We start from the raw sequence: 236,747 nt of genomic DNA, 5'->3' as shown, positions 1-236,747 counted from the left end.
GTAAGAATTGAATAATAGTAATAAATATGAATATTATTCTACTATTAACAGCATAATTATTTGTTGAAACAAATATTTTGTCAGTTCATGTTGAAAGTCATTCTAAATAGCAGAAGTGGTGTGTATTTAAATTGCATGATTACATAGCACTATGCAAAAGCTTATTTATTGAAGCGTATACATTTTAGACTATTCTAATTAGTTTCCAAGTTAATATTCAGTATGACAATGTTTATTCTTCAGTGCAGCTGGAAATATCTTAGACAAGCTTTCTTGTAATTTTTTAATTTTTATAATTTTTTGGCAGTTGTCTCTTTTGTTCTTTTCTCAGACTAAATGATCCCACACTGCTTCATTAATGTTGTGTTCCGGGCTCTGTCGATGCTTAATATTTCCCAGCTTTCTACCCAGCGCAACAGACTTACAAAGTTAGCACTTGACCTTTTTTCTATACCTACCGCTCTACCCTTTCTGTTAATTCCGTTTTGAAGCGACTAGCATCAGGCTTTTATTGTGAAAGGAGAGGTCCTCGCGCTCGGTGGGTGAGCAGTGCGCCGGTGTTGACGCAGTTGAAACCGGTGAGTGTGAAGCGCTGACAGGACGCTGGTGGAGAGCAGCTGTCGCAAAGAGCTCAGTGAAGTGTGTCTGTCTGCATCAGCGAGCACAACGCTGGATTACCATCACAGAGAGGTGAGCGTACCTGCTCGTTACAGCGGCACGTCTCTGAAGCCCTTCTTTGAGCTTTTCTCTTAAAAGAAAGGTTCTTATTATCAGGGCATGAACACTTTATTTTTATTTTCCACTGGCTCTGTTAACAGCTGACTTGGGAGTTGTTAAGGTGTGATGCAAAGCCAGTTCTGCATAATGTATTTCATATTAATTACAGAGTGTGCTACGTGAGTTTATGATTGGTTAGCTAATATGAATGCTTCTGTGAGTCAGTCGGTTTTGATTTTGCATCTCAGCAGATGGGGGCTCTGGCTGTGGGACAGTTGCTGCAGTAAAGGCAGATCCATACAGTGGGAATGCGTCCCGCCATGGGTGCCGCACTCTGAAGCTGAATGCGAGAAGAAAAAACCTAAATCCTTAATCTGAAAATTAAAGGATTGCTGGCTGTATAACACTGCTGAATAACATTTGTGTATCTATTTATTGGTTTTAAGACAAATCCGATCTCGTGCGTTGGTTTCTTTAAGTTGGACGTCGGCGGTTATCATTGTGAGTCATAGGGGGCAGACTTCAGGCTACTCTACATGCATACAGTAGGGCTGTGACATCAAGACCATCCACTTAATGGAATGCATATTATGCGGCATGGAGATGTTGGGAGCTGTTCACTGAACAGTGTGATCAAACTAAACTGTCACCTCTGTCATCTTTGTTTTGGAGATATTCTTGATAGGAGGTTGATTTGGTAGGACTGTTATCATTTTCCACTCCTTAGTCCAGGGACATCTTTGTGAGCATGACTAACTTAGCACCTGTGTTATGTAACTGCACAATATTAAAAGTGTGGGTATTCTTTGTGTTGACACAAGGAGCTGAATGTTGGGCTATATGTCAAACAGGTCTGTCTGAAGACTCACGGTGAACAGCATGTGACACGAACAACTGCTTGGCGGCACAACTGTGGCCACACACAGACTCACAGACTGTAACAAACACCTCGTCTTGTCCACATCTTAACTGTGCAACCCACAGAGGACACTCTCCTGCCAAGCGTTTTGCTCTTTAGTGTGACTCTGAAGAGCTGTTAAGCTATTTGTGTCTTCTTAGTCTTTTTTTGCATCTCAAAAATTAAAAATTGCCTCCTTTGATTAAGAATCTAAAAGTTGTGCTTGCAAGTTGAGCTGGGATTTTCTCCTAGTCCCACTAAACACGCCACTGGAAAGGATTGCATCAAGGCAAAACTGACATTTGTCACTATGGTTGTATGTCATTTTTTATAATATGCATTTTTCATCGTTGCTGTGATGGAATTCTAAAGAATTACAGAGGCATCTTTGCGTGATGTCTACCTGCCAGTTTAGCTACAATTTGGGAAAACAATCCTGTCGTTTCCTATTTTAACTGAAGATCTAAGATTGGAGCTTCCTATAATACATAAGACGCCTCCTTGTGAAACTCTACAGATCCCCCGTCTCAGTCTTCATTCACACTTTTACCCCTGAGTAACATGAGTCTAAACAGGCGTGATAAAATATTAACCCTTGCACAAATAATTCATCAAACCGCTCCAAGGACAGGGGGAAAGCATTCAGACGGATTTTACTCCAAACCACCTGTTTCAGTGTTTTGCTGTGTAGCTGCCACGCTCTGAAAATAACTCAGTCACTTGTGTTCATCTTATCATGTGGACTTGTTGGACGTGGTTAATGGAGATATTCAGTTATCTAAGCGTTGTTTACATAGAAAGATCAGGAAGTCCATTAGCTTCCCACATGTCCTTACTACAAGTACAACAAAGACTTCTGGTTTGCAAGATGTCAGTAGAGGACCTGTGGCTGTTTACACAGGGATTTTGATAGGTGTGTACATATAACACATCAGTCACATGTTTGGTAGCAGCTCACCCAGGAGCCATTTGCTTAGTCAGGGAGCAGACATACCCTTATGACATTTTGCAGGTTCTGTTGTGCAATTAAAGCAAGATGAAAATGATCTATGTGAAGGAAAATTTTTGTTATGTTCTGAAAGATTGAACACATGACTGTAATGACTTTTACTTCAACAGTAAATTTGGATGATTTGCAAAGGAATGCTTTCCCTTCCTGTTTTAAAATATATATATATATAGATACAGTGATTCATCAGGTGTTTTAGTGTTTCTAAACAGGAGGATAGAGTGCACAGTTCAAAGAATATTCAAACAGAGTGTAAAGTTTGCAGCCTGCATTAATTTTAGCTGCAACGTGTATGCTTGAATTTTTCCATTTACAGAATAGCATCCACCACTGAGGAAGGACAAGTCCAGCTGGTACGTCAAGAAGCAGTGCACATCGTGTTTTCAGTATCCAAAAAAGCCAATACAGAACTGATTGATCGGCACACCAAACAGCTGCCTGATCTGTGCAACTTCTCGAGCGCGGGGCTCTTCGTTTAGTATGAACCCAGCACGGTTGTTAATATTTTATGACGAGTCACGTTACACAGTTCCCCTAGATTTGAGAGGAGCGATCCTCAGAAACATGAATCTCAAAACTGAAATACAAAGATTTGCCAAAGCCAGCTGGCCTCGGGAATAGCATAGTCTTGTTTTTCCATGATGATCTCCATGTGGTTTGGAAATCTGACAGACAGCTAGTCACAATATGTTTTATTTTAAGTCCAATTACCCCTTTGGTCATGCAGTCTCCTCAGAATTTATTTGCATTGCCAAAGTGTGGATAATTTAGCTTTTGCTGTTGTTTACATGGGTGAATACTGTCGCTGTGTTGTAGGCCTACTGTACCCATCTGTTCAGAATGATATATGTAGTCATATATGTACTACTACTTTTACTGGATATTGGAAGAATAATGAAATGATAGTATTTCCTTGTTGAGACATACTTTTTTAGGATCACTTGTTTTAATTAGCTGCGGTTTATGTACACCAGCTGTGTGGTGACGCTGGATATTTGCATGACTTGAACAGAAAGCTTTGTAGTGGCAGCATTTGTGGAGAACAGCCTTCGCTTTACTGGGAATAACGGATGGCTTTGGATTAGGCCGGACGTTTCAGCCAGACACCAGGTTTCTGTTTTCACTCCTTGTTAATGTTACAACAGGTTGCTTGGCAACCCCCACCCCCACCGCCGAACCCCCTGTCTGCTTTCACCGTCTCCTGCCATTGGATGAAGTGGATGGGGAAATGAAGTGTTATGCGTTGGCTTTTCAAGGTCGGTGGCGCACGGAACCCCCGCCCTGATCACGTATGCACGTAAACAAAACCGTGAAAAGACAATTTACGCTTTGGTGATAGATTTAAGCAGCGCCCGCCTCCACTGCCGTCACAAGCACCATACGTCCCACACCATCCCCAAACCCCCAACCCATCCATGTCAGCACTGATGGAAAACACCAGCATCGCAGCATTTGCTGGCAGATAGTTTAATGAGAATCAGCACACGTCCTTACTAAAAATCTCACAGACCAAGCCAGAATTCTCAAGTGACACTTGTACACCACAGCTTTCTCAATCGCTCACTGCAAAATGTAACAAAGAATAAGGACCATCTAATATTTTGCCACCACCTGTGAAGCGGGGCTGTTACAGTCAGAGCTGGCTGCCTCTGTTTGTTTCTGGGTGTGACGGGGACGAGTCAGGCTGCACCGGCATTCCTGAAATAGATGGATGATGGGGACCAGTTGGAGTCCTGCTGCACGCTCATTTCACACGAGGATGCCTTCATAGCACTTAAAATTGCTGGATTATCACATCGCTGTTTATATTCACGTTTAGCCGCCATATCCTATGACTCAATTATCAAGTAGTGCTGTCACATAGGCGCTCGGAGAGTTATATTAAGGAACACGCTCAGAGCTTCCAGTCCCTGTCAGAGTCAAAACATTCAGCGGAGATGAGGAAACACTTTGAGCGCTCTCTGTGACAATGATTTGAATTGTCAGCGCCGCTCACCTAATGTGCAAGTACCTCCCATTATCTAAGCCAGGAGGAATCTGTTGTGCACAGCTGTGCTCATTATGGAGTTATGACATTAAATAAACGCCATGTCTTATTCATACTGCCAAATTACATACCTCTCTACTGTCTTATGGACTTTATTTTTTTCCAATTATGTCACTCTGTTTTCATCTGAAACTTTTTAAACTAAACTCAGCTCCTTTAAAAGTAAACTCTCTGAAAGTCCCTTAAGGAGACACCGCAAAGCTAGTTGGATATTCAGTGTTTATCCTCTCTGTGAGGCCTGTGATCCAAGCTCTCTCACTCTTGGAGTCAAGCCTGGAGCCCTTGCTGTGAAGATGTATCACCCTGGGTAAATTGTCAGCTCCCTGACATTCTTATTACGCTGGCTCTAAAAGCCTAGCAGGCATGTTAGAAGGAGCCTGGCTCTCTAACACAGTGTCTGTAACAGGCGGTTTGGTCCACGCAGCCAACTGCAGTCCTCCCCAGGACCTCGGCACGTACCAGCCAAGTGTTTCCTGTCCCGGGGATCTGGCCATGGTCACTTCCAGTAACTGTCTGGGCTTCTCGGTGATGCGTTGGCAGGTCGCTAGCCTCTCCGAGCAATGGGGAACACATCATACAATGACAAGTGTCATGAGTGGGTTTGTTTTCCTTCCAAAAAGGACCTTTTTATCTACAGGTGAAGAATTATCCTCAAAATAAGCCCTCAAATATGATAGTGACACCGTAGGATCGCTTTAAACTCTTCTTCAAAGAATTCAAAGGCATAGAAGCTGTCTTCATACAACCCCGGCTTAAGCTCCTTCCATTATCAACACGAATGTGTAATCCTGTTCTCAGGACTGTAATGAGTGTAGTGTGTAAGTTACATACATTTCCTTTTATGCTGCAGTTGTTTGAAATGAACTTCAAATAGCTTTGGTTGAGGAATGTGTAGAATCCAAGGCTGGTGTCCAGTGTGGAAGCTGTTTATGGAAGAGAGTGGGGAGGGTAGAAGGGTAGGTGGGGGGGTCTCTTCTCAATTAGGAGGATAAGCTGCTGCTCCGGAGCAGCCATTTCGAGCCATGTTTGGAGCTGTTTGGTGGGATCTGCACACAGCACTGGATAGCTTCTCCCCTCTCTGCCATTTGTTGACAAAGCAGAAGTCAAACTGCGTTACGTAACAGCGCTTTCTCTCTGTCTATAGTACAGCTGAGCGTGTGAAGAGAGCTCTTTTGTGTTGACATGGCTCACTTTTAAGGCAGCCTCTGACTGTTTCACAGAGACCCCTACCCCCCATGGAGGGAATGCATTACAGTTCAACTTTGTATCACCCTGCTCTGTTTAGATTTGAAAATGGACAGACAGGAAATTTAGATAATCCATAAGAGTAATCTGTGGTGCCTGTAAAAATGCTCCAAGAGCTTAAATATTGAAGTCATAAATCAATTCAAGGAAAAATCAATTTGCATAAGAGCATGCAGTGTTTTACACTAAGGTTAGAAGTGATAAGTTACCCATTTTGGTTTCACAAACAAGTGATTGATGCACAGAGTTTTTAAATAATGCCAAATAATAATCTAATAAAATAGAATTAGCACTCTTGGTCAGAGTGTGCTTGACACACAGTTTTGTCAGACAACTTCAATAAAAATGCTCCAAAAGGAAAGCACCAAAACTACAAACAAAGCTCGAGGTCCAGTTTAAGATAAGGCTCAGACGAGGAAAATCTCTACAAGACATTGTGTAATTACACAGGGAAAAAAGAATAAACAAATTACAGTATGTGTTCATATTAAAACTATCCAGAAAACCATTCATGCTCAGGTCTGGAATGACGTGCTTGTCTTTGGATTGGAAAACCTGTACAGGCACAGAACATCCAAACACCACACAGAAAGACAATAATGTTAAAAATCAGGTGCTTTGTTGTGTTTTGTTTATTATTACACTTTAAGGAGCAAACCTATTCATAAAACAAAAGGGGCTTTCAGGCTGGTTTGCTTAGGTTGATATAAACAGAACATTAAATAAACACAGTAAATACAACTGCTAACATCTTAAAACCCACCACATCTTTACACCCCACCTCCCACTCCGTGTAAATATCTGAAATGTTTTCTCAAGCAAATGAAGAACTGCATGGATATTGCAAAATTTCCTTTAAAAATGTCTATTATGTATCGAAAAAATCCTGGATGGATGGATGGATGGAACAACCAGGACATGAAAAACAGGGTCTATGACTTATTTATACAGATGAATTCTTGGGCTCTTTTCTGCATTGAGCTTGTAAAATCATCAGGGAAGAAAGGATTGTCAAAGATTATATAAGTAGTTTAAATTTCTCTTCATAACACGGCGGTGTTTCATCAGAAAAAAAATGTAAATATTTGTTGGTACCCTTTTATAACTGAAGGAAGTTCTCCCTGATCCGGGGAGGCAAAACTTTAAACAATAAAATCAGATGTCCTGTGGACACAAAGAGCCACCCGCATCATTTAGGAGGACTAAGAGTGGCTCAATCTTGACTGTTTTGTGAAAGATTTTAGCTAAACTCCTTGGTAACATTTTGTTTTCAGTACCTCAGTGTCAAAGGCCTTTGCCAGATACCCTTTTCCTCATTTTTATTGATGATAATACAATAAACAGTGTATTTTTCCATCACAGAGTAAGACAAATTTCATGTTTAAGAAGCTAGATTAATGCTGGGGAAGAAGGCTTTCCATCAATCTTAAAATTATTTAAGATTGTGGGGAATATAAGATTCAGGATTTTAGTAAGTACTCAACGTGAAAATAGAGAAAGTGGCCATGTTTTTCCTGTTTTATATGTAAAACTTTTAAATGAATACTGCCCTCGCACTGGGAGGGAGCCCTTTTGAATCAGGGATTCTGGGAACCCATCAGCTACTGTGCTGGCTAAGCTTCTGGGTGCAATGGGCCTTGCTGGGGGGGTTTCAGTGTAGCCAGCCAGTGGGCTTAGAGTTCCATTTCTGTCTGCCAGCAACTGTTTACAAATGCAGGTAAATTAAAAAGAAAAAAGCCACTTTTTTCCACTCAGATGTGAGTTGTGAATAGCGCTGGGACTACAGGCAGATTCCGGGAAACCCGAAAGCATCTGTGGCATTGAGGACCTTATGGGTGGCTGAATCATCCAGTAGCAAATTGCAGCTATCATCTTTGGTCTGCCTCTCTGTCTCTCATCTGCTGTCCTGCGTGAGCATTTTAAGAGGCCGGAGGATTTCCACAGTTGTTGAGTGGGTGCAACATTCCCAGGTGGCATGTGGTGACAGGTCCATCTGAACACGCCTGTTGTCGCAAGCAAACAGACCCCCCTACATAGCGAAGGGTCAAGGTCAACGCAGGGACTGTTCCACCCACATGAGACACTCAAAGCTCGGCCGTGCGGCTCGTGGGGCTTCAGAGGGTCCTGATGTACGTCGTGGAATAAGGGCTGTTTGTACACATCATCGAGAAGGTAAAGTATCTCTCCCTCCAGACTTGCAGTGACGCCTTGGGGTGGTCGTTGGCTTTTATGAGTTGTTTGTTTTGGCAGTGTTGGTTACACCAGGGAGCTTTCGTTCAGTAGGAGGTTTATGTGTCTGTGTGTGTGAGAGAGTGTTGTGTTGTAATGGAACTGAGAGATGCATATTGGATGAATCATCTGGGCTTTGCTGCTTTTAGATAATGGCAGAGGTCAGAGCTGAGAGGGTGTTTCACTGACTGTGATGTGAATATAATGACACCTACCCTGTTAATTGTTAAACTGTGAATTTCCATTCAACTTTTTTTGGTAAATGTTATGAGACTTCCCCAGTTTCTACTCGTCAGACTTGTTTTGTTTTGTTTGTTTCTGAGAAATCAACACAAATAGCACATCCGCTAGCTTAAAAAAAAGGAAACTGACAACTTGACGCTAGAAAAATCAGGCTGTCTTTGGAACCTTTGAGCCACTAACTCAAGGCCCACTAACTGGTCTGCTGAACTTTGAACAAATTCAACAAATAGTGACTTAACTTCATATCCACTAAGCCAAACAGACTCATAACAGAGCCCGAGTGCACAGGAGCTTCCTGGATTATAAAGAATGACAGTGAATTTAGATAATGTTTTAATCAGATGGCTGATGTAGCGTCTTCTTATTTTTCTGTTTGCCTTGGCCCGGCCTGTGCTGTCCTAGCAATGCTCTGCCCTTTTTTTACAGTCTGGATGAATGGCGCTCTCTGCCCTGCTCTGCTCAGAAGCACCTCTTCCTAAAAAGGCCAGGGATGATCTCTGCTCTGTGTGTTTATACAGCAAACTGAACGCTGTCAGCTGTCATATTCGCTCTATCTGTTATATGCCAGAATTTCAAACACACTCAAAATGCTCTTTCTACTGTAAATCCTCCATCTCGGAGTTCATGTGAGGATACAGCGGAAGCAGAACTGAGATCAGTGTAAGCACTCCTCAAAGGAATGCCTGTTAATGGTTTTGGAAATGAGATCATGGATGCTTTGCCTTTCCGGGATGCAGGGGGTCAAGAAGCAAGCTGATTTTATTTAAGACGGGAAATAAACACACAGTTTCTGATGCTCAGGGACGGCTCAGCTCCAATACTGGAAGACGTTTAAAAAGGTTTTTTGCTTTGTGTCCCCTTGGGACTTGTTTGGAATCGCTCCCATTTTCCCTCATCCATTTTAGGCCTATTTGTGGAGGCTTCCAGCTGGAACATCAGTCCCCAGCCTGTTCTGCAGGTTGGCTTATTTACCGCCATGTGTAAACAGAGAGCACACAGTGTCCCAAGCAAACTCAGAACGTACTGGAAAAGAAAAGGAACAACTTTAAAAGCAGCTTAAAATTTTCAACACAGAATAAATTCTAGATGGCTTTTGCTGCTCTGGCTTTTTCCTCACTGTTATCCTCTTAGTTTACAAATGAAAATGAAAAGAAAACACTCTTTGTGTCTGTTTGTGTATATGAACAAGTGACTGTTTGAGTGTCTTGGTGAGTGTGTATGCAGTCTTAATCAGTCTTTTTCTTGGCATTTGAAATGGGGATGTCTCCTAAATCAGCCATGCTGCCTGAGCACAACGGCCAGAAGAGCAGTAGGAAGTTTCACAGATACTTTTATGGTGGCCATGCTCTGACTTCTGCATGCACCACTGCTGGAGCTTAGAGCAATACATGTTACTTTTCTCCTTTCTTCTTGTCATTAAAGGGAAGCACATATGCAATTTTAATTTTATATCAAAGTGGAAAGTACTGAAAGCACTGAATTTGATCCTCAATAATCTTATCTTAATTATCTTTGCTGAGTAACGGTGGCATTGTACTGCAAGAATGCATTGAACAGATCTTTTTGGCATCTGATCCAAGCTACCGTTTGGATGTTTCACTGCAACTTTTAGTATCTGTAACATAAGTTGTAATATCTCTCTGGATGGAAAAAATCATGATTATATATTATATAGACTGTGCTGTATTATGTTGTAAGCAAACAATGGCTGTTGGCTTGAGTTTGAAAGTTTTTCTGAATTAAACGACGCTTTGAATTACTAATATAACTTAACGTGAAAGGTTCTTCAGATGATTTAAACAGATAAAGTTCACTGCCTTCCTGTCTGTTTGTGTTGTATCTCATTTCAGTGTGTAACCCAACCACAGAGGCACAACCACAGTTTCATTAGCTGTATGTGGTTCCTCATTAAAGCTGTCTTTGCAGTGCCTTCACTATTAATGCCAATGCTAAAGCAAATCTTACCCGTATAAGACATTTTCTGTGTATGTTATATTCCTTCAGTGCATACAGTCATCCATTCTAACAAGTGGCACCGCAGCAGAGACCTGGCCTGGTTACCAAATTCATGCTCCTCAGTCCATCTGATGTGAAGTTTATTGAGAATGATGCAGATGTTTCCACTGCTGTGGCGCTATGTTTGTCAGACTAAGTCACACATGAGCATTGGAGGGAAGCACAGGTGACTGTAGGTTAAAATGAACATGAGTGGATTTCTTTATAGGTGCCCACAGATGCAAACCCTTTCATCTCTTCCTGCTAGGACCTGAAATGAATTGAAAATTTTGTTTTGTGCCTCCAACAAAAAGTTATTTAGTTGTTGCTCATAATTTTTTATTCTGAATTCTGTCAGGATCTTTGTGTAGCTGCAGGTTAATACTTAATAATACATCATAGGAATCTATCTTGAGGAAACCTCCTCTTTAATAGTCTTCCATGTGTTTCCCTTCCAGGGCTCTCCAGCAGAGGGCAGCGTAAGACCAAGCGCAGCTCCCAGTAAGTCAGCTCTCAGTCTAAGCCTATCAAATAGTTAATTTAACCTCATCTCCTATGTACCACAATGATGTGAATTCATCACTTGCATGGCATTAAATCGATCACGTACTATGTAGCGCGCTTGTTAAATCAGATAGTGAATTGCTTTAATGAACAGGTGATAGATAACTGCTTCAAATCTTAAAGTAGGATGTTTTGCTTAAATATACCCTTTTTCATAATCACACACTGTGTGTTTGTTGTGTTAAAGTCCCTTCAGGTCCTCGAACAGTCTGTGCTGTCAGGATTACACCTGTGAAAAGCATGAAAGGCTCTCCTGACCTGATTCCCACCCCAGGTGATGCATCCATGTGGCTCATCAATGTTTCAGCTACTACAGCTGTGGAAACCTCATACTCACACAGGAGACATAGGATGTGATCTTCAAAGTCACTTGTTGAGAATTGGGTGTTAATTTAACGGGGGAATAAAAAAATACTGTATGGGACAAGCTTCAGGCGCTCTACTTTCACCTCTGGCGGGGTGCTCATGGTAATTAGTTTTACAGGACAGCAGGATATTAATTTGATGGCCTGGTTTTGATGTAACAGTTCTATTTTGGTGATTTGGAGCATGAGGTAGCAATAAGTTGGATTCTCAGCAGCAAGACGTTCCTTAACAACCACCAAAAAAAATAAATAAGTAGCAGCTAAAGTGAGATTTTGAATGTTTTCAGATTTGGACCCGAGCAGAGTTTGCAAAGGGAAAGGCGTGGTGACCCTAAGGGCCACTCTCGTCCACATCGATGATGAGGACTGCATCAGCGATGAGCCAAACGTCATCTCAACACCAAGTAAGTCAGGACAGCTGCCACAGTTGTTTCGTAACAGCTCTCCACATTATGAAGAGAATATTAAGAGGTTAGCAAGAATAACATGGCCGTGTGGGCGGGGGGGACAAGAGCACATCCGTGTAAAATGTGGACAGAGGATGTGAGTGTGGCCGTAATTTAACAGGCGTTTCGTCATGTTTGTCAGCATTTCAAGTGTTTTGCTGTCAGGATTATATAACTACTCACATTTTAAAGTGTATGCTCAGCTGGGCACGCTCAGAGCCATGATAAAGGGCGACTGCTCATATTTTCATACAAGTGTCAAAGAGGTCTTTTGTTGTGGCCTGCCCACGCTGCACTTTGGAGCAGGCAGCCTTAACTGTGGGCTCGTTTGTTGTGCAGAGCGGAATGGAACCGGTCTGGAGGCTAGCCAAGGCTTTTGGGGAGATGCTTTAATTGTTGTAGAGTCTGAATATAAAGGCCAGTGGAACAAATGGCCTTAACAGCTAACTGAATAGGCACTTTGTTCTTGTGACAAAGTTCAGAGATTGTGGGAGAATCCTTCTTAATTTTTTTTTTTCCTGGGGATATTAACAGCCCTATGCATGAAAACCACTAAGGAAAGCATTCACACCCCGCAGATGAAATGGAGATTTATTTTATCTGCAATTATCTGTTATGATTTGCTGTCATAAGCTCGGTCAGAAAATTTACTTTTTAGCATCGTCCCCAGTGTTTTTGCTCTTGCCGCGCTGGCTGCCAAACTAAGAGAGTTTTGGACCCTTTTTAGGTGGCTGGACAAGCCAGATTAATGGAGACAGCTCTAAAGCAGGACTGGCTGAGGGTGGCAGCAATGACACAGCCGATTTACCTCCTGTAAACAACACTCTGTGCCAGGTACGTTTACTTCCACCCCATTTAACACACGATCTTGGTTTGATTTTATGAGCACTGAGTGATCTTGTTATTTTAGGGTGCTGGTTAGATGTCTTTTTTTTTTTTTTACAGGACAGTTTTTCTTTCTCTTGACTTGTAAACTTGTATCTTCTGTCACTTTCAGAACAATTCATCTGAGAGCATAAAAGAAAATCGAGCTCCATTCTTCACTGACGTTCAGAACTCAGTCACATCGACTCCCAGCTCTGTTTATCCCTGCACCAGCATAGTTAACCCCACCATAGTCCTGCTGCAACACAACAGAGGTGAGCACACCTTTCTGTAGGTTGGGGGCAACAGATGTTAAGAAGCTTAAAATTGCTCGTGTGCCCTTTTAGGCAAGCTTGGTGGTATTAAGTCATATATATGTCACTCAGACCCACTGAATGTTGCACTGGAGCACCAGCATGACAGATCAAAAACACACATGCAGAGGGACCAGCTACCAAAACACAGAATAACCTCAGATTACAGTTCAGACACTGGGAGTGCTGCTTTCCTGCTTATCACTCCACTACGTCTTTACTTAGCGAGGAGATCTTTTCTGCTGTGTCACATGGAACATTTAACGGTGTCTTTGTCTCTGTCTGCGTTACATGTATAACAGCTGCTTTCACACATCACTGCTGAGTCACATTTTACTTTGATGCCATGTCTTTGTCTGTGTTTCTTTCACAACAGAACAGCAAAAGCAGCTTTCTCATTCTGAAGGTACGCACTGAGGTCTCGTTGATGGCTAACACATATAACACGTTGTTTTTTTTCATTCGTTCGACTGCTCGCAGCAGTCCTGCTTTTATTAAAGTGCAACACCTTTTTCATTTCTCGACTGAACCATCTGTGTGCGCACCTCGCCCCCCTTCCCGGTTTCATGACTAACTTTTGTTTGTTGGTTTGATACGAGCGTCATGAAGTAATAAGTCAAGACTCTAGCGCCAACATGTTACCATTTTTGGGAACGCAGCACGATGCTCAGCTTATACCGGACACATTTCATTTCCTTTTTGTTTGACGCTGTTTTTCTTTTGTGTTGCTTCTTATCAAACCTGGGATTTTAATCTTAGACGTTATTGTTCCCGTCACCAGTGGGTTACATGGAAAAATTACTGATTAGCATGAACTTGAGTTTTGTAGGCCGACTTCTGTTCTTTCATTTATTTACTTGACATTGGACAAACCTTATCCTTATCATTTAAATCCAAGTGTGTGTGACTGAGCTTGTCTTACCACTTAGATGTGAGAAGTCATGTAGAAAAAAAAGACAATATACTTTCTGATATTTGTCATGTATTTTATGTAAAAAGGGCATGAAATGCAGTATACCCAAAATGCATTGTGTAGCTTACTAGGATGAGCTGGTGACCCATATTCCAAAGGCTGCTGGAGGGGCCTGGATTCAGCTCTGGTTTCAATAAAGGCAAAATGTCAAAAATCTGTCCTTAAAAACATGCATCTCTGCTTTAATGCTCACAATATATTGTTTTTGCACATCCACCAATATAAGTGTTGCTTTAACAGCAGACATTTTTCCTCTGGATTGCTGGAAATACACTGGTGGCACTATTATTAAGAGTCTCCCTGTTAAGTTAAAAGTTGAGTTTATTAGCAGTATAAAACACACGTAGCCAACTCAGTAAACTGAGCTACAGGCTTACTCTGCTTGGTAGAGCGGTATTAATATCTGAATCACTTCATTGAGTGAAGTATCCCAGTAAGTAATGGTGGTTTCCCAGCATAAACAATACACAGGTGTTGGAAGTAACTTAAGTAAATAATGTACTGCATCTGAAATGTTCTGAAAAGTTATTTCCTGCACAAATTCTATATAATCTCTCTTCATGCTTTTTGGTTGCTTGTGCTGCCACATCACTGGAAATGTGTTGTGAACTTAGCTTTCTTTTAGCTTATTTTTTTGTGCTTCACAGATCCAACCCCAGAAAGGGACAAAAGCCCCGAATCCAGAAGCGAAACTGTCAGTCCAGTCCCTGAAATGGACGGGAAGAGGCAGCGGCTATCACTGCACTCCCCTGTGCTGAGTCCTCTCAACAAGCCCATTGTGCCTGTACGGGTGAGCGACCAAACCAGCTGTCGAATGAAGACTAATCGACTCTCTGTAAATGTTTAATGGGTGCTTTGTTTAGATAACACATGGGTGATTAATGCTACAGTAAAAGAGGTAGTATTTATACAGAAAGCATGACCATATGTCATGTTTTTGATGTGATTATTATTTTTATTTTTTTTAATCGTTGCAATAAATATAATATATAGTCCTCTAATCACACTCATAGCAGGTGTGTGTTACTAATAGCACTCTCACATTTAGGTGTCAGCTTCACAATAGCACTTCATCAGAAGTAATGTTAAATGAGTTGCTGTCATTCTCATTTGTTGCACTTTATTAAATGAAACAAAATGCTCTGAGAAACTCAGACAGGGGAACGTCTTCCTGCTCGAAAAGGATGCAGATGATGCTCTTCTGAAATTCTCATTGACTGGTTGTGAATTAATTGTTCCCTCACTGTAATTTCAGAACACTGAAAAGTCCAAAGACTGGTATAAGACAATGTTCAAACAGATTCACAAAATACCTGGTAAGTCGTTTCTTTTTTTCTACTGTGTTGTTTCTCTGTTTGATCAGTCTGTTTCTGTCCCTGTGTGTCTTTATATATGTGTCTCTGTGTTATGTCATGCTGTCCTCTGTCTCTCCATCATTGTGCATAGAGCCTATTGAGGAAAACCCTTACCGTCCCACCTACATATTCCCTGAGAGCTATGAGATTCAGGTGAAATCGAAAGGTATCTGATGGCAGTAACTCCACTCTCGTTGGCTTTACTAATCTGCAGCCATCTTGGACCCTCTTAAATACTTCAGCTGTGTTTAATCTTTGCGCTAGTACCTACTCGCCTCGAAACAACAGAGCTTGAAGACGCAGAAAGGCTTTTATGTGATCTTTCCTGACATGTGTTTCTTAACAGTCGCTATTACAGTAATTAAATACACTGCAAGGTTCGTGCAGAACTCCTGATCACAGAACGAAATCTGTTTGTATCCAATACTGTGCAAAAGTCTGGTGCCACCCCCTGTTTCTTTATATTTTGCGATGAGAATGGGAATTAGGTGCAGCGGTGTATTGAAACGTCTGCAAATATACATGGAAGTGTAGAATATATAAGGAAAAAATAGAGTTTGTACAATTCTAACAAACTTAAAAGTCACTATTGGTGTGACCACCTTTATTCTTCAACACAGCCTGAACTCTTTTTGCCAAGTTTTCTTGTAATTTCTGTAAGTACTCTTTAATAATAGTTCTCCAGGCTTCTTGAAGGTCAGTCACAGCTCTTCTTTGGATTCTGGCTGCCTTTTGTTCTGTTCTCTGTCAAGATGATCCCACACGGATTCAGTAATGTTGAGGTCCAGGCACTGGGGAGGCCAATCCATGTTTGACAGTGTTCCTGATTGTGTGCTTTTACTGCATTGGCAGTGATATTTGTGATCACTGTACATACTAATAAACCACAAATTTCACATTTGGATTCATTACTCTCTAAGACCTGTAGCCACTCATTTCCAGTCCAGGTTTTGTGTAATTTGGCACATCTTATCCTTTTCTTCCTTAAGAATGGCTTCTTGATAGTCACTCTTCCACAAAGACTATTTCTGATGAGGCTTCATTGAAAGGTAGATGGATCAAGTTGAGGGCCGGATGCACCTCTTAGGTCCTGTGTCAGATCTTTGCTGGATTTTTCCCAATTTCTTAAAGACATGACTTTCAGATGCTGTTCTTTTGCTGTATGTAGCTTTTTGGGCTTTTTTTTCTTTTGTCCTCCATTTTTCTAATTTCCTCACATTTTTTAAGGACATGCTGCAATGCCAAGACACGCTGCTGGTAACAAAGTGGCTAAAGATGCAGTTTAAAAATTGATTCTTTGCTGAGTCGTTTGTCATTTGTAAAAACAACACGGGTTCAGCCCTTGTTAGGCGCCTGGTGCTTAAATGATTCATAGGTCAGTGTGGCTTAAAAAAACATTTCCCTGAAAATGGTCAGGTACAAGAACTGGACTGAAGTGGAAAAGAATACACGGAGAACTATTCCTCAAAGCTACTTAAAGAACAATATGAAGAAATGAGGGGTGGCACAACACTTTTGGACAATACTGTATGCTGTGGCATGTCACAGTAGGAAAAGGACAGGTGTAAATAACAAAATTATATAATGAGTGATACTTTTTATGCATAACTATCAAAAAAAATCCTACTTCAGGAGTGAAATAAAAATAACTAAATTCTGAGTTTTATTACAATTATTGAAACAATCATTGATTAAAGAAAAGGTTATCTCATCTACTGAAGTGTTATGATCATCCCCTGAATAATATACTATTTCCAGTTGATGCATGGAAGATGCACGACGCCTTCAAGTGTATTTTTCCTTTTATATCAGAAAAATGTAATAATTCTGTCATGTTCTTTTTTTTCTGTTAACCATCTATTACTACAAATTTCAGGCTGTAATCGTTTTTTTTAATAGTTGATTATTTTGTAGACGCTTATTCTGACTTTTCTGCAATAAGGCATCATTTGCCCATTGTTACTGGGAGGTGGTGCATTATTTCAACCACTAGGTGCTGCTGTAGTCCTACATTAACGTTTTTAGTCTGTCACCCAGAGTTGAATCTATGCAAGATCCTCCATAATAATACTCTACTAACCAGGGTTTAGGTTGAAGCACTAGATGGTTAAGGTCGAGTCTGGCTCACAGTTTTGGTTTTCGATTTGCACATTCTAGCCACCACAGCAAGGTTTTAGGTAAAATGAAAGGAGATGCTCAGAATCAGCTCAACAATTGCATGAAGTGATCAATCTAGATGTGTAGCTGTGACACTTACCAGAGCTCTCTGACTGTGACAGTTCTGGCTCTGTGGCTCTACGGTGCATTACTCAGTCAGACCCTCAGTGCTCATCGATGCTTGGATCCCTTTTTAGCTCAGTAATGCTTCCCTTGAAGTGCTTTGATTTGACACTCTTTGTCTGTGTTTGGTCTAATGGAAGGTGTGAGGCAAGGGAAAACGCAGGAAAAGAGTGTCTTCAGTGTCTTCTGAATTATTTAATACTGTGCTATATTCATTGCTTTTTAAGTAACAAAGACAGCAAGAGATAAAATTAATAATAAATCACTTTTTATTGCTGTACTCTCCTCTTTCAGATGATGGTCCAACCCCCTTTGGTTACTTGGAAGATGGTGAGTCTGGGATAAGTAGCTGTAGGAGTTAAACCAAAATAATGTTCTAAATTTGGAGACACTATTTACACAGTGCAAGTATTGAGGTATTTATGTTCCTATTTCCAGTGAGAGCAGTCCCACGCTCAAAAAGTGAGAATGAGGTTGATTCAAGAGGCCGCTCGATGCCCGTGCCAATGCGGTCGTCTTCCCTCAAACCCTCTGCCAAAAGGTCAGCATCTTCCATCTGCCCCAGTCCAAAGCAAAGATGTTTGTTTTGATACTTAACGCACAGCATAGTTCTGTTTGTGTTTGTTAGCAAAAGAAGAAGCTGTTCACAGTTCGGAATACTTCAAATACTGAAATACTGCCTGCGTTTACCTACAGAGTTAGTAAGTGTAGATAAGCAGGGCTTACTGTAGTGGAGCAAAAAAGCTATTTATTCCCTGACTTTGAAAATCTGAGCATGCTTTGTTCCCATTGGCTTCCACCACTGTGTCCTCTAGTTTTTTGCTTGAAGTATGATTAGTGTCAACCTTCCACACCACATGTCAGCACAGACAAAGGCCTGACTCTGCGCTCAGAGACGTGAGTGATGGAGTGATGAAGGCAGACAGGTGATGGAGGATAAAGTGTTGCCCACAAAAGCTGCAGATGACATGTTGAGGACTGACCTTCCTTGTTCCTTGGTGTTTATGGATGAAGCACTGCACTCCTGAACGTGTCGTTATCAGTGCTGCTGAAAGGTCCCGCGTCGTCCTTGATGCTCATCAAAGAGAGCATGCTTTTTGTTTGCCCTATTTTTTTTCTGTGTTTTCTGAATAGTCATTTTATACTTGACTGTCTGTTAAGAAATTCTCCCAGGAAATGCTGCGTTCTGTTTTTTGTTACCAGGTCCAATCTAGTTTACCTAATCAAATTACTCATTTGGCTCAACTGTGAATTGGATTTTCTGTCCTATCATCATTAGACGCAGAGGAGGAGGACAGGGAGGCAGGCATAATGAGGGCGGACGTCATATATGAATCGTAAAAAAAAAAGATATCTTAGCCTGTGCTGGTTGCTATGGAGACTACTTGATAAGGATTGGCTGTCTTCGATCTCACACCCCACCCTTCCCCAATTCCCGCCTCTCTTCACAGGAATGAGTGGGAGCCCCCAGATATAAAGGTAGACACCAGGAAGTACCGCGCCGAGCCCAAGAGCATCTTTGAGTACGAGCCGGGGAAATCATCGGTGCTGAAGCTGGAGAGAACGGTATGCTTGCCTCCTGCCTGTTTCTCCCCCGCCCTCTCTCTTTCCCTTCCTCTCCCTGCCTTTGTGTTTTCATGTCGTGTGAGCTATTCCCCACTCCACCCATCATGCGCGCCCCCCCCCCCCCTGCACCCCCTGCCACCATGTCTAAGCTCCTGAGTGGCAGCTTCACTAACGGCTCGGCAGGCGACGTATGTGTAGCCACTACATTCCTTAAGGGTGTCCTGTTGCGGTGACAGACGATCCTGTTTGGAAGCAAGCGGAGGAGTATCACTTACAAGGATAGCCATTGTCTTCCTGTGTTCAGTTTAAGGTTATTGGGCTGAATCGGCTCGTGAGAGCATCCCGAGCATCCCTGCACAGACACTAAACATTGATCCTGTGTGTTTACTAGAGAGGAAATGCAATGCTCTCTGTCTTACGTTCATTTCTCACCTCGACACTTTGTGATGAAGAAATGATGCAGCATTACTCAGTGTCCTTGAGAGTTGTGTTTTGTGGCTCATAGGATTCAGGTGGCTGTTTTTATATTTCCCTCTTACATAATATTGAGGACATGGGAATATTCGGTATTGTAATGAAGTACATAGTTGGTTATGTAATTGCTGTCTGAAGCCCATTTACATCAAACTAGTAGATGTTTTTAGCCAAGATCTAGCCTGATTCTCCTAATGAATGCAGTGCCAACCAGTGCATTCATTAGGAGTGTGCTCCAATTCATCCTGGGACAGGGGTAAAATAATGAGCTCTGTTGTTTTTAATTACAAGCTCAAATTGTTATAATAGCGGAATGCTCTTGTTAATGGAGGTGGTCATTTTCCTTTCAGTCCATTCATGTTACACAAAGTTGTGTTGTTCTCCATAAATGACTACATTTCTGCGTATGCATGTGTTGTTGGACATTATGTATCTGCTTGTTAATTAGATTAGAATAAAATTGATATGTAGTTCTTATTAAATAACAGCTTTGTGCCGGTAAAAGGCTTAAGGGACAGTTTTATATCCATTTGTATTTTATAGATAGTGTATATATAAATTAATGTATACTAAGTTATCTTTGGTCGCTGAAAGTGTTTCTCCTCTCACCCTTCTAAAGTAATTGCATTTGAAAAGATGCAAAGTTGCATTTAGACATTCAGCAGAGGCTAACAATATGCTTCAGTGGTTAAATAAATGAGTAAATAAAACTCAGAGTTAAAGTCATTTTCCTGTAAAATATCCTCTTTGTATTTCTGTGTTTTCTCTCTAAACTGGAGCGTAGCCTTACAGTGCAGACAGGGAAAACATCGCCAGCTGCTCGTAGTTGTACATACAGTTTGTGTATGTGAGTATTGTATTGTTGAAGGCATAATTTGGCATTTTGGGCAAGGTGTTTAATTGTTTTTTGCCAAGCCTTTAATGAGAAGGTGTATACCGCTCCATTTGCCAAAATATCTTGCAAAAGCTAGCAGGTTAGCATAGCACAAAGGATGAAAATGAGAGAAACAGCCACCCTGCTAACACCTATGAAACTAAATAACTTGTTACACTTAATTGTGTTCACTTATTTTAAAGTGTCAGAAATGACTTCTTTACTTTTTAACCAACAGTTTCCTGGGGTCTCTTACTGTCTGTTTCCCGCCTTTCTGCTAAGCTAAGTGACCTGTCTGCTAGCTATTGCTTTATAACAATTTTCTCATTTTCCGCTTAGCACGAAAGTAAATTAGTAGCCTTCTAAGATCTTTCTTGAACTATTCAAATATCAACTTCAAAACAATACAAATCATATCTTTAATTTATTTTTACAGCACCTACAGCATTGCTTGAAAATCGTCCTGTTGGTTAGAAACTGGCTCAGTCAAGTCAATGTGATGGGCTCATTTCCTCGGTGTGTATATTCTGTGCTGTCTGAACTGTCTTCTCTTTGTCTTTCTCCTCCTCTTGTTACCATGCCCCTAGACTCAGGATGTAAGTCCAGAAGATGTAGATTTAGAGAATGAGCCTTGGTATAAATTCTTTTCAGAGATGGAGTTTGACAAAGCGGTAAGTGACTGCTGTCTTCAGACTTGACAGCATGTTGTATTATATTTTTATTGCATGTGATAACATCCATGTTCAAATATTGTCTAAACAAACTGTGTATGTCTGTAAGGACTACGTCAGTTTCTCATCCCTCTTTTATTTTTTGACCTGATCGTCCTATATTAAAACAGTTATATGGTAACGTGTGAGAGGACCTTTTCTTTCCTCTTATACTAAAATTACTGTCATGTGTCACATTAATGTGGATTAATAATACCGATGACTGATAAGCTTTAGTCCGTCTCTGTTCACTCCTCTTAATCTTTTTATATTCCCTTTTAAATTTCTAAAAATATTCAACATGTATCAATCAGGAGCAAACTTTCCAAAGCACTTTATATAGCTACTGTCATCCCTCATTATCATATCATACACAGGATTTTTTTTCCTCAGGTGCATCTAAAATAGATTGTTTCTATTTTTGTTCCTCTTTTAACAAAAAACGAGCATCTCAGCCTTTTATTTGCACCTGTGAGGCAGAGTGAGCACATTCTATTCAGACAGTAGAAAACTGTGGCTTTTATCCATGTGCAGTTTCAATTAATAGTGTTTAAAAGTTCTAATTATTGATTGGAATCTTTTGATGTTTTGTGGAAGCACCCTGTTCTTCAATGTCTTAAACTCAGAACCCAAGATAAACCCTTTGATGTGCATCCTGCCAACTAGCATACATGTCATAAGCCAGTGGCCTGGACTGGCTGATTCACACAGAAGTCACTCTTCACTTGGAGAGGCTGCAGTCCAAACGAGCATCAGGTTCCAAGATAATCCCAGCCACTTCAAATAATAATTGGTGTTTGTCTGCTATCTTTACCAAAATATCCAACGGCGTGCAGGCAGTGGTGAAGCAGTATACAGTGTCATGACAAATCCATGCCTCGGGCATTAGTTGGCACCAGACAAGTGTGGCGCTGGCTTCCCACAAGCAGATGTTGATTCTCCTCGCTCTCTGTCAGTCAGAGACACACCCTGGATCATATGAGGTGGCACCACTGGCTACGGCATGAGATCATGTCCTAGCATCAGCCAGACGTAGAGGCAGGCTCTCCTGTTCCGGGTTTGTGTATATGTGCAGGAGGTTTAGCGGTGGAGGCGGCCGTCTCTATCTCATGGCAGCCTGGATGTTTGCCAGATGAGCTCGGCTTGATGACTGGCTCCTGTTTAATGTCAAAGTCACTTCTAAAGCTGCACCTGGTATGCACAGCATTTGACCTTAAAGGGCCAGCCAGACACACTGGCTCATTGGAGTTTGATTGACATATCAGTAGTCACTTGGTATTACTGGAGCAGAGCTATGGAAGGAAGTCTCCAAAAATCTCAACTGTCTTCAGTTAGGTCTCACTCTTTTTACTACTCCTAGAGTGCTGACAAGAAGAATCTCTACTGATTAAGTCATTTCATGTTATTATTAGGATAAATGTTCCTAAATATTACAAAAGGTTTTTGATTCCTTGGTTTAAAACAATTTGAAGTCCCTTTTTATACAACAAGGCTTAGTGTAAATTCTACTGTCAAATCGTTACTTGTCCACTAGTGGCCACTTCGAGTCACTAAGTAAGAGTGACCTGTGTATGATTGCAATGATGGCCCTCTTGATTAATAGTCACAAATTCAAGGTTTAACAAGAGCCGGAAAACGCATCCAGTGGCAGTCGTGGTCAAGCGCTGGCTCATCGATATACATGTCTAGCGGGAACTGGAATTCCACACGTATCTCTGGTCAGGAAGAGCATTTTGGCCCCCTGCAACCGACATGGTGACTCCATCTGTCGAGCATATGCTGGCGTGAGGGCTGCTGCCACACTGTCTCAGCGCTGAGTTACATAGAGCCTCCCCATATCACCTGACATATTCTAAAGGAGGCAACTCCGTAAGCCAGCCAGCTCATTGTGCTTTCATATTTAACCTATGTTATACACTTAACCTTTACCTTTAAGCATTTAGAGGAGGAGAGAAGAGGGGCGTGGATGGCTATAACAGGCCAGTCACAATGGGGAAGCTGTTTGTTTTCATGAGAGCATATCAACAGAAAATAAGGGGCTGGAAAGAATGGGATTCGTGTTACCATGACCCACTCACGATCGCTATTTTGAAAATGAACGCTGCCTACAGGAGTCTGAGCTCTGAGTAAACGGGGACACCTGTTAGGAAACATGCACATGAAATTCTGCAGAAATACTGTCATTGGTGTTCCACTGACTCACAGAGGCTTTTATCCATGTCCATATACAGCATTGGACCCTTGTCACAACATGTAGTTTCATCCTTTATGCCTGTCTCTTCCTGTCAGACAATCTTCTTTTTTCCACTTTTATTTCACAAGCTGGATAAAAACATTAGTCAGCTGTCACAAAATAATTGATGTTAAGTGATTTCAGTGTCGGATTAGTTTGAAAATGACCAGTTTCCACCTTTTATATAAAGAAAAGTTTACATAAACTGACACTAATCAGGCATCTTGTAAATAACCAGATTAAGATTCCATTCATTTACTCCAGATAAGCCCCCATGCTTGTTTCCTGTTTACTTTCCACTGATGCTGTGTGTGTGCGTGCGTGTGTGTAAGCCCAATTACCCTGGGGTGTCAGAGGACACCATCTTCTCCCTATCAGATACGAGGGGGGGGATACAAGACGTGGCGGAGCAAGGAAGAGCCACTGATAATTCAGTGACACTTGTGTGTTCCCCAAGTCTACATGGAACATTTAGCTTTATAAATAGATCAGACTATAGACCTGCCAGCCCGATATGCCGTTCTTATAAAGACAGGCACTTATTCTGAAAGGTTATTAATGATCCTTCTGCCCTGGCAACTAAGTGGAAAGGCATGTTGTGGCAAATGAGCTGTTCAGAATGTTCCTTGTCTGGTCGTTGGTGTGGGAAGTGGACGCTAGGTCGTGCCACGGGGAAGTGGATGTGGCATTAACAGCAAGGCCGGGCTGGCTGGGGTAGGGATTGTGCAATCGTATTTGCAAACAACACTTGTGCTCTTATTCATAGTGCCCGTGTCACGTCTGTTATTTTTGCCTGCTGTGACGTCCGAAAAGAGGAAAGCAACAGAAACAGTGTGCTAAAATTAGTCTGCTGTAAACTATTCAAAATGTTGGTGCAACCATGCTGCATGAATGACCCCCCCCAAATACACCCCCACCCATATGTTTTGGAGATAATAGCAGCTACTAAACACAGCTACTCTTACATTTATTTAAACATTTCACTTGCTTTGTGCTTCACGTGGTGTTTCTTTTATGTTTTTGCTCTCTGTCTTTATAACATAATTACCTGTTTCTTTTATAATATGTCGTTTCAGTGCATTTGTATTTTTTTTTCTTTGACAAGTGTGTGAGCTTGAATATTGAGAGTGTGTGTGTGTGTGTGTGTGTGTGTGTGTGTGTGTGTGTAATTTGGCCTTCTTGCACCACCAGCTGGTTAATTGTCCCTCGGTCTGGTCCAGTGATAATGAGAGCGACTCAATATCAGACAAAAGAGATGGCTTCACCGGGAGACAGCAGCCCATTGGCTGAGCCTGTGACAGCCCCTCCCCGCATGGGCGCCCCCTGACCGATGCACGCCCACCCACCTCCCCCCTCCCTTCCACTCTCTTTACTGCCGCTTGTTTCTCCAACTTGCATGCAGGCCAAAACACACGCTTACTCCTCCATGCCAAGCCAGACCAGAGAAGCTCTGAAACCCGGGTGCTCCAGAAAGAAACGGCAGAGCAGCGAGTGAACGACAGAGAGGAGGAGAAGAGAGAATCTGGCCACAGCTAATGCTGCTGCCTCTATTCTAGCTGGAGGAGACCTTCCTGTGGATCTATCAATGACTTCTTTGTTTGGTTTGTTGCAGAGTGCCCCCTCTTTCAGCCCCTTGGAAACAGCCTCCGACCTGCAGCAGTAGTAAGTCAATGCCTCTCCTCCTTATTTTAATGTTTGTGCGTCCTCCTTCCAGTGTGTAGATTATTATTTAAGTCATCTTATGGGTATAAATATCATTGAGAGATTTCTCCACCCTGGTGAGGTCGCCCGCCTACAACCGGGAGACTCCTGCTTCCTGAGGAGATCCTGTTAATAAGGCAAAAAGCCACAGAACAGTGTGTCCTCTGTCCGTATTTCTTTTTTACGGGGGTGGGTGGTTGTGGTGTCGAGACATGGCTGCTATGTGGTGATTTATTTAAAGACAGCAACCTGGATGTCACTGGGATAGAGGGAACTTGCCCAGCTGCTGCATAACTCAGAAAACCGTTATCTCCCTTCCAATGTGTGCACAGAACGAGGATGAGCAACTGGATTATGAGAGATGATGTTAGCTCACATTAGGACAAAGCTTTTGATCATTTTAATTTTGTCTGGCGAGACTGGCAATGCTGTCTTTTCTGTTTGTGTAATAAAATGTTAGGAATTTAGGTATGAGTAATAGTCACTGTCATGCGCTTACAGTCCAGAAGTTTCCATCTGCTACAATCATTATGTCATCATGGCCAAGCATTTGCAAAAGAGATTCGTACCCCGGCTTTTTAATCCACTGATTTGCTGTTAATTTGAAAGGAAGAAGTGGCTGATGAAAGCCGAGTGGAATTTCACTCACCCAAAAGTTTTCAAGGGAAACCTCAGCTCATAAACTGACTTCCTTCAAAGGCACATATGTTTATGGCAGTCCTCTTTTTTTTTACTTTTTTGACTCTGTCTGAAGTTGAAGACTTTTCAAGATCTGTGTTTTGCCCAAATAGCATCATTAGGCTCACGCTAAGCAAATTTGTGTATGTTTTGAGGCAGCACAGCACATGGGAGTGCATCTTATTCTCTTAGAAATAGATCCATTAAAAAACTGATCTAATGAACGCACAAAATAGAAATTTGTCATGATGGAGCAGTACATACACAGTGACTTGCATTTCATGGAAATCCTCATCATTCCAGATAAATGGGTTACTGTTTTTTAACCTGCAGGAAGTGTTGCTGCTTTTAAAGCGTCACAGTGGTGTCTGATTTTCCTTGAACCTTCCCCAGAGATTCTTCTTCTCCTAAGTCTGGCATGGCTCCTGTACTGTACATTTCCTGGAGACCATTTATGTGAATTCTTGCAAGTAACCTAGAGCCAACGTGATTTTAATGGCTCTGTATAGCCAGCAGCGCACATATTTTTTTTTTTTCTCCGACAGCTATGAAAGAGCGTCTTGTTGAGGTATTCGCAAGTATGTAAAACTTTGGCTTGGCAGCACTGCAGATGTTAAACACTATGGTTTGAATGGGTTTTTATATTACCAAGATGTTATTGGCGACTGCGTCTCTTTAAACGGGAGGATTGTTTGTACAGAGAGAGAAGCAACATGAGTAACACATGACAGCATGGGAAAGAGAGTTAACCTGAGAGTCTTACAGGTGCATGGCAGGGGCTGATGTACCATGTGGGAATGTTGGGAGAATATTTATAGAAATCTCTGCTGCTGGCCTCTCTAGAATGCCAAGATATCTGTTGTAGCCAGTGTCTTCTCTCAACATCAGCCTCCAAATTCAGCCTTTCTCTCTCCCTCTCTTGTTTAGCTTTTTTCTGTTTCTGGTTATTTCGTCTCCCACAAGTCTGCGAAGACAGGAATTACCTCAAGATATGCTAAATAAGAACCATATGGCAGCCCATTACCCAATTTGTGTGCCTTTGGCTATCATAAAAACATTCAACAACAGCTCTTGCTGAACGAAATTGACTGTGTTTAATTAGCTGTCTGCGTTCTTGTGATTTGCTGTCTAGCTCCTCAAGCAAGTCTGGACACAGCGAGGTGGAGAAGGACAGAGGATCATCTACTGATGAGCCTGTGGCTCCAGAATGTGACCGTCATGTTTACAAGAGTGTCCTGGAGGGCGGCGATATTCCCTTACAAGGTCTACGGGCTCTAAACAAGCGCCATGGCAGCTCCTCCTCCTCTAAAGGTAGGATAGCAGCTACTTCACATATGTGGCCTGTTTTTAAAAAAAAAAAAAGCAGGTGTGTGTATGTTTATGTATGTGGACATAGTAGACAGTTCAGCCGGCCTTTAAAGGCCTCTCCTGCCGAGACAGAACCAATCAGTTAGAGACGGTGATGCTGGACCATTCAAATCATCAGACAGGGATACATGTGTTTCTGTTTACTTTTATGTTGGAATTCACACATTTTTCTTTGCTCCCAGACCACACAGCATTGGCCAATCACCTCACAGCATTCATTTCCCCCAGAAGCTTTTAATGCCATGGATGTTTTCATCAAGCGTGTACTGTATCTGCTTTGGAAAACTCACGGAGGGAGTGAGGTTGTCTTGTTAAGTCGATGGAAGCTAACCTTGGGGCTCCCCCACCCACCCGCCACCCTTGCTCCAGTTGTGAGCTGCCAGTCGCTAGGCAGGCTTAGGGCAAGACTCCAAAGCGTTCCAGCGCCAGGGAGCTGAGGGCCAGTGAGGGGATGGACGAGGAGATACGCGTGAGATAAAACGAGCTCTGCTCTTCACAACCCAGCCAGACAGGGTTGAGATAAACAGAAGGGACACACAGGGTGGGCGGGCATGAGGAAGTCAGCTGTCAGTGTGGGGTCAGGGGCTGGAATGCCTGCGCACATGGCTAGAGAGAGAAACACTCGGGTGGAGAGAAGAAGAGATGTAAGAAAAAGAGTGGAAGGGGCAGTTTGACCCAGTGCATGTCAGTACATTACATTAGGGATCATAGCAGATTATAAACTGCCCACCAATAGTTAAAGTTTGGTGTATTTTCCATTAAAAATGACTGTTACAGGAATCTTTTAAAAGAAGAGCCGTTTACGTCTGCTGTTCTGGACCAATTTGTGTTGACTTTTAACCATTTGAACTGTGGTAAATAAATTTGGCTCTCCAGTCAACTGACTACCACACTCCTGTTTCACCCTCCCGCCTGAGGCGCCACCTTGATCATTAGAGTCTCTTTCTATTTAAGACACAGAAGGTAGAGTGTAGACAAGCCCGAAGACATAACCAAGTGCAAGGAACACTTCATCATCATGTGTTTCTGCCTTGCGCTCTTAAAATAAAATTGAAAAAATATCTTTGTGTTTCAAAGAGCGGAGCCTCCTTCTGGGCTTTTTTTGTGGGCTGAATGGTAACTCTTTACTTGCCATATGACTTGGATAGTATGTCAAGTTAACTTCCTCAGTGCGTGTGTTTTTCCTGGCAGATACGAACACGACAGATTGGTCACTCATGCTACAGAAGTGGCTCGCAGCATGCGAAAGCGTTGTGTCATTTCCCAGTGCCATCTGTAGTGCTGTCACAAGCTTAGTATAGCCAGGAACTGACATGAGTATTTCTCATAGGTTTTCATTTTTCACTGTGCAGGTTGACTCAGAGTAGTTTATTTTTTATTTTATTTTTTTTTTTTTTTGCAGCCGTGTAGGAGGAGCGGTGTATTAGCACTGGTGCCAGCAGCCATTTATCACTGTAGACGTCTGTGTAATTGCTAAAAGGAGAGGAGATTTGTGTAGGAGGATAACGCAATGGAGGATAATTTTACTGCTTACTGGAATACAAATAGATAACAGAAAGGTTTTGCATTATTCTTTGTTTGTTTTTAAAATGTCAGTTACTGTAGTCCTTGTTGAGTGAGTCCTTTTATAACCTCTGACATCACATAACATTTCATGGTATATTACCCTTTTGATACTTCCTGTTTCACTCATTATGTTGCTGTTCGCAGTGATACTGATAAAGGCGGAATCTGCTAGTTCTATCTTTGTAAAATATTATCCTCTGCTGCAGCACCATGTTTTTTAGCTTTTTAACAGTCATATATTACTTGATGCACAGTGCATCAAGTCTGATTCCTCTTCTCATCAACTTCTGATGGAATTTGGTCTTTATTTTAGAACTGTGCCTGACTGTTTTAGTGTGTATGTGTGTAAACCTGTGACCATTGTAATCTAATATGTTGTTTATTCTGTTGTCCTGCATGCTTGCCAGTGGATTATAAAGGTGGGAATGGCTATATAATTTCACCCTGCTCCTCTGTAAATAGTCGATCGAGTCTTGCCAGTAATGCAATAGGTAACCAATGTAAGAGTAAGAAGCCTCTATCTGCTGCCAAAGCCTGCATACCCCAAATCCTGCCCTCTAAGTTTAAGCCCAAACTGCTGCCACCCTGTGGCAACAGTAAGGAAAGCAGGACTAAAGATGCCAGGCACCCAAAGTCCCACAGCTGTGAGGATATCTACACGGGGCAATGTGACACAGACTGTGCTGAAGCGGAGGCCCAACATTCAGATTCTAGGTCCAGCTGTGGGAGTGAGTGTGGCAATGGTCTCAGAAATGTTTCCCCTGCGATTAGGAGAAGCGCATCAGATTTTTCCAGCCTGTACAGGACCATGCATCACATCCAGCGGCCCAGCTCGACCGGCTGCAGTCCACACGGCAGTGTCCGTAGCCTGACCTCGCTTTTTGAAAAACCAAAGGCCAACGGGGATGAGAGGTCAGAGGCAGATGATGGGGGTAGCATTCCACGGGATACTGTATCCTCACGGGTCAACGAGTTTGAAATGATTATCCAGCGCTCCACCTCGGCTCCCAGCCGCTCCTCCTCCTTGCCCATCCTGCACTCCAGCCGCAGCCACAGCCCCAGCCACAGCCCTGCCCACCTCTACATGGCCTCTGCAGTGTCGGCGGAGTCCCTTTTAGTGGCCAACAACACGCAGGCTGATGTCTGCAACCTGGACGAGCAGGAGGGCAAGAGCTCTGGGGAGGAGGACATGTCACCAGAAAGTGTGATGGTGGAGGAGGCTGCTTCCTCCACAGAGGACAGACATGACAGCAGAACTGAATCCCCCTGTAACACAGAAGCAGAAGTTGAACAAATCCTGAGAGAAATTTCCCCAGAACTAAATCACCAAAACATCAGTGAATCAAAGAGCCCCTCAGTGATGCTTACAGCATCTCCTCCGCAACACAACCATCTCCACCATCACCACCACCACCTCCTACACCACTTGAACAATCAACTCCTCCTCAAACCCAGCAAATGCAAAGGCTCTTGCCCAGCTTCCTACACCCGCTTTACCACTATCCTCAGGCATGAGAGGCAGCAGGCCACGAACCAGCAGGAGAAGCAGCCACCCACAGAGAAGAAGACCACACTACCTGGAAACCTCTTCCTCATGGGCCCTGCTCCCTTCAGGTTACGGAAGAACCCACAATCCCATCAGACTCGGAGGATGTTGTTAGCCACCAGGGTGCCAGCGGGCACCCAGAGGCCTATCAGTCTCTCGCCTGAGCTCAGACCTTCCATCCCTCAGCGTCTGTCCTCCCTGGAGGTTCTGGAGAGGCTGAGTAACGGAGAGGAAAACAACACTGGCTACCTGAGTAACGGGCAGGGCTTGGACGCCAACGGGAACCTACTGCAGCCGCTGGCAGCTCACCGCAGAGGTGGCTATCTCCATCCCTTCACCACTTGTCACCCTCCCTCCCTGTGTGGTCTTTCATTTATCTTGACTCTATCTTCACCTTGTGTCCCTTTTCTCCACAAAGCAATGCCGCCACCTTCCATCTCAAGTCTGTGTGGTGTGTTTACAAAGTGACAGGGAACTCTCCATTTCATTCTGAGTGTGCTGTTCGGTGCCCTTCCATTTCACTGTCAATGAGTATGGTCCCACAAATGCATCAAAACACTTCAGTGACTGTAGGGGAGGTTCAGGAAGCTTTTGGTAATGTATATAATCCCTGGACATCAGATTTGAGTTGTTTGCATGCTGTGTAGGTCTGCATAGGCATTACATCGAAAACAAGCAGTATTTTATTATATTATGCGATGTAATGTAATACTTTGAATGCATTACCTTGCATTGAAATGCACATCCTATGTAAAAGCGACATTTTTAGGAATTGACTCTGATATTTAGGCATTTAACAGAGCAAAGGCTTTCTCAAACTGATGTCTTATTGTGTCCATTTTTGTACCCTCTCTGCTTTTTGGGACTGTCCACATCTACCATGTTTCATTCCTTAGCCTGTCAGGATGTTTCCTGCTTTAACTTATCTCATATAACAGACGCTACTCTGAGCATCTGATAGAAACCCTGAAGCATTAACAGCTGTTTCTTGTGGCCCTCATTCGGACACAAAATGAAACATCTATGGTGGTATGGCGGTTTTAGCAATATTTACAATACTGGATTCTTTAGTAAAATAGTGGATGCTGGTTGGTTGATCAACATCAGTAAAGTCATGATGTCACCTTATTTATTTTGACCATGACACAATAGGTTACATTGTTTCTTTCCTGCATTTCTTTTTTCTTTGTCATGAACACACATTGGGTCATTCTGTGTTCATTCCTACGTGCATGCAGGATTTTCTTTTTTTAATGTGCGTGTGCTGTTTGTTTCAGTGGTGCAAAAATAAAAGATGTTTATTTAAATCATGCATGGTTATATTTTTTGTATAGTTTTGATTCTTTCACTTTGAGAGTTTTCTGCAATATCATCTTCTTTTGTTTGAAAGTTGGCCTTGAGGTGGTCAGTGAGAACGCTTCACGGGATAATCGCCTCACGGTTTCTGTTTCAGACTCCTCCCCAGCTCACGGAGAAAGCCAGGATGAAGTGTTGAGGAGGCGTCATGGGGACAAAGAGGTGAATTTTCTTCAACTTTAATCCAAACTTTCATAACTGATGCCTCTCAGTGGAAAATTCATGAATTAACCGTCTGAACACAAATACTTTGTTAAAGATTGTTGTGTTCTGAATGAGTTAAACATGAGTGTTATGCCTAACAAAGGATCTGTGAATAAAAGAGTAGAGACCCATATCTGGAGGGTGCAAACAGTTCAGTCTGGTTTCCTGGCAGAAAATCTTGGAGGAGCAGCGGCGGCTGAAGCGGGAACAGGAAGAGGCTGACACAGCATCGAGGCGACACACAAGCATTGTCCCCACACACCACCAGTTCATCACCAACGAGCGCTTTGGAGACCTGCTTAACATCACAGATAACACAGAGAAAAGGAAATCGGGCATAGAGGTACAATACACGGCAGTGTCTTATCCTTGTGTAAGCAGGAAGAAAGACGGCAGATGCTTTGTCACTTTGTGAGTCAGGCTGTGGGGGAGGTCTCTGCAGGCACAGATGGCTTTTCCACTCCTGGTCAAAAATTCATGATAGAAGGCAACATTTGACCTGTTTATCACTGGAATATTTCCCATATACATTTTGATTCAAGTTGCAGAGTGGATTCTGTTTACCAGCTATACGTCCAGAGTGGCAGGCCATGCATGCTGTTTTGCACATTACACACAATAGCTTCTAACTGAGCATGCCCCCGAGGTCAAGTCATCCTTTCAGTCACAAACATATCATTCTTCTCATTGCTAGAGTATTTATGTTCAGAGAGGCCAGTGCAGATTTACAGCTCACAACAAATTCCAGGAAAAGCTTTTCTTAGCGCACATAAATGCCAAAGCCCAGAGAGCGTAGTAGCCAAAAAGAACAAAGATGGAGGCATTTAAGGTATTTAGCCTTAAGGGAAACTTTCACTCACTCAGTGCGATTCAGAGAATAACATTGGTGTAGCTGCTGCCAAATAGTAACAATCACAGACGTTTATTTTTGTTTTTATATATCTACACAGAAAACGCCCGCCATGGCTCGCTTTGACTTCAGAGCAGAAACTCTAAAGTAAGTGGAAATTATGAGAATTTATATGTATATATTGTATAGAAAACGCCATAAATGCATTGCAGCTCAATGCAGCAGCAAGGATAACACCACTGAGTTAAATATCTGCCTAGTGGACCTTCATTAATTTTTTCAACTTTTAATAAAGTAGTGCCAAAAAAATGTAGCAATCACAGAAAATTACCATTTGACTGTGAAATGATGCTGTATATGTGATCCTGAAAGCGTACTCTCAGTCTTGTTACACTATGAGAGGTTAATCTCTAAATGTGTGTTGGTTTTGTATTTTCAGGGAGCTGCCATTTCAGAAGGGAGACATTGTGTACATCATTCGACAAGTTGATCAGAACTGGTATGAAGGTGAACATCATGGAAGAGTTGGTATTTTCCCTCGAAGCTATGTTGAGGTATATTGCCTGTTAATGTGTGTTATTTGTGACTCATAGTTCATATCTCACTGCGGTTTTTTTAAAGCGTTTCAGAATCGGTTCCATTCACAATTTGTGCCCTATTTTATTTTCTTGGTTGGTCACATTTGGGTTTTTTGTCTGCTTGCACAGCTCCTCCCCCCGACAGAGAAAGCACAGCCAAAGAAAAGTGCCCCAGTGCAGGTGCTGGAATATGGAGAAGCTGTCGCCCGCTTTAACTTCACTGGGGACACAGTGGTGGAAATGTCCTTCAGAAAGGTGTGACTTAATAAGAGTTATTATAAACTATTGACTAGCGGGTATTTATTCCCTTTTTTCTTTTAATCCAAACAAGGATTTTTTAAAAATCTGATTTGCGGATCTGCCTGTGTGTGTTCAGGGAGAGAGGATTACACTGATTCGCAGAGTTGACGAGAACTGGTATGAGGGCAAAATTTCAGGCACCAATCGTCAAGGTATTTTCCCCGTCACCTATGTAGAAGTTCACAAACGACCACGGGTCAAAAACGGGGTGGAGTACCCGGATCCACCTGTCAGCCATTCACCTCAGCGCAGCACCAATGCTTCACCACAGGTAGGGATTCAAACACACTGATCACTGAGCAATTTCTCTTACCACCACCTCTGTGTGCTTTTAATATCCAAATATTATTTTCCTTCTACACACACCTCGACACCAACCTTTTAATTTGTGTTGTGTAGAGATTTTGTCACATCTTTCATTTGCTTTTTCTTTCTCTTACCCCTCTTCCTCTCTCTGTCTCCATCATGCCCTAAAAAGCTGTACCGTAATCGTCTCACCACCTCCCCTCTGCCTCTCCCTCGTTCCCCCCGCCGCTCTGTGTCCCCTGAGGTCCATGCTGTCTCCTCTGAGTGGATCTCCCTGACTGTGGGAGGTGGGAGTCCCCCTGCGGCTCCCACTCCTCCGCTGCCACCACTGCCCACTGTGTCCTACCGTTGGGGCGAATACCTGCCCCCACCTTTTTCTGCCAGCCCCGTGCCTCCCATCACTGGCAGCCCATACTGCGTCTCCCCCATGGCCTCCCCATCCGCCTCCCCTCTACCCCCGCCTTACCCACCCAGACCCAACTCGACCACCCCCTCCCTCACTTTTACCCCACCTCAAGGGGAGGACTTCCTGCTCTCTCCTTCCTCCCCACATGTGTCACGCAGTGTGAGCCCCAGCAGTGGGCCGGTGCTGGAGTGCTGGCTGAGGGGGGAGAAGGAATTGACAGAGGGGGAAGGCGCAGAGGGGGACAGGGGCCGCGCAGGCCCGGGCAGCAGGCGAAATAGCCCTGCAGAGGTATCTTCTGCATGGTGTGTGGTGTTGCATCTGAAGTTCACTCTGGAACACGGGCTTATGCCACAGTTTGAGACATTAAAGTAGATTTTCTTGAGAACTGACACAGACATTTTTGTGGAGAACTAACTGGTAGATCTGAAAGAAGGCGATTTTAGGCTATAGCTGGTTTCAGTTTTAAAGACGGTAACTGAACTGGTCACTTTGCTTACATATGCAAGTCTGCATGGTGTTGTGTGTGAGCCACTAATATGCAAATAGTTTACTGTGTTTAAGCGCTTATTTATTAAGTCTTAGATTTCCTAGCTGCAGAGAACTGTAAGACAAGTGTGTTTGCATTTCCAGGGTTGATCTGCAATAATAAGTCCCTATTTTTATACTGTAAATTTCAGCATACAGATGCATGTTGTTGTTCCGTGCACAAGCTTGACAAGTTAGATGCTTCTGTTGGTTGGAAGTTGTTTTTTTTGGGACAGTGACAAGCTGCTGTGAAGCTGAAATATCCACCTGCAGGAAACCTGACTCAAGCTGGAGTTCGATCATATTCGCAGCACGTTGATATGCAGTGCAAGGCTTTCATTTTGAATTCTTTTTTTTTGTGTGTGTTACAGTTTGTAAAAAATGAGGCCGACCATCATGGACGAAGCACCAGAAGCCCTGTGATGCTGTTTGATATCCAAGATAACAACAATGTTAACTCATTTGCGGTAAGGTGATAGAAAGTGTTCCTGAACCTCTGTTAAAGGTTTACAAAAAGCATGTGTAGTTTGCTACCTGACTTCATCTTGTGCCATCCTAAACATACCACATTAACAGATCCATTTGACTCACATCACCTTGAACTCCCATACATATTAGACGTATGATATAACAGTTCAACTTACTCTCCTGCTGAAGTTATAGTTAAATATCAATCCTTTTGCAGCTGATGAAGGCACTATAGCTAGCTTAGCATAAATACCAAAAAAATGGGGAAATGAAATGTATCCAGAGCTGATAAAATTCTCCACCAGCGTCTCTAAAGCACAGTTATCGTCCTAATATGTGTCTTTATGTCAAAATTTAAAATGCAGCATGGCTGATCAAAACACAGATGGGTTTTTTTAAAGAAAATTATGTGAAGCTACTCTTAAATGATTCTGTTTGGCTTTATCATTAAGTAGAAGGCTGAGCCTTTAAGTTGTCAAGCTAAGGTAACAGGCTGCCGACTTGAGCTGTCTGCTCACAGAGCTTTCAGCAGCAAAGCCGATAGGTTATTTTGTTCCTTCAAGCTGTACCTGTCAGCCCACCTTTAATACTGCATGCACATACTGCCTTATATCCTGTACAACTGAACTAATATTTCATGTTTCCTGTCTACATGCTCCTACTGGTGACCTTCCTTTTCATGCCTCTTCTCCGGGGTTGGGCCAACACCCCCTCTACCTTTTCTCCTGGCTTTTAACGGATCACATCCTTTTCTGTCTTGCTACTCACTGGAACTATACCTTCCTGTCTTGCACTTCACCTCCCCTTCTCTAACTCCTCACCTCCCCTCTTCACCTTCACCTCGGCCTCCTCCGGGACTCTCGGTGGGCCGGGTCTCTCTCTCTTTTCTGACGACTTCACCTACTACTACTACTAGGAGGCAGTGTGTAATGAGATCTTGAATATAGCTGAGACCTCGGTGAGGTACTGCAGCACCCTGTCCCACCACCATAATGACTCTCTTCATAGACTGCACCCCCACCCCAGTAAACAATCTCTCATCATTTCCCAGCAACCCCAGTCACACAGCAGCAGCCCGGAGCCGAGCCGTCTGAACTGTGGAATGTGAGTAAGATCTGTTTCCCTTTCCCTTTCAGACTCTTATTAATATTCTAGGTAAAGACAGACCTAGATTTGCTGATTTCACACTTTGTGTCTTCCCTGCTTCATGCTGCTCCAGATTTCAGGCTTTGTACAGCTACGTGCCGCAAAACGACGACGAGCTGGAGCTGCAGGAGGGAGATCTCGTCAGCGTCATGGAGAAGTGCGATGACGGCTGGTTCGTTGGTATGTGTCACAGGCCTAGATTCCTCAGAGATGCGGTCACACTCGGTGTGTCACATTAATCTATATAGGGTTTCTGCAAAATGCCAAAAAAGGACTGCACGCGTGCAATGTGCATGCTCAGGGTTCTTTCAGTGTGTCACCTCCTTCATATATAGAGTTTCTAAAGAATGACAGCAGAGGATTGAGTGCAGTGTGCATGCTCAGGTCCTGTACAGAATTTTAAATAAAGCCCAAAGGAGTTATTTTGGTACTAACACTGAGGTCATGTAAGCATTAAATCTGAGAAAGAATCTGATCAATGTTCGTCTTTCTTTTCCTCCACAGGTACATCAAAGCGGACAAAACAGTTTGGGACTTTCCCGGGGAATTACGTGAAGGAGGTGAAACTGTAAAGCTATCTAATCTGGCTGTAACACACGGTTGCCTGTCAAGCTTGGGAAGTCATAACTACCGCGCATGGCTGTTGGTTAGAATAGTCATTTAGCCGGGCGAATATTTTTATCTGGGAAAGTGATCAGATCGGCTCGAGGTATGTCAAACTGCACGAGGCGAAGACGGGGACAGCTCACTGCCCAAACACCTCCATCACATTTTACGCACGTCTCCACAGAAGTCATCGGTCTCCATACGTGGACTTTCTCTGTGAAAGCCTCCTGCAAATTAGCTTTTCGACGTACAAGTAATAGCTTTCATTGTGTGTGTGTAATTTTACAGTATGCAAGAGTTTGCGTAGCACCTCAGTCTAGAGGCCGGCAGCAGAGCAGTGTATGGATAAAAGGAGCGGATCTTATTACCTGAACTGGACCTGGGGAGGAGTCGGAATGTATTCTGATCTTTCAGGGCCAGAGGTGTTTAACACAGCTGGCAAAGTATGATGTAAATCAGGTATCGTGAATGAAATTGATTCGATTTAGCTTCTTAAAGAAAACCTGTAATATGATCAGTCTATGACCCTGTTAACCAGACAGTTCCCTTTAAAAAACAGCTTAAAGTCAGTGCCCTTGGTACTTTAAATACTTAAAGCCTTATGTAAAAAGACCCTTTTTAAAATATTGAACTATTTTCCTCCACATTTTCTGAATCATCAGAAAAGTCAGTATTTGCCTCGCAGCATTCACAACTCATTGTAGCCCAAATGTGTTAGATTGAATACAGTATTGCCTCCATTCTCTATCCAAAGGTTGCTAGAGAGAAGTTATTAACAGCCGTGTGCATGAGTAGGTACACTAAAATGTTGATGTGTGCTGCTGGCTTCTCTTTTTCTCAGTTTCCACTGCAAACACATATTACAGGACACGCAGATTTTATTGCATGTGTCATAAAAGTGAAACAAAAACTGTGTATATGCACATCCTATATTTTGTATATTTTTAAAACTGTTTGCTGATTATTGATGCCTTTAAGGTAGCCGGTGGTAGACGCCTAGCTTCAGAGCAACCACAGGACAGGCGTGGTAGCACTTAACTTCCTGTTTGGTCATTTAGGAAGATCCCTCCTAACAGTGTAATAGCACTGATGACTTAAAACTCTTTCAAGTTTTAAGTCAAAGCCAACAAGGTGTCTTAGTATATGATCACAGTGATTTTTTTTTTTTTTTCTTTAGGGCGTATTGAGATTTTAACCGTGCCCTTACTGACATGATTGTATATGTAAATGCGTACAGAAAACTGTACACGTACGGCTGCATATTTTCATTCATAATGACTACAGTTGTAAGGTCAGCATTAATACAGCATGCACTATAAGATCATTGAGAGACTGACAAATCACACTGGAGCATGAAACACTATCAGCCAGCCAACACCCTGATAATTGCACTTTTAACTTAAAGAAAACAGAAGTAATGACGCGGTGAACGCCGCTCTTTTTGAGCCTTTAATGGCCGATAGCCGATGGAAGATTGCTTTGATCTCCGCTACCAAAGCATTAGAGCCGTCTTCCTGCAAATACAGAGCGCCCACATTTCCAGCGCCATCAGATCCGGTAACGTGTCAGAATAAATCCTACACACACAAACACACGAGCGCGCGCACAGAAAGATGATAGCTATTGTTTTCGTTGCTAGTTCTCTCGTCAAATTCCTCCCATCATCAGTGTCTGCGCCGTGTAGAGCTTTCAGTAGTGTGTCCAAAAAAAATCAACCTTAGTGCTTGTTATGACCTGCTCGGAGCAGCAGACGGGGGTAGTTCGTTGCGCAATTGCTAAAGAAGTATTTTAATCTAAGTTTACTTTATGTTGGGAAGATTGATGTAGTGAGCAGTGGAACTCAGAGAAGCGCTGCCATCACCTTCTTATCCAAAAACTCTAATTAAAGGGCCTACCCTATAGTGTAGCTGTTTATGAACACAAAATCTGAAAGATAAGCTGAAGTATAGAAACATACGACAGATAAGACGTATTAGATCTAGAAGCGTATGTCGACAGTATCTTTGTGTTTTGCACCATAATGTGTTAGCTACAGTTGTGCATGTGGCCACCACGTAGGTCATATCTGAAGTTTATTAATTGATGAAGTACATTCATTTAAGCCAGGTCAGTACAATCAGTGTTTCCTGTGAGATTGGCTTTTTCTTCCTGCGCAGATCACAACCGCTACTTTGCCAACATCAGCAAAGGAATGTTTTCCCAGCGAGATATAACACGGAATATATTACACTGCAGTGTGGGTTTGCCTTTTTATCGCACTGTTTTTAATGTTCAGGCATTTCATTTTATCACAAAAGCGTATTTTGTTTTGTTTTATTTTACCTCCGCCTCTGTAACTCCAGCTCTTCATGAAAGTGTTGATTAGTCGGGAGTCTGCTGAGCTGTCGCCTGTTGCGACGGAGAGAGGTTTGCTCCTTCTCAGACACACTGCACGATGGGCAAATAATCACTCGTTTAGTGACAAAACAACTGGCAATAGATTGTTTCTGTGATTTTTGTGTGTCCGTAAAACGTCACGGGATGTATGAATGTATGAATATATGAATGTGTTGCAGGCAGTGTAAACATAATATGTAAAAAAACAAACGTGTGCATTTCCACCGTTAAGAACGTTATTGAACAGTTCGGCAAATGAAGGATTGTAAATATGTAAAATAAAAAATAGACTGCGAGCAATAGGAGTGTCAGATTGAGCTCTCTGTCACTTGCAGTGGTTTATTTTGCCTGAAGGATTTTTTTTGTTGTTTTATTGGCAAAGCACAGAGTGGAGCGTTACTGAGCACAGAAAGATTAAACATTACGCTGCCATTTGTGAGGATCATGTTGCCTTATGTTTGAGAAATTGTGCCTCATTTTCATTTTTTCTTTTTTTTCTTTTTTTTTGAGTGTCACTGAAATGTATCCATGACGTATTTTATGTAACCCTGATTTTCCCCATTTGTTCGAGTCTCTGTGACGGGAGAACATTTACTAAGAACTTGTCTGTTACTGTACAAGAACCTAAAAGTGTGACATAACGCTTCGACATGATTAACACTCATGAAAAACGGACTAGTTTGATGAGACGCACAGCCTGCAACAGGTTTGGTTTGTTTGCTTCAATTTGCAGTGCTGTTACATTGACAATATTAAAATAAAGATACTATACACTGCTGTGTTCGGTATTATGCAATATTTAATAAACCATTTAAACCATTGCATGTTTTGCCCGTTTTATTTTTTGACAAAAATCTAAGGGGAAAAGTCCGTTTTTAGCATTGGCCAGCTTGTACTGGGTGTGTGAGCATGTGAGTTACCATCCTGGCTCATTAGAAAGAGTGTTGGTTTAGAAAATGTAATAGAAGAAAGCCTGCAAAGACGAACAATGAATTCAGCATTTTATATTCAAGTGTTTAAAGTAAATTAACAGTATTTTATGCACTTAAGTCGCCAATTTAAATTGTTTTTCTGGACACAGGATCACTGGGTTCCTAAATATACCACCAGCCGCTTCACTGGGTACACCTCTTTGTCTCCTGGTTAAAATAACTCTCTAATCAGCTGATCTCATAGCAGCAATTCAGTACATTTCGGGAAGGGGGCGTGGTCAACTTGCTGAAGTTCGAACCAAGCATGAGAATGAGGAAGAAAGGTGATTTAATGGCTGTGAATGTGGCATGGTTATAGGTGCCAGTCAGGCTGGTCTGAGTATTTCAGAAACTGCTGATCAGCTGGGATTTTCCAACACAGCCATCTCTGGGTTTACAGAGAATGATCTGAAAAAGGGAAAATCTCCAGTGATTCAAATAACACTTTGTTACAACCAAAGGATGCAGAAAAGAATCTCCGAATGCACATATCAAACCTTGAAGCAGATGTGCTACAGCAGCGGAAGACCCCACTGCTGACAGTTAAAAACAGGAAGCTGAAAAACTACAGTGTACCCATCTTCTGATGATTCTCTCCAGCAGGATAATGCCCCGGTGTCCTAAAGCTTAAATCATCTCAAACTGGTTTCTTGAACATGTTAGTGAGTTCGCTGTACCCGACGGCCTCAACAGTCACCAGATGTCAATCTAATAGAGCACCTTGGGAATGTTGTGGAACGGGAGATTCGCATGATGTATGTGCAGCAACTGTATGATGTTATCATGTGAGCGTGGACCAGAATCTGAAGTTGTTAAATCTGTGCCAGATGAATTAAGGCACTTGTGAAAGCAAAACAGGGCCAACCCAGTATTAGCAAGGTGTAACTAATGAAGTGGCCGGTGGGGGTTATGTTTTGTTTGTTTGTTTGTTTGTTTGTTTTGAAAAAGCAGATCTTCGAACTTTGCCTGCGAGTCAGGGTCGAAGGGGGAGCTGTTCACGTCTGGACTGCTGAACGTCAGCTTGTTATCTGATGATCATTTCTGATGTAGTCCACTGTTGTGGCTGCACGCAGGAAAGTGGGTGAATGCTGTTGGGTGAAATGAAGCAATAAATGTCAGACTCCTGTAATCTCAGTGAACAAATGCTGAAAGCCGCTCAGAGTCCTGAGTCCCACTTGCACTATATCCACTTGAACTGATAACAGCGTCACTTTAAAACGGGCTCACAGGCTTTTTGGCATACCTAAAATTACAAAGCAAAACCCACAAGAAAGGACGTGTTTCATTCAGTTTGGCCGCCTTGGCCCCCCCTTTATTTTTTTCCTCCACTTTCAGCAGAGGCCCACTGGCAGGAATTCAGTTTTTGGGAGCGGCACATTCCACATCCTGGGATTTAGCTCTACCATAAATGGTAAGTTTGCACATAACAGGGTGACGCAAGGGCAGGCCGACGTCTCTAAAACAAACTGAAGCTCTTGTGAGAGGTCCAAAACACGAAGAAGTACCACTCTGCTCTCCTTTCAGAGAAATGTCCCTACATTAAAAGTAATGTGGTCATCGCAAAGTTGCACTTTTCTGTTGTTTAATTTGAGTTTAATAATAATGAAAAATTAAAGTAAAAGCAACACGGGAACTACAGCAGTTCTGAGTCATATTATCTTCACAGTGTTACACAGTCATTCACCAGGAAGATGAAAATTAAATGGTGTTTTTTTTAAGTGAGCAATCAGGCCGATCAGTTCATCAAGCCGCAGAGCATGAGTCGGCAAAGTGCTTCACGTCTTCCTCATTATTCTGAGGAAACACTACAAGTTCCTCCAAAAAAGGGTCTCAGTTATGTTCAACCACACAAAGTTCCTGCCTGAACACATTTAGCTTCCAGGTTAACGCAGCAGCATTTCATGGACACAGTGAGGCTGTGGCCTTCCAGTGGTTAAACTGCTGTGGTGTGCACAAAAGCACAGCTGTCATCATACAATGCAATGCTTTTCTAGCATTACTGACCACTCGAAGTGTTTTAGACTTTGATTTGTTTTATTCCGCAGACTGTAAACACCTTATCGAGCCCTCACGGTTAGCTTCGGTGTAACTTTGTGCTGAACAAGATCTCTGTCTAAATAAATAAATAAATGTGGGTAAATTCCCAGATGATTAAACATGCAACTATTTTTCTGGTAATACCTGAAACAAGTAAAGAAAATCAACAGCCTATTTATGCAAGATCATTCATAATTTTATTGTGGGGGTTATATTGGTTGGGTCTGATTACTGGGGGGGGGTCATAACACCACTAACCCCCCTGGAAATTACGCCCCTGCTGGTTAGAATCACCAGTTAATGTGCATGTCTTTGGACTGGGGAGGAAGCAAGAGCACCAGAGAAATTAAACGAAAGCCCCTAAAAGGCAAGCTGAATTTAAAGGAGTTCCTGGAGATCAAGCGATCTCTGTTGGAAAGAAGCTGCTGTCCGTGGGGTCTCTTCAGAAGCAATCGTTCTTATGTGATGATAACAAATGGGTCACCATAGCTACTGCAGTGGAGCTGCTTAATATAAAAATTAATTTCTTTTGCTTACTGCTGGTAAAGAAAGATTAGACCACTGTGCTTTAAGTTAGTGTTTTCTTTCAATACGGATATTGTATGGTAGTGATATTTAGAGGTGTGATTTATTCATGAACTGTATTTGGATAGTCATCAATTAACATTTTCCGCTGGGATAGACTCCCGAATTGGATGAGCCGAAGATTATGGGTGGATGTATGTGCCAATAAAGAACAATAAATGAAAAATCAGAGAAATTAATCACATTTATCTATGTACATCAACAAAAAAGGTAATTCAAGGCACAGCGAGCATTAAAAAATCCAAGTTATAGGATAAAGATCTTTGAAGTATTCATTCCTCTGCCTTCACATGCATGTGAATCTGAGTGGCAACCTATTCTTAATTCATAGGGTTTAAATATGATGTTAGCCCACCCTTTACATAATAATAGCTTCAACTCTTCTGGGAAGGCTTTCCTCAAGTTTTACACGTGTTTATGGGAATTTCTGACCATTCTTCCAGATGCACATTTGTGAGTTCAGACGCTAATGTTGGACGAGGAGGCCACAGTCTCCGCTCAAATTCATCCCAAAGGTGTTTTTTTGGATTGAGGTCAGGACTGTGCAGGCAAATTACACTTGGCACAATGCAGTCACACAAATACCGTTCTCCTGGAAACTATCATACCCAGACTTGTCCATTGGATTGTCAGATGGAGAAGAGTGATTCGTCACTCCAGAAAACATGTTTCCACTGGTCAGTGGAGGCGTGCTTTACAACCACCGCATCCAGCTCTTTGCATTGCACTTGGTGGATGTACCTGCTCGGCTATGGAAACCCATTTCTGGTGAACCTGGCCCATTTGTCAACCAATCAGCATGTGACTGACAAACAGCATCATCCATGACAAGCAATGCGTAGTTGGGATTTTGCAGGGAGCGTGTTTACACTGGCACTTTTGCCCCTCCATATACTCTATATGCTTTATTTACATTACTATGGTTGTGTCCAGACTCATCTGCCTGGCCTGTTCAGTACCGTCCTTTCCTCTTGCTAAGCTGCATCAATGGAAGGATGCAGTTACTGAATTGGGACCCAGCTATAGCATGCTTCAGTGCTTCATATCGGCACTGTTAAAAAAATAAACAAACTCCAACACAAGTAAAAATTACAAAAGGGCTAAGCTGTGCAGACATCCACGTGCCTGCCTGTTTTTGTGACCACGTGGACTCGTCTGCAGAGACTTCAAATAAGGGTAACAGGAATTACTAGTCTGCTGAGGTGTTTCCAGCTGTCCATGTCTGAGTATAATCAAGGCTTAAAGTGACAAGATGAAAACATAATTAAGAGATTAATAACTACTAAAGATGTAATAAAATCAGTGACTTCTTGTAGTATTTTTTCCTCTAAATGTTTTCTTTGCCATAATTTTTCTTCTGCATTTATGAAGGACTGACCCTCCTCATCCTCTGCTTTTGTTTTGGATCCATCATGCTCCACTAATACGGACACTTTTGTTTATATGCTCTGTAATCGAGTGTAACGCTGTGAGTCTGCAGGTTGTGTTTCAGAGTGACTCAAGCAAAGTGTTTAAGCCCAGTCAGGATGTGATTCATCCATCACATATGGTGTTTCACCTTCAAGCAGACATGCTGACTTTAACTGGCCATACAGAAACACAGCCAAAATGAAACAACTTACTCCCAGTCCAGCGCAGATTCAGTCTTCACATGCTCCTTTTAACCTTAGCAGCAATACTAAAGACATCCTTGCACATTCAACACCAGCCCAGTAGCAGGAAAAGTTTTATTTTATTAATCACAACAATATAAAGTGTCTTGATTAGGCTTTAACTGCTCCAGGCAGAATTACAGGCTCAAACATGCATTCTCTTTATCACACCAGCATTACTAATGCGGCCATTAGCTGTGCAAAGATTGTGAATCCTGAAATCACTTACACGTCATGCTCAAGTCTAACCATGTCTGTGTAGATTCTCAGTCATCCAGATCATGTTGGTCTTGAGAGCTTGAGAAAAAGAAGGCAACTGGTCTTTTTTAAGTTTGTGAAGACGTTTCAGCCCTCATATAAGACATTTCTTCTGTTCTAAAAACAAAAGGTGGAGTGTCCCAGGCATTTAACCCATAAAGGTGGTGTCCTCTTTGGAGGTGGTCCTGAAGGACCCACTATTGATCATGTGAGTTGTGTGGAGAAAGGCGTGGGTCATTGCCATCACTGGACTTTGAAACCAGGTTTCCCTTGAAAATATGATGTTAATCTTAAACGACTTCATGGTTAAATAAAACAAAGGTTAAACAAACAAATAAATAAGGGTGAAACAACGGTGAGAGCTTGCCCCCACCCTATCGAGGTCACAAGGCAAGGTGTGAGTAGGCGTTGAAGCCCTGGGAAGGGACCCTGATAACTAGTGTCATGAGCCACACAACAGTATTTTCATTGCTTCAGATTTTCTTAATAAGATAAACACATGACGAAGAAAATGATGGCCACTACTCAGTCGCCGTGTCCAAGGGGCTTACTCCCCCAGGATGGTGGCTTAATCCCACAATTCTGCACGTTAGTGGCGTATGCGCGAGTACACATATGTACACGAGTGAACCATCTTCTCCATACACCATCTTCGGTCTCACTTATCAGGGAGGAAACTTCAAAATCTATTCGTCCAACTGTAATCCGAGGGTCCTCCCCCTCCACTAATGCGGTGGAGTTGCAGTCAGCCTCAAACTTTTGACCATCGATTACTCCACGTCATTATTGCAGTAGGAAGTGAACCATAGGTCTGAGGCAGCTCCTTAACCATCGTCGGCTCTGTTTCAAAACTTTGACACCATGCCTCTCCGTGTGGCGTTGCAGGGTCCCGGCCCCTGGGGGTTCAGGCTGGTCGGGGGAAAGGACTTCGAGCAGCCACTGGCTATTTCCCGGGTAAGCTCGTTTTACTGTTAGTTTCTCTACCGCTTTTCAGTGTAACCGCACCTGGACTCTCACCTCTCATTGTTTCCCCGCGACTTTACTGAAGGCTGGATGACGATTAATGGTTAGCTTGTGTTAACCGGAGGGCTAACGAACGGCTAAACTAGCGTTAGCTTTCTCAGTTTATTGTAATTAAAAGTTAAATTAGGGGCAATTTTTGCTAGTGCTACCTCAAGGAGCAAACACGGTGGTCAGTGGACCCCACTTAATTTTAAAAACATACATTTTTATGTAAGGTAAAATATCTTTTTTCCTGATGAATTGTGATTTATGTATTTTTTTCGGTCTTTAACTGAGAGTTAAGGCTACTTTAAAGTAGTAGTTTTATAATAGCCGAACCAGAAATGCACTCATCCCAAACAATCGTTGTCATATTTTGTCCCGTACAGAATTTACTTAAGATTTAAAGCGTGATTTTAAAAGTTTAAACTCCACACTTTGACATCACTGTGTGACCATGGACCCATCGGAGCCTCTTTGTCATGAGCTGACAGCTGACACACCTCACTGGTGTTCATTAGCGCTAAGATTTTATTAAGCTTCATACAGGGTGCTGCTCTGGTGGCAGTAATGAACCGGATTATAGCTAGCAAAGCACTCCTCTGTGTGCTTTGTCTGAGCCTAAACTGCATTTTTCCCCTCTCTTGTGAAGGTTATTACTGTGGTCAGGCCACCCCACCCATGGAAAAGTGATTAGGAATTCCTGGACTGTACTGGTCCCTCTCCCTCTCCCTGCTTTAGGCCTTTATCTCAGATAGAGAATCTGGGCTCCAGGAAGCTTTTATCCTGACTCTGCAAGTGCCTTCACTTCTGTTTACTGTTAACAAAGACAGCTGCTTAAAGGTTCTTGAAGGTCAGGTTTAAAACAATGGCACTCTCCTCTTTTGACTTGGAACCCTTTAGGCTGTAATTAGAAGGTGCGTTTTCCATATATTCATAATTATACAGTGCACAAGTAGCTTCTAATTTTATAATTTCTATGTCCTGTGTTGTAGGTCAACCCCGGGAGTAAAGCAGCCCAAGCAAATCTATGCATCGGGGATATAATTCTTGCCATCGATGGAGAACCAACAGAGAACATGACTCACTTGGAGGCGCAGAACAAGATAAAGGGCTGCATAGAGGAAATGGTGCTCTCCATAGACAGGTAAGCTGTGTCTAAATGTGCCATTCTGATCTGCATAGCCATAGGCTCGGAGAAAAAGAGTGAGTAATGTGAGACGGCTCAGCTGCAATCCAGGTGTTCAGCGAGTGACATCATGTTTATTCAGTGATTTTTAAACAGCAGTTCTGTTTGTTTTACTGGTTTTTACCATGTTGCAATCCCGCATCGCTCTGCTGTGTTGTCTTGTAAATTACTCATGACTGATGACTTTTGAGGAGTCGTATCAAAAGGGAATTGACAGACGGTTTGAACCACATATGTTTGCTCCCATTAAGCGATGCCATATTGAATGCATGAAAGGGCGGGGTTAACTGCAAGATAAACAAGAACATGAGCATGCCTGCAAGGGCTCTGTTGCATTCAAAGACACAGCCCTAATATTGCATTCACGTGCTGGTACACAGGAACACGCGGGCGATCCTGGCATTTTATGTTACTGAATCCTCAGATCATCTTTCAAGCCTTGTTTTGCCTTCCTGTCTTCCTCAGGTCAGAAACAAAACTGTGGTCGCCGCTGTCATCTGAAGAGGGGAAGGCGCATCCCTACAAGATGAATCTTGCATCAGAACCACGGGTGTGTGTTAGCATCAAAGCTGTATGAGCTTTAAAAAAGTGACTCCTCCAGCTTTGTCATTTAGAGTGAAATCGAGTAGCCATTCAGTTTCTGGAAGCCAGAGTGCTGTTCTCCCCCCCCGTGCCTGCAAAGGCTTGGGGATTTTTTTTTTTTTTTAATTTATATCCTACTACTGTTCATGATGAAGTCATTGTTTACTTACCAACAGGAGGTTTCCTAGGAGACAGTAGTTTATCAGCCAAGCCCTGACGCAAGCCTCAGTTCCTGCCCGCTGAGTGGAAAGTTGAGGCCAAAGTATGAATTCATGTAGGAAACGGTGTCTCAGGCCCTGTATGTGTGTGTGTGTGTTTCACAAGTCACAAAACTAGTGTTTTTTTTGTTTTTTTTCTCCCACACACATATTAACACATATTTCAAGCACTTCTCTAGAATCTGTTGCTTCACTCTTTTGTTTTATGTAAGTATTGTCAGCTCCTTTGCGCAAGTTATCTTGCTCACAGAGACTCGGAGATTTTGCACTTTTAGAAGCTTGAAGCATGAGCTATATTTGGAGGCATTTCTGTGTTCCCACTGTGAAGCATGAGCTAGATTTGGTGGTATTTGTATGCCCACTGTGATGGCATGCCAGTGTCATGACGCATCTGTCGTTAAAGTTAGCCACGTAGGTATAATTAAGGCAGAGTCCACAGTCATTATCCTGCTAAATTATGTGTGACTTTGTATCAGACTGGAAGCTGCTTTAAAAAGACAGAACCGCTCAAAGTTTCCAAGTCTGTTTTCAAGAAAAATGTTATTGAAAGCGAAGCTTAAAACACAATGGGCCAGTCACTTTCAAACCTTAAGCAATATTTCTAACCCACTTAGCAAACACTGCATGTTTGTACATGCACAAGTTAAGAAAAAAAACTTAGTTTATAGCTCCTCAGGTGTGCACAGAGTATTACTTGTTTCAATCACGCTTGAATTTCATAAATATTGCAGTCTCCTAACTTTTGCAGCTTGGTTTTTGCAGGAGGTGAAACACATAGGCTCGACCCACAACAGGAGCGCCCTGCCTTTCACCGGTTTCGGCTCCAAAGTGGTGACCAACCAGTACAATAATCCATCTGGGCTGTACTCTTCAGAGAACATCAAGGACTTCAACTCAGCTGTGGATGAAGTCAAGACCATTACTACGGCTAATGACCCCCCCAACAAGTAAGATGGGCTTAAATGATGACACTCAATCAGTATTGAAAATGTGAGGATGAGTGAGTTTAGTCCAGCTGGGCTCTGCTTGGGTCACAGAGTAAATAATCGTTGTGGCAGTAGGCTCAGTAAATCGTGACTCAAATTCAGAATGTTTCCATTTAATTGCAAAATGAATTTGCATGCATCTTCCTTTTTGATTTGCTTGGTTGTTTGGATACTCTGTGAAAGACTTTTATAGATCATTCTGCAAGCTTAGCTTTTCATTAAGTAGTTTTCCAAATACTCATTTTGAATTGGGGAAACTGGAACTGCGTTTGTTTTAGAGGATTACTTCAATACTGACATACACAAAACCTCTTAATCGCACTGTGATTTATTTGAATCCTTTCTGGAGTATAAGTACATGTACACACTGTTTGGCTTTAACTGCTAACTGCAGAATTTACAGTAGCAGGCCAGCTCCCAAAAGGCTGCTGTGCTTCAACAAATCATTAAAGTGTGAATATTGCTTCCAAGCAGATGGAGCCAGTATTTACTGATCCAGTGACTTAAGAAAATGATGTCACTTAAGTCAATGTTTAAAACAAGTAAAACACAAGAGAAGGTTCATTCATTGGCGGTTTTTCGTGCTGAATCAGCACTGTGATCTCCTGGGCTTTTACTGCCAGTCTGATTATGTCTCAAAATACTGTCGCTGAATATGTTGTGGTTTTTTTTTTTTGTTGTTGTTTTTTTTGTTTGTTTGTTTTTTTTTCCTTGCTGAAACGTGCCCAATTTCTTTCTAGTGCTCCATCAGAGCCGTCAGGTAAGCGGCCGCCCATAGTCGCCGATTCCGAAGTCTACAAGATGCTGCAGGAGAATCAAGAGTCTGACGAGCCTCCTCGACAGTCTGCTTCATTCAAGGTGCTTCAGGAGATTCTTGAGACAGGTACTGATACCATGCTTTTTCCATTTACTTTAAGGGGCAATGTGGGGTTTTTATATTTTATTTTTAAACAATGTTTGCTTTTTGGTAGACTGTTATCTTTTAGTTCCAATCAAGTCTGTTCTTGGTGTTTGTAGGCGACTCAGATAAACCATCAGGCTTCAGGAGTGTGAAAGCACCCACAACAAAGGTTGGAGCATCAGTGGGGAACACAGAGAAGTTACCCATGTGTGACAAATGTGGATCTGGGATTGTGTAAGTATTTTATGGTCAAGATTGAACTCTGTAGGCCTCTAGATTTTATTCATCTGAATCTAGCAGCACTTGAGAGAAATACTGTCTCCACCTTGTGGCCAAATGAAGTAACAACAACACACTTGTTTCCTAATTCCTGCTGCTGGGAGATATTTTAATTTTGCTTTTAATATTTTTAGAAAGGTTCATAAATGTTTTCTTTTCCTTTCTCTAAGAGTGTCCTTGAAAATCCTTACTTCATACAGATGTTTAACACACTGTCCCATCAGAAGATCTAAGTTTAGAAACTTCTACTTAAATCTGCCATGCCGAGGGTTTAGTATGGGGTTTACCAGGAACAGGTCTACCCATGGGTTCACCAGTGCTGGCTTATAATATACGCCTTTTTTAATTGCTTTTGTTTCTTACCATTATTTTCAACATGGTTGTGGATGTTAAAGCCAGATTATAAAATCCTAGTGTACAAAATACGAACACTGAATCTTTTCTCCCACGGGGTCATTTCAGTCCTTTCCTTTGTGAAATGCTGTACGAGAGTATCACTTCATTTTCTGATATTTTCATGTCTGTACTGTTTTGGGAAGTGGGAACATGGAACGTGCATGTAATGGCAAGCAGAACATTATAAATCAGGCCTAATTTCTGACTCCGACATTTCCTGATGTTCATCTTTCTCCAAAACACCTTTGAGATCTAAAAGTAAATATGTGTTTAGGTTTTCTAACTTGATCGGCTTCGATCAGAGGATGCTCTTTCCTACATGACGGCGACCCTCACTGCATTCTCACTTGTTTTTGTTTTTATTTACACTTCAGAGGGATGGTTGTGAAGCTGAGGGACAAGTTCCGTCACCCTGAGTGCTACACCTGCACAGACTGCAACGTCAACCTAAAACAGAAGGGACATTTCTTTGTGGAGAACCAGATTTACTGTGAGACGCACGCACGCGAGCGAGTGACTCCACCCGAGGGCTACGACGTGGTCACAGTCTTTCCCAAGTAGTTCCCCTCACTGAACTCGGCCTCGGACTGCACGCCACTATCGGACACCAAGACATAAACCGAGACTTACAATATTTAGCTAATGCTACTCGTAAGACTATGAACTGGTCTCCTTTCACACTATACTTCAGTACTGTCACTGGTAGGCAGGACAGTAAGGAACTACGTGTTTGAAAATGTTGATTTGCACAAAAACTTTGGCCTATAAGAAAGAAAAACCAGTGAATACTGTAAGATGGCATTCTTTTTTTCGTATCATTTAAAATCATTTGAATGACAGCCACTATGTTTTGATACTGTTTGTACATTTCAGCGTCTTTTGAATCATGGAAGCAAAAGAAAGCCAGAATATTCCCATCCCTGTTAAAGGAAAAAAAATGTTTTCTACAGTTTTTATTAAATAAATAAACATTGTTTTATACAGCAAAATAATGCAAAATACATTTGAATATAATTGCCGAATAAATATTTTTTAGCTTGAACAATTTCTCTCCTGTTGTCCTGGTTTATTGATTGTCCCTTGATGCTTTGGTGTTTTTTTGGTTTTTTTTCTTTAAGTGACACTATGATTGTAGGGGTGCGACATGATCATTAAAGTACTTTCAAACACAAAGAATTATTTGAATTACAGTTGTGGCTTCAGAAAGTTTCTTTTTTTTAAACTTAGTTTAAGTGCTTTTGAAGAATAAACACGGGAAACTGTAATGTCTTTGGACCTGGTCTTAAGAGTAACCTCGCTAAAGCTGATGGGGAACTGCTGCTTGCACCCAAATGTCTTCTTTATGTGAGATAGATATAGAGAGTCAAAAGTGCCACATACTCGTGAGGTCATTGTCAGCACACAGGGACTTGAAACAAAAGGTAACGGGGATGGCGCTGGATTCGTCTCCTGGGAAGATTCTGCAGCTCATCTCATTAACAGCGGTGAGAGAGTTTCTGTGGCTAAAGTCAGCATTGGTCCCATAACCACATTCTGAAGATGATGCTGAGTCCCATTCGGCAGATAAAACGCTTGCTGGGCTGCTCAGATCTGATGCCAGATAGTCCTGAGTGTGTGCGTGTTGGTCTGCCATCCGGAGAGTCTCGGTCAGAGCCCAGATGTAGTTGCGGGCAAATCGCAGAGTCTCGATCTTTGTTAGTTTCGCGTCTTCTGGCAAAGCCGGCAGGATGCTCCTCAGCGCGTCCAGGGCGGAGTTCAGATTATGCATGCGGTGGCGCTCTCTGTCGTTCGCCTTCATCCTTCGCCTGCCCCGCTGCCCGGACTGCTCACATCTGTGTTTGGGGTTTTTCACTGAGGACACGTCTCCTCGAGTAACAGTTGCTGGTTTTCGCGTGAGTTGTCCTCGTGAGTCTCCTGAAGTGTCATCGGCCTCGTTCACTCGGTTACGCAGTGTTGGAGAAAACCTGCGCAGGGCGTCGGGGACGCAGATTACTTTAGGATACATCCTGTGCCGACGAAGAAGATGAAAATAATTAAAAGTGATGTCAATGAGACAGCTTGGCTATAAAGAGAAAAAGAAATTCCAAATGATCCCCTGAGATGTGCCACAAATCCTGGAAATCACGTTTCCCATTTTTTCCACGAGACTGGAAACGTGTATCTAGACTCTGAGTTAGTTAAACGATTTAACTGATTAAAAATAACAATGTAACTGCACTAGTAACTAGAAAGGAAATATCTGAAAAGCATTACAGGACAAATTTTAAAATAAATAAATAAACTTCTGCTGAATGAGTGTAGTCGCACTTACGTTTGTAGGCCTACTCCTGACAGGCGAAGCTGGGATAAAGAGGTAGTCCGCTCTTGTAGCTGGAGGCAGCAGACCGCGTATATGTGCAGGTGACAGTGAGGGATGGATGCGCATCTCTTGTCACTTTATATGGCCTTTATCTTATCTGTTTTTTGCACCGTGGACGCCTGAATCAACAGCGCTCGTCTAGTGGCCAATCAGCTTCCAGGCAGCGTGTCCTTCACCCTCTCCCTCTCTCCCTCATCCTTCAGTGTGCTTGCATTTCTTTGTGTATTCATTGTAATAGTTAATTAAATACACGTGGATGGCAAAGTGCCACGGATGTATGCCAGGCTAATAATACTCCGATTTTATGGACTAGGGTCATTTTTTTTCTTGGAGAAGGTAAACATTAAGAGACGATTTCCATAAGTTTGTCTGGGGGCAACAAACATGCAGCCTTCAGGATGCTGCTGGTTCTAAACTACCACTCTGGGAATCTTAATATATCTGTTTATTGCTTGTATTTATCATTATGCCAGCCATTCACTAATTTCCCTGTTTTGCTGGTCAAATGCTCGAGGTCCTGGTAGGAAAAGAAAACCAAAACATTTTGTGAGCTTTGCTTTGACCTCGGTTTAGTGAGGCGATGCGCTTGTTTCTGTCTAGTGAGATGCTGGTCTAGAAAAAAAAAGAAGCTTCACACGAGACACAATATGGATCTTGTATATATGATGTGATACTCGATTACAGATGATCTTTAATTCCCATTAAAGCTTTCAAGGCTAGCTTAATCTTTGCTATCGTTTATTGTTATAGTAAATCACAATGTTGTGTTTTCTAAAAGACTTTGGCAGTGGTTTAAAATAAGCAACGTTTAGTTTTATGCGCAAAAGTTGGAACCATAGTTAATATGTGTACTGAGTTTAATTAAATATCACTGTACACAAAGTTTTATTTTGGAAATATTATCCGATCTCTATCCATAAGAGGTACTTGTAATGCCACATTTTACGCACTTAAAACATCGGCACATGCCCTGCAGGGCACATTATTGCCAAACTGGCTTTTAAAATCAGCTCCATGTGCACCAGAGTACGCTAAAAACGGAGATGAAGAAGAAAATGCAAAAGTTCTCTGCAGTTATTATTTTATTATTGTTTATTATTAAAGATGGAGATACTCTTTGCGATTCTGCGCACATTATACTACCTGGTGAGGTGGACGTTAAAAGAACTTTAAGCTCCTACAAGTTGGTCCTTACTTGAACATTGCCCCGATGAGTCTTTTTAAAATTATTTTACCTCTTTGTTAGCTCAGAAAACCTTACCTATATTACAGAAGTGTTGTTTTAAATGGCATATATTCGGATAAACATTTGTTTATTGCGTTAGAGCGCAAAGCTCCGGTATTTGGATAAGACAATTACGCATGGAGCAAACTAAAAAATGGGAGGTGGGAAGGTGAAATCCGCTGTGTAAATCGATAATACAAAGGGTCTTTTTGTGTGTCGCAAAAATAAAAGCTCGTTTTCTTCTACAATGTGAGCCTGTGTCTGTGCGCTATGACATCTCCAAAAACTTGTCCAAGATCGCCACAATTCAGTGACGCGTTACTTTTTTCTAATAAAACTTTATTTTAACAACATTAAAGATTAGTAAAACGAGTCAACAGTGTGCAGATACGTTTCAGCTTGGGTAAGGGAGGAAAGGGAAGCGTGGCAGGGCTCAAGCATGATTTACAATTGCCAACAAAGGATCACAAAAAGCTCTCCTTAACTTTCTGTCTAAATATGTGTTTTGGGAACAATCTGATAACCATATGCTTTCAATAAACTAGACAAATATCCAAGAGAGATAGGAGATGGTGCCTTGCTGTTATAAAAGGCCCGAAAAGTCTAAAGTAAACTGAATATTACCACTTTACAAATATTCATTGATGCCAAATCCATATTAGGATATCGTGGACAGGTGTGGGTTGAAGTTGTCAGTCTCTCTCCTTGATTTTTTATCAGTGTGCTGTAGTGTCCTGCTTGTTATGCAAAGTATAGGCAAACATAAGCGGCCAGTTGCTGTGGTAATGGTAGATATCGGAGCAGACTTGGTACGAAAAGTGATTTAACAATATTTAACAATAAACTAAGCAAGCTACCGAGCAGGTGATACCTGCCCGATGCTCCTGATTAATACTTCCTCTGCTACTTCACTTTACAGTCTCCTTTGCTTATTTATTAAACGAAATCTATTTATTATTATTTTAGCAAACAGAGGTACCAGGTGGGGCTTTATTTTCGTCTTCGGCTTTTTGTCTGAAGGACGTTTTGAGGGGGACAATCAAAGTCCAACAACTCGCTGACCAGATTGTTGTCATCCCAAACTAGCAGCGAAGCCATTCAATGTGCCCCCCTCCTCTTGTTCTTTCTAGCAAAGAGCTGCCGGGAGAGAAAAAAAGGAAAAGGAAACTTCTTCAAGAAAGGAAAAACATCTTAAAAACATTTAATTGCAACCCGGATGCCATATGTACACCTCTTGTGAGACCCCTCAACAATATGACTGCCTTTTAGAAAGTATGGAGTGCGCCTTTGGAGACGTGTGCGCTTTTGGAGAAGTGCGCGCGTCGTGACCAGCATGACCCCGAACACACTTTACACAAGAAGTAATTCACTTTTAATGTGCTTTGGAGTTTCCTTTCACAGGCAAGGCATTGTACCTCTCACCCCAGCTTTTGAAGGCAGTGTACACCAATTATAGCGGAATAGGTGTCCTTTGGAGACAGTTTGTCTTTTTGTAAAGATTGGAGATTTTAAACACAAATAGGACGGTGGCTGCAAGTCGCCCCCTTTCACCCTCTAAACTACTACGTAATGTTTTTTCTTTGTTTCTGATAGCTTATTTGCGAAACCTCGTGTTCATTAGCGGCTCTTTGTAGATAAAAAAGAGCAAATGTTGAATTTTCAGCGAGGGGATGGTAGCTTCAGGGGACATGTGACATTAAGGCTTTAATCAGTTCTAAATGTTTCATTTAGACAGTAAAGATAACCTATTTATAAAAAGTTATTTCTCTTGGAGGTTTTAATTTAAGAAGACTATTTTAGTCTTCTACAGAACACGTAAAGAAATACGGTGGATTTGCACTTACCTGTCTTTCTGCTGGCCGGAACGTACCTGAATAAATCAAAAATATGATTTTATTTGCAGCGTTGTATATTCAGTAAGTCAACGATAAAGAAATAATTTAATAAACTTGTAATTTAACAAACATATGCACTAATTGCCCAATTTCTTTCACAACTCTAGTGAATCACAATGAACAGTTAACAACAAAAAAAAAAAAGAAAAAGAAAAAAGAGTCAGGTCAGCTGAGTTGTTTGATGAAAGTAACACAATCTGAAGGGTGAAAGCTTCCATATCAAAATCCCAAACAATTGTAATTAGCCTAAAAACACAATTCTGGAGGAGTTTTCAAACCTGTCATATTTTAGGTGTTTAATTTGGGTTATTCGTATACATAATAGTATTTATGATATATACGCATAAGATGCATGTAAAAATTGACCCTGGCCAAGACTTCGTTCATAACAAGTGCCTATACTCAATTTTGAACAATAGATCTATTTAGAATATAAAAATTCCCATCGAACAGTAATAAATGGATGATTGATCCTTAATGAATGTTTCAGAAAGCAGGGGGAATCTATTTTACCGGTATTACAGCACTCATTTTAGAGGAAAAACATCTATTATCAGTAATATCATACCTCCCTTTACTTAAGAAATGAAAAAAGAACAGTCATAATAACTCAAATATGTTTTACTGAAAGTGAAAATGGCGAGAACATCATTCTGGAACAATTGGGAATTATTATATAAACATTTATAACCATTACATCCATTAAGCACTCTCCTCAGTTCTGTATCATTAAAAAATATCATCACTGTCGTCTATAATGATTGATATAAACATTTTTTTAATAGCGTAACACTTAGAACACAAAACATAAAAGCTTCAGGTGTACCTCAGAACAGCCTCATTGCACAAGATTTAATAACACCTGTACCACAGGCTAAAATTTTAAAATGTTTGAATTTTGTATATTTTGGGTCACTTTCGGGGGAAAAAATAAATACATTTCAGGCAAAAAGAATTATATTTAGGATATTTTTTACTTGTTTTATATGACAAACAGATGAAGAACTTAACTGTAAATATGATTAAAGTGACGCACAGACTATCCAGGGCAATTTAACTACATGGACTTCAGTTACCACTACAACAACAAAAGAGCACAACACATAATGTGTCTGGGTTACTGTGTTGGTTCAGCCTTATTCCACAAGTCAACCTAATTTAGTAACTTTATTTATTTATTTGCTTTTAAGACGACCAATTTAATTTGATCAATAAAACGGCAGCAGTACTATTACTTTTTTAATTGTCTCCAAAAGAAGATATTCCACTCAAAACTAGTGTATTTAGATGTGCAGTTACAGTACCCGGCAGCTCTGCGGCGCTGTTTTCCCTTCTAGACAAAATTTCGTCTTGTTACACAAAATGCTAAATGAGGCGTTCACTGACGTTACAAATATGTTTATTTTAAGTAGAATAAAAGTAAACGAGTATGATCCAGTTGTAAACAAGAACGTGTCTATCACGGAATGAGAACCATTATCTGTCTTTATAATTATGTGAGAATCAGAGATTGTGACCTTTAGTAATATATGTTTTTAGATACCTTTTTTAGGTTGCCAAAAATATTGATTGTTCTCTCCTGAAGAAAACTCAAATGCCGAAATGATCTGAGCAATGCACAGTCATACATCTGAATAAATGTCCATAAATTAAGATTTATTACGAAAAGGTACTTTGTTGTCTGCTCGTCAAACATTTCTGGGGTAAAGGTCACTGACTCAAGACGTAAATATTTCAATAAATACGGTGGTTTCCATGGCATTACTGGACTCACATGATGGTGAATTGTCTTTTACGTGGCGTCTCTGAACGCAGCATTTCACATCCAGTTGTGTGTGTGAAAACGTGCGACGTTCCTGCGACTCGGAGGGAAGATCTACAAAGCACGCGGTGCCTGGCAGATTGCTGGTTTTCACAGCGGCGTAGCGTCTTCAGATCTACACATGCGCAGTTATACGCGAGTCTATTTGTTACTTCCTCAATCAGGGTTAGCTTGCTGCTGTGTTTGGTAGTAGCATGTAGATGAGAGTAGAGGACTCATAGCAAAGGCTGCTGGAGGTGACTTTCCCGAGAAGCAGGCTAAATAAAGGGAACTTTCGGTTACAGTTTGCCTCGAGAACATGGACTACTGGGTAGGTGTCTCTGTACTTTCTCTTCGTCTCACGTTACAGGCAGTGTGGCAGACGGGACAATGACAGTGCGGCTTCAGGACGCCCGAAGAAGCAGACTTGTTTATCAGTACTGAAGTGAGCTAATGGCCCGAGTTGTTTTGCTGTGAGGGATGCTCCGAGTCCACAAACACTGGCAGGCACTTTTGTTATGAGAGCTTCGTGTTACAGACATATGGTTGTTTTTCAGAAAACATTTAACCTTCATCGATACTTTTTGGCCCTGGTATAAAAAGATGGTATAAAAGATGTAACTGCAGGTTCATGGTGCACTTTTATTGGTTTAAAGTCTAATAAAATGAGATCCTTCCTCTCTGTGTGCGTGTTTTGCGGCTCCTTCACTATTGTTTATTGTGGCCTGCCTCTGTTTAAAAGTAGAAATCCTGTTCAACATAAACCTGCAGGAAGTTTAAACAAAGCACTACTCTTAGTAGTCCCACGGGAGAGTTGTTTAAGATTGTGCAAGCAGTGTTTTTTTTTTCTTTCTTTCTAATTGAAGTCATCAGAGGCAGACAAAAGACACGGCAGTAGATGGCAGCTGGTCTGACACAGATCTGCTGTCAGGGCAGAAATCACTCTGAGCTCCTCCAGGTCATCACAGGAGAGAGAAGTAATTATCTCAAGGGGGGAAAAAACTAAACAAAAAACATACTTTTGATGTTGACCAAAATATCGTTTGATACTGTGGCAGTCTCGAGGCTTTGTAGAGGTTTAAATAAAAAAATTCCAGACACCACATCTGTAATTATTCTCCCCCCTCAGTGATCTCCTCATCTCTCTTTGAGCTTTGGTGATGTTTTAGCAAGCTGACTGTTTTTTCCTTGATGTATCCAGGAGCAGCCACCTCACGCCCAGTATATTTCCATGAGAACATGACCTCCCCTTTGAAACAACAAAAGGTCTGATTAGAAGAATAGTTAAATGTTGTTTAGGGTGGGGGTGAGCAAAAGAATGGGTGTCCACTGTTCAACAATGAGTAGCACAAAACTGGTACAAGAGGCTTTGTGTGAACTTGGTGTAAGTTTTCCTGAGGGAAAGCTGTGTGTGTGGGATCTGAGGCTGAACTAGAGTCAAAAAAGGGAGTGATCTAATCTTTATTTATTTATTCATGTATTTATTTATTTGTTTAGTTGACAGATGTGTGACAGCGATCAAATATGGGCTGTGTGCTAAGTTACATGCCTGTCATGACTCAAGTCAAGCTTCCCATTCAACATATGTTAGTGGCTTATTTTCTGTTGCTTCGGTCGGCTCTTTGCAGCGGATCTTGCTAAACCTGTATGAGAACAGGCTGTCCAAATCAGGCAGGTATGGCAGCTGCTGTCTGGTCAGGGGGTAGTACTCCCATGGCTCACTAACAACCCTTTACCTAGGATTTAATTGGGGGGGGGAACAACATCTTAGGTTGTTCTTTCACACAATAAACTGCCTTTCCGTCGCACTAAGAGGACTCGCCTCATTGTGTTATTTTTGCTGTGGCAGAACAGATTGTGATTAGTTAAGATACTGCTGTTGAACCTTAAGCTTCCTTATTGCAGCTGAGGTGGCAAGTCCTCACGATCAAACTGCCTGCAGTTGTGTTGTAAAAAGACTTTGTGAGGGAGATAATGGAAAGATAAATTTGCTGCGCTTATGCAATCCCATTGACGGGCATTTCACTCCGATTAAGGCTCACTTAGATCTCCTCGGGCTAAATCGCTACATACACATTTGGACTGACAGGAAAGCATTCACCTGTGATCGTGCTTTGAAAGAGACGTAAATTATACCTTGTCGTAAATTTGTAGCTCAGTCTTTCCCGTCTCGTCTAATCCTGACTCATTACCTTAGCGGGCTGGATGTGTTATGTGACTAGTGGGAGGAGTCTTCTTGTAGATCTACAGTTCGCTCAACGTGTTCTCTCACTTTCACCTGGTGTACCGAGTGCTGGCTGTCTCTTCACCTGACAGTCAGGAAAAGTGCAGAGTGCGTTTAAAGTGTGTGAGGGTGGGAACTGTAGGTCTGGCAATGTCTTCAAAAGTAAGTACTCACACTTGAAAGATTAGTTACTTTCCTTTAAAGTAACTGGATGTGTTGTCAGTCACTGTCTTTGACGGTTTATGGCCTGACCTGCAGTGTTTTACTGGACATCTATACATCTGCGCCTATCGCACAGTCACAAGTCACGTGTCTTGTTTAAAAAAGAAATTCAGATTAAGTGAGCTGAAATTTAACTGTTACCTCATTTTGCAGGAAAAGCAGTCATTATGCTGTCAAACAGTGACTAACTTTCTCAATACATGGCACGCAGTGGTAACTTCCCCATATCACCACAGTCGTGTGAGAGATCTGTATCACAGGAAACATGAGTGCTGTTGACTGAATAGTTTGACCCTTCTGTAAATCCAGTATGTTGTTAGAGAAAAGCTGATGGTTGCTCTGCACTTCTGTTGTAATGCATATTGTGTGTCTCTATGTCCAGAGTGCCTTGGAGGTGTATAAGGAGATGGTGCTGCTGTATTTGGAGGAGGGCCGGCAGCAGGTGAACTCGCGCTGCGCCCATCTGGAGCCGTGGCAGATCATCGGAGTGACAGTGATCACCACAGTGGGAGCACTATGGGTCAAAGGCTTCCTCTTCCAGCAAGAAAGTAATCTTTCACACAAGAAGAATGGGTCCAAAGTAGGCCTGCTAGAGTCTTTGAGACTTGAGATAACGCATGTAATCAGCTAACCATCTGCTAATGTAGTGCACACTATCTAGAATTGCGGCACAACCGAGCAAAGCCATCATTTGTCTAGACTTTCTAGATCTTTCAATGAATCGGTGCTTAAATTCCTCAGCGAGTAGGTCAGAGCCAGCATCTGTAGCTCTCTGAGAGGGAAAGGTCAGTGTGGCTTCTTGGTAAAATCTAGCTCTTTAGTGTGTTTGTGAGCAGAGCGAAAGGGGCTCGTGACTACGCCTTCCCTTAACGTGTGATTATGGGTCACAGTCAGCTGCTTAATATTTGTGGGTGCATGCATGCCAACATTTCACCACAGCTGCTGCCTTGTGTTTTCTGATTAATAGGTCTGACATCACGAATCAAGAAGCAGTGCTTTAGACTCATCAGAAAAATACCCTTCGTCGGCGGGGCAGTAAGTATCAGTGGTAAATCTCTTCCCTTTTTTATTTTCCCCCCTTCTGGTGTGCGCTGACGAGTGTCTGGGGTTATTATGAGTCATTCTTGGATGACTGCATATCAAAGTCATGGAGGGGGTTGGGTGGGAATGAAGGACCTTTGGCACAATTAAGATGATGCTCTGGTGATAACATGTGGTTACTTCTGTTCAGTCAGCAATATTGTTACTTCTCCTTTATCCATTTTAGGTTATGGGTTACGTTACTCTACTGCTGTTTGTGACTGTTTGTGCCTGTAAAGTAACTCTGTCCTCTCTTTGTATCAGATCCAGAGCAAGCTGAACAAGGCTTTGGATGACATGTCTGCTAGTCTATGTACCCTCAAGGAAGGGATGAGCTACACCACAGAGCTTCCCTCCAAAGGTCTCTCTCAGGCCAAAGTAATGGAGAAAATCAAGGAGTATGACACCCTGAGTAAGTCCTCATTCAGCCCTGAGATTCCTGCTTCTTTATCAGTATCACAAAGTATTTCTAATCTTCATTGCTGATAAGAAAACTTGTGTACTTATCTTTCAAAAGGATAAAAAAAATATCTTTGAGAAAGCCAGTGATTTCTCAAGACTCGATGTTTTGTTGCAGATGAGGTGAAGTGGGAGAAAGGATTGGTTTCTGGGGCAGTGTACTGGGGTGATGAGTCACTGACCAAACTCCTAGTGAAGGTATGCATCTCTGTATACATTTGCAGATTTTGGCATTCCAAGCATTAATGGCCAGGGTCAAGCTTGAATACGTTTTGGAGTTTTTACAGTAGCAAAGTTATTTTTTGATTTCATTTCCTGGTCGGTCCTTTCGATGACATTGGTTTCACCCTGGTTTGAGGATTGCAGTTTATGCAACACTTTACTACTTTTGTCATTCATTTGTTTGTTTTGGGGTTATTTTTAGGTATATGGAGATTTTGCATGGAGCAATCCACTCCACCCAGACATTTTTCCTGGCGTACGGAAGATGGAAGCAGAGGTTGTCAGAATGGCTTGCACACTCTTCCATGGTGGGCCTAACTCCTGTGGCACAGTAAGTCACCATACAGTATACACTTGCAAGAAAAGGATTGATTTTCTATATCAGCAGGATTTCCGTCACAGTCACAGTTATACAATAATTATAATAATACACTTTTAGTCTAGTCTCCTTAATAGAAATACAAAGAACTCAAAAGTAACTCAAAGTCATGAAAAGTAATAATAAGACTTTGCTGAATATCTGACCACTTTTATGATCAATGCAGAAATTCTGGTGATCCCAAAGATTTCTTTTTTGCAACTCTGTTATCAGACCGATGCACAAACCTCTATCCCTACATTTAGAAAAGGTGGACTGAATTTGTCTTATCCTTACATCTCCTTTGTGCAGGTCACTTCAGGAGGAACCGAGAGCATACTGATGGCCTGCAAAGCATACAGAGACATGGCATACGAGCGAGGCGTCAAACACCCTGAAATGTAAGCCGAGCTTTACAGGACACAGGGGCCATGTCAAGGCTTGTTCCTGCCAGAAAAAGTCATGAAATCATTTTCGTGTCCTGCTTTTGTTTCTGCAGCCTTGCACCTGTGAGCGTCCACGCAGCTTTTGACAAAGCGGCACATTATTTTGGGATGAAGCTGGTTCACATTCCTCTCGACAAGAAAACTATGAAAGTGGATGTGAAGGTGAGAGAGAACACGTGTAGACAGCATGTGCTGACTTCTGTTTCCAGGCATTATTTATTCCAGTGTTGTTTGTTCTCTTTCAAGGCCATGAGGAGAGCCATCAGCAAGAACACAGCCATGCTTGTCTGCTCAGCTCCCCAGTTTCCTCATGGAATCATAGATCCCATTGAGGAAGTAGCCAAGGTTAGAAGTGCACCATTTTTTTTTTTTTTTTTATGTACTCTTGACAAAAACTGGGAAGTCAAATCCCTCACACTTTGCCTCGATGTGTTGCAGCTGGCTGTACGCTACAACATCCCAATGCATGTGGATGCCTGTCTGGGTGGTTTTCTTATTGTGTTCATGGCCAAGGCTGGTTACCCACTCGCCCCATTTGACTTCAGGGTAAAAGGTGTTACCAGCATCTCTGCAGACACACACAAGGTAAGGAGTGGCTGAAGAGTCTTCAGATCAAATCTTTCTAGAACAATATACATGTGTGTACATACCACACATAGAACAATCTATGTGTGGTATGTACAGGGATATGCTTGCTTTAATTCTGTACCTTGTGTGCATGTATCTCTCCAGTATGGCTACGCCCCCAAAGGTTCCTCAGTGATCCTCTACAGCGATAAAAAGTACCGTCAGTACCAATACTTTGTAGCTGCTGACTGGCAAGGGGGGATCTATGCCTCACCCTCTATAGCGGGCTCCAGGCCAGGAGGAATCATCGCCGCCTGCTGGGCGACCATGATGTATATGGGAGAGAACGGCTACGTAGACGCCACCAGGAAGATCGTCAGCACAGCTCGCAAGATCAAAACAGAGTAAGACACAGATTTGTTACACTGAAGAGAACAAATTACGGAGTCCGTAATTTATTATCTCCTTTAACATTCTTCTGTCTTCTTTTCTGTTGGTCAGAATCCGCAAGATTAAAGGGGTGTTTGTGTTTGGGGATCCGGAGGTGTCGGTGGTGGCCATCGGCTCGCATGATTTTGATATTTTCCGTCTGTCTAACGCACTGACGTCAAAGGGCTGGAATCTGAACACGTTGCAGTACCCGTCCAGGTAGATGTAAAACAAACGATAACATCTCAGTAAATGTGATGGCATGATAAATATTTACACCTCACAATCGTCGCTTTCACAGCATCCACATTTGCTGCACAGTTTTGCACACTCAGCCAGGGGTCGCTGATCACTTTATTCGTGATGTCAAAGAGCAGGTCGCCATCATCATGAAGAACCCCAAAGAGAAAACTACAGGAAAGGTGAGTTTGCTTTAGTTATCTACATAGTCATCATTAACAGTTTAGCACCATGTGGGTTTTTTAAGAAGTTTAAATAACACAAAGACACCAATCATTCTTTATCATTACATCACAGTTTTGCTTTGATGATCGAAGACAGGATGTTGTAATTCTATTGTAATGACAGGGTCACAGTCTAAGCCTACTGCATATAGACAAATTCATACCTTATTCAGCTACTTCACCTGACTTTAGACTGTAGGAGGAAACCAAGGGAGATTACATATTACTGTAGATCCAAACGATACCTTTATCATTCAGATCAAGCTGACTTCATCTATGTAGTGCTTGCAAGTGTAGCCACTGGAGAGGAACCATGCTGAGTGCTGTATATTTAGCTTTCTTTTCTGTTTAACATTCTGTGGGTATTTTGGGAAGGGAAGTGGCATTTTGCATTGTTGTTGTATAAAACCTTCGATTTGAGTCGACACAAGCAGCTATTTTGTGTGTCAGCTTTTAAACTCCACCCACGTGGGGACAAGCAGCACTGTGCCCGACAGGTTTGTCAGCAGTGTAGTTAACACTGAGAACAGATCTCGCTGCAGATTAAGGTGAATTCCATATAACTAGAGTTTAGTTTCTCAATTTCTCAAGTTTCATTTGTTCTTTGGTCAGTTCACTCATCACATTGGAGAGGTACAAGAGGTTATATGAATCCAAACACAACAAAAAAAAACCCCAAAACTGTAACATCTGTGCTGCCATTTAACTGGAACTTTTTATTAATGCAGCTGCCTTCTGCGTCTGAAAGTATATAGCTAAGAGAAAACCTATTTTAGGAGACAGATGATGTGTCTGGATGTTTGTAAGCTCACTTATGTTCCTGCTCTTGCAGGGAGCGATCTACGGCATGGCCCAGGCCATCCCAGATAGATCCCTGGTCACGGAGATCTCCCGAGGTTTCTTGGACTGTCTCTACAGCACTGAGGTGACCAAGTCAAACATCAGCCACATGAATGGCAACGGCAAAGCCCACTGAAAAGGGATTGGTCCCTCCTGGCCCGACAATACTGCATGCAGGGAAATGCTCTCGCCTCCTCCCAGAGTTCTGATTTTTAAATCATTCAACGGTTGCCTTATCTTGCATACCTGCACCATACATATATATATATATATATATATATATATATATATATATATATATATATATATATAAAAACAAACATCTGCAGCAATCTTTGAAGCACAAGCCATTGTCATTCTAATCAGCCTAGAGGGAAATTCCTTGTAACACTGCGCCTAAATGGTACAGAGAAGACATGACTGGGTCCAAACGAGTTTTAACCTATGATTTGATTTTAAATTATGTAGAAGAAATGTGTTTGTTGTTTTTTCTGTTTTACATTTCATTTCAATTTTAGCTTTCATTTAATACATGTCTGTCATGATATCTACTGATTGCATAGTAAAACCTTTCAGTTTTTTTAATACCAGAACATTTCAACTCAATGCCGTCACCGCTTCACTTCGCTGTCCACGACGACTTTGCAAAAACAAACCACTCGAAAGCTTAAAATTTGCTCAAATCGCTGTGCTGCCTGTAGCTTATAAACTGATGTACTGCTCTGAACTGGCTGTACATGCCTGTGTATTATCATCAAAAGGTGGTTTAATGTAAAAGCACTGCAATGCCCTAAAAACTACATATCAGGTTATTATGTACATCACTTGAAACCAGAGTTTATCTGCAAACCTGAACATGTATGTCCTTGTTTTGTTAGCATTCATTTACCTTCATTTGTGGTCCATCTACTGTGGTTGGTATTGTAGATGGTGGGAATGGGAGTTTTTAATGTTATTAATATCCACTAAAACTCTTAATTTTAATAAGAGAGAACAGGGGCATTAGTATTTTGAAAGAGGCTAGTGATATCCAAAGCTCTTCAGCCACTTATCAGTTACTTGGATAATCAAGTAGCAGAAACTCAATTATTCCTCTGTATTCTGCAAAGTCACCTGTGTGTCACCTGTGTGTCACCTCGTTGTAATAATTTGTGTCCTAATTCAATCTACCTCAGTTTCCACTAAATGCAAACATCATTATTTCATCCAGTGAAACCCATTCAAACTGGGCGTCACTTTTCCATTTCTCACATAACAAAAGCGTTACAGCATTTGGGGCATTTGACAGACTGCACTAAAGTGTTCTTAAATACACTGAAAGGGAACATCTCCGCTGTGACCGATCCACAGATGGAGATTCTTTAAACTTGGGAGAAATCAGCTGTTTGTCCTGACTTACTGTGGACATGATGTATTCTAGTAAATATCTAGTCAGCAGGATATGTTACTCACAGGTTGATAACTTAACAATGCATACTGTAACACCAAAAGGACCTTGCTCTCTGTTTCTCGCATGCTTTCATCTAACATTGCTGAAAATTCCTTGAATTTAGTTCCATGTTTGTGCAATATGTAACTTCTCCTTGATGAAGTGTAACAAATGGGAATGCTCTATATGTTTAGCAGAAACATTGTAGTGAATGACAACTTATCAGCCTTGATTAGTAAATTTTAAGCATTTGTGTGACCGCTCCATTTTGCTTCATTTGACTCTTTTTGTGAATGTTTGTGTTTCAACTGTTTTTATTTACTGGGAACTTTTTGAAGAGATTTGGCATGAATGTAATTACAGTCTCACACGTGCAAGAATTTCCCATCTTGTAGCCAGTGCCTGGTTTAAAGACTGATTAAACAATCCAACTAACAGTTAAAGTTCATACCATCGTGTGTCCATGCTTTCATCCTGAAATACTGTGGTCAGTAATAAGGTGCAGAAGGCCATGCTGATACAAACAATTAAAAAGGACTAATCCTATTGCGTTCAAGAAATACTACAAACTAATGATTGAATGTTCAAGAACTCTGCATAAGTTCTTTTAGGCAGCAGCTGGCACGGATAATCCTGTGAAAGATTCTCTGAAGGTCTACACAGTAAATCTTCCCTGGCAGTGACATTATGTAGCAGTGATGTGTTTGACCTCATGCTGACATTGCAGTCTTTCCAACAAAGGGGATTGGGCTTAGCTGACTGTAGCAGATGGCTCTACGGTGATGTTTTCAATAAAGTGGATTCAAATCATTTCTTAGTCGTCTTTTTAAGTTACAACAGAAAACAGTGTGACGGGGAAAAAAATCATTTTAATGACAAAGTTGAAAAACACGTAGTACACAACACACATGTTGGGACCAGAGGTGTGGAGCTATGTGATAAACTACCAGAGCGCACCGACCACGTGCATTTCCACGTTAAGCGGAGCATGTAAACATAGTGGCAGTTTACATACTTATTCATTTGTCACTGATCACACGATCAAATGTTAGACTGCCTTTATGTACAAATCTTAAAGTCATCTGTGCACAGTTTCAACTCAGGTTCCCTCCTGCTCTCTCTGTTTCTCGCTTATTTCCTTGCAGAATAAGTGAATTTGTAACCGGTTAAAACCGTGATCTTGTTGAGACAGCTGTTCAAGAGAGGCAGGTTGTGTGTTTCCTTCAGAGAAGGGTTGCTTCGCTGTAAAAACCTAAGATGTGTGTGTAACAGCTGGATTTCTGGACAATTGGACTGCGATCAAGTGAGCCCTCACATACGAAGTCACAGTCCGAAATGTCACAGCCCGAAATGATGTTGCATATTATGGTACGAGTGCCGAATGGCTTAGAAACACAAGTCTTCTGTATACTGGCATTTCACTATTTTACTACTCAGTCCATTTCGACTTTTGAAATATTAGCAGTTGAAATATAACATAAATTACTTTATGAGTCTCACGCTGCACGATCTGATATCCTCCTGTTGGCTGAGCACTAGATGAGGCCCAGATATGAAGATTGTGCGGCCTGGTGGTCAACCCAGTTCCGACATTGGCCTTTTATTGTGGGCAGTCTAAGGGAAACGTGCAACATTCATGCTGTCTAATCAGCACCTTGACATGCCACACCTGTGAGGTGGGATGGATAATCTCGGTAAAGGAGAAGTGCTCACTAACACAGATTTAAACAGATTTGTGAACAATATTTGAGAGTAATGTGTCCTTTGTGTGTGTAAAAAATGTTTCAGGTCTTTGAGTTCAGCTCATGAAAAATGGGAGCAAAAACAAAAGTGTTGCGTTTATATTTTTGTTCAGTGTAGGTAGAAAATAACAGGCTAAGAATTGCTAGATAATATTAATAATCCAGGTTTGGCTAGGGAGGTGTTTTTCTTTCTGTCTTTTTTCCAGGAAAGTAGAAGATGCAGACGAGCTGAGACGTGGACGGAGTGGAGGAGAAGATCCGCAGGGGGAAATGGCAGGACCGCCACGTCGCTATCCAGAAGAAGATAGTCATACTAATACTTGTTTTTGTTGTGGTATAAAACTGTTTTGGCTGCTAAGAGGGGCATCCTTTTTGTGAAGCAGACTAGGTGTACATCTGGTGGAGGATCTTACATGGTCAGTAAACAAAACCAAAACAGTGAAGAAGGTGCAGCAGCACTTCTTCTTTCTCGGGAGACTGAAGGGATTCGGCATGAGCCCCCGCATCCTCAGGACCTTGAACTGCTGTGGCATTGAGAGCATCCTCACTGAATGCATCACCACGTGGTACAGCACCGCTTACAACCGCAAAGCTCCCCAGAGAGTGGTGCAGTGTGCTGAAAGGATAATTGGAGGTGAGCTTCCCTCCCTCCAGGACATCTACTGTCGTGGCCAAAAGTTTTGAGAATTACATAAATATTGGAAAAGTTGCTGCTTAAGTTTGTATAATAGCAATTTGCATACACTCCATAATGTTATGAAGAGTGATCAGATGAATTGCATAGTCCTTCTTTGCCATGAAAATTAACTTAATCCCCAAAAAACCTTTCCACTGCTTTCCATTGCTGTCATTAAAGGACCTGCTGAGATCATTTCAGTAATCGTCTTGTTAACTCAGGTGAGAATGTTGACGAGCACAAGGCTGGGGATCATTATGTCAGGCTGATTGGATTAGAATGGCAGACCTGACATGTTAAAAGGAGGGTGATGCTTGAAATCATTGTTCTTCCATTGTTAACCATGGTGACCTGCAAAGAAACACGTGTAGCCATCATTGTGTTGCATAAATATGGCTTCACAGGCAAGGATATTTTGGCTACTAAAATTGCACCTAAATCAACAATTTATAGGATCATCAAGAACTTCAAGGAAAGAGGTTCAATTCTTGTTAAGAAGGCTTCAGGGCGTCCAAGAAAGTCCAGCAAGCGCCAGGATCGTCTCCTAAAGAGGATTCAGCTGCGGGATCGGAGTGCAACCAGTGCAGAGTGTGCTCAGGAATGGCAGCAGGCAGGTGTGAGCGCATCTGCACGCACAGTGAGGTGAAGACTGTTGGAAGATGGCCTGGTGTCAAGAAGGGCAGCAAAGAAGCCACTTCTCTCCAAAAACAACATCAGGGACAGATTGATATTCTGCAGAAAGTATGGTGAATGGACTGCTGAGGACTGGGGCAAAGTCATATTCTCAGATGAAGCCTCTTTCCGATTGTTTGGGGCATCTGGAAAAAGGCTTGTCGGGAGAAGAAAAGGTGAGCGCTACCATCAGTCCTGTGTCATGCCAACAGTGAAACATCCTGAGGCCATTCATGTGTGGGGTTGCTTCTCATCCAAGGGAGTGGGCTCACTCACAATTTTGCCCAAAAACACAGCCATGAATAAAGAATGGTACCAAAACATCCTCCAAGAGCAACTTCTTCCAACAACAGTTTGGTGAAGAACAATGCATTTTCCAGCACGATGGAGCACCGTGCCATAAGGCAAAAGTGATAACTAAGTGGCTCGGGGAACAAAACGTTGAAATTTTGGGTCCATGGCCTGGAAACTCCCCAGATCTTAATCCCATTGAGAACTTGTGGTCAATCCTCAAGAGGCGGGTGGACAAACAAAAACCCACTAATTCTGACAAACTCCAGGAAGTGATTATGGCAGAATGGGTTGCTATCAGTCAGGATTTGGCCCAGAAGTTGATTGAGAGCATGCCCAGTCGAATTGCAGAGGTCCTGAAAAAGAAGGGCCAACACTGCAAATACTGACTCTTTGCATAAATGTCATGTAATTGTCGATAAAAGCCTTTGAAACGTATGAAGTGCTTGTTATTATATTTCAGTACATCACAGAAACAACTGAGACAAAGATCTAAAAGCAGTTTAGCAGCAAACTTTGTGAAAACTAATATTTGTGTCTTTCTCAAAACTTTTGGCCACGACTGTACAAGAAGCGTTGCCAGAGGAAAGCAGGGAGGATCAATCAAAGACTCCAGTCACCCCAGTCACAAACTGTTCAAACTACTTCCGTCAGGCAGGAGGTACTGCAGTATCCGGTCCCGAACCAGCAGACTAAAGGACAGCTTTTTCCATCAGGCCATCAGACTGCTGAACAGTGACACTTCATAGACACCTCGCTCTCAAGTACCAGAACTTCAACACTGTGTACTCCATATTTTACATATATGCCATTCTTTTTTCACAATATTCAAATTGCTGACGGACGGACTGACGGATGTGATTTGATTTGAGGCCCAGTGCGCTGTAACTTTTAATTTCAACTGATAAAGTGAATGAAATCTTGGCATCTCTTGCCAGAGATGCCAAATGGAAGAACAAATTATTCTGCAAGGTTAGAAGCAGCAGTGGTGAGAATTTGGAGGAGTTTGAGTCGGCGAGGGTCAGAGGTCACTAGACAAATTATGGACAACCCATCACACCTGCTCCATTCCACCCTTGTAAAGAAGCAGCAGCGCTCCTTCTCCCTTTAACTGATTCAAACTTTCAGCCATGAAGAACACTTCAGGAAATCATTCCTATTGTTCTCTCTGTAAAAGTGTACAATAACTCTTCATTATGTGGCAGGATAAATACAGTATCTGTCTATCTCTCTATGTAGAATTTTCTGTGGGCAGTTCAATGGGCTGTAAGCAGGAAGAGGAAGGGTGAGGGTGATCCAGAGTAGGAATCCAGTGAAATATTGGCATCACCTCTTACAGTTTCCTTGTAATATCAGCTGAAAGTTGAGAATATGTAAATTGGGTAGAGTTAATTTTTGAAACCATACAGTTAATTGGGCTGTGAGTCAGAGTGGGAAGAGTGAGGATGACCTAGAGTAAGAATCAAGTGAAATATTAGCGTCACCTCTTACAGCTTCCCTGTATTATCAGTTCAAAGATGAGAGTATTGGAATTACAGTAATAATTTGGAAAGAGTTTACTAATAATTTTCTCTGAAACTGTACAATTCTTTGGGCTGTGAGGCAGAGGAGGAAGAGTGGAAGTAAGAATCCATTGAAATATTAGCGTCACCTCAAACGGTTTTCTTGTAACAAAAAAAACCCAAACAAAACAAAACAACACACAAAAAAAACCCACAATATCAAAAATACAGTACAGCAATTTTATTTAGTAGGGGATAAGGTCAGGTTGAACAGAAATGTACAGTATAGTGAGAAGACAATGCTTTGTATATATTATCAGCTCTTACAGAATATGTAACATTTTGTTATTTTCAATGTGTAGTGTGAGAATCATAAAGTAATTTGTTATATATCAACTGCTAATATTTCAAAAATCGAAGTGGATTGAGCAGTAAAATAGTGAAATGCCAGTTTACAGAAGACTCGTGTTTCTAAGTCATTCGGCACCCGTACCGTAATATGCGTAAGAACAGTGCAACAACATTTTAGGTGCGGCTAGCTTGACTGTGACTTCGTATGGGAGGGCTCACTTGACTGCGGTACAATACGGTGTAGACCATGGGTGTCGAACTCCAGGTCTCGAGGGCCGGTGTCCTGCAGGTTTTAGATATCAATCTGGGTCAGCGCACCTGAATCAAATGATTAGTTCATTAGCAGGCTTCTGGAGAACTTCAAGACATGTTGAGGAGGTAATTTAGCCATTTAAATCAGCTGTGTTGGATCAAGGACACATCTAAAACCTGCAGGACGCCGGCCCTCGAGGCCTGGAGTTCGACACCTGTGGTGTAGACGAACACAAACTCATTTACGGTCAGGACCTGACCATACCCCCAGTTAATGAAGTTACTGTGCTGCATGCGCACGTTAACGTTTTCCTCTCTGCACGTCATGTGATGATGGACCAGTCTGATTGAAAACCTGACCAAAACCCTGAAACATCGCAAACCCATCAGATCACTGTCAAGAAACGAACTTGCTGCCTGTAATAACCATCCTTATGGTTGTATGGCAGCCAAAGCTTTAGCACCCTCGTCATTTGGAGCAAAACAAATGTAACACAACTGTCAGATGTGTTTCCGGTATTAATTTCAGCACAGTTTGAAGTTATTTGTATACATATCTTAGTAAATCGTGTATGTACGATTTATATAAATACGATGCTACCCCATAAAAAGACTGGGAACTCCAAACAGATATGCAATAAGCTGCAAATATCAGTTTTACAGCTTTGACCATACAGTTTGGTTTATTGGCTCATTAGATATTCTTTAATGACGTTTAAATTTAAGCCAGATTAGTTCAATTACAGTATTTTATTTCTTCTCTTGTTGGGAAGTTGGCGGAGCATCGCTCAGTTGCGCACTGGCAGGAATAGGCCTATAGTTGGGACAGAAAGATGAATGTACCAATGGAATTTTTACCATTTCCTTAAGCTAATAATTACCCGCCCCGCTTAAAAAAAAAAAAAAATATATATATATGTATGAAGAGCACTTCAGTTTTCTCTGCCTTGACCGGTGACAAGCTGCTCACATTAGAGATGCCTGGTCAATCAAGGTGGCCAAAGAGATGTCACGTTGGGACAGCCCTCCACAGTCATGCGTGCTGAGAGTTATCTGGACCTGCGTTAAAGAGAATGCACAAAGTCGTGAATCAATGCAAATTTGAATGCGTTTGCGTCAAAATACCACTCGACAAAAAGCTTTGCCGCCATTTGTAATGGAGTCATTACAGGTGAAGCATCAGCACAAGGTAAGCCCTGGGAAAGTGTCCTTTAACGTTTTGACAAAACCAGACGGTGTCCAACAGGAAACACTGCAAGTTTAGCAAAAGCCGTTTTGACTTGAAAATGAGAAACTCACGTGGTATTAATCATATTAATTAGGGCTCGTGCCTACGCAAGACATCCGTTTAGTAACACCTGTGTTTAATTACAATTTCATGCTAAATTGGCTGCCGTGTAACATAGGTGTAGTTAACCGGTTACACATTTGACGCTGAGAAAAGTCTGTTAGCACAATTTTGAGACACAGTCACGGGTTAAATTCCCGACGAAGAGACCTGCAGCTGCCATCTTTAAACGGTTCACAGCTAGCTAGTTGGTTACCTGACATTTGGTGTCGACTAGGTATATGGTGTCTTAGAGCTTTGGGTGAAAATTACTTATCCCATCTTCCCCGAACCCTGGTTTAAATTATAATAATTTTTTAATTAAAATAAACACAACCAAAAAACACACACATATGTTCTTTATTATTATAAGGCAAATATGACATTTAAGAGGGGTCATTTTAAAGCTAATTCATGATCCCAATGTTGGGCTTTTCTATAATAACAAAAGCCAGTCAAGACAGAGTCCAGCTGTCCACTGTGCCAGGAAAACAACCCCCACCCCATAGGCTATAATCTTATTTTCATTATTATTTATTATTAGGCTTGCATACCTTATTATAGACATTGAACCATTCAGGATGATGGTTCAACTTCTCTGCATGTAAAGCCACTCTGGACATAAAGCCAAAAGCCTGGAGGGGGGGGGAATAAAAAAATTAAAATAAAAAAGTAGAGCGGTTATATGGGTCATTTAAGTTTAAAAGTGATATTTGACAATGATGCAAGAACCTGATTGAAGTCTTTGAAAATAAACTCTTTGTAAATAGCATCTCGTCCAACGACCTCCACCCACTGAGCGTTGCGTAGCAGGGGGAGTATGTGGGCCCTCTCCTCTTCAGTCAGAGCTTGGACCTTACCAGCCTGTGAGGACAGAGCAGAGGGAACAGTGCAGCAGATTTGAGAGGGGCAGTTTCACGAACACAAACTCTGATTGGTTGTAGAGGAACCCATCTGGAAACAATGAGAGGCCACATTCCTAGTTTAAAAATCTAGCTGGTTCAAAGGTATGTGGTGGTGGAGAGGGGGTGGTGGTGGTGGTTGGTCTTTTCCTCTAACACATGATGCAGGGTCACAACACAGGTTCAAAGTGAAATTTATTTCATTCAGCCCTCATGATCCAGACTACATGTTTAAACTGCAGAGTCAACATTGCATAACATCGTCCAAATAGATGCCATTTTATTGCACAATCTACATATGAGCGCTCTGTCCCTAGCTGAGCAGTCACAATTATGTACCAGCAGAGCAGACAGATGTCAGGACCAGAGCCTCAGACCGAGCAGTGACATCAACAGGTATCATAGCAACGGTCTAATCTGCTCGATCTGTGGCATGAATGGGCACTACAGAAACGATTACTGCTGGTTAAAACCTCAAACAAACTTAAAACAAACCTCACCGTGGCTTGCTGTGAACATCTCTGCTCCTCCAAACTCATGTTAGCATGCATGACACTTTATTGTATTTATCTAGCTTGAAAACCTGAAATGTCAGTCTGCAATAAAACATTATAACGTAGAGCAGAGTGCTACCTGTGACAGTGAGGAAATGTCAACAGCTCCATGTGGCAGACAGTGTAGAGAGGTTGTGTACTCACCATGTCTGCAGAGTCTTTTCATGCACCAGGGAGGTTCCGCTCCAGCAGCCTGTTGCACAGATGCAAATCTGCTGTGGGAGCCAGTGAGAGCAACTGGAATAAATCCATTCATGGTCCCCGCCTAGCTGCCCTCGCAGGAGCCTGAGCAAAAATCCTCACTGCTGCTAAGCTATTCAACCACCTGTCAGCATGGGTTTAATCATAAACTATCATCTGTTGCACAAGGCATGCATTAGGCCAGCTATTGTAGCACGTTTCTGCACAAAGGCCAGTGCAGCGGTGTTTGCTGTGTGAAGAGAGAAGACACTGTACCTTTTATGCACACATATCAAACATGAACTTAATCCTAAGAATAATTACCTGCTTATATTAATGTCTTTTCTCCAGTTGACATCAGATTTAAAAAGGAGGTTGGCTCTTCAGCTGACCAGAGTTCATGTCAAAGGTTAACAACCCGCTCTTGTTAGATTGCCCCGGTGAACTCATCTGTCACTGCGAGCGCTCAGGGAAATGAAGTGGTTAATGGAATGAAAACAGGGAGAGGATGTGACAGGAGATCAGCATTTAACAGCTGACTGGACCTGGAAATGAGAGCGCTGCTAAAGTGATTTAGTTAGCTGTGATTTAGAACAAAACCATTAGACTGGGGTGAAACGGAGAGTGTCTGCTGACTGTGGCATTAATACTGACACAGATACATACCTGTGACCTTTTTAAACTCACTGATTATTAGTCTGATTTTACTTAACATCCCTCATGTCAAATCATGACAATGATTACGTGTGACCCAAATGTGATCTTAAATGTAAGCACAAAATAAGAGCACATAAAAAGGGAACCAACAATTACGTATGCATACTGCCCTTTGACCGCAGGTTATATTGTGAGAGTTATAAAGATGAGCAGTAGACAAGGCTGGTTACGGCTAGAAACATGGAGTCCAGGACGCTGCTACATGCAAGCCTAACTTTGTTAATCCTCTTTACCAGCGGCATCGGAGGACAAATCGAAAATGGTGAGGAGGGTGGGGATCGCTCTGGTGAAGGCATCTGTGCACAAATGTCCCGGTGGTAGCAGCAAAAACTGTACTGTCTATACTTTTTTGATCTTCTTGTGAAAGTCACTGTTCGGTCTCCTTAATTCTGGTTCGAATTGAATTACAACAAATGGATATGTGAGTATAGGAATTTAGTCAGTGTCACGCTCACAGTGGTGATAGTGATTAGATGCCATGTTCTGTTATCTTGTCTTTATAATGTCCAAGAGAACTCTCAGCTAATAAATCAGGCCTGTGTGTTAAATCTATGCAGGCTCTCCTCTGAAAATGGATCAGGCTTTGCTCATATTTCATAACCAGCTGACTGAAGAAGTGCATGCTTCCTACACATCAGATTACTGCTACAAGGTAAAGAATATCCACCGTCACTGTGGTTTTATTAAGACACTAGCATCAGCAGCAGGAAAATCGCTTTCAGTTCCTCAAAAAGTTTATAGTCACGCAAACTGATCTTAGCAAACATACAAATGCAGTAAAGTTAAACATTGTAATTCACTGTTAAGTTGTTGTCAAATTTTACATAAGGGAAATGTGGGATTTTCTCTCCTTTGTTATAAAATGAGCTTGATTGTCTCTGAGAGGAATTTGCTGTGGCTACAGTGCTGCAGTTGCTGCTGGAAAAAGCAAACATGAATTATTAAAGACATCAGGAAACGTAAAGGGAACATCATAAAAACATCACGAGACATATGAATATACGTAAAACCGGATAAACCTGTATGAAAACACAAGACAAGCATAAAGTAAGAAATATTTAGTGCTTAAAGTCCAAGTATGTGCCTGAATAATTTAACACTGCTGTTCAGCAGCATAATGGAGGCTGGAACATATGATACTTTTTGAACTTTGGCACATTGAGTGTGCTTCCTCATGTCAAATGTTTGAATCCTGAGACGAGAGGATGTTACAAGTAACTGCCTGCTTAGGCAGGCTCTGTATGGACTTGTATTTTTTCAATTCTGAAAATTCATTTGCAGCCATGCTTTTTAGTGCATTGTTAGATTACTAAACCATGCTATAATTTCATATTGAATAAGCTTTCTATGATTGCCCTGTAAAACCGTAACACTATTACTCACTCCATACAGCCTTGGTAAGGAATTATCACTGGGTGTTTCCCAACTTAGTTTATCTATGAGGAGACCTATTGTTTATACGCAGGCCGTCTTGGCTTGTAAATTTACTGCTCTGCACATTATAATATTATACAACCTTTAATTATATTTTACCGTGCAACTGTTTTTGAGCCACCGTCATTTCTTTATATTTTGCTTTCAGCCAGACTTTTTGTTTAATGTTTTAAAGTGGTCTTGAGCAATATTTCTCCAGGCTTTCTGAAGGTCACTCAGAAGTTTTCTCTGGACATTGGCTGCTTTTTTCACTCTTTTTCAGTCCTGTCCTTGTACCTGACCAATTCCAGAGGAATGTGTTTTGTTCGTTAAACCACTTAACACTGACCTATGAATCATTCATGCATATAAAAGGCACTTAAACTGGGATGAACCAGTGTTGTGTCTACACAGGCAAAGACAGACAAAGAATCAATGTTAAATTTAATCTTTAGGCACTTTGATAATAGCACCCTCTCATAAAAATCAACAAGGTGATTCCCAGAGCTATTAGCTGGAAATGTGGCATATTGCTCCATGTTCTTAAAAAGTGTAAGGAAACTGGACAAGTGGGGGACAGAAGAGGAAGTTTTATGAGAAATTGTTTCAATGGAAGGCTGGCTGTCTAGAAAACATTATCAAAGAAAAGGAACTGAGAAATCCCAAATTACACAGAAACAAAAGAATTATTGGCAACAGGTCTTACTGAGCGATGAATCCAAATTTTGTCCAAATCCTATATGAGCCTGCGTTTCAGTCGGTGGTGTTGTCTCGTCAAAATTGATGGAATTATGACCACAAAAAAGAATCATCAAATTTTGATCTACAATGCCGCACCATCTGGAAAGCATCTGATGGGCAACAGTTTCATTTTCCAGCACGACATTGATCCCCAACACAATGTCAGTGCTGTAAAAGCGTACCTGGATAGAAAAACCACACGGTGCAACACTAGCAGTCGTGGATTGGCCTCCTCAGAGCTCGGACCTCAACATTATTGAAGCTGTGCGGGATCATCTTGACAGAAAAAAGACCAAAAGGCAGCCAACATCCAAAGAAGAGCTTTGAATTTCCTTCAGGAAGCCTCAAGAACTCTTCCTGGAGACTACTTAAAGAAATTACAAGAAAGCTGCCTGAGAGAGTTTAGACTGTGTTGAAGATTAAAGGAAGATTAAATATTGACTTTCAAGCTTGTTTGAGTTGTACAAACTCTATTTTTCACTTTTTGCACATTCCTTTAAATCATAAATCAAATTATTCTTTTACTAACAAACAATTATTCATGTTTATTAAGTTAATGCTAGGCCCATTTAATTATTATTTATTTATTTTACTTTTCAGTGTTTGTACCAACATTTGGTCACAGTGAAACCCAACAACAATAATGCATCTGCAATAATCAGCACCACATTTACTCTGACAGTACAAGTGGAATCACAAACCAGGAATGCAACCTTTTGCAGGTAACAAGTTAAACATTTGTTCAAGATGGTACTTAAAACAAATAAGCTGCAAGTTGTCTCTCGTTTGCTTGTTTGCCTGTGAAAGTGCATTGCTCTTGTTTTAAGACATAGTGTGGTGACATGATTGCATCAGCAGCCTGCGAAATTATTTACAGGGCCGGGGGAGTAACCCTGACCCATTTTCTGGACCTGAGTTATGCCCTCCCTTAAACCACCTCACAGTTTATTGATCACAGGCTGTTTTGGGGTTAATAAGACCTGACATTCCAATATTGATGAAAAGGGCTCATTAAAGCTTGAAAGCCACATGTCCTGGGGAAGAATCAGCTGGGATGTTAAACAGTTAGGACAGATCTAATATGTATAAACACCCAGAACATCCCACACAGGAGGGCAAAGCTTTATATTTTGGGGCCACCTCTAAGAGATGGTGCACCATGAAAAGCCTTTGTGCTTTTTATGTCCTTTCAAAGGGCTGGGTCTTCTTAAATCAATGCTGAGGTCTCTAACCAGCCTGTGTTGCTATTGATTTACTTTTCCCAGTTTGAAAAAAACACTCCAAGTGATAGCTAGTATGTCATCCCAACAGTGGATCAATATGAGCGAGTCTTGCACAGGGGTGTTTTTTTGGGGCCTGAAACTGGAGATGGTGAGAAGACAGGGGCATGCACTTTAAGCCTTCAGACACTAGGTGGTGCTCCTGAGCTTTATAGTTGTGCTACTGCAGCAGGAAAGCAGCAATGTGCTTTTAAAGAAAACAGTTTAATGGGGCATCAAACAGGAGCTTTTAAGACTGTGTGACTATTTCACTGTTTTTGCATGCAGATGGAGTCAAACGTATGAGGAAGGTGGTCACTACTCTATTTGGATTTACACCCTAGATGCAAATAATCGCAGCTGCACTCACATTGTGGATAAAAGACCAAACAATGCCTATCTGCGTAAGTACGCAGCACTACTGAAAAATACATGAGGACGAATTTCCATGTTTTGAATCCCTGACCGACACTGCTGGGATTTGGCTGTGAGGGCGCAGTGACAGTAAAGGTACCTGTCTGCAAACTCTGGCCAAGACTTTGATCCATTAATTGAGTCAGCAAAGAGGAGAATCACTGCTTTTGTCCACATCCACTGAGCAGCAGTTCTCATCCATCTCTTGGGACATGATGTGTATTGATCAGATCAGACTTGCTTTCTTGAAAAGGGATAAAAGAAAAGCTTTTCTGCTTGTTTTGAAGGCCTGCTTCTGGCTCGTAGAGCATTGTGGGTAATACATTAGGGAGTGTGGAAGGATTAGGGCGTAATGGGATTTTGAAAGCGCCTCTCTCCATAATGCACACACTACTTAACAATATTGCAGATTATGTTGTAGATCAGACTTTTAAGGCCAAGTAGCCATTATCTGTTATGGTCAGTGTGACTGCACCTCTCACAGTATGATGAGCTTCCATTAGCTCCACAGACCGGTGATTATACAAACTCCCCATAGGAATTGTTCACCTTAAGTAACGGTCTGGTCAGCAGCTCAAGAAAGGTATGAGGTGCTCTGCTAGGGAATTTTAAAAGTTTGCTTCAGTGTCTGAGATTGATTGGCCACAGGGCAGCATGAGATCATTTCTTTAAGCATATGTTTCTGTGAAGCTGCTATCAGATGCACCCTTTAATCGTGTTAGTAGTGTATTCTGTATCACACCACAGACCACAAGTCACCTGCTGAGCCCTTAATTCTTACAAGGAAATCTACAGGATCGACTCCTATTAAGTCTTTGTTCGACTTTTATACATCAATGAACTCAAATTAATTCAGTTGTTTCAGTGTCTACCATTCATTTTCTATTTATACCAACGGTTACTGATGGAGCGAGCATGTCTGTGGCTGAGCTCTAATGTGGTTCATGCGCTGAGAGCTTTGTGGTGTTTTTATGAATGGACACCAGAGATGCCATGACTTTTCCGAGGAGATTAAGTGACCGCTCTTTGTCCAGAGTGGGCGTCCTCGTGTGGATTCAGCTCGGCTTAAAATGGCATCTTTTTGTTTGTTCTTCCACTGTGTGTACTCTGCTCTCCTGTGCCTTGACGCAAGAAGACCGTGTGGATATTTCATAAACCCTAGGTAGTTTTATAATCAGTGCTACAGGTGTAAAATATCTCCCTTTGTTTGCAAATCGGTGGCTTTCAGAGCTCAGAACAGAATATTCCTTTTTTTGGGGGGCAAATAAAATCCATCCACGCTACAGTGTTCGTGCCCTCTTGCACTGTAAACCTCAAGTTGACCCTGCTCCTATCTGTGCTGCCCTCTGGCAGTCTGGCAGGAGTCTTTGTTTTCTCATCCTTGTTCCAGCACAGCCTTACATTTTCGTTTTCACATGCCTGCAGGGTTAGATTACCCGCAGTGATTACTCCTCGGCGGCTCAACCAAGACTTTTTCATTAGGTTCTTGTTTGTCACTTGAGGGATCCCCTTTGACACTGGTTGACTGAAAGACAGCCACAGGGGAGTCCACAGGCTAGTATAGCAGACAGTTTGGACTGGCAGTCATCTCTTTTATCCCCACTCAGATCCTGGTCTGATAGAGATGTAGTGTATAAAGCTCCTGACATGGACAGAGAATGGTACAGAATGATTTCACGCTTTCCATTTGTACGCCTTTCCTTTTACTTATTTTTCAGCTATTTTGGTGGCAGCACTCCTGCTGGCTGTAATCGCTCTGTTATTCGTTGTGATACCCTACATCTGCAGGTACATGTGTGTTTTTTACATCATCTCCAAGAATCCTGCACTGATTGCTTTTCCATCAGAACCGGGCAGCCTAAAGTTTTTCTTTTTCCAGGAGGCGTTGTACATCAAAATTTATAAAGACTATTTGCTGCCAAGGCCCACAGCATTCAGAAGATAATGTAAGTTAAATGCTGCTTCTAATTAATATATTACATTAGATTTTTTTATGTCAGAGATTATATTTTGATTAAATAAGTCATAAACAGCTCAAAGTATGTCCATTATGAGTTTAAATTAAAAAGCAAATTATTTTTTAAATATCCAGTAAATCTTTGCTACTGTTCTTGAAATACAAAATATAAAGTAACTACACAATCTCTTTCACGTAGAAAAAAATGATTTACTTGTATGCTTTTTTTTTCTTCCTTTTTTTGGTAATCAAATATTGTTTGATCCAGCAGTTAAACTGCACCATTATCATTGGCCGGCTATGCAGCCCGAGATGCATTCTAAAATTGCTCTGAGGCTCCAGTCATCAAGCCGTTTGGGAGACACTAATGGAATGATTGATATAAATGTTAGCAGAGCCAGTTACACAGCAGACTTACATAGAAAACGATACAGTGTTGTATCCGTCCAATCATCAGGCTTCATGGCAAGAGCTGCCATGTATTTTCGGTGAACATGAATAGCTCCTCTCATTCTTTCAAGCAAGATGTCTCTGGCTTCCATATGTTGTCTGGATGGCACGAAAATCCATCACGACATATTAGTGCGGGTGTCTTCCTGCTCTGGCTCTTTAAACTGCTGCATGGAGGCCAGCACGCCAGGCTAATCCAACTGAGAGGGCAACAGGCCAGAGTCATCGAAATGTTGCTTTTCACATAGTGAGAGGGGGGGAGACGCGGGGCGGAGAGAATTTGAGGAGTTCTGAATGAGGAAGCAGTGAACCTTTGACTTTATCAATATTCTTTAGTTCTTTATATTTTGCTTCCAAGGAGCCAGACGTTTTTGCAGGTTTTTAAAAGTGCTCTTGAGCAGTAGTTATCCAGGCTTTTTCAGCCTGTCACAAAAATACATGCCATAAAATAGAATTTTTACACTGACGAGGTAAATTCCCAAACAGCTTTTAGCTGGAAACATGGCATATCTTGGCACGGTCTGCAGGATGTTCCTAAAAATGTAAAGAAACTGGACAAAAGAAGAAGTCACAGGCCTAGAACCTTACATGCATAAACTGTCATGTCCTTAGGAAATGGGGAAAAATCCAGCAACAGCCTGACACAGGACACGAGAAATGCATCTTACATTTACGAGAACCAACTTTCCATCTCATTTAAAGGGTAGCTGTTTACAATTCTTAAGAAAGTGAAACAGGGAGAAAATACTGCGGTAGGGCAACAAGTCTTATGGAGAGATGAATCCATATTTTTATTTATTTTTTATATATTTGGAGGAGTCCAGCAGAGATGATTATCTATATCTGTAAAACAAGGTGGAGGTTCTGTCATGTTTTGGGGTTGGATTTCAGTCGGTGATGTTGAGGAACTTGTAAAAACTGATGCAAGTATGAATGCAGAAAATGAATTTTCAGCATGACGATGATCGTACCAAATACTGACTTTCAAGCTTGTTAGTAATAGTGCAGTTTTCCCTCATGTATTGTATTTCCATGTATTTTATCACAGGTCAACAAAACACTGCACCTGTTTTCCCATTTTCCAAGCAAAATCTAAAGAAATGAGCCCACTTTACATTAACTGGCCAGCAAGCAAAGACAGACAGCATTAGCACCTAGTTAATAAAGTAGAGCATTAAGCTGCTTAAGAATAACTCAGAGTGTTGTGCTTCATGTTTTTGGAACGTTTGCGTTATCAGACTTTATGAAACGTTAGATGTTAAAAGTGTTTCTTCTTCCTTTATTGATTATTTATTTTGCTGATTAGAAAACAATCTAGATATGAAAAATATATAAGTTTTATTTGGGGTTTAAATATCTGCTTAAGCGACCTTAACCCTAAAAGTGCAACAATGAATGAATGAATGAATTGTCAAATACCCTTAAGTAACCCACACTGGTGTTTTATCCCAGTGAGTGTTGACATTATTTTGTCTCCCTGCTGTTTTTTCTACAGGAAGAATCGCATGCTAGTGAAACTGCGCACGGTACAGTTAAAGCTAAACCGACACGTCTGCTCTCCCTGGATACTTTCCGAGGGTATGTACACCTTCAACAGTCTTTCGTGTTTATCGCTCTATCGCCACATGGAGCTCGTTCACATGTTAATTCTTTTTAGAGAAGTTTGAGGCATCATAAAGATCTACAGGCCTGACATAATGAATAATTACAGGGGTCACAGTCTGGCCACATGCTCCTTCAAGCTTTTGTTATCAGGCGGTATAGCTTTGGGCATGGTTTCTGATAGCAGTGTGTGTTGGGTTTGGAACAGTGTGTTTCTGTTGGACAGGAGTGATGCATGTGATTGAATCTGGGCTCCCTGCTCGCCTTAATTGTGGCCTAGGGCTAGACACAAAGCACGCCTCTCTGGAAACAGGATGCTGGTGTGGCTTTGACCTCCCCCTCGCCAAATAATTGATGTAATAATACAGTCAACATATCAGCACACATCCACCCAGCAATAGATCTCCTGCCAAACTGAAGAGCGAGAGGAAATCCAGCAGCACACAGGCAGCATCCAGCAGACAATTGGCATCTTCTCCATCTGTGGCTTCCTTTTGGACGAGGAGCCAGCTGAAAATCACCGAGCATATGTGGCAGGCTGAAAATACAACATGCTGTTATTTAGTTTGGGAGCTCAAGCGCTTGAGTGCATTTTCAGAATCTGTATGAGTTCAAGGGGGAGGATACATTTCAGTTTTATTTCCCTTCATTTCCACTTCCTGCCTCAGTTCTCCTCAATCTCGTTAGCTGAAATGTCACTCCGGGGTTACAGGTGCGTACGTCCTATGTGGTGATACCGGAAACGCTCCTACCTGGCGTCACACTTAATCAAACTGTGACTCAGCTCTAAAGATTACCGCTGTGTGCGCCTCCTCAGACCCATGACTTATGATCCATACCCCCGGATAAGTAACAGCTTTCTACAGAGAACAGACACATCAGTCATCTGCCATAAATGCTGAGACATTTCTGAAGCCAAACAGCTTTTCTTCCCAGCTGAAAGGTTTTTCTGATCATTGCTCAGGCTCTCCTGACGTGATATACAGAGAACTGTGGCGTATGGTCGCACGTTAATTTTTCTAAAAGGATTTGGATTTTAATCTTGTGCCACACTGCTAAAAGCCTTTCACCAGTTTCGTCACCGTTGAAAATCGCACTGTCAGTAGTTAGCAGCAGCATACAACTGACGGCACAACTATTACAGCAAAACCAAGAACTGTGAGCCGCATTTAACAGCAGGTGGCTGACTCATTCTGTGCCTTATTTTGACTGAGATCCAAGTTTTCCTTCATATTGGGTTTCAGATATGCTCTGATGTTTGGCCACAAAAAAAAGAACCTTGGCTTTTCAACTGTAGTTGTAATTTATTATGACTAGATTGGGTGTCCATGTACTTGATATGGCCAGTACAGTGGGTAACTCAATACTGTGCAGGGATAGACTGCAGCTATCCATTAGCAACTGGGGGAAAGTACTAAGCTGATACTCTAATTGGTAATGCATGTACAATGATTCAAATCAAAGACGTCCATAAGTGTCTATCAGTGAGTCATAACTGGCTGTCAGTGCTGCAACAGACAGGTCTCTCTGTAATCTGTTAGCTATAAATCATTCCTACTGATTCCCAGAAATGAATTAAGTCTATTACTGAAGTGGCAAGTGTTCACTGCAGAGCTTCAAAGACATATTAACAACCTAAACTTGATTAGGAACCAAAAAAAAGAAAAGGTCTGCTGTGCGTCAACCTGCACCTTATTAACTTTGATCCAACACAAAACAAAGAGTTCCTTAGTGTACATCGTATTAATTGAGCACTCATCATAATTAGCAGCCTCTATTGTCACAGATGTGTGGCATATGTAAAGTGATGGGGGTCTCATTTCCAATCGGACAGCAGGGAATTTTAATTATAAAGATGGCCAATAATCTGGGATATTACTGCGATTTTCACAGGGTCTCATCTGGCTGGCGATTTAACCTTTGTCTTTGTTGCCATGGCAACTAATGGATGCGTTCATCAAAATTTACACGATAGCCCGTGTGTGTGAGAGAGGAAGAGAACATGGACACATGCAGCAGGGTTTGCTCTGCTTTAATAGCCCTTTTGAGATGATAGTGACCGATTAAAATCTTGTATCAGCAGGTTGGGGCTAAAAGAGCAGTAATGGCTTCGGTGCAGCTCTTAATTGAATCTAGGCAGAAAAACAAGAGGAGGCAGAGGTAGATACAGTGCACCTTATCAGGCAGGCTGTTTCTTAAAGGTTGTCGTAATGTTGTTACCACCCCCCTTATGATTTTTTCACTCTTTTTGATTACACTGCACGCATGAAAACATAAATTCACGTATTACAGATGGTGAAACGATCCAGCCTGGCCCAGATCATTGCATTACCGTGCAAGTTTGTGTTGTGTAATGGCCCACCGCCCATTTTCTGACATGCAACGCAAACACCTTTCTCCCTCCAGTGTCTGATTCAGTGAAGCACTCCATCACGTGCGCTGTGTTTCAGCAGCCTTGGCCAGTGCTAAAGTATAAAGTGTATCATATATTAGATGCAAAGTCTTTAGTCAGCACTCCTGCTTGAGGAGATCCAGAGGACAAGCGTTCATTTCCTGAGTGATTCATAATGCTTAGATTGCATTACCTTGCATTTGGAGGGAGACTGAATAAAAGCCCCTCTTGTGTTCTCTTTAACTTTAATTCAGAAGTTAATTTTTAATTATAATCAAGGATTGCACTTGAACTGGTCAAAGGCAGAGGTATTAGAATTTTATTATGATTTTTATGCTATTATAATATATTTTTATTGACAGTTTTCCAGTCTCACGCACACATTTTCTTCATTTATTCTTTACTGTATATCGACTTGTATTGTCTTTATAGGTTTGCCCTGACTGTGATGGTGTTTGTGAACTATGGTGGTGGAGGCTACTGGTTCTTTCAGCACGCACCTTGGAACGGTTAAGTACATGATGCACGTGAATTTACATAAGGGAAAACTAAATCAGCTGCATGTACCCTACAGCCCGCACCTTACTCCCTGCACACGACGATGATGCAGCAATCACCTGATCTTCAGCGGCGAAATCCTCCCCATAGTGTTAGCAGAGTTTTCTGACGTGCTGTCACTAATTATGATGAATGTCGTTAAGAAAAACACAGGGTGTCATTTCTCATACAAGCAAAATCAACACCATGATCCATAGATGTTTATTCTTGTTAATGATCAGGGAGGAGAGGAGGAGGAGGGTTTAAATGACAGCTGGAAGAAGATTAGGGAGGAGGAGGGAATGAGTCCAATGTTATGATAGCCAATATTGAGGTACTCTTAAGCAAGGGATCTCTGGTTGAAGGAGAGATTTTGGTTGAAAAAGTATTTAAAACAAGAAAAAGTAAATATTCTTATACACTTTCTTTTTTTGTTTTTATTTCTGTTTCAATTTTTTTTCAAAAATTTGTGTAATTGTTTATGGGTGTTCTCAATTTTAACTTTGTAATAGCTTTTTTGCCACATGTACAGAGGTGCATTGATTTCAGAGGTGGATTGATTAATCTTCGCCTGGCTGCAGGACTGCTGCTGTCACAGGGGTGTAAATATTTATTAATCACGCCTCTTCAAAATGGAAAGTTAATGACAGAAGCAGCGCTTTAAGGAGGGAGCATTGTTTTTAATTCATCTTGTTGTCTTCGTGTGTATAGAAGGGCAAGAACTGTAAACTCTCTGATGAGATCAAGTGTGTGTTGGTCTGTTGGTATTAATTGATTTTATGCTTCTGAAATTGTTGCAGGTCTAACTGTGGCGGATCTTGTCATGCCATGGTAGGTTCGGCACAAGGGGCCTGACCTATTTAACGTCTTTTACTACTTTTCTTGTTTGTACAGTTCATATGTGGGTTTGAATAGCATAATCCTGTTATGTCTTCCAGGTTTGTGTTTGTAATTGGGACCTCAGTGGTTTTGGCTTTCAGTTCCATGCAGAGGAGAGGAGTTAGCCGCCTGCAGCTGCTACGAAAAATCACCTGGAGAACAGTCGTCCTCTTGCTGCTCGGCTTCTGCTTTCTCAACTACTCTCCCAGAGACGGACCATGTAGGTGCACATTGTGTATTCTGATTCTCAGTCAAACTAAATCCTTATAAAAGATGTATTGTTCTGTACTTTTTTAGGTCAGTTACACTACGCAGACTCTAGCTCATGTAGTAATATGCTCACTTACAGGATTTCTGTGTGGTAATACACCCGCTCATGTGCTTGAAGGCAAAGTGCATTTGCTGGTATATTAAGCAACATCAAATACTTTTGACACAGATGTCGTAACTAGATATTTCACTCATCACTCCAACCATTAGCTGTTAAATTCATTTTTTAGGTGAAACTGAAAGCTTTTCAAATGTGATAGCTACTTTTTTTACAGTCAAGTGAATTTCTTTGTTTGTTGGTCTGCGACAGAGATGTTAAATGGGTTGATCTCGTGATTTGAGATAAAAGCCAAACATCATGGCTGGGTCAGGGTTAAAGGAGAGGAATAATGCTGAAAATCCCCCATCCACCTGGGATGCAAAGGGCGCCCTTCACACATTAGCTATCTGTGGTGCTAATGGACTTTCCTGGGTGGATGTCTGCTTAACTGGGTTAACAAAAATATTGTTGTTGTGTGTGCAGTCTCCAAATCCAGCACCAGGGGACGTTTAACAGAGGCAGATAGAGCAAAAACAACCGCTATGGTAATGGACAATTACAAACAGATAGTGTTACAGCCGTCAGCTCCACGCAGCTGCTGTAGACTCTGCTGCTGGAGCTGGTCACAACAGCACACTGACTTTTACCATAAACTGCAGCTTTGCCCTCTGTCTCCAAGGACGTCCTCTGCAGCTCAGTCGCAGAGCTTGATCTAATAAGAGAATGGAGTCACATTAACTCAATATGTTAAATGCTTTTCAATGTCAGAAGAGAGAAAAGGAGGTATTAACCTTTGACGTCAAATAGGAGTAATTTCAAAAACCCTACCGTGGTTAGATGTCCCAAGAAATGGTCAAAGCAGATTCATATTAAAAACCTTGAAATGTAGTTACTTTATTCTCGAAATAAATACTAACTTACTATACAAAATATGATTTGGATGAGATGCGTGAGGTGTGAGAGTTCATTCATTCAAACCCCTGCCACCGAGCTGCCTTCAGAGGACGTTCGAACACAAAAAGTGAGTCGTTTTGAAAAGTTCTGGCTGCCCTACTTTTTTAGTGGCTTTTTCAGTTTTGCTGACTACCAACATATTGTAATATTGTCTATCTATCACTGAAAGTGCTCATAGATTGGAAGCAGACAGCTTCAGTTAAATAGTATCGAACGTCAAAAAAGGTGTGAGTTACACACAGACACAAAGAAAATGCATAAATGTGTTACAGTCTGCTGCAGCTTACTTTCAAACTCTTATGTAAATGGATTCAACTTAAAATGATAATTTTTATTGAACATGAAATTTTTCCCATTTTGCTCTTTTCTGCTATTTGATTCATAATTATTTATTCTAATTATGTTTCATAAGAAAGGGGCCACAAAACATACAAAATGTAAAAGAGGAACTTTTAACTTTTTTCTCTTTCTTTTCTTATAAAATACTGTGCAAAAGATTTGAACCATCCTAGATTTCTTTATATTTTCTTCCAGGGTGCCAAACTGTCATGTAACTTTTACCCCTGAGCCATGAAAGGCTGATAGTGTAAGGCTGCTTTTTCACTCATTTTCAGTCTAGTCCTTGTGCCTAACCATTTCCAGGGATGCTTGTTTGTTAAGCCATTTAACACTGACCAAAGAACCGAATCTTTAATCTTTGTTACGAGCAACTTGTCACAAAAACACATAATTTCTTCCCATTTGTGTGAGGAGAGCGCTGCGACAGTGACTGTTAACAGCCTTCTGTTAAACACGGTGGAGGCTCAGTCATGGTTTGGGGCTGCATTTCAGCCAGTGCTGTTGGGTATCTTAGCAAATTTGATAACATTATGAATGCAGGAAAGTACCATCAGATTTTGATCCACAATGCAGTACCATCTGGAAAATATCTGGTTAGCAACAGCTTCATTTTTTCAGCATGGAAATGATGACAAACACAACTCGGGACTGTAAAATGATACCTGGATAGAAAAACACAGTGAAACACAATTAGTCAAGGATAGGTCTAATGGAGTCCAGACCTCAACGTGATTGTGGGATCATCTTTACAGAGAACAGAACAAACGGCAGCCAACATTCCAAGGAAGAGCTTTAACTGTACTTCAAGAAACCTGGGAAACTATTCCTTAAGACTATCTTAAGAAAGCTTTCCTAAGACAGTTCAGGCTGTGTAGAAGAATAAATATTGACTTTCAATCTCGTCAAAATTGTCACGTCAAACTTTTCTTTTGCCATATATGTATAGAGGAATGAATGATGGCTCAATACTTTTGCACATTCCTGTAGGACGTGATAATTTTATCAGGCGACAGACACAGTCAATTATCTCTGCAGGGGGTGTAACCTATATCTTTAACTAAAGTGTCATTAGTAAGAGCTTCTCCTTTTCCTGCGAAAGAAAAGATTTCCGCCTCTTATTTGATTTGTCCGGATCAATGATTGGGATCATATTGTTTTTACGGCACTTTGCGTGGCAAAGAGGTTTTCAATTAACTAATGTGTAGATTACCATCAATCTCTCCAGCAGCAGCAAGCCCTATCCTTCCCAATTTGGCGAGACCAAGAGATAACTGTTGATGAATGTTTGATTAGCTACCCACTTTCTTGACATGTTCATATCCTGAAGGCTGACATGAGCCGTCTCCAGCCTTTATGCTGTCCATCAACTTGCTATCAGAAGTAGTTGTAGTAATAGTGGCGTTGGGATAATTGAGAAAATTCTTGATTTCATGCGTCTGCAGAAATGACTTAATATGCATGCTTTTGTGAATTATAAGTTCATATGTTATTTAAATCACTGTCTGTCAGTATTAAGGTGCCACGGTGAGCGTTCATGCTGTGTGTTCTTCACTGTGCTCTAGTGTCCTGGTCCTGGCTGAGGATCCCAGGAGTGCTGCAGCGTCTGGGCTTCACCTACTTTGTTCTGTCTCTCCTGCAGACTTTCTGGGGCCAGAAAGAAATCCCACTGACTGCGGTGAGCAGTTCTGTCAAGTTCAATTATTTCAGCCATTACACACAAGAGAAAAAAATTAAAGAAGTCTAACCTGAAAAAGCACACGAATAAGTCCAAGAGTCGATGGACCTGTGAGTTCAGTGCAATGGAAGTCTTTACAAGTTCCATCCATTCGTTAAGTGTGGAGCTCAAATATTTGTCCGGATTAACAGACAGACGTCTCTAAAGCTCCAAGAAGAGTTAAAAATGTTTAGTAAATATGAATTTATTGTGTATTCAAGTGGACCAATCTATCCCAAAACTTAGTTTAATGCTAAAAATTACCTAAAAGCGAAGCAGTTTTGGACCTAAAAACAAAAATATTATGTGCTTTATGTATGATGCAGTATAACTGGTGGAACCCGGTCCAGGATATTCTCCTTTATTGGCCACAGTGGCTGATCATCATCCTGCTGGAGACTTTGTGGCTGTGCTTAACTTTCCTCATGCCTGTTCCCAACTGCCCCACGTAAGTCCGGACATGGCTCCCACTGTCATATAGCATTTCAGGTCAAATCTCCTCACTAATGCATCATACACTTAGGCTAAAAACATAAATTTCCTGTGTCGAAGCTGAGATAATCTCCAGTTGGGCCTGTTTGTGCTGCAACAGTGTGAGTGTGCACCTTGTGTTGCAGGTGTTATGAACCGTTGTGATTTATGGGCCTGTGGTGGATGCTTCAGAGAGCCTAATTAGCCAATCTCAGTCTGTCATGTGCAATAAGAGGAGCGGAGGCAGAGGATCCATCTTCCTCGCTCTGTGTCTTCTGCTTTTTGTCTTTTGTTTTGTTTTTTTCCTTCTCTGTGACCCTGCATGACATCAGGTTTAGAGTACTGTGGGTTCAAGCAGTAGCACTTTTTCCTCTCAGTCCTTCTGTGTTTTCATCTGATTGAGTTTTGGTTTTTTTCTTCCTTGAACGTGAGGTCGGAATGTGTGGTGGCTTGAGACACAACTGCTGTACAGGGTTTAAGAATAATGAAATCATCTTTGGTATTAGAACACCAAGCGTTCTCTGCTGCATCTGGGTATTGTGTTTTCATATAAACACTAAACACTTCATTAAACATTGTTTTCTATAATAACTACAGCTACAATAATTATGTTCCTGTTTGATAACAGAGGGTATTTAGGAGCCGGTGGAATTGGCGATAACGGGCTTTACCCAAACTGCACGGGAGGTGCAGCGGGATACATCGATAGGTGGATGTTTGGTGATAACATGTACAGATACCCCACGTGCAAAGTAGGAATGTTCATCACATATTACAATACAATCTTTCTGCTATAAACCAATGTAGGTGAAATTATAAACTGCGTGGTTTTGTTTTGCTTTTTCCAGGAAATGTATCGCACCACACAACCCTTTGACCCAGAGGGGGTTCTGGGTACCATCAACTCCATTGTCATTGGATTTCTAGGGATGCAGGTAAGATCTAAGTTTCTCCTGTACGATGCAATGAGTGGTACGAGATTTTTTTTTTTTAAAGGTCTTAGTCCTGCCTTTGTTTTGTACATTTTGTGCAGCCTTAAAAAACGGCTTGCTTCTGCTAAGTTTAGTCCAAGTGTCTGCCTTTTTAGTAAACTGCATAGGCAGATCTTGACAATCGTCCATTCCACCACATCCCAAAGGTTCTGTATTGAATAGAGACCTGATGACTGTGGTGACCATTTAAGAGATGATTTGAGCTTTATAATATGCTGTGTGTACCCACCAGGTGATATGTACACTGTGGTCACAAAGCGATGGACTGATTGGCAACAATACTCAGGTTGGCTGTGAAGAAGAATGCTCAGTGGGTACTGAGTGTGCCAAAAATATTTCCCACACCTGATAACAGCACCAATACTAGCCTGAACTGTTGATACAGTGCAGGACAGATCCATTCTTTTATGTTTTTTATGCCCAAACTGTATTTGTTCACTATTCATTTAGGTAAAATTACCTATGCCTTACGTAGTTTTGGTTAAATTGTTTAAATCAGCTTTTAAACTCTGCAAAATTAACCAGCTAAATGTCCCAGTCCTCTTTAATGTGGACAACACTCATGGTCATGTGGTTGCTGGAGTCCAGCCCAGCTGGTAGGCTGGCATCCTGTTCAGACTGTAACCCGTAACCCAGTATCACAGGGCTAATATATAGAGACAGTGAACTGCTGGCATTCATATTTACACCAAGTTAGAATCTCCAGCTAACCTAACATGTGTGTCTTTGGGCTGTGTGAGAAAGCTCGATTACCTGGAGAGAACCAATGCATTCACTGGGAGAATCTGTACAGTCCACACAGAAAGACTCCAGCTGGCTTGCGGCTTCAAACCCAGAGTCTCTTCGCTGTGAGGTGACAATGCTAACCACTGCACCACTGTACCGTTAACTGAGAAAATAGTTGCCATGAAGTGATTTCGAACATAAAAAATATATGTAGGTTTTGTGTTTTCAAAATGCATTGCAAAAAGAACTTAAAGTTTTATTTGCCTCCACTGGACTTGATCCTGAATAGAAACTGTACATTTTAGAGTCTCTGCAGGTTTATAAAACATTAAAAGTACACAACAAAATACTGCAATACTTTATTTGATTTTTTGATTCAAAAAGCCCACTTATTCAAATAAGTCTTATAAACCCACAACTAGTGGTTGAAGGCTGCCTCTACCTGAACGTGGTTCTGCCTGATATTTCTTCCTGTCAAACGGGAGTTTTTCCTTCCCACAGTCACCAAGTGCTTGCTCACAGGGGGTTGTCTGATAGTTGGAGTTTTCTCTCTATTATTGTATGGTCTTTGCCTTACAATATAAAGCACTTTAGACGACTGTTGTTGTGATTTGGCACTATTTTAATAAAGTTTAATTGAATTCAACTGAACCCAAAACTTTCCTGTCAAAAACAAAAAGCAGATTGAAAATATCTTAGAGACAGGAAATGATCAGAACCTTCTGAAGATGTGACTTTAAAATACTCAGTTTGACATGATTAGACTGAAAGTTTAGAGTTTTAATGGCTTCATTATGCAGACAGTTAGTGATGTTCTGAAATGCTAATATGTTAATATAAACCTACAGTGTGACTATAGTTAAAGATTATGTGACAGATGTTTTCCTGTCTCACTGTAAATGCACAGCTGCCCTACTTTAATGATAAATGCTGTTAGAAAGTAGGAAGGCCCTTTTGTTCTTCAGACCTGAGTCTCAGATGGTGACAGTGGCACTTATAACCATTTGGGTTGTGGGAAGGTAACATGAAAAAGTGGCCACATTGCTCAATTCCCCGTGGGCGGTTTGCTCTGAGCCCTTCAGTCAGCGAGTCTTAGACGACACGCCAGGTGTCCGCTGGCTTCCTCTGTGTTGGTCCGTGCTAATGTTCTCAGCTGAAACATATTCATCATCACCAAATTAATCAGAGGGTGCGGATGACTAACACCCCACATCTGGCTCGATGGGATAGGAGAAACGTGACCGCCATGTCAGGGACGTGGCATCGACAGCCACATCCCAGGCCTATTTGGTTACCCAAGGGCAAGTACGCGGACACACCGGGTGTTGGTGTTTATGTGGTATTTCTCATTAAAGAGATGAGTGAATAGGCTGTGAGGTCTGTACTTATTTCTGCCTCTTTTTTTCACAGGCGGGGAAAATTCTAATTTTCTACAAAAAGATGAATATCCACATCCTGTGCCGATTCCTAGTGTGGACCGTCATCCTGGTACGTGGAGGTTTTAAACAGAGCTGCTGTAGGAAATGAATATAAAGTCAGTTGTTAATTTAAAACCAAGACACCCAATAACTGTCCTGCTCCTGTGATTCACTCAGAGCCGAGCACTTTTATGGTCTCAGTGTTTCACTTCACCTTGCAGGTGAATTCTGCAACGTGTTTTCCAGCCTCTTGGGTATTAGTCATACTGTAGCTTGCTGAAGTCATTCATTAGCAGGACTTAGCAGAGGACATGTGTGTGATCTCAGTACAATTAAACAACATCCATGTGTGGCTGTGTTTCCGGGCAGACATGGGTATCCGGCCCCTCGGGGGAATACACGCTGCGTCTCATTGCCTCTCTGTGCTTTACATGTGGTTTTAGATTGGAAGAGTTATGCATATTACTTAACGTCTGCTGCAAGCATAAAAGCATCTACTCTAAGAGTATGATCAATTTAGGAAGCTGCAAGCGAGGTCTCAACAAGCAAACCAAACACATGGCAGCTTTAAGAAAGGAATTATTAAAGTGTATTCAAACCTAGGATAAAAAGGTAATGCCTGTCTGAAAAGCTTTTAAGGTCATATTTGTTTGAGATTTATGCTCATTCTGGGTGGTCTTAAAACACAAAAAGAGCCAGGCTGGCCTCCATTTCATTTAGAGGGGGAATGCGTCCCCCAGGGAGAAGCCAAGTGTTACAGGAGATGGCTTGTTTTGCATTTCTAAACCTGTGACAGGAGGCTGCTAGTCTGCTCTAGCAAGACTGACAGACAGACACGTAGGAAGGCTAGTCTCCGCTGAACTGTGCTTGCCACTGTTTTTATGTACGTGCAGCGTGATGCTCCAGAGATATAGCTCATTTGTGAAACGGGGTTAGGAGGAGCCTGCGTGCTGTGGAGGCAGACATCCTGAACCGGCAGCCCTGTGACCTGGAGCGATGATAGAGCTGGAAGAGCTGGCTGCATCACACAGCCTTTGAAATCAAGCTGCGCAGGACGGAAAAACTGTGCAGAGAAAGAAAAAACACACAGAAGCAGGGAAAGACTTGTCTGAAGTTATGTAGTTCCAGTATATTTGGGTGCCTTTTCTGTCCAGCTTTGGGTATCAGGTTCCTTCAGAGTGTTATGTGTATGACTGCAAGACGTTTATTTATTTATTTGACACATGAGTTGAAACAGCATTGAAGGTTCTCGTGTTAAGGATATAGTTTATTTTATTTACTATTATGTCATAAGGTTTTTCAAGTGAAATCTGTTTATTTTTGTAGTCTAATATGTCCAAAACAATATCTCAGTGAAGTTTTAAAGGTCTGTAGCAGCAGCGTTTTTCCATCCAGGCTGTATTTTCCAAAAAGACAGTAGGAAGAGGAAAAAAGTCTCCCGTGTAAGAAACTCAGCGACAGAGTCCTGCTCGTATATGTGAGAATCAATTGAAATTCTGTTGCGAGAATTTAACGTCGTTAACCTCACTTCTTAAAGGACAAAGCTCCATTATGTCTCCAGGTGTTGAATCTTATTGACTATCATTGTGCGTTGAGTGGCTGGAGGGAGGTGACATAAATTAGATCCATTTAGCTTCTCCCAGCGGCGCACAGTGACAAAGTAGCTCATGCTGTCATAAATAAACATTAGGCTTTAATGTTTTTTCCACTGTATCTCATTGTTTACCAGCTGATAGATGCTGCGGATGCTACTCAAGATTACGATGTTGGAGGTGAGATATTCTGGATCTTACAGTATTTAGATGTGGATCAACAGAGTAGCTTAAATCCTGGTTAGCTGAAATAGAAAAATGCAATAAAATAGATTTTCTCACATTGCATCGGCTGGCAGTGAGAGCAGACCATCGCTATTGATTTTAGGAACGGACACAGGAATAAAGAATCAGCGCAGCATATATTTGTTTCACCATTTCTGCACGTGTATATTTGATTTGATTATTTTAATCTCAGTGGTTAAGTCTATTTTTGGTCGTATGTCTTACCAACACAGAAAGCAAAATTAGTTTTAGCGATTGGCCTGCTCTTGATATTGACTTTTCTAATAAGATTTCGGCTCAAAGGGGGAGGCAGGAAGCAGAGCCGAGCTGCCTTTTGTTTCAGACATGTGCTCTTAACATTAGCAGGTTTCCTCAGAGGAGGAGAAAACTTATTACTGCACGCACCCGACAAGAGGGTCGGCGTTAAGCACAGGAAAACCAGAAAGTGTGGATACAGTAAACATCAGGCCATGGTTTATTGTTTTGTGATCTCTGTGGCAGGCTGATATTCACAGGCAGCCATGCATCTTCCTCATAATAAACAGCAGCCCCTGTTAATTAAAGTCCAACGATCAGGCTCCAGAAGTGAGAGATTGAAATTGAGCGATTGCCCCACATACCAGCCCCATCCCACATCCTGCTGCCTGGATAGCCTGGAGACTCAATCCAGCCCCAGCTAGGCTATTTCCACACCATCGATTCTGTCATCTATACACATGATGGATATCCACCTAACGAGCATGTTTGGATCCTGATCCGCTGTCCTGGGTTTCTCTGTGCAGCACAAAATCTTTCTTCATGTATCTAAATCATACAGGGAGGGTGGGGGATAGTTAAGACTATAAAAGTGCTTACTGATGTAGAGTTGAGCAGATCATCATGAGTAAATATGAACATGGAGTCAGTTGGGCCTCAGTGTGTTGGACTTTGTAGATGCCTCTCGGTGGTGTTTTACTGTAGTGACGAACCCACATTTGAATGTCTTTCAGCTCATTGTTTTGGTGTGTTTGCAGTCCTGTCTAGTGTTTTGTGTGTGTGTATAAGTTAATGGACCGTGTCCACGTAACTCTCTGATTGTCGGTTGATCTGCTGGACTCTGCTTGATACTGTTGCCTCACGTTTTAGCAGCCCAATACAGATTGCTTTATCGCCCTCCATCGATTTGAAATCTGTTTCATTTCCACCCTCAGGGAATCTCTGCAGCCATCCTTTCTAAGTGCACGCGAGACGGAGGATTTATACCTGTCAATAAAAACCTTTGGTAAGTGCTTCCTGACCCTCTAAATCCAGCCACTTTTCCTCACAAAAAAAGAAAGGATGGGATTTCCAACAGACACAAATCAAGGCTGCTAAAACACGCGTTTACTTACCTCTAACGACAGCTACGGCTGTAAATAATCACCCGGGCTGTTGGCAGTGTGAGGTGTTGCCGTTATACATCCTCCCAACATGATCACTCTTCCTTACGGCCAGCGAAATAAAGAATGCTTCATCCTCCCCCAGAAGCACTCACTCACCGTTTTACCAGCTCTGTGTGATGGAAAGAGCTCAGACTCTGGGAAATGTAACTGTATAACCACAACACAGTCTTAACTGCTCCCAAACTATTAGAAGCCTTTTTAAAAAAACAAGGCACAGCACTTTCCTAAACGTTTGTAATGATTTTGCATGAAATGTGACACAGTTACCACCTCACGGTTACTTTATGACTCGTGCGTTTGTTTCCACTCCTACATTTCCCTTTATATGTGATGTGAAGCATTCAAATGTTGTAGCAGGAAGAACGCCATTTCATCTGTGATGTGTAAGCAAATTCCTCATGATGTTCCACATGGGGCATCACTTGCCATTACCTACCTGGCTTTTATAGGCAGTTCATCATGCACAGGTTATTGAGCTCCTGGGTACAAGTCCTTGCCGGGATGTCTAGAAGTAATTAACTCCAAGCTAAGAGTCCTTTTTGGCTCGACTTCAGCTGAGATAAAGAAATAAAAAATAAATGCAGGGAGGCTCTAGAAAGGAGCCATTTTACATGAGATAATATTTCATCGTGCATTCTTGCACTTAGGAACAGACAGAGACGTGGTTAGCTGGCACAGCTCCATGAGGCACATGCCAAGGATCCATATGCTGATGCTATAGACAAGTCCAGCAAACTGCCTCACAGTTTGTAGGACAGACTCTGGGTGTTATTTATCTGCAGCAGATTGATGGACTGAGTGTGTTTACACTGTTTTTCGCACCATTCTGCCCAGATTTTAGTGATGCCTAAATGTGCCGAATAAAATGTTGCTGTTGTTGTAAAGTGTTGCCGATGGTTTGTTTCTTCAGGTCGTTGTCCTATGTCATGTGTATGGGCTGTTTGTCTTTCCTGCTGCTGGGAGGCATGTTCTTTGTCGTCGATATCAAGGGCTGGTGGGGTGGACAGCCATTCATATACCCAGGTATGTTTATTCTTGTACTGACAGGCTGCTTTATAAAGGTGATTGTGCTTTGGTTGGAATAAAAACCTCACAAACGCTGGAACGTTATTTAAAATATTGACCACAATGACAATTGTGTTTGGCAGCTCATTAGCTGATCATGCAAAAACAAACATTTTTCCTAATATAACAAATGTCCTGAAAGCCTTTGTAGGGATTGTAGTCTAGGTTTTGGACTTGTGGTCCTCAGTCTTTTCTTCCAGTAATTTTTTGCATTATTGGCCAGACTCCCAGAGAAGAGTTTCAACTGATTAGCTCATTTGGAAAGCTTTTTGGAAAGCATCCCTGCAATAAAGCCTTTACTTTTTGCACATAACTTTAGTCATTCAGCTAAAGTTATGTGCAGAGCAGGGAAAAATCCTTTAAATTGTATAAATCCTGTTCAATAACTTGTCTTTTTTCCACCCCTCTTCCACAGGGATGAACTCCATCTTTGTGTATGTTGGCCACTCTCTCCTGGGCTTCTACTTCCCTTTCAGCTGGGAAATGCGCTTCCAGCAGAGCCACTGGGAGTGGCTCTTTCAAAGCCTGTGGGGGACTGCACTGTGGCTGCTCATCGCCTACCTGCTCTACAGGAAGAAATTCTTTCTCAAAATATAATCCATCCCACTTCTGTAGATTGTATTATTTTATATTTTCATTTAAAGGCAGCCTCTAAAACTAATTTTAAACTTTTTTGTATTTTACTTTACTAGAGTATATTATAATCCTTATTTATGTTATACTGCAATTTAGTACAACCCTTCAATTGATCCTTCCTTTAACTTTCTCCTGATTGGCTGCTCTTTGTAAATAGTAGGTGTGGACAGCTGGTGGGCGGAGCTTCCGTGCTCACAGCCAGAGCTGTGTGTGTCTCTCTGACATCATGCAGACCTGATAATGGAGAAAAACTATCAGAAGCTCAGAAACATTAGGAGCAGTCTGAAGCCTGGGCTTTTGGCTCAGGGATGACGTGTATGTATGTTGACCTAATATAATATGAGCTACTAAAATTATTATGTTTTTCTTTTTAAAAGCACTCTTCTCTGTAAATTATAGAGTATTAGAGCATCTGTGGGAGTTTAAAAGAGTTTTTAAAATGACCTGCTGGTCTAGGCTTAATTAGTTTAGTTTGCTTTTCATAGATGCAAACTTACCAGACACATGTTTTTTATCAAAAGCAAGAAGCAGAGCAGTGTAAAAAATGTGAAAACGCTTATCGGTGAAACCCATTAAAGCACTGTCCTGTTTCTAAAGAACTGTCAGTGTGGGCAGCTAAGGATTCGTTTGATAACACTTGTTTTATGCTCAGAATAGACTGATTAAATTAAATATATTGAGGTGGTACTTAACAAATTAGGCCAAGTGATTCCACTACACACCAGGACAACCATTATGAGTCTGTTGCCATGGCCACTCCTCCTGTGTGCATGTGTGTCTCTGTGTGTACCATCTGCTGTCCAAGTCACAGTACTATAATTGGGGTCAAGATGCACACAGAGGGGTGTCATTAATGGGGCCATCACCTTTTGCACTTATTTCATTAGAAAAATCAGGGAAATTACACAAATCCATTTCATCAGACGAGCCCCTCTCAGAGACCCCGAGCCCTTTACATGTGTTCTAGTTTGCACATTTCACACTCCTAGCCTCTTACTTAGTGAAACAGGGTTCATTCTCAGTAATAGATCAGAATATTTCCTCATGACTGATAAGCAGGTTGAATGATTTATATCTGTATGTATAATGTATATGTGCCATTATTGAACGCACTCAGGTCAGTGTCCCTCAGCATCAGGTCAGGTGGTGTGCATCATGAAATGACCATCTAGTTAATGAAATGAAACGGCATCAAGCTCCTCTTCCTGAGTGAAATCCTATTACACACTCTCCAGAAGCAGTAATAACACTGTGTAATATGGTGTAGGGGTTTTTGGTAATTGTCTTATGAGCACAAGTTATTTGAATCCCAGAAGGTGCATCTAGCCTTCCTGAACAAGACTCAAATCCTTAATTGCTTTCCAAACTATGGTGCCAGCAATGGAAATGCACTGCTGATTGGTCGAGAGATGAAAATGAAATCGATATACACTCACCACACAGGTCTAAAGATATCTTTTGTGTTTTGCATGCCATGAGAAAGCTTTGTGTTTTAATAGAAGCATTTAGCTGACTCATTCGGAGTAACATCACGAGGAGGTTAAAACCTATTACGTATCAAAAGCTGCTGCTAATAAAGATCAAAAGAGTCAAAACAAGAATCTATGCTGCCTTCTTTTTAGCCCAGAGCATTTTTGTAACTTGCTTAAAGCACATACAAAACCAATGTGGTTGCAGATGCCATGTCCACACCACCGTATTTCCTTCTCTTTATTGATTCTCATTGAGCATACGTCTCAGGATACCTATAGTCTGTCATATGGAAACATTATCCCAGATACAATACAATGTGCTCAGGCAGACTTCTTGGCTTCTTATATCACATAATGCCCCTTGGTACACCAAGTAGCATTACATTTGAGTAAACTGCTTATCATGTTATTCAATTCAATGTTATTTTATTTATATATTGCCAAATCACAATAACAGTTGCCTCAATGTGCTTTATGTTGCATGATAAAGACCCTGCAATAATGCAGAGAAAACCCCAACAATCATATGACCTCCTTTAAGCAAGCGCTTTGGAAACAGTAGGATGGAAAAACTTCCCTCTAACAGGAAGAAACCTCCAGCAGAACCAGGTTCATGGTGATGCAGGCGTCTGTTGTGACCAGATAGAGGTGAGTGGAGGAAGACGAGACAAAGACGTGCCATGTAAGAGAGCCAGAGATGAATAATAACTCATGATTACGTGCAGCGAGGTGTATAAAAACATAGTGAGTGAAAAAGAAACATTCAGTGCGTGGTTGGATTCAACGTCACCTGATCCAGCCCAAACTATATGCTTGATTACAAAACAAAGTATTAACAATAACACCAATTTCACAGGTTATACTTAAAGTTGATAGACTTTTACAATAGTACTTTACTTTTTACAGTTAAAACATGTCTAAGACCACTAAAGTAGATGTGGTTGGTTTTAACAACAGAGTCCAGAGCCATCTAGATGTAAGAATTAAAACTGCTCAAAGGTACAGAAGCATACAACCTATCTAGCTTTGTTAAAATGTCATCTCTTTCTTTACAGCTTCACAGCTAATTTTCTCCTTTAACCTCGCAGTGATCACTAATTTAAGGGCATATTGTTTTTAAAGTCTTCTTGATACCAAGAGGCTGACGGCTCGAGGGAGGTGAAAATGTAAGCACTGTAAGTAGCAGCTATTATATTTTATCCCAGTTGGTGAAAGTTAGTGAAGCTTCTGAGAAAGCCCCCTTTATCTTCTGTAGCCCAGTGAGCCTCAGTGTTTTTGCTCCATGCAGAGACATTGATTGGAAAGACACTGCTGAGAGAGTGACTGGTGTCCTGGCCCGAGGCTGCAGCAATGCATCACTCCACGCTATCTCCACACTGTTCAGTCACACAGAGATCCCGCTCTTTAACACACCCTCAGCTTCTGACATACACACACACTCAGACCTGAGAGAGGAAAGGTCCCACATCATTTAACCCCCTGATTTCATTCTGGGACTTTAACCCAAAGACTGCAGAGGACTTCTACTCAGCTGGGGAGTGTTAATTATCCACATGGAGTACTTGGATGCAATAAAATGTCTAGGCAAAAAAAAACCCAACAACAACAACTTAGCCCTGTCACTTCATTGGCAGGAGTTTCACTTAATTCTTGCCACCAACTGGAACATTGTGCTCAAAGTCTCCTTTTATTCAACCGAATTAAACAAACGAATTCATCGAAGCTACTTCAAGCTTAGCAAAATTAAACAAAAAGCCACATTTACAATTATCACACGGCTGTTATAATGAAGCGGTTATTAAAACGAGCACACCTGATGCCCACCTTTAAAGAGCGCCTGTGCCTTTAAAGTGAACCATTACGCGCCCAGTCATAATTGTTAATAATTACGCCCCTCCACCTCCCCCGCGCAGAGCCTTAATGAGATGACTGACCTGCTGTTAAATTATGCTCTTAAATTTCCTGTAGATGCTATGCCGCCCTGCTTCTGCGGAAGCAGCGGGGCAGTGAGTAGTGAAGCAGTGAACCTCCTCCCCCCACCAGACCAGCCAGTCAGCCCAGCAGCAGCCTCTGTAGCCTCAACACAGCAGCCCGTCTATGGGACACTGAGGACTTCATCTGGACGCAGAGCGCGCACTGGTTTATACCCCCATCTTTGTATATTTTATCGGTTTGATTATTGTTCTTGTTATTATTATTATTATTATTATTTAATTTTCGCCCAGAGGAACTTTTTTGGATCGTCTTTTCATTCAGAAACTTTCACCTATGGTTCGCGAATATGGGGTCAAGTTGTGGTTTCTCTCGGGGAAACATCGTTGCGCTGTTTCTGCTGCTGGTGCTGGAAGGTAAGGTTCATCATCAGTTCTCCTGTCACTGGAAAAGGGCGAAGGAGCGCACGATGAAGTTGCAAACTAATGCTAAATGTTGCACTAGTGTGTTCGAACGTTTTTGAAAACAAAATAAATGCTCTGGTCTTAACTATTAATCCAGAGGAGACGATTTAATGTTCGCTTCTTATTTTAAACGCGTTCATCCTTAGTATTATAAATTATTCAGACAGCATTAGCTTTAGTCTTTGAGTTTTTATCTCCATCTCTTACTGACCTTTCTGCCGGAGAGACCGTTTAGCGCAGAAGGAATTAAAATATGTTTATTTAAAAATTATATTTAGTATCTGCAAAGCTGGCCAAGGTGAAGAGAAATAGGTGCTGCCACAGAGCGAGCCAGTGAACATGAAGTCTAGATTGCAACTGACAAATACACAGGGCTGCTCAAGTGAAAAGCTAAATTGCAGCGTTTTGGAAGCTGAGTGATTTTTAAGGCCTTTTTTCCCCCTACGAAGTATCTGAAAGGGCACGAACACAACGCCAGCACTGTGCCACACAGCAGAAAAGTGATCCTTGCATTGTGCGCTGGCTATGCGTGGCATGACAACAATGAAACGAAGAGTAGAATGAATGCAGCCATATATCATAATATTATAATCCCGTCCACAATCCCACAGCCCAACTGCACTAACACTGCCCTCTCATGAAGTCTATATTTAAAGTGTCCCTCATAGGTCAGGACTGTGCCGCCAGTATGTCAGATGTAATGCTCGAACAAATACGGTTTTTTTGGACTTCAGAGGTTACTATCAGTGCTTGTATATAGGGAGGCAAACAAGCATTATGATCAAAGTCTTTGAGTGTATCTGGGATGTATAAAAAGATGTTCGTTTCTACGTGAATGGAGCACTGCTGTTTCTTTCCTGCAATAAACTACAGGCCTACTTAATCACCCAGGGGAGCAGTTTTCTGCAGAGTAGTTAAAAAGATTAATGCAACTGTTAAGGTAGAACACTTTTATGCAGTGTCCTCTGATTATTTTTTCACTGTTACACACACTGTTTAATCAGTCCATAGTCCACACACAGTCAGTCACGCGCATGCTGTTCTTACAGACCTTACATGCATCCACATGGCTTTTCCTGCTGGGCTCTGCTTGCACAGTCACCAAAGCAGGCGTTTCTCCTGATATTTATAGAAGAAAAGGGCTGGTGTCGTTGCACTTCATGTGTCAAGGACGTGTTGGTAATTAAATGGGTGCTGAAAGCTGCACCCTACGTGAATGTGGCGCCCATCACCTGCCTGTTTGTTGCAACAAAAGACCTACACTTGTTCAGGGAGGAGAAGAGGCGAGCCATGGGCAGGTGTGCAGCAGCTGCTCCTATCTCTGGGCAAACACTGGCTGTTTGTTTTCTTCAGGAAAATATCGCATGTTATGCAAGCGGACGGGCCGCTTGGGCTGCTGCCGGGCTTGCCACAAAGTGACATAGTCGGATTTTACCAGATCGATGATTGTTTTTATTTTACCCCACTTTGTGAGGATGTTCTGCCTGTTGTGACTCCTTTAAAACATCTTAAATCACTAAATGGTTTTTACATATGAGTCATTTTCCAAGTAAATGAATCATGTTGTGATGCACTTTTTGCATCACATTACGTCTAATGTGGATTTTTATTGCTGTTTGAGTCACTGATTGAATCTAAAGAATATTTATGCTTTAAATTTCAGTGGTACTACTTTGGTAAGCTCTCTGCAGTTTTACCAGAAGGTGGTAGACGGTTTTGTGGTCTGGTGTGAACTGATCCATCTCCAGCTTAGCATTGAGAAAGGAGTTAGCAGTGGCCTTGAAAAGATCCAGGACTCCTATCTTTCCTGTATATTATATGAGGGATGGTGGAAATGAGGAGGGCAAATAACTGGGATAAAATGAAACTCTCTGTCCTGCTGAGGCCCTTTTCCTTTTATTGTATGTGATACCATGATTTAGATATTTTTGGGAGTTCAAACTCATAAGTCTCCCTCATTGCAGAGGAAGATATTGCCAAAATTTATCTTCAATACGGACAATATGTCCTACCCTGCACACTGTTCTGCTAGCCAGACAAAGACTAACTAAATGCGCCACTGGATGCCATAGGAGGTCTTTCCTTCCCATGATCGTCTACTCATGAAGTTCCACATAAATATACATATGCATTTGTCAATTTAGTTTAACTTTAGTTTTTCTGATCTTCAATTTAGTTGTACGAATGGCACAGTCATGAATGGCTATTACAAAGGAATTTCCCGGTGGGGTTTATATAACTCCTGCTCCAGGTTCCAGTTTACTGATTAGTTTAGTGTTTCTCGCTGAGATCATCAAACAAAGGAAATTGGCAATCAGTGCTCACTTTTGTAGCAATCAGCATTTTTAAATGTTCCTGAGACATTGCCCTGCACTTAAGACCAAAGTAAAGTAGTTCAAGACATAAGCTGGAGTGAACTGGGAGCTGGGACGCCTCTATTCATTGTTCTTTATGAGGATTCCCATTAGCTGCCACTAAGGCTGCAGCTGCTCTTCTGTCTCTGTGCGTACGTTGTCAGGGATCGTGCAGTCACATGCACTTCTGTGTGAACATTTTAAGCAGTTGTTTAGAAAAAAGGCCAAAGAAAGTTATATCCGGCTCGTCGTGACTTTGTTTTTATTTACATTTTGAGGAAATCTGGAGAGCTTACTGAAACAACCCTTTATTAATTAGATTAGGCCTTCAGTATCAGCTGGCAGCTTTATAAACAAAGTGTTTGGAGGTGAAAATACATTTTGTGACGAAACCTGGTCAAAGCCAAAATCCACTCCCCCTTTTTAACACACACATTTGTGTAATCTCTTACACAAAAAAGTGCCACAGATGTTTTCACGTAAAAGCATTGATCTGTTTTGTTTCCACCGTGACCTTGTTACGGTATCTCTGACCCTTCCTCGCCCTCTGACCGGTGAAACCATAACATAGTGGTATAGTGCTCCTTCTTCTCTTTAACTCAAAGCGATCATTTTCATCAGCATCTTTTCCTCTGGAGAAGTACCAGACCAACAGATCTCATTTGATACGTGGTGCTATTGGATTTAGCCCCTTACAGCATGATATAATTAAGTAAAGCTTCTGTCTTGTGTTCCTCATGGATGCATGATAAATATTGTCAATTTTCCACGCTTGTTGTCACTGTGTTTATTTGAGTGTGAGTGGGAAATATCATAATGCAAGTAGATTAGATCTTTTTTACTGAGCTACATCAACAGGAGTGCTTTTCTTTTTTGCATCTTAGAAAAAAAATATTGTGATTCTTAAAGCTGGCTATAGCAAAAAGTTCAAAATGTGGCATACAACAGACTACATTATTGTGATTTAAAACCAGAGCTAGCTGGCGTGTTCCCTCTTTTTTAAGCTCATGAGCGACAGTAAACATGCTGTCAGCCACAGACGCTCTGATACCTGTTGGAACAGCTGCAGCACTTTAGTAGAAAAGACAAAGAAGCCTAAAGCTCCCGATTTTCCCACTTCATGAGTCACAAAACTCTCATCCTTCGAGCTTCCCAGCCAAAGTGGACCTGCGGTTTTTGAAATAACTGTCACCCAAATCGCTACTACTGCCTTGAGACTCCTGAGAGTCCCGACCTCTAATCCTGGGCTGCCATTTCTGCCGTCGCACGGATGCCGCTCCTACCTGTCAAACCCCTGTGTCTGATCCTCTAGTCAGTTCAGGGTCACACTTCGCTCTCATGCATGGGTAGAATCTAATTTGCTGTGGTGAAAGGACAAGGAGACATTGATTGAAATTTTACCCTCGGGGCATTTAGTCCTCTGGTTTCACATGGGTCTTGACAAGTTGTTTTCCAGTCGTGCAGCAGTGCACATCGTGTTTGACCCGTCATTACAACAATAAGTAAAACAAAGTACAGGCCCTGCTTATCTGAGTCCACATGGTCTGTGTGACACTGCAGAAATCAATGGGAGTGACTCTACTGCCATACTGGTGCCAGAGTCAAATTTGCACATTTACTGCAATCTCTCTAAAGAGAGCAAACCATAATAGTGGAAAATGTCCTTAAATTAACATTTTCCATAAATGCTGCTGATTCATACTTATGTTGCTGTTTTCCCCCCATCCTCTTCCAGCTCCACTTTGGCATCCATTTGTTTGGTCCTTCTTTTTACTGAAATGGGTAAACATGCTGGAAATCTTTTTTCCGTCCTCTGCAACCACCTGCCAATGCCAGAAACTCTGAAAGCTCCACTTCCCTTTGTGCTGGTAGTTCAGCGATCTCTACTCCCTGGCATAAAGCAGCGACTCTCCCCTTGTTCCCATACTGCAATCCACCAGATTCACTCATGTTAGGACAGTTGTAACAAGCAGTCAGAGTCTAGCAGTGCGAATAGTGGCGACTCATCTTAGCAGTGCCATTTAATGACGCTGGTGCATTGATGATTCCCACAATTAGGACATCTTATAAATTAATGCACTTTTACTGTGTTTGCTTCCTTGAAACAACAAGACTGTTGATGCTTCCAATGCACAGTATGTGTAAGTGATACACGTGACTGTGTTCAGCCTTGTTAGTTTTTCTCTCACTGCAGTGTTGTTCTGTTGTTTTTTGCCTGCTCATTTTGCACCCGACTAAAATAATCTAACAATAATTTGATAGATCGCCTTGGAAATGTGTACAGACATTCATAGCTCCGAGAAAATGAATCCCGATGATCTTAATGATCCCATGATTATTATTTTTTTGGTTTGCTTTATTGAGCACAATAATTAGGTCAAGATTTTAATTTGTCCAGTAACTGCACAACTAATGACATTTTCATCAATCTCAGACCGTATTTAGCGCTGATTAGAAGATGTCCATCCATCCATCCATCCATTCGCTTCCGCTTATCCTTTTCAGGGTCGCGGGGGGTGCTGGAGCCTATCCCAGCTGTCATAGGGCGAGAGGCGGGGTACACCCTGGACAGGTCGCCAGTCTGTCGCAGGGCCAACACACAGGGACAGACAACCATTCACACTCACATTCACACCTAGTGGCAATTTGGATTATCCAATTAACCTATCCCCACAAGCTGCATGTCTTTGGACGGTGGGAGGAAGCCGGAGTACCCGGAGGGAACCCACGCAAACACGGGGAGAACATGCAAACTCCACACAGAAAGACCCCGGCCTGATGTTGGAATTGAACTCAGGACCTTCTTGCTGTGCGGCTGATTAGAAGATGTTACAATACAAATACTGGCATTGTCACCATGATGCAGCGTTACTGATGTTAGCATTCAGAGTACAGAGTAATGCTAAATGTAGATGCCACAGACCTGACTGATAAATACAGTCTCACAGAGCTGGTAGCATGAGTCTAGACTGCTTGGTGTAGTGCAATAAAAGGCTGTAAAGCAATTCTTTCCTAAATCTGGTACTTTAGGCTAAACCCTTTATGAAACCTGTGGCTGTGAGCTATTTATGCAAATATAAATAAGCTCTCTGTGTTTTGCCACAGGCATTTAGAGTATTTGCCTCCTTCTGTGTACATGTCAGTAAATCTGATGGCTTTTTACCACTGCTGTGGTGAGGGTAGATGATTTTATCAAAGCAGCCTAATGACTGTTTCATCAAACTCAGTCTGGAGCTCCATGATGTACCACGTGTTCAATTTTTGATGCCACAGTCATCCCCAGAGAAATCCTTAAACTGAATTTGTACTTGCAGCTAACCCCTAAGGAGAGGTCCTATTAGATTTCTTGATGACTGATGAACATGGTTCATTGGATCTCAGCTCTTGTATTCTCTGGGGAATAATTGGATTACATTATGTGGTAATTGATTATCATGTTACGGTATGCATCATGGTAAACTGAGTAATCTACCTGGAGCCCGGCTGCCTTTTCCAAACTCAGATCAGCTATCTTATTAATCGGATGAAAACTTTGATGACTGGGTCATTATGGCAGGAAATGACTTTCTTTCCTTATTACACGTGTTGTTTTGAAAGATCGAAAAACATCAGAGTCATGCCTATATTAAATCCAGGTTCTGAAACCAGTGTGATATGATGAAGCATTTGAGCATAATAGGGACAGGAAATAGAGGAGGGGGAAAGATTTCAAAACATTATGATCAATATTAGCTTTCATAAGTGGAATTATAGTTGAATGTGCAGCTTTTTAGCTAATTGAATCTCTGAAGAAAACCATTCCAGTAGCAGTCACATCTCTGGAAGCAGAGCAATCATGATAGGTTTCCGAGTGATTATTATTTATATCACCGTGATATAACTGGGTGAACTGCTCCTTAATGTGCCTGGCTACAGCTTCTTTGTAAAAGATGATGGATTCCTTGAAAATGTGGATATTGATGGGCTAAATTGTGGAGCAGGCTGTGAAATTACACTTGCACAGTAGAAGTAATATTTCAGTGTCCACGCACAAGATGCCTAAGCAACTCCAATATTATGTTCGGCGGACGTGATTGCACTTGTGCAGCTTTTCTCTCTGTCTGTGTCATCAGTGGAAAACAATCAGCATCACTGTTGATTAGTGTGGTTATTGATTGATATGCTGCCAGATACACTGCCTTTCCAATGGGTCGTTACCAGGGGCAGACGCAGACCACATTGACCTTGGGAGAAAAAGGGGCACGAAGCTGAGCTCTTACTGTTGGAGGTCCAGACTAAGAACGCAATTATAATGTCAAGTTATCACACAGCAGCAGCCGGGCAGGGTCACGTTTCCTCATCTGCCACGCTGCTGACAAGGATGCTCAGTGAGGACGTCTGAGTGGGAGATCCACATATTTTTCAATGAGACTTTGAGGTAGATTAGTAAGCCAGTGGGTTACTCTAGCACATGAGCTCATAGCTGGTAAATCTATCAGGCGAAGCACGCATTGAGCTAATTGAGTTCCTGTCTTTGTCTGGGACGATGGAGGGCGTCCCACCCTATCAGCTCAGACCTGTCCCAGACATGCTGTGGTCTGTGGCTGACGGGGAGCGTGATTTCAGATTTTGTGATGAGCTTTTGTCCTTTTTGTTCTTTTGCAGTTATAATACGAGACAAAACAAACACACACACACGCACCCAGGCACAATTAACTCATGGAGACTGCGATCGTAAACGACAACCAGGAAGCCCATACGTTTATAGAGACGTAAGAGGGTTTTCCACTGTTTCGTGTTCCTGTTTTTCAGCGTTGGATAAAATCAGTTTCACTATCCACTCGGCGGTACATGATATCTACTGTAAACATGGATTGCTACATGAATTGTCCTGTTCAAACACTCTCTGTTTGCAAAATTACTTTCAAAGGAATGACACTGTATGCAGGAGCTCGGCATGAGTTTTATAGGTGATCGAAGGCTGTAAAACATCTGCTTATGATGCTAATGTTTACACACTGTGAGCAATAACAGGCCAAGGCTGTTCCAAAACAGCCCACTAAATTCCGGAAAGAACGTTCTTTAGCGGTCCAGACGCGAAACATGGAAATGAAGCCTCTGCAACGTCTTTTTAATCTTTTCGGTCATTATTTAGACATGAATATAATAGGTGAAAATGTCACCACCAGCTGTATTTCTGCCATTCTTGTGCATCATTTAGGGAAGGTAATGAGTCATGCCTTGGAAAAGCATCATCATGGCTTCACAGACCAAAGATGCCATTTGCTCGGATGGGCCTGCTTGATGCATTCTATTAATTAGTTTTGATATAAACTGCTTGCTTTCTGTTGGCTTCTGTCCTAGAAAGAAATTGAATTTTGAATGATATAAACGAATTGTGTTGCAGGGGGTCCGGCCACTGTGGCTTGCAGCCAATGCCTGCCTTCATAAATGTGTTCAGCTCCCGCTGGTTAACACGTTGGACCATGTAGCTTTATTTGCAGAGCTGCTGTCATCTGCTGTATTCAATTTGTGGCCGTCGTGCGTAAGTTTTCTGTAGATTAATTAAATTGTCTGTATGCATCCGATGAGGGATTGTAGAGAGTAGTGGGAGTCTTTTCTGACCTGTCAAATAGAAATGAGTCCAATCATTTAACATCTTATCCAAGCAGTAGAGAGATTAGAGCAGTAATATATTATGATAATGATTAAGCTGCTTTTGGAGCCCGTGTCACTGTGATAACAGCTCCCTCTAATGGTTGTTTTGGGTATACAGTTGAAGCCCTGATGCTCAGATTACGCGTCTTTTAATGTGTTTCATACCTTTTAACTGTATAAACTGAATATAATTACAACCTAAAATAATCTGTGGACAGTTCTTTACTTTTTTCTGTTTTTTCCCTCAAATCTTTTGTACAATTTCTCAGAAATCTTTTATGCATCATGAAGCCAATTACCTATTTCAGACCTTTTCATGGTATGAAATAGTAAAAATCAGCTAAGATAGAATGGAAATATAATAAAATACAGTCAACAGCATGAGTGTGAATGACTGCATTTTGGCTGTAATAGATTTAGGGGATGGAAAAATCATCCCTAGTCATGAAACCGGCTCCCACCATCCCCACCAAGATTAACAAACATGTGCCCTGCTGTTTGTTTTGCCTCCGGAACACTTTTAATAAAAAGGTCTGCAGCCTCATTGAGCGTATCTCCATCCTTGAGGAAGGACGGCCACATTTTATCCATCAGCTCGGCCTCCTGTCATCTAAGCCCCTCAAAATTAAATCAATGTCTGAAACCAGAGCCGAGGCTTCAACTGCACCAACAGAAATAGAAAATCTAGTTTTGCTGTCTGCTAATGACATTAGTGCGTTCCCTAAATGGTCGCCTACCGTCGTCAAAGAGGAACACAACATGGATATAATTACAGAAGGAACACTCGCATCTCCATTTTCCTGTAAAACACACACACAGCCTGCTATTTTGCTTTATGGATTACTCATCAACCCCCCCAACACACACACGCACACACAGACTTGCAGGCAGTGATACATGCCTCCTCCGTATCATGTTATCCCTTGTAATTAAACTTTTCAAGGTGAACACAAGGAGAATCGGAAACCACATGTTATTGACCACATGAGAAATTCATTAAAGGAGCTGCATAAGTGTCATTTGAGCCCTGCTTTCAATTTCCGCTAACGTGGGAGAGAGATGAAAGATATATTAGAAGATTAAAAAAAACAAAATTGGACCTGTCGTTGTCCATGTATGTGTTGATTTCCATTCAGTGCCCAGATGGCATTGTCAGTGGGTATTGTTGACTCAGTTAAACATCCAGAAAGTGATGTCTGATATGCTGTCATCCGCATCTACAACGTAACCATGCCTTATTTTTCAGTTATGGTAACATTTTCCTTAAAAACAATAATAATAACACTTTTCCCCTGTGATTCATTTGGCTGCCAAATTTTAAACATCTGGTTATTTCATGTCCACTTGGTGCAGGAGCGACGTGTCTGTACGTCCCTCAGAACGAGTACATTGAGACTGTATATGTTGGCCAGCAGGCCGGGACACCCGTCCTCCAGGTCCACGCCATGCAGGACAATAAATCTGAGAAGCCACACTTCTACCTGTGCCCAACAAAGACTGCCATGCCTTCACACTACGGCTCCTGGTTCTACATGAACATCAACACCGGCACACTATTCTTGAACAAAACCCTGGAGGAGAGCGACTTTGCCCAGCTATGTGAGTTGGATACAAGGCTTTTGATGGTAATGCACAGTCCTATTTCAGTGCCAGGTATTCGCTACACACAAGAGTAAATTAGTTTCTAGGCATTTATGCTCTTCGCATACCAATAATGCTCTGGCTTCGAGTTCAGGATGATAATGTGATTGCATAAAAGCAAAGAAGAGCTGTGTCATCAAAAAGAGCACTGTCTGAGATTAAAATGCCTCTTGTTTTTGTTTTGGCTCTGTGTCCCATCAGATCAAAGGTCGCGGTCTGTGAGGAAGTTATTCCTGCAAACCATGGTGCGATCTGAATTCACCAACAAGCCCCTTTGCCTCATGCGGAAACCTGTGCAGATCATCTTGGACTTTGTTAATGCCACATTGCCTCAGTGTGCTCAGACAGATACGAAGGAACTCTGCTTCCCACAAAGAGATACGTCCAACCCACACATCATGGAAAACAGATTCCCAGGAGCCCTGCGGCAGCTCCAGCGTCTCTCCAGACTCAATGTCTGCCCCAACTACACCATCTCTTACAGTGTGGAATCAGGTTAGACACATTGGACCAAAAACATATTATCTTGTGAAAGGAGAAACATAGACGAGCCCTGAGGTACATTTTAGAAAAAACACAACAACAAAACAGAAGATTTCACTTTAGGTTGATGACAGAGTCAGCTTGATTGGCCAAGTACATGAATGCTATATATATATATATATATATATATATATATATATATGTGTGTGTATATATATATATATATATATATATATATATATATATATATATATATATATATGTGTATATACATGTCTGCGTGTGTATACCCGCCAATATAGTCCATCATAGGATAATCAGGGCCATTTTCAACCAAAATGCTAATTTTTTTACTTGTAATTTTTTTATGTTTTAAATATCAACACTTAAAATTTCATTTTCAACAAACTTTTTCAAATGAATGAAACTTTTGACACTGGCTTAGCTCCACTGAGATGTTTTATGATGCTGCCTTTATGTCTTATTCAGTACGCCACCTGAATCATATAGTGGCTCGTTTGTTCGATTGTTTTGTTTAATTTTGTTCCTTTTTTCTGCAGACCCCCCGGGACCTTTTGCTGTAAACGACAACAAAGAGCTGGTGGTAAACGCACAGCTGGACCGCGAGGAGAATGAATGCTACAGACTCCTGCTGGTTTGTAATGTCCAGTCAGAAACCACCATCATCAAGGTGGAAACGACGCTGAATGTTTTTGTCGATGATGAAGATGATAACGCACCATATGTGAACGGAACAGACTCGGCAGACATAGTCATCAGCTATAATCGGACGAAGGTGATTGTGTACAGATGCGGTGTTGGTTAAATTCATGTTTACATGAGGCCTGAAATTTCTCAATGTGACTTTTTTTTTCAGGGTGGAACTTTTGGCACCTTGTATGTCTTTGACAGAGATCTAACCGCGAACGTAGGCAACAACCACGATAAGTATGTGGGGACTTGGCTCAACACTGACCCATGGATAAAGGAAACATTTGACATAAAAAACTCCTTCACTGAAAAAAAAGCCAAAGGCATTCGAGAGACTGTGCACAACTACCGTAAGTACTCCAAGGCTTCGCGCGAGAGAATTAGTTACATTAGGAGATGAGGCTTTTCAGGACTTCTCTTGATTTCAGAGCTGTTCCTGAAGAGGAACCTGCACGTGACAGAGAATCGCACCCTGCAACTCGACTACCTGGTCAATGACACCACCTATCCCGGTCTAGAGGGAACAGTGTTGCTCCACTTCAATGTCACCATCTTACCCGTCCAAATCCACTTCCCCAACGTCACACATATATTCACAGTCTCACGCAGAGCTTCTGCTTATGCACAGGTACTTATGACTGCATGACTGCTTATCATGCAAACCTTGAACTTTGTGTTTGGTCTAGATTTAGATTAAAATATATATTATTATAAACTTTTAAGAGAGCTGGGATAGACTCCAGCCCGACCCAAGAATTGGAGGAGTAGAAGAAGATGGAGGATTAATGGACACACAAAAAAAATTATCTTTCCATCGTGATAGCATCACGGACAGTGACAAAGCTATAGTCTGAATCTTTTTAATAATCTTATTCATGACATAATTAACAAATGAATCATTGTTGGCCTATGAAAGGGACCAGGGACAAAAGTCATAGGCAATATCAACCATCAGTGGCCTCATATCAGCTTCTTTATACTGAACTCTGACAGAGAGACTTCAAGAAATTGAATTGTAGGTACTTGCTCCATTGTGATGCATTGGGAAATGCATTTGATTTGACTAACCCTGCTGTACACTGGCTTTATAAGCCATCACATTGTACATGCTTTAGTACACAGTAACTCACAACTACAGATCTCTCTGTATGTTTTACAAAATAAAGATATTCACCTGTGTCTTGCTTAAACCAAACCTGTTTACAGTCAGCAGAAGGTAAAACTTCTGGGAGGTTTAGTATCTTTTATCCATTGATTATTGTTCATTACTAATCCAGTGTAACTGACCATCAGTGCAATTCTTTGACATTATAATCTGTTACATTAAAATCCTTAGATTAAAATTATCAAAGGTTATTTGACCATTAAATATACAGAGAGACTGCCACCTGCTGGCAGTAAAAAATAACATCTCAAATGTTTTCTGTTCATTTTCATACTCTGTAGCAAAAACAAAACTATTCTGGCTTTATAAAAGGTACCAAAATCAGATTTTTTTTCAGATCACGTAGGAATGAACTAGTAATTTGCATTTCAAAATAGTTGTATTCAGTTGTCCACAAAAGGTGTGTGCATTATCCCATCCTTACACTTGTATTCTCCAGTTTCATTCACATTTTCAATCTCTTGTCCCAACTCCTGTCAGGTTGGCAAAATCTGTGTGGAAAACTGCCAGCAGTTCGATGGCTTCAGTGTCATATACCGACTTGAGGTGGCAGATAAGAACATGTCTGCTGACTCACAGGCCTGCTATACAGCCATAAGCATCACCCAATCCCCAAACAGGAAGTGGGGACATCTGTATGTGAATGACTCTGAGGCACTGTGCAAACCCGAGTGCCAGGACTTGCAGTACCTTGTTGTTGCTCAGGAGGGAAACGAACAGCTGGAGGCGAGCACTCAGATCCACATCAAAATAGATGGCACAGGTAAGACTGCAACAGCCCTGGACCACTTTACATTTCACAAAGTTTCCACATCACACTCTAATCTTTGCTGATATAATCTCTTGATGGCACATTATTAAGCATTATTGGAAATCTTGTTTGCTCTAACTACTTCACACTAAGCACCAGTGTTGGTCAAGTTACTTGAAAAAAGTAATCAGTTACTAATTACTGATTACTTCCCCCAAAAAGTAATCCCGTTACTTTACTGATTACTTATTTTCAAAAGTAATCAATTACTTAGTTACTTAGTTACTTAGTTACTTTTTAAAAACACGATTTACGACCTGAACAGGTAATAAAGCGATAGATCTTTCAGCCCAATTCTACTTTTTCTGCATAATTCATCATACAAAATGTAATCAAATGGAAAAGTCTCTTTTTAAAACTTGTTTTATTAGTTTTAATCTTTTAACTTTATGCATCAAGCTAAAATTAAATTATATGCAACATTCTCTGACTGGAAGAAATTTGTTTAACATTTAAACCTATTTTCTGCACATTCCAGCACATAAAATAAAATTTTTTTTTATGTTTACACTCACTCTTTCAAATAGATGCAAGTAAAACACAGCAGAAAATAAATAAAATCAAAGACTAGCGGTCCTGTTGCTCTATTTTCACCTGTAAAGCAGGACTGGGGTAGGCGGAGGTTTACCCTGGTGCAGGTGTGCTGCAGCGGTCAGTGGAAGAATCCGCGAGTTTCTCTGTGAATTTCACATTACGTCGTAGTACACTCGGTGCTTGCTTGGAAGTTTACGGTTTTTTTCGCTGTAAAAAGAAGTTTTCTTCCCACGCACAACGGACACTAATGTTTTTGTCACTTTTTATGGAATCAAACTCAAAATAAGGTCAGTACTTCCACGCTTTAAACGCTGCATGCTACACTCTGTCCCGCACTCGATATATTATGATCTGCAGACAGCTGTTGTCACGAACGTCGCACTCGCTTACGTCACTGTCATGAGACGTTCTCGCAAAAAATCACGGTTTTAGTAACGCAGTAACGCAGCGTTCCTACGTGAAAGTAACGGTAATCTAATTACCGTTTTTGCAATAGTAATCCCTTACATTACTCGTTACTTGAAAAAAGTAATCAGATTACAGTAACGCGTTACAAGTAACGCGTTACTGCCCATCTCTGCTAAGCACACATGCAGACTATTTTCAAGCATTTTACCCTGATCTCTAGTGTCCTTTAAAGATTTGGTAATGTGCTCTTTTGGCTTTGCTGTACGTAGCAATCAAAGCTGGTCAGAAGAGCCAGCAGGTCCTGTCCTGTGCAGAGAACAGGCAGCGAGCAGACTGTGAGTCTACCCGAGGCCTGGGGGCAACAACCGGCAGATGCCAGTGGAGGCAGGGCACTGAGAAAGGTACTTTATATTTCATAAAGGCAAACTTTTTTCTCCTTAACTTGTAACTTTTTAACATTACTGAATGATTATGAGACCTTGGGGGAAGTTCACTAGAACCAGATGAGTACATGTTTTCTTCAGTGTAAGTAATGAAACAAAGTAAAGGGCTAAAGGGCCGAATACTGCATGCGTATCCTTTTCAGTAAGATCATTTTGCTACAGGAAGTGGCAAAACATGCTCCTAATTTGGCTGAAAAACAAGTGTGACTAACACCCTACTGTTGCTAAAGCAAGCCAACACTGTGATGCAGGCTGCTGTTAAAACCATTGCATGTTGCAATGTTAAGGAAAAACATGCAGTCAGGTTAAGACAACTTTTGAATGGGTTTTTGAATACAAAGTACTTGTAGTTTGGTTTCCAGTCTTTGCTGTTTTCCCCCTGGTTTCCTGCTGAGGGTTCTCTTTCTTTTCTTGTGTTCATATTCCAGGAATAACTGAAAATTATTCAACGTGCTCCCCTGACCTGCAGACATGCCCAGATAGTGTTTGTGATGCAGTGGAAAGTAAAGATCCTTCAATCTGCCCGCAAGACTGCACAAGTATGCTTTCCCTTTTAACACACATGCAGTGTATAACAGCGAGAATAAGACCATTCTGCTTTATGTAGACTGTGCTCACACTGGATTTGTCTCTGCAGAGGAACCTGTTATTGGAGGCCATGAACGAGGCTTGAGTGGGAACGGGATTAAGGCCTGCTATGGAACCTGCTACTGCTTCACAGAAAGATGCTTCTGTGAGAAGGATGACATTGAGCGTGAGTTTCCCTAAACCACACAGAACTGCTGCTGATTAACTGAGTCTATTTTAACTCTGAACCAGCAAAGCACTGAGTGCTGCTTTCTTTAAAAACGTGCAATGTACTCTCTTCCAGAGACGCTATGTGATGAAATGTGTAAGACCGTCATTGCCACGGCTCTTCTCCTCTCCTTCATCGTGTCCATCCTTCTGTCCTCATACTTCATCCGCCGATACCACAAGAACTCGCCAAAGCCCCCGATAGCATCTGCTGAGATGACTTTCCGTCGGCCAGCTCAAGCCTATCCCATTAGCTTCCCTGCCAACAATGTCCGCCGGGGCTCGCAGGAATCAATTGAGACCGAAACCTTTAAAATACCTGTAAGATTCTTCCAGCACTTTCATCCCCTGTGTCTCATATGTTGGATCTTTTGAGAAGTACAAACCGTCATTGCCTTGTCTCAACAGGAGGATCCAAAGTGGGAGTTTCCTCGTAAAAACCTTGTGCTTGGCAAGACGCTGGGAGAAGGAGAGTTTGGGAAAGTTGTCAAGGCAACAGCATTCAGGCTGAAAGGAAAAGCTGGATACACCACTGTGGCTGTGAAAATGCTTAAAGGTAAAAGTACGCAGGCAAAGGCCAGACAAGCCTAGCAGCACTTGTGATATATGAGGAGTGAATGTCTGAAGAGGTGAGTGGTTTCATCATTACGATCCCCCTCTTTTCCTCCGTGACAGAAAACGCCTCGCACAGTGAACTGCGTGACCTGCTGTCAGAATTCACTCTGCTGAAGCAAGTCAACCACCCGCACGTCATAAAGATGTACGGAGCTTGCAGCCAGGATGGTAAGTCCTCCGTCTTCCTGCCATCCCATCCCAGAACATGTGTGTTGCACATTGAGTCTAAGAGCCCTGCTTCTCTGAATAGGTCCATTGTATCTCATCGTCGAGTATGCCAAGTATGGGTCACTCCGTAATTTCCTTCGTGAGAGTCGGAAAGTTGGCCCGAGCTATATGGGCAGGGATGCCAACCGAAACTCAAGCTACCTGGAGAACCCAGACGACAGGGCTCTCACCATGGGTGACCTGATCTCCTTTGCCTGGCAGATTTCCAGAGGCATGCAGTACCTGGCAGAAATGAAGGTATAAGACCAAGCTGGTGTTTTTCTATTTAAAATATTTGAACAATCCAGGGGAAGATTCATTGTAAGAAGCTTAAATGTCTGTTAAAGAAAAATGCGAGGCACTTTAAATGAGTGTGCTGGTCCAACAGCTCGTCCACAGGGACCTTGCAGCACGAAATGTCCTTGTTGCTGAAGGGCGGAAGATGAAGATCTCTGACTTTGGCCTGTCCAGAGACGTGTATGAAGAGGACTCCTATGTTAAAAGAAGCAAGGTAGAGAAAATAATAGAGAATAGTAGTTATGATACGGGTACAAATACTGATATAGTTACTCAGCAGCATCTCTCTGTATTTTTCAGGGCCGTATACCGGTTAAGTGGATGGCAATAGAGTCTTTGTTTGACCACATTTACACAACACAAAGTGACGTGTGAGTATAATCACAACTTAAAGGAAATATTCTGACATTTTGGACAACAATAAGACAATAAAGCCCATGAATTAATCAGCATGCTTTTTCTTGGCAAGAACGCAAATAAGGGTTTTCCATTTGCAAAAAACCCCCCAAGTCTCACTCTTATCTGTTCATAGAAATATTCTTAGGACCTTCTCTATTTGATTCCAGCTGGTCCTTCGGTGTGCTGCTGTGGGAGATTGTCACTCTGGGAGGAAATCCATACCCAGGTATCGCTCCTGAGCGCCTATTTAACCTCCTCAAGACTGGCTACAGGATGGAGAGACCAGAGAACTGCACGGAGGAAATGTGAGCTCTATTCTGTCACTCTATCATATCTACTTTAGCATCTCCTCATTACCATTGAGTGTTATAACTCCCCTGCACCACATTCGGGGGAAAATGACTCAGCTGGGAGGATTAAGTAATACTCACTGTATTTCACCTACTTCACTCTAAGAACTAAAACTGACATTTACTTAAAATTTTTGAGGCAACACTTTTACACTTAAAAATATTGAGTAGATTGGAAACCAGTCAAATCTGTTCAATATACTTGATCAATTGAATAACTAAAGCTTAAACATATTAAGTTGAAATGAATAATTGTAGTTGTTACACAAACATGAAAAAATTGACACTGACATGCTTGGTCAATGTAACTGAAATATAGATGGTCAGTTAATCCAAAATTCTCTTCCATTTACTTAAAATTGTAAACTGAACGTAATCAAAATTGTACTTAATATTAAATATGGTAAATGGCCTGTATTTGTATAGCACTTTACTTAGTCCCTATGGACCCCAAAGCGCTTTACACTACTAAAAAACCAAACAAACTAATATGTAGTTGTGTGTTTCATAATACATGTATGAAAAATGACCACATGTTAAACATTTTTCCAAATGAAAATTAAATTTTCATAAACATGGCAATAATTCGAAATAAACAAGCACTAAAAAGACAAGAGGCTTTTCCCTTTTAGCTCAAAGCCTTACATACTTACATACATACAGAACAAACACAAAAGCTCAGAGTATTTAAAAAACAAAATGAACAAAACAATGAAAAAGGCTCATGGTACTCAATTACTCTGCGTTATCGTGTTTTACTTACACTTCTCAGTTGTAGTTGCTGACAATAAATAATATTGATTTGAATAACTGATGATTTTAGTACAAGATACTGATGAGTACAGATACCTATTTCTCAAATATTTAGATTCAATTTTAAATAAAAATATTAAGTACATGCAAAGAAGGTATTCTGTGAACCACATACTGAATTTTTTGTCTGAGATAAATGTAAATAAATACCTTAATTTAACACAAACACATACGTTAACATATTAGACATTTATTTCAACTTATCAAACTCAAATAATTACTAAAAGAATATTCATAGATTTTATCAGGCTCATCTAACTTATATTTATAATGATATTTACTAAGCCTCTGAATTACTTTTTAGAGTGTTGAAAGGTGCTCCTCTTTTCAAGGTATAACCTCATGCTCCGATGCTGGAAGCAAGAACCAGACAAGAGGCCGACATTTGCAGACATCAGCAAAGAACTGGAGAAGATGATGGTGAAAAGTCGGGTATGTTGAAGCTATAAAATACCTTGTAGTACTTTATTTGTTTTCCTCCCCGGCAAGGAAGCGGGGGAGCTATAAATCAGCCTCTTTCTGTGTGTTACTGGCGCGATTTTGACAACACTTCAGTGATGATCTGACAGATACAAGTTTGAGGGGTTTTATTTTTCCACTTTACGCTCCTTTCAGATTTGGAGCTAGTCTAAAATAAGCAGTGTATCATTTTTTAAGGACAGCATGTGCTTTGTCCAGCACACACACAGACACATGCTGTGTTATGCTGTATGAACTGTCACTCTCCCCAAAACTCCTAAGATACCATAATTAGTGTTTGAAGAGCAATCCTAAATGTGGCCTTGGGCAGTGTAATCACAGAGCATGCCAGTCAGGCTCCTGCTGCAGAAGTGAGGCTAAATATAGAGCGTTTGAGCAGATGGGAATGCAGGCATCCTATAACGCAGAGGGCTCGTTCTTCACTGTTATCAATACCAGATAATGAGCAAGACGCTGGATGCGGTAAAGAGAACAATTTGGCAGAAATGTCTGCTGGAGCTTGCAGTCAGTGCACGGGTCACTCGTCCGACCTTTGCATGCTACAATCCCCCTCCTCCTTAATCAGCCTAATCACACCCTCATCTGCTCTTGTCAGGATTACCTGGATCTGGCGGCGTCCACTCCAGCCGATGCCCTGCTGTACGACGACGCCCTCTCTGAAGAGGACACACCACTAGTGGACTGTAATAACGCCCCTCTCCCTCGAACCCTCCCCTCCACATGGATTGAAAACAAGCTCTATGGTAGAATCTCCCATGCATTTACTCGATTTTAGAAACAGGACACACTACACAAGCTCTCTTTTTTGGCAAGTTGTGATTGGCTTTTTTTTTTTTTTTCCCGTAGTCAAGTGTGTGTGACTGTGATCTAGGCATGCCTTTCGCTAATGCTGACATAGCTCCCATTTCATCGTAAATGAGAGGCTCAGCTAAAAAAAAAAAAAAAAAAGCTCCTGTGTCTTGACTTTTTTTTTTGTTTTATTCGGACCTGCTTCTAATGTACACAAGCACTGACCAAAAATTGCTATATTTGTAAATATTGAATATAAATACCCTTCATTCTTATTTAAAATCCACTCCTCATACTCATGCTTCATCTGCATTTTTAATTTGTAAATAGTTTTGTTTTTTTCCCCCATTCATTTCCACATTGTCCTCATCTCGTCATTTATTTGCACTGGAGGAAACGGTGTGTAACATTTGAAACAGGTCCTCACTGATTCAATCACTCATTGTGGTTTGAATTTCAGATTGTGATAAATTTCCTGTCTTTCTAATGTACATTAGCTCTTAATCCATTATGATGAACAGAGAAACAGTAAGGCTTTTGAATGCAACTCTCAGTTGACACTGATTACAAGTAGACAACATGTTGCATATTGCCCCAAGCGAAATGTAGGGGCAATAGTAACAATGTAGGCTTAATAAATGACAAAAAAAAAAAAAAAATTAACGAATTACATTATCATTTATTCTGTTGCATATACAATACAAAGCCATAACTTTACACTTCTTAAAATCAGATCAGGATTTGTTTTGGAGAGTTTTGTTTGAGAACCTTACTGTCTGCACGCTGTTTTTCTTTCACTGAGTGCAGAAAAATGATGTGTTCTCGTTTTTAGGCATGTCATACCCCAACTGGCCCGAGACGAGCCCGGTACTGCTCAACAGACATGATGCCACTAATCCGGTCTTTACAAGATATGCCAATGATAGTGTTTATGCAAACTGGATGGCTTTGCCTTCACCCGCAAAAGCTGTGGACAAGCTTGATAGCTAAAGACAGACCGACCCTGTAGAAAAGACGACTAAGTGGTATAGATGTGTATATTTCTGTAAGACTGTACATAAACGATCTGATGCTAAAGTTGGTTCCCTTTTATTTCTGTTGCACGGGTAAGCAACCTTTCCGACTGGGGTCTTTTTGCTGCGAAACCGGCTGGACCAACATAGACCATGCTTCACTCAGCTCTTCAGTATGTTAATTATTATTACCTCACTGGTTATGTCGGCCAAACTGTATCACTGCATGACTATTGTACCAGATTGTATGTCAGTGTCAATGTCTTTTAAGTGCCTGTGCTGCTTCTACAATAGCTTCCAAATGTTCATGTGTGACTTTGAAGTTTCAAGCCCAGGAATTAAAGGGGACGCCTTTACCATCACCTGTTGTAGAAAGCTGGGATTGAGTGGACGAAAACGAAATGCTGAACTTATTCTGAAAATTAAAAAAAAAAAAAAAGTTTCTACTTTAGAGGATTGTGCTCCTCGAAATGTCAAAGACCCTTTATTTTGTGTTTTTCCCACGAGATGTCTTGAAACTGGTCTCGCCAAAGAAAAGTAAAGCAGACATGTTCAGTGAATGGTTTTCTTACTTTTGCTCTTGTTTTTTCACATTGAAAACATCATCTTTTGAATGCCACTCCAGTGAAAGGACACGAGGATTAATGTAGACTTAATGTTATAGTTCACATTGTCCTTCACTGTAATGGCAGCCTTTGTGGAAAAATATGATTCTGTAAACCAACTCGTGTCCTTGCTGTTATGTTGTTATTATTTGTTATGTTCCAGTTATTAATAAATATTAAAAAATGTACAATGTCTGTTCCCCTTATATCTGTGAAAATAATTACAGTATGTTTAGCCAAAGTTCACCCCTCAAATATTATTTGTTAATTATACACAATAGAAAATATTTCTTTCTAAATTAGTATTAAACATTTAGGATGCCTGACCATTGCAAGGATTCTGATACTTTATTTCTATAAGTTTCAACACTGCTTCACATTTCTTTTGATTGTAAGCACATACAGTCACCTGCTACTTCAGTAGCTACACCTGTTCAACTACTTGTTAGCCCATGTATCTAATCAGCCAATCACACATCAGCAACTGAATGCATTTAAGCATGTAGACCCGGTCCAGATGACCTTCAGCTTGACCATCAGAATGACGACTTTGTCAGTGATTTTGAAAGTGGCACGGTTGGTGGCTGGTCTGAGTACTTCAGAAACTAGGAAATTGAGTGGGATTTTCCCCACACAACCAACTCTGAGGTTTACAGAGAATGGTCTGAAAAAGAGAAAATATCCAGTGAGCTGCAGTGGTCTGGATAAAAATGCTTTGAGCTGATGACTCGAAGCTGATAGGAAAACAACAGCAACTCAAATCACTATGCAGAAGAGCATTTCTGAACCCATTGGATGAGAGAAGATTGGATAGTCTGGACATGGTGGTGTAATAGTTTGGGGGATATTTGCTTTGGGCCCCTCAGTACTAACTAAGCATTGTTTAAACACCACAGCCCACCGATTTATTGCTGCTGATCATGTCTATTCCTTTATGACCACAGCGTACACATTTACCAATCGCTGCTTCTAACAGGACAATTTAACATAGGAAAAAGCTCAAATCATCTCAAACTGGTTTGAACATGACAGTGAGTTCACTGTACCCAAATGGCTTTCACAGTCACCCAATGCCACTTCAATAGAGCACCTTTTGTATGTGGTGAAATGGAGAATTCACATCATGGATGTGTAGCGTTATGCTGTTATGTGACTTTGGACAACATCTCTGAGAAGTCTTTCCAAAATTAAGAGTTAAAACAGTTTTGAACTCAAAAGGGAGTCCAAACCAGCCCAGTGAATATATATAATACTGAAAAGCAGATGAAGGTTTTGGTGTTGGAGTTGAAGCACGAAACTAGATCTGTACTTTTTAAAAATCTTTTTAAAGATACCCGATGTGTGTGTGTGTGTGTGTGTGTGTGTGTGTGTGTGTGTGTGTGTGTAACATTAAACGACCCCCTTTACTTTTTTTACACCTACACATAATACTGACTGGTTAGACCCACGTTACAGAAACATCATATGATTAAAATAGAAAGTACAAGGAAACGATTTGTTTATTAAAATAGTTTCTAAGACTATTTTCCGCAGTGATTCTGGCCTTTCAGATAACATCTGTCTTCTTCTCTCCTAATTAAGAAAATGAAAAAATAACGACTATAAACAGAATCCCACGAGAACATTTCCTGGCTTATTTTGTGCACCACAATGAGATCATATCACTTGTTTTCGAACATTAAACAAATTATGTTTCAGTGCTAATTCAATCCAGAGCTGTCAGCTAGTCCATCACCTCAGATAAGAGGTTTGCCTTCTCGGTCTGAACAGTGAAACGGGAAGAAAATACAATAATCTCTTAGAGGGAAGGTTAAATATAGCTTTTTTAAAACAACAGATTAACGTTGTTACGTTATTGGAAGATGCGGTAGTCTGTATGAGAGTTAAAAAAAAAATCATTGGTGTGTTCTAATAATAACAATAATGCCTTTAGAGCTACAATATAATAATAACGTCGTTATTTTAATAAAAATAAACAATATTATGAACCTGGAGGATCGGCGTGTTTGATGACGACACTCGTTAGACACGCTGCGATTGGTTAGTTTTTAACCGGAAGTAGGTTACAACCCACTCTTTTCTCTTTGCTCCGTGGCATTCTGTAACACAACCTACCTACTGCTGCTAGTTTAACACAAAATGCAACAGCTGTAATGAGGGGCAGGAATGGACAAAGACGGGATTAGGTGAGTGAACGTTTGGGGAATGCTATGATTAACAGACAGGCTTTCTAACGGGTGAGAATAAAAACCCGAAAGCGAAGTGAACCTCGGAACATCGCTAAGCTAGCAGCAGAACTGTAGCCATGTCCGGTTCGAATTTTTTCAAAATAAGGGGATGTGCTGCCTGTAATGTCGCAAATTTCAAAAGAATTGAAGGTGCTGAAATTTGCAGATATGCCACTAGGGGAAAAAAATCTAATTATCAGAGGTTTTGGGCTAAGAGTTTTTCTGGAAATATAGCTAACTTTTCTCTGTCGCCATACCAGTAGCTTAATTAGAGTTTGAAAGTCTCCCATCATTAGCATGACTTGGTTCTGTTGTTTTTTAGGCAGTCTGGTGTTACTTTGTCCTTGACTTAAGCTATGTTAAAATCATGCAGTGTCATGTTGACATGCTTTCTGTGAGTCAGCGGATGGTACTAAAGATACTTGTATGTGACGCAAAACGAAAAGACACATTGTGGCAGGGCTGTTAAAGCCCCCCCCCTCCATACTCCACACTCCCCTCCACACACACACACACACACATATACACACACACACACACACACACACACACAAAATCCCCCAAACTGTTTAACAACCACTTTTTAAAATCGGTTCCTCATTTTTGTGACATTTCATCAGCAGAACAGTTTTGCGTTAGACATTCTTTGTGCGAGTAGTTACAATCTGAAAGGCTCATATCTTAGTTGCCTTTCAGCATGTTAATAAGAATCATTAATATTTTATATTTCTGTGTTTGGTGTTAAACATTCAAGATCTCATTTTTAGAAGAAAGCATTAAGGTTAAAAAAATAAATGTACAAAAAAGTATTTTGACAGCTACGGCTTTTAAAACATCAGCACAAGCTCAGTTCCAGTTCTGGCTGGATTCAGAGCCCTGCTGATTTCATTATAGCTGTCTAGAGACTGATTTATATCTGGGTGTGAGAGCCTGAAAACAGTGTTACTTTGTAAGTGTAAGCCTGGAGCTGTGTGGCCTTCAAGAACCTGCTGCACATGGTATCTGGTTGATACGATATTAGGCGTGGAAATTCCTGAAGGCTGGCTTTTTACAAGGGATTCTTGACTGGTGAGCCTTGTGTGACATTTACCCAGCCTGTAATTCAAAAGGTAATCACAAATCGGCCTTGGACGCTGTGTGTGTTTCACTTGTTTTGTCCACTTTCATTCCAAGAAGGTACCTCTCGGAATCTGGAGTGTTTGGTCTTGCCGCTTTGCACAAAGCCCGTGCATTTATTTTGAAGAGAAAAAGGCTACACCGGAAGTCAGCCTGTAGCTAGCTTTCTGTGAAGCTCGCCCACCAGTTTCCTTGTGTGTGCTGTTGTTTGGCTGAGAGCTAGCTGGCGTGTGTTAGCTGTCCAGGTGTAGCTAATCCCTGCTGTCCCTCCTTCCTCAGGTTTAAACGGAATCTTTGAAGTGAAGAAGTCGGATGCATGTTCAACAGAAACTTACTGACTGATGGAAACTGTAGATAGCAGGTTGGTTTATTTGAAAGGTTGCTTAAAGGTAACACATTAAATGTCATTGTATGATTATCTGCTGTTTTGTCATCACTGTTTTTAACAAAAGTCCCTGTATTGGGATCCTGGATTGTGGCTTTTTTTTTTCCTGATTGTGGATTTCTGTGTTTTTAACAGCTGATCGTTTTGTGGATTTACACAGGACCTATGTGTGGAAATACTGATGCATTGGAGCCAAAGAACAAGATCTCTTTATTCCAAAATTACCTACACACCCATGTCTCTAAGATGATGTATAGAAACCTGTTTTAAGTAATGTGAGCAGTCTGGGTGGCGAAGGGAATGCAGGCTTGTCAGCTATAGCTTTTATGAGAACGTGATGCCCAGGCGGGGGTTGCCACTCCAGGGTCGGGTCCGCTGGCTCTTCCTGGGTCTTTTTCTGCTGCTGGTGTTGCTGCTGTTTGCATACCTGCTGGAGTGCACTCCACCAGCAGACGTCAGCCTGATCCTACCGGGCCCTGTAGGAGAGACCTATGGAAAAGAATACTACCAGGCCCTGCTCCAGGAACAGGAGGAGCGCCACCTGAACCGTGCTGCCAGTCTGAAGCGGCAAATTGCCCAGCTTAAGCAGGAATTACAGGAAATGAGCGAGAAGTTGAAAGTTCTCCAAGAGAAAAAAGAGCTTCCAGGAGTTCCGGGTCTGGCCGATAAAGACCAAGAGCCTGGAGATTTGCTGGAGTACTTGCATTCTCAGATCGACAAGGCTGAGGTCAACACTGGAGCTCGCCTACCAAGCGAGTATGCCTTGGTGCCGTTTGAGAGTTTTACTTCTTCCAAGGTGTACCAGCTGGAAATGGGGCTGACGCGGCACCCAGAGGAGAAACCAGTCCGCAAGGACCGCAGGGATGAGCTGGTGGAGGTCATCGAGGCCGCACTAGACATCATCAACAACCCTGACGAGGAGGATGGTGTGGAGGATGATGTGCCAATGCAGAGGCAAACCTACACAGATGGTCACTTTACTGAAGGTGAGACTCTCAGTTAAATTACAGACTAAGAGGTAATGACTGTAGCCAGTGTTCAAAATGAACCTTTTATTAACAATTTCCACTCAGTGAAGAGACTCGTTGAAAAAAAAATTCACCAGCAAAATCTATTTTTAACGATCCAGAATAATAAACTGAGCCTTTGTTCCAAATCTGATTTGGTTAGTACATTTTATTAAGATAAAGGAGCACTGGGTTGCACTGATATACACTATCTGACTAACATTGGCCAATATTGCCTATTGATTGATGTTGGCGTATGACAGTTATCAGATTTAGTGAACAGTCTGTATTTAGTAATATAAATTTTGCACTGGTTAAATGTTCAAATTGTGTGAGCTGCAAGACTTTAACTCTTTACCCTCTGAAAGCCTTTGAAGCTCTTTTCTGAACTTGGTGGTTTCTGTCATATTTCAGGCCCGCTTATAGAGCAAAAGGACTGGGTGTGCATCAGAAGTTAGAAACGAGTCAAAACTAAAGTACATCTTTTATTTTCTTTTAGAGTATTTCTTTGTTTTCCCCTTATTCCAGGAAAACAATAAACAACAAAACAAAATCAGCCAAATTGTTACTTTAAACATTGATATTGGGCCAAAATGTCACAATTGGCAAAGGTCTGATTCAAGTTCAGACAGAAAAATCTTGACCTCAAAAGTGATGCGTCAAACGTAAAATACATCTGAAAGTTCATAAGCCGCACACTCAGCTGCAGTGACCCTCCATGACTCCTGCTCCTTGGCTAGTGTATATTGCTTGGTCAGAGTTGTGGTTGGGAGATTACATGAGATGGTTAAAGTTTGACAAAACTGCAGGGGTCAGAGCCAGTCAGATTAAGATTGTGGTGTGCCTTTGCATAGCAAGGATGGGGACAAAAGTTTATGCTACGTGTCTGTGTTTGCGCGTTAGTCATGCACAGCAGTAGTGCCAAACAGAAATTCTCCTTGAATTTGGCACTTAGTGCCACTTAGTGGATAACTGGTGTTTTCTCAGCCCGTCTCAGTGTTTTTCAGATTGTCTTCTTTTGGCAGGGCTGTACCGGACAGAGCGAGACAAAGGGACACTTTACGAGCTCTTCTTTGCCAAAGAGGATTCCAGCAGTTTTCGCCACGTCACACTCTTCAGGCCTTTTGGCCCCTTAATGAAAGTCAGGAGCACATCTGTGGAAACATCAGGAATGATTATTAACATCATTGTGCCACTAGCGGGCAGGGTAGAAACTTTCTCACAGTTCTTGCAAAACTTCAGGTGAGAATGAATCTTAAATCCATCCCTCTCCACTAAACATGAGCCAGCACACTTGGCTTTCATTAGACGTGTTGGCTTTTGTTTCCACCATTGTTGTGGAAAACACTGCAGCCTTGTGTGTCCTTGTAATTCATTTGAAAAATGCATGTGTTTTTAGGGAGGTGTGCATACAGCATGACAGAAGGGTACATCTCACGGTGGTTTATTTTGGGCAGGAAGGTCTACAGGAGGTGACGTCATCTCTGGAAAAAATGTCGAGGTGAGTCTATTGAACAGAAAGCCCTTTTAATAGGCTTGTTAATATGTCGTATGAGGCATTTGTTAAAAATCAGGTTTTGTTTTACAGGGAGGAGAGCTTCTCCAACTACACTCTCATCCCAGTGGACGAGGAGTTTTCCCGGGGTCGAGGTTTGGATATCGGAGCTCACGCATGGAAGAAAGGCGACGTCTTAATGTTTTTTTGTGACGTGGACATCCATTTTACACTCGAGTTCCTTAACACCTGTCGTCTCCACGCTGCTCCAAGTAGGTGTAATCGGCTCACATTCGTTATAGTCTTTATGTGCTCTTGCTTTCAGCCAAAGGTTAATTTGCTTGTTCTGTTTTACAGACAAGAAAGTTTTCTATCCTGTCGTGTTCAGTTTGTACAATCCTGCCATTGTCTACGGAAATTTGGAGCTGGCTCCACCTGTTGAACTCCAGCTGGTAAGAAGTGTAAAGGTTCCCATTCTGACCAACGTGTTAGAAAGCTGGTTTGGTGGTGACCTGTGTGTCAGAGATGACTATGTGTTTTCAAATAGATTCATAAAAAGGATGCTGGATTCTGGAGAGACTTTGGATTTGGAATGACATGCCAGTATCGCTCCGACTTTCTAAATATCGGTAAGCATTGATCATGTGTTTTATTAGACCTGACAGTTGTGCGTAACATATTTTAAATGGGTCTTTTTCCCGCAGGTGGTTTTGATCTTGAGGTCAAAGGTTGGGGCGTGGAAGACGTCCACTTGTACAGGAAGTATCTGCGGAGTGAGATGATAGTGATCCGCACGCCGGTGTCGGGTCTGTTCCACCTGTGGCACGAGAAGCAGTGCGCGGACGAGCTGACGCCAGAGCAGTATCGCATGTGCATCCAGTCCAAAGCAATGAACGAGGCCTCCCACTCTCACCTGGGGATGCTGGTTTTCCGTGAGGAGATTGAGGCTCACCTACGCAAGCAGGCCTTCAAGACACAGAGCAAAACAGAGGACTGAGCGAGCCTCTCCATACCCAGCATCATTTCTACATTAAGACTGCAAGGTGCTGATATCATTAAGGCACTACAGCGAAGACATGTTTACACGGATCCTTCTGCATTTCACCGCACAGCTGTAGACAAATGAATGTACAAAAATGAACGTTAGTCAATGTGAAAGTTCACAACGTGGCACGAGTCTTACTGAAGAGCTGACGCTCAAATTAGCAATACTTAACTTGCTGAGGGAAGAACAACAGGTACGTATCTCGTGGATTTAGATTGACAATATGTTACATGAAATCAAATCAATAGGCATGCGCTTACTAACTTTGAACTCGACAACTTCTCATTAAGCCATCCTGCCTGCTTCAAACACAGCACCTGACCTGCAGCCAGCCTCTTTAGCACCTTTTACAGCCAAATATGACTTCAGAAAGATTTCAGCTCATTCAGATGATTTCTGGCAGCTGTTGCGTGTTTGGACAGGCTTTTTAAATCAAACTAAAGACACATTAAAGGATAACAACTTGTATAATTTATTGACAACTGTAAAGACGTTGCACTTTCTCATAGTGACCAAAAGAAGCCAAAAGTTTCAGCTGATCCTCAAACACTTTATAATCTTTCACTCAGTATTTTGGCAGTAGTATATGGAGCCATAATATTCTGTTAGTATTAGAAGTTTTGTGAGAGGGGCAGTATGTTTTTTTGTTTGTTTTTTTAAAAAAGAGAACTTGTGTTTTGTGACAGTCAGTCGCTGTTATCATTCATTTATTGCTGATTGTTTCCAAGTAAAGAGTTCACCTGAAAAGCACGTTGATCAAATGGTTCAAGGACTTGGAGCAAAGATCTGCTTACTGCATGCAACGTTACAATATCAGGTGTATGTGGACCAGTATTATTGTATAAATAACAATGAGCGTCGTTCCCAGCACTACGATTCCCACTTCTTGACTGGGATTGAATGTTACAGTCATGCTTGTAAATATTTTTCTAATATTCCATTGTTTCATACATGTGAGTTAAATATGTGCCTACATGCAGACAGTACTATGATCCGTTTCTTCTGATAGTTTTTAGCTGCTGGTTTCTATTCCACATAATGTTACAGCTGAACAGTTCCCATAGGTCAGAGCGGTAATTTTAATGAGGACAGCTGTCTAAAGATTACATAGAGCAGGCAAGAAGTGCTTTTTTTCTCCCTCACAGAGGAAGCAGGTCTCATCTGGTACTGTAATTATTTTATTATTGTTTTTGCAAATATCCCAGCTTTCTGTAGATAGTCTTAGTCTCTCCTTACCCTGCAGGAGAAAACAACAGCAGTACACAACAATTCAAACGAAACACTTGAGCAAGGTGATGATTTATTTTAAGTCTTGCCATGAAATAAAACTTACAGAAGGCTGCATTCGCTTCTCCTCCTTCATTTCTGCTGTTAGTATTTGATCTGCTGATACATGTTCTTGGGAAACTTGACCCCCTCCCCCCATTTCTATAATTTATACTATAAAAATGTAATATCAAACTTGTCAAGTGTCTTTGAATCAACAAGCTCATTTGTATGTTTCTTAATTTAAGACAAATGGCGTAATACAATTGTATTATTCATCTGTATACAATAAACTACATCAATAAAAAAAAAAAAAAAAAAAGGAAAAATAATCAAAATCCCAGTGAAGAAGTAATACGTGAAACTAAATGGGACCAAAGCAGACAGGTGTACTCTGTGTATTAATGTGCCATCTGTTCTGGATGGATCCCCATGGTCTTGTAGATCTCTTTGAGAATGAGCAGAGCTGTGTCTTCAGATTGCCTACAAAACAACACAAGTGTTAATACACAGGTTTCAGGCAGTCACTGAAGCAGCTTAAAGGACTTCAGACGTAACTCGCCATCATTTAAATGTACAGTTTTTCTACTATGGTGTGTCAGATGCCTCTTTTCCACTAGTACCTACTCGACACAACTCGATTCTGTTGCGGTCGTTTTCCATTACAATTGAGTACCACCTCCACGTGGGTCATTAAAGCTTTTTGTCAGACTCGGGAACCACAGTGTTGTTTTTTTCTGCGGCCATTTTCCTCGTTGCCAGGTTTCAAAAATGGTGGTTTGGATTTTTGTGAAGGAGTCACTCTCATGACTCATCGAGTGACACCATCGTCTGGCCTATCGGTGGCGTGCAGTCTGATTTCACATTTTCGGATTAACTGATCACTTGGAACCCCAGCTGAGCAGGCGCTAAAGAAGGTAGCACCCAGTACCAGGTACTACCACCTAATGAAAAACTATCACAACTAAGTTGAATCAAGTCGAGCTGAAAAGGTACTGATGGAAACAAGGCAAGAATGTACTGTTAGGAAAGGGCCTAAAAATCAGCAATGAATAAAAAAACCTATACCACAGAAGAGTAAGTCTTTTTTTTTCATGAAACCAAAATACTACTCATGAGGACTTGATAAATTATTAAAGTTCACATATTTGAGAGGCTGAAACCACCAAACCTGTTATTTTTCCACATAGGAAATATTTAAATTATTAATTGATACCAAAAAACACTGACTTAGTTTTCAGTCGGTGTCATTCGGCTGCATAATACTCAAGTTTCCATTCAAATTGCAACTACAAACAGGTCTTTAATATGAGATTGCTTGTACCAGTAGCAGAGGTGACTCTGGAGGGCAAACAAATACTCGTTGAAACTCTCGATGGGCTTCTCCTGCAGGACGTAGTCGATGCGATTCCCTCCGTTTAACATCCCGATCTTCACCTGAGACTCGTCGTCTTCTTTTTGAAGCTCAGGGTTGTCTGGAATCTTATGCTCTGTGACAAACCAGAGCAAAACGGTTGATCTCACACAGTACAGAAAATAGTCAAACGAAGACTCACAACTGAGCCGCACTCACCCTCGTGCACTTGTTGCTTTTCTTCCTCTTCGATCTGATTGGCCACGATGGCCAGCTGGGCCTGAAGTTGGGCGTTCGAGGTGTGAGCACGAGCAAAGTCATTGAGGGTCTGCCAGGCAGTCCTCAAGGAGCTGATGAAGCCCTGCTTCAGGTCAGAGCCCATCCTGGAGAGAGACTCCTTTAGCTCTGAAACACACAGAATCACGCCTAAACCCATTTCCACCAAACCAATGAAACCTACATAAACTAAAAAAAAAAAAAAAAAAGCAACCACCACGAGAAACTTAATTTTGCCGTCACCTTAATGTTTTTCTGCACAGCCAAGGAAAAAACGAATCAGTTTTATTTGCCACTACGTTGCTTCATAGCAATTGAAGTGCAAGAACAGAGTCTTTGTGCTGTTAACCGCAGATATTGGGGCGCTCCACCCTTAAGTGGCAGAGAGGCCAAAAATACTGAACAGTTTAGTTTAGGTTCAGTAATTAACTCTGTATCTGTAACTGTCAGGATTCACAGTTAAAAACTGTTTTTTTTTGTTGCTTTTGCTTGAAACTTAATCTCATATGTGACTAAAACAATGACAGCTCTGCTCTGAGTGTTTGGGTCCATACCAAGATGAAGCCTCTTCCGTCCTTTGTGATGTGGGATCAAAACAGGCTTCAAGTCCAGGTCTGGCATTATCATGGGCTCAATCCTGTAAGCCACTGGGTCCAGCTGAAAGACATTATTAAAATTAGAGTCTAAACCATTAGCCTAGTGAATGAAATGCCCGTGCACACCAGAATAACGTACAAATCTGACCCAGAAACAATAAAACATGTTACACAAACACATACTGGATGATAAATATTGAAGAATCCCTTGCATGTGGGCAGCTGGTATGCCTCTTCGATCTTCTCAAGTCCTCGTACAGTCAGGAACATGCCGATTGGAGAACCCAAGGCAAAGAAATTCACAGGCTCAAAGTCCAGAGTGTGGTAGATGACAGACACCTGCAGAGGATTGATTAAATGTCAGCCAGCTCTGCTTCAGAATAGCAGCTCATTGTTGCTGACAGACAGATGTGTTTACCTGCCCCGTTCCAACTTCAAAGTAATTGTAGTCCACATGGACAGAGGAGACGGTGCTGCCCACTGGAAGCTTCTTCACAGTAGGATGAGAGGGAACTTCAGCTGCTGATGTTGCAGCTGCTGGTGGAGGTGCTGCAGTCTGAGTGACCTCTTTGACCTCTTTTTTGTTCTCCTGAGCTGCCTGACGTGCAGCCTGTGAACATGAAACCATGAGGGGGGTGGGGTCATAATCACAATAACTTTTGCAAGCCTCGCAGATACTCAGCAGACAAACTTACCTGCTTATTCACTCTTTCTTTGACAAATTTGGCAATTTTTTTCCTGGGACCAAGTGGGATACCCATCTCCTTCAGGTCCTCAATCGTGCACATAAGCTAAGAGAATATAAAAGGGTCAGAATAAGATGAATTACATTATATCGCATAAAACCCCAGATGTTCTCAAATGACCTTATACAGTTTACATTTATAACTAGATTTCTTATACTTTTAAAACACATCTTGACTCACAGCAGTCTGTAAAATAAAAGGTGGACTGTGTTCTTACAAAAGATTCAATGTCAATCTTCTCCTCATCAAAGGTACTCTTGTATTCAGACAGGCCCAGATGTTCCAGCATAGCAGCAAGATCCTCAAACTCCTCCCCATCCTCTCTGGGCTGCTCCTCCACAGCTGGAGGCGTGACGGCACTATTTTCCTGTGCAACGGGGGCCGTCACCTGATATGAGGATAAAAAATTTACAATTACATACTGAACTTTTATTCTGAAAATATTCATCTCATTTACAAATAAACGGAAAAGAGCACGGTGTTCGTTTTATTTTTACAGTATATTGTAATTTATTTAAATTAGCCAGGGCGTGACCTGTTTGACCTCTCCGTTAGCAGCAGGCATGGTTGGCATGGCCCCTCCGGGTGAGGCATTCTTCTGATTTGAAAGCAGATCAAAGAGAATCAAAGAACCTGCAAGAAGAAACATGCAGAAAAATTAAGTAATGGTGGAAAAAACAGAAAGGTTAGAAGCTGATTAAACATGTTTATTACCTAAGCTGTGTCCTGCCACTGACACTGCACCTCTGAAGTCCGGGTTCCTCTCCATGAACAGGGCATAGAGTCGGTTAATCTCTTGAGCAACAGTGTCCATGATGGTCTGGCAGTAAGTGGGACTGTTGTAGAAAAGCACATCTAACAAGGTCTCATTGGTAAAGTGACGTAAACGCCCGGTGCTGGGCAAAGTGATCTTCTTTATCCTCCTGCAAAGACAAACAAGAAATAAGTCTGTTAAGGTCCTGCAAGGATGTCTGGTGAACTGAGCCACCAATTATCTCCAGTACATAATGACAGTATCTGATAAATGTTCTGTTTACCCATCTCTGAGTAATGATGAAGGATTTCCAGGTGATAAACAATGTCAATTTAAAATAAGAGAGTAGCTCCAGTGTTTTCATCCAGACAGGAGCTATTTATAATATCACCACATGTGTGTCAGGCCTCTTTGGTGTTAAACATTTGTCCCCCTCACCTGTCCACCCCTGTGGCATCTCCATGTAAAGCCGTGTGCCACTGCACAGGCAAAAACTCCACTCTGCTGATAGCGTGCTCATCCAGGGATTTCTTAAAATGGCTCTGCAGCAGCTTCAGCGACACATTACGGAAGTCGTCCACTGAAAGCACGACAAAACAGCATTTTTAACGTTTCCTTCGCACACATCGTTACACGGCTGCAGTGTGACTGCTCATTACTTCATTACTCACCACACTCAATCATGCTCCGAAATCTCAAGTCACACACGGGGCCAATTCCATGAACCATGAACACAAGATGATCCACCGTTGAGAGCTCACCTGGAAAGAGGTGCGCACGGTCACTTGTCTCTAATCTTAAATATGTGCATAAAATGTGAACTGCAGTCAGAATGAGGCTGCATTATACTTCACTTAGCACCTAACCAGCTATCAAAAAAACTGATTATGATCCTTCTAATGCCTCTGGAATACCTTATCATACTTTCCATTTCCTAAAATTACACTTAGTGGATGATACAAACTGTGTTTACACTTAGAGCAAATTATTTTGAGCACAGCGGAACTTGTCTACCATCAGGCACTTCATCGTGGTCATCATCGATCCCTCTCTTCACCACTCTGGGTCTGGTCTGCCCGTCCTGAGTTGTGCCCCACTCATCTGGTACGCAGGAGGGCTGAAATTGCACTATGACCTACAAAGGCAAACAGATCAATGCTCATGAACTATAAAGCCAATTACATCATCAGACCGCTACAGCACAATAATCAAACAAGGGTTTACCTTTGGATTGTGCATCACAATAGTTTCCCCTGAGGGGAACTCCAGCCTGCGGTGCCACTGGTTGGTAGACACAGCTTTCTTATATTCAGCCTAGAGATGATGCAATAATACAATATTATAATTTCCTTTTACAACAGTGCAGCCTAAACTAAACCAATAAAGAACAATGCAGAGGGTTTTAAAAAAACAGTATTTTTGAGACAAACCTCGAGCTTATCGCTGAACTCCTCAGAGTAAGGAATAAAGCGACTATCTGTATCTCCTTTGTAGAACCAGGTGCAGCGTCGGACCTCTGTAGGTTCCTCCTCCCAGTACACTGCAGTCCGTATGCGGTCATAAAGCTGCACGTCATACCTCCCTCCGTCCGTGCGTACGATCACACTTTCTGGATCTGGTTGAACTGAAAGAATGAAAAAAAAAAAACAAAAACAAAAAAAACTTCACTGTGCAGCTCAGGTCAAGATGAGATTCTCAGGACCCCAAAGACAAATTTGCAATTTGTCTTGTCGTACCAGAGTTGTACGTCTCCTCAAGCTGAAGGGAGTCAAAGATACTGAAAGGAAGCCAGACGCTTTTTGACTCCACCTGCTTGCAGTAGAACCAGTGAGGCTGAACTGGCTCATAGACGTTGTAGTTGTACGGCATCATGGGAACAGCAGGAACGACGGCTCCAGTTGTGGTGGCTGGAAGTGGAGGTGGAGGGCCCTGAATCTGTGTGGGAGGAGGCTGAAGAGAGAAAGATGTGATTTAACTACCCAAATAAGTTAATAAACCCAGTGATCAACAACACCGGTGTGATACACTTACCTTTGTATACATGGGTCCTGATGGGGGGAACGTTTGCGGTGGTGAGCTGACCAAGTAGGGATTCTGCTGAGGCGTGTGCGTTGGTGGCAGGATTTCCGGAGCTGGGATATAAGGACTAGCTCTGCTGCTGGTGGGGGTGTGTCTGTACGGGTTGTGGCTCTGCGGCTGCATCTGGGGAGGCGGTGGGGTCATTGTGGTAGGGGGAGGAGTGTGACGCCCCATGGGGCTCTGGTAAACTGCACTACCAAACATCGGAGGAGTAGGGTTAATTTGTGAGCTGGCAGGTGGGGGTTGTGGTGGAACCATGCTGATACTGCTGGGAACAGAAACGTGTCCTGTTGTGGTCGGGGCTGCAGACAGCACTGTCGGGGGGCATGGAGACTGGCCTATGGATGCAAATGGGTCAGTACTGGTTATGGGACTGGAGAAGTAGCTGAACGTAGATGGGGGATGTCCATTCCCAGACGTCTGACCTACAAAGCTGTCTTCTTCTCCAACATCAGTGGAGTCATCTACTGCACACCGACATGGAGAATAAGGGTGTAACACATGTTTTAGTATCTATGCAAAAACATCTGACACACATTAAATCACAGAGCTAGAGAATATATACTCAGAGCTGTAGCTTTCTACCGATTAGTCCTTAAAATATAAAAAGAGGAAACATCTTTATCAGGCGCTTGATCAGCAGAATGTCGCATCATTAAATTCCTGTAACAGGACGTTGTCTTGCCATTTAACTCAGAGCACTGTTTTGGCTGTGACCCTGAAACATACGTGCAAAATAAAACATCACACAGCTGCAAGTTTGACCACAACACATCGCTGTCAGTTAGGCTAACCTTACGCCTAAAAACCGCTTCGCTACTCGGACAAGGTTTCTTTCTCTTTCTGTTACTTTTACACTCAGTAAGCCCCGTAAGCGATACGGGAACCCAATTTGCTAACTAGCTTAGCTTGCTAACGAACCCACAAATGTTTGGACATTTCCTCAGTCGGCATCTCGTCTCACCTCCTGACAGCACCGCCGGACCAGTGGCCTGACTCACTGGCATGAAAGGCAAATTGAAGTTAAACTCCGGAGCGGCGCTGAATAGTAAATTTGCACTGGTGTTTGGAGCATTATTATTTTTTCTATCTGCCATTTTCCCCGAGAATTACACGTAGCCACTACCGGAGCAGGCAGACAGGACACGCTCAGTTCTCCAATGAGCGTTTTTGTTTTTTTCACTGGGCTCGCAGATTTTGCTGAGCTATAAAGCATCAACCGGAGATTGCACGACTACAAGCAGCGTAGCACATATTATTCAGATCTACTAAAATCACGCAGGCAATTTCGCCACAGTTCTTTTGTTGACGCTACAACAAACACTCTCGCTCACCACTGCCACCTATAGACCAGGATGATTACTTACACTGTAATATTTTAATCTTTTAAATAAAAAACAACAACAAACTGTATCTTTAAAAAATAGAAGTAGCTCTATATTAAAGACTATTTCTTTTTTTTCTTCACTAGAACAGGAATTTAAAGTCAAACGAAAAACACCCAGCCTATCCTGAAGAAGAGTTATGACGAGTAACACCTCCGTGCTCCGGTTGGTCCCCGTACCCAAAACAAACCCACTACGCTCTGCGTCTTGTGACGCAAATTTCCCGCCCTTCACTTCAGCGATCCCGTGTATGGGGAAAGTCAACAAACTGGTGTTTTCACTGTGATTTTACTTTGATATATTTTCTAATCTCCGGACCTTTATCACCATCTAAGCCATGCCTTCCACACATGACTGGATTAACGACCCCTTTGGTGTTGTTGAGGGGATGTTTGGTAAGACACCGGAACTTCACTCTGTAGGGCTAACGCGTGAACCTAGCTAGTTAGCTCTCTGACTACGTACCATGCCAACTTTGCACATTGCAGGTGGCTGTGTGTGGTTTCTTTTTTCTTTCTCTTCGAAAAAGCAAATGACTTCTTACACTTTTTTGTGTAGTAACTGTACACACGCCAGCGCCACACATCAAGACCGAGACGGATTTTAAAGAATATACAGAAAAATCCACATATTCCTTAAAATTTTAAAGGACTGACATTTACGTGTCACTGGTGGGGCGGTTATATTTAAGATTAATAAAAGTTGCTTATATCTTTTAGACATGTTGCATCATGTATTTCTGGTAAATCTTTTATCTATTTTTTCCTTCTACACCCCTACATTATAACAGGTTTTCTCTTTACCCTGTCTCACTTCTTTGCTCTTCATATTACATTTATACACTCACTAGTCATATCATTAGGTACATCTGTTGAACTCTTCAGTAAGACATATATCTAATCTCTCTAATATATGCAGTTCCATGGCAACAACAAGTGCATTTAACCACGCAGACATGGGCAAGACGACCGAGCATGAGAATTGGATGAACGGTTTTAAGTGACTTTGAATGTGGTATAGTTGTTGGTGCCAGACAAGCTGCTTTGAGTATTTCAAAAACTGCTGATATACTGAGAGTTTCCCATACAACCATCTCTAGGGCTTACAGAAAAATGGTCAGAAGAAGAGAAAATATCCAGTGAGGACCAGTTGTCTGGTGGAAATGCCTTGATGATGTCTGAGATCAGAGGAGAATGGTTTGTCTGCTTTGAGCTGATAGGAACGCAACAAAGTAACTCGAATGACTACTTGTTACAACTAGGATTTGCAGAAGAGCATCTGTAAATGTACAACATGTCAAACCGTGAGGCAGATGTGCTACAGCAGCAGAACGCTTCTTCTGTCAGCTAGAAGATTGGGTCAGCCTGAGTCTTGATTTCTGCTGCAGAATTTGGATGGTAGGATCACAATTTGGCATAAACAACATGAAAGCATGGCTACGTCCTGCCTTGTATCACCAATTTCAGGTTGCTGGTGGTGTAATGATGTGTGAGGGATATCTTATTTTCACACTTTAGGCCCCTTAGTACCAGCTGAGCATCATTTAAAAACCACAGCCAGACTGAGTGTTGTTGCCCACGGTGTACATCAGCCTGTGGTGGAACAGGAGATTCACATCATGACTGACAAATCTGCAGCAACTGTGTGATGCTGTCACGTCAATATTGACCAAGATCTCCAAGGAATCTTTCCAGCACTTTGAATCAGTGCCATAAAAAATTAAGACCGTTTTGAACGCAAAAGGTTAAACAAGTGGGAGGAGCACCTTTGATCTTTGCGAGGACGTACTTTGAAAATGCCTGGTGTGGGGACGGGGGCTGTTATAAGGGGTTGGGGGATTGGTCTGTGGTGATTGCTCACACCAGAGGGCGCTTTCCATAGTGAGACACTGAGCGAGGCTTGAAAGGGAACATTTTTATCTAATGCAGCCCAGCTAAGCTAATTTTGCGCTACAACAACCATTTATCCAACTTTGAGTTTTGATTTGCCAATAACATTAGGCCTTCTTGATATTTCAGCTGCTTCCCAGAGTGATCCAAACTCTGGCTGGGAGGCGAGAGCCGTGGAGTTCTTCAAAGATCGGCTGAAAGAGAAGGACGCTCACACCTTGGTAATACAAATTACACTTTAAACAAAAACATGTGCACGAAAGTCAGGCTCCTAATCTGTTTCTGCACACTTTGATGCAGGTCCCATCTCTCAACGACATCCCCATGCATTACCTGAAGCCCAACAGCCTCGTGAAATTTCGCTGTTTCATCCAAGACATGTTTGATCCAGAGTTCTACATGGGAGTCTATGAGACTGTCGATCCAGCCACACAGGCTAAAGTACGCACTTCTTTATCCTCTCGTCTGCTGTTATTGGTATGAGTACAGCCCTTTGATAAGCTCTTAGCTGTTTTCATCTTTCATCCTCTTTTTCTGTCTATTCTTTCACAGACGTTGCGATGTGGGAAGTATAAAGACGTGACAGAATGCGGGGTGAGTCTCTTCAAACACTCATTCGCTATAGATGGCTCATTTTAGCTCCAACTTGGTTGTTAACGAGTGTTTTATCTGCAGGTGGATTTTAACTCTAAAAACACCGTGACTGCAGAACGACAGACTTTCTACTGTGTGCCAATCCCTGGAGAAAACCCCTGGGTCAAAGAGATATCCTCAGCTTGCAAAAGACCACACAGAATCGCTCTTTACGCAGCTGGCATTCGTGAAATGTGCATTTTTATCTTGCGATCTGCTGCTCCGAGTTGTCCTTAACTCTGTTGCACAGGTATGCCAACAGCAGCCAAGCAAGAGTGGTGCCTTCCACCTCGTACGTGCCAAGCAGACAGAAACGAAGCTACGAGGAAGACGACGACATGGACGACATGGACACGCAGCCACAGAAGCAGAGGGAAGCGCACGCTGGTACGAGTGTTCAGAGCGTTAGCATAAGGCCCAACTTATAGCTGCTCTTGATCAGTTACATCATTTAATTGTGTCATTACTGTCATTTTTGAAACGCTTTGATAACTTTGTGGATCCGTCCTTGCCTTGTGAGCATCGTCTAGACTCCTTTTTTCCTCGCATTATTGTGCAAATAGAAATAACTTGTGCTTTATAAAAGAAAATAGCATGTTTAGAAATGCTATGTTGAAAATCCTTTGCTCTATTTAAAAAGCACTTGGGGAGAATTTTGACAACGACTTTAAATTTCCTAGGGGGTAATAAATTTGTCCTCATCTGTAGATCTCGTGGTCAAGGACGAACTTTATCAGCATGGCTTTATTTTTCCTCGCTGCAGGTCCTCAGAGTCCCACAGAACATCACGGCAACGGCGACTGTAAGCGGCAGGAGACAGAAGCTCCTTCCAGCCAGACGACATCTGCCTCCCACCTCGACCTCAACTTCCCCCTGCCGGGAGAGAAAGGCCCTTCCTGCCTAGTCAAGGTGTGCTGTGTCAGTTTATTCCTCTTCCTGTACTGAAGCGTTTTGAACAAAGAGGTGATTTTAGAGACTATATAGCTATCATGAGGAGAGTTTTAGGACACATGCTATAATGTGGGTATCATTGGCAGGTCTACAAGGACTGGGACAGCTTCAAACTGAACGACATGCTTGAGGTCTACGGGATCCTCTCCGTCAGTCCCGCTCTCAGCGCCTTAGCCGACGAGAAGTAAGACACATACTTTGATTTTCCTCCCTGCCCTGATCCGCTCAGTTTGTTTCTCATTGTTGACGTTTCCGTACAGAGACGCCTCTTCAAGCCTGGTGGATCCCACTGAGTGCATGGAGACGGCGGAGGAGCAGAGGGTGCATTGCCCGCCAGCCTCGCTCGTTCCACGCCTCCACATGCTCTACGCCAAGCAGCTGCAGCACAACAACCCCCTGCTGCCCTCTGCCGCCACCTCGGAGGACAACAGTGCTTGTAAGGACAAACAGTAGAGTAGCAGGCCTCCAAGTTTCTTCATTCTTTTTCCTCGTGTATGTTACATGCCAATCATAAGCCAGTAAGCATCCAGGGAAATATTTCATAATCCTGCTACAAAAATAAGTATCGCAGCAGGGTTGTTTTTTTTTTTTTCACAGATGTAAATGAGATAGCTGAATGTAATCTCATTTGCATAGCATTCTGCTAAATAAGCCTGAGTACTGGGGTTGTCTAGATTTCACTTGACAACTTGAAGAAGAGACACTTTTGGCACGTTTGACTTCATTCCCCTGGAGAGATGAATTCAAACTGTATGAAAAAAAACATTAATTAAATAACCCGATGCTTCCAGCACTGCAGACAGATCAGTTATTAATGATGAATCAATGTGGGCGACACATTTAAACTGCTTTGACTACATAAATATTATTTGCGGTGACTGTGCGCCATCTTAACGATACACAGTCCCTCCTTCAGCCGTCCTCGGTGCTGGAGGAAGCATGAGAATCCTTAATTTCTGTGCACTTTTAGCACTGTTGCCTCACAGCAAAAAGAGCCTGGGTTCAAATCTAACACTCAGGATATTCTCCGTGTAGCTCGGTGGGTTCTTTCCGGTACTCCTGCTTTCTCCCGCAGTCCAAAGACGGGCTACTTAGTTTAACTGGCGATTCTAAATTGGTGTGAGGAGTGGATGTGAAAGGTGGTCTCTGTGGTCTCTGTGTGTTAGCCCTAAAACAGTGCCGACCTGTCCAGGGTGACCCCTGTCTTCCTCGGTGACTGCTGGGACAACCTCTAGCCCCATCTGAATTGGATAAGCATAACGTGATAACATAGTCGGTGTTTTGCTTTGCTCAGAGATTCTTTTGGCTAAAACGAAATCACTCTCTACCAGAATGATCACGGGTAGTCTGGAAATCGTGTTTTTAAATAAATAGGTTAAAAATGAACTTATAAGCTCCTTTCAGATATGCAGTCCTCTCTGATCCTCGTGTTCTCCATAACATCTGTAATCTAAAAATCTGAACCTGACGTGCAGCTCCTTAGAAGTGAAATTACACTTGAATAACAATCATCACCTCGGTATAAGACAAAATAATCCTAGTATTATGATGACTTACAAATGTCAGCAAGCTCCTGGAGGGTGTTTGCTGAAAGTACTGGAATGGACGCAAGGCAGTTTTTTAGATTTCATCGCTCTGCAAAGATTCTTGCAGAAGGCCTCACCAGGTTAGACTCGAGCCCAACAGGCTGATATTATTGGCTGATATTAATATTGACATTAATAACGACTGATAGTAGAAAAAGTAAAGAAGAGATGGGTGAAACACCCTTCAATCGTGGTGTATTAATGTTGTGTAAATTGTCCACCAGAGGGCACTCTGCAACTTCTTTGGCAAGAGATGTTTTGAATGCAAACACAACCAGCTGAACGGAGCAGTCGGCAGAATGTAAATGAGTAAATAAATAAATACTCATAACAAGGAAAGGTTAGGGAAATCTGTTAAGCTTCATGTGGTTTGAAAAAAAAAAAACATCAAATCAAATTTAATTTAAAATTTTTAAATCACCAAATATCGGTATAGGTATCTGTCTTTAAAGTTGTATATCAGTTGGTCTCTAGGCTGGAGCATGTGGGGGGAAAAGCAATACAATCACATGTCTGTAAATATGTGGATGTTTTGTTTTGTAGTTGTTTTCCATATTGGTTCCTTCTCTTAGTTTTCTCTACAGTTTTTAAGTCCATGAGAACAGTCCAGGTCAGGTTAGCAAGATTCAAAAGTAATGATTCCATTAAGTTTAGTAAAACATTAACAAGAGCTGAAGTTTAGTTTCTGTAGCATCAGACATTTACCTACGAGTGTTCAAAAATGAGAGATTTCTGCATATGTAAGCATTTGATGCACAGCAGTAACTCATTCATTTGGTAGCTTATGATAAATTGACATTTCTGACAGGATTACTGTGTACTTTACTTCCGACAGCTGAGTTTTCACACTGTCTTAATTTATAACACACCATTTAAAAACAGTCTGAGGTGTTTACTAAAGTGTGCATAGATATCAAGGAAGTCGCTTCAGTAATTATCAAAGAAGATAACAGGACAGATGTACTGTCAGATCTCATGCATAGTAAATAATATCGCTTAAGCAGGGCGACTTGTTCCATCAGTGTTGTAGGAATGTTTAATGAAGTGTGAGGAGTATTAACATAAAGCAGGAAAACGATCCCATTAAACCAAAGTTCATTTGCCTTGAAAAGCTTTCTAATGAGAGGAACAATGCGGCGAATGGTTCAGACTGGAGCTGAGATGATTCTTTGTCCTTTCTTCCTCAGTTTTAGCTTCGACTCTGAGCGAGATGCCCTCTGTCAGAGAAGAGCTGCTCGCATACTTGACTCATGTCCTCCTGGGTGATGCTCTTGCAGCCGAGTACCTCATTCTGCATCTCATTTCTAACGTGTACGTTAAGTTCAGTATGTGAGCTTCCTGATTTTTTTATTTTTTATTTGATGGTTTCAAACTAACGGCAGCACACTTTTATTTTTCTTGTAGGTACGTGAGACGGGACGTCCTCCCGCTGGGCAAGTTTACCTTGAACATGAGTGGCTGTCCTACTGTTGCCTCATACACTGAGCGCCTTTATCAGATCATCCAGCAGCTTGTGCCTTCTGTGAGTCATCAGCGCAATCGGTTGCAGGTACTGCTTGGTTATATCTGGATGAACTGAGACACACTCAATGTTGTTTCCTCTGCAGTCACACTACCTGGGCATGAGCCTCCAGAACATGAACCAGATGCGGTTGGTGCCTAAGAAGGACTATGTGGCAAACCGGCTGGTGAGCGGCGCCCTGCAGCTGGCCAAAAACACTTCCCTCTACCTAGATGAAACACAGCTGGAGCAGGGACAGCTGGATACAACAGGTGGGTCTTCTAGAAAACCACAAGAGGTCGACAGCGAGGACTCAAACGCCGCCATTTTTCCTGTCCTTGTGACTGTAAGCACCAACCGGGTTGGATCTGTTACTCTGTTGTGTTTGTTGCTGCAGGTGTGCGTAACGTCACAGCCTTGGGGAACCTGATCTCGTGGCAGAAGGTTGATTATGACTTTAACTACCATCAGATGGAATTCCCCTGCAATATTAACGTGCTCATCGCGTCAGAGGGCCGCTCGCTGCTGCCGGTAAGAACGCAGTGAAAGCTCACTCCCACCCATCGCTGATCCCTCCCAGCACCCTCGCCTCGCTCCCACCCCCGGCTACGGCTAGGGGAGGGGTTTGGTTTCCTCCGGTGTCTCACGAGGCAGAGCCTTGTCAGACACTGGAGGTTGTTTCCAGCCGGCGTCACGCTGTCGTCTCAGCTGACATTGGTCGGCCGCAGCCAGCCCTTCAAGCTGGCGGCTTTAACCAGAGTCTCGCTGTGTTGCGAACAGCCTGAGGAATGTGCTGTGTGCTATTCCTGTGTGCTGGTCTAATGGGTTGCCATGGTGGCAGCTGTGTGCCACGGGAACAATCCCGGGAGAGGCGTCAGGCTCGGCCTGCTATTAGGCGAGCAGTGAAGGGCAGCGTGCTGTAAACAACTCCCACGGTTCATTAGAAGTCACAATGGTTACATGGTTGCGCTTACTGTTTACATTGAGCAGCTATTGGCTGATTAGAAGCTGGAGGCTCGGCTCGATCAGATGCTTAACCGTCACCAAGGCTTTGATCCTGTCTGCCGTGCTCTGAAGTTTTGATAATATGCCAAAGTAGGCGGGCATGCAGCACACAGGGGAAACTTTTGCATAGCAACACCTAGTAAAAAAGACATCCCTTCTGTATATGGACTTCCTCTATGGCACACAATCAATATTACTCTTTATCTCCACAGTCTGACTGTCAGATACACCTGCAGACTCAGGTCGCTCCATCCCACCTGGAGGAGTATCTCAGCACCATGCACATGCTTTCTCAGGCCTCATCACAGCTCAACAAGTTCAGAATCTACCTGAGTGTGGCTCGGCTGCTCGACTACAGTATCTCAGATGAAGTGACAAAGGTGAGACAAGCTCTTATACTTACAGTGAGTTGAGTTTCAGCTAGTATGGTAGCGGTTTCTTGTACCCAGTCTGTTTGAGCAGCCCTTTTTATAAGTTTGCATACAAGAGTTAAGTTTCTCCTTTTCCTCCTGCACTCAGTCAGTTGAAGATGACTTTGTAGACATGAGGAAGGATGACCCCCAGAGTATATCAGCCGAGGACCTGCACAGGATGCTCGTTGTGGCGAGGTGGGTTGTGATTCGGTTGTGATTTATATAACTGCCTTTATGTAGCATTTAATTAATTTTCATTCACGAGAATAATAACAGCCCCTAAGGCGCTTTTTAGTGTTAAGCAATAAGCTATAATCAAAACTGAAAGCACCATAAACAGGCTGATGATAGCTTCACGCCTCAGTGCAGCCAATTTTTATTTTTTTTAACTCGCTCGTAGATCTCATAGATCGTCTCAGACTGGCAGCTTATTAAAACTGAGATGTGGCTCTCTGCGAATCTGTCCGTAGGTTGTTGTCTCTGAGCCAGGGTCAGACCTCGCTGTCCAGAGACAGCTGGCTCCGAGCCAAACACATCGAGGCGCTGCGGAGGAGCCGGATGGAGCAGCACAAGTGTGTCAACGGCAACGAGCCGTGATCAGAGGCAAATGACATGACTTTTGTTTGCTATTTTTCCCTATTTGATATCTAAACAGTTTGTAATAAAGATGTTTTCATTTGCCATATAGTTCAGGTATTCACTTTTTTTTTTTTTTACTATGCTGAGCTGCATATAAAATTTAGATACTGTTGTATGTACACTAACATCGCAGTTTATCATCACACTGAAGTTCTGCCTTAAATTCAAAGTCTCGTGTGGGGTTCACACCAGAGGTTTAGCTCAATTAGACAGAAAGGTCTGTTTACAAAAATAAAATACATTTTTTTTATCTTCAAAAAAAAAGAAAATGTAAATAAAGTAACAAGATCTGGATCACTGTTTCTCCTGGTGCATTTTTCTTCCTGGATTAGTATTGGCTGTGCTGTTAATACATTTGACAGTAAACATGCAGCAATCTTTTAGTCACTTTTTATTCCAATTAAATATCTACCTAAACAAAAAGAAGTGTACAGTGCACCCTGTTATCAAGTAACACACCCAAAGAAGGTAAGAATAAATAGGATACTTTTAATATACAATACAATCTCAGTACACTGTGGAAAACGCTGACAGTCAGTTGGTAAGGATATGAACACAGACATCCAGATGAAACGATGCTAACGAAGGAAAAATGTGCTTAAACAGTGCAAATCAAATGCTTGGAGAGCTCCAGCCACAATGGGAGTGGGCAACCACCAGACGATAAATCAAGAGGTGACCGCAAAAGCACTTGGTGTGAAAAAACGGAAGGACAGACCAAAATTTTACCCAGCAAATACAGGATTGACTAGAACTGGCGACATTTGCATATAAAAAGCAAGACACCGACACTCTAGCACTGTGGACTCTTTCAGGAATGTGGAGGATTAAGTTTCCTTCTAGGCTTGAGAACTGCCCCAGTGTTTGCAATCCTGAATGAAGTTTAAAAACACCGCTTACCCTCTGTGTTAAAACCTCACAGCTATTACCTTGAAGCTTTGGCAGCACCACACACACATACACACACCATCAGCAGCACCTAGAAAAGCAGCCAAGTCTCATTTATAATCAGACAAAATATACAAGTGTCCCGCATCTTATCTGCTGGTGAGCAAGCCGAATGCAGAAAGGAGAAAAAAAAAAACAAAAACAGGCAAAGGTAACACAAAATATGTGACAGTTTATCTTGGGATATCTCAGCTCAGAGCAAGCCAGATTCATATCACAGACGGACACCAGCAGGACAGGGCAGCTGTGATTTATTATAATTTCTTCTGGTGTCTATAACAAGATCCTGTGGTAGATTTGTTTTTTTTAAACAAATTAACATGAAAAAACAAAACATGTACACTGTAACAAAGTTTACACTTCCATATTATAAATAACTGGGGTCTCAAAGGCGAGCGCTCCTAAACACCAGCAGCAACAGAATGCTCCGATTTACAGATTCACTGTAAACCACAAACACAACCAAAAAAAATAATAATTCTAAAACCTGCCCATTCCCACAGAGAATGAATGTGCCGTTATCACAGTGAGATATCCCAACATAAAAAGCTCTGATGACATGCGCCAACCCTGAATCTCTTTTATACAGTACACAAAATGTAACATGTAAGACTTAAAAAGGTAGATTTTGCCATAAATACCTGATATACATAATCCCACTTTAGTTCCCTGTTAAGGCAAATATGCTTTAAGTTTGGGGAGTGCATAAAGCGTCAGTGTTTCTCGTAACTGCGTGGGTGCAGTTGCATATATACCTACTATATGCTACTCGCCTGTCTTTGTCAAACATGCAGTTTTCAATGTACAACGCAAGCTAAAGATTCAGCTCAAATAAACCCTCATTGTGTAGGTAATTATTATAACCATTACCAGAATAGTTATTTCAATACATAAATCTATCAAAAACAGCTCCAACCAGACGTTTTCTGGTTATTCATGGTTAACAATGACAGTACTGGGCGTCCTTTTCAAAATATAATGCTCATACCTCTTTAAACTTCACCTTATAGCATCAATACAAAAAGCCTAAAAGACAGCTCTACTCAGAGACAGATAGACAATACTCACTGTACATATCAACAACCAGGATACTCTAAGTTCTTACGTAGTCGTTATTTCTACAGCGGTATATCTTCTAAGTTACACTCGACAACATTGATATTACATAGGATTACTACATAGATTATGTCGTCTGGCTAGTTTCTGACAGCTATACAAAGGGTACTTTTCAACACAGAATAGTCCTTTGGGAATCACAAAAGATATTTGGTTGGTTTCTACGACGACTGTTACAAACTGAAGGGCATTACTAGGATCACAAACGCCATTAAGTAACCAGGATGAGTTTATCCTACAGTACATGATAAAGTCCGAGTTGGTCTTTCGACATGCAGCTAACTGCTTACCTGCCTCGTCAAAAATCGGTTGTTACCATTAACCTCACATGCGAGCATTGTGGGTAATTAACTAACTTCGGACTAAGGGCAATAACATGTTTACACATGGAAATACTCTGCATACCACTCTTGAAGTACATGAGTTTAAAAGCCTAAATATTTTCTTTGTTCTTGGTTGTTTGTCTCTTGAGCTAATCATATAGTAGAACTATTTCTGGAGTGACTTAAGAGTTGGATGGAGCACTAAGACTTTGAAAATTATTACACCCTCCAAGTACTCAAATTTCTATAAATATGCCACATTTTTTATTCATCTTAGGTACTGTGCACTACTATGCTGAGCCATTTATTCAGCATTCATCTGAGAACTAGTTAATAAACCATAAAAGAGAGGAGAGTCAGTGTGCAAGGTTGCATGGCAAAAGATCTATGATTCAGTGCTATCGAAAGTAGAGTAACCCATACATATGTGCACGTAAACATAGTAACTACTATGATGGGCTTTGGGGCATTTTTATCAATTCTGTACAAGAGTCATTATTAACATGGGCAAGTTTAACTTAAGAGCACATTTCTTGGCCGAGTAGTGACACCATGTGCAAGCTTTTGCTACTGCTACGTTACGGGAAGTTTATACATGACAAACGACTCCAAAGTGCTGCTACAAGGAAAGCACTAGATCTGAATGATCCTGGTCTGGCACTGTGTAAACATTGCCTTCAACTCGTTCTCTTGGACCTCGTTGACCGCTTCTGGCTCGGGGCTTTTCTGTACCTTTGCAACTGCAAAATTGATGCCCTGAGTGAATCCCGCCTGGGTCATGCTGGCCACCTGGACCATGGAACTCCTGATCTTGGCAAAGGGGGACACCACTCGGCTACCGTTGCTGTCGGCAGGCGAAGGGCCGAGGCTGCCCTCCACCTGCGAGCAAGCGCTTTTCTGAGAGCCTCCCGAGACTGCAGAGCTAGGCTTGTGGATAGTGAGGAGGCTGGAACTGGAGGTAGAGGATTGGACGTCTAGCTGGGATGGCCTGGGGAGCTGAGGCTCCTCCTGCTCTGAGCTTGGCTGCTTGTTTGAGTCTGCTGGGTTCTTTTTATGCACAGGCACTGCAGGGTTGTGGAGTGGAGGTATGGCAGCTTGTGGCAGCTCTCCGAACACCTCAACAGGTTTGGTCTGTGCATCCTGGACAAACTGGTGGCAGTAGGCATCAATGGGAGTACCAAAGTCAATGAGAATGGCTTCTTCAGCCACTGAGGCAGCCCCAGGAGACTTGTCATCACTAATGTGAGTTGAGCTTTCTTGCTTCCCATCACAGCCCGTGACCCGGATAACAGAGGGTATATTTAGCTCTGCGCTACCGATGGACTGGGAGCGGCTGCCCAGTCTGGGATTTGATGCTACGATGCCGCAGCTGGGCAGCACATAGTCCACATTTTCTAAGGACCCAGAGCACGGGTGCTCCGGGTCTGAATTATAAGAATCTGAATCTGAAGAGTGTCCATAGTTTTCATTACCAATGTCTTTTAGGGCTCCCGTGCCAGCGACGTTATCTGATGTCTCCAAGCTGCTGTCCGACTTCCACAGGTTGACATGCATAGTTGGCTTTAGGAAATTGACTTTTACATCAGGCTTCGAGAAGCTGCCCAGCTTACCGAGGGGCTTGAAGGGGCCGATGTTCACATTTGTCTTGGTCTGTTTCACTTTCTGATTTAGAGTGGAGAATTTGTTGAGGATAAAACTTTTGCCCTGTGCAAGGCCGGAGCTCCCTTGAACTTGGTCAGCAGGTTTGTTCTGGATCCCCATGATATCCTCGTGAGGTTTACTCTGCCGCCTGGAAAACACACGCAACTTAAGTCACAGCTCTAGCCGCTGTCTAAAAGTTAGCACTACAGTCTGAATGTTTAACTTCATTACACTGAAATCATATCAAAGAGAGACCGAGACGAATGCTAATCAGCATCATTTGTACTTACCTCTCCAGCTTCTTTTCAACCACAAGCAGGTCATTCCCTGTAGCCTGCTTAGTTATGCGAAGCATCTCAGCTATGCACTGCAATGTATCTGTGAAATGTCACAGTGTTAAGTCTTAAGCAATATCTGCACAGTTTAAAGTGTAAAACTAACTTTTTCTCATTTTATTTAAAGAATTCAAATAGTCACACACTACCTTTCCCATCATCCTCGGGATTTCGCGTTGCAGCTCGCAGCGTGTGAAAGTATCCGCTAGTTTCCTCGTTCTTGAAGTGCAGCCGCATACAGCAGAACTTTGGCTTCCCGAACAGAGTAGGCTCAGGACCTGTAAAGCGAAGTGCAACTTCTAATATCCGTTTGTAGTGATTTGCTTCCGTTTCATGAATCATAATGAGCGCAGATATTTCTAAAAGGTTACGGAAGAAACTGTTAAGCACACTTTCGGGAAGTGTTGAATGAGTCACTGAGTCTACAAGAGCTCTCACTTCTCCTTCGAGTTTAACTTCTTACCAATTTCGATCTTTTCCAAACCCTCTAAATTGAGGCGTTGGTACTGGTTGACTTTATCTGCTTCTTCATCATAGCTACAAGGAAATAAATGTACATACAAGTCAAATATAAGAGTTTGGGGTTTTCTCTCTCGCAAATTTAAGGTTCAACTTACAAGGCAATATAGTATGCTTTATCAGACAGGAGCAGCAGCACATCTTCATCTTTGTTGGTTGCATCAATGAGGCTGGTGGGAGATAAGAGAACAGTGTGATTAAAAGAGCACGCAAAAGCCTCGATGGAACTATAGTTCAGTTATATCCTGATTACATAAAGCCATTAAGCATCAACGCACAGTCAAAACAGCATTTCACTCACCTCATGTCACAGTTTATGAGGGCCCAGCCTCCGTGAAACTTCTCATCGTCTGGTAACAGCAGCTGCATGTAGGTCTGCAGAAGGAGGCCGACCTGCTCCTGGGCCCCTCTTTGGCTCTCCTTCTCTTTTTCTTCATGCTCCTTCTCTTTACTGAAGATGGAGTAAAGGTCCTCCGTCACTGGCAGGCCCATCATCAGGTCTGCAGACAGAAGCAAAAGGAGTTTTAACAAATGCAAATTAAGGATTGATTGATGACACTATGGGTAGAAACCAATGAGTAGTTTTTTGTTTTTAAATACCAATCACTGCTTGTCTGTAAGCATCCCTAAAACGGTTCAGATAGTAGCGATTGGCTGAGTTCACCCCGTCCTTCATGACACCGGCCAGTTTTCTTTCTCCCGTCCTGGTGAAGTCTCCCTAAAACAGGACAAAAGTGTTACCTTTAATTCGTCACGCTGCTTTTTTATTGGATTATTTGACGGCCTGAGTGCAGTGCTATAAAACCTCCTAAGACCCACTAATTCATTTTTGTGCACTGTAGTACACATTTAGTTTTTGCTTGTACCTCTCATACTCTACTTGCCACTCTTCTAAGTCCTGATGTTTCTTAGAGAGGACAACAGTACCTTTAAAATGATATCACATGTGTGGGGGTGTGGCCTTGCCAATTGTCTTTTTCCTACCTTTTCAAAATGGCTGGCATGCCCACAAGCACATTTTATGGAAGAAAGAAAGGTAAGCATGATATTTACATTTAAAATGTTTTTTAAAATCAGATTTTGATTAATTTTCAAAAGTAAACATCTAGTAAGTAATTTGAGGGGTTTTTAAGAATTAAGCTTATTTAGTTTCACAGAGGAAATGACTAATTTATTAATGTGTACTCTAGTGCACGTCGGGACTTTGTACTTATATTTATTTCACTTTTTCCTAATAGACAACTCTTTGACAAAGGCAGAGAGAATTCTTAACAGATTCATTGAGGGAGACTCAAACATAGATTTTTCAGAAGATGAGAGTCATGTGAGCCAGATAGGAGAGGGTGAGAACCCAGGAGGAGCCACACGAAGATTATCAAGATGCAGTGGCAGATGTAATAGAGAAAGACACAGGGCCACCTGAAATCTGTCGTCCTATCTGGTCCAAAACCAACATGTAGGAGAATCTGGAATTTGATTTTGAGTTAAAAATAAAATATGGGTAAAATGCAGAAATGTTTTCCAGTAAAGTAAAAAAACAACAGTCGCAATTATAGCTGAATCCATGACACCTGATTGTTTCTACAAGATCACGTCTTTGCTGAAAGTTGTCAATGATCTCAATGTGCGAAAAGAACTCACAGAATCTGGAGTTCAAGCTCCTCTTGGCTGAGAAACCAGGGACAAACATGTGAACAAGACCTGAATAATACCAGTAATGAAGAGTTCTCTCCAAAAATCAAGAAAAGGAAGCCCCAACCAGATGAGAGTGTAACAAAATATGGTTCACTCCACTTGCCTGAAATGGTTAACAGTCCAAGGCATTTCAGTTGTAGAATGGTTGGATGCAACAGTAAAACATATGTGAGATGTGGGAAGTGCCAAATGTTCCTTTGTGTCTCCAAATAAATTAAAAAAAAAAATCACAGTACTTCCTCAGATATCATAAATGAATTGACTTTTGTGAAATAGAAAGCCCAGTGCAATCACTTGTTCCTGAACCAATGGCTTACAGCTAGTGAAGTGTCAGTGACTTCTAAGTTGACCCATGATCTACATTTTTATGATATTGTTATATAAATAAGTTTTAATATCCTGCTTACAAAAATTTCAGTGGAGCATTTAATTTTCTTAAATAGCTCTTGAATTTTGTTAGTTTCACATTCGTGATCAACGAACTCCCCTTGTGCACTGAAGTGCACATGTTGTAAAATTTAAATAAAATTTGTTAAAAACAATTTTGTTTTTGTAATGTGTTTTTTACCATCCCAACACTTGATTTATCTGAAAAAAACATTAAAATCAAAATACTTTTTTTCCCCTGGGTCTCAGGAGGATAAAGTTATGTCCATATTTGTGACATCCGTTTTTGTTTGGCTTACCTATTGGCTAACACTTGTGTATTTGCACATTCACAGTTATTGCCCAATATTAGAAACTGTACTTCTCATATATTGTGTCTTTAACACTTTTTTCTTTCTGTCATGTCTGCTAAAGAACATTTAGAATACTAGATGCTTCCCTATGTGTCATTTGGTTCTGAAAAAGTGCTGTTCAGTAAATTTACAGTAGGAAAAAACAATGCTATCTATACTCAGATTTGCTCAGCACTTTTAAGTAGGATTATCCCAGACCTCATACAATTAAGATACCTTGAGAGCTGCTGTTCCAGCGTACTGTCTGCTGATGGTGTCACCATTGTTTGCCCACATGACCTGATAAATCCTGTAACACTTGAGAGGCAGAGGCTGCTCTGGAGGCATCACACCCAATTTCTTCAGCTGCAAGAAGAAAAGCACACATAAAATGCAATCCTTGATATTTATAATGATTCTGATTTTCTGTAATAATCAGCATTTCTAAAATATAGGTTATCATTACAAAAAAAAAAAAAAAAAAAAAAAAAAAAAAATCAAGAAAAGTAAAAATCACACCTGTTGTTCCATCACTACCCGGGCAATAGCAGCTTGGACCACATTGGTCCTGTCAAGACAGTCCATACAGTTTACTCTGAAGATGCCCTCCTGCTTGCAGATTACTCCTGCTTGGTCCACCCTGGCAGAGGGACACACAACCAGAATCAAGACACATTCCAAGAAATCACATTTTCAAACCAAACCTATCATCCTGTAGTGCTCAGGTGGCCTGACACTTACCAGGCCCACTTCATGTCAGTGATGATGTCAGAAATGGCATCTGTCAGTATCTGCACATTCTCAAACTTCATGCCGCGGCTGAGAAACAGGATATAAGAACCATACAGGGGAAGTGAATGTACTGTGGTCACATATAGATTGTGAAATTCGTGTAAAAGATGCTCGTGTACAAAGGGTCTGTCTCACCAGTGCTCGTGAAAGTCGAATGAAACATAAGTGAGGTTCGAGTTGTTGTACAGGAGGACTTGTTTCAGATATGCATCACCAATTATCTTCTCCCGCCCACTTTGATCCACCAAGTTAATGATGACCTAAAGAAGACACCAAAAAGTGCTGTCACTGGATTTTTAAGATTTTTGGGTTTAGTGAAGAGTGAAAAATTAAATATTAACTTTATCACATGAAAAAAAAAAAACAAACAAACTGGGAAACAGGCTTAAGTCTTTAAAAAAAAAAAAAAAAAAGTCAACAGCTGAGCTCATCACAAGCTTAAATAAAAGTACTGCTACACTACTGTAAACACTATCTGAAATAATCCAAGCTACTGACAAGCAATGTCACTGATCTTTATCAGGATGTTCTGTTTTAGTTACAACAGGAAGCTGGTTATGCAAGCACTATGTATAGCTGCAGACAGCACAACCCAAAGTAAATAACAGAAAATGCATTTAATAAATAGCCTAAGCGGATATGTGAGTATGCACTCTGATGAGGAACACTCACCTGCTTCTTGTACACTTTAAGTTGTTCTTCAAAGTGAGCAGCAAAGTAGGTCATAGTCTCCTTCTCTCCTGAAATATCAGGTGAAAATACGCATTAAAAACATTTTTTTTTATTATTATTGATTCTGGTGAAAGAGTTATTTATGTTGTTTCCAATGCAAAACAAGGAGGCAGTCACAGTTAAAATATTTTACTGATTACAATCTAGAATTTATGCAAGAAATAAAAAAATAATAATCAGAGCAAGGACAGAGAAGCTAGGCTACAATTTTTAAGCTACCTCATGAGACATTGCTACTGGAAAGATTTCTACACAAAGAGTGTCAGAAACCATCAGTTTAGGTCTAAATGGAAGATAGAGCTCTACTGACCTTTTTCTATCCGTGGCCGGGGGTTGTAGCGATACCCCGCCTGACTCCAAAAGACAGGCACAGAGCCACGAGTCTGCACAAAGGACAGAGTGTGGCTGTGCACGTGAATCAACTGCTCCGTCTCCACATAGTTAGCTACATGGCCGTCTGTATCCACTCCTCTGCGTTTGTACCGCATCCCTTTGGGAGAGAATAATGCATGTGGCCTATTCAGACTATTTATATCCTGGATCATGCTTCACTTGCAGACAATAAATCAGCTAGCTACCAGAATTTGCCTTGATTCCTTGATGCAGCCCATGCAACTGGACTGAATCAGAGCATGACTCCCTTAAGGCAAACTCTACCTGCGCGGTGGCGGCTACGTCTGGAGATCAGGGCCACAGTGAAACGAGGATGGATGTCATCAACACAAGTGATCTCCTTTGGTGGGGTGTCAGGGCTGCTCCGCTCTTCATCAGAGGTCTCATTGTAGTTTACCACCAGTTCCTCCACCTGCACAAAGCCCTGGATGATTGGTATCACCCAGAAGTCAACCTCTGGGACCTGGAACGTTCAACAGACATTAAAAAAAAAGAAAGAAAAAAAATAGCCGGACAGATTAAAATTTAGTTTGAGGCCAGGTTGTTAAGAAAGTACTTTGCATCCCGCCTTTGAGTATTTCCATGCTGCTTTTGATAACGCCCTGGCATTTATCAGTACATACAAATGCCACATTTAAACAGCATGACCAACTACACTCTTTTAAGCTGACTATTTTACAGAAAATACAATGACTCTGTAAGCAGTTTTCAGGAGAACACGGCGTTTTCATTTAATTCCAATTACTCAAGCCTGAAAATAGAAAAGCAGCACTAAGCAGACGCTCTCTGTATTTCCCAGTGGATGGGTGTGGTGGTTGTTCAATACCTGAAGGTCAATAAGTTCTTGGATCATGTGTTTATTCCAGAAGAAACGGTCATCCACCTTTAAAACAGAGTAAAAACACAGTCAGTCACAATAAGGAGTTTTTGTAGTATACATAAGCAGAATAAAATAACTTCAATAACTCCAAACCTGCTTCCACAGAGGCAAGTCAGACTTATCAGAGTCTCCTTGACGCTGGACACTGTTTGTCAGGTCGTAGGTCATGCTGTAGTAGAAGGAGTCGGAGTCCATGAATATCTTGTACAGCTCATCCAGCAGCCGCCTCTCCAGGCGTTCCTTCTCTTTGTTTTCCTTGACCTGGAAAGCAGGAGAATACTGGATTGGGCAGGTGGAAAGAAAAAGTAAGTCAACAAAAGAAGGAAATCCTATAAGAACTTCAAAGCCTTCACTAGTTTGAAAGAGAGGAAAGGTAGGGGATCAGTTTAAAGATGATAATCCATGCTTGTGTGTAAAACAAAACAATACCTTTTTCTTGATGGGCACAGCCACATTAGATTTGATCTGACTTAAAGTTTTCATCAGCTTGGACTCATCTGGAGACTGGGCCAGCTTCTCTGGTTTGTCAATGCCAAAGTGATGCTTCTTGCAAAGCTGGAAAAAAAAAAAAGAAAAGAGGATGGTCTATCAAATTTCTGCAGCTTTACAAATCGAAACATGATAGTGATATTTAGACCATCAAACATGTTCAATGGGACGAGGACAGAGTTGGGAAAAAAAGTGAATTTGGTATCACATGTCAGATATTAGATAACCTCTACAAAAACAGCCAAATAGGACACTAGAGTAAACAATAGTAGCAATACAACTACAGGGCTGCTGTAAACAAGCCAACATCTACACTGATGCACACACCAGGATTTCTATGCACAAAGGGAGACACGTGTTCATTCTGCACTATAAGGGACAAGTGGACAAGATTTAAAAGCCATTGTGCTAACAATCCACCGCCATTATTACTCACTTGGAAATATTCTGTCTCACCATCCACGAAGCTCCCCTGAAAGACTCAAATCTCAGCAATCAACGTCCTTTGCGATCTGCTGCGATTATTTTAGGTCTGCATGTATTTTTTTTTTTTTTTTAAACTAGATATGTGTGGGCGAAAACAAAACTTATCTAAACAACTTCTACACCTCAGTCCATTCTCAGAGCTGAATCATACACTGACTCATATAGTGTATTCTTGGGTACATTAATAACAATTTAGGACTTTAACTGTTAGAAGTACTGCCCAGGGGACTGGAAGCATGATTAAAACAGAAGTTAAAGAGCAGAATAAACAGCGCATGTGTGCACACCTCCAGCTCGAGCTCCTGAGGCTCTTCGTCAGACAAGGGGATGACGGCGATCTTGGTGATCTTGTAGACTTTGTGGTTTCCCGGTAAGTGGCCAACCAGCGCTTTCTGACGGATTAACACAAGGCCGAGAGGAAGATCTGTCAAGAGGAGGGGAGAAAAAAAAAAAAAGTGGGGGAGTTGCATCGCGGGTGCAAAATTCCTCACATTCTGAAAATGTGTGAAGAAAGCAGCTGCACACCGGTCATTAATGGCAACACAAGAAATCTCTTAAATAATATCGCTTATACTAGAATGTATAAAAAACAACAAAAACACTCGGCATCAAATAAATCGGGGCTTGTCATCAATTGGATCACCAGTATTGATTCACTCCTCTTGATTACTACACAGATTTCAAAGCTCTTTCACACATTTCTTTTCACACCTTTACTGGTGAATAAGAAACATCCTGAGCACCGGATGATTTGGCAGCTCAAAAGTCCAAGCACACACAGATGGAAAGCACTGGCGAGAATGTGCCTGCTCTGCGAAGTGTTCAAAGGTCTTCCGTACTCCACGTACCTGTGTGAAGCTGTATCTTTCCAATGACACCTTCCACTAAACCCAAACACACTGGATTCCAAGCTAACAGCAGGTCTGTGGCTGAAAGAAAAATACAGAGATGAAACATGACAACAATCCTGTAATACATGCTCTGCAGCATATAAGAAGTCATAAGTAAAATTTTTCTGCAGACACAGTTTGTCTGGTTTTTTGGTCACAGTTTTGCATACGAGTTAATCAAACAAAAGTACAGTAGTCATGACAAAACGACAGTCATGGTTGGCCGGTGCTCTGTTACACGCAGGAACTTGTTTTTGTTTTTTTAATTAACACTTAGAACACTCTCAAGCCTAGATGATGTGAACGCTGTGTAAAGGTGGTGACAACTCACAGTCAGAAGGCTTTCTATCTCAAACTTGTAAGGTCTCTCACTGTTCGTGCATATCTATATAAAACGACAGCTATACACTTGCAGGAAAGCCTGCCTGCTTTCATTTTATTGAATAAAATGTGATATGATGTATGAACAGACAGCCTCTGCCTATTTATTTATTTATTTTTTATTTCCGAACACCAGGCCAAGTATAAGGTCAGCCCAGTAAATAAAATGCAATCTTCTGCATTGGTGAGAGATTACACATTACAGTGGAGGAAATTAGAAAAATGTGAAGGGCGTGGCTAAGGGTGGAGAACATCAACTGTAAGCTGCCCCAAACAATGAGTCTTCCTGTTCCACAGGCCAGACAATTTAATGTGCGGGGGAACTGGCTGGGAGGGCCCCCACAAGAAAGGTCTAGAAAACGGCAAAATAAAAAAAAATAAAAAAAAAAAGAGTTAAAAAAAAGTAACAACAACAACTTCACATAGAAAGTACTATCAGTGAAATACTTAACTATGTGCGAGAGAGTGTAGTGGAAACGCAGTGAGGAGCGGAAACCCTTTTTCCAATTAAATAATGAAACAGTGGTGCAACTAAAAACCTGTTCAGGATGGCTGCACAACCGTACTACTTCAACTGCCACAGGGGACAACCTGCACAGCTCTTGTGCTGACTCTCATAAACCTTTTTCTTTCCCTTCTGCTGGGAAAATGTTAATACCACAGGCCTTGGTATTCATTTAACATCAAAGCATGTCCAATCATTTGTCACAGCCGAGCCAGTGATTCAGTACTCGCTTATGTGACTCAACAGCTAGAACCTGGCAATAACACTCAATATGCTAGTTTTAAATTTTGGTCTTTAAATATCTTTATATCAGAATTATATTATAATTCAGCTCTCATTAATCAAGCACTTTTCCGGGTTTTTTTCATCTTCTCATTGTCTTGTTTTATATCCGATTTGTCTAAAAAAGAGCTGAAGAGTGAGATGCACCTTCCAGTGTGTAACATAAAGAGCAAAGTCAGAAGTTTGAAGTCTGTTAGGGGTGTTGGCACTGTCGAAATGAAAGCTAAGAAGCGATCATTTCAAAGTGGGATCAATGCTTGAAACATTAAAAACACCTTTTAGCAAGCATTTGTTGTGCTTAACGGAGGCAGGTAAATTAGCTTCGATCTAATAATCACCAAAGGGTTTATTACAGCGATGAATAAGCGTCAAACACGAGAGATTAAGACTGCTGATGTGTTTGAGGTACACTGGGACAAAAACCAATGAGCACAGTGATGCTGTCAGCTTAAAACAAGCCAGCAAAAACGACGCTTCGTCTTGACTTTAGTGGTAAGTCCAAATGTTAGTGGCACTGTAATGTAATGTTAAATGGCCGGCTGCAGACGTGAAAAGCGACATCGACATCCACATTCACATCCAGTACCTACATACCAGGTCTGACGGTCATCGTCCCGTCTTTTCGGCTGCACCACAGAGCACGGTCCCCGCTCTGAAGAATGTAGTCGTCTTTGGCTTGAAACAACTCCATTTTTGTCTCTTCAGGTTACACAAAAGCAAACAACTAGCTGGCCCGACAGCCCGGTCCTGGTCCTTCACGTTAACCGCTGATAGCCTCGGTTAGCTCGTTTCCCACTGGCTCGCGTGCTACTAGAGCTAGCTACCTAGCGAGCTAGCGGGAGCAGCAGCTGGATGCGTGTCGGATTTGTTTATTCCACTTCTGCGCATATTGATACTCAAACTCGCTCTGTACCGGAGTAGCATCCCTTCCCACGGTCATGCTGGACAGAGTGAAGGCGGCTACACATCAGTGAGTGAGAAAGAGCCCCGGGCTGAAGCTGCGATGTGCCGTTCGAGACGTAATAGGCAGTTTCCTGGTCTAAACAATAACACGTGACATCCGTCATCACCGGTGTGTGCAGGTACTGATCATAAATCCCCCACGTCATACTGTTTACCATATGATTACTGTAATTGTTAACTAATCTTATATTTACACTTTAAAGGATTAAGAAGCTATAAAAATGTGACCAACACATTTCCCAGGTGTTATTATTTAACCAGCCACCATATAAGGGCACAACACCACAGCTAAACCAGTACTGGGCTTAAATCTGAATGATAAATGCTTTCAAAATTAGGCGGTTATCTGCTTGAATAACCACCAGACTAATGTAATATAATCCTTAAACTCATGTTAGAGGTTAAGCTCATTCATCAGTGAAGGGCTCATTTTAACTGTCCACACCCATCCAGGAAAAAGAGGGCAGAAATGTTCCCAGTCATGACTCACTGTGAGCCTTAGGGAACAGGGAGGGAGCAGCTGACCTCACACTGTGTGATAACTGTTAATCTCACCATGGAAAAGTCTTTAGCAGGAAATAAGGCAGACTTAAGACAGCTGCCTACTAGGTACGGGACATGTTTGCATTGGAAATGGAGGACACACATACTTGTGTTTTATTAAAATCCGGCTTGATTTGGTAGCTGGCCAAGTGGACATATACGTATACATACATACAATTCAATTACCTGGTAATTTTCTTCTCCTTGAGTAAACGATTAACATAAAAATGTAAAATAAAAAGTCTCACACTTCGAGAATCTTTGGGAACCCAAGCATCAGTCAAAATTCATGTCAAATACATTTTATTTTCAGCCATACCAACGTGACTTTCTTTCATCAAAGCTACTAATAAACCGTGATCAACATTAAGCCACGATCTATAATTTCTGGTTAAGAGTGTTAGGCAGATGGCTTACAATCGTATTAGAGTAATAAATTACTACACAAACAGTGTGATCATAAAACTGACAGACTATAGTGTTTTTTTGGGGTATTTTATGTTGGCATCTTTAAGGCTTTTAGGGCCATTTGTGTGTGTGTGTGTGTGTGTGTTAGTGTAATTACAGATTGTGGCTTTGGTAGTTATACAAGGACATTCTGACAATCTCTTAACTGCATCTCCTATTTAGCACCTGATTGAGTGCTGATTGTCTCACATCTCAAGTAAGATACACACCTCACCCTCCATTTATTATTACACATTCATTAATGTACCAAAATACTTCATATAATGATATAAATACTAATATCATGATTTGAAATAACGAGTAAACCAATTCACATACAAACACTCAAACACATCAATCAAAACTCGTTTAACTGATATACTTAAAACGAAGTGCTGCTGATTTTCAGCATGATACAATTCAATGATGGCAAAGTGCAAAGACAGCAGAATCAGTAATGCACCAAAAAAGCAGCTTCTAATAAACATATTCACTGTGTTCTGTGACAAAGCAGCTCCAACATGGCCATGTGGCGATAAAGGGGGAGAAATGCTTTCCTTGTTGACTCAGTTTAGCAGAGTTCTGCTTTAAAGCCCCGACGTTTGCACTTGTGTACAAACACGTGTACCGACTGGATTGTGAAAAGCTTCGTATGATATTCGATCAGACAAAAGGCAATTACACATGACATTTCTTAAGAAAATACTTATGCTTCTCTTCATTTATTGAAAAAAGGCCTCTTATTTAACCCTTGCCTGGCATTTGTTGTCAACCAATAATCATGACGGCCGTCTTATTATAAAGACATCGGCACAACATAGAAGGCAACAACATTGGCTTGAAAAAACATGATTGCACTGAGCTACCATCAATTATGTGCTGAATGGCTGGACATACCAACACTGTTAATCAATGCATGCAACTTCCACAAATGCTGTAGGTAGAGGAGGAGGAGGAGAGTTAGCCAGAGCAGACTTATCCACTATCAAATATACAGCAGGTAATCCCTCTTGACTCTTTTTATGAAGTGTGCAGTCATTGCAATGTCTCCTTCGTCATCTCAATGTTCTCCTTCATGCTGGGCTCTCCTTTCTGTCCCTCCATCACAGTCTCACTGGCAGCCCTGGCTGGCGGCTCCTCCAGTTGCTCTAGTTCTTCCAGTATGGTCTGGACGCGACGGACTCCGTCTCGTCTCGCTTGCCGTACGTCTGAACGGCCCTCTGGGTCGACAGAGTCCAGCGCTAAGAGCTCTTTGGTGAGCAGCTCCTCCAGTAACAAGTATTTCTTATCATTCTTCTTCCCATCAAAGCACTTCACCTCCTGCTCCAGTTTAGCGACTCTTTCCACTATTTGCTGTACCTTAGCTAAGCCTGGGTGGATGGGACCCTGAGCAGCTTGTCCAGCCTCTACTTTTCCAGGTGGGACCTCCGGAGGAAAAGCTTTCATGTCCTGGGGCTCTGGTTTTGGAGGTATTTGAACTGTGATGTCTGAACTGTGGTGTTGTGGTTGTTCAGGTTGCTGAGGCTGTGGAGACGTCTGAGGTGGTGCCTGCTGAAACTGCTGTGGCTGCTGGAACTGTTGAGGTTGCTGAGGTGGAGGCTGCTGGAAGTGTTGAGGCTGCTGAGGTGGAGGCTGCTGGAAGTGTTGAGGTTGCTGAGGCTTTTGGACGTCGGCTTCTGTGTGCATCGGCTGGGGGAGCTGCGTGTTCTCGGGTTTCTGCTGCATGCTTTGTTGTTCCTGCTCCATTTTCTGTGGCGGCTCTCTCGTGAGGATATGCTGCTGAACCTTAGAAGTCAAAAACAATTTATTGGAATCTGTCAAAATCTAGGTCACAGCATGCTAACAGGGAAATCAAAGCTTTATATATATATCTGAAAAAAACAAAAAACAACAACACGCCACACAGAAAAAGTAAAATTACCTGTGGCCTTTCTCCCATCACTTGTGATATAACAGGTGACTGGCTTCTGATGTGAGGAGGGAGATGAATGGAGGCAGTATCGCGGTGCTGAGGAAACAGAGTTGGCGAAGCCTGTTCCCGGGGGGGCTGCATTGCAGCAGAGTAGCCGGGCCATTCATCTGTCTGAAGACGATGGAAGGGCTGCTGATGTTCTGGGTAAGGGATGCGCTGAGAGTAAACTGAGGGATTTAATTGAACCTGTGTTTGTCCCCCTCCACCCTCATGAATCACTGGTATAGGGATATAACCAGACTGGAGACCGGTGCTGCTGGGCCGTGAAGGTTGGTGATGCGTAACAGTATAAGCCTTAAAAATAAATGAACAAATTAAAACAGTCAAAATTCAGTAGTTGTTTGAAAATTGGAACATTTCTGCCTACTGTAAACATTATACTCCATCTGGTGGCACATTTAAACTCAATTCCCACCTCTGGTGTCTGTGAGACAGGCGAGCTCGTCTTTCCAGGCTCAGCGGAGGAGCTGTCTGACGGGCCATGTAAAGGCGATCTAGGCCTGCAGTGGAGCCCCGGCGTTGGGGAAGGTGTCCGCCCATCTGTCCGGATGTTCTGTGCAGTGCTCGGCTGGATGTAGGAATAACACGGGTGCTGCTGCTGCTGCCTCAGTTCTGCACCCTCATGATAGACTGGGATGGGAACATAACCTGGGCGAAGAATGGGGTGCTTCATCTCCCTCACAAAGGTCTTCTGTGTCTCCTGAGGACTTAGTTCTGGCTGTATGTTGGGTCCATTTGCTGACACTTCTCGAACCTGAAACATAGCAACATAGCAATCTATGTAACCTTATACTCAGATTAATTACAGTTGCTGTTGTAGTTTATTGCAAATTTTAGGCATCGGTTGATTACAAAATGTGCTTTAATATATTTTTAGCCAACCTATTCTTGCTCATGGGTGTGTAACAGAAGAAAAATTACTTTTACATATGTTAAATATTCAGCTATAAGCTCCTCCACTTAAAGAGTTGCATTTAAGTCCACGTACAACAGGACATTTTACGATGTGCCACTAAATGTTTTTCTTCAAAGTATTAAGGAATTTTAAAAAGCAAAGTGTTTTCCATCCTGAGGTAACTGCAGAGGTTATAGGTTAAAATGTCACAATTTCGCAGAGGGATGCCAAAAGTATTGAATCTTTGATATGTGAACCCACAGGCTCTGGTGCGTTTCCCGTCAGACAGCTTGCTGTTTCCGTGATGAATATTATTGTTGATTGTTTCACAATCAGAGTAACATAACCTGGATGAATGTCCTGACTTATCCAACAACAACAGTTAGCACATCCTTGGATCTAATAATATCAGCCAAACATTAGGATTTTTACAGAAAGAGGAAATGTGGTTTGCTTTGATTGAAAAAAAAAAAAAAGCAAATATATGAGTTCTTTCCACATAGCACAGTAAATTCTTTCTCGAGCAACATTTATTCATCCAATCATAGACAATCCCAGGATACATTTGTATACATACAAGAGTAAAATATAATTAAAAGAAGGGGCTGGGTTCTACCGTATGACTAGTAAATCAATGCTTTAAATTTCCATTTTCTACTGCAGAAAGGCGCTTGTTTTCTATTAGTATTACTCTAGACTACACACCTGCACATGACAGCTATGGATGGGTACAAGCAACAGGTCTGCCAGTTCAGCACTCAGTTAATGGCATAACTGAAAAGTGACAAAAGTTGTACCAGCTGCCCGAAACACACCCGAAGTAAACACCTACAAAGCAAACACTGCATTTATCTGTAAATCAGTGGCATTCTTCCAGTAGGACTAAAGTAATGAAATAGCCGTGAACGACCCTTTGCCCTCTGCCACTATGGGACACTGCACGCTGCCAGCACCATTGCACCAATTTTATCCCCCAACAGCTGTGTCTTTCTAGCAGATTCCTCTGGACACTAACTTTGGACAACAGCGTCTCTCTCTCTGAGACGAAAGATTACCAGCTGGCAGGCTGTGAAGCTCACTTCAGCCCACGGGTTTTCTCTGCAGACCTGTGCGCTTTCACAACACGGTTTTTAATACAGCTGAATGCGATACGCGGGGGGCAGCCAGCGCCCGGCTACAGCCGTACACAACCGAAGCGAAGTGGACCAGCCTCGATCCTTGTAAGGGAAAAAGTTTAATATGAGCAGGACGTCGCAGCACTGTTTTGCACCGTGAAAGAAACACATTAAAATGCCGGGGAGCTCATCATGGGTAGCCTTTTGCATGCTGCAGAGTGAGTCATCGAGTAATAATAGTGTTAGATCATGACTCGGGAACATATCAGAGTTGATCACCCGTTATAATGGGCTTATGAGCTGTCCGTGAGGGGGAGGCAACGGTGCCAAACAGGGCCTACGGTCAACAAGACTAATATATAACAGTGATGTAGCGCAAAGGCTTCTGCCGCTTTAACAACGCAACAAACCAAAACATGCACCACAACCGACGCACGTCGACAGAAAAAAAAATAGCGGTGAAACTGCCGTTAGCCGTTACCGTTAACTGACCAACTTTATCCCGCCGCTCTTTTACCTTTTTCGTGTCGTGTCTCGGGTCATTCCAGGTTGTGGTACGGTTGTTGTGGTCCACGAAGAAGGGCCATCCAGTCTGAGGGTCAATTTTTACTTCCCAACCGAGGGGGAGAGGGTCGTTGTCATTACTCGCCATGGTCAGTATCGGTGACTGTGTCTTCATGCCGTTCATATTGCTGGCTGTCGAGTACTGAGACATTTTATACGGGCGACGGACGCTTTAAAGATTCCTTCAAGTGACGTGGAAAAGTGGGCTGGAAGTTTCTCGAAATAGCAGGGTTAATGTTGGGGGCGGACAGCGCTGGATACAGTGGCATGGGTTCCCAGATTTGTTATGTCGCAGGCAGACCCCCCCCTCACATAGACACAGAGTAAACCCTCGATATTTTTTTTTTTTTTTTTTTTTTTTTTTTTTTTTGCCCACCCCACCATGCATCCTTTTCCCCCTCTTTGCTGTGTCCTGTCTGGGCAGAGAAGTAATCACCCTTACGTGTACAGTGGGCACTGTGGACCTTCCTCAGTGACCCCTGCCCCTGAACCATTTTCCAAGACAAGGGAATCCCAAAGTGTTTGCTTAAAAAGATGTTCTCCAAATAGATGTACTCAGACTCCCACATAATAAATGCTGTCCAAGGGAACTCAGTCTGGGTTTGCATTGATTTGGTGCACAATTATGTAACTGGTGGTGTGATAAGTGTGGGCACAGTGACACGTCTAATGACTGATCTTTCTTAATCAAAGGACTACTCCAATTCTGCCCTGTACTACAAGGAAAACACCAGTGCAGCAAACCTTTGATCTCGTGGACTTAACAGTGTCACAAACGTTCAACACATGGATTTTTAAAGGTGTTTGATATTTTGGACATTGCAGGCAACGACATCTAATATTTGCATTTTGGCATACCAGAAAATACACACGTGATTGACAGTAATAAAATATGTATTAAGTAGTTTATGGGAGCAATTCGTTTTAATTGGATATCTGCCTGCGAGGAGGGGAAGCCAACTTTAATTTTTGCAAGCTTGTCAATTATATCACCGTTAATTACCCATCGCCACGCTTTTCTTAATCCACCTCAAGCGGCTTCTTATGGCTGTAAAAATATCGCGGTTGCGCAACACAAATTAGAGCCAGTAACATTAAAGAGTGAGAGTAACTAAAGTCTTTAGTATTTTTTATGGAAAATTACTAGTAGACTTAAGAATGACAGGGGATCATTTTTTACGCATTTGTCCTTTAATAAAAGTCCTTCAAAATAAAAGCGCCCACTATGCGCCAAGTTTAAACCACAAGGAAAAAATAAAAATGAGGGGGGAAAGAAAAAAAAATGTCTTTGGGTAGTATAAAAAAAAGTACAATTCTTTGGTTCTGTACACCCAGGGTTATCACAACAGTTCAGGCAATAAACTCAACAATCTTGTTATTCAACTTTTTTTACATATACTTTGACATATAATTTCCTTCCATCCCCCACCCCACAACCACTGCCTTGTTGTGACTAAGCATTTAAAAGAGTTTGTTAATAAAGCGTGAATGTACAAGTCAAACGGGAAATTTCTTCACAGTGACATCTGAGCTCAGATTCGAGAAAGGTCCTGGTGGTTCGCGCCACTGCCTTGAGCCGTCAAATCTCGGCATTGAAAACAAGCGTACCTTTGCATTGCATTTCAAAATAAGAGTTTCGTATGCAGCTTCCTTTTCCAAAATTAATAAAATAAGTACACATTAGGTTTGCTCTTTCGGCTTTTTACAGTTAATTTTTTAAAAATGGTGTCATTCAGAAGTAACGGTCTTTAAGAAATTTTCAATTTTTTACTATTAAGAACGCAAAAAGCCTTTTATTACTTCAACCTTATGTGACGGGTCTCTTCCTGCACACGCACGTACGTACTCTGGACTCTCACAGTGTGACGTATGCTCTGGCGCCCGGTTAGCTAGCTTCTAAGCTAGTTAGCTAGTTGTGGTTTCTAATTGCCAGTTAATACCAGCTATAACTAGCTAGTAAGTGGCGTTTTCTTCCCTGGTTACTGTCAGCATCGACTATGGACGACGAAACCCACCCCAGAACCCTGTAAGTAGTTTTTCGTGTCCGGCAGTAACGTTGCGTGTCATTAGTTTCGCTATCGTCGGTGTTCGGTGGCTAAATTAGCTAGCTGTTGTTTCCACAAACAACTGGACGACATAAACATTTAGCGTTTATGCTCCACTATTTTCAGGTTAATTGACATAAGAGTTAATTAATAAGTATATGTGAGTTATATATAAGTGTTAACAACTGTCTGTTAGATGTTACTAACATCGTTAAAAACAGACTACTGTAAGGAACTTCACTTCAAAAACTCATAATCACCAATGATACTGTAATACCAGAAACGAAGTACCCGTGCTTCACTTTTTCAAAGTAAATAGCTCGTTTCCTGGAGTAAGTGGACTTCTTTTTATTTTTCCTCCTCTAGGTATGTGGGAAACCTCTCCAGGGATGTAACAGAAATTCTGATCCTGCAGCTCTTCACCCAGATAGGACCATGCAAAAGCTGTAAAATGATCACAGAGGTAAGCAGCTAAGGTTGCTGGGTTATCTTGTTTTCTACATTTTCACCTAGTTGTAGTTTTAGTTGAGCCACACTGTTAATCTGTTGTGTCTGATCTTATCCTTACAGCACACGAGCAATGATCCCTATTGCTTTGTGGAGTTCTTTGAACACAGAGATGCTGCTGCAGCCCTTGCAGCCATGAATGGGAGGAAGATATTAGGAAAGGTAGGACATAGCTGCTCTAAAAAATTATATGCAAAGTTATTAAGTTTATTTGTTGTATTAATGCCTCTCATCCTTGAATATCATACAACATTGTTTTCCTGAGTCTTCTTCACAGTTTTAAGTGCTCTCTGTGAATTCTGTTTTCAGGAGGTTAAAGTAAATTGGGCCACCACTCCAAGTAGCCAGAAGAAAGACACATCCAGTAAGCGATCGCCTATTGATTCCCCTACACCACCACGCACACAAACACACGTACACTCTGCTGGAATCAGAGTCTACTGGGGATTAGCAAATAGTTTGTTTACTATGTTCGTGTTTTCTTTTGTACTAGATCACTTCCATGTTTTTGTGGGTGATTTGAATCCAGAGATTACTACTGAGGATGTCAGGGTTGCGTTTGCACCATTTGGGAAAATATCGTAAGTTTTTACGTGTGTGTGAGTGTGAGAGTGTTTGTGTGTGTGTATTTTTTTTCTACTTGTCTTATGTGTAATACAATATGTTTCAGTCCAACCACTGATTTTTTTTTTTTTCTTCCTCCCAGTCGGTTGAGAAACAGGTTTTATAGGTTGTAAAGGTGAAACAGAAAGTTGCATTACACAATGAGGCCTGCATTACTGATGTAATCTTTTTGGTTGAAAGACAATTATGTTTGATTGTCAAGGACTGGAAATTGGCGCTCTGTGCACACCTTTTGGAGAGAAAAACGAACCAGACAACATAATGAATGTGTAACAGGAAAGGATTAACACTGGAATGGAATAGAGTAGAATAGAATAGCCCTTTATTGTCACAAAGAGTATTGCTTACATTGAGTAGAAAAGGCCCCACATCGATGCATGTAAACATACTTAAACATGGAGTAACTAATACCTTTAAAATTATGTTGTTGTTGTTTTTAGATATAGAGTGGCGACACATTTGCATTGACAATGTGGTCGGTCTATTATGTCTTTATTTTTATGACTGAACTGTCAGTTTTTTTTATGCATATGTAGGGTGTGGTAAGTAAACTGTACAGCATGTGAGCAAAATGTAAGCTGTGTATATGTACCTGAACAGCTTTTAGTTTTGAGTCTCAGTGAAGTAATAGCACTTTGGTTATTTTACAGAAATGCTCATAGGATTGGACAGGAGCTTGAAGGCTAACAGCAAGGAACTGTGCACTCTGGAGACTCAGATGTAGTTTTTTTCTCTATTTATTCCATTCTTTCCATATGTCTTTATTTGTAGATGCCATGTATTAACATGACCTAGCTTAGATTAACAAATTCCAATACAAAATGTCTTCCTCTAAATCTGTGTTTTTTGTCTTATTTTTGATTTGCATAGTGTTGTTTGTAGTGCCATGATCCTCTTCCAAAAATTCTGAAAATGTCAATTTCTCAAAATTTGCAGCTCCCCAAACTCCATACTCCATATTGGTGGTAAAGAATTGACCAGGAAAAATAAAGAAATCTGTTAACAGGCCATGTATGCCGTTTAATTCCTTTTTTCTCTTTTTGATATTTTCTATTTATTTCTGTCTGTAGTAAGAGTACGAACAGCAGCTTATAAGAATGCATGGTAATCCATAGCCATTTGCTTTGTGATTTTTAAATCTGTAGCCTACTGTTGTGAGGACTGAGCAAACAGTGGTGCTCTAGTGGTAAAGATCCATTAATACGTCAGAAATGATTTAAAGACAGTACTGTAGGCTGCATGTATTTGTACTTGTTTTTCAAGTGTTGCTTTGAAGTTATATTACGAGTCAGTACTCCGTACAAGGTCATGATAGCTAATGTAGCTTAATGTCGGACAGAGTAGAGGATTCACAGTTCATTGTGTTTTGCGTGGTTCCTTTTTTGTTTTAGTGTAGAAGATTTAAACTTCAAAGTGTGCTGAAGTTGTTCTCATTTCTCCTTCCAGGGATGCCCGAGTTGTGAAGGACATGACGACAGGCAAATCAAAGGGGTATGGATTTGTGTCCTTCTACAACAAACTGGTAAGGCTCCAGTGCGAGAACACAGACTGAAGGTTATTTCTATTTTCTGTTTCTTATCCTACTTCAATACATTCACAGCACTTAAAACTCAATTATTCATAGTTAGTCTTATCCTAACTACAAGCATCTAACATTACTAATTTCCTATTTTAATCACCAGTTTCAGTTTCAATCTCAGAATTCTGATTTTAAAATGAAAAAGAGTAATGCATGGCCACAAATGAGTTTTATCAATCTATCAAATCCATGAGTAATCGTTTGGTTTGGGTTTACAGGATGCAGAGAATGCCATTATTAACATGTCGGGACAGTGGCTCGGAGGGCGCCAAATCAGGACTAACTGGGCTACGCGCAAACCTCCAGCTCCTAAGAGCACTCAGGACAGTGAGTATTGTCAGATATCCAGTTTCGGCAGGTGCTATGATTTCAGCATTCATGTTATTCATGTTATTCACACCAAATTCTGACCCTAACGTCTGAATGCTGCTGCAGATATTGAGATTAATCAGATCAGGAAACAGTCCAATCTTCTATTATCTGGTTTTTGGTGTAGCTGTGTGAATTGTAGCTGACAGGAATGTCATCCAATGTGGTCTAATGCTGCTGCAGCCCATCTAGTTGTAGGTGGTGCATTCACAGACGTTCTTCTGCAAACCTTGATTACAATGAGTAGTTAAATGAGGTACTGTTGCATTTTTGCTCAGACAAATGACATTCATTGGATATTTTCAGGGTTTTTTTAGACTTATCTCTGTAAACACTCGAGATGGCTTTGGGAAAATTCCAGTAGATGGAAACTCAAACCAGCTTGTCCGGGACAAACAAACATGCCATGTTCAAAGTCACAAATATATTTTATTCCCCATTCTGATGCTTGGTTTACTCAAATGCATTGAGTAGCTACTATGTGATTGACTGATTAGATATTTGCAATATTGAGCAGTTGAACAGGTGTACCTAATAAAGCAGCCAAAGAGTCCGGTATTAACACACTTTGATATTGTATTTAAATATAGAAGAAACTCTCTTAAGAATAAATTCTCTTAATTTCCCTCACTTTTATCTTCACTTTCACCTTTTCATGTGACACATTTGGGTGTAGTTTGATAAAAAGTTGCAGTGCTTTTATGTGCATAAATTGCAGATTTGATTTGATTTTTATTATCAGCATGAACTAAATGTGTAAATTATAATCATCTATTTAAAAATAATCTGTTTTTATTTCAGATGGTTCAAAGCAGCTGAGGTTCGATGACGTAGTGAATCAATCCAGTCCACAGAACTGCACTGTGTACTGTGGAGGGATCCAATCAGGGCTATCAGGCAAGTGTCACATTCTAAAGATGCCATTGTTGCACCCTCTAGTCAGATTGTAATAATAACTTTTTAAGTTGCTTCCAATGAACTAACCTTGTAAACACTTTTTTGAACTCTTGTTTATCTTATCCAGAACATCTAATGCGACAGACCTTCTCACCATTCGGTCAGATAATGGAAGTCAGGGTTTTCCCAGAGAAAGGATATTCTTTCATCAGGTAATACTTGATTCTGTTGCAGCATTTGGCCTCTAGGTGTCAACACAAGCACACTGCATGAGTCAGAGACCATTTATACCTTATTCAATGTCAGCAATAGTTGCTGTTATGTTTATTCAGCGTTCCTGCTTGTAGAACTCTGGATAAGGGAGAGAAATATCTCCACATTGTTGTCCCTATGCAGTTTTCCAAAGCATTTCTAAAGTTTTTTTAGTTTCGATGTGCATGTGGTGTTATTAAAGGAAGTTATTTAACATGCTGGTAAACACGTCCCTGTCTTAATGTTAAGTATAGGGCTTAAATTATTTATTTTCATTTTAAACTGCATCCAAGCTTAACAGGAAACTTGGTTCTTTTTGTAATATGATAACAAATATGGTCTGAGCAGTATGAAAGTTTTAACTGTCCCTGTGATTTATCTGGTAGAAAATCTGACTTTCAATCTGTTCTTTTGCTTTGAAGGTTTTCCTCCCATGACAGTGCTGCCCATGCCATTGTTTCAGTAAACGGCACAGTCATTGAAGGACACGTAGTGAAGTGCTTCTGGGGCAAAGAATCACCCGACATGGCAAAAAGCCCACAGCAGGTAGAGAGAACATGTGACATAAGTGATGTTAAAATGCGTGTTTTGTATGTCAAAATTGGTAGGAATGACTACACACTAGTCACACTAGAATCAGAATGTAGTTTATTGATGTCTTAACTTCCAAACCACAAAAACACCCTGAAACTCGTGACTTTGGCCACTCTTAAAGTAATCTTGTTTTTAAGACATAATATAGAAAAAGTGGCACATAAAAGGGAAGAAGAAATTACATTGAAATTTACTTATCAAAAAGGTTTCTAGTGTCGTATTTTTCTTGTAGTATTATTTTTGCTGTTAAATAAACAGGTAAGAGATTGTATATTTACTCACTTTTCTGTCATCTGGTGTCCTTCAGGTTGATTACAGTCAGTGGGGACAGTGGAACCAGGTCTATGGGAATCCGCAGCAGCAGCAGCAGCAGCAGCAGCAGCAGCAGTATGGGCAGTATGTGACCAATGGGTGGCAAATGCCCTCTTACAACATGTATGGCCAGACATGGAACCAGCAAGGATTTGGAGTAGAGTGAGTTTGACTTTTGATATTTTATATAGCTACACTGTTTCACTTAAACACCACTTATTATATTTTAAGTTCTGAAGTATGTAACCTAAAAGCACCATATTTAACATAAAGAGAAGAACTGTGTCTTTGATTTGTTTTACAGCACACCTGATATTTTTGTCCATATTTGCACTAACTGGGTAACTGTTATCCTTTCAGGCAGTCCCAGTCAACAGCCTGGATGGGAGGCTTTGGATCTCCATCAGCCCAGGCTGCAGCCCCGCCTGGAACAGTCATGTCCAGCCTAGCCAACTTCGGCATGGCTGGCTACCAAACGCAGTGAGAAGGCCCTAACCTCAATGTAATACCAAGGCGACACAGCACTCTTACATTTGGACAGCTGCTGTGGTAAAAGAAGGGTGGGGCCATATTCACAAAGCCTTTCTAGCTAATAGTTGCTCCTACACAATTACAGTATACAACAGAAGGGAGCACACCCCTGTGCAATATTACATAAATGTCAGGTGATCAGAGCTGTACTGTCCAACAGTAATTGTGTTACTTATGAGTACAGCAGTATGGTATTTGCTCTCATGCAAAGTTAAAAATGAATGGTATATATTACCTTTATAATAAATATGTTTATATAATATTTGCTTTTCTTCATCAGAGGAAATACCCTTTCAATTCACGCAATAATGCTTTTACTGATACAGTTTTGACTCTTTTGAAATCTAGGTAATATTGTACAGGTGTGTATTCGCTTTTGGTGTAGAGTGTATGATTTTAATCATAGTCAATTAAACTCAGAACATTTAAAAAAAAAAGTTTGTTTCATTATTATTCCTAATTCTGTTTAAAAGAGAAAAAAAAGTGCTCTTGGGCTTCTCAAGTAAAGCCAAACCAACTGTTTTTGTGTGAGTACGTGTTTAAGGACACGCAGTCTTTATGAGTGCTAGACCATGTGAAACATTGAGGATTCATGCCTACAGGGTAGAGATCTTGGCAGAGACAGGACTTACGATGCCTTTCCTTTCATCACACATTTAACAGGTTGACCAGTGGGCCAACCCATTAAAACATCAATTTAGTTCTTAAATCTAATTTGTTACTCAATACAAATTCTTTCATATTTTACAAAACAAAAGGGCCTTAGAGAAAATGTACGTGTAACATAGCGCACACTTTTTAAATGCCACTATTATTATTTTATTTTTTTTTTTAATTCATCAGCTCATGAGGATTAAAAACCGTGAAAACCTCAAACATACCAACATTAATATTTAAAAACCAAACTATGGAAAAAAAAAAATTTTTTAGTTTATTTTCTGGTCGTGCTTGTCATTTTAGGGCGTAAAACAAGCCTTCACGCGAGTTCATGATAGTGCTTAACTGATCGAGCAGGTAAATCCTCCATGGATTTGTGCTATGCTGCACTGAGCCGCAAGAATGACCCACTCAACGTTGGTCTGGACCTTCAGGGAATAAAATATCCAGACTTTTAGTCCTGTTTTAATGTTTTAAGTCAAAAATGCTTTGTGAATAGAGGCCCTGGAATGGTAGTTTACCTTTCCATTATATGTGAAGAAACTCTTTGTACAAACAACTGTGGCTTTAAAGGAGATTCGGGTGGGAAATGGGATTGTGTACCAAGAAGATTTCACCTACACAGGTCTAAAAGCAAAAAAATTATTCGAATTTTCATGTTTTTTGTTGTTGTTGTTTTTGTTTTTTAAATCAGATTTCCAGACTTCAGTGAATTTTAGTTTACTCCGTACTGCAGCCAAGATGGACTAATTCATAATGTCTCAAAGGAACGGCTGCAGCACCTGGTCTCTGTATATAGAAAGTATTGTAAAAACTGCTTAACCCCCAAAACTTTGTAAAGGTAACAAACTCTGCTGTGCTGATTCTGGGGCTGGTTTCCTAGAGGAATGCTGAATCTTAAACATTTTTGTCCGATTCTTCCTCCGTGTTAACGTCATCATTTAAAACCGCTTCTTTCCAGTGGCTTTGAATTTTCTGCATAGAGTTGTAGATTGAATTTTGTACTATAACCAGCCCTAGTTTTATTGCATAATTCAAATATTATGGTTTAGTTACCCACTAGCATAAAGAAAAGCTCAAATGTTTTAGGTTCACAAAGAATTATTTTACTTTTATTCTGAAAGCAGAGGGTAAACAGTGATACTAAGTGCACGTATCACTGTTTTGTTAATGTGGCAGAAACTTCCCCTTACACATTCTGAGTTTTCGGTTTAAAGAATATTGACACGTCTCGGGTAAATCATAAAACCCGCTGAGAAATTACGACAGAAGGATTTCTCACAAACATCCTGCCATTTTGGATTTTATTTGTGTATGTGCCATTTGTACAGAATATCACACTGTACCTGCTCGTTCTGTAGTGCTAGCCAACAAACCTGATACCGATTTTGGTTTTGTTCATTCGCGCTGGGCTTTTCATTGAATTAAACAGGGTCTTGTTTGTGTAAATACAAACCTTGATCACGAATCCTCAAAACTTAAACTGATGTACATACTGTAGGTAGAATGTTACAAAGTTAATCTCCATCATTAAATTTAAGCAATATAGTTTGTGAATGAGCCTTAATTGATTTGTTGGTAAATTCTGAATTTGTTATTTAAAGATGCTCCATTTAAAATCTAAATTATTTTCCTTTTGATTTTTCCTCATTTTAAGTTTGTGTGCCATTTTCAGGATGTAGCAGGAAGCAGGTGATGTATCAACTTGAACTGCACGCTAATGACATGTAATATATTTGTTGCTTAAACTATTGAATGTAATGACGATTTGCTTTTTTTTGACCATTATACACATAAATTGAACAACAGAAGTGATGTTTATATAATAATAAAGGATGGAATCGATTTCACATTTAACGGGAAAACTCAACAAAGTCACTTCAAATAAAGAAACCTTTGAACCTTTGAATGTTCGGTACATTTATTGAACACTAATAAATGCTGCTGCAGGAAACCATATATTCACTGCCTACCAGACACAGTAAATGACAATTATTAAACTTTAGATTAATATAGAAGACAACACATGTTTCACACATTTGCTCAAAATCTTTCTGCCCTTTTTAGTGTTGTTGGAAAGTTTAAAACGTGAATAATGGCAAGCAGTTTTTTTTTAAGGTACTGTACTTGGTTAATAGACTTATTTTTCCATTTTTAACAGGAATAGGTTTGGTATCTGCCAGCATTCACTTTTGACTACCAGCATCCTATCAGCTGATGATGATGGCATTAGCTAATGTTTGTTTGTTGTCTCAGTTATGTGTTATGTTATGGTTTTTATAATACTTAACACATGTATTAAACCACCTGTCATAAAACAAGAAAATACAAATCTATCAAAACTTGTTTAGAACCAAAAATCATTGAATTCACATTTATATACCCAAATTTGAACCAACACACTGGACTAATCAGAAAAAAATCAAATATAACATTGAACCACTAAATTAACTAATTTTGCAACTTAATCAAAAAGAATGTGTTTTACTACTTTTCTTGTAAAATGTTACATTCGTGGAAAATTCACGGACAACAATAATTATATTTTAATATTATTTTGGTGAGTTAACCATCACAGAAACGTAAACATATTTTTGTTATTACCTGCACTGGTATTTTAAGACAGCTGTGGTATAAAGCTTACATTTGGTGGTGGTCTAATAAATTTGTTAAACACTATGCAAGTTTTATTCATTTTGTATGTTTAAATTGATCTTCCTTTAAAGATGTAGTGACAGCTGAAAGATTTTGGTTTCACTGAAACAAAAATTGAGAAAAGAATTGTTGCAGAATTTCAAACACTGGTATCATTTCATAGTGAGTGCATCCCAATCTGATAAGTATGATTATTACACCTTGGCATGGTGTTGAAAATTTATTGAGCCATTTCACTAAACCATATAAACTAAAATTGGCCAATAGATATTGAGCAAATGTAACGGAATGTGAACAGTCATCAATAGATTAAAGCAAAGTATTCACTTGGAATTTAGTTGACATATGTATTGCCCAGTACTGGATTATATTGCACAACTTCTCTATTTAAATATATTGTATTACACAACACTAATGCGTAACATAACATAACATTTTATATATATACTTAAACTGTGCAGTCAGCTAGTAGACAAAATATTATTTATATAATTTACATATCTGCATGAGATTTCTGTTCTTTCAATATTGAAATGTCGTATTGTCAGTACTTTATTTAGCATGTATATTAGAAAGTTTTTATCCAGTTGTTTTCCTCAGAGGTTAATTACATAGATCACTTGCTGGTGGAGCTGTGTACTGCTTGCCTTCGGGATGACATCTCTGGCGTCTGTTGTGCTGTCCTCACTGACCGAAGTCATGACCATCTGAGACAGTTTCATCCTTCTGGATAAGGGCAGTTTAAAATGAATCATTGTGTGTATGTAACACTGCAACCAAGAAAGTCTACTCTCATTTTCTCGATGCTTTACAACACACTTGGTAGCTTGAATAGGATGTCTAACATGTAGTCTCGCTGTTTACAAGTGATGTTTACTCACATTCTTATTGGTCACGGTTTCTTTGCTGTTGCAGCGTCTTTAGCTTTCCCTTGTAATCCCAGTTTCTCCATAATCAGCTCAATCTGGGACACAATGCCTGCCACGGAGCTTTCAAGGTGAAGAACCTGTTTGGCCAGACTTTTGTGGCAATAGAAAGGTAATTCAGTTAAATGTATTACTCTGGTTAGGAGAATGAGATAAGTGCATTCCCAGGTTAAGTTTAAAATTTGTCCCACCTCAAGAAATGTTCCCGCTCCACAAAGGTTTGACTGGAATTGCTCTTGTGCTCGTTGGATTTGACAGGAGGCTTCTCGTGTAATTCCATCTGATAGTTCACTCCGAGATTGTTGATTTCGGCACTGAGAGCATCCTGACAAAAACGCAAAATAATAAACATTTATTTTGTTAATCGGCAATCAAAATAAGAAATGATCAGAAAAAAATGTATAAATATGAAAGAACATAGTCATATTGAGCTTTTAAAGTGCACAAACCCTCTTTTGCTCCAGCTCAGCTTTCATCCACCTTTGTTCATCTTTATCTAGAATTTTGTTCCCGTCGCGGTCAAACTTGGAGAAGGCTGCGGTTATTTCTTGATCGCCATGTCCCATCCTTCAAAATCATCACAGAGGTGAGGCTCAGGTTTAATAGTAAAATAACCAAGTGTTCCTTTTTGATGTTTTGTCACTTACTCTTTAAGAGTTTCTCTGAAGTCCTGAAATTCAAGATCTCCAGATCCAGAGTGTAGAACCTTCTGAACATCTGATATTTTCTCTTTTTTAAGCTTCAGCTTCATAAATGTCTTCATGTAGCTCTGATTTACAAGAAAAGTCTGGTAAAACATCATCCATAAATACGTCTAGTTTTATCTCAATTTTCTTTAATTTGCTTTTACCTGTTTAAAAATGTCAGTAATTTGTAGTTCATCTTTTTCAGAGAGCTCCTGCTTCACCTCTGCATATGTGTCATTTATGATGGCCAGGAACATGTTCTGAGGGAAAAATACACACGATAATGTGACTTCTCGGATCAGATGCTTTTATTATCAGTTATCTCGTGCAGAAGCATGACTTACCAGCAGAACAAAGAAAACAAAGAACACATAAGTGACAAAGTAGATCGGCCCAAGGACTCTGTTAGCGCTGTCGATGGCATCAAAATCAAAGTCTCCAAGAATAATTCGGAACTGTGTGAAGCTGTGGGGTGGATAAAAATTATAAAGAACTTACAATCAACTGATGCTCATTAAGATGAAACCCTTCATCCTGCCATTGTTTTCAACCCCACTTACATGCACTTTACAAAGGTGCTGAATGTTTGAACCTGCGTTCCAAAGAGCAAATATCCGAGTTGAGCATAAGCAAAGAACACGATGAAGAACATGATGGCGAATCCGAAGATGTCTTTGGCACATCGCCCCAGTGTGGAGGACAGCTGATTCATGGTCTTACTGAAACTGATGTACTTAAAAATCTACAAGGACGAGAAGAAAGCACACATTCTCTGGAGAGACACCAAAGCAAAATACCACAAGCCATATGTTGGACTGAAAGGTGTCAGTTCTTTACCTTGATCCATGCGAAAAACAGGTTAACCGCATTCATGTTGTTATACTGGGTTTGCCAGAATGCCAGAAATTCAAAATCCGGATAGATGTTAGGATTTTTCAGCAGATTCCCAAGCAAGCTGTCCACTTTGATGGTCCGAAATACATTGAATATGATGGCAACGATGGCAAGCTGTGAAGAAGGTTGTTACTTTTTAGAAGGGCCTGAAAACTCTGATAAAACGACATGTTTGAAACATCTCTTCTTACCAATATGACAACAATGTCTAGTATGTTCCAGATGCTATTGAAATAGGAGAACTTGTGTATTCTCAGCTCAAGAATCTCCTCCACAATGTAGTAGAAGATGAATACGCAGAAGAGCAACTCGCAGCCTAGGATGAAGTAGTCCCAGGTCGTTATGTAGCGAATCAGTTTGACTGTTCGGATCTGGTAGGAAGGGATTGCTCCACCGGTCGCTGGGAATTCAACCACCAACCTGAAGAAGCAGATGACACTTTGGTTAACCACTGGATGGGTATCAGCAGGTGGGTAAAGGTGCGATGGGAATTAATGCTCCTTACGTGATGACGCAGAACAAGTTGATGTTCGCGTTGTAAGTGGAGAAGTCGATGAAGACTGCTCTGGTTCCTCTGTCCAGCCAAAGGTTGTTCTGTAGCTCTGTCAGTATGTTGGCGCTCTCCTCTTGTGTGCGACTCAGGTCTTGATAGTATCCTGCTCCACTGTAGGTGGCCACCAAGCCCCAGTAAGAGGAACCCTTTATCTCTTTCTCTGTGTGATAGGTCCAGCTGCAGCGGAAAAACACAAATACTTAGAACACTAAATTGTGCTTCTGCACTTCTTTGTATGTCAGTAAGAAAGCAGTGAGTGAATTACGCAGAGCCGTTGATGAGGCCGAAGCTCTGCTCGTCTTCCTTCTGGTCAGTGTAAACAGCGAAACAGTCTTTGATCCCATTTTTGAAGTCACTGTAGACAGTGCAGGAGTTGTTCTTGATCTTGATCTGCCTCATCCTGGGGACACCCAGCAGCATGTTCTCATAGTAGATGAAAGACGTGTTTCCGCTTTCCAAGGGCTGGTTATTGTACCATGTTGTCCAGTAGAGTCCATTCAATAGTGGGCCCTGGGCAAACTTTTCATAAAAAGAAAGAGTTTGATTTGTACCTTTCTTTGTGTTCTTAGTGATTTTTACCCCTCAGCCTGAAAGGTTTGTGGTATTGCTGTCACCCTGCAGGCAAAGGGGGAAATAGACTGGTAGACAAGCGTCAGATGGTGTGGACACCCAACTTTGTAAACCCAATAACTCAAAAATGAGCCGACGTAGGATTTTCAAATTGATACCATCGACTAAAAAAAACACATCTACGAAAAACCAAGACAAAAGTTTGTATAATTAAGTTCATCTCTGGCTCATTTACACAGCGTATCTTTTTCCTGTCTCCCTCCCTGAGCCTGGTTCTGCCAGAGCTGTCTTCCTGTTGAAAGAGACTTTTTCCCTTCCACAATCATCAAGTGCCTGGGTCGTCTGATTGTTGGAGTTTTCTCTGTATTGATATAGGGACCTTACCTTATAATATAAAGTACCTTGAGGTGACTGTCGTTACTTGGCGCTATATAAATCAAATTAAATTGAACTGAATATCACTGAACCTAACTTCAAGGTTAGGGTCAATGACAGAGGTTAAGTTTTCTGAAAATCTTGTGAGTGCATTTACTCAGGAAGGCTATCATATAGGCTTCTCCTACTGATAGCTCTAGACAATAGACGATCTCGGACACTTTGGTAACCTTGATACAATTCATGCATTTTTTTTTATTTTGCATGTTTCTCAAGGGTGCAGCATGATATGTAGCTATACCATTGTCACTGTCTCAGTAAATTAAACAACTGATATTAAAAGCTTTTCCCAGTTTTCACAATGATAACCGATCTCCTATGGATTTCCAGGCCAGGGCACAATTTGATAGCAGAAGATGCCCCACACTTATTGTTTCAATTTATGTGAACATGGCCTGGAATGATCTGTCGATATTGCTGCAGCTTGTAGCCAAAGTGACGATACAATTCAAAAGATCGACTCAAATGTTGCATAGATTTAAATTTTTGAGTTGTATTATTTGTTACCAATTATAAGTAAGGAGAGCTGATGTGTTTAAGTTGACCTTTGACAAATAACAGACAGTGAATATAAAATTATAATTAGGTGGGTCTGAAAACTTACCAGGCCTTTTTTAGGCCTAATAAAACAACTACTCATTTCCTCATGGGGTTGGAAGGACATATTTTTATATTCCTGCATGTACTAATAAACATATCAGTAACAATTAACAGTATTGCTAAAATCTTGAGCATGTGGAAAAAGATATGAAAGAACCAGTAACACAAACATCACTGCTTGGTCATTTTAAGTGATATGGTAATGCAGGGAAGAACATAATCGTACTTAAGGAATGATCAGTTTTTATAATTGTTTTTATGATGTTTCCATTTGAGTTCAGGCACTAATATACATGTTTGGTTAAATTAATCATATAGTTCCTTAAAATTTTGAGAACATCTCGGCTTTGAAGGAAATGAAAAAAAATGTTGATGAAAAGAATGAAACATTTAGTGTCACAACATTCACTACCATGTTTCCCATGGTAGTGAATGAGCGTGTAGGAAAACTTACAGTCCAGAAGTCAGCCATGGAGCCAATAGACTGAAACATAACCCCACTGCTACTGGGTGTATTCACAAACAGGTTCGTCATGGCGTTAGTGTAATAGTAGGCGCTTGAGCTGGTCATTCCATATGTCACTGAAAGACAACGTAATCACATTGTTAATGCCTGGTCATTGGTTCCTATCTGTCTTTGGTCAGGCTCAGCTCTGAATGTTGCTCCATTCAGTTTTCTGAGATAAGACTCGAATGCTGACACGCAAACCTGCATTGAAGACTTGTTGTTTGGCTTTTTTTTGTTTTTACGTCGCTCTAGCTATCAGACAGATCCAGATGAGAGGCCGTAATTTGTTTGAAGAGGGAGCACGCTGTCCTGACGCAAATAGCCTCGTCAAACAGTGTAAATCTAACCCAGACAAAGGATGAGGCTAAAAGCTCTTATCGCTAAAAGGCACATCCCTTTCACTCCTAGCTGGACAATGGCTTTTGGGAAAGAAAAATGGGAAGGCTATTTTGTGGAAGTCATTAAAGCATCAGGGATACTTTTAATGTTAAATCAACAGTCCAAAGTGCCCTAACAGCCTGTCAAACAGTGAGCACTTTAAAGTGATCAGTAATGCAAATACAGGGTTTGAAAGTAGACATAAGGTGATTAATAGAGAAGCATTAAGCAGCATCACATAATCGACTGTAATGAATTTAGTGCTCATCACACTCACAGTTTAAATCTTTTCTGTCCATCCCCTCAGTCACATTATGAATCCATAGTGTGTGAAGCACATGCTTTTTAGATATGTTTGGATGTGTATCCCATATTTCAATGACAACATTATGTAAATTAAATACAGGATATTGTTTGGTAAGTAAAAACGTGTCTGAATAACTTCTTTTAAATGTAGGAAAACATTTTTCATAACATAAGATTAAGCGTGGACAGGAAGAAGGAATTATAGTTTTTAACCAGGGTGTTGAACATTAAGCATTCATTAAGCATGTTGAACACTCAGTCAAAACTTTTGAGATCAGTGATGAACAGAAATGTTGATGTGGAGTACTCACGGAGGCATATGTCCACCAGGAAAAAGACATAGACCAGCAGCTCCCGCAGTGTGGTTCGGATGAACAGCTCTCTGTTGTCAGAGGTGTTTTCAGTCAGCGTTGTCCCCCACAGTGCTACAGAAAATAGAAGTTTAAATCATCAATATGTAATTACGTGACACAAGCTTTTTTGGGGTTTTTTTTTTTTTTCTTTGCTGGTCTGTCAAGCAGAAGTATACCGGGCTCGACTGGTTTTACTCATACTTGTTACACTGCTCATACAGCCGAGTCTTTCTTCGAAGAAGAAATGCCAACGTGAGGTAGATTCAAATGTGTTCTTGCCTTTGATAAAAGAGCAGCAGCCTCTTCGTTTCTTCTTCAGACTTTGGTCTTTGGTTGGTGGGTCCTCTGGGAGCGTTACCGGGGTATCCAGGTTGTACAGGCTATTCATGTTCCCCTCGAAGTGGGTTTTGGGGTTGAAGACAGTGGTGACCTGGGGGAAGGGTGGAGGGGAGCTACAGTAGCCCTGGTTCACCCAGCCCCCGTTACCCACTTTGTCCAACTCAGAGTCCACTTGCCCAGTCAGGTGGCTCTGAGCCCGATTGTTCAGGGTCTTCATGGTGCAACACGCGTGTGTTTCTCTGTGTGGAACTTCTGGTGTTTCGATCAAAGAGGAAAGTGAAGCCGAGCAGTGTCCGCAGCTTTTGAACACCTGCTGGAGAGGTGGATGACATCAGCTGTGATGAGGGAGGAGCTGCTGATCTACTGTTGTAGTCTTGAGATTGAGACCCTTTGAAACACATTGACGTAATAGCACAGTAGGTGTTCTGCTAACACACAGCATTGACATACTGATTTCTATAGTGTTTGGATAGTTATAGGATAATGCAGAACAATAACATTTAACATTGTTTGGTTTTCCATTTGATTAAATTAGAAAACAAGAAGCACTCAGAGAGCGCAAACCTCCACCAAGTTAGCTCACTCTCTGGGCACTCCTTATGTAACATATGTGTTAAATACTTGTGAATTTCACCCAAAACACCTTTTTTTTTTAATTAAATATTTCATTTTGCATTTTAATCTCCTGCCTGAATGATCTGAGTCTGTGTGTGTGTGCGCTGCGTGGTGATGTAGGCGTGTGCATGTGTGCCCTGGTCACAGCTCCTTTCAGCATGGCTGGAGATGGGCAGTAAAGAGCCAAAGACCCAGTGCTGTCTCCTGCCTCTTACTTTCACGCCAGAGCACAACGCATAGACAGGCGTAACACATGAACGGGTTACACTTACTTTGGGGTGGTGGACGGATGTTTAGTTTGATTATGTAAACATTATGTAGGAGTAGGTAATGGATAACAGGCATGGATTTGTGAATAACTCAAGATCATTATATAATATTATACCACAGTATATTTCAGACTAACCAGGCAGCTCATTCTCTTTCTAAAGGCAGATATGAAATGGAAAAGTGAGGTCAGAGGTCAAATGTGAGATGATAGTTCAATCCAAACTATAATGTGATATTTAGAATACATATATACTGGTATCATAAATGTTGCAAATACAAACAAAGGCAGTAGAACTTTAGAAACATTTCAAAGATATTATATGAAACTGTATTTGACCCTGAAGAAGAGGTCAGAGGTCTAATGTCGCGTGATATAGCACAATACAAACAATGGCAGTAAGAAACATAGTTTCAACTATCTCTAGCATTATTATGACTTTGATCTATATTTAATTTGTTGACCTTGAAGGAGAGGTCAGAGGTCAAATGTGAAATCTTTATACAGTAAATTCTACATGTTGACAGTACACACCATACTTGTAAGAATCCTAGTTTATAAGTTATAAGGCTTTTTGGTCCATTTTTGACCAATAAATCATTAAGCTGACTTTGAAGCCCTTGGTGGGTGTAAGCTATATTTTAATGGACTGTTAACATGACCTCACTCTACACCCCTACAAAGTTTTATCAAAATTCATTCAAACCTTTTCGAGCTATCGTGTTTACAGAAAGAACGACGCGCTTGCTACCAAAAACACGTCCTTGGCGGAGGTGACAAAATAAGAGTAGCTTCCACATCACTCGCATCCTTCGAAATGACATAAAGGACTTTGGTAAATGATAAACTTCATTCTTTTGTAGGAATCTCTACACAGTCCTGTGTGTTAATTTGCTGGAAATGTCCTATAAAAAAAACACACAGCCATGGGCTGAATAAGGCTGAATAATTCAGCAGTTGAAAGACAGTTTGCTTCACCCTCTCAATTACTTCCATGCTGAGCACATTGTTGTCACTATTGATTAACAAATCATCCAAAAGAGTACTTCTGCTAAGGAAATCAATTAATTGCATGTCAAGCATATTCTCTGTTACCAACTGTTCACCACGTGTGGCTGAATTAATGAGTGTAATTGGAGGTTCACTTACAGCCTCTGAATAGTTACCATTATGCACTTTTAGCTCTTCCATTTATTAATTTTTGCATCATCTGCTAGTGCTATAACAAGCCTCTCGCAGCACCAGCCACTTGTATTAAAGTCTTAAGCACTTAAATCCAAACACAGCTACACAAAAGAACAGCAGGATAATCAGATGAGTTTAATGCGTTAGTGTTTGGACATTACAGCTAAAGCACTGCTGTAGATGTCTTCAACTTAATGTGGATAGAGTTTGGGGCCAGCTATGGGCGTTCATGCTTCATTGGCTCTGAACAGAGCGATTACGCACACCCACTGCCACACAATAGAGTTTAATTTCTGCTCCCCTGCTGAAGCGGTGGTAGGATCTGGCACGCAGGCTTCCTTAATCTGCTGCGGCTTGTGCCACTGTTCAAACTTACTCATATCTGTAATAATCACTTTTCAGTGGCTTATGATAATGATGATGATCATAATGATCATGACGGCTATTTAGATGGGTAGCCCTGTGGCTGTAAGAGTCGCTGATGATAGTCTCTGCTTACATTAAACTATCCTGTAGCAAAACTAAATGATTGTACTTTTAAAAAAAACTCTTTATGTATCAAGTAAATTTGAGAGTCAACTTGCTAAATGATGCTAATTAATCACAAACATTAAGGCTATTTTCCACCCTGTGATGTAAAAGTGTCTTATCTCAAAGCACAGGACCTTCAAACAAAAGGATGATTTAATACCAAGGCTGCAGAGCGAGGCATCGCTTCTACAGGGAGTTTGACATGTGCAAAACAAACCATGCTGTAAATTATTTCTTCCCAGTGATAATCCCTCATGCAAAGTGACATTATAAGCATTTAAATGACAGAATTCTCTAAGTAAGAGAAATATGTTTTGGAAATGTTATACTTTAAACATCACAGTTTTGGTATGAAGTACTCAGAAATTAGCCTTTTTTCATATGTATATTTTGCAAACTTAAATAGCAATAAAGAGTGTGTGAATAGGAAATGAGCAAACCTCTTGTAGCTGTACCAATAAAAACAACACTTATAAAGTTTCATAAAAAATAATTTTATTTTTGATGAAAAACTATAATAAAAAAAAAGTCTGTTGAAAAATAACATACTTTTTTTTTCAAATCTACAAACATGCATTTACACCTTGGGAAAATAGTTACCTTAGTTATCTGGACATCAGCTATGCATCTAAGACCACAGTGATTTTTGCATAATCCATCAAACATTGCACAGCTTTTTTAGGGCCATATCAAAATAACCGATTAAAAAAAATACAACATTGCCTGTATCCTCAGTACAATCTAATGGTCATTGCTATACTCTGAACAACAACTTGCTCAACATTGCTGGATTTCCTAGCAAAAACAAATGAAAGGCTTCAAGCCGAAACTGAAGCCTCTTTGATTGTCATACAAAAGGAAAATAATGCAATACAAATGTATTTACTGTCTCCTAGACTGGAGGAAAATGATTCACATTGTCATTCACATCCAACAACATGACTGATTATCTACTCGATGGAGCAGTTTATGCGTGCACCTCATGCCCGTCAAACTGATACGAGAGCGATGAGTGGATGTACTCCTGTCCGGTAGCGGAGTCGTACCTCATGAGGCAGGAGTAGTTTTCAGGCTGCACGCAGTCAAACTGCAGGTCCAGCCACTGCCTGTGAGGACCAGTGTGCCTCCTGGCGTCTGTCAGGATCCGGTTGAGGGCCACAATGTAGCTGAGGGCCATCTGCAGGGTTTCATACTTGGACAGCTTCTTGTCCTGGCCCCACTGTGGGACCACCTTACGTAAGCGATCAAAGGCTGTGTTCAAGCCCTGCATCCTCTTCCTCTCTCTGGCGTTGGCAGCCATCCGGCGCCTTGTGGCAGTCTCGTACTTCTCCGGGCTCTTGGAGTCCAGCTCTGAAGATTCGGATCCAGAGTCGGTGCAGCTGGGTCGACGGGCCTTCATGGTTTTCGATTGAAGACTCAAACTAATCAGATTTATCAGAGAGGTTCCTACGTTCAAGATTCAGTGCTTCTCTGTGTTAGAGCTTTGATTTATTTGTTTTCCCAAGGTTTTCCCTGTGCGGGGTCTCAAGTATTTGCAACTCCAAGGAGTGCTCAGTCTGAAGAGTCCAAGGTGTCTGTGATCCTGGAGACATCGGGGCAGCTTTTATAAGACAAAGCAGACGAACAGGTGGCAGCAGGTGGAGCCCCTACCCCACCCCCACCCTCAATATTGCTCATAGAGAAAAACACACCCATGCAGACTCATAAACACCCACACCCACTCCTAGGCACACACACACATCCTCAGCGCACACACAAACAAAACCTTAATGAAATTCCAATTATCTTGGGCTGGGCTATCTGGCCATGGCTTCACTCGGAGCCATGTGTCACAAACACCAAAAGTCTACCATCTGGTAGCTCCACTCACCACTGCTGAGGATGCAAACAAGCTAATAGAGGCTAAGATTGTAGGTACTTCTCAGTTATGTAGAAGCTCTAATGTAAAACATACTAATAAACTATAATCGCCGGAAGTTAAATGCAAAAATAGATTTCTTGTATTAGAAGCTAAAACTTCAACACAAATGTTGCTTAAAAGGAATTTTATAAAAATCCAGTTTATATCTCAGCCTCTAAAGGCGTGAAAGGAAGTTTTCAATCTGTACATAAATGAGTCTTTGCAGTCTAACGTTGTTGTCTTTAACTGTCAGGATTCAGTCTTTACAACATATCCGATTCATATATAAATTAAATATGGACTCTTGCCTACAAAGCGATTATTAAGTTACATAAGCCATCGAGAGAAAGCCTTTCATTTAAAATGTAATTGCCCTCTGTGCGACGAGAACCATAATCTGAGATTAGCCCGAGGCAACGCGAGTGTAAGTGAGGCCTGTAACCTGAGGGACATTAACAGCACATCAGGGGATTATGACTTTCAAACAATATGGAGCAAGATGGTGTAAAGATTACTGCACCGGTGGAGGACTTTTTGGGGGGGGGGTAGCAGTTTATGTTCAGATGTGCAGACTTTTATAGTTCTCTTTTAATGCTTTTTATCAGTGTTTTGGCTGGTAATGAATGAGAGTGTATGGGATGCATTCATGTTCTTTATGTACTTGGGTCTGCATGCGATATAAATAATTGATCTGTTTAGTCGGCCGAGAAAATGAGACAGACAGAATAATTTGTCTGTCTGTCCTTCCCATCTGCCCACGCCGTCATTCGGCAGGTTCCAGTGACACTCAGACTTATTCTGCTGAAACACTATTTGAAGTCAAACATCATTTGACTTCAAAATAGCAATGTTTTCATCATTTTTACACATTTGCTCTGTACTTACATGTTTTAATGTACTTCTAGTTAACTACTTTGAGATGAAATACAGCTAAAATGTATGGGATCAAATATTAAACTTCCACATTTTATCAGTATAACACACTGTGAGCCACATACAGCCCACTGTGATCTTAAGTGGGTCAGTGTAAAGACATTTAAATAAACATTTAATCACTCAAATGTCTGAATATATGAAAAATAAGTGCTACAGTAGATCTCATTTGTATTGTATTTATTTTCTTTTTGTTTGTTTTACCATGGAGAAAACAACAACAACTAACAAACGGAAATTTTTACAGTACATAGTAAAAAACAAGAACTTTTCTGTTACTTAACTATTTCAGTTCATTATTGAATGCCAGTTGGGGTCTTTATCAATAGGAAATGCAGTAAAACTTATGAAAATACAGTTAAAAGTAAAAAATCTACACCCTCTTTCACAATTTCCAAAATTGCCCAGAGGGCCCGATTGGAGTCATTGCTGGGCTTCCTCTGGCCCCCGGACCTTATGTTTGACACCTCTAATTTACATAATAAGATTGTATTCTTAAAAAAAGGGACTCGTGCGTTTGATTCAAACATTGAATTCAGCACTTTTGTTTATAATTCAGCTCTTTTACATGATAACCCTTTTTCTTTATTTGCTGCTGTTGCTGTGTTTTGTTGAGGTTTTTTCCTGTTCTTTGTCAGGAAGGACATGCAGCTCCTGTCACTGTGTATTGACAGACTCAAAGCTTGGGTGTAGAGGCAGGTTATGAAAGATTAATCACTGTCGGAGCCCGAGCATAATGCCCGTCTCTGGTATTGGGTCAAGCACACAAGCTGATGCTGTCTGGTCATTTTGGGATGGACTGGTTAGCTGTGCAGTTAGGCATGTAATCCCATCTACCAGTTGGTTAATTGATTACAGATTGATGCAGTTTGCCAGCTGCTGCTTGTCTTGTCTGAGGGGCTCGTCTCGACGTTGCCCTGCCCTTACGTGCCTTCCACCCTTTTCTTTTTTCGCAACCCCTCATACGATTGGCTTGTCGGAGCACCGATGGCTCAGCCATGCCCCTCTGTCAAAAGCCATATGTCACATCTGAGGAGTGATTGGTTTGCTCTGAGAGAATCATGCACCCTCAAAAATCCAGATCTCCTCATGGAGAAATAGAGATTAGGGAAGAAAGCGTATGCTTTAGTGCAAGCGAAAGTGTAAGACCAGGTTTAATCTACATTGAGTTAATAAATCTCATTATCATCAGGATCCACCTTACCTTAAACAAGCAGCTTAAATAAGATTACACTTACTTTCAGAGGAAATGCTTTGTGTGCTAAACTTCTCCTTAAACATATGTGAGCGCTTATCAAATGTATTTTGTGACAGTTACTTAAAAAACTGTGTTCGGCACACTGATGTTACAGTGCAATGAAGACAGTAACAGTTATCAGATTTAACGTATTTTAAAAAACATCATGGCAATAGTCATCACAAAATGAGCTGTAAGTGTAACGAATGCAACTTTTAAAAAATCTAATAAAAAAACCCCAAAACATTTGATTGTTTACTGCTTTACAACACCCACCCACACACAGCACCCAGTTAACAAGTAGGCCTGGCAGCTGGTCAGATGAGGCAGCGAGTGTAATTGGGTCACGTAAGGTGAACATAATTTTATGCCTGTTTGAACTCTCATCCTCTATAATTGGACTGATTAGCAATGCTTAATTGGCTTCTGAGCTTTCCCATTTGCCTTGTATTTGGCATCAGTTTAAGCTAATAGGCCTCCAATTAGAGCAGAGTCAAAACAGGCTCATAATCGTGAAAGCAAAAAAAATAAAAGTGGATTTTAAAGCCCTCTTAGATGAAAATATTTATATGAATTGTAATCAAACAGACCCGAGTAGGAAATGGAGAAGATGTTTTTTATGTGCTGTTGAGGCTGTTCCAGCAAAGCAAACACGTCACCCATTTGAATAAATATAACTTTATTCTGAGAAGGAGAAAATTATTTTACAATGTGCAATTTTACATTAGCTGAATGTGTGCTTGCAGTCTTTTTTTTTTTTTACTTGAATGCTCAGTAGTAATGGCTGCTTTTGTTGTACATGACTGTCAGTGACTCATTTTCAGTCGTTTTCAGACTCATTCCTCTGGGAAACACTTCTTGAACTTTAGTTTGCTTTTAAGCAGATCGATTATCTCACCTGAAATCAAGCCACCGGTGAGCGCTGAACATGGCTTTAGTTATTTCGTAGTCTTCATCAGCCGTAGGCAAACATGCACATGAAAAACGTGGTGCAAAATGTGATGAACCTCAAGGAAGAACCCCACCCTCCTAGAGCCATTTAAATACACCGATCTAAATGGCACATTCAAATGTCTAATATATACTTTAAATAAAAACATACAAACTACTTTCTATATAAAGTCTTAAAGAAACTATTGCTACCAATACAGGTATATATGTGATTTGCAGTACAAATACATGGTGCCAGGACCACTCTTGAGTACAGGACAAACAATTAAGAACGGATCTTCAGCAACCTCGCCATCATAACCAAGTATGATGTTGACAATAAATCAGATTCATTCAAAAACTTCACGCATGAAATGAACTCCACTGATGGCTCATGAGCTAAGACTTTGCAAATCTGTTATTTTTTTCTGTAGGTGAAACACTCGTTGTATAACTTGAGTAAATAGGAATGGTGACAAACCCCCGCTATCAGTGCTGCATCTTTAACACAATAAATCTCTGCCGTCCTAATCTGAATCCGTCACTTCAAATGCATCACACAAAATCTGCTCAGGTAATCGCTCTCCTCAGAGAGGTCGCAGTATCTGTTTGGAGGGTCCCTCCCCCTGCGCCAGCTCTCACAGTTCTTCACTCTCCAGTGTGGCCTCCGGTGGGGAGCTGGCGAACAGGATGGGGCTGGTGTCCGACGTGGGGAACACTGACTTGATGTCGAGCCCCTGGCCCGTCAGAGCCGCGTATCGACTTCCTGTTCGTGGAGTTTTCTTCATGGGTGCGGGGATGCTCTGATGCCACTGCGCTAAAGGTGGTAGCTAGCATTACTACACAGAGTGACGTACCCAAAAATGCCGTGGATTTCTTAATAAAAGTGATAGCTACTCAGCTGTACAGAATATTTACCATATATATCAAGTCTGCAGGTGCATGAAATGACTCCAGCCTCGTTTTTTGCTGACACTGTGTACCAGCCTGCATCGTCTTTTGTTGTCGGCTGGATAAGGAGACACACATATCCTGTGGCGTCCTGGGTCATGCTGAGGTAGAGAGATGATAGAGAAATTTGATTCAATTTCAAAAGATTTGTTATATGGATTTTGGCCGTGTCTTTTTATTGGACATACAGATAGGAAATTAAGAGAGGGGGAGGAGAGGAAAGCGGGTATAACATCTGAATTAAAGTTGCCAAATTTAACCGCTCAGGTTTCTAAATTCATTTCTAATCGAGGCACGGCTCTGAAACTGTGTCTGAGGGAGTCAGAGTTCTTACTAACCTGATTCTGTCTTTAGTTCTGGGAATAGTCTCGTTGTCTTTTTTCCAGAAGATGGCCGGAGGAGGCATACCCACAACGCGACATTCCAGCCTTACTGGAGCTCCCTCGGGAATCCCCATGTTCTGCAGCTTCTCCACAAACTGGGGTGGGTGCTTCCTTTCCTTTTCTAAAATGAATATACATAATTGAAATGTCCACATTGGGTTTGCCCATTCATAGTCCCAATTGTATTCTCCTTACCCACAACCTGCAGCTCCAGACTGAAGGAGCTCTGCCCTGCTTTATTGCTTGCGATGCAGGTGTATGTGCCGGCGTCTTTCTGAGTGACAGGGTCAATGACCAAGGAATGGACGCCGTTCTCTCTCACCAGCATCTTGTGGTAAAGGTCTGGGTAAACGGGCCTCCCATTGACCAGCCACATGAGCTCAGGGTTGGGTAGGCCGCTCACCTGGAGAACAGAAACGTGTTACAGTATGGGGAAGCAAGAGGCTCAGTATTCTTCCTGGCTTCAGTGGCACACGGGGACCTCCTGCCTACCTTACAGTCTAGTCTGCACAGTCTTCCCTCATGAGCCATCATGTCCCCTGGAGCCTGGAGGAAGTGAGGTTGAAAAAAGCGCCCCTGACTTTGTTCACCTTCAACTTCCTGTATGCGGTTTCGCACCCTGAAAACGTGGAGGCGATCACAGCATGTTATAGGATACACACACATGAATCCACTTGGTTTTGTAAATGGCCACTAAGAATAGATAGCTGCACAAGATCCCAGAATATCAATAACACTACGTTTACTTTGATAGGAATATTTCTGAGAAATAGAGTTTACATGTTCCTTTCAAATGCTAAACAGAAGGACTATAAAATGTTACCAAACCAATATTACTATCAGGGAGGATAATCAATATTTGCCTGTTCACCCTGCACACTCACCTCTGAGCATGAATGGGTGTCATTCGGTTTCGGGGAGGTCCCGTTTGGACTATTAAATGACCTGAGCAGCTGATTCGTCCCTGGTGATCAGCGAAATATCAAAGCTCAGCTCGAGCAGCTAGAACAAGGTGCTGATAACATGAAGAGGATATAAGTCAGAAGTTTCACCTGTGGATTGGCTGCCATGATGGTGTAATTTCCATCATCGTCATTGGTCGTGGATTCTATGTGCAAAGCACAGGTCCCGTCTCCCTCTCTTATCTTCTTGTAATGGACATTCTTCTTCAGGATCTGCTTGCCATCCTTAAACCAGTAAACCTGATGAGAGCCACAGGTGTGAACGACAAAATCTGAGGTCAAAGTCAGAGATGTTTTTGCATAGCCCAGCTGTTGACCTCTCACCTTTGGTGGCGGGATTCCTACTACTTTACATGAGAAAGTTACAGGCACTCCCTCCATAGCCCTGAAGTTCTTTAGTTTCTTATCAAATATGGGTGCAATGCATTTTCCCGTGGGAACGTCATCGTGCTGCACCTCGTCGTCCGACTCCTCCACTGGCGTCCTCTCCAGGCGGAACTCGATCTCGCTCATTAACCTTTGCTCAAAACTGGACACTTTATACTCCTAGTGGAGGAGAAGCACGACATACATATAGTTAGAACAGTCGTACTGCTGCACGGACTGCGTCCCCCGTTTGCTCATACAGACTGGCCTGACAATAAATGGCTACAGTAACATGCACACCTGATACACAGAAACCACAACTCAGGGAGATAAGAGAGGTTTGCAGTAATCGGCAACATGAGACAACGTGCATCTCAAAACTCAAACCTCATAAATAAAGATGCAGACTTTAAACCAGTTGTTGAAAGACCACACAGTAGCATCTGGGAGTACCACTGCTGATAGGTTAAAAAACAAAAAAACACCTAAGCTAAATAAAAAGGCTTATCTAACCTAATCACAAAAACTGAGGGTAAAACAGAGAACAGAGGAAGATGAGCTGACAAAATGGACTTCTTTGTGTGTTTAACAGGAGATGTGTGAAATTTCATGGTAATATGTATGTTTTTAAAAGTAAAAGTGTTACTGAGGAAACACTGAGGAAGGAATTTTTTTTAAACTCATGAAGACATGGCTGCAAAATATAGTTTTCCAATACAGGAAAACTATATCTTGAATCTTTGAATTTGAACCCCTTTAATTCGATTTAATTCAATTATTATTATTATTATTATGGTTATTTATTATTATTATTATTATTATTATTATTTTTATCATTCGTGCAGGTTATGCTCTGTATTAGTTAACAGAAGCGTGAATGCTGGATTAGAGATCTTAAGGAAACTAGATAAGTAGATGACAGTATCCTAAGTTGTGTGATCTCAGTCTGAAACAGAAGTATAACCCATACAGCCTCGAGCAAAGCAGTGCTTGGGTCGGGTCCGTGTACCTCATCATAGTTAATGACAGTAGCGGCAATGTTTGGTCCAAGGGGCCTGCTCGCTGTTTTCCCCTCATTACTCAGCTTCTATGAAAGGACAGGGATGGATGAAGAACACCAAAGACGCACAAACCCTACATACAAACACAGAGTGATGGAATAACGCACAAGCTGTTATTATTAGCATGCAGAGGTTGTTAGGCTACACTGACGCCAGAAGATGAATGACAGTTAATGACTGGGGGAGGCAATGATTGCACTGCTCTGTATTCATCATTTCCAAAAACACTGGAATGCTGTGCAAAAATAAAAACACAATGTAATGCTTCGAAAATCATGTAAACCCTATATTTCATTTAAAAAGGGACGATATATAACAGTATTTGAAAGTTTAAACATTTGATGTGTCGTCTTAAATAAAGGGTTTAATGATCAGCGGATTAGCTACATTTGCATTTTACACTGCATCACAATTGTTGTTTTTTTGGAAATGAGGTTTCGTATAAATGTCCCCATCAACAAAAACATTTTGTTGACGGAGATGTGAGAATGCAACACAGTCACTGGTTAATACTCGATAAAATATGATCTTTAACAATATGAAAAACTCTATTGCAATTATTGATCACATACTAATACTTTAAACCAATGAGCAGGGATCCAGTGGAGGCGAGAGAAACCACCGGATTCACCCGTTGGGCTAAGAAAAATCTTTTTGTTGATGCTCTGTTCTATTTTCTTCACCAGTACAAAATAGGCAGTCACGCCACAGAGACTACCTAGTACCTGCTGATGTACAAAATGTGGGGTGTCGTCTTTAATTCGAAGCTTCTTCTCGATGTCGAGGAGGATAATTTCTCTGCTCTCGCGGATGGCTTCAGCTGACGGAGGGCGGATCTTCAGTGCCTTCTTTTGAAGCCTGAGTAAACAGAGGGCAAAAAACAGAACACATGGCAGAAGGTGTGACAGTTCACATTCGCATTAGCAGTCGTTTGTCGGACGCGGCATACCCTAACGGAGCTCCCTTGGGCAGGCCCATTGAGTTGGTGGGCTGGCTTGGGGTCAGGGATGGCAGGACAGAGCTGAGGAAGGCGACGGGGTTTTGGATGGGACTCGGGGTGGAGCTGCTGGAGGTGGGAGAAGAAGCATGAGGGGGTGACTGGGCTCTTAGGGCGAACAAGCTATGCAGTGACCCCGGTGTAGGCGAGGATACGAGAGACGGTGGGCTGGTGGGAGACTTGAGGACCCTTGTGGGGAAAATCCTGGGTGGTGGGGAGAGGGGTGGAAGGAGAATAGGGGAGCTAGCGGCGGAGGAGTTGAGCTCAGCAGCCAGCTCGTGTAATAGTGGTACTGGTGACTCTGTTGGGGAAGGACTCCTGACCGGTGAGAGGGTCTGAGCGGCTACAAACTCTTTAGGTCGGACGTAGTTGAAGGAGTGGGAGGTAGGTGTGAGATTCATGAGGGAGGCGTGGGTGCTTCTTAGAAGAGGAGCCGGGGACGTGATCTGCTGTAAGGCTGGGGTCGCATTTGTAGGGACCGTGTTGAGCTTTGGTGCAGGCGGAGAATAAAACTGGGCTGTGGGTGCAGTTTTGGCAAAAGATGCAGGGGACAGGTTAATATGGGAGGCATGGATGGTGTTCATCTGGGTTACAGGTGCTGTACTGAGAGAAGGGGCGGAGTTTAGCTGTGGGGCAGGTGGAGGGGAGGTCACCAGTGAGGATTTCATATGCTGAGGAAGTGAAGGAGGAGAGCTCAAAAGGGAAGCTTGGGAAGTGTTAGGAACAGGTGAAAAGGTGGTGTTGAGCGCTGCAGCAGACATTGATCCTGGAGCATGTGGGGTGGTGGTCACTGGAGGTGTTGAGTAGGGGGTTTGCTGAAGGGCTGTTGTAGTATGTAAAGGTGGCACGTGCGGTATTCTTGGAGACCACAGTGGAGCTTCAGGGGAGGTCTGGACTCCGGGCTGGATTTGGATCTGGTACGGTGGGTGAGACTGAGGCTGGATGGAGGTTTGCGTTTGTGGTTCAGTCTCCTGCTGCTGCTCCATGAGGACCTGGTTGTGCAGGATCTGGAGCTGAGCTGGGTCCCTGTTGATCAAGCAGACACAAAATCAAAGAACCAAAACTATACATGGTGAAGACGAGAGAGGCTCAGTGCATCCAGCATCCAGCAGAATACTCTGCCCTTTTATGGACTACCAACAAGCAGCCCATAAACAACACAGACCGAGCTTTAGATACACTGAGCTTTCAGTGAAAACAAAATCTTTGCTTCTTTTGTAACCATAAAATGACTGCAAATTGGCTCACAATAAATTATACATCACTATTTGTCATGTTTATCTGTGTTTTAGCCTGTGAAGAAAAAGAAAAGCTACATCATAGAACAGGATGTGATTTACAGCATTATTAGAAGTAACAAATCAACACAAATGCACAGAAGCAAACTTACAAATAGAAAACGCCATCCTTTGTCTTAGAAAGTCTGAAGGTCCACATTTGAAGTCCGCATGCATTCATTTATGAACTGAAATGATTAGAGCTGCTATCTGAGCAAGTGGAGGAGGAACCACCCACCTCTTCATTTGCTTGTTTCATAATACAGCCCATCAAACACGCTTCAACACAGACTTCAAAGTTTGACCGAATTTGGGTAAATCATGTACAAAATCTCCATCTGAGCGCATGGTTTTTTTTCATCATGTACTGTTGCCAACAACGCACTTTTTCAAAATTCAGCAAAGTGTTGTTGCTTTCTTTTTGCTCTACTCACAGTTTAGGTTTAGCCAGCACTGGTGGTGGTTCTTTGCTGACTGATGCCTCAGTGTTGTCTTCATCAAAGGGACTAGATGTGTCACTTTGCTCATCCTCGTCATCCTCAGGCAGTTTGAAGTGCACACGTCGGCCTGCTCTGGAGTTGGTTCGTGAGTCTTTGTGGTTTGTAAGGTTGCCTGTCTTTAGGCAGGAGTTGGGTGGAGGATCAGGTAAGGGAACCACAACAGGGCTCCCGTTCTGATGGGCTGGGGTCCCCTTAACTTTGGAACTGATGTCAGGAGATGTCGCTGAAGATCTGGACAACTCCTGCTGTGCTGAAGTCTCAGCTGCAGATGGAGAAGTAAAGGATTTCGGATATGAGAAAATTTTTCTGGCACCCTGTGCTCCACTGGATCCAAGAAGGTCCTTGTGTGAGAGAGGATCTAAATTTGGGGTGCTGGTGCTGTGAGAGTTCAAGCAGGAGCTGCTGCTCAGGCTGGAGGGCTCCAGATTGGGCAGGCTGGTGCGGAGGGGGTCTGGACGCAACATGCTAGAGTTGTGGGGGTCTAGACGAAGGCTGCTAGTGTTTAAGGGGTCCAGGCGTAAGGTGCTAGAGACAAGTGGGTCAAGACGAATGGTGCTGGAGTGCGGCTTAATACTGCTGGTTATAACAACCTCTGGTTGAGGCTTTACAGCGGGAGCTGATGGGGAAAGTTCTTGAACTTGACTGGGCTCCACTATTAAACTGCTTGAAGACCTCACATGGTTGCTGTTACTGCCATTGCCTGAGGACAACCAGCAACACACATACAGAAATTTCAAGAAGGATAGAAATGTGAAAGCTGTTGACTTTTAAAGCCAAAGAGAGGTGTTACCTTTGACCCTGAGTGCAGCACTGCTAGACACGGTTCCATACTTGTTGTTTGCTGTACATGTGAACACCCCCGAATCTTCAGGAAAGACCTCAGCAATGACCAAAGTGCATATTTCCTCTAGAGGTAAAGAGAAAAAAAGTGGCATGCAATCAAGTCGGATATTCTATAGCTGCACCCCAGCGATTTCTCAACGTGTTTAAGTGCAGAAAAGAAAGATACATGACTCTTGTTTCAGCAGTGAGAATCTACGTGCAGCTAAGGCTGTTTGAAGTGATCTGCAATGGTGATTAGACACAGGATGGGAGGCTACCTTATATGGTCCAGATTCAAGGAAAAGCAGCCCTGGCTTATGTACAGGGGAAGAACAGGAGCTTGAGCCAAGGACTATAAACACTTCAACAGAGGAATATGTACACACTGCAGCATCGTATACAGGCAGGCAGGCAGCTGCTATGGTGCATTCAACACTTGTATTTTTGACAGACTGAATGAAATATGTACCTGATTCAGCTGGAGATCTGGGCTCTGAAATAGAAGCAAGTATCAAAATCATTATGAAACCAGGGGGGAGAAGCTCATGTTATTGTTAATGAATTTTTTGGAGACTCATTATTAGCAATCATTTCCAAAATATTTAAATACTCATGCTGGTGAATTCCACATACAGAGACGTATAAATGTATACACAATCTGAGCTTTAAAATCTGTTAATGCAATATAAAGATTTAGGACCTGGAACTCATAAAATTAACCCTTGGACATTTTTTTAATACAGTACTGTGCAAATGTCTTGACTCATCCCTCATTTCTTTATATTTTGCTTCTAGAGAGGCAGACATTCTTGTAATATTCTTGTAAGTAATCTTAAGCAATACTTCTCCAGGCTTTCTGAAGGTATTTCAAAGTTTTTCTTTGGACATTGGCTATGTATTCATCCATTTTCAGTCCAGTCCTTGTACCTGACTGTTTTCAGAAGAAGTCAAAACTGTTTTTAGGTTTGTAAAGTCGTTTAAAACGCTGACCTATGAATCATTCAAGCATAAAAAGGTACCTAACTCAAAGGATGAACCAGTTTTGTGTTTACACGTAACAGATATCTTAGCAAGTAATCAACTTTAAATAGCATTTTTAAGCACTTCTTGTTACTAGCAGCCTGTCCAAAAACCAACAGTCATTTCCAAAGAGCTAGAAGTCGAAAACTTGAAATGACTTGACATTGCATGCATTATGTTCTTGAAAATTTGAGGCACCTAGACATGTAGAGGACAAAAGAATTGAAAGAAAAAAAAAACAACTATCTAAAGCAGCTGAATGGGATAGGAAAGTCAGAAAGTCCAGCAAAGACCTGACATAAGACCTGAGAAATACATTTGGCTCTTGATCCATCTATTATCAAAAATCCATTTTCAAGGAAGGGAAACAGGCTGAGGTATGCCAGATTACACAAGAACTGGTGTGAAAATTTGTGACAACAGGTATTGCCAAATTATGTGGAGGACATCTTGAAGTACAAGAGTGATTGTCTACAGCCATCTGTAAAACACGGCCAAGGCTCTGTCATTGTTTGCAGCTGCATTTCGGTCAGTGGTGTTGGAGAGCCTGTCAAAACTGATGAAACTACAAATGCTAAAAAGCACCGACAGAGCCTGATCCACCCTGCAATCTTCTGGAAATCCTCTGATAGGCACCGGCTTCATTTTTCAGCATGACAAAAATCCTAAACACACTGCCAATGTAGTAAAAGGACACCTGGCTAGAAAATCAGTCATGGATCGGCCTTCCCAGAGCCTCAAACTCAATATTGTGGGATCATCTTAACACAGAGCAGCACAAAAAGTGACCCCTCTGTTTTCCTTTACATAGTTTGTTTCCATATATATTTGTATGTTTCAGTAAATCACTGTATCTATTTCCCATTTTCCCAGAAAAATCTAAAGAAATATGGAGAAACTTCAGACTTTTGCAAAGACTTTTTGCAACTTACTTATGATTTATTTTTTTTGTTTAATGCCGCACAAAGGAAAAACAAGTTACATTTGAAACTGTGCATTCTGTATGACAGCAAAGGGGCAACAGAGCTTACTTTTCTGCAGGATCCTGAAATCAGGCGAGTCCTCTATGATTTTTCCTTCTCTGTACCAGTCCACTCGAGGTGACGGCACCCCTTTCACGCGACACTCTAGCACCACCAGCTGGCCTTCTGATGCAATGAGGTCCTGTAGGCTCTGATGGAACAAAACCAGCTTAAAGTTAAATCACTTAACAGGCAGTATTATACAGAGCAGCCTCGTTCTGAGAAATGTTACCTTCGTGAAGACAGGGGCAGCCATAATGGGTTGCCCGTTTAACCCCTTTGGAGAGCTGTGGTCGGGAGTTGGACTCTGAAGATGAAAAAAAGTCCAAAAAAGGATTCATGGATCAAATTTTATATAAAAATATAAACTAAAATAAAGAATATGTAGTGAAAGGAAAACCTTTGAGGTATTCTACCTCAGGCTGGGGTGTTTGTGCTGGAGGTGACAGGACAGGCACCACAGACGATACTGAGTTTAAAGGCTGTGACGTGGCTGTTGTTGAAGCCGTGTGTTGCAGCTGTGGAGTAGATATGACTGGGACAGATGCTGACACCCCTTGGGCTTCTGTAAGTTCTGAATCACCTGTTGAAACAGGAAACACCTGCACAGACAGCACAGATGTTTCCTCCTGAGCAGGATGTGCTGCTGATGCCACAGATTCTTCTGATAACTCTGAGACTGGAAGTATAGCAGCAGATGTCCGGATTGGTAGAAGAGGTTCAGTTGCTGTTTGAGCAGAAACTGGAGGCGAGAGCTGCTCCTCTGGTGGTTCCTCGGGGGCCGCTGCAGGCTGGGATGACACGCTCTCCTCCTCCTCTGGAGGGAAGGTTTCGTTTAAAGATGACGGTAAAGATGGGGATGACTTTGGTTGGTTTCTCTGCAGCCTTTAAAAAAATCACAAAAGAAAGAAGTGTTTGTTTCATTTAGTGTTGATAACTCTTGTTGGTGGGTGACGATAACGACAATGGGGCAGGAACTCACTGGGCTACATGTTCAAAGTGTGGTTCCACATCAGAATCGGAAGATGAGGCACCTGTAGGATTGAACAGGAAGGTGTGTATCAATAAAGAAGTTGCAGTGCGGCATATTAAGGTGTCAAAAAGAGGAAAAAAAGAGAAAAGCAGCGATCACCTTCTACGTAGATCTCAGCTGACGTGGAGTCGGTACCGTAGCAGTTAGACGCAAAGCACGAGTAGCGCCCGGTATCCTCCTCGAATGCCTCTGCAATAATCAAAGAGTGCTGCTCACCATTGGTGATGATTTGAATGTCAGGGCTGTTCTCCAGCTCCTTTCCCTCACAGAACCACCTATCAAAGAAAAACAAGATAAACTGATCAGCAGTGAGTTTCTTCCATCTCTGTGACAGTTTTCTTTTGTTTCTTTTTGGCCAACAAAGCCAACCATTACAGGACAATCCCAGCGAGCTTTAAATTTGGTGCGTTTCTCCGTTCATTCAGATTTTTCTTTAACTTGATTTTTTTTCCTAGTAGAAGTAAATACATCTGTTTCCATTTTAGTCACGTTCATTTTTGTTCTAAACCCACTTTAGTTTGATTTCTTTTTTATTGACCTGCTGACACTGTTTCTACTAGAGATGGCACGATACCACTTTTTTATGTCCGATACCGATACCGATATCATAAATTTGGATATCTGCCGATACCGATATTAATCCGATATAGTGTGTTTTTTAATCAATAAAACTGTTTTTTTAATATCTTGCTACGTTTTGTATAAGGTCATACTCAAGTTTAAATAAACAACAACACTAAAGCTATTCTGTTATACCTATATGTAAAAAATACACTGCACCCAAAATATTTCATAGTTCAGCAACACTGATCAATCTAATAAACTTAAACCTACTCCATCCTCCCTATTCTGGTATTTTAAAGAGTACTTAGCAGAAATATTAAGCAACCTAACTAATAGGGTTGCAAACTCCCAGCAAAAAAAAAAAAGGGGGAACCACCCCCCACCCTCCACCTCATGATGCTTAATCGACGTAATCAACTTAAATTTGATGCAGTATGAAAAAAAAAATGCACAGAAATAAATTATTTTTCAAGAATAATTAAATGGATTCAACATCTTTCTTCTACAGAATTGCAAACTGCACAGATGGTATGTTCCCAAAGGAAAAAGTACTATAGCTTACTAGGGTATATTAGACTTAACAGTTACTATATACAGTAATGGACTTCTATACATTTTACATCAGATTAAAACTTTGGGTGTAAGATTCAGATAATTATTTATTAAAAGCTAGACATTTTAAATGAGAATAAGAAATAAAAGTATGTCTTTGTGCCCCCTTTTCCCTGTTCATGCCCTATCGGCCCCCCTGGCTACACTTTGCTAGATCCGCCCCTGCACAGTTACCAGCCGTCAGCTAAGTAGAAAAAGATCCTGGTGTAGAAAGTAATATTAAATACATTCTAACACCAGCTTATCAAGGTTAAACGTGCTGCTGTTGTTCAGCCGCTGGTTTCCTCTTTCTGGTGTAAAGTGGGCCAAAAACAAAGAAGAGAGACGGACTCCCGACAGAAAAGCCGATCAGCTGATCATTAAGCAGTTTCATGAAGTAGCGGCAGGAGAGGGAGAGAGAGGCAGTCGCTCCATATATCGGTTGTTAAGCTTAAGGTAGGTACGCTTTACAAACATTCAGAGATGAACTTACACACTTGCTTTACTTCTCTCTGGGATAACTTCCTCGGAGATGAAATGCTGGATTGCTAGCGAGGCTACAAATACACACAGCCGCTCTATCACGTGAGCACACTGCTCCGACGTGCTACGGTTATGGGGCAAGTTACGCCGTGTCGCAAGTTTTGTGAGGTCCTTTTTTGATATTTAATGGATCGGATTACATTTTTTATTTCTCTCCGATATCCGATCCAGTAATTTACGTCAGTATCGGACCGATACCGATACCTAATATCGGATCGGTCCATCTCTAGTTTCTACCAGCCTGGCCTGTTTCCCACTTCCCAAGTTGTGTTTCTGGCTCGGTAGCATTCAGCAGAGTTATGCAGGCCTGGAGGGAAATGTTTTGACGAGCAAGCCCTATCCTTTTCCCTGTAAGAGAAGAAGCAGCAGCTTGCTGTGCCACTTCAAACGCTGTTTCTATTCACTGCTGATGTTGTCATGACAAGGAGCACAAAACAGTTAGCATCATTTACTTCAACATCAACAAGTTAAAGTAAATGAAAAGCAACCAAATATGATTTTTTTTAATTTGTTTATGACTTGATGAGAAAGATGCTTAGATGCAAGGCAGCTTACACCAGGGCTGAGTCCTAAAGCCAATCATCAGTACTGCAGTTTAAAATGTTATGTTATTAAATAGCAAAAAAAAATATTTTAACAAATGTAAAACTTTAAAAAAAAGTGGCAGAAAACCCTTCCAGCACAACTAGTACTGCATAACCTTCTTAGAGCCATGCAGACAGGAGCTGTACTTGGCAACAGTCTATTTTTTTGTCATTGTAAAACTATAATAACTTCTTCCTCTAACTTCTTCCCCGTGCTGGCCAGCAACATATGCAGCAGCCTCTGTGTCAGCGTACATCTATTTTGAGGAGATGAGGCACTGATGCTTTATAAAATCGAGCCAATAAACGAAGAGGAATGGGGAGCTGATGTGTTGCTCTCTGGAAACACGTCACCACATAGTCATAATTCATATCAAAGCGATTACACTGAGATTATGGATCATCTGCTTCACTTTTTCTGTTCAGTATGCAGGCTCTGATGTCCCCCGCCGCTGTAGCGGAAGATTTCCAGAGGGCGAAAACACAAACCCGTGCTAAAGGGATGTTCCCGATTCTCAAATGCAGGACTGGCTGGAATGTGTACTGCCTGTGTCCTGTCTGAGCCGAGCTTTGTCACTCTCAGTGAGTAAGAGTCTAAATTGAAAGCATGAGTGGCAGAGGAGGTGGCTTGTCTGTGGGCCAAAAACCCTTGCTTTCTGCACCTGTCTGGGATATTTTCCCTCTGAAGATCAGAACGAGAGAGGAGATTCCCTCATGAGCCCCGGGGTCTCTGACTGGCTGACATAACCACATACGCACAAAGCTAAACATAGACTCAGGATCCACACAATGCTACAACCTGACATATCAGAGAGAACACACCACTGAAAACTGATGGAAAATATAAGCCTCACAACTCCATTTTGACTCATTTAATTCAGACACGACGTCAGACATAAACACATTTAATTAAATGAGCTCTGTGTTAACACAGAAAGTAGACTTGTAAGTAGAAACTGTTAAAAAACACCTCAGATCTTCAGAAATGTACATCTGTGAGACACTGGGGCACACACAACAAAACATATAAAAATATCCACTCAGGAGAAACTGTAAATCATCTTACCAAAGTCTTCACACTTCTGTCAAGAGCTCAGTTCCATTATCAGACACGACTGCAGCTCACATTGCCAGCCCAGTCTAAAAATGGCTGAGAGCTACATTCTCCCTGGACAAGTATAAGGTAGTGGCTCAACAATGTGCAGCGGGGCTAACAAGCCCATGCCCCCTATAGTCAGACACCTCAGCGGGTTAAAGCTGCTCACATACTATTCACATATAACAGGTCAAACAAAACAGCCATGAAAACACCATGTGGCAAATATTATTATGACGCCTCTTTAAAAATGTCTAAACTTTTGTTACAGGAGGCCTTTAACTGAATGTGGTAAAAGGTGTAAATTGTTCTCAAATTCTAGCCTTTTTATTTTCAGTGTAGTTTTTGATGATTTATAATTTGTATGACTGCTCATCTTAAAAGGAGAAAGCCTCGCGCGGTTATCATTTACTCCCCTGACGACACATAAATTGACACAAACGCTCACTCATACGGTTCAGAATCAGCTGTCGGCCATCATCACATGTCACTTCTGTCTGCATCTCCGAATAAACCTCCGCGTCATTCATCCAGAGTTACAACCTAAATGACTTTGTAATTTAGAGACGGGGTCTGATGACAGGTAACCAAAATATGTCTTTTAAAATAAATATATAAATCACATCAGAAAAGATCGTTTTCATCTTTTGCATTTGATCAGCAAAGAATACAGAGTTATACATGCTGATCAGGACATTTCATTGTTACATACATAGGTGCCAATACCATTACATGTATGAAATGTTAATATTATCCAGTGCTAGACTCTAGCATGCATATGCACAACTGTGTGCAGTGTTTAAAAAGCATGGGGATACCATTAATTTATTATTTCATCTACCAAATAAAGTATATATATATAAAAAATAACATATTAAATTGTATTTTCTTCACCATGATGACCCCTTGTGGAGAAGGAACAGCCGAAAGTAGCTTTTCTCCATATAAATGAAGGTTAGCTGAAGAGGATTAGGGCTGCAGAAAACCCCCCAAAACTTTTACTTTTTTAATAAATGTCTGTTGCAATACTTAAACACGGTTACATTTTTAAAAATCATTATATTGTGCAGTAAAAGCTTAAGATATATTTTTATGTAAAAATTTCAACTTCAAAATACCAAATCACTAACCTAATGCTGCAAAATAAATGTAGTGGAATAGAAAGTTTGATATTTGCTTCTGAACAGTAGTGAAGAAGAAGTACAAAGTAACATTGTATCCTTTGTGTTCTCATTCTATGTACTCACTACTCAAACAAAATCGTTCAGCTGAATTAGACCCTTGTGCGTGCTGCTAAAAGTCCACTGGGATGCTTCTGTTGAGGAAAACCAACAGCACATTGAGCTTTTACAAACACTGCATTTGAAAAAAATGTGTAGAGTCTGAGACAGACACTGTGTCCTGCAAAACAAAGAATAACTTAATGAACTTACCGGACTTCAGGCAGAGGGAGTCCTCTAACAATGCAGTCCAACCGGACCTTGGTGCCCTCAGAAACCTCCCTGCTTTTCAGTTTCTGGATGAAGCGAGGTGGTTCACACACAGGCTCTGCTGGATATGGAGTTTCTGTTAAGGCAAAGCTTTGAGGCTCTTCCTCCGCCTCCTGGAGCACAGAGTCACACTGGTGCTCCTCAGTAATCGAGCAGTCCTGAAACTCCACATGTCCTGTCTCAGAAGCCAGCTGGGCAACTGGTTGGTGTGTAACGGGAGGGCTGGGTGTCTCCTTCTCCACCTCCATGGAGATGACTGCGCGCTCCCGGTTGTCAGAGACGAGGGGATAAGCTGTCCCATCGTTCTGGCTCTTGTTTGGGATCCTGCTCCTGTGGGCTTTGCAGGCTCTCGGGCGTATCCGTTTGGAGCTGTTGGCCTTGAACAGAGAGGACAGCTCCTCAATGAAGTCAGCTGCCTTATTGAGGAACTCCTTCTTGGACTGGGTCTCCACACCGTAAGGGGCATTTCTTGCTGACCTGTTATAGTCTTGGAATCCTTCACCAAAGTCCCTGCTGTTCCTGATCACATTGTCCTGCCGTGTGGATGCTTTGTGCATCTTTCTGTCAGATGTGAAAGTTTCTGGGGCCAGCTGAGTGAGGGGCACAGTTGAGGGGGAAGCAGAAGGAGCATTAGAGGGGTTAGAGATGGGAATAGAACTGGGTGTGGATGAAGAAACTGAGGGTGAGGAGATGCTGGACGGGGTAGATGGCGTGACAGAGGCTTTGACCTCTGCCCTCTCCTCACGAGGCTCGTGTCCGATGGCCTGGCGGGCCAGGTTCACGCTCTTATCCAGTTCCTCCTGGCTGAGGAAGGCTGAAAGGTCTGGAAACTGGGGGTCACTGTGACCAATAGTGTCCTCCGCCTTGCCTTTCAGTGACCCGTAGATCTGAATGCGTGAGGACGAAGCGTCTGAGCGGCTCATCTCGCTGTGGCGCTGCTGGGCTCTGGCCTCTGCCAGGTAACTCTCCCTTAACAGCTGCGACAGCGACGGTGGCTGGTCAATGCTGTTCTCTTGCATGTTGCTAAAATAAACACAAGATTTAATTTAAAAAAGTATGTAAGTAAAAATATTCATGTAGGCTTTTGGGCTTACTGTGATCCTCTGCAGGTTTATAGAATAATTTCCTGCCCCACCTCTTAAATAAGTCATTAACAGATGTGAAAGAAACGAGACACCCTGCACACTTGTGTGTAGCTGATCCACATGAATGTAAATCAGTGAATGTCAGCAGAGTGAAATGTCACAAACAAATACATTTTGATGTGATCAGCTTCTATCTTAATGCAGTCAGTGGTGTGATCACCCATCCTGCGTGATCTGAGATTGAAAAGATTTAAACAGCTGTGCATAGAAATCTAACTCCTGAGGACAAACTAATGCAAAACATGAATTTGCTGACGTCAAACATTTAGAAAAGTTGCTGTTTGACAATCAGCGCTCAATTGTCTGCCAATATAAAGTTCAGAATAACTCCTTAAGTACAAACAAATCCAGTCCTGATTAAAATCTGCGACAAAAATATATTATAGTGGCTCATTTCCAACTCCATATTTTAATTCTTGGACAAAAATGGAGTAGCTTGGGATTTTTCACATGTCATTGATCTTATAAGGTGCCTCGGTATAGACCCTCAATTCCCCTTCTGTTTGAAACAAGGCATTTTCACTCCTGTCCTTCTTTATTTAATCCAACTTTCTGATTCGCTGCCCCTCATCACGCTCTGTTTCAGACAGGTTTTTTTTTTTTCTACAAGTGACTTAGTATGACGTCAGAGAGGAGTATATTCTTATGGTTATCTCAGGCACTCTGGCCACTATCTGAAACTGAATGCTTTTAAAGCAACTGGAAGCATGAGTGTCTGGACTCATGGTGATTACTTATTTCAGTAACTTTGGCCATGTTTAATAAACAGTATATATGACATATATATCCTTGATTTACAGTTTTATTTTATTCTATCTCAATCAAAAGATGCCAAAACATGAAAATTAACTGTTTCTCTTTTGACTTTTGTTAGACAGTGATAGCTATTAAATTTTCTATTTCCACTAATTAATGACACTGAGTTAACAGTTTATCAAGAAACTAACTGGATTCCCAGCGAGTAAACAGTAAATCTGAGAAATCATTCATGGTTCTTTAAGTCACTGACGGGTTTATCAGATCTTTATGTTCAGAAGTGCGTTAAATCAATTTAAAGCAGACGTCTTGTTTCAATGCTTTCTACTTTTCTGTTTGCGTCGTGTGTTAAGGTGTTAGTAAAAACTATACAGTGACAAGTATCTGAGCTATAACTCTCGCTACTGCAGTTTTGTTTGAACAATCCCTTGTGAAATATTTGGCACGCAGTCAGAACATGAATGCAGAGGCCGGGGTTAAAAGCAGAGATATGTAGTAAAAATAGCTTTTTATTTTAGCCTAAATTCAGCCGCAACAAGGTATCAGGTTCATGTGCTGTCACCAGATCTGAGAGACACAGGCAGGCTTTTTTACCCCCGTCCACCTCAGATCAACATTTTTATGAGGTTTAGATTTTGCAGCGCTTTCTGACACCATGCATGAGCAAGTTATTGAATGCAGACATGAGATAGGGTACACATATGCCACTGACACTCAAATCAGTGCAATTAGGAGAGACAGCGATGCCCTTCCAACAGACCTGAAGCTGCAGCTGTTGTGTACATTTATCCTTTGCAAACAGGCTCCAAGCCTACCAAGTCATATCTAATAATAGCGAGGGGTCAGTTTACTGAAGGGAAATCAACAAAAAGAAAAAAAAGAAAAGAAAAGCAGCAGCAATGCACCTGTGGGCTCTTGCTATCATGAGTTTGATCATTAATCAAGTTACACAAACACTACTATAATTATCATAAATGTGGCACTGCTGAGTGAGATGACACACATGAACAGACCCCCTGACTAAACACAACAGTCCACACAGGTTAAGCTCATTGAATTAAACAGGAGCGTATGGTCCAAACAGAAACAGATTAAAGCTTGTCTGAGGGTCAGTGTCAGTGTTTCTGAGGCTATACACAGCATCTGAGGCTGATGCCAAAAGACCGTCAACGAGACGCATGAACAATTAAATTAGGGGCTGGTGTGTTTTTTACCTTCAGAATAAACCCAGCTGGCCCCTGTGGAAGGACTAGTAAATCCTCAGAGTGCACCTGTGCTGTAAGGGGGCCGATTCCAGTCTTCTGGCTCCTGCCACCCGGGAAAATCTCAGACACCGGCAGCTGCTCGGCGTTCCCGCTTTTCTTGCTGAGAATTAACCTTGAAGTTTACAGGAAAATGTGGAGCCAGGCAGCTACGGTAACCTGTCACCAGTAAAAGTAGCAACATTTGTCAGTGCAATAGTGGCAGGTTATTTTGGGGGAGGCCTTGCCCATGTGGCTGGGTGGTGTCCCTCCTTATTGGTCATGGGGGGCTGTGCTGTAAAGGGATTCCTCCTCCTGTGGTTCATCGCAGACCTCCGTACTGCAGAATTAGAAGCCCCTTGGTGAACCTCTCTCTCACACTCACACACACACACACACACACACGTGTGAACCCTGCAGATGAGCAGATAAAATCAATTTCCAAACAGAATTTGCATTAGATAAAGAAACAACAACAGTAAGCGTCTGTCATTAGTGTGACAAATACTAAGATGCAAGGATTTTATTGATTTTGAGATAAAAACAGATTGCTGAAACAGTATTTGAGCCATTCACAGTTGGTTTAAACATGAATTAATTTTGCAGCATGTAAAATTAAAAGGTGAGACATGTAATCTAGTACAGCCAGTGTTCAGCATCCCTAATGATTTAGATTCCTCTTGACTTCATTAACTGTATTACAACCCCGCTTGATGACAGGACCCAGTTGTAAAAGCTAGAATAATGAAATCATGTCCTGTGATTAGTTCATTCAAAGTAACGTGAGATAGAAACAAAAAGCAAGCCTGAGCATCTAATTACACTTAAAACAGTGTAGGAACTTGTATCAAACACATTTATTCGAGTGACTTGTTTAACAAAAACGCACCTGCAACAAAAGCTAGTGTACACATACCGGTATGCAGAGGCAAAAACTATTTACAACACGAAGAGCATGTGCTCTGGCACAAAACCACATTTGCATATCATTTGCTTTGTTAAAGTGGACCCACTGTTCCAGTGGTGACTGCTCGAACTAAACATTATCAGAGTTTCAAATCGTGAGTGCAGCGAACATACGGGTAACCACTGCGAGGCTGAGGTATCAAACTGCTTTAAACACTTAATTTGAGACAGATTTTTTTTCTGGCTCTCTATGATGTCACTCTAAGCAGATATCTTTAATACGGTCATTCAGCTACGCAGCCCTGTGATTGAAGCCCCTCCTACTTGTTGTTCAAACCTTTTGTTCATGCGGCGGCAGCCAATCAAAAGAAAGCGAGCCCAAAAACAGCCTGCTTCAGACGGTGCATGAACTGAGTGGGCGCACTGAGGCTCAGTATAAGATGAACAGGGATTATTTTGGATGGGAAATCATGCAGAGCCACTCTAGTGGGGTCCAAGAATACAAACATGGAGGTGGCAATTTAGGGGGAAATTTAGGAAAGGTGAGGTTACAAAAAATAAATAAAAATTTAAAAAATAAAATAAAATCAGGAAATCCTGAAATGGTATCATGTGGTCCTTTTAACTGTATGGCACTCAGTGTTGCTTCCTGTATACGGCAACCTCCTCCTCATACGTGCAAGGCTTAAACAAACAAGTTGTCATTAAAGGCAGAATGACTTGAGGGTAAACCAGTGGGTGAACCAAAGCTTTAACTTATTAGTATAGAATAAAATTAAATGGCTCAGTGACTCAGACAACATACAACATTAAGAACATAAGTTGGAACCCAACACATTGTGTTTAAAGAAAAAACAATAGAACAGTTATCCTCTTTGGCAAAACTGGAAAATACAACCTGGCTTACCCAAACAGTAAAGGCAGCAGGAATAACCCCAAAAAGTTGAGTCTGTTCATCTGGATGTAGCGTTTTCAGTGGGAGAAACATTTTCGTCAATCAGTGACTTCTTCAGTCTCAGCTGACCAACAACCATGGTCTTTGGCTGGGGAAACCTGCACTCAGCCGAGACTGAAGAAGTTGGTTGCGTTTTCAGTTTCTCCCACTGAAAACGCTACATCCAGATGAACAGGATCAACTTTTTCGGAATTACTTACCTGGATGATTGAGCATGAGAAGACATTTTAAGCAACAGGAAGAAGAGAGTCATAGCTAAGCTTAGTGACTTAGCTCCCACTTCTTTCCACACTCATTTGTGTTGACTGTAGTCACTGAGATACACAATATGTGGGCGACACCAAGGGATTTATGGTATTAACACACAAACAGTATTATTAGCAGCAGCAATAGAGTCTTAATTAGCCCCGTATATCAAAAACAACACAAGACACTTCCATGTTAAAGGTTAGGAATGGATCATCGGCTTCATCATGATATTCAGTCAGACAGACACCGTGAAGGCACTCTTCAGATGAGCAGAAGATGAAGAAATCAGAAGGAAAGCACCAAAATGGAAGTCTGTGTGCCACTTTTTCCTTTTTTTTTTTTTTAAACCTTCTGCTCAACAACCCATCATGTTCTCTTTGTTGTTCACAGTGTTTCGTGACCTCGAGTTAAAAAGGGATGACGCACTGTTAGCGTTGTACCTAGTCCAGGGAGACAACTTGTGATAAAGACTTAAGAGGCACAGTATTAGTTCTGCAGCAAATCCAGTGATGCCGGCTATCACGAGTCCTCGCTGGCCCGTTTGCGAGACTGGTCACCTCTGGAAAACAAGCACAAGACCCAAGTTAAAGCAGATGTGAGTCTGTCTTCATTTGACGCTAATGACTCCGGAAAACTGACCGTGGGAATCCGTTCATGGAGAGCTCCATCTGTAGTTTCTGGTCATGAGCAGCGTAGTCTTGCAGCAGAGACTCCACAGCAGGAGGGTTAATCTGGGGGATAAACCCGGAGAAGAGATCTGGGGCGAGCTGAGCCCACTCTGAGAGAGGAAACCAAAATCAAAAATAAATTAATGAATTTTTTAAAAAAGTCTGTGAATAAGAGGAGAGTGTGAGATAAATAATTTATCTAAAATCACCTGGTCGGAGGCTGTAGAGGCCCTTAACCACACTAGCCATTGTTGAGGGTTGCACTTCAAAGGGCATGGACCGAGCTTTAATGAGCAGAGCTGAAAAGAACGAGCACAATGGACAAGATGGTGTCAACTGACTTGACCAAAGGGAGGATTTTTATTTATTTATTTTTCCCTTTTTTGTGACTTTGCATCACATCGTGATTAATCAGAACAAAGCGGATAAGATGAAGCGGTACACTCACGCATCAGTGTGTTCACGTGTTTTTCTGCGACGTGATCGGCGAACAGCTTCATCAGATCCTCTCTGAGGTCTCGGTTCAGTTTAGACTCGATGTAGAACTTGTTCTGAAAAGGGAAGCATGTACAAACATAAATTTAAGTAACAAACTAACACAAAACTACATTTGCCTGCATGGGATTTGCCAAATATTTGATTGAAAAGGGAAAACAGCAGATAAGTGGTACCTACCAAGTACATAAAGACAGGGACTATACACTGAAGAGAAGCTATATATTGTGTCAGTGCAACGTTGAAATTCTCAATGAAGTTCTCGAGTGGGCTAGCCTGCAAAACATTGCAAAAAGAGTTAGTTTTATAGTTTCTGCATGTGCTGTACGATTACGTCTTGCATTTGGGTTTGCTTACTTGTAGATGGGTGGAGACCTGCTGTAGGTGACCTGTTATTTTTGATGTCAGATCATTGTAGAGCAGCTCAGAGTGCTGCTGACAAACACACTTGTAGACATAACTAGGAAAACAAAAGACAGGCATTTGAGGTTATATTAAAATTCTCAGTTAATCACATGGTAATATATATATGGCGCTTCTTATGGCAACAGAAATCATAATCTAAGGGGGGAGTCTAGTTGAGAGGGGTGTTTATTCAACATCCCTTTACCTGTGCTGTCTCACCTGTATATCTGTGCATAAGAAACAGAGATGTGGTCTGTGGGATTCTGAATCAGCAGACGGTCAACTGCCTTCTCCAGGTTTGGCCAGTGGTTTTTCCGGTAGTCCTCCACTGCCATTGCATTCAGAACTGTGTGAAGAGAGGGGAGCTGCATTGAGCCTTCACATCACTCTCCACATACATTACTAACATAAGCGGAGGCCGAGCTGCTGTAGACCGTGAGCTCTCGGGCCCTGCTTCGAGTGAACTTACGGAACTTGGAAGTGGAGTCGAGGGCGAATTTTCCCTCGGAAGCAGCTCCCGGAGCGGTGCTGTCAGTCTCGCTGACTTCGCTGCTCTCGCTGCCTGTATCCGAGTCCATTAACTTTGACCCACCGGTTGCACCGGACCACGGTTTCCCTTGTCGAGTACCCGCTTCTCCAACCGGCACCGTCGCACAGACGGGCTGCGGGACCGTCGATATCTCCGACAGCTGGCTGCTAAGATACGTGCGGACTTTATTACTGCCGCTCGCGCGGTAGTTGTGGTTATGGTCGTCTTTTACGTCCAAACTGTCATCTTCCATAGCCTCCATTTTCACTGGTCCGGTGAACCGAAGCACTGCGTCGCTAGATGAACATTTCAGACAACAACTAAAGATGAAGACAAAAACTGTCAGGCGTCTCCGGCGGAGTCCATCACCGTTTTGCTTTTAAGTTTTACGACACGCCGTATTACAGGGCAGCTAAAAGGATGTTGGGAAATGTAGTTCCGAGGTTTTAGGGTTAGGAATGTTCCTTAGCTTTCTGTGTGTGAACCTGCGGCTAGCTAAACAATGTGATAACCACCTAATTGTTAATGATAAGCCGAGTGACAACTAAAATGCTTAATAAAACACATTTAAAACTAGAGACCATAATACGCATGCGCAAACCCCCGACGAGGTCCACCAAAATTGATGTTGAAATTGGACCCCACCGTCTCACCAAACTTCAAGAGTTCACGTGACTCGGGAACTAGCCGGATGAAACACCAGGTGGCGCTGTGTTAATGTCTGACGATACTGATATTGACACCAATCAGATGCGTTTGCAATAATAGAAATGAGAGGTCAGAAATTTTTTCTTTCCTGTATTTTTTTTACTGAGAACTCCATGAGAAATAACAACTAGAATGATGTAAAAACGTATCTTCTTAAAACGTAAACAAAACATTACCTTGTCAATGGCATGTGAATTACGTTGGTATAGACATGTATCCAACACAGTGGCTCAATTATGTCGATATACCAACACTTTGCAGGCAGCAGACTCCTTAATGCTCAATGAAAAGTGACACAGGCAACAAAACCAGGTTTATAAGGAGGACAAAAAGTGCCATTTTCAATGTGAATATATTCCTAAGGCTTATTATAACAACTCAGTATACCTTTGTACAGATAAAAACCATCATCTACCCTTTGATGAGTATGTCTCACATCAGAGTATAAAAATAAGAGGCTTGACCATAAAAAGTAGCTGCCACATGTCAGAAGGAACACCTTGTCGATAGTTATATATTTTTTTTCTGAATTTTAAATGACAGATTAAACATACAAAGCTTATGACAATGAAGGAGAGTGTTGATAAAGTGTTCTTTGGTCTAAAATTAAAGAGTACTGTCACTTTTCCACCAATGACCCTTACGAAAAGGCAGAACTGAACTTTCTATATTGCAGTTAGTGCGTTCAAGTAAACCATCAGAAGATTCATGTATGTGTCTGAAACTCATAGTACCCACCATTTATCAGCTGCTGGCTTACAAACTGATGTTTCTAATGGTAGCATGAACCAGCTCTAAAACGTATCATTAGACCACAGGTGACGTCGCCGTATGGACCGAAAATAACATTTGAAACATTTGCCTGTAATCACTGCAATGTAGAAATTAAAGCTTAATCTAAAGTAATAATTCAATTTCTGAAAATGTGAATGCAAAAATCAGAAAAGAACATGGAAAGTAAACATTAAAAAAAAAGAAAAAAAACTACAGTATTCTATTTAGTAAGTAGTATACAGTATGTAGTTTCAGACACATGTGCATGTGACTAAACAGGGCAGAGAAAGAAAGAAGAGGGGGGGAAAAAAAAACCCAAAAAAAAAAAACCAAAAACCTGCTGCATATTCACACAAAGTTGCCACACAACTTCAACTTTATGAAAAACAAGAGCAGGGTTTCCACCAGAGTACTGACAGCCCAGAGGCCCGCTGAACACTAAACATGTTTGAATGTATTTACATTTACTTTCAATCTATGAAAGAGCAGCTACAGCCGTTCAGTTTGTTAGCCCACAAATACACACACTCCGAAGAATTACAACAGTGAATCCTGAAAGTAAAAAATGAACAGGTGAACTGTGATAAACTAATACTCTTATTTTGATTTGTGTAGCTAACAGCCAAGACGTCTTCATCTAATTTAATGCTCTTCCACTCATACTATCATTTACTATCCACTTATGATTTGAAAAGAGAGAAAGACACTGGATTATTTGCTACCAAACAGAATAAATCTCCTTTGACCACTGGGTCTAACAACATTTCTGGAGGAAACCCTGAATATTAAGGATGAAGACTCAAAAATATATGAAACTTATATGTATATATTTATATATATCTATAAAAAGACAATTAGTGCTTTGTTGACTGGGTAATTTACATTTAAAGGTGGGTGGTACTCTCAGTCTTTTCAGAATTATTGTCTGTCTGCACACTTGACGTGGCCTCAGTGGCTACAGTGTGCTGTACTATGTCTTTGAGGCATGTTTCTCCATCCACTGCTGGTACTATGTCGGCATCCTCCGGCTCGCTGTCGTCTTCCTCCCCTTCAGCACAGCATTCAGAGTCCTCGCTGTCACTCCCGCAGGAGCTCGACGTCTCATCTTCAGAGTCAGAATAAACCTCTGCCCCGTGGAAGATATAGTGATTTGGTGGTTGAAACAGGTATTGGCCTGCTGTGGAAAACAAAAGAGGATCAATAAGCTTTGCACACCTATCTGGGATCTGTTCATTGTTTATGACAGTTGTATGGAGGGAGAAAAACTGCTGAGCAAAGGGACACACAACATGTCTTTGCACGATTTTGTCACACATCCAAAATCTATTTATTTGTTACATTAAAGCAGCTTTGCTTGCTTTACTGTGGTCTAAAGCTTACCCTCAAGGCGTTTGCTGATTGGAGTTCTGTTAACTCGACTCATCCAGCAACGTCTACGAAATTCAAGGTTGGAGGTTTGACTCTTTCGTTCGGCTGCCTCCTCTTTTGGCGCACCTTTCTCTGGAGATTCAGTGCTCTCCGTTGGACACTGAGCATTTGGACAAGGCTCTAGAGGTGTAACATTATTATCAGCAGTCTCTGTGACATTCAGACTTTCTGTCTCCTCCGAAGGCATATTTACTGAGTCTGTAGTGTGCTGCTTCTGCTCCTCCTGAGTCGCATCACTCGAAGCAGACAAGGCCTCACTTGGTGGCTGTTCTGGTAACCGAGGGGGTTTCTCTGTGATCTCAGTTAATCTTACAGTGTTGTAGCAGAGCTGCTCAAAGTCTCCACCCAATCGATGACAGAGCTCATTGATAATGACGTCACAGTCCCCGAGTAGCTCCACGTCAAAGTTGAGATGAGGCAGCTGCTCCCGATTGATCAGGACCTGAGGCACTTCATGAGGAATGGAGTCTGGATAGAGAGGAAAAACAAATATTCGGTGTTTGAATGACATGCAAAGCATACAGAAACATATTGGTAGTATGTTTAATGTTACAGAGACTAAAAGTGAATCTATTTCGATAAAACATACTTGGGATGAGGGCAACCGGTCGGACTTTAAGTGAAGAGCCAATGACGATCAAGAGATCCACCTCATCTTTATCCTGTTTCATGGCTCTGTGAAACATTTCTGGAAGGTTCTCTCCAAAAAAGACGATGTCTGGTTTCATGATTGCCAGGGGGATATCTGGACACCGTGGACAATGAGGGACAACCTGATGGATGAATTTAATGTATTAGCATTTATTTGCTACAGCCCCACCAAACACCATCCAAATTTTATTGGGGGGGGGGGGGGGGAATCACTCACAGCAATAACAAGGCAATCTTTCTGGAATATTTTAAACAGTCAGCTATGTTATGGGTTGTTTGGCAGGTAAAACTAAAAAGAGCATTATCAGCTTTTGAAGTTCATGTGGTTCCTCTTGTTTACAAGTAATTGCGGCCATATTTCAGACCCCTAACAGCAAATATATACAGATAAATCCTTATACTTATTTATTACTTATTAAAGAAGTTTTTCACACGATGTTTCTACATGCAATCTGTATCTCCATTGTTGGCCTTGGTGATGATGCAACATCCAACAGTGTCTGCAAAAAAGTGGTATCCTGGATTAGATTGCAGTGAACACATACCTGGTTAAAGATGTCTTCCCTTATAGCCTCACAGTCCACTTTGTGCTTACAGACGAGACAGGATGCAGTTGCAAATGACCCTAAAATATAATTGACACTGAATTACTGGGGAAGAACTATACAAAAACAAATGAAGAAATAAGCAAGAGGGATCAATCGCGTGCACCACTCACCGTGACACTGGATAATCCGCTGAACCCCAGCCACTTGTTCCAGTGTATCGATGTTTTGTGTATAATTGCGCAGCAGCTTTCTTTGCTTATCTAGCATAGATATAAATCTATGACAGGGAGAAGGTTCAAACTGCCCAGGGTAAATCTCCTGTAATATAAAATTATGCATTCAGTACTTGTGAAGAAAATGCAAACATTGCTATAGTCATATACCCCCACCATGGCTTTTCTGGACCATATTTAAACCCTTAATAACTGTTCATATTTCATGCCTCATAGTATGGCTTGAATATATTTTATAATAATAAATGAGTGATCAATCTTTAAAACAATTTAAAACATTTTTCAGGGTGCAGTATTAACTGACTTAGAACACAATATATATACAAAATGCTTATTGCAAACTAGTCTGTGCATTCAAAGCAGTGCTAGGAAACCTTGCATGTGTGGGACTTCCACATCAGTTTTCCACACTCACTGAAATGGCAGCTCAGGTCCTTTTGTAATGTTATGACCCAACCCATATTATGAGATCTGTTTTAATCTCTATTAGCTAATACATACAGCACTTTATTCAGTGTACTTAATTGCAATTTTATTCATGAAGCACATTTATTAATATGTAAACACAATGTGCTTAAGAGAGAAGATAAAAACATAAAATCCTGTGTAAGTTTACAAGACACACCCACACAGCTATTGAACTTTAAGCACTTTTTTCAACCAGGAAAAGTATTGCTGTGAGGCAACAGTGCTACCCACTATACCACGATATGCTCCTGTATATGGACCGCCTTCCCACCCTATTACAGATATTGTGTCTGTGATAAGGGACCCTCTGACTTCTGTATAGCCTCTGTTTTTTTGTGCATCTTATATGATCACTCCTATGTTCTTTTACTATTTTACTGTTTGGAGAATTCCCCACGATCTTTTAAATTTCCCGTCTCTGCAGGGGCCTGGTCAAATGTGGTGGGAACACAAACAGTTCTTGTGATAAAATTTTAAGTTACTTTCGGAAAATTAAACAATTTCAAGCTAAAAGACATATGTTTTTTTTTTCTTTACTGTTGCCAAATGTCAAAATGGGTCAAATTTAACTGAACATTATGTTATGTTTAAGTTAACTTAAAAAACAGGCTCTGATTCTCCATTTAAAAGTCAGTGTAAACATGGGGGTGTGGGGCACCGTATTAAACAACATTACAAAATTTAACAGGAACTCAGAAGCGGCTTACATTTAAGTAGTTTCCCTTTATTATATTTTCTAAATGTCAACACCCTTTCACAGAATGAAAGTGCATAATCCTCTAGTCATGTAGACCTTGCAGTGGTCTACATGAAGAGATTTATGGTTTGGATTAAGATTATTAATTCTTTGTTAGGGAGCATTCAAATTGTTATTCTATTGTTTGTGTAACACCAACCTTAGCAAACTTAAAAAACGGTCTAGGGTCCCGTCTGAAGTACTCAATGTCAAACATAGCTTGAGGATCTGGAAGATCTGGAAAATCTACAGCAAGCCGTGCATAAATTCCATCTCTGGAGCGGAAGTCTGGTATTCCACATGAAACTGAAACCTACAACAAATAAAATAAAAATAATAAAGAGATGCAATGAACACTAATACTAAAAATCGAATTTACACAGTAGAGCTACATGATAAAGTAAAAAATGCATACCCCAGCACCAGTCAGCACTAGGATCCTTTTACTTTCATGTAGTAGCCTGACCACATCTTCTAAGGTATTAATATCTTTCCGCTTCTTTCTTTTTGGAGGCTCTGAGATGTTGATGATGATCTGCCACAATGTCATGTCATCTAAATCTGGTGGGAGTACAGTCTCAGGCAGCAAATCCCTCAGGATGGCCCTTGGATCTGTCTCTCTAATGTGCTGCTGGATGAAACTGTAGGAACCTGCGAGCAAGAACATAACATCTCAGTATGGCTGGATTTCCAAAACACACATACTTGTGCAATGCAAACAATTATTATGTGGTTTAAATATATAGATAAACACTAAATACATATCATAAGTGGCGTAATCTAAGATACTGTAGTTTATTAATGATGTTAGTTACCTATTTGCGGTTGAGGAGTCCAGTCGCTGGAGCTTGCATGTGAGGACCTGTCATCGTCTTCAGTGATGTGCTCTGGAGTGACAGCCAAACCGTTGGAGGGAAGATCATCGTGCCCAAGAAAATCTAAGTACAGACATGGAGAAATTTAACTAAATATGACTAGATACAAGTCGGGACTCTCTTTAATAACTGCTATGACCCGTTACAAAAGTAAATCGGTGAAAACAGCCTCTCAAAGTGAACTTTCAACCGGCTAACAAACGCCAAATTGCTCTCAAAGTTTTGCGTGGTTATGAAAAAGTTAAATGGACAAACTTGTGCTGACAGGATCACTGATAGAGAGTTAGCGAAATATAATTTAGTGGAAAAGTTCCCGTTTTTAGGAGTACAGGAGTTCTCGACACCCACACAGCATTACTGTATTTAACATTAGCTAAGTTAACTGTTTCACATGGAGCCAGTTAGCTCACCGGTTAAGTTGGCAAAGAGAATTTTTCTCACTGAAAGTCACTCAAATACTCAAAGTTTTTTTTTCTCTTTTTTATACCTGGACTGTCCTCGGTTCCGCCAAAGACAGCGGTGTCGTCAAGTTTCCCCACTGGCTTGTGAGTCTCGGAGAGCAATACTTCCAGTCCATTGTTGTCTCCGCCTAGCGCTGCCGGGGCCTGTTCTACCGCCATCACCGGCTTCGCTTCCTTCTCCGCGGGCTGCGCACAATTCAACGCCGCCTCCCAGCTCTCAGTTGCCGCGGAGACGCACGAGAACTGGTCCGCTTCGACGGCTTTCAGTCCATAGTTAGTCCCTGGACTGATTTTCGAAATCTTAGCGTGAGGTTCCCCCGTATCGGAGGCGCCCGAAAAGGCCGTTTTCAGACTGTTCTCTCCGTCCGCCATCTTCAGCCCGCAGAGCCGCTGAGCAGGAGCCTTCCTCTCGGACAGCTGGCTCATTTGCATAGCACACGTGACTCGTTCTCCACCAGTAGTCCCGAGCGAAACGCCCCCCTCTACGTCGCTGACATTATACCATAACAAATATTGTTGCCTTCAAGTGCTGTCGGATGATTTCTAATCATAGGTTAGCCCTCACGAATCTTTCAAGCCTTTCGGTGATGTGTTTCGCGTAAATATAAACGATTTTATATTGACGTGTAGTCGTTGTAAACTTAATTAATGCCCCAGTTACAAATCTGTCATTTTCTTTTTTCGTTGCCACACAAGCCTTAAGTATGTGAAAGAAATTTAGTTTTACTACATAAAAATATAACATTTCTAATTTCCTAAAGCTACCATTGCCTTTGTTTCTTAGCCAGATGAATAAACGAATTTTCTAGTAAGCAGGACCATTATCAAGACCCTTGAATGCATCATACGTCATACGGTGAAAAGGGGCAGCTGGGCTCTCCCAACAACTCAGGAGAGATCTCCCTTGAAAATTTCAACAGTTTAATAATCCCTGAAATCTAACGCTAGCTGACAAAACCATACTAAGACAAACTTTGCTAACAGTTAGTAGTTAGCTAGTTGGTTATAGTGAGTGAGTGAGTGAGAGGGGGAACCCTTTGGCAACCCTTTAACTGATCAGCTGTGATCACGTTCAGCAGCATTTGTGGTCCGTTAAAAGAAGCCATACGTGCTTCTCCGACAGATTTTTATGGAGGCTGTTTTGAGCTGTAAACCTGAGGATTTGGAGGATTACTACGGGTTACTGGGATGTGATGAACTGTCATCGGTAAGTTCTGGTCAGTGGGTTTAAGGCTCAGACTATTTGCTGGGTTGCTGAACGGATATAGTCTCGATCTATAAGTCAGTAATTATTTAGGGAGAAATGGGGGTTAAAAACATAAAATACTACATGAGACATCAACGATCAATAGCCTGTACACTGCTGAGCCAAAAAATGTAAAAATAAAAATGTATGTGTGCCTCAGATTAGGCTGAACCAACTGAGACCTGTTGATGTGAAACTAGTCGTGCGTCATCCAGTGTCTGCCAGCCAGCATTTAAATTCATTTGTGTATAACTAGATTAGATATGGAATCAGTGTGATTTTTTTAAATGTATCTTACTAAAATAAATCTTTGATTAGCAACATCAACACACATATCCACTGCGGTCTTGTGATCGCCAATTTTCACTCAATATATTACTCAACAATCAGCAACAGTCATAGACTGGCAGAGCTGAGGGTCTCAAATAGTCAATAACACGGTCAAGATAACATCGATCTGATTGATTAGATCACATCAGACTATGAGGTTTGTTTTGTTTTGTTGTCCTGCAGACCGAACAGATTCTCAATGAATACAAGATTCGAGCCTTGGCATGTCATCCAGACAAACACCTCGACAGCCCAAGAGCAGGTAATGCACACACACCACTAACTGTGTGTGAGTCATATTTCATATAACCTTTTTTTCATAGACCGAAGCAATAAAGTAATACGAAGTGTGTTATTACCGCTTCAATGCCTCTTAATTCACACTTTTCTTACATAGCTAATGTCTGTTTCTGACATCTTAACTTCAAAGCAAATAATGCTAATAGAGGGGATGCTTACAGCTGTACACAGTGAATTGTTTTGTTTAATTTTTAATTTTATATTAGAACCCCTTTTTTTCTGTTGTGAAAGTGGCAGATTTCCAGAAGCTGCAGGAAGCCAAAGAGGTTTTATGTGATGAAAACAAAAGGAAAAACTATGATCTTTGGAAAAGAAGTGGAGTTATGATCCCATTTCACGACTGGCAGGCCTTGAACGACTCAGTGAAAACTGTATGTAATGTCTTCACTTTGGATTCTTCAAAACACTGTGCAATCATTGACGCTTAAAAAACCTGCTAATCTGTTTACAGTCAATGCACTGGGCTGTGAGAAATAAGAAGGAACCAATGTTGGAGGCCTCCAAACCAGAAGACCCCATCACGTCACAAGCAGAGAGCTTTCACTGTGAGCAACAGGAAACGGGGAAATCTTCGTGTGAAAGCACGACATACTCAGGTAACTGAAATTTATTCTGATTCTTTAAAGCAAGATGTTGCTGGAGAGCAATACATAACAACACACAAAATACAAGTAAGGAAGTGGTCAGTGCCATAGGATCCTTATTTTTGAAAGTCAGACGTGAGAAACGTTTAATTGATACCAGTATGATAGACGTGATTTGGTGTATTTTCGATCTAATTTCACTGCAGAGAGGCAATGGATATTCAGAGCAGCTGCTCAAGAGCTTCTCTGCTCTTATATTAACCTCATGGAATATAAAAGTAGGAGCTCTTTAGTGCTCATATTAAAGAGGGGCTGCACGCCCACCCAGTGTTTTGTGAGGTTTTGCATTTTGCACTTCAAAGCTACCACTTTAAAGCACTGATTTCATTTTACTTTGGTTATAATTTCAGGTTCAGCAATTATTCACAACTTGGCTGTGAGACCCTGTTAGTAGTTTCCTCTTAGCTAGCTTTTAGCATCAGTCTTCAGGGCTGACAGGACAGGGCTGTTTTCCTGAGATTCTACAGAAGCTCGCTGTGGATTCCTTTTTCCTTTATAATACTGCCACAAAATGTTTCAAATATTTGCCGCTAAAGAGCACTGTAAGGACTTTGTTCCCCAACTAATTTTTAGAGTTAGAAGTCAGTCATAACCTCTGGGATAAACACTTGCAAGTCAGTATTACTATAGCTGAAACACAGGTATGATTATGGACTTTCCTCCACAAGCATCAGTACAGCTTATAGTCAAGCCGAGTACACAACAGGCTTGAGTACTCAGTGAAGGATCTGAACTGTTCCTCATGTGAATTTCTTCTAGAGTAAACAGCAGCTGTTTAAAAAGTGCTGAACTGCTTAAAGGGAAGTGAAGTGACTTTTTTTTTATCATTGCTGCAGGTGATTTCTGCCATCGACGCTTCCGCTGGGCTGGTGACTCTCCATCTAATCTGCTGCGGAAATTCCGAAATTATGAAATCTAAATATATTAAAACTTTCATGTTGTCTAAGTGTTGCTAGACTTGGGACCATTTTATTGTAATGCCAGCTTTTATAGAGTATGTTTAGGTGTTGTGCAGCTGTGACATCATTAACTGTCTCACTGTTGCAAAGCTAACTGTCAGGTATATGTTATGTTTGGCTAAATACTTTAATATTAATATTATTTTTCTTGCTTGGTGTGTACCTTCCCTACAGTTTGTTGTAAAGACAGCATTCTGGCACCAAATTGCTTCCTCATTTTTTTCTGTCATGTTTGAATTATTTAATGTGTCGTCACTAATATCTCCTCATTCAGGTGAATGGGAGGGCTATAGAGGACTAATTAACCACCAGAAAAAGAGAGCCAGAAAAATGTTACTTCAGCTATCATTTTACCACCGAATCATAAGAAATTTGTCTTTTTTCTTACAATGTCTCCCTCAATGTCTTCCAGATGTATACTTTGTGATCTGGAGACATTTGAGTGAGACGAGTTCCATCTAACTGCCCAATAGACTTATATGAAGTCTATAGGCAGTCTATTGCGCAGTGAGATGGAATACATATATATGTATCTCTCTCAGTAACATACAGTGGAGGCATGATTGTGCGTGATCTTATTGTTTGCTGTAATGTATGTGTGTTTGTATTAGTATTATTCTCTGACTTCTTCAGCTTTGTTTGAGGCCAAACTAATTCTTTGAATAGAAGCCTTAAGTTTTCCACAATTGTGTTTTAGTACAGCATATTTACACCCACCCTTTATCAGAGGGAAGTCACAACTTGTGGTCTATAGCTAAATATAATATGTTATTTTGTAAAGATATAAAATCACTTATTGTTTAGTTTGTTTCACTGCACTGTCAGAAGACATATATTTTAAATGTTCAGTAGCAAACCATATGAAGTGAACACAGGGTTTCAAATCTTTAAGGTGGGAGTCGGAATCAAGAAAAAAGACACATGATTGATGTTATGTTTTCTGGTGCTCTTGCTAATATAAATATGGTTAAATATCGCAATTAAAATAAACAATAATAATAATAAAAAATAAAGATTACCTGTAAAAGCAGCTGTTAAAAATAGCAGGCTACAGAATTTTTTAGTTCCTATAATGAAAAACACACAGGCTGAGTTTCTGTAACACAGATTTAGCTGTGAGCATAAACCTTTTAAGGGAACTTGCTGACACAGTCTCTCTCACAATCTGCCCATGCTTTTGCAACATTTTTCCAAGCCCTTGTTGTCCAAATCTGGCAGATTTTGCAGTGTCTTAGTTTCTTGTTCTTGGCTGACAGGAGTGGCACCCGGTGTGGTCTTCTGCTGCTGTAGCCCATCTGGTTCAAGGTTTGACATAATCTGCTTTCATGGATGTTCTTCTGCAAACCCTGGTTGTGATGAGTTATTATTTGAGTTAGTGTTGCCTTCCTATCAGCTCCGGTCAGCAAGTAAATTTCTATATACCTAAATACTCTGAGATTCTGCCATGTGATTAGGTGATGATATTTTCATTACTGAGTGACTGGTGAGTGTATTTATCAGACATTTCATCATAAATAAAATGATGGCATGACAATCCAATACTTGTAATGCAAGTGACCTTCTTTTATTTGTATCACTGACTATTATTCACGTAGCAGACTGTAAGCAAAGAAGTGGAAATAGATTAAAATCTAAACAAAAAAAAGTTTTCGAATGCTGTCATATTTACTGGTGGTTATATACTGGTGAGTTAATCCAAGTTATCAAGACATGTAAAATAATCAGTCCAGTTTCCAGTGCAAAGGGTAGGTTTGAGCTTATTCTGCCTTATTAAGAAGGTTACATTATATGGAAAAAGTTGTGTAAATACCAAGTAATAAACGGCTAAATTACTAGGATTTATTAGCCTATTACAGAGTACACAGATAATTTGCTCATGTACATAGATACATGGAATAAAAAACGGGCTTTTATTAGTGCTGGAAATTTAGAAAGAAAAAAGAAATCATATTTCCTGGAGTCTTTCACATTCATTGAATCCTTCTAATTGGCTATCCGAGGAACCTTTTGTTTTTTCAGGGAACGACTTACTAATGTTCCTAAAGAGGAATTAAAAGTACCAAAGGAAAACGTGTATCTCGAACGGTGTGCAGAGCTTTTATAACAGTACCCGGTTTTCACCACTTGATGTCGCTATGGTATTCGTGACGTCACTTTTGTAAAAGATAAAAGCCCGAGGAGTACTTCTGTTCCTCGCCGGGTGCGGTGGCGCGCGCCTGTAATCCAAGCTACCGGGAGGCTGAGGCTGGCGGATCGTTTGAGCTCAGGAGCTCTGAGCTGCAGCGGACTATGCCGATCGGGTGTCCGCACTAAGTTCGGCATCGATATGGTGCTCCTGGGGGAGCTCGGGACCACCAGGTCGCCTAAGGAGGGGTGCACCGGCCCAGGTCGGAAACGGAGCAGGTCAAAGCCCCCGTGCCGCTCAGTAGTGGGATCGCGCCTGTGAATAGACGCTGTAGTGCAGCCTGAGTAATACAGCGGGACCCAGTCTTTTTACACTCTTTCTCCTCTCCACAGAAATATACGCACAGCACACACACTCTCACATCACGTTTTTACAGCTTATAACACCGTCAAACACGGATTCTCTGTCCTCTCTTTCCATTGAAAACCACCGCTGTTTGTTGGTCCCACAGCGCCTCCAACTGGAGAGGAGTTGCAAATTCAAAGAGACGGTGAACTATTTTCTTTTCTTTCAGTGATTGGGCGTTTATCAATATGCATACTTGTGCGTACTTGCGTTCTCGTGTACTCGTGATACGTCATCAGTCGGAGACCAAGTATTGTTCCAATTCGAAGTATTCAATTCAATTCAAGCCGAGAACGCGAAAAAGTCCCGGATGTGTTCTCGATCCGCCCGTTTTATCGAGCATGCATCGGTGTGGACTTGGGACAGCTATATATCCCAGAATGCATTTCGTCCAAAACTCAACAGCGGACTCCCGGCACATCGTTTTCAACCCCCCCCCCCCCCCCCCCCGCTCGCGGACTTCTCACTACTCACGTTAAAGAAACTCCAGCAGCTGTCTATAGTATTGAGTGTCCACTAGAATAGAAATAAAAGCGTTCTAACATCTCACCTGCTTGTTTTTATTAAGGTATATACACGTATGTACATGTACACTATTTTTATTAATAGAGGTTTCACTACTGAGGTTAAAAATGATATATAAGTCACTTAGATCACTTCTAAATGTTAATGTTTGGTTTATTTCAGTGTTAACACTGAAATTCAGGTTGTGTGTCACATAAGAAAGAAGCATCAATATCTGATGAGAAGACTTATTAATTTGGCCTTTCACATGGTCTTACTGAGGTGATGCAAAGTGAAATATGCATCCTTTTTTTGGTAATGTGCTGGAAAAGTTTGAAAATGGACATTGAACGTGCTTACAAAGTGCTTGAATTTGACCCTGAAAAAGGTGTATGAACCCAGAAAAAGTCACACGTGCAAAGTTAATCATATTAAATTGATTGGATGCTTTCAGCACAAAATTTAGTCACACAGTAAGGACGGCATCTGATTTACCTTCATCGGTAAACATGTTTATGCAGTACATCGTAACACTGTGGGTAAGTCCTCTGGTTCAAATCAGTTCCAGTCAATTTGGAGATGTAAGTCTTAACCTTTCACATGCATCAGGAAGGAAAATACAACCAACATTTAAATGTCTTAATTAGATTTATTTTAAGTGTCTTAATGAGCTGCTGAATGTGAAAGTTAGCAACTGTTGATTTTACTGGCCAACAGTTACTCAGTGTTAGCTCATTACTCTTTACTCTGAGTTGTTGAAACAAATCTTGGCTGTTGTCTGTTGTTGGTTAATCTGATTCCTGAGCGCTTGTGTTTGCTCCGCTCTCTATAGTATTTATTTGTTGGAGGGAATGCGTTTTGATCATCCTCATGTTCATTTCCAACATGATATTCTTATTCTTGGACTCTACTAGAGTAGCTTTGCACGATTCACAGTTCAAAAAAATGCTTCTTTATCTTACACCAAGTCCCTCTTTTTCTCCTCAGCCTGAAAAACAGGGGTTTTGGCTTTTTTGCCTTTCAGCTAACTTTACTCATATTGGTTGATATTAAAAAAGACTTGCTATTAATGATCAAGGCTTTTTTAATATCATGGATTGGGTGTTCTTTTTATTCATGCTTTTTTCTGGGGTCTATGATGGATATTTTGGAATTAAAATTGCATAAATTAAGATCTGATTACAAATATTAGTCTCACACATTACATTAATTTAATTCAAAAATGAGTCAGGTAGGTAGAAATACACCAGAATAGTGAAATTAATCTTGTATTTATCATCTGAACATTTATCACATGTTCAGCGCTCATAAATAATATATTTGGAAGACAAAAATATTTGTGCTTATTATTTTGTTTATTTATTACAGAGGAAAAAAACATGACACTCTTCCTCACCACTTCCATCCAAACATGTCCCTCAGGACTCATTTTAAGCTGCGTACAGAAGGATTCAATCAGTCTGCAGAAGACACACATGCATCTGCTCCAGTGGCAATGAATGAAAACATCTGGCTGTGTTATTATGCATACTGAAATAGGAAAATAAAATAAGATGAATGAGTTCAGCGCTCTGAGCTGGATGTCTTTCTGAAATACAACTCTCCTGCCTCTGGTCTTCATGTGAAATGTCTTTACTTACTCTCGTAAAAGTCGATCATAAAACTTATGGAAGCGTGTCTAATTTTATTGTGATCTAGATCAAACTCATTTTAGATATTTGTTTCTATGTGCTGCGTGTGTTATTTGTTATTCAGATGTGAAGTTTAAAAAAGTTTAGCTAAGTCTTCATTTAACAAATGTTATTTCTGGGGTTTTGTTTTGCTTGCTTGCTGCATCACGTACTTCCCTGTGTATCTGGAGAGGATCAGAAGTCCCAGGTATACTGGTATTGGGGGTTGCAGCTGTAGGGATGACTCTTTCTGAAGCCTCCAGCTGACTGTTTCCTCTCAGCTGTAAAAGGTTGATGATTTACAAAACAGACACCACGTCGTTTAAATAGATGAGGCTTAAAATAAGAGATACTTTACTCTCTGAACATTGTTCCTAGTTTCCATTCATCCATTTAGTTTACTCTGGTCTTAATCAAGATCTTAAGAAGAGATATTGTTAGGACCTAGAAAGAGGAGGAGCAATTCAGACTTTAAGTTTGGAATATGCATTGCTGGACAGAAGAAAGTTAAAAGCTTACAAGACAAGATGCTGAAACATTACATACTGTGTATGTGTGTGTGTGTGTGTGTGTAAGAGAGAGACAGAGAGAGAGCTTGAGAGAAGCTGAGCTTTATTCAAAGTGATTTGAAACACACTGCAGCAATAAGGGCAAACTAGTGCACAGTTATGTTTACGTGAGCGTTATTTTGTATGCATTTGTACAGTTCGATAACTGTGAGAGTACATTGATAGCATTTAGCTCTATAGTAACAGGCATTTGTACCAGTGAGCATGAAAAAGTAGGGGAAAGAACTAGTATGTAAGCACTGACTGGTACTGTACAGTGTGTGTTTGTGTGTGTGTGTGTGTGTGTTTATGCTCGAGTGTATGAATAAACGAGTCAGTTTTAAACAGTAGCAATTTAAACAGTAGAAGAGTAGCACTATATTTATATATATTTATAAAGAATTACAAACAACAATATTTGAATTCAATTCAATTCAATTTTATTGATATAGCAGCAAATCACACCACCAGTCACTTCAAGGCTGTATGTATTATTGTAAGGTAGACCCTACAATAATACATACAGAGAACCCAACAATCATATGACCCCCGTATGTATTATTGTAAGGTAGACCCTACAATAATACATACAGAGAACCCAACAATCATATGACCCCCTATGAGCAAGCACTTTGGCGACAGTGGGGAGGAAAAACTCCCTTTTAATAGGAAGAAACCTCCAGCAGAACCAGGCTCAAGGAGGGGCGGCCATCTGCTGCGACCGGTTGGGGTGAGAGAAGGAAGACAGTTGTTGTAGGTCTGATTGAAGGACTGATGTGATGGTAAGTTGACTGCTGCTCCGCAGATTAATCAATGGAATTTAAGCCAAATTGTGCCTAATTTTAAGACCATATTCATTGGTTGTTTTTGTTGTTGTTATTATTTTGGGCTTTTTTTCAAAAGAATTGCTAGCTTCCCTAGAGTTTTGGCAACCCCAACAATCAGATGACTGCTGAGAAAGCACAAGGTTTCATACCCCTGTGCTATTCATGTCAGTGCAGGGGGGTCTCCTAGAGAGGCCAGGGTTGAAAAAAGGGATGCTTCAGAACCTCCAAAGGTGTTATGCGCTGATTTGCTTCCAAGGCCAACATCTGTTTGATTAGCCTGACAAGTAATTGTTGGCCATTTTCAGGTCCTCGCGTTACCTTCAGTAGTTCTTCGAGGTCATCGAGACACTTAAGTTTTATATATCGAGTTTCCTTGGATTGATAATTTGTCTCGTATTGAAATTGTTCTTTGGTCTTAAATGTCCAGCGCTGTTCGTAGTAGTTATCTTTGATGAAATAGTAATGAGTGTACAAGCCAGAGTCTAGAAGATGATCTGGTAGCTGACCCTGAGTTTCAATTATGAATTTCAAAACATCATAATCGTCTTTCCCAGGATAGAGAGGCACCCCTATAGCAAGCTCCACAGCTACCAGCCCCAGAGCCCACATGTCAATTGCTTCATCATATGGAATGCCAAGCATAACCTCGGGTGCACAATAACCAACCGTCCCCACACGGTAACCAGGAATCAGTGCAGAAGCGGGACATGCGAGGCCAAAGTCTATAAGTTTGACTTTGATGGGAGACTCATGGCGATCCACAACCATTATGTTGGCAAGTTTGAGGTCAGCATGCACTATTCCCACAGAACCCAGGTGGAACAGAGCATTTGCGATCTGATGCAAAATTGGCCCGAGTTCTCTTATTGGGAGACCCTGGTAACTCCAGCCCTCTATGTAGTCCCACAGGCTTTGATCGAGGAGTTCAAAATTTAAGCAAATACGCTCTCCATCGAGGAAATAGCCGTTCCATTCAACAATGTTGCACCTGTCTGGATCCAAGCGTCGCAGCTGCTCCAGGATGAAAATTTCATGTTTTGCCTGTTGCAGAATTTCAGGGTCACTCTTGTTGACTTTAATAGCCACAATTTGGTTGTTTTTTGTATTGCGACACCTGGTTACAACACCGAAGCCTCCTTCTCCAAGGAAAGACTCTACCATGTGGTGATCTCCCAAAATGGTCCCTTCAGATATTTCAAGATCATCTTCAGAGGAAGATGGGTTGGCTGAGGTGTTGACGTGTCCTTTTTGAGGAAATTCAACTGAGTTTTGGAAACTGCAGTTGAATTTTTGCGATCCTTGACTTTTCCAGCTTGAAGGCTGCTGAGAGACCACAAGGTTTTCTCCCCCTGTGCTATTCATGTCAGTACAGGGGGCACTCCTTGAGAGGCCAGTGTTGAAAAAGGGATGCTTCAGAACCTCCAAGGGTGTTATGCGCTGATTTGCATCCAAGGCCAACATCTGTTTGATTAGCCTGACAAATAATTGTTGGCCATTTTCAGGTCCTCGCCTTACCTTCAGTAGTTGTTCGAGGTCATCGAGACGCTTGAGTTTTATATATCGAGTTTCCTTGGATTGATAATTTGTCTCGTATTGAAATTGTTCTTTGGTCTTAAATGTCCAGCGCTGTTCGTAGTAGTTATCTTCAATGAAATAACAATCAGTAGTCAATCAGTTTGACTTTGACAGAAGACTCATGGCGATTCACAACCATTATGTTGGCAGGTTTGAGGTCAGCATGCACTATTCCCACAGAACCCAGGTGGAACAGAGCATTTGCGATCTGATGCAAAATTGGCCTGAGTTCTCTTATTGGGAGACCCTGGTTATTCCGGCCCCCTATGTAGTCCCACAGGCTTTGATCGAGGAGTTCAAAATTTAAACAAATACGCTCTCCATCGAGGAAATAGCCGTTCCATTCAACAATGTTGCACCTGTCTGGATCCAAGCGTCGCAGCTGCTCCAGGATGAAAATTTCCTGTTTTGCCTGTTGCAGAATTTCAGGGTCACTCTTGTTGACTTTAATAGCCACAGTTTGGTTGTTTTTGGTATTACACTGAAAAATAAACATCCTGTTATTTTACTGAAACCACAGTCTGTGACAAGATGAATAAATTAGATTTTGCAATCAATGAGAGGCCTTTTTTCAACCAAGTTCAGACATTTGCGATCTAGCTTTTCAAATACCTGCCTGTAAAACATCTATCTGTATAATAATAATAATAACAATAATAATGCAAAGAAAATTACTCTTTTAGGATATACTTTTTCCGCGATGAATTGTATATCACTGGTATTAAGAATAACAACCTAAACCAAAAGTATTCCTACATGTTGAAGTTCTTGATGTTTCCACTGATACCATATTTGGATTTTAAAACACCACGAATAACGCGTTTGCTTCGGACTGTTTTTGTTTATGGTCTTGTTCATCAAACTCAATGGCCGTTTATCAATGCCCAAGTACGCGAGTACGTACTCGCGTTCTCGGTGAGTACGTACCCGCCGAGAACGCGAGCACGGACTCGCGATATGTACAATTGGAACACCTGCGTACGTGATGATGTCACAGGTCCGGAGTTTTTACTGCCGTCCCCTCCTAATTTAACTGTGAGTAACATGTTATGAAGCTTAACTGTAATCACAGCCAAACCGGTTTACTCAGGAACAAATTTTGGTGTTTTTCAACACAAACTGCGTTATTACGGTGAAAGTGTGCGAGAAAAACGCGCCGGGCTCGAGTCATCACTCTGAGTGCTGTAATATTTTATGGAGATGTGAGAAGGTTGTAAGAGTGAAATATGGCCACGTTAGCATTTGAAAGGCCTCAGCAAATGCACACTGCTGCCCATTTGCTCACCGGGGGAAGGACTGAGGATTTTAAAAGCTTTTTCTTTTTCTCTTCTTCTCTGTATTTTTTGTTGAAGCTCGAGGTGATTCACAATTTTGGCTGTATTTCTTCAAGCTGGATGCAGTGCATGAACGTCTAATTCTATAAATGGCGTCTCTATTTCTAGATTAAATCTGCATATATATATGTGTGTGTATTTTCCTCTGGTTATTTTCGGGTCACAGGATGACTGTGAAATATTAGGATTAAAAAAATCTAATCAGATCCTGTATATAGGTTCTAAGAAGCCGACAGAGGGAGGCTGGGGCCTTCTTAGTTTTACTAAAACCCCAGTAAGTTAAAATGAAGCAGTTAGCGGCTGACCCGGGGGGAGATCAATGACGGAAAGATTGGCACTTTGTCCAGTTCATCTGCAGGCAAAGGCGGCAGCTGCCAAACAGCCAGTCACCGTAAAACCATAATGGCAATTTAACATAATGAATTATTTGAATTTTTATCTCCTAAATTTACAGGTAATTTAAAGTTGAAACTCTTAAACTCAGATTTGTTACAGACTCTGTCCTCACTAAACCAATGAAGAATAAAAAATCTGGACTGAGAGCCGACTACACCTGCACATTATTATTGTTATTATTATTATTATTATTGTTATTATTATTATTATTGTCGTTATTATAAATGCTTCGCAGTCAAATGTGGACCTGTTGCTCGGTGCACATGAACATAAGCCTGACTACATTCCTGTGTTTTTCAGTAACGGGTCGTTGGCCCGCTGATGGCGCGTAGTTTGCCGCAGGCCTTTGTCCCACCCTGGAAGGGAAACGGGCTAATAAACAGCGTAAAGATAATCTTATCTGAGCGTAGCCTCGACACAAATGGGAAGTGACAGAGCAGTGACAGGGAGCAGATGCTGGGGCACAAAGACGCTTGTTGGAGGCTGTGGATCCGCGCAGTCACCGGTGCCTTCTCTGTCTCTCTGTGCTTTAAACATCCAAACACGTGCATGCAGTCCCAAGTACATAATATTCAAAAGTCTGAATAAATAAATAAATAAATAAATAAATAAATAAATATTTTCTTTAAAAAAAATATTACTTAATAAAAATCCCTAATGTTAGAAGCTAATGAGCACGCTCGTATCTTCTGTTCTGTTGCCTTTAAAAGCACCGTGTCTAAACAGTCCGTGGAAAGGACAAGTGGACAATAAAGAGCCGGGACAGCCCTTTCAAACTTGATTACATTTAAAGTCAGCCACACGAGAGCAGCGTGAGCGCCTACATAATCTGGCCAGCACCGCCCTCTAGTGGCTCGTACGGGAACACTAGTTCAGTGTGCGCACACACTGGTGCTCAGTCTCTCCTTCAGTGTTTGTGGCTTTTCATACCAAAACTAACAAATAAAATTAAATGCACAAACACACACTGTTGTCCAGGGAGAAAATGCATCTATGAACTTTTGGTTTTATATCGGTCCAGGTGAGTGTGTTTCTATTAGCCAGCTAATGAACATTGACGATATTAATAATAATAATAATAATAATAATAATGATAATAATAATAATAATAATGATCAGTTTCTTGAGGTCTCTGCAGGACCAGGCCCGTCTTTTCTCCACATGTCCTGCAGAGGTGTGTCGTGGTAAATGCAATACCTTTACTGCGGGCAGGGTCATGACAGAAAAGGGGATGAGCGCTTATCAAAAGAGGTCATGCAACATATTTATTCCTAAAGAAAGGCCAACAGAGTAGTATAGGAAAAAGGTACACAAATAAGAACAATGCAAAGCAAAGACAAGGACAAACACATTCACAAAGAAGAAGAAGAAGAAAAGAGCACAAAGCAATAATCAGTTAGAAAGGCAATTATAAAATGAAATTAAAAATGAAGAATGTATTTGAATTGAAACTTCACCCTTATTTCACTTTATTGTTCTTTTATTTTTGTCATTTCACAGCAGTCACACAGCTGAGTATTTTAAACATCCACGCTTATCCTCTAATTCACCTTTTCTTCATTTGTGTCCCTTGTGCTGCTGTAACAAGTGAATTTCCCCAGTGTGGGATTAAACAAAGTCTGTTCTGTCACCGTGAGGCCATCCTTCATGTGTGTATGTGTAGAACAATGGCATATGTGGTTAAAGAAAAACATATTTCA

At 41.4% G+C, this 236,747-nt stretch overlaps 19 protein-coding genes across 55 annotated transcripts; 9 read left to right on the top strand and 10 right to left on the bottom strand.

The window, feature by feature from the left end:
- The first annotated feature begins 536 nt into the window (after positions 1-536).
- sorbs1 (sorbin and SH3 domain containing 1) lies at positions 537-40,202 on the top strand. 13 transcript variants are annotated; one of them, XR_003213467.1, is made up of 29 exons: positions 537-690; positions 10,842-10,884; positions 11,135-11,221; positions 11,600-11,716; positions 12,486-12,592; positions 12,756-12,897; positions 13,313-13,342; positions 14,557-14,699; positions 15,165-15,225; positions 15,356-15,430; positions 17,839-17,874; positions 17,983-18,085; positions 18,996-19,110; positions 21,046-21,129; positions 25,014-25,063; positions 26,913-27,091; positions 29,122-30,576; positions 31,714-31,778; positions 31,993-32,163; positions 32,771-32,817; positions 33,110-33,224; positions 33,378-33,503; positions 33,625-33,819; positions 34,027-34,548; positions 35,157-35,252; positions 36,170-36,216; positions 36,305-36,357; positions 36,473-36,579; positions 36,904-36,939. XR_003213467.1 is itself a non-coding variant. In XM_025897461.1 (28 exons), exons 3-28 carry the CDS (start codon positions 11,188-11,190, stop codon positions 36,969-36,971), a joined length of 4,425 nt encoding a protein of 1,474 aa, XP_025753246.1. In that variant the 5' UTR covers positions 538-690; positions 10,842-10,884; positions 11,135-11,187; the 3' UTR covers positions 36,972-40,202. The 13 variants fall into 13 exon arrangements, 12 of the variants coding, with proteins under 12 accessions (XP_025753246.1, XP_019222065.1, XP_025753244.1 ...); XM_025897461.1 differs by having other exon boundaries at positions 538-690; positions 14,557-14,693; positions 36,170-36,357; positions 36,904-40,202; XM_019366520.2 differs by lacking the exon at positions 36,170-36,216 and having other exon boundaries at positions 538-690; positions 36,904-40,202.
- Positions 40,203-45,574: 5,372 nt separating this feature from the next.
- pdlim1 (PDZ and LIM domain 1 (elfin)) lies at positions 45,575-51,375 on the top strand. Its single transcript, XM_003441063.5, has 7 exons — positions 45,575-45,838; positions 46,882-47,033; positions 47,541-47,625; positions 48,638-48,822; positions 49,602-49,744; positions 49,879-49,996; positions 50,812-51,375. Exons 1-7 carry the CDS (start codon positions 45,746-45,748, stop codon positions 50,996-50,998), a joined length of 963 nt encoding a protein of 320 aa, XP_003441111.1. The 5' UTR covers positions 45,575-45,745; the 3' UTR covers positions 50,999-51,375.
- On the bottom strand, positions 51,167-58,036 carry neurog3 (neurogenin 3). 3 transcript variants are annotated; one of them, XM_005473829.4, is made up of 3 exons: positions 57,691-58,036; positions 55,866-55,891; positions 51,167-52,443 (listed from the first exon to the last, which is right to left on the bottom strand). In XM_005473829.4, exon 3 carries the CDS (start codon positions 52,440-52,442, stop codon positions 51,801-51,803), a length of 642 nt encoding a protein of 213 aa, XP_005473886.1. In that variant the 5' UTR covers position 52,443; positions 55,866-55,891; positions 57,691-58,036; the 3' UTR covers positions 51,167-51,800. The 3 variants fall into 3 exon arrangements, 2 of the variants coding, with proteins under 2 accessions (XP_005473886.1, XP_005473885.1); XR_269730.4 differs by lacking the exon at positions 51,167-52,443 and adding an exon at positions 53,908-55,158; XM_005473828.4 differs by lacking the exons at positions 55,866-55,891; positions 57,691-58,036 and adding an exon at positions 52,749-53,760.
- On the top strand, positions 58,037-65,308 carry sgpl1 (sphingosine-1-phosphate lyase 1). Of its 3 annotated transcripts, none has more exons than XM_013268999.3 (14): positions 58,037-58,048; positions 60,546-60,711; positions 61,131-61,198; positions 61,508-61,655; positions 61,821-61,900; positions 62,127-62,255; positions 62,595-62,683; positions 62,782-62,890; positions 62,975-63,073; positions 63,167-63,313; positions 63,461-63,699; positions 63,797-63,943; positions 64,026-64,146; positions 65,021-65,308. In XM_013268999.3, the coding sequence occupies exons 1-14, from the start codon at positions 58,037-58,039 to the stop codon at positions 65,162-65,164; spliced, it is 1,698 nt and encodes a 565-aa protein (XP_013124453.1). In that variant the 3' UTR covers positions 65,165-65,308. The 3 variants fall into 3 exon arrangements, with proteins under 3 accessions (XP_013124453.1, XP_013124454.1, XP_019222061.1); XM_013269000.3 differs by lacking the exon at positions 58,037-58,048 and adding an exon at positions 58,090-60,103 and having other exon boundaries at positions 65,021-65,164; XM_019366516.2 differs by lacking the exons at positions 58,037-58,048; positions 60,546-60,711 and having other exon boundaries at positions 61,193-61,211.
- A 6,258-nt stretch (positions 65,309-71,566) lies between these two features.
- On the bottom strand, positions 71,567-75,025 carry pcbd1 (pterin-4 alpha-carbinolamine dehydratase/dimerization cofactor of hepatocyte nuclear factor 1 alpha). 2 transcript variants are annotated; one of them, XR_003213466.1, is made up of 6 exons: positions 74,871-75,025; positions 74,003-74,134; positions 73,825-73,905; positions 72,914-73,002; positions 72,172-72,757; positions 71,567-71,950 (listed from the first exon to the last, which is right to left on the bottom strand). XR_003213466.1 is itself a non-coding variant. In XM_019366519.2 (5 exons), exons 1-5 carry the CDS (start codon positions 74,871-74,873, stop codon positions 72,694-72,696), a joined length of 369 nt encoding a protein of 122 aa, XP_019222064.1. In that variant the 5' UTR covers positions 74,874-75,025; the 3' UTR covers positions 71,733-72,693. The 2 variants fall into 2 exon arrangements, 1 of the variants encoding a protein (XP_019222064.1); XM_019366519.2 differs by having other exon boundaries at positions 71,733-72,757.
- On the top strand, positions 72,994-100,469 carry si:dkey-192p21.6 (heparan-alpha-glucosaminide N-acetyltransferase). Of its 7 annotated transcripts, none has more exons than XM_005473832.3 (19): positions 72,994-73,132; positions 75,860-75,885; positions 76,181-76,275; positions 78,378-78,499; positions 79,325-79,440; positions 81,169-81,238; positions 81,330-81,396; positions 83,353-83,435; positions 86,284-86,360; positions 87,189-87,219; positions 87,327-87,487; positions 90,433-90,545; positions 90,911-91,032; positions 91,684-91,807; positions 91,904-91,990; positions 94,184-94,261; positions 97,199-97,269; positions 98,340-98,452; positions 98,910-99,091. In XM_005473832.3, exons 3-19 carry the CDS (start codon positions 76,195-76,197, stop codon positions 99,089-99,091), a joined length of 1,698 nt encoding a protein of 565 aa, XP_005473889.1. In that variant the 5' UTR covers positions 72,994-73,132; positions 75,860-75,885; positions 76,181-76,194. The 7 variants fall into 7 exon arrangements, with proteins under 7 accessions (XP_005473889.1, XP_013124549.1, XP_025753243.1 ...); XM_025897457.1 differs by lacking the exon at positions 72,994-73,132 and adding an exon at positions 74,142-74,277; XM_013269095.2 differs by lacking the exon at positions 75,860-75,885 and having other exon boundaries at positions 72,995-73,132; positions 98,910-100,469.
- A 2,091-nt stretch (positions 100,470-102,560) lies between these two features.
- ret (ret proto-oncogene receptor tyrosine kinase) lies at positions 102,561-123,734 on the top strand. Of its 6 annotated transcripts, none has more exons than XM_019366515.2 (21): positions 102,561-102,741; positions 102,859-102,950; positions 112,405-112,588; positions 112,832-113,125; positions 113,674-113,909; positions 113,991-114,174; positions 114,253-114,452; positions 115,470-115,752; positions 117,012-117,143; positions 117,614-117,724; positions 117,823-117,939; positions 118,057-118,301; positions 118,389-118,536; positions 118,656-118,763; positions 118,846-119,060; positions 119,191-119,313; positions 119,400-119,470; positions 119,666-119,803; positions 120,994-121,093; positions 121,737-121,884; positions 122,763-123,734. In XM_019366515.2, the coding sequence occupies exons 1-21, from the start codon at positions 102,576-102,578 to the stop codon at positions 122,918-122,920; spliced, it is 3,453 nt and encodes a 1,150-aa protein (XP_019222060.1). In that variant the 5' UTR covers positions 102,561-102,575; the 3' UTR covers positions 122,921-123,734. The 6 variants fall into 6 exon arrangements, with proteins under 6 accessions (XP_019222060.1, XP_013124553.2, XP_025753239.1 ...); XM_005473839.3 differs by having other exon boundaries at positions 102,612-102,741; positions 112,343-112,588; XM_013269099.3 differs by having other exon boundaries at positions 102,561-102,950.
- A 1,853-nt stretch (positions 123,735-125,587) lies between these two features.
- csgalnact2 (chondroitin sulfate N-acetylgalactosaminyltransferase 2) lies at positions 125,588-132,285 on the top strand. Of its 5 annotated transcripts, none has more exons than XM_003441224.5 (9): positions 125,588-125,734; positions 127,172-127,253; positions 127,438-128,263; positions 129,310-129,526; positions 129,684-129,785; positions 129,873-130,051; positions 130,137-130,231; positions 130,327-130,408; positions 130,484-132,285. In XM_003441224.5, exons 3-9 carry the CDS (start codon positions 127,615-127,617, stop codon positions 130,774-130,776), a joined length of 1,617 nt encoding a protein of 538 aa, XP_003441272.1. In that variant the 5' UTR covers positions 125,588-125,734; positions 127,172-127,253; positions 127,438-127,614; the 3' UTR covers positions 130,777-132,285. The 5 variants fall into 5 exon arrangements, with proteins under 5 accessions (XP_003441272.1, XP_005473898.1, XP_005473899.1 ...); XM_005473841.4 differs by having other exon boundaries at positions 127,413-128,263; XM_005473842.4 differs by having other exon boundaries at positions 127,172-127,281; positions 127,413-128,263.
- sec23ip (SEC23 interacting protein) lies at positions 132,108-139,188 on the bottom strand. 2 transcript variants are annotated; one of them, XM_005473840.4, is made up of 18 exons: positions 138,860-139,188; positions 137,848-138,362; positions 137,553-137,766; positions 137,247-137,440; positions 137,041-137,130; positions 136,831-136,951; positions 136,488-136,577; positions 136,255-136,396; positions 135,777-135,985; positions 135,598-135,695; positions 135,280-135,450; positions 135,012-135,107; positions 134,735-134,926; positions 134,500-134,655; positions 134,275-134,377; positions 133,664-133,849; positions 133,415-133,580; positions 132,108-132,573 (listed from the first exon to the last, which is right to left on the bottom strand). In XM_005473840.4, the coding sequence occupies exons 1-18, from the start codon at positions 138,990-138,992 to the stop codon at positions 132,492-132,494; spliced, it is 2,958 nt and encodes a 985-aa protein (XP_005473897.1). In that variant the 5' UTR covers positions 138,993-139,188; the 3' UTR covers positions 132,108-132,491. The 2 variants fall into 2 exon arrangements, with proteins under 2 accessions (XP_005473897.1, XP_003441271.1); XM_003441223.4 differs by having other exon boundaries at positions 137,848-138,359; positions 138,860-138,992.
- A 291-nt stretch (positions 139,189-139,479) lies between these two features.
- mcmbp (minichromosome maintenance complex binding protein) lies at positions 139,480-147,945 on the top strand. Its single transcript, XM_005473843.4, has 16 exons — positions 139,480-139,675; positions 141,299-141,390; positions 141,470-141,610; positions 141,722-141,763; positions 141,845-141,934; positions 142,051-142,189; positions 142,566-142,711; positions 142,840-142,937; positions 143,014-143,189; positions 145,527-145,650; positions 145,744-145,861; positions 145,947-146,112; positions 146,238-146,371; positions 147,058-147,225; positions 147,365-147,453; positions 147,729-147,945. The coding sequence occupies exons 1-16, from the start codon at positions 139,618-139,620 to the stop codon at positions 147,853-147,855; spliced, it is 1,908 nt and encodes a 635-aa protein (XP_005473900.1). The 5' UTR covers positions 139,480-139,617; the 3' UTR covers positions 147,856-147,945.
- Positions 147,946-148,273: 328 nt separating this feature from the next.
- On the bottom strand, positions 148,274-162,085 carry inpp5f (inositol polyphosphate-5-phosphatase F). Its single transcript, XM_003441058.5, has 20 exons — positions 161,618-162,085; positions 159,814-159,894; positions 159,253-159,389; positions 158,420-158,545; positions 158,084-158,251; positions 157,937-157,993; positions 157,375-157,573; positions 157,028-157,207; positions 156,658-156,725; positions 156,121-156,245; positions 155,935-156,012; positions 155,713-155,833; positions 155,431-155,559; positions 153,380-153,497; positions 153,081-153,279; positions 152,878-152,949; positions 152,724-152,797; positions 152,410-152,538; positions 152,216-152,303; positions 148,274-152,073 (listed from the first exon to the last, which is right to left on the bottom strand). The coding sequence occupies exons 1-20, from the start codon at positions 161,712-161,714 to the stop codon at positions 150,918-150,920; spliced, it is 3,402 nt and encodes a 1,133-aa protein (XP_003441106.1). The 5' UTR covers positions 161,715-162,085; the 3' UTR covers positions 148,274-150,917.
- A 730-nt stretch (positions 162,086-162,815) lies between these two features.
- Positions 162,816-167,846, bottom strand: bag3 (BCL2 associated athanogene 3). The gene is made up of 4 exons (XM_003441222.5): positions 167,476-167,846; positions 165,364-165,702; positions 164,898-165,242; positions 162,816-164,761 (listed from the first exon to the last, which is right to left on the bottom strand). Exons 1-4 carry the CDS (start codon positions 167,671-167,673, stop codon positions 164,012-164,014), a joined length of 1,632 nt encoding a protein of 543 aa, XP_003441270.2. The 5' UTR covers positions 167,674-167,846; the 3' UTR covers positions 162,816-164,011.
- Positions 167,847-169,351: 1,505 nt separating this feature from the next.
- On the top strand, positions 169,352-177,798 carry tial1 (TIA1 cytotoxic granule-associated RNA binding protein-like 1). Of its 2 annotated transcripts, XM_019366528.2 has the most exons (14): positions 169,355-169,548; positions 169,934-170,030; positions 170,138-170,236; positions 170,384-170,438; positions 170,568-170,655; positions 171,349-171,418; positions 171,635-171,709; positions 172,145-172,220; positions 172,496-172,604; positions 173,448-173,543; positions 173,671-173,755; positions 174,218-174,341; positions 174,697-174,863; positions 175,062-177,798. In XM_019366528.2, coding segments are annotated over exons 7-14 (783 nt in total). In that variant the 5' UTR covers positions 169,355-169,548; positions 169,934-170,030; positions 170,138-170,236; positions 170,384-170,438; positions 170,568-170,655; positions 171,349-171,418; positions 171,635-171,707; the 3' UTR covers positions 175,186-177,798. The 2 variants fall into 2 exon arrangements, with proteins under 2 accessions (XP_003441105.1, XP_019222073.1); XM_003441057.5 differs by lacking the exons at positions 171,349-171,418; positions 171,635-171,709 and having other exon boundaries at positions 169,352-169,548.
- A 1,133-nt stretch (positions 177,799-178,931) lies between these two features.
- On the bottom strand, positions 178,932-185,373 carry pkd2l1 (polycystic kidney disease 2-like 1). Its single transcript, XM_003441221.5, has 15 exons — positions 185,033-185,373; positions 184,712-184,825; positions 183,663-183,790; positions 181,869-182,122; positions 181,556-181,780; positions 181,242-181,470; positions 180,994-181,164; positions 180,717-180,898; positions 180,501-180,621; positions 180,321-180,416; positions 180,118-180,239; positions 179,920-180,037; positions 179,662-179,795; positions 179,426-179,563; positions 178,932-179,270 (listed from the first exon to the last, which is right to left on the bottom strand). Exons 1-14 carry the CDS (start codon positions 185,307-185,309, stop codon positions 179,437-179,439), a joined length of 2,298 nt encoding a protein of 765 aa, XP_003441269.1. The 5' UTR covers positions 185,310-185,373; the 3' UTR covers positions 178,932-179,270; positions 179,426-179,436.
- A 2,905-nt stretch (positions 185,374-188,278) lies between these two features.
- atoh7 (atonal bHLH transcription factor 7) lies at positions 188,279-189,396 on the bottom strand. The gene has a single exon (XM_005473845.4). The coding sequence runs from the start codon at positions 189,088-189,090 to the stop codon at positions 188,659-188,661; it is 432 nt and encodes a 143-aa protein (XP_005473902.1). The 5' UTR covers positions 189,091-189,396; the 3' UTR covers positions 188,279-188,658.
- Positions 189,397-192,423: 3,027 nt separating this feature from the next.
- mypn (myopalladin) lies at positions 192,424-211,315 on the bottom strand. 2 transcript variants are annotated; one of them, XM_005473847.4, is made up of 21 exons: positions 211,069-211,314; positions 207,897-208,976; positions 203,185-203,360; positions 203,035-203,086; positions 202,469-202,937; positions 202,285-202,359; positions 202,062-202,203; positions 200,480-200,503; positions 199,979-200,095; positions 199,123-199,888; positions 197,364-198,437; positions 197,140-197,272; positions 196,363-196,440; positions 195,312-195,533; positions 195,078-195,227; positions 194,910-194,989; positions 194,518-194,644; positions 194,221-194,428; positions 193,981-194,146; positions 193,610-193,743; positions 192,424-193,508 (listed from the first exon to the last, which is right to left on the bottom strand). In XM_005473847.4, exons 2-21 carry the CDS (start codon positions 208,970-208,972, stop codon positions 193,330-193,332), a joined length of 5,448 nt encoding a protein of 1,815 aa, XP_005473904.2. In that variant the 5' UTR covers positions 208,973-208,976; positions 211,069-211,314; the 3' UTR covers positions 192,424-193,329. The 2 variants fall into 2 exon arrangements, with proteins under 2 accessions (XP_005473904.2, XP_013124498.1); XM_013269044.3 differs by lacking the exon at positions 196,363-196,440 and having other exon boundaries at positions 193,330-193,508; positions 211,069-211,315.
- A 272-nt stretch (positions 211,316-211,587) lies between these two features.
- On the bottom strand, positions 211,588-215,897 carry cacul1 (CDK2 associated cullin domain 1). Its single transcript, XM_003441219.5, has 8 exons — positions 215,243-215,897; positions 214,993-215,119; positions 214,726-214,828; positions 214,549-214,644; positions 214,322-214,424; positions 214,083-214,172; positions 213,845-213,983; positions 211,588-213,764 (listed from the first exon to the last, which is right to left on the bottom strand). The coding sequence occupies exons 1-8, from the start codon at positions 215,562-215,564 to the stop codon at positions 213,725-213,727; spliced, it is 1,020 nt and encodes a 339-aa protein (XP_003441267.1). The 5' UTR covers positions 215,565-215,897; the 3' UTR covers positions 211,588-213,724.
- A 197-nt stretch (positions 215,898-216,094) lies between these two features.
- On the bottom strand, positions 216,095-222,660 carry sirt1 (sirtuin 1). Of its 2 annotated transcripts, none has more exons than XM_025897354.1 (9): positions 222,211-222,660; positions 221,664-221,786; positions 221,264-221,499; positions 221,009-221,161; positions 219,582-219,729; positions 219,409-219,488; positions 218,802-218,985; positions 218,165-218,680; positions 216,095-217,958 (listed from the first exon to the last, which is right to left on the bottom strand). In XM_025897354.1, the coding sequence occupies exons 1-9, from the start codon at positions 222,614-222,616 to the stop codon at positions 217,669-217,671; spliced, it is 2,136 nt and encodes a 711-aa protein (XP_025753139.1). In that variant the 5' UTR covers positions 222,617-222,660; the 3' UTR covers positions 216,095-217,668. The 2 variants fall into 2 exon arrangements, with proteins under 2 accessions (XP_025753139.1, XP_005473903.1); XM_005473846.4 differs by having other exon boundaries at positions 216,095-217,961; positions 222,211-222,658.
- A 360-nt stretch (positions 222,661-223,020) lies between these two features.
- dnajc12 (DnaJ (Hsp40) homolog, subfamily C, member 12) lies at positions 223,021-227,202 on the top strand. Its single transcript, XM_003441055.5, has 5 exons — positions 223,021-223,391; positions 223,944-224,022; positions 224,292-224,431; positions 224,512-224,656; positions 225,541-227,202. Exons 1-5 carry the CDS (start codon positions 223,314-223,316, stop codon positions 225,621-225,623), a joined length of 525 nt encoding a protein of 174 aa, XP_003441103.1. The 5' UTR covers positions 223,021-223,313; the 3' UTR covers positions 225,624-227,202.
- The last annotated feature ends 9,545 nt before the right edge of the window (positions 227,203-236,747 follow it).

The sequence above is a fragment of the Oreochromis niloticus genome, linkage group LG13 (genome assembly GCF_001858045.2).
Source record: "Oreochromis niloticus isolate F11D_XX linkage group LG13, O_niloticus_UMD_NMBU, whole genome shotgun sequence".
Taxonomy (NCBI): Eukaryota; Metazoa; Chordata; class Actinopteri; order Cichliformes; family Cichlidae; genus Oreochromis; species Oreochromis niloticus.
The sequence above is the reverse complement of the archived record's forward strand: the minus strand, read 5'-3'. Positions and strand labels throughout refer to the sequence as shown.

What these genes read in the sequence shown, in the direction of transcription:
- csgalnact2 (XM_003441224.5), top strand. Translation starts at nt 127,615, where the DNA reads ATGCCCAGGCGGGGGTTGCCACTCCAGGGTCGGGTCCGCTGGCTCTTC. An exon ending in CAGTTCTTGCAAAACTTCAG is followed by an intron (nt 129,527 to 129,683) that starts GTGAGAATGAAT and finishes ATGTGTTTTTAG; the next exon opens with GGAGGTGTGCATACAGCATG. An exon ending in TCGTCTCCACGCTGCTCCAA is followed by an intron (nt 130,052 to 130,136) that starts GTAGGTGTAATC and finishes TCTGTTTTACAG; the next exon opens with ACAAGAAAGTTTTCTATCCT.
- pcbd1 (XM_019366519.2), bottom strand. An exon ending in TTTTCAAAGACTTCAATCAG is followed by an intron (nt 73,906 to 74,002) that starts GTTCTTGCATCA and finishes CCCCCCCTCCAG; the next exon opens with GCTTTTGGCTTTATGTCCAG. An exon ending in GGTTCAATGTCTATAATAAG is followed by an intron (nt 73,003 to 73,824) that starts GTATGCAAGCCT and finishes TCTTTAACGCAG; the next exon opens with GTCCAGATAACTCTCAGCAC.
- sgpl1 (XM_013268999.3), top strand. An exon ending in GGCCTAACTCCTGTGGCACA is followed by an intron (nt 62,256 to 62,594) that starts GTAAGTCACCAT and finishes TCCTTTGTGCAG; the next exon opens with GTCACTTCAGGAGGAACCGA. An exon ending in CTATGAAAGTGGATGTGAAG is followed by an intron (nt 62,891 to 62,974) that starts GTGAGAGAGAAC and finishes TTCTCTTTCAAG; the next exon opens with GCCATGAGGAGAGCCATCAG.
- dnajc12 (XM_003441055.5), top strand. Translation starts at nt 223,314, where the DNA reads ATGGAGGCTGTTTTGAGCTGTAAACCTGAGGATTTGGAGGATTACTAC. An exon ending in CCTCGACAGCCCAAGAGCAG is followed by an intron (nt 224,023 to 224,291) that starts GTAATGCACACA and finishes CTGTTGTGAAAG; the next exon opens with TGGCAGATTTCCAGAAGCTG. An exon ending in TGAACGACTCAGTGAAAACT is followed by an intron (nt 224,432 to 224,511) that starts GTATGTAATGTC and finishes ATCTGTTTACAG; the next exon opens with TCAATGCACTGGGCTGTGAG.
- pdlim1 (XM_003441063.5), top strand. Translation starts at nt 45,746, where the DNA reads ATGCCTCTCCGTGTGGCGTTGCAGGGTCCCGGCCCCTGGGGGTTCAGG. An exon ending in ATCTTGCATCAGAACCACGG is followed by an intron (nt 47,626 to 48,637) that starts GTGTGTGTTAGC and finishes TGGTTTTTGCAG; the next exon opens with GAGGTGAAACACATAGGCTC. An exon ending in AAATGTGGATCTGGGATTGT is followed by an intron (nt 49,997 to 50,811) that starts GTAAGTATTTTA and finishes TTTACACTTCAG; the next exon opens with AGGGATGGTTGTGAAGCTGA.
- mcmbp (XM_005473843.4), top strand. Translation starts at nt 139,618, where the DNA reads ATGCCTTCCACACATGACTGGATTAACGACCCCTTTGGTGTTGTTGAG. An exon ending in TGTTGTTGAGGGGATGTTTG is followed by an intron (nt 139,676 to 141,298) that starts GTAAGACACCGG and finishes TTGATATTTCAG; the next exon opens with CTGCTTCCCAGAGTGATCCA. An exon ending in AGAAGGACGCTCACACCTTG is followed by an intron (nt 141,391 to 141,469) that starts GTAATACAAATT and finishes ACTTTGATGCAG; the next exon opens with GTCCCATCTCTCAACGACAT.
- mypn (XM_005473847.4), bottom strand. Translation starts at nt 208,972, where the DNA reads ATGCAAGAGAACAGCATTGACCAGCCACCGTCGCTGTCGCAGCTGTTA. An exon ending in CTGTCATTAACTATGATGAG is followed by an intron (nt 195,534 to 196,362) that starts GTACACGGACCC and finishes CTCCTCCACTAG; the next exon opens with GAGTATAAAGTGTCCAGTTT. An exon ending in TAGGAATCCCGCCACCAAAG is followed by an intron (nt 195,228 to 195,311) that starts GTGAGAGGTCAA and finishes GGCTCTCATCAG; the next exon opens with GTTTACTGGTTTAAGGATGG.
- neurog3 (XM_005473829.4), bottom strand. Translation starts at nt 52,442, where the DNA reads ATGTATCCTAAAGTAATCTGCGTCCCCGACGCCCTGCGCAGGTTTTCT.
- tial1 (XM_003441057.5), top strand. Translation starts at nt 169,520, where the DNA reads ATGGACGACGAAACCCACCCCAGAACCCT. An exon ending in GGAGGAAGATATTAGGAAAG is followed by an intron (nt 170,237 to 170,383) that starts GTAGGACATAGC and finishes TTCTGTTTTCAG; the next exon opens with GAGGTTAAAGTAAATTGGGC. An exon ending in CCAGAAGAAAGACACATCCA is followed by an intron (nt 170,439 to 170,567) that starts GTAAGCGATCGC and finishes CTTTTGTACTAG; the next exon opens with ATCACTTCCATGTTTTTGTG.
- sorbs1 (XM_025897459.1), top strand. Translation starts at nt 11,188, where the DNA reads ATGAAAGGCTCTCCTGACCTGATTCCCACCCCAG. An exon ending in TGGAAATGTCCTTCAGAAAG is followed by an intron (nt 33,504 to 33,624) that starts GTGTGACTTAAT and finishes GTGTGTGTTCAG; the next exon opens with GGAGAGAGGATTACACTGAT. An exon ending in CGATGACGGCTGGTTCGTTG is followed by an intron (nt 36,580 to 36,903) that starts GTATGTGTCACA and finishes TTTCCTCCACAG; the next exon opens with GTACATCAAAGCGGACAAAA.
- pkd2l1 (XM_003441221.5), bottom strand. Translation starts at nt 185,309, where the DNA reads ATGAAGACCCTGAACAATCGGGCTCAGAGCCACCTGACTGGGCAAGTG. An exon ending in CTGCTGCTCTTTTATCAAAG is followed by an intron (nt 184,826 to 185,032) that starts GCAAGAACACAT and finishes TATTTTCTGTAG; the next exon opens with CACTGTGGGGGACAACGCTG. An exon ending in CCTGGTGGACATATGCCTCC is followed by an intron (nt 183,791 to 184,711) that starts GTGAGTACTCCA and finishes GTTGTCTTTCAG; the next exon opens with TGACATATGGAATGACCAGC.
- ret (XM_013269099.3), top strand. Translation starts at nt 102,576, where the DNA reads ATGCCGCCCTGCTTCTGCGGAAGCAGCGGGGCAGTGAGTAGTGAAGCA. An exon ending in CATCAAAATAGATGGCACAG is followed by an intron (nt 115,753 to 117,011) that starts GTAAGACTGCAA and finishes TGCTGTACGTAG; the next exon opens with CAATCAAAGCTGGTCAGAAG. An exon ending in GATTGAAAACAAGCTCTATG is followed by an intron (nt 121,885 to 122,762) that starts GTAGAATCTCCC and finishes TCTCGTTTTTAG; the next exon opens with GCATGTCATACCCCAACTGG.
- bag3 (XM_003441222.5), bottom strand. Translation starts at nt 167,673, where the DNA reads ATGTCTCAGTACTCGACAGCCAGCAATATGAACGGCATGAAGACACAG. An exon ending in CGAGACACGACACGAAAAAG is followed by an intron (nt 165,703 to 167,475) that starts GTAAAAGAGCGG and finishes GCTATGTTTCAG; the next exon opens with GTTCGAGAAGTGTCAGCAAA. An exon ending in TGATGGGAGAAAGGCCACAG is followed by an intron (nt 164,762 to 164,897) that starts GTAATTTTACTT and finishes TTGACTTCTAAG; the next exon opens with GTTCAGCAGCATATCCTCAC.
- sec23ip (XM_005473840.4), bottom strand. Translation starts at nt 138,992, where the DNA reads ATGGCAGATAGAAAAAATAATAATGCTCCAAACACCAGTGCAAATTTA. An exon ending in TGAGGAGACGTACAACTCTG is followed by an intron (nt 137,441 to 137,552) that starts GTACGACAAGAC and finishes TCATTCTTTCAG; the next exon opens with TTCAACCAGATCCAGAAAGT. An exon ending in AAGAAAGAGTGAATAAGCAG is followed by an intron (nt 134,927 to 135,011) that starts GTAAGTTTGTCT and finishes TCATGTTCACAG; the next exon opens with GCTGCACGTCAGGCAGCTCA.
- cacul1 (XM_003441219.5), bottom strand. Translation starts at nt 215,564, where the DNA reads ATGGAGGCTATGGAAGATGACAGTTTGGACGTAAAAGACGACCATAAC. An exon ending in CGACTCCACTTCCAAGTTCC is followed by an intron (nt 215,120 to 215,242) that starts GTAAGTTCACTC and finishes CTCTTCACACAG; the next exon opens with TTCTGAATGCAATGGCAGTG. An exon ending in TCCATGAACGGATTCCCACG is followed by an intron (nt 213,765 to 213,844) that starts GTCAGTTTTCCG and finishes CTTGTTTTCCAG; the next exon opens with AGGTGACCAGTCTCGCAAAC.
- sirt1 (XM_005473846.4), bottom strand. Translation starts at nt 222,616, where the DNA reads ATGCAAATGAGCCAGCTGTCCGAGAGGAAGGCTCCTGCTCAGCGGCTC. An exon ending in CGGAACCGAGGACAGTCCAG is followed by an intron (nt 221,787 to 222,210) that starts GTATAAAAAAGA and finishes GTCTGTACTTAG; the next exon opens with ATTTTCTTGGGCACGATGAT. An exon ending in ACCGGTTGCCCTCATCCCAA is followed by an intron (nt 218,681 to 218,801) that starts GTATGTTTTATC and finishes CTCTCTATCCAG; the next exon opens with ACTCCATTCCTCATGAAGTG.
- si:dkey-192p21.6 (XM_013269095.2), top strand. Translation starts at nt 76,195, where the DNA reads ATGGATCAGGCTTTGCTCATATTTCATAACCAGCTGACTGAAGAAGTG. An exon ending in AGGAATGCAACCTTTTGCAG is followed by an intron (nt 78,500 to 79,324) that starts GTAACAAGTTAA and finishes TTTTGCATGCAG; the next exon opens with ATGGAGTCAAACGTATGAGG. An exon ending in CCTGTTCCCAACTGCCCCAC is followed by an intron (nt 91,033 to 91,683) that starts GTAAGTCCGGAC and finishes GTTTGATAACAG; the next exon opens with AGGGTATTTAGGAGCCGGTG.
- inpp5f (XM_003441058.5), bottom strand. Translation starts at nt 161,714, where the DNA reads ATGGAGTTGTTTCAAGCCAAAGACGACTACATTCTTCAGAGCGGGGAC. An exon ending in AAAGATACAGCTTCACACAG is followed by an intron (nt 159,390 to 159,813) that starts GTACGTGGAGTA and finishes TCCTCTTGACAG; the next exon opens with ATCTTCCTCTCGGCCTTGTG. An exon ending in ACGTAGCCGCCACCGCGCAG is followed by an intron (nt 157,208 to 157,374) that starts GTAGAGTTTGCC and finishes TCTCTCCCAAAG; the next exon opens with GGATGCGGTACAAACGCAGA.
- atoh7 (XM_005473845.4), bottom strand. Translation starts at nt 189,090, where the DNA reads ATGAAGGCCCGTCGACCCAGCTGCACCGACTCTGGATCCGAATCTTCA.